The sequence below is a fragment of the Platalea leucorodia genome, assembly GCF_965183815.1.
Source record: "Platalea leucorodia genome assembly, chromosome: 6".
NCBI lineage: Eukaryota > Metazoa > Chordata > Aves > Pelecaniformes > Threskiornithidae > Platalea > Platalea leucorodia.
In genome coordinates this window covers 42,937,720-43,226,077 of record NC_138828.1, presented here as the reverse complement: position 1 = coordinate 43,226,077, position 288,358 = coordinate 42,937,720, and the positions used below count along the sequence as shown (strand labels likewise).

Here is a 288,358-nt window from a genome sequence, read left to right as displayed (position 1 = left end):
AAGGGCTGTAAGGAAAGCAGTGTACAGTGCTAAGCAAACAGGTTACCCGTTGTGAACTGAGACATACCCACAAGGACCAACAACCCAGGGATTACTAAATTATGGGCCTATGCCTGAAAATTCAAACACTGAAAATACAGCTGCCATGTATAAAGTATAGAAGCATTTCACTCAGTCTTGATCTTCTATTGCAAAGCACGTCTCCTTATGTCAAGCATGGGCTTATACAGCTTGCCTGATTAGAGATGTATTTAATTACTTTCTGAAATGATACCAAAGAGAAATATAAAATTACAGAGAAACCCTTGAAGAGCTGTAGAACTTCAGAAACTAATCATTTAATAAAGCAAATAGTTTATTCATAAGTGTGCCATTTGTAACTTCAAATACATTTTAAAGCTTGTCTCTTCTTTGGAGTAATAGCCCTATTTCTTTTTTCAGGCAACAGGGTTATTATATCTGTTCTCAGGTATAAAAAACCTGCTTTTGGCTGAAAGCATCAAGCACAAACTAATGAGCTTTATTTTGTTTTGGTTTGTTCTTGATTAAAAATATAGAACTTATTTGCTTGAGATAGTACTAACTAGCGTAAAAATGATTTATTTCTATTTCTTGAGTGATTAATACTTCACATTTAGCTATAGGATTACTCTGAGTGATATTCTGGTGTAGTAATGCATCTAGAATTGAAAGGGTTGTGCAATTATATAGACAATATTAATTAAATATGTTGTTTACTGTGGAATCCAAAGTTACATTTCAGCTAGGGACATCTTGCAGTCACTCTCATATTCTATGGGTGAAAATTATTTACTTAATTGGAAAGGTAAATACTAATTCTGTATTACATATATTTCCCTCACATTCTGAAGTGCAAATCTAAGCATGCTCTGTCTTCTGTTGACAAACTGTAAAAATACTCACTGTCTTTTTTCTCCCACTCCCTAGACTTCCAGAGTTAATTGTCCATGTCAAGGGAGAAATAACACAACTCCTCTTTTTCCTTTTAAAAGTGATATTTCAAAATTGCAAGGCCCAACCTTTTTAAGGTCCTTTTTTAAACATTCTGAAAACAGCTTCTAGACTAAAAATGTTTCTGGAGAATTTTATGTCTTCATCACATAAATTCATTCAAGTTGAAAATACCAGCATCAGCAAGGAACCTGGGGGGTTAAAAGTATACCAAGAGGTATATAATTTGTCTTAGTTACTTACAACTGTAAGACAGTTGACATGCTAGGTCAGACCAAAGGTCTATCTAACAAAAGATGCTGTCTTCAGCAGTGGCCATAACAGGTGTTCAGAAAAACAGGGTAAGAAGTGCTATGTATTCATGAATCTTCCCTATGACACCTTGCGAGTTCACAGTGCCTTGACTGTCACTGGTGAACTGTGCTGAAAAGTATGCTGAAGATTTCCTTTGTAGATTAGAATCCAAAGTATAAACCTACTGTTGTTCTTTGAGAGGTGGCATTTCTTGCTTTCGAAAAAGATGCTCCTACATTTAGTCCACCAAGGCTCTGGGGCATCTGTATTTTGTGGGTAGACAGGAACTTCTACCTATGATCTGAACAGATGTAAGCTTTCTTTGGTATACTAAGAGAAGACCAAAAGCCTACTGAGAAGGTGGGTATGTTGGCACAGGATCAATGCTAAAATATCTGCATTTGCATGGCTCCCTGCTGGCTTGGACTGTAACAGAGTGACTGTAGCTTGGCTGTAAAATGCCAAGATGCACTTTTCTGTTTAATTTAAAGAAAAATCCCTATGTCTACTGAAATCTTCGGGGGGGGGGGGGGGGGCGCGGGGAAGGAGGGGGAAGGTTCTCTCTGAAATATAAGGGCATAAAAACAAAGACCTCCAGGCTGTATCAGTGAAGTTCAGATATCTGATCAGGTGATTAACACCAGAAAAAGAAAGCTTTGCATTTTACAGAGGAAAAATTCTACTAATATCTTCCTAGACACCAAGAACAGGTAGTTTGCCCAAAGACAAATAGGAAATCTGTGGCAACACCAGACACCAGAAAAGCAGTCAAGATTTTATGTCAAGTTTTTGGGCTTTAATGGCACACAGTCCTCTATATCTTACTTAGTGTGACTAAAGTATTATTTAAGAGCTTTCAAACTGATATCTTCTGAAACCTTAAAAATGTTAATATTTTATTTGTGGTAAATGAAATGCTCTTCATACTGAATTTATTCAAACATCATCAAGAAATTGTTTAAAATGTAGTTTGACCTGGCCATGAGTTAGATTATATGGAGAGCAACAATATTCTCACCCATCTCCTCTGCCTAACTACCAAAAACGCAGCACAATGAGAAAAGCAGAGTGACAGGAGTGAGTCCTTAGCTCTGGCCCATACATAAGGGGTGAAAATAGCCAGAGAGATATTGGCATGGTGATGAGTACTTTCTTTAGAGTGAGGCACAGCAAGGAAGGCAGATTGTGAATTCTTAATCTTTCATGCTGCAGTCCTTGTCTGGGGCAGCAAAGCAGCAGTTCTTTGCTTGGGGCAAAGCCACAGTTGAGTCCAAAGCCAGCAAAGTCCATCTGTCTCATGTACAACAGATCGGCCAAGTTTGTAGTGCAGATTTACACCATGGGCTACAACTGTGAAGAAACACAGAATTATAATCCTATTCCCTAGTTTAAAATTGCAACTTTCTTAAATATAAACATGCTAAAATATTTTTTCAGTGTGGGAAACATGAATTTAGGTGTAATCAAGAATTATTGGACAAGCTGTAGAAGTTGTAATAGATTGGAATATGGTTCCCACCTTTAGCTGCTTGGCTATAGAATCACGCTGATTCTCACTCTATTTCTGCCCTAGTAAATCATACCATTTATTTCTTTGCAGTGACACAACTTCAAAAGAGGAATAGGGACACTACCAACTCCTCTCTCAAGACCAGTTACAGAACAAACAGTAGAACTCTGTGGAGAAGAGCAATGGGGTTAAAATTTTTATAAAAGGGCAACTGAAGCAGAGCAGCTCACAGCAATAAATACTTCCTTATGGAGCCAAAGGAGTTTGCCTATTTCTCTTCCATTTCAGTTTCAAAAGGGAAGGCCACTCTTGCCTCCCTGAATTAATGGAGTTTTAGGAAAGCCTCACTGCAATCTTGAAATCATGCTTCCACGCTAGAAAGTAGCAATTTAAAGTCAGGTTCTTGTCATTAGCAGTTACTGACAAGCTGAAATGCTCGAAAAAAACCAAAGTGTGCTCGTTTTAGGTAGCCCCTCACTCGGTCTGAAGCACTTAACCTTCCCCATGCACTGAGTGGCATCGACAACAGGGTTTTGGAATTAATCACGCTTGTGTTCCAACATCTGAGTGTGTCAAAGTCTCTCTTTGGATCTACGCTAAGTCCTGAACTATGTTGGAATGATGAACGTTTTCAATGTTTGGCTATGCAACTATCGAGGATAGTTTATTTGAATATAATTTTAAGCAAATTCTGAGAATACAGCTTAAAATATTCAGTCTGCTTTCTCTACTGCAATACACTTACATCAATTTATATTATTTATAATACTATATAGTAAAATTAATCTAATATTACCATATATTATGAAAATAAAAATAATTAAGTCAGCAAAATTATATCTCACCACTTGTTTTTTGCAAATGGGGAAAAGGTTCATTATTTTATATTACAATTAATTATACCATTTCTGGATATTAGGACTTTTTCTGACATTCTTAATTCTCATTTCTTAAAGTTTTTCACATCATTTGTGCCTATCTTGACTCAGGAGAGGTATTTCCATAATTGAACTCACCATCCACATGCAGTCCAAATCTCATATTCCATGTGTTTATCTCAGTAGTCAAATATTCCACAAAGCACCTTGACTTGTCTTATGTATTTTAATTCCTTCTCTTCTTTTTTAAAAATGTATTTCCACTTTCTGTGGTTCCCAGCATTTTCCTTAGCCTGATTTTGCTGTCTGTTCTTACAGCACCTGAAATATACAAACATGTTATGTTCCACCTCCCATCAATATAATTTTCAGTCTCCCGTCTCCCAGTTCTACCTGTTCCTGACAATTAATTTCCTGTATCTGATTTACAGGCAATCCTGTCGTTTTCTCTTAACACTTGCCTGTTGCATAGGCCTAAATCTAGATGGCATTTCTGTGCACCTCTAGCACTCTTCTTTCTCGTGATCTCTAATGAAATCTAGACTTCTATAAAGGAAAAGATGAGAAAATGGGACAAATTATACCCAAGCCCTTTTGGCAGCTGCTACCATTCAAGAAGACAGCTGCAGAAAGATACTACAAACAGCACCAGTTAGTGTAAGCCCACATGGACTGAAGGAGTAACCACATTTTTTCTGCATTTATCAGCTTTATTTCTCTGCAGATTTTTATCTTTTTGCTTCTTTTCTCTTTCCCATGGGATCATCTGCCTTTCTCTGCTTCCTTGTGAGTCCATATTCTATTTCTGTACGTATTTCTCCACATCCTTCAGTATAGTAAGCTAATTTCTGTATTGTATTTATCACTAGCAGACTTTTTGCCTTGACTCTGCGGATACAGGTTTCTTTCTGTCATGATAAGGTCTGCCCCATTTGTACCAAGAATATCTGCCAGTCCTGAATTACCTGAGTAATATTTTTACTCTTATACTTGATCACATCCACACAATCAGTACCCATAATCTTCAGACCCGTTCATCTATGAGATCTATCAGGTGACACTGAATGCATGAGTAACTTCTCTTAGATGTCACCAAAGGATAGCGCACCTTCAGCATGTTGTACATGCCAGCATCTTCTGATCTTTCTGTTCCCTTTTATTTCTGTTGTTACTGCCTCAGTACTTGACACTGTCTTCCGTTTTATGTACCTAGCCCAAAAGAAAAAAAGAAAATCCTGAAAACTCTATTAGCACACTGCTTGTGCTGGAATACACAGCTGTGAAACTTTCTGCTTAGGTCAGGATTTTTTCCTTTTTGAGCAATAGGAACAATTAACCATCCATCAACTATGATCAGAGATTTCCTTCAGCACCAAGTCCTCTCTCCTGTCACAAAATGCAGACTCTACAAACCCCAACCAAGCTCTGCCATCCTAGAGACTGTCACTTTACTTCTTTACAGGAAAAGTGAAGCTCCATCCATATCCAGGACAAGATACCAAAATGCTATTTTTTAAAAAAAGTTATGGGGTTTTCCCCTCAAGGCAGGCTTTTCCCTTTATTTAGGCTGTTGACTATCAGATCCCACCAGTGAATGATCAAAGCCAGGGATTCTGTTTACTGTCACATGAACTACACTGAGCTTGACAGAGACTTAGTCGGAATCTGACAGGCTCTGCAATGAGAAGTATTACAAACTGCAACCAGAAAAATCTAGCAAAGCACTAGGCAAACAACAACAATAAAAAACATACAAGGCTTTGTCTGAATGATATAAACCAGCTCATTCTTACTATTAGACTGCTTCATCTCTGATTTCAGCATGTACGGTGTTTGTGGGTTGTATTGGGAGATACCCTGTGCAGCTCACCTCGGGTGACTTCAGTCTGGAAGCGTGCTTCAGCTGACAGTTCATCCGCTGCAGCGTGACCCACTCACTGGCAGGCTAGCTGACCACTTGAGATCTCTACTGTTGGGCTGAATGTGTAGCTGATCCTTTTTTTTTAATATGTTTATAAATTGTATTCTTGTCAGTGGATGTGGTAGATTTTGATCTGAGAGTCCAGGGAGTAAGTGTTCTGTGACTAGGATTGTATCTCTTTGAAGAGAACAAAACAAAAATGAAATCACAAAAACTATATATCTCAAATTATAAGACTGAAGTTTCAACTTTTAACTCTATATCAGATGCTTTAAAGAAAAATACTGCTTCCTAAAATTGCTCATACGCATCTTTCTTGGTAGCTAATGCCATTACAAACATTAGTAAAAATGTAGAAGAAGCAAAATGAAGGTGATGCTTTTATTGCTCTTAACACACTGTTGTACAAGTCATTATTTGGTCTACAAACCTCCAGTCAAGCGCAGTCTGTTAAAACTAATATTGTTCTGAAGAACTTATGTGGCCCCTAGTCTTTGAATTCAGCTGAAGTAATAAAGACGACTGTACAAAAAGCAAAGACAATTGGAGGGGAAAAAAAAAAAGGCAGAAAAAAAGAAAGCATGAATTGTTCCCTCACTGAACTCTATGAGTTTTATTATTAATTTCAGCTGAAGCAGGATCATACTGGAGGGAAAAACTCCTGTCACTTTGGTCATGAGACAAGGTAGAAAAATAATCACAAATCTGAACAGCTATTGCTCTAACATTTTATATGACATTATTCATGGCCACTTATGCCTCATCTTATGTCAGAAACAGTTCCAAGGCTGCTTTCCCTGGGCAGCCTTACTAGCCCAAGCTAACATAGTTGTACTGTTCCTCATAGTTATATACTTTTATGTGGAGTGCCAGAGTGCTTTTTAAGCACACTGTCCCAGGTGTACTGAGTTGAGGTTAATTTCTCCAGGGAAAATGTATAAAATTATGAATGTGTTTCTGAGGGCAAAAGTCCTCTCAGGATTTTGGAGAAGACTAGAGGAAGAAGCAGCTGCACAGTAGCCCTCACATACATTTCTCAGAGCGTGTGATGATGACAACTTTCCAAATGCTGTCAGATAGAGAAATAGTTAATGTCATCAACAAGCATGCAAGGAAGAAACACAATTACGAGGGAAAAAAGTGCTTGGCATCATCAAAGAGATTTAGGTGAAGCTCATGGGAGAGCATGATGGAAAAGATGCAGGGAGCTGGGCTGACAAAGAGAAAGAAAAGGGGATGTGCTTTCCAATAAAGCAGAAGGACAAAAGGACTGGAGTTTTACTGAGGAATAGCCATAAGACCAGCAAATTAGAATTAAAGCTAATGGGAGACAGAAAAGACTTCTGTTAGAGAAGGCAAATCCTAAAGTCCTCCATCTATTCAAATATCATACTGGTGAGAGTGGTGGTATCAGGAGTAACTCTCTTCTCTTCACTCACATGCAGACTTCAGATTAAAACCAGAGGTATCTTATTAGAGAAGGCTTAATTTATTTACAAAAAAGCTACTACTGTGTTGAGATGGAATAGTATTACTAAAATGCCTATATTATTGGAGATTTCATTTTAATTACATGTAGAAAAATATAAAATAATCTGCCTCTAAAAGCATGTGAGTGGCAAAGGCGTGGAAAGCAGACAACAATAGCAGCTACTACTACAAATTTGCATGGGCTCACAGATTCCTGGCTTTGTTAAAAGCAACAGCAAAATACTAACTTCATTAATGTTGGATTTCCCACGTGAGAATACTTACCCAGATTTTCAGTGCAAGGCCAGTCTGCCCAGATAACATCTAATTGTCTCTTGAAACCGCAGAGATGAGAGGTATAAAGTAAATGGAAAGAAAAAAACACCCCATAAAAAAACCTTGAGCTTTCACCAGACACAGACTTTTGTATGGTTTAACTCTCACTTGTATAAATATCAAGAGAACAATCAATGTTAGTACATGAAAATAGTAGAATGAATACTCAATAATAATCTTTATGGCTTTATTGTAGGACTATGAGGAACAATAAATAGCTTTTGTAGGTGATTAAATGTTAGTGTGCAACTGAAGCATTTAAGAAACTCACATGGTCATTACAACTGTACTCCAGTGCCATAAACACTCTTCCAGATATTTAAGACTGAAAAAAGACAACACAAGGTGATACAAAAGAAGAATATTTCTCCTGTTATGAAACTGGTGTTGCTTAATCTTTGTGATGATCTTCTTGAAATATTTAGTATATTTTGTAAACCAGCATGTGTCAAACTATCCTCCAAAAGCCGCCTCTACAAAGAGCACTTTCATTTCAGTTCAGGCTTGCTCTAACTAGTACAATTTTGAAAAGGCCCAAGATATTGAGTATGAAGACAGGTAATGTCACTTCTCTTCTTGAAAGGGTCCTATCATCAATTCACGGTGCTGATGTTGATCAAGCAAATCTTACAAGTTTGACATCTTTTCACAAATGTCCTCCCTTATTTCCCTCTGGTTGTTATGGCCTTTTCATGAGTCTTTGTGCCTTTTGCTATTTCAATCATACTTTAAGAGGTAAAACTAAGTTATGTCTACCTTACTAAAAGTCTTGCAGCTTTCAAGGTATCTATTTAATAGACTGTATGGATTCTTACAGAGAAAGAAGCAGCAGCTGGATCTGTTCTGGTAAGACAAAGTAGGTTTAGAGGTTGAGATCAGAGGTTTGATTCACAGCTGGCTGTTTTAGATAGGCTTCCAGCCCACAAATAAGAGGGATGGAAATTGCTTGCCTACCAGCTTAAAACTCCATGAATGGACAGTCATTGTGGGGGGCCATAAATAAAGGGGGCTGGTCCTTTAGCAATTTTGCAAGGACACTTGTGCTGATGTGAAGGAGGGCAGAAAGTGTTTTTGTTCTGTTCTTCAGTTGCAGTGAGCAAGAAAACCCGCCAGTGTGACTGCCAGTCACTTCTAGTCCTGGCTGGCAGAAGGCACCACCAAACTATACCACGAACATGGAGACAGAACATAGCTGCATAAACCTTTAAATACATACATACATACTTTTTCAGCTGGCTGGCTTTAAAAAGTCAGTATTCTAAATGTTAATGAAGCACAAGCTTTCCAACATAGAAAATATATTTTGTAACCTAAAACCCAGAGACAACAGCATGATTTTGTGGCAATCACTGTGCCTTCCTCTAACTAGAAATAAAGGCTCTCTTTATTAAAATCTTGCAGTCACATATAATTCTGTTAATGCTGAGAGTCAGATGACCACATCCCTCCTGGAAATATAAAGGTGTCCTCACCTTAATATGCTTTTATTCTTTGGCCTGCTCTGGCATAATCAGTGTTGTGGTTGTCCACTGTCAGAAAAGCCTGATGTTCCAAATTCTGTGCAAATGACCACTGCCTGCGGTGTTCAGCCTGTTTTCACAGCTCTTCTGGAGTAAATGACCTGGGATGCATCAGGCATACTGCTTCTGGGTTCAGTAGCACTGGGGCATACTGCTTCTGGGTTCAGTAGCACTGGCTGGCTCTCTGTCTTTCCCACAGACTGTCACAGGCACAACCCAAGAACCACCTAACAACAAGATGGGGGTCACAGTGGGATAGTTTTGATGCTCTAAGTTAGTTAAAGTCAGAGCTGTATGTGATTCAAGCTAAGCCTTCCATTTTACCGCATCTCCTGTAAAGACAGGGAAATTAATTCATGATCTTTTAGTTAGAATTAAGACTACAATTATTTGATTAAAATTACAATTATTTCCTAAGCATAGCAATAAGAATGTAAATTAACATAATGGAAAGTAGTTTAAGACATTAAAATAATAACAAAAATAAAAACTGTACACATAAAAGAGACAGATAGAAAAAATTGGTTATAATGAAAGTCAAATGAAAACATAATTGAGTTTCAGGAAGCCTGAATGTGACTTATTACAGGAAGTTTGTTTGACATTGGAACATGTGTTTCCGTTTAACAATCAGCATCCATAATGCACATGACCATTTAAGTTCATATGAGTTTAAGAAAAGAATCATGTTCCTAATTTAAAATTAGCTAAACTATGTAGAGAGCCTTCATTTTGCAGTTTTGCCTTCAGAACTGTCTGGGGAAAAAAAAAAAAACACTGCAAAGATTTCATGATTTTCAGAGATGTGTTTAGCTCCAGGGGATGCCTTTGTAAAATGCCAACCACTGGGAATGTGATAAACCCAAGATAAGGATTTACATTAAGAAAAGGCGGATGTAATATTTAGAGACCGTTGACGGAAAAGCTAACAATGGATATAGATAAAAACAAGTTATATGTATCTGTGCTGCAGGATCTTTTCAGTCACAATTATTTTCTTCACTTTTTTTCTGTCTGACAGAAAAAAACCCATACTTATTTGAAGGGCAGCATAATTTTTTTATGTTACAATGTCATAAAATATTTTTTTAAAATACAAAGAATTGAAAAGGTACATTTTTGTTATTTAAAAGAAATATTGCATTCTCCCAAGAAACAAAGTTTTCCTGCATCAGCAGAGCACAACTTTAAGATTACATATGTGCCTTCTTGTTCTACAGGAGAAAATTTGTCAGGAAGAAGACATGCCATTGTTCTTCCTCTTCATTTATAAAGTCACTGCAATTTCATAATTTACTGACATCACATCTGGCGTAACAACCAAAGCTACCTTCCCACAGAACATCTGACCAGAGAGAGGTATACCAGCAGAGTGGGAAAAAAGTGCAAAATCTTCCCTGCCAGAAAAGAAAAAGAAATTTTATTTCTGCTATGTGTAATTCAAAGTATACCAATGCGCACAGTCCATTTAGAGGACATAATTCGGGATGCTAAATGTCATCACACACACAAAATTAAAAAAAAAAAAAAAAGATACAGAATTGCTATTTAAGTAGGTGAGTTAATTCAAGATGAAAATACCTTCTTGAAAAATAGGATGTACGTATAAAGGTGCCTAATCTGACAAAAGATTTCTGATAAATACGTGTAGTAAAGAATGTTTTTTTCAGGTTTTGTTAAAACATGAACACTCTGTTGGAATTGAAATAAAAATTAAATTGGCCAGGAAGATGGAAATTTGAGAAGCTCATCAACTACAGTAATCTGTCAGCACAGAAGTACATGAATATTCTTATCTATAACCAAAAAAATGAAATATTGGTTTCTTTACTGTAAACGTTTATCACGGGTGGTATTATAACATTGTTACAGTGATAGGAAATCAGGCCTTCATCTAAAGAGTACTTAAAATCATGAGAATACAACATCATAGCCATAAAGCATCTGTGCACAAACATAATTCTGTTGTTCTCTAAAGAAGACAATGAATACAATTATTCACGCATGTTAGTACTTCCAGAAGCTGTAGTTCTGGATATTTTGGGGGTATTTCCTCCTTTCTGTCCTCTTAAATGATTTTCAAGTGTCATTTAACCTGGACTTGGCCACTTTCAATCAATTCAAAACTGATTCTCAAAACCTTCAGGCATCAAACTCTCTATGGTAAAGCAGTTTTTGCCACTTCAGATTGTCACATACCAAGACACATAGGTCTGGGCGCTGGTCTCAAGTGCTGAGCAGCAAGGTACTTAGTTTATGTACAAAAGTCAGCAGACTCAGAGGAATGCTGCTTGCCTATCTTTTCTCCATCTGTTAGAGTTTTCATACAGCACGTGGAAGACTGACATTTAGTTCTGCTTTCTGCATGGTGGAGTTCAAACCTGTATTACTCACCTCTGGAAAGAGAGATTTAAATACTCCTCTCTAACAGGATATTGAAGTTCAGACAACACTCAGCCTAAATTCCACTTAACTCCTGCTATAGTATCTCAGTACTCTTAGGTCTCTTCTAATATATACTGAAGATCAAATCCTTCATTTCCTAATGTAGTGATGCATCAATATAAAGATTTTCATTTATTCCTATGAAGTCAGCTTGATTTCATAGTTAATATCAGTTCGTGGTAAGTAATACGACTGTCTTTTAAATAGATGCTTATACCTTTGTGCCATGTTTCAAGTGTGACTCACATAACAAAAAGCCCGTTAAAACATCCACAGTGTGTCACAAAGAAGCAACTAATTAATGAGGAGCTCTTGCTAGTTCTTCTTACTAGTCAATAAGTTTATATTGAGCACAGTTTGATTACTTGATGGATAGAAGTGGTTCTCAGTATGAGTAAAGATTTTCAGTTCAGCTCTATGGCTTAATTTTGCTATCCTCGGTAGCCCTAAGCAGTTCTTCTTCCTGCAAGTATGCTCACTGAACATTATTCATATCTTCATGTTCACATCTAAAGGTAAAACTGACTCTGCATAAGCTCTACATAAGGGTTCATAAACAGAGAATGATCTATTTACCCCACACCCTGAAAGCTATATGAACCAGTTCAAAAATAGCTGCTATTAACCGAAAGCAAAAAGTAGATTGTTTTTTTTATAATCTCAACAGCCTTGGTGTTTTTAGATTTGAAACACTTCTTTTACAAACAGGTAAAGTAATACAAGTACCAGTCTTTCATTCTGTATTGCCAAGAACTACAAAAAGGTTATGGGAGATGCAATAGTCCATCAAAGTTGTTGGAAAGCAAGATTCCTAAAAGCTTTAAAAAACACCCAAAACCATACTGAGAGTAAATACAGAGAGATAAATGAGAAAATATAACAACCCAGATTAGCACTGAGTTCTGGGTTTTTTTAAGCCCAAGGAAAAGAAACACTATTCTATAAGCAATTTTTACAAACTCAATTCCAATGAATACAAAATTGGAAAGCTAAGTAGGAAATTGCCTGTATGTTTTCACATCAAAAATAAACTTAGAAAGCAGATAAAATCTCAGTAGTAGAATCAAACTATCTAAATACATTGAAGACAACCTGGTGTTAGGATATGATTTAGCATACTTAGCTAACTATAATGCATTGTTCAATTAAAACATCCATTTGTTATTGAAGACTTTGGTTTTTAATGAAGTTGCTTTAAATAAAATAGTAATTCTTCAGGAAATGTTATTTTTATATTGGAAGTTAGCTTTATATTAAAATCAACCATTAACTAAATAAAATAATGTCTTGGTAAAAATTACTCTTTAAAACTAAGTTCTTTTATATATTTATTTATACATTTATTTATTTATATATATATGTTTAAAAATATAATTTCAGCCTCACCAATGAAAGTATGCAAAAGCAGTATTTAATGACTAAGTCAACATATTAATTCTTTACCAGCATCCAGCTAGATGATTTGAATTCTTGCACATTTGTTGTTTTCTCATAATACTCTTCCTAGATTTCAGTCAGTTCCCATATGTATTCATTGAGTTTTGTTGCATTTGATATGTCGGTGATTTCTCCCTTACAGTGAAATGAATAAAGAATTTTTTAACTTTTTGAATTTCATCGTATTCTTCTTGGAAGAATTATACACCAGATACTTTCAAGCCTTTGAAATAATTATTTTTCAGATTTAGCTCCTAGATACATAGGAAGTGAATCTTTCATCACTGCACTTCATCAGCTTCAAGACAGTGCCTCTTTCAGACTGCCTCACAAAACATCACATCTAGAAGTGTGAAAGATTTATAGGCTTGAACCTGGGAATATTTTCTTCTTCTCCCCCAAGGTGCACAGTGTCTCCAGTCAAGATTCAACCCTAGTATAAATAATTGCAGAGCTGTTTACCAGTACTTTATGGCTTTGAGTATATGAAAGCCATGTGTTTGTTCTTTGTTCCAATAGGGTTGGCACAAATTTCTGCTCCAAACAAGACTTGTAAAAGCTCTGTTATGAAGCAAATCATGCTGCCTCATACGTCCTCCACAGCGGTGGCAATTATCCACAAATTGGATCTCCGGCTGTGTTTTACAAGACTTTCAGTTTTGTTATACAACTTCTTAATTATGTCCTTGGAGGTAGGGAGTGTGCCTTACAGAAAAGCTATATTGTCTTCCGTTCCTCTGTCCTGCTCAAAACCAAATTTTTCATATGACGCATCACTCCTGTGCTCTCAAACACTGATTTTTACATCTGGATTTTGTAACTCTATGTTTTTTCCATTTCCACAGCTGACCTATTGTGTATAACTGCTGTGAAAACCACGTCTCTTCATAGCAGTCATTACTAGGGGGGAAGTGTTTTTCTTGCAATGGCTTTCTTAGCAGAACCTGAAAGCTTGTCATAATGGCTGGAAGAGTTTGCTGTAGCTCCCAGATTTTTCCATGGCATGAATCCACATTTGACTACCAGCGTGTGTTAATCGCAGCTACTCTGGTCAACCAGGTGAGAGTTCATAACAGGTAATTCAGAAGCAGCAGCTTCTTAAACCACCTCTCAACTATGATTGCTGCTAGTCCGTTTGAAGCCAGCAGGACATACCATCTTCAGCAGTAAGTTCAGCTGTTCAGTTTAATGTTGGGTCTGAAATATAGCAAAAACTTTGCATAGTCCGACACATATTTCAGTTGAGCACATGAAGCACATGGTCGGTTACAGTACAAATCCCTAATCCCCATCAGCCGCACGCTGTTCTGTGAGGCTTAACTTCAGCCTAAATCTGCAAGCATGTTTCCCTTGCAGATGTGTGGTGTGTTGAAATGTTGTTCTAGGCTGTAAATGATTACATGCTTTCAGAAAAAATGTAATTTGCTCTTAATATTATGAAATCACCTATTAGCTTCCTTAATTTTTTCTTAACTTTTGAATTCAATTGTAAGTTTGCTTTCCATTCATTTAGTTTGACTTGAAAACATCACACAAAAATGTGCAGGCTTGATATTTAGCTCTCTCTTATACTTGGACCAGTTAAATAAAATTTGTAACATGACAGTATCAGTGTCATTCTGATCAGTTGGGCCCAACTTCAATAGGTGTCTCATAAAAGCAAACCCCTGCACTCATTCAGAAAATCCATAGATAAAGCAGTTGCATGTGGTGAAAAAACTTGTGTTTGTGTTCAACTCCTTCAGTAGGTACAGTAGTGAATGGTAAAACAGCTCTCAAAAGGCTATTTTATGCTGTTAATATTTTCAATAATAATTATTTCTATGCATTAAAGAAACAAAATAGAACTACCACAAAGCAGCTCTACCCCTTATAGGTTTTAATTAATTTTGCTTTGGAATAAAAACTTGTTTGCTCGGGTCTCATTCCAGACAGGCTCTGGACTAAAACCATTTCCTTATCACATAAGCAGTTCACTATATGACTGTGCATTCATTTACAGTGCAAAAAGGTTATGACTTTTAGTTTTCAAAGAAAAATACTAAAACTACTAGCATGCTTGTTGTAATCAATGAAGACAGTTTCATTAAAATTAAATCTCTAGCACAGGTGAATGAGACAAAGTGTAATTGACAGAGGACATTTAGAAATGTGCTTTAGTTTATCTACAGATAAGTATATCAAAGTTGCTTTCTGCAATTTGAATACAAGGAAAAAGAAGTTGGAACCTTTTTTTTTTTTTTAACTAAATGTAGAGGAAGGATATAATGTTGATTTTCATCCTTAAACCAATACAAATCTGGTTAGATGTGAAATTATTAACAGCAGTAACGGGAGAGTTGAAGTAATGGAAATTTACCCTTAGCTGTTTTACAAATGTTTATTTTAAAAACAGACCAGTTTTCTTATTCATTGACAGATAAATTGTAGACATAACACATAGATTGCATATGAGGTTGGACATCAGCTTTCTAAATCTAATCACAAGAAGTTATACGACTTCTTTTCTTATGTTGCTGGGGCCATAACTGCATTGGTATAATCTTTTTCCAGTGAACCATTATTGAAATTTGCATATTTTATAGCAAGACCTTGCTGATGCTTAACAAAGACATGGCAGCTAGATAATCTCCTATGTGTATCTTCACACATATGTATTGATGGGAGGAGCTATTCCTTACCTGCTGTAAATTTTCAGAAACGTACTGCATTGTTGCTAGGTAAATAAATGTTAAAAAAACACCCATTTCTATGCTCCTCTCTCCAATTTGCTCATCAGTGTATTCTTACTCTGAATGGCCTCTCTTAATGAACCTTATAAATGTTCTTGGCAGCTAACTGGGAAACGTTAATGAAGAGTTTCACTTAACAAGGAGCTGCAAATTATCCAACTTGTTAAGTTTTCCGATAGCCATCTTTTGGATTTAATTATTGGCACTGTTTTTTGCCCATCACTCAGAGACAATGCTTTGCCTATTTTATAAATTGCATTATCAAGGATTTTTCATCACAGTAATAAATAATAATTCTACTAAATTATTACAGAACATCACTCTAGTGAGCTATTAACAAGCTCCTAATAGTTATAATTTCAATACATCTGATAAGTATCGTAAGTCTTAATACAGAAAAATTATGCAAAGAGAGAAAAGCCCCATGGGCCTTGCTGCAGCCATGAGAGGATTACGTTGGTAACGCATGTGGAAACAGATGTCAGATTCAGGGCTCTAGTTGTTGCAGTTCCCGTGGCTGGTTTGCAATCCGGGCACCTTTAGATGGCAGTCTGACTGTTTCCTCACCGGGCTTCCCACTCTTCTAGTTGTTTAAGTGAGTACTGCCTGTAGGATAAGTCATAATTATTATGTGAATGTGTGGGATAAGAGCTTCACCTATCCTCCTGACCATTTGAATTATATAATGCATTTAAATCAACAGAAAGGAATGGCAGTCCAGGGGGGCTTTCATTTAGACAAGCTCTTGGGAAACATTTATATATGCCAGGCATAGAGCAAACTGGGATTAGAACTATATGAAGATAATTTCAACTACTTTAGCTCCTCTCTTCTCTCGTCAACAAAAGCAAATTTTGTCCTGTGCTAGTAAGACATGCAAATGGGCTTCAGCCATGCCACCCTGACACTTGTATATCCCTATGGCTATGACTGCACTGAGAAGTGCACCTTGCCCAGGGCACAGTCCCTTCCTTCCTCCCAAGCAGCGCTGGATACCATTTAGCAATTTTGGCTGCAAGCTTATTAATAAGGGAAAAGGAGACCAAATAATGTTTTCTTAAAAGGAGAGATTAATTTCTCGTGATTCATTCATTTTTTTCCTCAATGCTGTACAAAGAAAAAGTGTACTGAAATATGATATAAAAATGACAATCCTAGCTATGCTTTTCAGACTCTGAAAACCTCCATTTAAAGACCTAGTTATGGATTGATCTTTTACATAAGAAAAGGAAGAAAATATGAAAAGTATTCATTGTCCATATGTAAGCCTCTATAATTTTTTATGTGTTAACTAAACATCTGTCAAATTATTCAGGTATGATGTTCACAAAACCCTTTAAGATCTAACCTAAGTGAGTTATGACTCAAAAGTTATAAGTGAGTTATAATTCAAAATGTAAATCTTACTGGGATATGACAAGTGAATGCACAGGATATAACTGTATTAAACTAGACTCAGAACTTTTTTTCCAAACATCTTTCTGTATACATCTATAGACTGAAATAATCTAAAAAATAATAATTAAAAAAAAAAAGTCTTCCACTGTAGTTTTAACTCCAGTTGTAAAACACTGACTTCTAAAAGTCAAAATACTTGTAAATATTTGTGCTAGAAAGGGAAATGTGACATACAAATGAACTTATTTCCTCCCTTTTATATAGCATACATAGCTAAAATTACATTCCCTGATTCTTTACATTATTTACACCTTTACTGAGTAGATGTAAAACTACAGAAACAGAACTTTTTTTCAACTGCCATTGTGTAGAATGATTCCCAACGGAAGCTTGGTATCAGGCTGTGGACACTGTGCACAGAATGAATACAGGAGAAGAACCTTTGGAAATGATTTGTCAAAAATAATTTAACCACCCAATGTGGACTAACTGTAGGACCAAACAGAACCATCATTTCTTTACTTTTTTCAGTTGAATCACACTGTCAAAAGTATTATTCCATAGTCTCTACTAATGTTTTAATTGAGTCTTGCTGAAATTCCAGTATACCCACATTCTTAAGATTGTCTATAGAGGTATTATTACTTTTATTGCTAGAATGACAGTTTTATATTTTTTTCTTTTATACCAAACAGAGCTCCAAAATTTTAAACAACTATAGTACCCAAATCTGAACAACTGCTCACTTAAAAAGAAAGAATAGAGGGAATATCTGAAACTCTCACAGCTGTCCCAAAATCAATGCGTGGAGCAGGTGCCTGGAGTGCAGGTGAGACAGCATGTGCTGAAGAAAGGGAGATGTGCAGGTGGCACACATCTCTGTGCCGCCAACAGAAGTGAATCCGAGGCAATCTCGTGGGAAGAGGATGTGTATTCAGACCATCTTAAACAGATGAGGAATGTGAATATAGCTCTCCCACAGGCTAGAGGTAGGTGTTGAAATTCTGGGACAAGGTGAGATTTGAGGCACTCCCCTGTCTTCATTGTTTTTCTTTAGCTAGCTTACCTCCTTCACTGGTGTGATGTTTTCAGCATCATTTTGATGTCCTTTTAGTATTACTGTGTAGTTAGTGAGGTGTCTAACTTGGATGAATCTTCTGGGACCTGGCTCAAACACCATGTCACCAGCATCGTGACAGCTGATTCCCGTTTACAGATCTGTCTGAAAACTGACTAAGCATTAACCTTTTGTTCAGTGCTGGGTGTATAGATTGTGGTTATTCAGAGCTTCTTTTCATCAAAACAGAGACTTGATATCCATAGAAATTCCCATGAGACAGAATGGATTAACCAGGAACCAGAAAAAGCCTGAAGAATCTACTTCTGCCATAAGACGGGGCAGTAATTTATGGAAAATATGGGCTTTAGCAAAGCAGAATTTACATATTATTGGAGACAAACACCTACTAAAATTGAACAGCCACCCTCTTCAATTTTTTCGTTTGTATCTCAATACAGCTGCAATGAATTTAATTTCTTTTTCTTTCTTCTTAATGGCTAGAAATATGATTATCCCTCAGAGAAAAGCTTTCAACCAAACCACATAAAAGCACTTCTGCTGTGACACTGGTGTCTATGAACCATTGTTTGAGCATGTTAATGTGCTGCTGTAGCAATAGATAAGGATAGAAGTGTGTGGTTGGAGAGGCCAGAGTTGTTTATAAAGACTCTTTGCGGACTAAGAAACAATCTACTCACTAATATAAATCATGAGCTGTCAAAGTGAAAAATAAAATCTCCACAGGAATGAAGAAATCACCAGACATCAATGGAATTACATTTGGTGCACTTATGTATTATTCAGTAGACAATAAGGAATGTAGTAATTGATTTTGGAGAGGATAAGATTTGTCCAGATGAATCTTTTAAAGACAGTTAAAGTCTGTTCCACCCCATTAGTATCCCCAGCAGCAAAGCCATGGACACAGGAAAGCACTGAAATGAAGAGAAGTTTAAAAATCCCTGACTCAGGGTGGTTTAAGACATTCATAGCAGTGCTGGTGTAGTATTTTTAATGTTTTTCTACCAAAAATCAAACTTTCTTACTATTTTTAAGTATTTTGTTTAATCACAATTGCCATAGTCATTTCAGACAAATCCAATTTGACTTGCTGTTCCTGGATGTTTAGAAGAGACCTCTACCCACAGACAGTGTCTCTGTAGCTTAGTTGCCTTTCTTTAGAAAAGAAGGGATTTCCAAAAGAAATCTCTATGTGTCTTCTCTTCTCTGTAATAAAAAATCTTCTCGCTTAAAGGGAGTTGTTTTTTCTGTAGGGCTGAGTTACTCAGTATCAAACAGATTAACCCTTGCCTTTCTAGTCCAATTTATCAAATCCAATATTTGTCTATCATAATGAAAGCTAATACAAGACTGAAATCCACTTTTAAACAAAGTACAGGAAAAGAAAAACCTACAAAGAAATTAACATCAAAATCTGGTTTGATAGATAAGCACTGTAGACTATTATACCTGAGCTGTGGCAAACTGATTTCTTAATCCACTACTAAGTCCTAGAAAAGCACTTTTTTTTCTCCTATGATTTCTCTTTTTATTACTAAATATTTAATTCTCATTCCAAACCTATTTAGTGGACAAGAAACTACCTCCAGGCATGGAGAGACTATGCATAAATGAAACACCCACTTTTCTGCACAGGGAAATTTATGGACTGAAGTATGAAGTCTACAAAGGTGTAGAACAGCCTAAATGGGATGTTTAAAAAATACTGAGGATGTTGGTGTTTCCTATGCCTCATTTGTAAGAGGTATCTGAGAAAATATCTGTTTAGCTCTGCTTCTTATTCATAACCACAACCATAGCTCATAGTCTACTACTTTCCAGAGTTGTGCACCTCAACTAAGACTACTTTCCATTAAAAAAAAAAAAGGATTAATTGCACTTGTCCACTCAATAGAAAAATGGTTAAGAAATTCAACAGAGATACTAAGATTTAAGGCATAGTCCTTGCTATTTCTGAGGCTTGAACCAGTCTCTGTTGTTGGACTATCCTCAAGTACCTCCATGCTATGTATAGCACACTAAAATTTACAGAACAGCAAATACCCAAATCCTCTCTTTTAGAGATGGACAAATAAACTGTCACTATGACTTAGTGAATATGTACTTATTAAATTTAAGTATAAAAAGTTAAGACTCACAGCTCAATTATACCTGAATTAAGGGGTAAAGGCACTCCCATAGGATGAAGATGGTGTGGGTTCAATTCTGTTGTGCAAGAAGATGAGGATGTGTGTTGGTCTCCCATAGTCCAGAGATGAATTATCTAAAAATGCCATCTTTATTCCTCTGTTTTGTGAGGTCTGATTGAGTAGATATTTTCTCAGAGTTTTTACAAGACTGGCTTCAACTAACTGTGAAATGGGCAGAAAAAAGTGTGATTCAAACCTAGGATTATTCATGAAAATACATTCCTTGCCACTGCCAGGGCTGATGTGGGTTTTATTTTCACTGCCTTTTTCCTGTCCTCAGTTCTTCCAGATTTTTTCTCCAGCATTCTTGCTTCTCAGAATACAACTTTTGAAAACACAGATTTGAGATTTTTCTCTTTCTCTTTCATGCCCAAAAGATCCACATATATATGACACTTCGGACTTCATTTTCTCTAACTTTGTGAAAAGGAAGATTGGCTTTTGTGAGGTTTCTGTGAGTTTAACCCTTTAATCTTGAAGGCCAATTCTTTTGTCCTGTTTGAGACTACATAACAGACAGTCTCATATATAGATAAATGTTTTGTAGCTGATATGGTAAATCTTACAGGTTGGAATAGATAGGAACAGTGTTATACATTTGACTAAAGAGTATTCAGTGCAATATTTGCTGGTGGAACTGTATCTTCTGCTACAAGACAGCTGAGTTTCCCAACAAGACATTGCTTTCCTGGCCTTTCTCATGCACTGAAAACCAGCTTTGTCATAAAAACTGTTTAGTCTTAGGTGATTTTATGTATAATATTAATATTAATCAGTACATAAACTTTTATAACTGAGCTGGTTTTCCACTGTTCTTATCACATCCCATTTCTATAGTAAGCAATGGTGCACAGAAAATATTGATCGTGAAGCTGTAAGGCCAGATGACAAGGTTCTAGAAGAATCTGAGGAAAAGCAATTTTTGTTTTTAAAAAAAACAGTTTGCTGTTAACATTTTGCCAATTATTTTTTCCTGCTTGATGTGTGTTACTGTACATTCTCTATACTAGAAACAAGACAGCATGGTAGGAAGGATGTGATTTCACTAGTAACAATAAGGATCACATTGGAATGGGAACTATGCTAAATAACTATTTTCATATTAAAAAAGAATCAAATATCCCTGACTTATAATACCAGAAACACTTGGGAAAATTTAGTCAGTTAAATAATTTAGAAATATTGTAATCTGCCATGTGAATAATTTTCAAAATAATCTCACTTGTGAACCAGCTTCTTTACAGTCAATGAGTTTGTCCACTGAAATGCAGTAATAGCTGCAGAGGCTTGCTTATTATGAAGTAAGTAGTGTTGTCTGTTGAACGCTAAGTATAATAAAAGAAGATTTAGCCTCAGGCTGGTACTGTACAATCATTATAGCTTTAACTTACACTATACACATACTTCTAATTATGCTAATATGCTTATACTGTCCATTGTACCCATATATTAAATTCTGGTGCTTAAAGTCATTATCACCTTAAATAAAAACAGACAAAACTATAGGATGAATATGAAGAAGCATGGAAAATAATGTTTGCTTTCCCAAATATTGACCTGCAAATTGTATTAAAATGATTTGCTTTTGCTTTTGATGAATAAATATAGCCTAAGCATTATATATGCATTTAAAAATTCCAAGCTGTCTTGAAGATTTGTGGAAGGAGTAGAAATAATTTTCCTGTGAATTTTTCACATCTTAACTTAGGATGTGAATGTGCTGAATCAGAGCTTTTTGCAAACCCCTTCCTTCTTACTCTCTCAATTATCCTTCTCTGCCTCTCATTATGCTCAAAATTTGCTAGTTTTACCATAGATGCAAAACTTTTGAACAGGCAAAATAAGCAAACAGAGAACTAAGACCACACTGAACATAAATATATAGCACAAATCATTCAATACCAGCCCACTCCCTTGAAAGTACTACTTTTTGTTTGTTTGTTTTGTTTTCATCAGCTCTCCTTAACCTGTTCTTCACAAGTACACTAATTTTGATACTGGAATTGTTTGAAATTGGGCATAGAAAGTTAAGATTTTAAGTTAGATTTTGAACTGAAGGGTGATGTGGAGTTACAAGAAAATGATACCTTTTGCTTCATAGTGTTTAGAGGACAGAATTGGTAAGAAAATCAAAGACAGTGACAGAGATGGGGCAAAGCGGAGAGAAAAAGAGCTAACAATAATTTCTCCTGACAGCCATGGGTTGGCAGCTGTTAATAGTTGTGATTATTCAGCCCATCTCTAATTGTGATCCAGATTGAATGAGTGTGCATTTTCTCTTTCAAACTAAATAGCAAAATACCCTTAATAATTGGCATTCTTTATTAGCAATGTTACATTGCCATAAAACATTTGTGTTTCTGAGGGTTTTGTTTTTAGAGATTATCTAAGAAATAAATATAGGGCTGTGTCGATGGACAATCATCTAGACAAGTAACACAAATTTAAAGCATCTTCTCACTCCCACTGAGAAATTGCTCAAGCCTCTGCCTCATGCTTATAGTATCACCAAATATTGGAGATGTTTCCAACCTGTGATCTTGTTAAGGATGAATGTCCTTTTTAAGGTAGCACCTTATGACATTGTTTAAACTTTTTTATTATGGTTCTTGGCATACCTAGTGAACAGTTCTGTGAGGACTCACTCCTTTCGTGTGTTGAAGTTAGCCCTTGACATATCACTGACATAAAAGATAAAAAAAGTGAACAAAACTAATTCAAGAAAAGGAATGAAATTAAAAATATGATCAAAGAAATAGTATGTGGGTAAGGACAAGTTTAAAGTTACTAATTAGTGCTGATTATTAAACTGTTTTTCTACCCTTTTTGTTTCAAATCCTGGATAGCCTATCTTATGAGAGGGATGGATAGTGCAGATGAAATAGCATTCCCTGAGATTTCTGTGATGTTTGCTACCTTAAACCAACACCCTCTCTGGCTTTTTCATCTGTTTACCTGGCCTGACACAGCCCTGGAGTCTCAGCTGGCTCTTGCGAAAATATACCAGTATGGACCTTCTCCTCTCCCTGACTCCTGGCTCCTTTGATGATGGAGCTCTGGCATTGACTGCGTTTCTCCAACAGCCAGACCATAAGGACTAGAGACCGACCTCTCTCCAGTGAGCATACAATTCCCCTGTTCCGCAAGTTGCTCCTATTCTGTCATACCCTTCTCTCTGACTCCCAGCAGACTTTCTACCACCCCTATCAGGCTGCCTCTGCCTACATTAATTTATGGGGCAGGACCCTGCAGCGTGCTGGCCTGGGCACTTGTTCACGGAGCTCAGAAGCTTCCTAATTGCCTCAGCTCAAGTTTCACCTTTTTTGCACCCTGATGGTCACACCAGACCTACTAGAAGTAAAGTCAAAGGGCTTCCCGCAGTCATCGTCCCTGTTAGCTTTTAATAGTGACCCCTGGAAACTCTTATAGGAGATAACAGACTGTGGGTGTATAAATATTTATACTATAGTCTGACATACCTTAAAAATAACTTGTAGTTATTCTGCCTCCTATTATCTCCTGCCTTAAATTATCTTAAGTCTTATCTGATTTAGAGATAGGAATGTAAACTATCCCTTAGTTTTGGCTAATAAAAAGTTCCAGCAATTGATTTTTTTTTTTTTTTTTTTTTTTGCATTAGCCACCGTGATTATACAAGTTTGCAGTTTTACTTGAGGGAGAAAGGAAGCGTTATTGGCGATAGATAAGATTCTTTTACATGCTCACATATATGTGGTTAATCTGCGCAGTAGCAAGTATGTAATACTTTTCAGACAAAATAACATCAACAAAATCACAGAGGTCACCTCTACCATGGGGCTTCTAATCAAAGATGCATATCCTGCATACTTTACTTACATAAATGGTCCTCTTGTCTTAGTAGCACTTACAGGAGCAGTATGACAGTGTCCAACTCAAAGCCATCAGATCCTCAGTTGATGTAACGGATAAAGCTCCATCGGGATCGAGACAGGTCTGTCATATCAGCTTGCAGCTAGTGAAGATCTGGTCTACAGAGGGCCACAGAGGGCCATTTAAAACTGCCTTAATTAAAGCAGGAAATAACCGGCAGTTCAGTGAGGTCAATCAGAAAATAAGGACCTCGGCAACCAGAGTAGGAAAGTGTGAAGAAATAGCCACAGCATCAGTCCTTTGGGTACTCTGAGTGAATTGCTCCCTGGTGCCCTGCAGATTTGAAGGCCTGATTCTGTCTTGTCACAAATGGGATTTGCAAAATGATCAACTGCTTAACCAATACTTATTGATTTGTAGTGCTCTAGGAATGGTAAAACACCTCAGCAGGATGCAAAAATTAAAGGCAACAGAAAAGATTCAGTTCACTGGGACATGACAGCACCAGTCAAAATTATTTGCATGTTCCCTGATTTCAAAAAAACTTATGGTATACAGAAACACAGGAATAAGGAACCTGGCCACCCTTCCCACCTTGTAACTCATGTATGTTCAGTGTGCTGGCCTGGGTGTACAAGCCAGCTCTGGCTTTCAGCTCTTCCTTGTGAACATGACAAAACAACAACTCAATTTACTGTCTCCATTCAGTCAATACGTCTTACAGCACTGTCGTCTCTTTTTGTTTTTCTTCTCTTTTATTTCCCTTTCCCTTTTTCCTTTTTTTGCCTCTAGAATGCTGATTTGGCAGAGTTCGTGTGACCCAGCACAACAAAATTATTGCATCTATTCCAATGCTATTTCCCTACTATCTCATTTTGTACTCCATCATATACAATCTACAGATTTTCACACATAATGCTGTGCCCATCCAACTCAGATATCTTTCTCAGATATCGTCTATGAAATTGGAAGTTAAACAAACCAAGATAAAAAATTTCACAAAGACCACAGAGAGAAAACTAGACATTAGTCTATCCACCAAATGTTTCAACCAATTCAAAATCAAATGTTTCATATCAGTTCTGAGCTTTATTGTCATTTGTTAGACTTTTAAAACTGACAAGGGAAGTAAATTTTAAATTAAGTAAAATCTCAAATTAAAGAAATTAAATGTAGGTTTTGAGTCTTTACTAGATTTTTCTTTTTTTATCACAGTAGTTCAGCTAGGTATTGCAACATGTTTCAGCAAACCTGAATCTTGTAAATGATATTGTGGTATTTTTTGGCAACAGAATGAAAATGAAAGATTATGTCCTGGTGTACGATCAAGCGTTATTTACTTCTTAGCTTTCTAGACACAGAAGTCGCAGACCAAGTATTTCTTTCCATACGCCCCAGATTTGAACGAACTGCATGTGGAGAATGAACAAGGAAAACTTCTCTGGTGTTCTATGTAGCTGTGTTGTTTTACTCTTCAAGCAAGTTTTGTGAGGCTCTTCCAAGCAGTGTAATCTTAGAAGTAAAGCAGAGACAGATCAGAGGACACAGCAAAAGGGAGGAGGTCAAAACTGGGTGAATACAGGCAGTCACACATACAGAGCTCCATAAATTAGTTGTTCATGCTGCATATCATTGCAAGACAGTGACGTGTACATATATTTTCATATGACTGTGTATGTCTATATATAACCCATTCCCAATATGAGCTATTTTAAAACAGCCTTTGCTGATATTTGTAACAGATTCTTCCACTTATACGTGCAAAGTAATGCTGTGTTTCAATGAAATACTACTCTATATTAATTCTTATTCTTAGTCACATGATGACAGGGTGTGTGCAGGTGTTTGAATGTGTAAAACTTTAATGTCAACTTTTCATGTATTACTGCTGAATAGGAAAATTGGGTCAGCAGCTTAGGTACTGCAAAGAAAGCCATTTTGGAAGGTTAAATGAAATATAGCCTGCTAAGGAATTTGAAGGAGAAAAATATTTGACCCGTTTCATTTATTTAACTCCGTACAAGGCTTTAAGATCAGTAATGTTTAAGAAAGCTGCCTTGTGTTCCAGGTACTGCTTGAGTGTAAGAAGATGCCCATGTCAATTTGCTTTATAACTAGTAGATGACAACTGTAGGAAAGAGAAATATTTTAAAATCTAGTCTTTTGGTGTTTTATTGGGGGGTGTGTGTTGTGTTCATTTGGTTTTTTGGTTGTGTTGTTTTTGGTTTTGTTTTTTTTTTTTTTGTCCTTCTGGAAACTACATTTACCTTTCTACTGTAAACAAGGTGCAAGTAATCTACTTTGATAAATGCTTATCTTTCTTCATTACAAACATTGACTGATCTTTGTATATGTCAGATGACAATAAGCAGACTTTTGCCATAAGCTGGTAAGAACAAAAACACCTTAAACACACCCTTGTCAAGACTAAGATAAGCTTTTAAGGGAGGGAATAAGAGTGGAATTTCGGTGTGTATATCAGTAACTTCAAAGTCATTACTGACCTTTCTGATGGTTAGAAAATCAGAACAACATTGTAAATTTCAGTCTGCAAACAGCCTCTATAGAAGTATTCCAATTTATTTCCTTGATAACAGTCCCAAGTCATGTCCTCTGAATTCTAATGCAGCTCAGACTCCAGAAACAGGATCTGTAACAGTAATATAATTTTATTAATCAGGCTGTGTTTGGGTTGATTAACCTAAGTTTATAATTTGTCTGTAAGCAGTCTGAGCTCTATATGGGGCCATTCAATTTTTCAGTTAAGTCAGCCTACGTGAGGAAAGCAGTTGTTTCAAAGGGCAGACTGACAGGGAGTGAACAAGAGCAAACAAAGCCTTTGTAGTCCCTTCTCAGTTTTACGGAACCCCTCCTCACCCAGGCTGCAGGAGGTCTGCGGGAGCCCACAGCCATACCTCTTGCTGGTTTGTCCCTCTCTGCTCCCAGCCCTTTAGTTCCCACTGCTGCTCATTCAGGATGGAGCTCCTCAGAAATGTGAAAGAAATCCCAATATGTATTTTCTTTTTCTACTACATAATTTTCTTAGGAATAAAAAGCTTACTTTTATTCTTCTGGCCTGAACCCCATGGTCCATGCCCCTACCATGGATCCCAGATCATACAAAGCTCAAGCCCTAATTTTTAGTATCAAATCAAAGGGAATTCTACTCTTTCATATCTTTTAAAGTTCTGGTTTTTCCTGACTTTTACTCCCCATGCAGCTCAGCTCTTGGCATAAATGAAAAACAGTGTATAAGACTTTTCACTTTAAAGAGCACAGAATTGGCAGACTGGCATCTAGATAAAGTTACAGATCTCAAGGACACTTTCAAGTTGCAAGAGGTGAATGAACATCCAGTAGAAAGTGGTAGTAGATTATGAAGCAGAAAATGTCAGAGTAATCATATTAAGACCCTCCTATGTCTCACTTGACTTTTTTTTTTTTTTAACCTTCAACTTTCCTTGCACTTGTTTTCTTCCCCTTACTCAGAAATTAAAAACGTGATTTTAAAGCCAAGAAAGCGATTGGAAACTGCTCAGACTGTTAATATTTTATGTCTTGTTAGTGGAATGACTGCCACAAAAAAAGATTGCATTTTTAAATAACAGTATATGGACTTCAAGATATTTATAATTAACTCTTACAGAACTCTAAAAGTAGAGAACAGAGTAAAATAATTGTTGTGTATCAGGCAGGGATAGTCAGAAAATAACTACTCTTTTCTGAAATAAATTTTTCTCTGACAGAGTAATGTACACTAGAAAAACAAACACATATCTCCAGAAAATTTTGTCTCAGGGAAACAGAGGTAAAGCATAGTGACTCACAGGATATTTTTGAGATAAGCATGTTACTCCTTTCTTTTTGGCAAAAAGATGAACTAACAACAGTCTTCACTTCTGGTGAGGCTGTTGTGAGCTGAATGCTCAGGTTCCTTGCTTCCCTGCTAGCCCCACTGCCAGGCTTGGAAATGGCTGCCATGGTTAATGCTTCATGGAAAATTCTGTGATCCTTATCCTTATCCAAGTGCCAAGCAACTCCAGGAGGAGCTTGCCTGAAGTCCCTGTGAAAGTCACCTCATGCAGAAAGGGGCCAGGGCACACAGGTGGCACGTCCAGTGTTCAGTCAACAGCACCACCTTCAGCACCGTTGGGCCCAAATTCCCTGGCCATACTCTGCCGCAGCTTTTGAATGCAACCCACAGCATCATAGAAGAGGTTAATGTGGAATGCCAAGTGAAAGAGTCCTTGGGCCTACTTTGCTCTACCCATGGGCTGCACTCTATGCCTCTGTCCTGCTGGCTTCCCACTGTTTTCCCCAGCCAGCTAACACAAAGTGCAATTCACCATCTTTGCACATATTGCATGACTTCATAAACTTCAGGAAACCCTTCTTATTACTCAGGTGTCCACTTTAACATAGAAATAATTTCTGCCAGGAAGGAGACTGGCTAGAACAGATAAATCCTATTTAAGATTCCTAGTAAGGAACCATGATGCGAGAGGGTGCAACTGGAGCTAATCTTTGCTTATTCCACACAAGTAAAAGTATGGGATAGGGTAAGTAAGAAAAAAGTAAAAGCCAACTCACCTCTTGGCTGGCAGGCCGAACTGCAGCAGATCAGTTCCCTGACTTTTGGAGCAGTAAGATGCTGGCTTGACATTTCTAATGAGGAACAACCACCAAGTGAAAACTTACAAATATTAAAATAAAGACTTAGAAATAATAGTCTTTACATATGGCTTTGCCTGAAGTACTGTACTTTAGTATGTGGCTGTAATTTTTAACAAGAAAAGAGAATAACCTTCTAGAGAGCAGACAGGTCTCACTGCAGTGGATCAAGTGTAGACTTGTGTGGTTAAAAATATAAGAACTAATGTTTTTCCAGTGATATTCACTTTGAATATTTTTTCCATGTCCTCACTAGTGGGTTGTTTCAAGCCTATTTGATTTTACCTGCAGGTCAGGAGAAAGTCTATTATATAACATAGGTAGTCATCAAGCAGCTAGTGATTCCCAGCAGCGACTCCACAGATTGCTTTTGCATTATCAGAGACCGAAGAAAGATGTGCATCATGTAACTTGTCGTGGGCAGGGTCACGTGGGGTTAGATGCATGCAAGGCACGTAATATTCGTGACAAATACAGCTATTTAAAGCTGAGGATTTACTGCTGGGTTTCTTCTCTTTGAAAGAATCAATGAACAAAGTGAATGTTCTCTCATTACCTTTTAACACATGGAGGAAATAAAAGAAGTAACAAAATGTGAGAAGATTCTCACATGGAAGTGCATGGAGCGTTTTAACTATATTAAGTGTTTCTCTTACCTCTTAGATACATTTCCTTCTTGTTTTATTAAATACATGAAGTTTTTGTTCACCATCTGTCTACTCATTAGTTGCTTACTGCTTGCATTACAATTAAGAGGAATTTTAAAATAGTTTTGCAGAAAGAAAGCAAGTGGCTTTATATTTTATTATCAAGATGGTCTCCCAGCTATAAAGGACAGGATGGGAGAAAGAATAAAAGTATCTAGTGGGGAAGTAAAATAAGAATGACATTGTTAGCTAGCAACTTAGTGAATACTGGGAGGACTGAGATTGAAAGGCAAGAAGAAAGTATGGCATTTGGTGTAGTAAAGGGAATTCAAAGGGAAGGAATGACAAGATCAGAGGAATGAGTAATAAATTCTTTTGACAACTTCAAAGAGAGCAGAGTGGAGGGGAGGAGATGCATGCACGAGTTTCCATTTTACTGTGCTGTATTAATTTTCACAGTCTTTTTCAGTTATGTCCTACTTATTTTCTATCTGTAAATGCATTACCAGCCTGGAGACCCCAATTACTGTGGGAATTGCAGAGATCCCAATTAGTAAGGAAACTTGTTAAGATTACTTTCCTACACACATTATCTGTGATGCTGAGACACTTAGTCCCCAAGCAGAGTAGAAGCCTGAGGTTGAAAATAGTGCAGATCACAGTGTTTGCAGGATTCAGACTATTTACATGCACATCTATTATTATGTTCATATTGAATGTCAATTCACTTTACTATGTTGGAGAAAGAAAAATACATGCATAAATTCTTCTAAGGTGTGGTGTTCAAGATAGAAAGCCAGTCAATAAAAGAGATGATAGGTGCATTTTCTTTTCTCTCTTGAAAGTGGAAGGAGAGGTTGGAAAAGACAGTGACCACGCTTGCCCTTCCCCCTCTGTTTTCCATAAAATTTGGAGAAAACCCATAAAAAGATGTTCATACAGTATCCTGGTGTCTGTGCAGATTCTTACTTATGGTTTAAACAATAGATGTTCAATGGAGACTCTCCTGGCAAGTACAGGAAGAGAGAATGTATTCTACACTATTTAAATGATGTTGAATAAAGAATGTACGATTTATGCTGAAATAGATAAAATGACACAGGTCAGACTCCCTTGTGTGACTCCCCATGACTGCACAGGAACTCTTTCTTCTCTGCCTGATGCCTCAGATATATCTGTGCCGCTGTCCGGTTGTCTGTCAGAAATAGTCCAGGGGACAAAACTGAGGGAAGGGATCTGTAACTCTCCTTTTTCATATCAAATGTCTGTAGATTTGTCTCTAAGAGCAGTAATGAAACAGATCAGCTTGCTCATTGGCAAAATGGATAAAGAAGAAATGATAATAAGGGGAGAAAACCAGAAACGAGTCATACATTTGTTTCTAAAATTAGTTATATATACAGTTGTAGATATTTTATATGTACATATATAGATGTGCATACGTATATGCATATATTAAATATACACAATTAGGTGGGCAGTTGCTTAGAATAAGATGCAATGAATGGTAGGGTTTTAGGGGAGAATTCCACTGTCAAATTCATGGAGGAAGTTTGGATAACAGAAAAACACCTAGTGGAGTAAGTTGCATTACTCTTATGGTTTTTAAACTATGTACAAGAAAAACACCTGAACATTCAGTATTAAAGTGCAGTGAGTACAGAACAAGAAATTTAGTGTCATTCTTATGATACTGTTTACCTACAGATGGTGGCTAATTTAATTCATGTGTCAGGGGTGCTTCAAACTGAGTTTGGCATTGGGTAAACATGTGACTCAGCCTGAAAGTAACAGCCAGTGTCCCATGGACTAGGAAAGCACAGTCATCCTTGTTTGATGAGATACAGGGAGCACTTTCTAATTTTTATCTTTGTTATGTTGGCAGAAATGTACAAGTCGGCAAGCATTCACATGTAAGTCATACCATCTGTTAAACACAACTACAGAGCAATAGGCCTGAACTGTCATTGCCCTGAAGTTTTAAATCTTTTAAACCTGAAGATTTAATAGGATTTTTTTACAACGATTTTGTACCATGATAAGACTAAAATGACTTCCGTCTATTTCTTAGCAAGAAACACAAAAGTAATTTTATTTCTGTTCCTGCCTTTCAGTGCTGAATCAATTAGACTGTACTTCTATCTGTGCTGTTCAAAGGCAGAAATCAAAGAAAAGTGGTAGAGTTACAGCATATCTGTTTTGTTTTCTTGTAGACAATATCATCTACAAGAGTGAGTCCAGACTGAAGAGGAATGGGAAGTGGAAAAGTTAAGGAATCAGTTTGTCAGTCTTTATGACTGACAGTCATAAAGTCTTTATGATTCTGCCTTTATGACCACAACATCTTTGCTTTTTTGTCTAAAAATACGACGGTCTTACAGCAATTAAGGACAAGCCTAAAACTTTTTCTTAAGACTGTGAGTCAGTTATCAGAGACCTCATTAGCAAAAAATTCTTCTGAAAAACAAAAGGTGATCTTCAGTATTATGCTTGGTATCGGATCTTGTCTTTTGGGGGGAGGGTCATGGGGTCTTTGTTTAACCTTTCAAATGTATATAATCATATATTATCCCTCATAAGTTAAAAATAAGTTTTGTACTTTTTTTGCCATAAAAAATAATGCTGGAAAGTGAAGTTGTATCCAGGAAAAAAAAAGTATTATTTGACAAATTTTATCCAGGATTGTTTAACAATGTGCTTCAGTATAATGTAGAACTAATGAAACATAGAACTGAGAGTCTTGTGCTCTTAGCACTGCAAGAAGATCAGAGAAAGTACTTTGCATCACCATCTGTGATGGTAACTTCCTTTCCTTTTTTCTGTACTTATTTTAAGCTGTTGTTATTGAGTACCATAGACATGAGGAAAAACATTTAAAACATATATAAAATAAACTTTCCCAGGGACCTTAGTGAGACATATTATGAATCTCTGGGGTCTTCTAATCTCCTTGGAAAGCTCATATTTCTTATATATTTCACCTGCCTATATGCTTTGAAGTGAGAACTTCAGTAAATTGAGTTAGATCTCAGCTGTGTTCATGAGATTTTCATGATTAGAAAACAATTGTTTCCACTGCCAACAGGTATCATATTTGGCAGTCTCACTTGAAAATCTGAGTTGAATCAGCATTGGAAATGAATTATCCACTGTGACACAGAAAAAAATTTGCATTGCCTGTGTGTTGTCTACGATATACAGAGAAAAATAAATAGAGAAATGTAGTATAAATAGAGAAATTCCATTTTCAGCGTTAGCTATAATGACATGGTCTATTGCCAGAATGCACTTTTGAACTCTGAGAAACATAGCCATATGGAATTCTACTAAGTAAAGTACAAGAACTAAGTAAATAAGGAATTCTAATGATAGTATTGGAAACTTGGCCCAACATCACCTCAAAAGGCAATTTTTTTTTTTTTTTTTTAAAGAACAGTAATGGAGATCACAGGCACTGATTTTTAAACATATCCCTATTAATTCTTTTCATTATTATTTTATCAATAAACCCTTCATCTGGAATCAGAAGTCAAAAAGAACTTACTGTCTTGATGTACTCTTCTAATTCCACTTACTTGAAAGACTGAGATAGGAAGTTTTGAAAATGTATCTGTATTGCAATGAAAATGTGGTTTCCCTTAGATGGACATGGCTTTCTAACTAAATACCGATAATCACAGTCAGTATGTAATATGTCAGTATGTAATAATATTATTATTACATATATATATATATGTATGTGTATATATATATTATTACATATAATACAATTATGTCAGTATGTAATAATAGCCTTGTCAAATCTCTCTCTTTCATGATATAAATATGACATACACCACTATCAATATATCAGAGATGGATCCACAAATGATCCACTGATGATTAACAATGCTTTAGCATAGTAGCACAATCAAAATTTGCCAATGATGTACTCCATGCTATTCAAGGAATTATTAAACCGTCCCCTAATAAGTTTAAAGTTTGTATTGTCTCCGTGATGACAGAATTTTTCTGGAAAAATATAAACCCCAGCTGCAAATCTTATTAGGAGTGTACAGTCAGTTCTCAAAATGAGTGAGCTTCTGAAGTGCCAAACCTGAAATACCATTATTTATTCAGTAAAAATAAATGCAACAAATACGCAATGAGATATATCAGATGAGAGTACATCGGACCTTTACATCTATAAATTATTACTAATATAAATTTTTTTGTTGCCATGGCAGTGATTCAGTTCTTTTACAGTAAAATGTTTTAATGGATGAACTCAAGTAAAGTTTGAAGAGAAGGGAAGTAAATGGAAAAATTACTTTTAGAAAATAAGAGTTTAAAGTCTTAAATTCTTATTTATTATTGAAATCATTTTTAGGCAAGTCTGAGTAGAATGAAATATTTGATTCGTTTAATTTCATTTTTTAGTCACTATGTCCATAAATATGAATTAAATTTACCTTAATTTTCATGTGAATAACATTTTTAAACTTGCATTTCCACTAGTGGAAAACGACTATGTATTAAGAAACACAACTGCTGCACAGGCTTATTTTATGAGGCTAACATAGCTAACTTTAACAATCGGTCAATAAACTCAGTGTTACTGCTTTTTGTCACAACATACAAGTATAATAAATATTTCTGTCTCTAAAGCTTTAGTTGTCCTGGTGAAACATAAATTAAATACACCATGAACTTTCAATAACTAGATGCTTACTTCTTTATTAGTAACAATGCTTGGTGTAATGCTTAGGAAATAAAAACATAATATAAGGCAATGTATTCTGACTGGTTAAGAGGCTTGAAAAAATATCATTAATAAAGAAATAGATACATTTATAGAAAATTTGTACTGACTTTACAAACATAATATAATGGATAAAATGATAGCAGAATGTGATGACAGATGAGTGTGTTAAATATGACAGGGCTACCATATGTCTTTAATTCATTCTGCTAACAGCTTGTCATGATGTTACTTGGTATATGGCAATTAGAAAAAAAAACATTAAAATATGGTGTGTAATTGCCAAAATATTTCTATTACTTTTATTGGGGTTTCCAGTCAGTACTTCAGATTGCAGTCTGAAAATCACTTTATAAAGAAAGAAGCATTAATTTTGAACAGAAGGGTATACTACACAGCTAAATGTGACTTTTAAATAAAAACAGAGAAACAAGTTTTGGCAGCAACTGTACAAGGGAAATGTGCACATAATGTCTTCTATTTTTGTTTTAATAGCTGTGGCAGCATGGCTTTTTCAGGTATACTAAGCATATACGCTTATCTCTCCCAGATGCTTAAGAGAACATAAGCCCATTTTCTTTTACGTTTAGAGTGGAAAGCATACTGAAATCAGTTTGAAAATCATGTTAACTCACTGTTCTAATAACCCCATAAGCTCGTTGCAGACAGTATAAAATATCTGTGATTTGTCAGCCATCATGAGTGGTAACTCACTGCATGTGGAACAACATGAGGATTCGTATTCAGATGCTCCGAACTTCCCTTCAGTCTCCAGACTTCATCTGAGAGGCAAGCTGGGCCCTTCTGAAGATCCCTAAAGGATGACCTAGAAAGAGGTCAGACACCCTGCTAAGGATTTCTTACCGGCTCTCACAGCTATTTCATTGCAGAAGTTACATGAAATTATGATGCAAAAGTAGCAAAAGATATATAAAATATTTCACTATTAGGATCAGAGGGGTGTCTGCATGTACCTCCATGGTGATGGGTTGGCAGGCTGCATGACTTGCAGCAAATTTTTTCAGTGGCCTTTGTCAAGATTTGGTCATCAATTTTCCTACCAGTCAGAGGATACGTACCTGGAGAACAGATACACAATTCTACTATTGTAAAATGGAACTTTAGAACAAATCGCTTATGATTCTGTTACAAATTCTGCTACCTAGAGGGAGAACTCAGTACATCTGAAGAATTTCTAGAGCATTTAATTTGATGACAGTAGCTTGTTGCACGTTTTCTTTCTAGGACTATACTTCAGACAGTCTTAAAAAGCTTTGGATAAATTTCCATCTATGAGAAAGATGTGTACCAAGAAAGCAGAGAAAGAGATTGACAAGCTACAAGCCAATAGTAGAGTCTTTGCTGATACAAATTACAGATACAGCATGTGGGGGGCGGGGAGGGAAGAGAATTGAAGAATGATATTCTACATTACTTCTGTAGTCGTTCCTAATCTTCCTACTGTCAGCATGTTTATTAATTTTCCTGTATTAATATATAACATGACATCTTAAAAAAAAAGAAGTTATGTAACTTTTTCTCTAGAAAGTTTGAAAATAACTTTGTAATTTGTATCTTTATTACATTTCTTTTACATTGTGTTGGCTCAGCAAGTTTCTGATCTCAGGTAAAGTATTATTTGGAATCTTCTGTTGGCTGTATGAAAACAGCAAGCTGTTGGAACAACTGGAATGACTTTCAGAATATATCTTACTTGAGAAGTGAAAAGGGACAACCATCTTTTGTTAAAAAATTTATCCATTAGGAGGTCTGAAAAGTGGGCTTGCTCTCTTACTTTCTTTAGTAGCACCAAACTTTTTACACTTACAAGGGTGTAACTTAAAAGGTATTATAGGAAGTTTCTTAGTAAACATAGAAGTTGCTTCACTTCCTTGAAACTATAAAAGTTTGACACATTCTCCAGCAAAGTTAATTACTATTGAAATCAGTAGAAATCAGTTCATAGTGACCAAGCAGTAAGCAGGGTCAGATGTTTCAGAGAGGTACAAATATCTAACCGTAGTGAAAACACACAAGCTGACCTGCTGCCATTTAATCGCAAGTACTTAGAGATTGATGGAAATCCTCTACTAAGAAATGAAGCATTAGAGCTCATTTCCCCAGAGATGTGTACTGGTTTGCGACAAATTCTCTTTTCTACATACTTTGTGACTGTTTTTATTGTACTTAATTTTAATCTTCTCTTTAATGAAGGGATACACTAATAATTATATTTATTCTTCTAAAATTCTTTTGTCAGTAGACAAATGTTTACTAGCTGTAATTGTATCTATTTGTATTAAAATTGACTAAACATTATGATAAATATACAGGTGATCAAATCATATGTATCATGGTATACACGTGTGATTAAACATATAGGTGAAGGGAAGGAAACATTTTCCAAAAGGAAAATCATTAGTTTTAACTCCCTTGAAAACTCTTAGATCAATTCTCATTTCAAAAATAGCGTGTTAAAATAAACACATTGCTTATTCTGTGATTAGTTTATACCCCAAGTTACAGAGCAGCAGGGAATATATTATCCTCCTGCTCCAAATTGTGCTTTGGAGAAGGATTGCTTGCTTTCTCTCTGTCCCTGTTCCTCTCTCTCCCCACGTAGGAACCCTACAGAGGCTCATTTCTTAACTCAAGGACTTAGTCTGCATGAATATCCCTCCTTTATTTCCCCCCGGTTAAATTTCTCAGCATGTCCCTTGCAGGATGCAGAGCACACTGGAGGCTGAGGGCCAATTATACCTCCTTCCTATCCTTTCACTTCTAAAATGGTTTGTTTGCATATGCTTGTTCTATTTCCCCTAATACTATCCTCCACTTGCTACTTAGATACACGCTTTCTAGAAATTTCCTGTAACACACAATGCTGCTCACTGTTTCATACCTCTACGATAATTGCATCTGATGAAAAGGTGAGAAGGGTTGTGCACTACAGGAAATTTATTGAAAGTGCATTGCTATTCTAAATAGTCCCCTGCAAGCAAACACAAGACAACAACCCACTGCTAGTGTCTCGAAATTGTGAACGAAAACAATTCTCAATATAATATCTGCTGCTCTTACTCTGTTCTCGGTCCATCCATAATTTATCGGCGTGAGCCCCTCAGGCCATGTACATTCCTCATGGAGTCTCCAGCAAGAGGAGAATCTGAGATATAGACTTGATTCTGGTGAGATGTGTTGCCATGCATTTTTCTTTTATGAATAGTTTGGGAAGGCACTGTGGATTTTTCTTTTTTTTTCCCCTTTTTTGTTTTTTGGTCTTAGAAATAAATGAGCTCCAGGTAATGTTCTTGCTGGGCATACTGCATAAAATTCTAAGTATAGATCTGTAAAAAATGTCCTTGTTTTCTAGGGTTTCAAAACTGTTTCATATTTAAGCAAATCTAGAGAATCTCTTGGGTTTAGGGAGTACAATATGTAAACAAGCTGCAGAAAATTATAAGGGAAGTGTGGACTGAAACAGATTTAAAAATATATATTCCTGAAAATGCCTGAATTTCCTCATATAATGTACACACTTCCACTAGATACAGATTAGCCCCATTTAGGAGACTCAACAGCAGCAAAGAAAAACATAACTACATAAACTACACACAGACAGAGAGACAGATAACCGCAAAGTTGTCTTCTACAGAAATTGCACCACAACTGCCTCGATTATCATGTAAAGACAGAAAACAGAACTCAAGAAATAGAAGCTATCGTGAAACATCTATCTCTGGAATAACTAAAGAAACTAGAGAGAAAAAATGAACTCAAGATATTACAATCATTGATTTTTATAAAACATGGATGACAATTTTTAAAGGCTTTATGCTAAGAATATTCTACAAGAAGTCAGAGCTGCCACTCTGGAAAAAAAAGAGAAGGACAGTAGACTCAAGGAGAACAGCCTTCGTAAATTAAAAAAAGAAGTTATTAATACGTGCTCTGTTTGGGATTGGGTTTGGTCAATAATAAATGGTAACTCTGTGGGTACCTGCTGTAGTTGTGGATTGTTGCCTCTATCTTATATACTCTACAATACTTGCTTTCCCCAGTGCTTCCAGAGCCTTGTTTTGTATCTCTCCAGTTGCAGATGAAATTTAGCATATTTCATATTTTTTATGTCACTGTATTTAAACATTGCAATATAACAAACAGATTATCTATTCAAAAGTCAGAGGGAAAGCTCTTCCTTTAAATACTTTTAATCTGTTTTAATGTAATCATATCAATCCTATTTAGTTGTTTGAAAGGGGCTCTGATAAATATGCTACAGCCCATTTAAACAGGTGTGCAGAAAGTCACATTGATCCTGCATGAAATGCATTCATATTCCTGCTATGCCTGTCAGATTACCTGAATTACGGAGAACTGCTACTTGTTTTCCTAACATCCTCCTCAAGTAACACACGTCAATTAAGACAGCACATTTTTCCAAGACCAACATAGCATACTAGTACATTGCATTTGTCCTTTCACTCATTTTACAAAACATCAGGCTGTGGAGCCTTTTTTCAGAAAGATATTTCCCCAGTGTAACACAGCACAAAGTATCGAGTATCAGACACTAAAGCATGTAAATTGTGGGGCCTATAAGATTCCTTATTATGACAAACATGGAAACTGGGTAGAGGGTTTAATCTCTAAGGTCAACAGAGATCATAAGTTGGCAATATGTGAGAATTACAGACATAGGTATTTTGACATCATCAAGTTTTAGTCAGTTCTAATATTGTGATTGTTTCTGCATGTTAATGAGTTAAAATACACTGAATGATGCCAGCCTCTTCAAGTGATCATTGCTTTTGAGCAACCACTTTAACATGTTGCAAGACTTCAGAACGATTTGATTTACCATCTAGCCTAACAGCAGCTCTGCAGGGCAACCCATTTTTTGTTTATATTGTGTGCTTAGTTAATATCAAACAGAAAAATAACCTTTGTAATGATAGACTATACCTTGGAAATATAAAGAGTGAATGACATATTGTTCATGATGGCACTCCAGCTAAATTGACCACAATAAAGAACCATCAGAAGAGACTTTGTGAAACTTAAACACTGGTCTCTCCAAAAAGCCCTCTAAACCCAGAACTACCCTTGATTTGGAAGACTTCTGCATGGACCATAGATGAGGCTGAAGAGAATTGTCCTTTAGTCTGCCATGAAATACTTGTCTGGTTTGGACAATTAACTTCTAATTTTTTTCCCAATGGCAAAACGGGGACAACTGTATTTGAATATTGCAGAGAGTCCTCACTGAGCTTGAAGTGCTTGAGCACGATGCTGTGTGTGCTATAGGCAAGATTGTCTGCATCTTAAACATTAGTCCCATGTAAGAGACAACATGACCCTTGTCTAATCATCCTGTTCATAGACAAGATGGAGCAAGCAGTTACTCTAAGCTAGGTCATCTGGATTCTTGACTGAGAGAGTATATTTTTATCGGTAATATATAGTTCCCATCTATGAATCTCTCAACACATTGTAAAATTACTCTGAAAAAGCAAGGGGGAACACAGAAGGAAGTTTGACTCTTAACTGATTAAGTTTTATAATATCCCCATGAGACATTTCTTATTTATTGCTGGGGAATTGGAAGCGTGCTGCTCATCTTAATGTTAACTGGAGCTGCAGATGCTCTGAACCCTGAAAATACGATAATTTCTTTTGGTGCCTAAAGTGGATATGAGGCTTTTGGCCTTATTGTCTGTCTCCGAGTCATACATTGAATGACTGGCAGAAAGGAAAAAACCCCACAAGGAACCAAATGAAAAAGCAGCCCACAACCAATGAACCAACCAAAAAAACCCACAAACCCCAGCTCTGTGTTTTAACTTGAAAACATACCCTTTCTTTATACCTCAGCTTTGCACTGCTGGATTGTTTTAATATATCTGCTGAAAATACATGCTGAACAGTACAAGTGTGTCCCATTTCAAGAGCTCTGGGAGGTATGTTAGGAACCAAATTGTCCTAACACATCTTAACAGCTTTAGAGAATAGCTCTGTATTTTTCTGTCATTGTTGCAAATCAACAGACTCTGTTCCTGGGAGGAAGGTGAAAGCCAAAGCAATGCCTGCCAGCTGGTTCAGAAAGATGCCGCAATGTCAGCACATTAGGGAGCCAAAGGGCCAGATGGTGGGAGAGACCAGACCTTTGAGTAGATTCCATTCTCCTCGCTGCAACCACCTACAGCTGTAGTTGGGCCAAGACAGCTCATTTCTGTCCATCTTTCCAAGTACAATTGATCAGCCCATTACTACTAATTGGAAGTAAAAATGAGTGATGAACTACTAAAATTTATGAAGTGAAATCTCAGTGTTTCTCCTTAAGATTGCTGGATCCAGCAGCCTTGTGTATCGATCCTACTCAACCAATATTTCAGCTTGTTGTTTATAACACTTTTCTGTTTTCCTTTCTCTATTTCCTTTCCAAAGCAGCTGTATGCAGCCCTGCTTCTAATTATCTTGGTACCCACCTGCTTCTCATTCAAGTTGACAATAAAAGCTTGCTCTGGATGAGAGAGCTATGAAAAAAAAAAAAAAAAAAAATCCAATTACAGTCTTTTCCTAGGTGAAGCTCTATTATTTTTTTTCCCCTCCACACAGTGGTCTGCATACTCACCATAACAGCACATATGAATCTCATCATCAGCCAGCTCCACCAAGAATAGAACTCCTAAAAGCAGCAGTAATAGGAAAAAATAGAGACATCAAATAGTTTAAATTGCAATGTACATACATGGAAAAGCTTCATCTTTTCCTCATATTAATGTCTTTCCCCACTGCTGAGAACAATCCACAAGAAACATTTTCACTTTAAAACATCTTGCATTTGTTCTCCTGACACTGTTAAGTCTCTGTAACTGCAGCATCTGTTGCATAAGTGCTGTTATAATGTCCCTCTTTTTGAGGAGTACACAGCAGCCTGGAAGATTACAGAGACCTATTGCAACAGGACCAGAAGACACCTCCCTTTTGTCCTACAATGTGTAGCTAGTTCCTTAGTGGTAGGTCTTACACTCATCCCTTCCTCTTCCAGCTGAACTAAGAACTTTCCAAATGGAATTATATCAAACATTGTACTCTTAAAAAAGCCTTATATAATTTTCTTGGTTGAAAAATCAAAAACTATCAGATGGTTCTGGTATAATCTTTTTTGATACATTGGCAGTGCAACAGTTCACAACATTTCCAATTTATGACTTCTCAGACTGACAAAGTAATCAGAAACCAATTACTTTAATTCTTAATCTTTCAGTCTATCCATTAAGTCTCATTGCATGGATTGGACTGCAGTACACATGAGAAACTGGTTAAAAATTTATCTCATGCTTTGGCAAAGAAGCATAAAAAAATCTTTTTTTATACTTCTATTTGTTTGTACTGGTCATTCATGACCTGCTAAAGCTGTCATACAGATTTTTGTTTTCAGAGATTTCTTAATTCCAAAATGACAACAAAAAGGTTAAAAGACACTCCAGAGCTTTGCTGCTTGTTTTCTGTACTTACGATGTGACATTTTCCATCTAATATTATATACTCTAGGTTTTATCCAGCACACACAGGTGTTCTGTTATGTTTAGCATAAATTAAATCAGGTTTACTCAAGAGAAATGCAAAAGAGCTAACATTAAAGGGCTGTTTTATATTCAGAGAAGAATGAAGTCATTTAAAAAAAAAACCCAACATTTGTTCCTAGAACTATATTCAAAACATTTATATTCACCTGTTTCCAGAAAAGGAAGTCCAGTGAAATATAGTTTCCAATGCCTCTTAAACACAGAAATCAATCTAAAAAAACTGCAGACAGAAATAATGAGCCCCCCGAGTTACAGAGAGGCAAAGATCTTAAAACAAAAGGATTTTTACATGCTGATGCAAGAGATCTGGGAAGAGCATAAGGCCAAAACAAAGGTTAGGAAGATGTTATTGAAAAAAAGAAGCTGGGAACACTTTGTAGATTCTGTAGCACATCAAGCCTGTCCCAGAGTCCTTTGCCTACTCACTGCCAAGGTAACAGAAATGCAACTTTGAAATTTAATATTTCCATTTAAATATTAATGGCAAAAAAACTGCAATGCTTTTCTGACCTTTCAGTGTTAGGGATGTAGCTTTAGATCACAAATCGACTGATCTAAAACCTGCCAATTCTGCGTGACAATGAATGTGATCTTTGTTAATCTGATTGTTTGAAATAGAGCATCCAAAGAATTCCAATACACCACATAACAGAAAACTTGTAGCAATAGAAAAACCTAGACTATTTATGTGCCAGTACATTCTTGTCAGCTCAGAATGATACATAAAAACAAGAAAACAGAAGGAATCAGACCTGCAAAGCAGTATTGTTAAAAATAGAGGCCTGGATTTTCATATCTCTATGTTCTTTCCAAAGAAAACAGGTCTCCCTACTTGTAGAGTCTAGGAATTTCCAACTCTTGGAAATGAGCAATTATGTAAAGTCATGAGTGATTATTGAAATGGTGAACATTTCGAAAAGGATTTCTCTTTTCTTAAATCAATATATGTGAAAATAATTCCATAATTAAAAAAAAAAAAGAAACTGAAACCCCATTATTTTCCACAAAACCAGAATAAATGTGATTTTGAAATACATGTTCCTTTAAATATAGTCTTTCTGAAGATAATCTAAAAAGTAAAATTAAAATGAAATTAAACTAAAATTAAGTGCTTGATCGTATATTAGAGAATGAATTTATTGTTTGGCTATTTTGGCCAACAGTATTAACACATAGTATTGACCAACATTCATCAGAAATCCAAGCATCCATGGCAGTACAAATCTATTTTCTTCCAAGAAAATTCCTGCAAACAAATCTCAAAGAAGGCTATCAAATCTAAAAGCTGCTAGGTGACTGGTTTTGGTTTAGATGTTAGCTACAGACAAGTTTGGAACATAAAATAACTGTTGAAAAATAGATTTTTTCATCCTCAAAACGCATGTGTTTCTTACTAATGCTCAAACACAAATTTACCCCCAGGCTACACAACTCACTTGCACTAGGTAAAACTTCAAGTATTACAGCATTGGGGTCTGATGTCATGGAAATAACTATGCTGTCAGAAACTCAAGTATACTGAAGATTTCCCTTCAGAGTTAAATAGCTATTAAGAGTTTAAATAATTCTATTACTTTAAAAGTTGTCAAGGATAAAAAGAATTAATAGAAAAATTTAACCTTAGGTAAGTGAATCAAAAAGACTTATTTTAGTGTTTAAGGAGGTGTGCTTTGACTGAAAAGTTAAGGCAAAAGTCAAGGAGCTGAATCTTTCTCAAGTAGGCAGCAGGACTTTAGGAACAGGCTTTATCAAGCTCTAAAAAATCAGCTTTCATAGCAAACAGACAACAGAGCTTGCAAGGTGGTGTGATAGGCCCGTTGGATGGGTAGCAGGGCAGCTCCGTTAATATACAAAAAACTCCATGCCTGAAAAGTCTGTTTTTGCCAAAGAAAACAGGCCTGAACACAAAATGCTAAGGTACTAAACAAAACTAGCAACAATCTTCCAGGTGGCAAGAGCCTGTAAGCATGAATTGAAATTCTCCAGCAGAGAGTGGGAACTACCTGCCTCAGCGATGCGACACGGGGGAGTCCCAGGAGCACCAAAGTCCAGAGAAGTGCACTTCTCGGGCAATCACCACATTTTTCTTCCACAGCCAGATCTACCCTACACAAAATTTTGAATATCCCCTAATAACTCTTTGGCGCTGCTATCAAGTGTGTCTACTTTGATGTCACCCATTTGGTATTTTGACAGGTTATCTCTGGGTACATGTGGCAGGACCATAACCTTTCTGGCTTCTTCCCTATCAAGATCAGCAACATCAGGCCCCTCCAAAATTCAAAATCTCAAAGAGGTAGAAAGTGAGGTGTACTATAAAGTTTTCTTTTCCCCTGTTATTTCTTTACTCCTACCCTCCCAGATATGTTTGGAAATTATATAAGTGTATTTGAATCCTTAAAATTAAATAAAATACATATCTCAAAAATTCTATCTATATAAATTTTATACAGAGAAATATTAAATATAGTCATCTATCAGTTCACCCTTCGGCTGGGGCTGCACGGCTAGGAGGCACGTCCCCTGGGTGGTGGATAGGGGATCCCTCTCTGGAAGGTGCACTGGATAAAATTGAAGAAGGTGCCACGAACCAACGCAGCCTAAGGGAAGGCCACCCTGACAGAAAAACCACTGGCCCTCCAAGTCATGGGGGTTGGGCAGGAGGCCAACTACCTCCTCCTGGAAAAAAAAATAAAAAGTTGCAGAAACGACGAGCATCAACTCGGAGATGGAGAAAATCAGTAATGAAGTGAGGAGGAGGAGATGAAACTGGATCGGTCATGTCTTGAGGAAAAAAACAACAGAAGACTGCGCTGTGGCCCTTGGACTCCAGAGCACGCAGCCGCAGACCGATCGAAGTGGAAGAACGATGTTCGCACCTTGTGTGCCTCCTGTCACTGAGAGAATTCAGATTCAGATATCAGTTCACTGCTCTCAAATAAATGATTTTTCTCAGTGGGGAAGAGGAGAGAATTGACACTGTATCAGTGCCAATATCCCCATAAAGCCTTTCCTTGTCTCCCATTCCATGGCAGAAAACAAACTTTCCTGATCAAGGGAAGATCACTGCAATGACTTTTTTCTCTCAAGCATCAAGAGAATGAATGCCTGGGAGAGGGAAATCATGCTATCTGTAACTTCATATTCAAACCACCTGAATTAAAAATTCTACTTGAACAGTAATGTCATTAGTTAAGAATAATTAGGCTAAACAGACAGTTAGTATAATGTACTGTAAATTAATGAAACAGAAGGGGAAAAAAGGAAATAAAAGAAGGGAAACAAAATTTGGCCATATTTACCAGATGGTCAAATAATTAATCTATCAATCAACTTATTTAATTACCTAGTTACAAATTTACAGTGTGCTGGAAGTACAGCACCTTAGAAATTAAAACTATATATCCAAGAATAAAATTTGATTCAGATCCATTTATATTAAACCATACTTCTGCAGAACTATGCAAAATCAAAATCATTATTCCTGTGTCTGTGTTCTTTTGCTATCATGTATTTTCACCTGTATTACTAATTTTATGTTATTCTTCTATGGGCTCTGATCCAAAACTCTTTGAAATAAAAAAATCTTGAGAGATTTAGAGCTGCCATTTTTCCCCTCAACATTTCCAACAGAACTGTTTCCATTTACCAAGGAACAACAGAACCTATGTTTTGCATAGGGATGTAAACATGTTTTTAAAAAGTTGAGATGTACCTAGGGAGATGAAAAAAACCACCACAAGAAACAGTGCAAAATTTCAAAGGTAGAGGGACCAGCTAAAGTTAGACAACAGGAAAAAACAAAAGCAAAACAAAAAATGCAAAAAAATGAAACGGAGCCAACCACAAACATTATCCCTCCTGAACTAAGAAGGGCAAAAGCACGCATCAAAGAACAAAGCCCAGGATGACCTGCTGCAGAACTTAAACAAAAGTCATGGTTCTTGGAATGAGAAAAGAACTTTAAAGAACTTATCCCACACTGGTTTTGTTTCTTTCTGTATCTCAAGGTTTCTTAAAAATGAAACCAGTTTGTGGGTACTTAGCAGTTTTTATGAGGCTTGCTTATCTTTTAGAAACTTTGCTACCAACTTTTATGCATATAGAATGAAGGGGAGGGCGGAGAAGAGACAAGGAAATCAGCTGAACCTTTCTAAGCAATTAGTTATGCATCAGATAAATTGTTTTCTACAGCTGCACAACTGAACTTTTTTGATTTGGGATTCAAATTGACTCATAAATATTGAAATTATAAGCTTCAGGAAATGGTACAATTTGATGCATGGCCTATTTCTAAGAATTAGTCTAATGGAGAAATCATGGCTAAAGTGTTACCATTTTAGTATGGCAGTACTGCTATTCTACTAACATTTCACTAGCCCTTTTAAAAAAAGGCCTGTGTAGTGATTATGGTGCTACTGTGCACTACTCCCTTCACGCTACTACTATACAGTTCTCAGCAGTTCATTTGGTTGGATTTTCATTCAGAAGTGCTTTCCCTGCTGTTAATTACTGCAATGCTAAAGCACCTAACACTAGTCTGTTTCACAGACCACTTATACAGAACCTATAATACTTGTTTCTATACTGGTTTCTAGTATTTTAGGTTTTTTACCATCCTGGATATGAAACTATCTGTGTAATTCAATCTTCCTCCTACAGTCCACTTTTCTTTTTAGCTCTGCAGCTGCTTGGACACTCCTTTTCTGTACATCATAATTAATATTCCTCTTTCCGAGGGAAATATTCCTCTTTCCAGGGTACAGTGGTTGTAGGTTTAGAAGGAAACCAAACTGTTGCAGCAGCCACAATTCACATCCAAGGTACTGCAGAGACAAGTGAGTTATGCAGAGGCCAACCACAACAGACTCCTTCCAGCCCCAGACTGCAAGTTCTGGTGCTTTGACTCTTCATGTGTATGACTGCAGTAATAAAAATAATCAAAATGATTATTCTATTTCCTGACTTGTGAAAATTTGAAATTTGGTTTCATTTTGTTTTGGAACAAATCCCATTAGATAATTTTAATAAAATCAAAACTGAAATTCATTTTTTCCATTAAAGTGAGCTGGAATGCAGGGTTGAGTAGCCTTCTTTAGGACACTGCAACCTAAAGGTCAAATCTCTTCTCCATCTCATTCCCAGGATTGCTTTCCATGATACATAAAAAAGAGCAAGGACTTGAATTTCCATCTGTCATTCAAATCCCAATCCAGTTGTCATGCTGTCAAATATCTGCATACCCTTACTACTTCCTACCAAAAACTCCATTAACCGGTAATATCACTGTGAAAATTCAGATAGTGAAAATCTGAATGTTTCAGATTCGAACATTCGAACACTTTTTTTTTTTTTTTTTCCCCTAACAGGCAAGCATTCCTCATACTTCTGCTGGGCCCCTTTGCTGACTAGATTCACAGTCTTATGGCATTCATATATATTTCTCCATCTTCTGTGCAGTGTCTTATTCGATGTGAATGATTTATATGCTTTTAAGTTACCAAGCTATCTCATAGCTGGTGTTCATATCATCATTACCTGTTGCAAAGTCCTTCAATAACATTTTGTTGAGCCTCTAGCATTCTGGAGCCGTGATCTGTCCCATGCACTAAATTCAGACATACAGGAGTAGCCCTGCTTTTCAATGACCTGCTTTTAAGAACACTTGATTTCTTCCTTCTTCCATTTCAGATCAATTCTGCCTCTTGACCCTGAGAATGAACGACTTTCGTAAGGTTTTTCTGAAGATCTTTCTAGCACTGCTTCTGTTAGGGGTTTTAATATCTGGTTGGTTCATTTGAGCATACTGAATTTTTTGTCCACAACATGCAAGTCTAACTGCCCAAGTTTCCTTCTAATCGACAAAGTTTCTCAGCTATCAAGGTTTTAAACCTCCCACCACTCTTGAACATCCAGTTCTCAGGTGCATTCATTCTTCTCATCAATCTTTGCATATCCTTTGCTCTGTGCTGTCACCCAGCCTCAGTGAAGCCTGCTTATAGAGATGTGTCACAAATTATAACGTAGTTGAGAGTAGAATCTGTTTAAGAACACCACCATTTCCCCAACTGATCTCTTTGTTCTGAGCTGACTGATTTTTCTCCCTATGTTAAAAGTTTGACTATTTCTTTGACTCCCTCTTTTGATCATATCTACTCCTTAGCAAGTGTTTTATTTCACCACTGTTGATAGCTGGCATCAACATTGCATTGCAGCAGATGTGGGGGCTTGTTAAAATACACGCTTTACAATGTTCCTGAAAAAACAACCTTTAGTATATTACAACTTGTAGTAACTATGACTGCTACAAGAATTGTAACACACATAAAACTAATTCAGTACATTCTTTCCTACCCAGAGAATATTAAACACCAACATCCTGTTAATCAAGTGTTAAAGAAATTACTTTAATGACTTCTAAAGCAGTGTCTGTGCTGGGAACAGTATCTCAGCTGTCATATGTGGTCATACAAGTCAGTTGCATTAAGGTGTATCAACTGTAGGGTTGTTCCCTGCAGTACTTTGTTGGGAGTTTGTTGGGAGTCTAATAATTACCGGGAAACTTTAGACTACCAAGAGTCTGATTATAATACTGAGTGATGAGTAACCAGCCAAAAACTCTAGCTTAAGTTCCTTCCCATGTTGAAATCACTTCCAGCAGCAGCCTATTTTCCTCGGTAGTCTGTCATCTAAATCTAAATTAGGCATAGCCCCAGACTGACTGAATACTCCTGAGGATCAGACCTGCTAGTATTAGGAGGTTGTGTCACATCACAATCCAACAAGGAATGAATACGATTTACCTTGATATGAGCTGTGTTAAAACCATTACAGTCTTCAGCAATTACTTTCAGTTTCAACAGTGCTTTTTTTTTCTTGAATAACTTCTGATACATTTTTAAAAACCACATTAGATAAGCACAGAAGAGAGAATTTGCAAAGACAAGCAATAAAAAAAGGCATGCCTAAGAACTATCTTCACACTGCAGGGTGATAATTTTAGATTTTGTATTCTGAAAGTCTGAACATTTTAGAAATCAATGTGTAGTCAGTCAGGCGTGCATAAAAGCACGAACTAAAAGGAACCAGCTGGACATAGGAATTAGACATAGGGATACAAACAATTGAATGAAGACACAACTCTACTGTCAAATATATCCATCTTACTGAATTCTTCAGCTCAGAACAAACTCTTAGTTACTGACTATAGTAAATGCATTCCTACTGCTAAAAGATTTCCCAGAGAGCTTAGGGACGAGAAGATACTTTAATCCAAAATAGTTCATATTTGCTATTGGTCACAAATAGAAGAGAATTCTAAAGTAAGCTGGGTTCAGAAGGACCTAGCAGTACCATTAAGGTTGAGGAAAATAAAATGCATCTTGAAACGAGAAGATGTGAACACGGATTGAGATACAACTGCTGCACAGGCACAGTTAATACAGTTGTAATTAACAAAGAGGAAGTAAGAAGAAAAAACAAAAATGTGCCCAGTATAAAAAATAGGTTGCATTTGAGAACACAAGAATGAATACATATTTCAAAACCTTGTTTTGAAACTTCTGAGGCTGAGGGGTTAAACATCAGACCTACAAACCAGTCCTACCACTTCTAAGAAAACATGATCTGATTTCAGTAAAATCTTCATGTTATGTCTTACCTTAAGATTCACGGTTTCTTACATGTGCTAAACATTGTCTTACTGTTGTAAGAAATGAAGTTTAAATATGTTCTGATTACAGTTTTAGTCTAGCAACTGACATGCTGTTTTCACCTAGGAATGGTTCTGATACTGAAAGAAAACATAAAAAAAAAAATAAAGGGAGAAATGTAATCTTCTCTAAAGTATTTTTGTGTGGTTAAGATAGCACCTTTGAAAATAAAGGATTGTAGAGCTGGGATCATGAGTTACCTTTTCACCAGTGGACCACGTGAAATACTTCACAAAAGTGAGAGAGTGGATATGCACTTCTCTGAAAGACAAGAGGGAACTCTCCAAAACTAAACATTTCTCCCTAGAAATTATTCAGACTGGACCTATACAAGTTAGTTTATTCAGAGTTTAAAGATGTTGTGGTTTGACCCCACTTGGCAACTAAGTACCACACAGCTGCTCACTCACCCTCCCCCTGCAGTGGGATGGGGGAGAGAATCAGGAAAAAAACAGTAAAACTCATGGTTACAGATAAAGACAGTTTAATGGGACAGTAAAGCAAGAAGTAAAAAAAAAAAAAAAAAAAATAGAATGTACAAAATAAGTGACGCACAATGCAGTTGCTCACCACCCACTGACCCATGCCCAGCCCATTCCCAAGCAGCGGTCGCTGCCCCCTGACCAACTGCCCCCACTTTATATACTGAGCATGACGTCATATGGTATGGAATATCCCTTTGGCCAGTCTGGGTCAGCTGTCCTGGCTGTGCCCCCTCCCAGGTTCTCACTGGCAGGACATGGGAAGCTGAAAAGTCCTTGACTAGTGTAAACACTACTTAGCAACAACTCAGTGTGTTATTAATATTATTTTCATACTAAATCCAAAACACATCTACTAGCAAGAAAATTAACTTTATCCCAGACGAAACCAGGACAAAAGACCAAACAGAATACACAGACTTTTTCATTTGTTTCAACAGCCTTTTTTCCTGTATCCAAAAAAATCTTTGACAAATCTAAATTTGATGCAGCTTCTGTAATACAGAAAATTCTTAAGCAATTTCATGCAGAGTTCAGAGGAAGGAGAAAGCACTATCTATTGCTGTAGTGGTTAAGGAGAAAAGATAGCTATTTAATATGCACTCATCCTCAGGTAAAAGGGTAAAGTAATGAAATGGCTTCTGCTAAAGTCTTCTGGCTGCCTGAGAAATGCCTAATGCTCAAGGAAAAGAAGCAGGTTCCTGAAATGACCCTCCAAAGCCCTCCCGAAAGGGTTACCATCCATTTTCAGATCTGTTAGCAGATTGGCAGGTGGACTTTGTTTTCCTGGCCAAAATGCCGGCTGACTCATGTCTATCCTGTTCAAGTCTCAAAGCCTTGGAGTAGACATATGCACGGCCTGTGGCAAATTTCTCCGTGGTTGGAGCACTTTTGTATCTGGACAACAGCATACATGATTCCCTCTATCGCATTTACCTAACACATAACCTCTGATCATACCAGCATGCCTTTATTAGGCTTTATAAGGCTTTAGAGGTTTGATAAAATTGGCTGAGGAAGGGAAAGGAACAGGGAAGAGTGGGATGCTCAGGAAAGTTTCTTCTGTCTCAAGGCACTGTGTCCTGTCTGACTTCTGGCCACTGTATCAGCTCACATACTCTACAGCCAACTTGTCTTCCTGCTTCACCTCCCCTTCTGTCCCTACCAATGTGTATATTAACATTAACACATAGTCCTTGCAAGTGTTGACCAAAGCAGAGTCTACTTTTCTGAGCAAGTATTTTAACCCTGTAAGGGCACATGCAAATGAAATATATCATATATCAACATACCATAGTGTGATACCATTCACAGTGGACTGAGAGCTTTGGGTCAGGAACGAATATTCAAAGCCATGAGACTTTCTGAAATATTGTCTGCATGGACTACATGGGCCAGAAAAGCCAGATATAGCGCAAGCCTTATTTATACTGTGTCAGTGAGAGCTTTAGCATTTAGTCCATGCCCAGATTTCCCTTGGCTAATGATCTACTTAGTTCACCCTAGAAAGCACACTAGTATGAATTCATTATGGATGATCAGGAACCATAGCATCTACCAAGAGATACACCAGCATAAATTTCCTAGCATTGAGATTTTTGCTTGACACTCATCTCCTTGGAACCGGTATGGGTTTCCAAGCCAAGACAGGCAGACATTAGGAAAATGAGTGGGAGTTTCTATCTAGTTACTATGATGCTCCCACTTTCTCATAACAGGTGGAAAGAGAACAAGCATATAGAACATTAGCTGCCTCAGGTTAGAACGAGTATGAAATAGTTCAATAACTGTTTTGAAATGTAGGCTGGAAAGGATTAGGGCTTTACAAAAGGCTGTTAATTCTAAAATATCTGAATACTTTAATGTGAATCTGAGTGCTTTCAAGCCTGCACCTCTGCATCATAAACTTTTGAAAATGGTTCATAACAGCAATAATACCAGAGAGATTTACCATTACTGCAGTTCCTCCTTGCTTTAGAATAATGTTCTCTACTCTCAGTCTTGCCTCAGGCCATTAAATAATAAACCAATAATTGCCAGAAAATTCCTTAGGAACTGTTGCTTCATTATTAAAGCAGGATATGGTTAAAAAAAAAAAGTGGAATTTTCAGAAATTACTTCACATAAAAAATAAACAAAAGCTTATTTCTTTCCAAAGCAAATTTTGTGCTTGCAACTCAATCCATGTGCTACAAAGGAGAAATAACCTAAAACATAATGGGTGATATTAAAGTGAGGCTTGCAGTCTGAGAAAAAGAAATGTCAGTTGGAACCAGCTTTCTAAGTCAGGAATTACACTGTGGATGAAGCATACAGCGTGCAGCCTGCAGATGGAAGTCCACAGTTGCTAGGTTTTAGCTAAGCTAAGGACCACCTTACAGAGTCTCTTTCCCATTTGTCCCTTCAGCTGCTCTTTTACTTTCCTTGCCACGAATTCTCCCACTGTGCATTTCACAAAGAGATGATGTATGGGATTCAGCTACCCCCAGATAAGTAGGCAGGGTCATATGAGGCAATGCGGTGCGCTCTGCTAGGCACCTGCAAAGGTGCAAGCATCCACTGTTTCTCTGCCTGCCTGCCCTTGCAGATTTCTTGGCTGTCCTGAGCACCCTAATTCATACCAAATATCTCTGATTAGGCCTCTCAGCCCTACCAAGGGTGTCTGATCCCCAGTTCCTCAGTGAAGCAAGAGACCCCAAAAGCAAATCAGACATCCAGGAAGCTGAATAGCAGGCTGAACTGTACTGACATCAGGTGATGAAAAACAACAAGACTGCTTCAAGATGACTGTTCCCAATATTACAGGTGATCTCAGGAGCACTCCTGAAATGGCTGTTTGACCATTCCAAGCTCAGCACAAGTGCATGCGTGTTTCTAAATTTCTTTTAACCACTCCCAATCAAATATTCTTAATCATAGGAAACATACAAAGACCTGCTAGATCAGTCAAAATACAATCAAAGAGCTGAATGTATGAGCACTTTGGTATAAAGAGAAGCCTGTTGTAGATAGTAGTCTCAAGTGCAACTTTGCAAATTAGGTAAGCTCTTGAAGTTTAAGATACAAATTATGCACTGACTCTGAGTAAATGGAAGCCAGCTAAAGGTAAATAAAGTTGGCTGGCCAAAGTAACACAGGAACATTTTCTTTTAAAGGCTACAAATGAAAAAAAGAAAGATGAAAGATAAGATTTCCCACAGTGTTTCATAATGGCCCAGCTCTCTGCTTTCTTGAATTCTGTAAGTCTTAATGTTTACTAGGTGTAAACAGTGTGCTCAGAGCTATTAAGTTTTCAGGGATCACAGATTTGTTTCAAACTAAATGTAATGTGAAGCAAAATACTAATGATTTCTCATTGTATTACTGCATTAAGATTGTTCAGTAACAAAATAAACCATTCTTTGACTTCCTTCTCATTAAGTTCATAGCTTAAAACACACACCATAAAGTGGTGCCAGTATAACAATGTGGACATCATTGAGGATAACTACATTAAATGATCCACAGTAGAATTACAAGGGCTAAATACCTCCTGATGTCATATTCTACCACACGTTCTTCATGTCCATGTGTATTTATAACCCTCTGTAAGGAAGGAAAAATGAAGTTACTAGAATCTTTCAAGTATACATACAAAAATATCATTGGTCTCCTGTTCATACTTAACCTGGTGAAAGTGCTCCTCAAAATATTATAGCTAAGGAATATTGCCCCTGCATGAAAACTGCCCAGAAATAGCTTACTAGACAAATTACCATATTCATCTGAGCTGTTTGCCCAAGAATACTCACCCATGTAAGAAAATGTTCTAACGTGTTCTATAGTTTATGAATGAGCTCTCTCTATATAGCATTGCATTACACAATTAAAGGTATTACTGTAAAACGCAGGAAATTGCATTCATGGTTAATTGCATAATTCATGAACTCAGGCAAAGTGTGAGCTTGGTAAATATGTAAAACTTTTCAATCAATTCAAGTAGAATGAAAGAGGAAAACACATTATTGCTGAAGCTTTATATAGCAAATAAATGTTGAGTGGAGGAGTGTATTTTGTTTTACATTCTCGTTTAATATTACAGAGGAAAAAGTCACAAGCACTATAAAAACAAACTGGAATTACCTTGATTTTTTTTTCTTATGGTGGAGATAGAAAGATTCAAAGATTTCAGCTAGTTATTCAATGTAGTGTTGATTATCTTGACTTACAAAGCACCTAACTGAAAAAGTTGATAGCACTGTACACTTATTTACATTTTTATTACTTTTGATAGGAGCAAAGGGTGAAATGGGAAGAGATAACTATCTCTGAGGTACAAATATCTTTGAAAGTTTAGAATTGAATATTAAATGGAATATACAAGTCTGAGCCTCTAAATTGTTTTTTGTAACAATCCCTGTTTCTTTTCAATTTAAAGCCAGCTTACATATAAACACAGAAAAAAAAAATCCTTATTCAAAAAATCATTAATGCATTGCTAAAATTATTTTTTATCTTTTGAATGAAAACTTATTTTAGCAATCTATTAATGATCTTTCCAATCTTGGTCATTCCAGCACTACGGTACAAGCTTATGACTATTACCATAGGGCTTACTGATACTCTTTGACCATGCTTAAAATTTTTATTATATATGGTGTTCTCTTTTTTAACTTTCTAGAGGGGAACTGAATAACACTACCATTCTTTAGAGCAGAGTTTTGAGTCCAAGCAAAAGAAAAATTTTCAGAACAAGAAAATTCTCTACCTTTATTCACATTTTGTTCACAGGTTTGCTGTGCTTTATCTTTCACATCTGGATTTATCAGGAATGTGGTAGTAACCAGTCAAAATAGAGCATGACCATGACTATTGTAGGGGGCTGACCTCATGCTAGTGCCAGAGCTCAGCCGACATACTACAGATATGAATGTCTGGAAATAACAGAATATCTGCAGGACAGTTGGGGGAAAGTTTTGGGGAGAGAGCTTGTGCTCATCCATCCCTCTATAACCACCTCAGTTCCTGTTCTGGGCTTATAGACCTTGGCTGTTTTGATATATCTTTATCTAGTCATATGAAATATGGATAGATATCAAGGCCTTAAGAGCAGTGTACTAACTTCCTTGAAACAGAAAGATTCTTGCTTCAGATGAAGTTGGAAGCACTATAGGAATAACCTAAGAAGCAAAGAAGCTGCCCCTCAGGTTTGATATCTACATCAACACTTTGTTTCTATAAAAGTTGCTGATGTCTACTGCCTTGAAATATCAGACCACAGACTGAGGTGGTTAAATATGAAGTCAAGAGCTTACCTTGAGAATGGATCCCATAATCTCTGCAGAAAATCATGATCTAGGAAAGAAAGGACATGAAAGGTAAATGTTGTGGAGTTGCTAGTAGACTGCAACTTTCTCTTAGATGTGTTGAGCAACTGTGTTATTTGGAACATTGTTTTATAAACATTATCACTAATGAGCATAGCTGTGTTTTGCAGCAGATTGTTCTCTGTCAATGCATTACACATAAAAGCATCCTACATGGAGTCACTGGTAGAGTACAGTTTTTACAGCTAAGAAGAATTTGCCTTCTCTTGCAGCAGCGAGGTTAAGGAATTTACACAGAAAAACATTGACAGCTATGAATTAATATGCCATAGTTAATAGTCACTCACAGTACTTTTACACAGAATCTGAAATGTTTACAAATTAGGAATCAAGAGTCAAAGACGTGGGTTTTCCAAACCCATACATTTATTTGCCCTGTGCTTGAAATTTAAAATGCAATTCAAGCTTTGCAGAAGAACATAGGAGATTGTAGTAATCCACTGCTGAGGCACACAATAAAACTGAATTACAAGTCATGTTATCTGTGACAGAACTGCCAGATAAGGAACAAGGTAGTGTTTATTACTGCTAATGGTTCCAATAATGTGTTCTATGGATAGTGCAATATTCTGCAGCAGATGTGAAGACTTCAGTATCAACAAATTAGTCAAAGACTTTCTTACCTAACAGTTTCCTGGTTTAACAATATCAACTTCTGATTGATATCAGTATAGCACAGCAAACAGCAGAATAGTTGATTTTACCAGCTGTTCTGATCAATTTTGAGATTTTTAATTGCTTTGTAACCCTTAGCAGATCTCTCTCAGGAGCTGAAATCTGAGCACTTGATAAATATAGTAGCAGAATATCTAGCACAATAAAATGTAAATGCAAAATACTAAAAGTACTAGAACAAGAACAACTTTTGCTATACAAATTACTATTCAGTAATAATGAAGTCCAGGCCTTTCAACAACACCCTGACTCCCCTTGTTCCTAAACTAGTCCAGGTTCTGTCATGGTTTGTTAAAATGTAGAGCTAAAGAGCTTGCCAGAAATATACAGAATGATATCAATGAAAGAACTACTTGCTACACCAACTGATGATGTCATCCTAGCATGCATCAGAGTACTCTCCTGTCCTTACCAAGAATCAAGTGATTTTGCTCCTTTGTTTATATCACTACATAAAACCAGACCAAATTTATAGCCAGAGCTTTGAGACCCAAGATATCTGAAAGAAATAATCCTAGATGTGGAGGTTTCTTACATTAAAAGCTGCTGCACTGGGGAAAAAGGAGTAACAGAGTCAACAACCGAATGGAGGACAGATGCGCATCTGTCATGCAGGGCAGCATGTAAGCAGAGCAAAAGGTCATAGTGTGTTACTACCTCTCATTAAGTGAGCAAGATGTCTGCATTCTGTGAAAGAACAAATTTCACTAAAAATACATCGATGTTACTCTTCCAGTACTCCAGAAAACACTATGTTTTCTGTGTCCAGCAAATGGCAAAAATATAAACTGGTTACTGCTGATGTTACAATTAGGAATCCTGCTTATTTAAGGGAATTTTTTAGAATTGGCTTTAACCATTTGTTTCTCTAGACAAGAATTCCAAGTGAAAGCCCAAAATTTCCACTTGTAGGAACTATCCTTCTACAAAAAGACTTTATTAGATTACTTTTGCTTCTTTGAAATGGACATAAAAATAAAACAAAATGAAAGTTCCAATAAAATATACCAAGATTTTAATGTCTGCCACGGCACTTGTTTTTTTTAAAAGCTAAAATGTAATAAACAGATTTTTTCAACAATAAAACTAGTTACTGTGAAAAAAGAAGCTAGTAGTTTTCAATAACATTACAGCATCCATTAATAAAATGACACGTCTAAGGAATTTGGAAAACTGGGTGGAAAAGAAAAAAATTTAATATTCCAAATAAGTACCCATATGAAAAGAATTATCTCAAATGCCTACTGACTGGTTCAACAGGTTACAGAAACTGGGTTTTTGCTTCCTTCTGTTCAGTCTGAACCAAAGGTTCTGTCACACAATATCCTTATCTGGATGAGAGAAAAAAAGCTATTTACCCTGCCTGGGGAAAAAAAAGAAAAAAATTCTCACAAGGGAAGCTGGGAAGGACAGTTTTCTGCTTCTTGAAATTTGCTTACCTGGACTTCCAGTGCTAAGGTTTGAAGTGATTTTTCTCGTTGATCTTTCACCACTGAAGGGCTTGTTATGTTCTTTTCCTAATAGCAGCTGCAGCAGCTGCTTTTCGTATGAAGTTGTACTCAGCTTGGGTTATAAAAAAAGTTTGCTATTTTCTTATGTATCCTTATTATTTACTGACCATCTGTTCAGTGTCACTGAAGACGTAAATGATAACTGTCCCAATGTAAAGATTTTCCAGTCTAAAATTGTTAATGCAGTCCCAATACAGAATTATTCTGTAAATAATGCAACAGCCTCACAGGGACCTCCAACCATTCAATGAGCCTTAGGTATTCTATAGAATGTAGTTAATTATAGGCAATCTAATCAGAAGTTTACAGTTGACGCTGGCTTTTCTACACAAATGTATTCTTCCACAGAGAAAGGATTAACAGCCCTGGGCTTCACTGATTTGTAACAACACAGAATACAATAAAGCACAATAGAAACAAGACATTGGAAATACCACGTAAGGTAAATGGAAGAGATGAGATGTTGGGAGGTGAGAGAGGAAACAGTAGTAGCTAAGATGAAGACAACAAAAACTGACAGAGATATAGCCAGTAAAGTGAAGAACAACTTTTTTAATAATTGTGCTTAGCGAGAAAGGACTTACAGGACCCTAAATGAAGGAGGACTGAATGAGATCAATAGCTGGAGGTGACTTCAGATTAAACTATGCAGAATATTTGTTGCATTAAATAGATACTCTAAAATGCAGTCTATGGGTTTATATTGTTTTTAATGTTCCATTGTGTTATCAAGCTTAATAATTCTTTAAAAACATTTTTTTATTTTAGCATTCTCTCTAATTCATATAGCATGGTATAAAACCAACTAAAATCTGTATTCCAAGTGTTAAGGGAGTTGCACTGCATATATCCTTACCCCACCTCACATAAAAAAAAGAAATATAAATAATCTGAATACAATCTACAGATAGATAAACATCTGAAGCTAATGTACCTGAAAGAGATCAACAGTATGGAAAACAGAACTGTGCCACTTACCAAGACATCAAATGGTAACCTTTGAAATTAAATGCAAATAAATTATTATTTCAAATGTATTTTATACAAATGAAGCAAAGACTAAAGTTCACAGTGTTAATTGCTCAAATCCTGGAAACAGTTATGAAGCCAAAGTTCATCATATAAATGACAAGTCCTGCAATTTTTCTTTAACAAGACATAATGAGTTTACATCTGGATGTTCCTCCAGGAATAGAAAACCCATCTTGTTTCTAAGGCTGGTATTTTATGTCTGATGAATCCACAATTAATTCCTCCAAAAGTTAACTTTTCAGTAGAACTTTGTACTACACTCTACTTTATCTCTTTATATTGAATGCTTATCCCACAAATTTAAAAACTGCATATATTTTGTTGCAGTGAAAATTTTTTATTCTCTATGGAAATTCTTATCCATTTAGTAAGCTGGAAATTAAATCATAACCATCTTTTTGTACATAACCTATTAGACAACTCAGGATTCATCAGAACTTAACTCTTTTATTACTAAAAAATGGTAGAAATAAACAATATCTACATGCAGAAATAAACCTAAACAACATTCAAAGTTTTTAAATGAAGGAGTTATATGCAAAAACATGCATAGGATATAACTGAGATGGTCTGCTTACATACTCATACAATGTAGTTGAAATATCTCAAAAATTCTGGGCCACAGCATATCTGGTAGGGTTATTTTGAGACCCGCCATGACATTCTGGTCAGTGATTATTTATATTTCAGTAGCATTTGTATGTGTTTATCAACAGACAGAATTTTATCATTTATGAAAGAAAAGAAAATTCTTATATTGACAAATGATGCAGTCTCATTACGAACCCAATAAGGATTCTTTATAGAATCATTGTACAGGTGATTTGGGAAAAAACTTTTTCTTTTTTTACCATTTATATTTTCACACAGCATTAAGAATATACCAAGGCCGCCTCCAACTCAAAGCAACAGGTCAACATAAAGCTGGCTGTTAAAGTATTTTTGAAACCCTGAAGCAAGGCCTTAGGAAAAACAGGCAAGTGAGAGATTGTCAAAAGCAAAGCATCTTGACACAGGATCATGAAAATAAAATGCCTTTTTCCCAGAGCAAACATCCACATTGGAAGCTGTTGCTCTAAGTTATAATTATGGGAACTATGAAAATCAGAATTCAGGCTAAATTAGTTATTGCCACTATTTTTGTGGAAATAGGAGAATATGCAAGTGTTTCTTTCCAACTGATGTTTCATTTCAGGCAAAACTTCTATAATATGGAATGATCATGACTTTTTTCTTTGCAAGGTGAAAATTATGACCCTTGTCATCTTTTCATTGTATTCTACTATCTAAAATTCTCTGTTTCCCAAGCCATATTGTATATTCTAAATCATTAAAGAAATTGGCTTATTACTGTACGAGTGGACATCAGTATGCTTAGACCCATGCTAATGACATTGCTGTTTCCATAGTAACTAATGTATTTCAGATGGAAAATAGCAAAGGAAAACTGGAAAAGAAGAAACTGAAAAATAGTTAGAGTAAATCAACTTTCTACTGTTATGGCATATTTCTGCAAAATGTTCATTGTGTCCCTGGTTCATCATAAAGCTGCTTCCCTTACCTGTTTCATTGCCTCGTGAGAAAACTTATTCTAGAATGGAAAGTTACTGCAATACAGTCCTGTCTGTTTTCTGGAACTAAAGTTTGCTAGTTAGTGTCTTCATGGCTCCATTTTCATATTTATATTTTGAGACAAAAAGGAATTCACTACTCTGTTGCAAACGGTTTCATGGTAGACAGTGAAACTAGTTTGCCTGGGTACTGTAGCCCTCCAGGAGAGAGAAGGGGAAAGGAAAGGTAAAGGAAGGGGGAACAGAAATGAGCATTGTAACACACCCATTTATTTTAGTGCTGAGGACTGCAAAGAGAATCTGCAATAGGGATCACACAGAGTAGCCTGCTGATGGTGCATATTAGTTTAGAGACACACTGTGTTGCCAATAACTTGCTAATCCTAAGCAGAAATCAATTTCGGGCAATTCAGGGCAGAAGGAAAAAATGCCAGTCCGACAGTCTGGGCAAACATAGCACCAGGCTTCTGGATTCCTATCTGGGGTCCAAAAACCAAGGCTCCTAAGACTCTGATGTAGTCCTACATTCCCAACAGCAAGTAAAGCTAAATGGCTCCAGGCATGTGTAGTGCACAGCTGGTAGAAGGCAGGTAGGAGTCTATTGACAGAAACTTAAGCCCTGAAACAGGATCTGCATATTAAACTAAGACATCAGGTTCATGGAGATTATAAAACTATCAGAAATAACTGAAAGGTGGAAGCAAACCTGCAGAGATCCTGTTAAAAGCCAAGTCCCCTTTCTAAATTTACCTTCAAAGTTGGTCTTAATTGGAGCTCATCTCAATGAGTTGCACTGAGATGAACATCTTTTTAACATCAGAACTACATCCCTGTTAGAAGCTTTACCACAACAGTTTCTAAACCAAGCAGTAGTGGTGTCACAAAAACTGAGGATAGACCAGTGTTTATGGACTTTGACATTTTACCCAGTGATTTGAGAGGCTTGTGATGAGGGCAAGATAATTTAAAGGTGATTAAGACAAGAAGGAATGAAAAAAAAAAAAAAAAATCCCAGAGACAGAGCTGAGAAAAGGAAAAAAGAAATGTGCTTTATTCCTAGTTGAGAAAAACTTTTAGAATCTTATATTTGGAACAGATTCATCCATGCCTAATTTTTAATCCAGAGAACGTTGATTAAATTTCATACATGTTAAATGAGGTCTAGAAGGGGAGCTAGCAAAGACAGATGTTACAGAGGAGCTGTACAGAACATACTCCCTCTCAACTAATTTCCATAAGTCATGTCAACTTTCCTTAGCTAAAGTAAACACTGTAACTGTTCCCAGTACAACTATCAAATAACAATTGGTTTTATTCTACACTCCAAGAACCTCAGACAACAGAGTACAGAAGATTTACATATTCTTTATTGCCTTTTAGTGATATCCATTCAAAAGGAAAAGAAAACTTTACCGAGTTGAAAGTGAATGCAAATTACAATCCACATTTAAGCGAAAAGGAAAAAATTAGAAATAGTTAGAACTGATACACAACATTATTTACTCTCCTGAATCTTCCTGCTAGGCTGCCAATGAAGATGTGATATCTTTGACACAAACAATGCTACCACAGTGACATTCTGTTTACCATCAATTTATGGTTTCTCTTATCTACAAGATGAAGTCAGCTGAAAACTGTAATTCTATAAATCACACAAAAAGCACAACAGTACTTGCATACAAATAATAAATACTAATGTTTAAGGACATACATCCTTAGTCTGCTTTTCCTGTCTGGTGAACATACCTATGTATTTCAAAGTGCTTAGGCAGTATTCTGCAGAGATCCTGATCTGGCCATATGTCATGAACTTCCCTATCTAGTAGGCCTTTTTTCTTTAAATATGTTCAGTAAAGAATGATTACAAAAGGATGACTAATTTCAGAAGTAACTGTTTTGTTCTATGTGGTGAAATACATATGCATGGATATCTATATAGTTTCATATGTTGATCAGAGACTGTTAATGTCATACACAATATATAAAATGACAGTGACCTCCTCCCATATATTTCTTTTTATGGGAACTCTTTCAAGACTGATCAGAAACAGCTTAACAAATAACCTCTCTGCAGTTTTTACAGCACATTAACCACATCTTGAAGTAGCTACTTGAAGTCCAGAAAGATGCACATAAGAAGCCTACCTTGCCTGATGATTGCTACAAGGCTTCACTGAAATAAAATGGTGTTAAATGCAAGCATCAGAGCTTGTCAAAAACGAGCAAAGAATGAGCACTGGTGCTGTTCATTAGATGTCAGTCTGCTATCAAATGATAATGAGCATAGATCTACTAAGTTTATTTTATCTATCTAGAACCAGATGAGGTAATCAGATACTGTACATTGAAAATACTTTCCCAAATGAGAAGAAAGAATCTTTTAGGAAATGGGTATCAAGTGAAATATAAGATAGTCAATAGATACAGCTCATTTCCATTTCCAGCGAGTTTTACAAAAATGTTCTGGAGAATTCTGACACATGCATATTTCTCTGGCCATAAGATTATCATAGCTTACATCAATAACACTAAAATCAGGATTTGGCCTCTGTCACAGGTATTTTTGAGAAGCCTATTCACTGTTGCGTCTAAGCTTATCAAGCTTGATAACTCACCCACACTCTTTAAAAAACAGATTAAATTAAGTATTAGCCTTACCTTTACTCCATTGTATATCTTGACTTTCAAGTACTTCCATTTGATCTCATGCTTCAGCAAAATAAACATTCACTGAATAAACATCAAACATAAGCATGCAAACCAGAAAGTCTGTTCCACAAGTACATAACACACACAAGTTGACAGATAACCTTTTCCTTTGGTTTACACTATTCTGTATTCTCCGGTATAAATTAAAAGTTCTAAAATATAAAGCACCAGGTTATGGAAAAAACACATTCAGAATGTTGACTGCAACTTAGTTCCAGTAGCTAAAAATTGATGCAAATATTGTAATTATTTTCGAAGGGCCATGTGACTGCAAAGCGAAGTCATTAGAAGTGGGTTTCTTAAAGACAGATCCCATCTTTTCTGACAGTTGTTAGGTTTGACTTCTAAATGTGTATACACTGCATAATTTACTCACCATTCTTAGTAACTTAAACTTCCTTATCTGAATTATTAACTTATTTCTTCTCTGCATTACATGTCAGCATACCACTCCCAATTTATTTGCCCTTTCCTGTAGCAGCATAAATATGCATTTAGTAAATTCTTTTTTTTTTCTCTTTTTTTCCCGCTCTGATACTGTGGATAATGGCCAACACAAAATAATAAATCAGATACATTATTGGAGTGCCCCTCCCAGTCTTGACAGGATTAACCTGAAAACCTAGTGTTATTTACAGGAACATGATCTGGTTTGCAAGGAATCAGTGGGAATCTTTTTACTTTAATTTATCAGCTATAATAGAATCTGAAAGAAGTCACATGGCTCCTAGAAGATTTACCAGGTTATAGTAAATTCTGGCTCAAATGAAAATAATTGTGTAACTGCTTTCTAACACCATAGCTTTTGTGCTCAGTAGATTTTGGTCACCGAGGTCTTGTCTTTTGTCTGAGCTTTCTAAAACTCAGGAATAATGAAGTCTCTCGAATGTTTGATATTTTTTCTAACTTAAAAAAAAGGAAAGAAAGAAAATACTTTGTTGAAAAATGCATGTCCAGTTTCACTACAAGGCCAGATACTTTAGAATGAAATGCTAAGTACAACTCTAGCCTTATTTTCTGCATAACATAATATAGCATTTAAGTCCAGTTTGAAATTAAGATATACCGGTATTTAAGACTATTTTATCTGGATCTAGCTGATTGTTTCATCTACTTCTGAAACAGTTTTCACCTCCATTGTTACTTGAATAATTTGGTTTAGCAATACACAGAACTCAGAACTTGCTGCATTCAGCATAATTACTGCCTACATAGTGTACATTGCTGAGTTATTCATCTGAAAAAGGGCATTTAAATATGTTCATTTTTTTCCCTACTGTATTTCAACTATAATTATATGATCCACTAGCTTTTACAGTTTGTCTGTTTTATAGTAAGATGCAATGGTCTGGCACAAATACTGAAATAAAGGGTCATCGTTTATTTTCTACATCAGAAACTGCATTTTCTTTGTTCATGTAGTTAACTACACAAGTCAGAATTCAATGTCTTCATGGTATTTCAGTCAGAATAATGATGAGTACTTTAAGAAACTGAATGGCTGGTCGTTTTTTAACATACCGGTGTGCAAGATGAGTAATAGAAAAATGTGCAAGGCAATGTTTCAAATAATAGGAATGTATATAGAAACAAATATTGATGTGGATGCAAAATTGCAGATTTCTGTCTGATCACCGAGGGAAGGTCAAAGCATACTGCTAGTTAATGGTGGTTACCATGCTATTTGGTAACGGCTTTAGATGGCAATTCGTGCCAAATATTTGTTAAGCTGTACCATAAATTATCATGATTAATGTGTTTAACATTACAGTAAGATGTGATGGACCTTCACTCATTTATTTTATTATGCCAGCTTATTTCATGACTGTAACAGTGGATTGTCATTACCCTTAAATGTACCTGGACTAATTTTTAGAATGCAGCTTGCTAAACATCTGAGGCCTGGTCCCATATATTCACTAGTAGCAGTGGAGACAGTCTTAGGACCCAAAAGTCCATCAGAAAGGTAGCGAAACCTGGGAACAGAAGATTTTCAAATAGTATCAATATTAAGCGTGTGCAACCTACCAGCTCAGGTGAATAATAAGTAATTGTGCATCTTTGATCACCTCACTCAGATTTGCCTCCTAGAGAAAATCAAGAAAACCAGAGCACAGTTGGAGCAGTAGGAGGAATCTGGTAAAAGTAGTGCAGAAAACTTGCCTTTCTTTTTCACAGAACAGCACATTTTATTTGAAAACAAATTAACCCTTCAGCAACCCTCTCTTCATCAAAACATTTCTGCTTTTTCTAGGGTTTTTATTTACTGGTTGGTTTACTGTTACAGCCTGAAAACAAAAGTCTTTGTTCCAGAGAGATGAGATGTGATTAAATGCTCAGCAAAAATGCCAGGATAATATAGTTTATAAGAGGTCTTTGAAAGTTTTCAGAGAAGTTTTTTGTCACGGATACATTACTTTCATAAGACTTTTGTATGTATTTATATCTGAAAACTGATACAGAAATGAAATGTTAAGACAGACATATAATTTCTGTCTTAATAATAGAAAATTGGTGTCTAATATCCAGAATAATAATGATTTCTCACTAAGAATCACCCTATGTCTAGACTAAAATAGTCCATCATGGTTATAGATTATTTCCAGAACAATCATGAGTTGGAACTGCTGTTCTCTAGTGATGTGATCTACCAAGCTTTCCACTGAAATGGAGACATTAAACATTCTGAAAATCCTACTTCCCTTATTTCAGCAAACAAATAATGTATACTAATTAATTGGGACCCACAATAATAGTAATATTTTCAATAGGCCTTCTTAATAGAATCTGAGTTGGTCATGAATTAACTGCTGTGCTGAGTTTCATTTTGTGAACACAGTTGTGTGATCAACAAATACTTTCACCTCAGCTAATCAGTTTAAAAATGCTCTGCCCACAAAACTCTCTGTTTACTAAATAGTAAATGTGGTTAGGATGTACATTCAGTTGTAAACCATGGTTACAAGTCCATAATAGAGCTGAAAAAGTATCAGGCTAAAGGAGCTCACTGGCCAAGGATAAACAGGAGAAACCGACATTGAAAAGAGAAAATTAGAGCTGGCCAGATGGTCAAAGTCAGTACATTATAGGCATTATAAAAGTATTAATTGGGAACTCAATTATTTTCTGTTGATAAGCTTAATCGTATATTCTGTGACTCTAGAGGTCTCCCAAGAAGTCATGGCAGATATATAAAAAAAAATTATCCATCTGTTAAAACTCACGTAACCATTGTCCTGCATATCAATGAGAATGTAGAAGAGAATCCAACTGTACTCTTGGTCTCTGTAACTAACATAACATGACTGGCTAGCCAATCATGTAACATTTCTGTTTTCTATGAATAACAAAAAAACCCTGCTTCTAGTATTAATATTAATCATGCTTAAAACTCATGACTATTTGTCCAATTTTTCAAACACATAGCTCCATCTATGTTTCTAACTCCTGAATACAATTCCATAAATAAGAATACAGCAAGAATTTTGTTTATACCCCTAGAAAAAAAAAAAAAATTGCAGCTTTTGATTTGCAAGGTTCTCTTTGTTCAATTAAAAAATAGCAATGTGTAGCACATTTTAGCAGTAACCTTTAAAGTTTTACAGAGGGAAACAAATATGATTTTAACATACTCTGCATATCTTAGCTTTAAAAGTATGGATAAGCACATGAATAAAGTCTAAGTGTAGCTAAATGCCTACCTGAGGTAAAGATAGAAGAGGAGAACAGAGAGAAATACCTTTGTAAAGCTGTTCCCATGATTCTTCATATCCTAGGCATGAAAGCGGTTTTCAAAACTATCTGAAAGGAACAGAAAAAATTAAGAAAACAGATTGCTTAAAAAGAAAATATAGTTGGGCAAAATGGTGATGGCTCACATATTATAAGGGAACAGAAAAATGCTCTAAGTTTCATTTCACTTTCCTGGGATAGAAGATATTTGTTTCTTTCCTGACAGAAGAATGCCCAATAAATCAAACTCATTTTCAATGTAAAACTGAGAACTGACCCCTTCTAATCATTCTCACAGAAAAGCTGGACTGAAGATGAGTTACAGATGCAGTCATCAAGTGAGATTATCAGAGAAAAGCTTGTCCTCTACTAGTATGTCATGCTGCTTTAGTCTACATAATTGCCTTCCTAGATGACAGTAAGTACTCTAGCATTATTATGCCCGCATTTCAAAAAGTTATATTTCCTTGGGAATAATTGTTCTAGGTTGCTTACTGTAAAGATTTGCGGTTATAAGACAATCCATTAATGCAAATAGTTGCAATGATATTCTCAGTATCCTTTAATTAACACCAATGGTGAATTGCCATTTGATAAATATTTCACCTTTTCTGTCAAAATGATGACAACTACAGCTGCGTTTTGTTAGGAGGGGAAAGGTATTTCTGAAACAGGTCCTGTAGTTATCTTTCCATGTGCAGAACTGGCACAAAGAGGCAGAGGATTTCATCATCCTGAGGTGTACTTTGGGTGGCCTGCTTTCTGCAGCAAGGTCCTTATAGCCAACTGGAAGAGAGTAACTGTACCACCACATCAACTGAGCAGCAGCATCACTATGACATGGAAATAAGAAATTTGTCTGAGCCCTATAATGATGAACTTCAGGATAGGGACTCCTAACCTGATTTTCATTACACCCTGTGCTGGTTTTGGCTGGGATAGAATTAATTTAAGAGTTGAGACCTCAAAGCATCTGTGGCTGTGGGTAAGTCCATGCTGCAGCAAGTACACCTTGAAGCATCAGTGGCTGTGCACGAGGTCATGCTGGAGCACCTCAAAGCATGTGGCCATGGATAAGCCCACAACAGAGCAAGTACACCCCTAGAGAGACGGCAGCCATGGGTAAGGCCATGTTGGAGCAGATTCACTCCTGAAGGGAGTGTGGCTGTGGGTAAGGCCACGCTGGAGCAGGAATATCTCTGAAGGCATTGTGGCCCACGGAGAAGACCAAGCTGGAACAGGCACACCTCAAAGCAACTATGGCTGTGGATAAGTCTATGCCACAGCAGGTACACCCCTAGAAAGACTGTGGCTCATAGATAAGGCTCTACTTGGAGCAAGTAAACCCCTAAGGGACTGCAGCCTGTGGATAAGTCCAAGCCAGAGCAGGAGCAAGGGAAGGAGTTCATTGCAATGTTAAACCCTGTGCTCTGGTCCAAAGGACCAGGGGTGGAGATTGTAATGGAAATACCTTTAAATTGTTGTAACATGGGATTTGAGTTGCATGTTATAGGAATTACTACAGCAGGAACCACCTGAACCAATGGAGGACAAGCCTTATAAGAAGCAGTGACACAACCTGAGCTGGCTTTGGTGCCCAGTAACTCCACACAACACACCACCTCTCCTGTCCTGAGTGACCACAGTCACAGATGGAGCCCAAAGTCATGGACTAAATGAACTCAATGGGCATTTTGTGGACATTTGTGGACATCTTACAGACATTTTACAGAGATGGTCCATAGACTAAGGGAATATCTCTGTATTGTATCAAACGATGGGAAGCGGGGGGGTGGGGTGGTTAATGAGAATGTATTGGATAGTGTGGGACCTGAACATGACGTAAATGGTGTGGAATAACGGGTGGAGAATGTGCTGGTTTTGGCTGGGGTAGAGTTAATTTTCTTCATAGTAGCTACTATGGGGCTATATTTTGGATTTGTGCTGGAAACAGTGTTGATAACACAGGGCTGTTTTCGTTATTGCTGAGCAGTGCTTACACAGAGTCAAGGCCTTTTCTGCTTCTCACACCACCCCACCAGCGAGTAGGCTGGGGTGCACAAGAAATTGGGATGGGATACAGCTGGGACAGTTGATCCAAACTGACCAAAGGGGTATTCCATACCATATGACATCATGTTCAGCATATAAAGCTGGGGGAAGAAGGAGGAAGGGGGACATGTTCAGAGTTATGGCATTTTGTCTTCCCAAGTAACCATTATGCGTGATGGAGCCCTGCTTTCCTGGAGGTGGCTGAACACCTGCCTGCCGATGGGAAGTAGTGAATTAATTCCTTGTTTTGCTTTGCTTGCATGCACGGCTTTTGCTTTGCCTATTAAAATGTCATTATCTCAACCCATGCGTTTTCTCATTTTTACTCTTCCGATTCTCTCCCCCATCCCACCAGGGGGGAGTGAGCAAGCGGCTGTGTGGTGCTTAGTTGCTGGCTGGGGTTAAACCACGACAGTCCCCTATGTTTTTTAATTACTATACATCTTAACTGGAGGGTGGGGAAAGCAGTAATCCAAGGAGAACATAGGAAATGAGTGGTGATTTGCTTTCTTTTGCTCTCTTTCTTCTCTTTGAGCTTTGTTTGTGTTTTCTGGAGTAGAGAGAGAAGATATAACAGGATTTTTTGTTTTATTTCCTTTCCCTGATGCAGAATGAGATGCCTCCTAGATCCAATTTTCCCAGAAAGCAATTTCTAGCGTGGGGAAGTTCTTAACTGCAGAAATGTTAGCCAGAAGGTAAGGAGATTGGAGCATACCTTGTTCCACTTATTCAAGGCTAACAGACAGTCCTTTGGAAATAGTATCTGTTATCATCAGCTTTAGAGCATGTTATCATTAGCTTCAGAGCAAGCATGAAGTATATGTATTTTCCCCCCTCTGCCTCTGCACTATTGAGTTCACTTCAGTGCAACAGAAAATCCAGTTTTTAGGACATTTGAAGAAATGTTCCAAAATGTCCAAAGTGTTAAAAATCAAAAAATTGGTGCAGAAAATATCCATTCTGGCATGTTAGTCACTTTGATCACTACCCACAGGCAAATGCTAATGAACAAAACTGTCAGAGCTACTGGTTTCTGCTCACATACCCTAAAGGACAGTCCTCTTTACAATACACAGCAGACACATCCATTTGCAAATGCTGAAATTGGACAATTCAACTTTGTTGCTTAGATGGAATCAGCTGTATTTTTATGTAGGTAGGAGAGAATGAGTCCTACCTTTTCCACACAGCAATGGTAGCAAGGAAGGAAGCTACAATATATTACTATCTGTTCTTCCTTAGCTTAATTAAAGCAATGAAACTCTGTGTTGCACATTCTTTCTTGTCCCACCCACTGTAGTCTACTGACATTTATAGACTCTGCCAGAGTCTTTGTCTAGACATCATAGGTCAGTGATAGTCTTTGTCTTGACATCAAAAGGAAATATGAACTCTCTGAGGAAGAGAATGCTCATATTTAATTTGATGATGATTGGGAATTGTGGTTGTTGCTGTAAGAGAAACCATAAGCAATAACAGACAGCACCAATAAACAAGGGGCTGATTCTAGGTTCAGACAGATGAAAACGATAAGTGACTCAAAAATACACTAACATAAAACTAGTCTGAGTATACACATTGTGTTACAAAGGAACCTGCAGATATTTTCTAAGAAGGATTTTATGTTTTTTCCTGCCATTTGTGCTGTTGTACTGCTCTTGTTCTTTGCTCTGTGGCAACTCAGTGCTGCTGCAACCGTAAAATTCTTTCCAGAGGTGAATAGATAACAGTCTTTCTAGCCATAATTCATGCCAGTTAATGATTTCCTTTTTCCACCTCCTAAATTTTAAGGAAATTCTTTTAGAGGGAAAAGCACTCTCAAATATACCTTATACCTTTCCCTCCCCTTTGCACAAACCTATAGAAATGGATACCCACATATGTGGTACAACTCCTCTCTGAGGGCTTGCAGGCCAGAGCCGGCTGCCAGACTATGAAGATGGCAGAAAATCAGCATCAAGCACTGTTGAACAGCGTACAACATTTCATTCCTTGCCCCAGAGCCCAGTTTCATCCATGCTGTGCTACTACATCCAAATGCAATCATTATGTTGGCTCATCATGAAAGTGTTCCTCAATGCAATGAACAACTGTAAACCACCCAAATTTGCCTCTACCACCTAAAATATAAATCAGATTTACATTTCAAAGCTCAGGGTTCAAATCACTCAGGAAAAAATAATGTATTACTCCCCATTCCCAAACTGTTTTAGGTCATTGTTCTAGAACAATACCAGATTTTAATTAAATTTAATCTTATAGCTAGCAAAAAAACATTGAAAGTCTTTTCACATATATTTAAAACTCCGGGTAAATGGCTGTTTTCTAAAAGGAGTATAAGGTGGAGGGGCCAGGGGCAGAAAACACGCAACATACCCTGGGAACTTCCCAGTTTGAAATTATAATATCTCAAAATAAACATATAGGAGACACTTCAGCTGAATTAATGCTCTGTATACTCTTCACGAGTGTTAACAAAGAATGGGAGAATATCCTAGGACCTAAATCACCATGGCAAAAAGTAGACAAATGATAAACTGAACCACTGCTGATTGTGAAACTGAGATTAGCTACACCAAGATATGATACAGTGTTCACTTTATCACAGAAAAGGCTTTCAGGAGAGCAACAGCGGCAGGGCATACCTTATATAGTATAACACTTACCATAAGGGAGTATCTCAAAATACTCTGCTGTGCAAAAAAAAATGAATTAGATTAACATAAGTCAGTGATAGATGTAGCAAAATGTAGTTAATATCATACAGCTCAAGACATTACAATCAATTTCATAAGAGTGTATTGACAATAATTCAGAAGTTATCTCCTTCTGGCACAGTACAGTTCTCCCTGGACAATAACCAGAAACAGAAAGAACTGAAGTTTAAGATTATGACCAGAGATCAATGTTCCTAAAAGTATACAGCACTTTCTAGCAGAGCTTTCAGAAACATGTGTAAGTTCTGGATGAATACAGTTTGGGTTTCTAAAAGTGAATTATTAGGGTATATGAAATATGAGCCATATGTAAAGTGAGTTGCTTGCACTGCTCAGTGAATCACAGTATTCAGTATAATGACTAGTTAATACATTTGTTTATCACTGCCCCCTGCTAGATGGAATGTCAGATGTTTTCATGCATATTACTTGTAGGCATGGCAGATAAAACCAATTTTTTTAATGTATAAATGTAAAAGCATGCTATCAAAGAAGTCATGAATGATAGCTGTATGCTGAGCTAAAGCTATTCCTTCTTTTCAGCATTCCCTGTCCTCACGCTCCTGATGGCTCAGCGCTCAGCAGGATGGTAGTTTGGGAATCATGTCTCAAGAGGCCCAGTCCTCAATGTGCCATACTGCAACATATCTTCACACTGAACACAAGATTCTGGAAGATGCTTCAAGGAGTAGGTGCCCAAGAAATTTTGGCCTAAAGCCACTCTCTTGAATTACAAATTTTCTCTTTCAAAATCATATTTAAACTAACTTCTAGTGGGCAGAGCTGAAATTTCACAGCACCACTGAAAATGCAGCCATACATATGTAGTACCTTAAACACAGCAATCAAGATTTAGCATTTTAATCAACACTAATTACTGTGCAAAATCTGCTTTAGGGATTATGAAAATATAGATGAACTAAAGAAGAATGAAACAGAAGAGGAAGTCTGACACAAGACACAGGCCTGTAGAAGACAGAGTAATTTTTCTGTTTGCGTAAAAACTAATCCTGAACTTTCTAATATATCCAGATCTAGTATTTGAGAGCACCCAGGTAGGTTCTTAGCTACTTCTTCATCAATATTTAGCTCTTAGTTTCTGCTTTCTGAATATCCCAAGGCATTGTGGTCTGGCCATTTCTGAATAATGAAGCAGTGGCACCTACAGAACATGTATCAGCATTCCACCTTGGCAGTTGAATGTGGATGGGTGAATTTTGAGTTCAGTGCTCTAATATCATGACTATTTGTGATATTCAGGTTGCAGTGACTACCCGGAATGTCATCAGCTTCTGAAGAAACTGCTGCTACTAAACTGCAGAAGACCCTGGGTTGAAGAGCTGCTCATGGCTTCTGTTTTCCTGAGTACTTGACAGGTTATCAGGCAGAACTAAAAATAATTCATTCTGCACCTGAACTTGAGAGGTATAAGCCACTAGTTTCCTTAGCCAAATTTATTATTATTCTAAAATGCAGGGAGAGGAAAGAAGTCTCAATCCTATATAACTACTGACTTTGTTTTGGGTTATTTAATGAGGATGATGTTCAAGTAAGCCTGCTGATACCTCTTTCTCAGGAAAGGACTTTGAAAGAAATATGTAAAGACAGATTAGCAGTTTTTTGCTTAAAATATTTAGTAGTCATAGCATAGTGTATACAAGTATTAGCTTACACATGTATAATTCTAGAAAGCTCACTGAATGCCCTTAGTATAATTTGACAGTATTACTGTTCAAGGCCCTTTTTTAACAGTATAGATATTTCTGAACATAAATAGCTGATTGCAACTCATTTTAAAATAAGAGAACATGGGACATTAATGTTTGCATAGCTTGTCTATACATAAAAATGGTGAAAACCTTAAAGTTATTTGGAATAGGAGCATCTTACTCATATTTTAGTTTGATTTCATTTGAAAGTATGCCTGTAAGTGTCTCTGAATAAATCTAGGTGGTGATAGGGTCTTGGAGTTTATACAAAAGCAATTTTTCTCATGAAAGAACTGCACAATTAATTAAATATCAGAATATTTCCATTAGCTGGATGTTACGTATTTTCTTATCTCTGTGCTAAGGATGAGTAATTTCAAGCACAGACAAATAACTCACTGAATTTCATGTAGCAAATTGCAAGTAGTGGCAGAATCACAACTGAGGGATTTTTAGCTTCTAGTTCGTATTTGACCTCATTGTCCCTTTCAAGTGCATTTACCTGTAAAATGGTAATTTGAGGCAGAGGCTTATAATGAATTTCCAAGGGTCCTAAATATCCTATATACCAAAGCCTTGTTTGACTCATTAAAGTACAGCTATATACTCCCATTCCATTCAATAACATGTTTCTCCTATGTATCCCATGAGTGGAAGTTGTACCTAAACCAAAACACCTCTTCTGAGATGTATGTGCGTGGAGAAGTTTGTAAAACATCAGATCTCTGAAGGATTCTAACTGGCTTTAAAAACAGTAAAGCAGAGACATTAAAAAACTAGGTTTTTGATGGAAGGTGACAAAAAAAGAAATATGAGGACCGGGACATTGTTATTGACTTTGGCTAAAAAAAATAAAGCAAAGATCCCCTAAGTCTAATCATCCTCAGAGTTGAATTAGAAAACACTTATGTTGCAAATAATAAAAGAAATAGTGGAATGGCACAAACCAGACAAAGCCTATGCTAAATATTTCATTCTAAGACTGCAATTTTTACTTTCTATAAAAAACCATAATGTCCAGCGTATAAATCATTGTCATTCCTCTCTAGCTGTTGTCTACCAGTCTGCTGTTGAAGATTACATCCCTACATTTGAGTACTTCTGGATTTCCTCAGTCAAAATCAGCTGGGTTAATCTTCACAATTTAAATAAGTGTTTTATACTAACCCAGATTATTTTGCCTCAAATGGTTAAGGAAATGCTTATAAACACTCCTCTACATATCAACATGTGGAGACAATCAATTTAACAGACAAGCAGAAAGGAGCAGGATCCCATTCATTACTTAAAATAAATGGATTTGCCACAGCGCAAATAGTGTCATCATACAGGTGCTAGCCTAACAACCTCTATTATCAGGAGACTACCCTATCTCAGTCCCATATATAAGTGAGAATTCTCATTGTTTCATTGAGTTATTTGTTTGGTTTATAAAATTTTGATAAGAATGTTTAAAAATCGGTAAACAGTGCTAGAAAATGGAATAATGGAATTCAAAGGAAGTAAAAGGCAAAAGCAGAAAAAAATACCTTGCATTACCTCATCTCTTTCTTAGCTTCAGTAGGTCTTCAAATATATCTAAAGCTAGATACCTTGGAAAACAAAACACAAATCAGAAGGCAGTTTCCCTCAAAGCCAAAACATTGTTAAACAAATTGTTAAAACAACGTATTTGATGACCCAGTAACACTGAATGCTGTAACATCCATTAATTACATTAACTTAATTAAAACAAAGTATCATTAATTTTTAGTGTGCCAGCATTGCATGGGGAGAAAGAAGGAGGCAGAAAGATTCTGTAGAAAATTTTATCAGTGGACCTTACAGAAAGGCTATTCTCTCTGTAAGTAGGTATATTCTTCTACCAGAGTTACCAGAACAGAAATATTTGCTGCGAAGCTAATTTGTATGGGAAACTTGCACTGTTTTCACCAGCTGTGAATGGCAAAGTATACTCACATGCTAGTCTAGCTGTAGCCAGGCATGTGGTGACATGTTTGCGCTGAACCTCTACCACAATAGCGTGTTCATTTTCTTAATCACAGGAGCTAATAAAAATGCTGTGATCTCTTCTGATTTTTATTTTTTTTCAGTTTACCAACTTTATTGAAATGTACTTTGGGTAGAGCCTCAGGCAGTTAACCCTCACTCAGAGTTTGTTACCATCCAGCTACTGTCTCATTCTCCTAGTAAATTCAGCCAATGTCATCCTTAATAATCATCAGTGATTTCACAGTCATGTTGAACAGGCAAGGATGGAACTGTTGTCCAGAAGCACTTTCAAGGACAGTATTTCTTAACCTTTTTTAGTGCACAGCCTGCTTGACTTTTCTGAAAAAATCCACAGCCCACACCCTGTCATAATGCAAACCTAAAGCATTGTCATGAGGATTTCCACTATTTTAACCAAGTAACATTTAGGCTACATTTGAAATAATTGTTTGTTATTGTTCTTTTTGCTAGCGTGAGAATAGATGTGTATGTTGTGATGTTTTTTCACCCACTTTCTGATGTCTGATGGATCACTAGCACTTCAGTGATCTAGGGCATCTTTCTGTCTCTCACTTGGCAACTCTATCTAGATTGCATAAGCTGCTGAAATGCTAGCAATAACCACATCACATTAATAGGAGCTGTAGCTCATCAGGATTGGATCTGAAGAGCCAAAGAGATGGTGCTAATGATCATTTCAGCTATGCACATTTAGGGTCTGGCTGGTGTTATGGATTGAATGTTCATTAGCTTTCAGCATGTGCTGGGTTTGCCCTACAAGGACTTCAAGTGTGTTTTCCTCAGAAAGGCATCAAATTTGTGCAGTCCACTGCCTCTCCCTGGGGTAACAGCAAAGCATGGGTTGTGGGGCTGATCAGGAGACTAGCTTTAAAAACACAACCCTAATCTAAGCACAACTACTACAGCAGATACAATTAAGTGTTTCTTCATCATCATTGCAAATGCAATTAATCTAGTAGAAGAGTAATCTGAGTCAGACCTAAAACTGTGCTGCAGCCAGTACTGTCCTACCAGGTGACTAACACAGGGAGAATGGGAAAGCCATAGAAAATACCAACTAAAACGACAATATCAACAAATCTAAGTAAAACCTTCCACATCAAATTTTCATTGTAGCTTCACATGAATATATCTTTTCAATGAGAAATCAAACTGTTATGCAGACTAACAATTTCAACAGAAAAATTACCTATACTTCAGTTGGAAAAATTGCTATAAAATGTTTTCATTAGACATAGGAATTATAAAAAAAAAAAAAAAAAAAAAAAAAAAGAAAAAGAACAGCTTTCGATATGTCCAGGAAGGGACTCATGAGTCTGTATTTCTTAACCCTGTTCCTGGATTTTCTAGTAAACAGCTGCGTAAGCTTATATAGCCTCCCTTTGTATTGCAATTAATACATTAGTAAAATAGAGATTTCATTATCCTTTCCATTGCTTAATATTCCAGGTTAATTTAAAAGCCCCTATATTCTTGAAAGAAAACTCTATCAAATCTTGAACTCTTTATTCACTCTGGCAGTCCGCTCAGAGTTTAGCCTTAGTGAAATTAAATAAAAATGAAGAACCTGGTATTTTTGCCTTAAGTGATTAAATGTTACCAGTTTTGTATGCAGGCAGCTCTCAGAACTTCTTTGTGAAACTTGAAATACAAAGAAAAAAAAAATGTTCAGGATGATTAGGCAGTGATCAGACCATAGCACCAGGCAAGGCAATGTTCCAGGAAGCCTGGAAGTAAATGAACTGGGAACAGTATTTCCTCTCTTATTGCTGCAGTAATAAGGAAGCTTCTCTACTGTGTTCAGCACAAGGTGTTTTCTGCTTAATTTTTTTTAGGGAGGATGTGCAGATCTCTGAGAAACAATGATATCTGGTTTAAATACACACCACTCAGTACCCAAGTGGGGTATCTTCTCCCAACTGGAGAAGATACTTTTTGTTAACAACCTACATATCAGATTTCCAATAAGAAAGGCTGTGAAATGGCTAAATGAAAGAAAGGCTAAATGAAAGAAAACAGTGTCTCTATAAACAAGCTAATATATGTGGAGTAAATCAATATGTCTGAGAAAACAGCTTTGGTTAAAAGCATTTTTAACATAATTCTTTACTTTTAAAGTATCAGGTGTAAGTAAACTATAAAGATTCATCCTCCCACCTAAACACTGGGGATTTTTCCCTCTTGGGGACTATACTTTCATTTTTAGGCAGAGTTTCTCTCTGACTATTTTGGCATCATTGAAACAGGCTTATAAGGGGAAAAAAATTTTTTTCCTTCTCAAAATACAGAGAAAAAGTATACATGAGTGATTGCTATACTTTTCTAAGTAGAAATCCTTTTCACTATACAATAAGGCAGTGATACAAAGCAAAGACCTTGAAGAAGAAGCTCGCTCAAATCCATACTTCAGCATCAATATTAAATAGGGCTTAATGTGCAGCTGTTTCTTTCAGCTTTAATTTAATTTTATTTTTGTTAGAACAGACACTCCACAGTTGTAACCCCAAAATGCCATCTTTAATTATACTCCGTTCATATTTTTTCCATTGTAGATGCCCGATTTCAATTCAGCACCTTTACATTTTCAGAGCAGCCGTGGAACTCCCCAAAACCCCCTCCCTTTTCTCTTTCTGTTTTCTCCAGTCCCAGAATTCAGGGCATCTTTGGAATGAGCTCACATGCGAAAGAGTAATTATCTTTCAGACACAGTCTGCATGAGGAATTAAGACATCAATTGAAGACTGGAATTCTAGCACTAGCCTAACTATCAATTTGTGCCCATGCACTTGACCCAGCTGTAGCGCATGAAGATTAGACATGATACCCATCAGTGTTTTAGTTGTGCTGATTGACAGCCAGGTCTTTTGTGCTTGAGTTGGTGTTTGGGTACTCACAGATAGAGAACAATTACTTTGACGTTCCTATTAATTGATTTAATATTAGTTAAAACGTTAGTTTGCAAAAAATAAAAGGAAGAAAGGAAGAAAAAAGGCAGAAGAGGCAGAAAAGTCTCCTGTGTATTGTAAAATCTTTTGTGTGTCATTCGAAGTGACATATGTAGGGTGTTTTGGTTTTTGGTTTTTTTTTGTTTTTCTTTTTTTTTTTTACTTTTTCTAATTACTCTATTCTTTCCTGAATGACTGCATGTTTCAACTTCCTTCAAAGAATTAAACCCTTTATTTTACTGCTCTTAAGTCTTCCTGGCTCGTGGTGGCTGTTGACAATTGCCTTGCTTGAGACATTAGCCCCAAAACATCTTATAACAAGATACTAAGTGATGCCACAGATAGCAGGAGGAGCACTTACTGCTCCAAAAACTGAAGTTGATTAATGATTGATGGGAATCATACTTAACTATTCTAACAGAAGGAAGGTGTAAATAGCTCTGCTAAAAAAGTGTGTTTCATTTCAACAGCTTCCAACTTTACACAAAAACACAGTACCATACATAATTATTGTATTGTTTGAACTGTTATTAGGATGATGCATTCAGACTACTTGTGATAAGCCCCAGTGAAGAATTATAATCAGACATACAAATCAGTCTTATTCAGGAGTTTCTTTTCTTCAACAAAAGAAACCCCAGCAAGACCTTTTCATGCCAAGTACAGACTGCTGTAGATTCCTAAGTACTGAACATTATAAAACAAAGGGAATTGTCAAATGAAAAGAGAAGCAAAACTTAGTCCTATCCTCCAAAAAAGTGTATTTAATTGATGTCAGTGGGGTGAGAGTTTTATCCTAGATATTTTACCACCGAGCAGGTGGACAAAATGTCATAGCAGTGTGACAGCATAGACCTTCTCCATAGTAACAGATATTAACTAAAAACCATACAGGCTGCTTGAAAAAAAGATAAACTGTTCAGCCAAGAAATATTTAATTATACATCCTTTATACAGCTATTCTAATTTGATTGGTATTCACTATGGTTAAATAATGTTTTCTTGCGTGGAAAAAGCAACTAAAGAGAAGTTCAAGTAGCATAGGCCATATGGTGATACTCAAGAAAAGACTGAATTTCATCCTTTTACTCTGACAGCTGAGGAAGACAGTCATAAATATCTTTGAGTTTTCTGCCTTATTTATCAGTCAATATATCTTTATCATACTTTGCTGGAAATTTTAAGTCCTTATGTATCTTCTTGCAGTCCCGAGTTAAGTACTTGTAAAGATATTTTTCTAGTTTTTCCTGGTTTTCTTTTTTTTCTTTTTGGTACTTTCGCAGCTTATTATCCTATTGCTGACTTCCTCATATATAAAGCTGCAGATTTTGCAGTTTTCTTGCTCTCTCTCATCTGTTAGCATTATCTAAAACTGATTGGGTATTAAAAGAGTTTTGTTTGGATTGTTTCCTTTGTTTTAGTTTTTTAAATAAGACCTGCTGATGCAGCATTATGTTGTTTCACTACCAGACACATATATTTGCCTTTTAGTTGATATTTTATGAGCTTCATAACAAAAAAAAAAAAAAAAAAAGTTTTATATTACCTATTCAGCTGCCACACAGATACAGGGAAGCATTAACATATGGCTGCAGTAGTTTACATATAGTAAAAAAAAAAATACAGCATCATTGTTGTAAAATACTTGCTAACAAGCTTTTTTCCAAGTTTTTGAGGTTTATGCTATAGAGTAAAGAAAGAGGCCACAGTAATGAAAATGAAAGTGCTTACCCTGCAGCAGTCACAGAAAGAAGCAATGTCCTGAAGACCCATAATGCATTTCCAGGTATTTCCTTAACAATAATAGCTAGAGGAAACACAATTATATGAAAGGTTCAATACGTATTTGATAGAAAGCATTCAGCAAATCTGATCCCAAGTAAATCCTGTATCTGCAGTCATAGTAAAAGATATGTGGTTTCCTACCAGGGAAATTCTTAATCATATATATGGCATATCATACATATGGTAACATTTCAGAGCAGTTTCCTGAGAAGACTGAAAAAAACCCATGCATTAATAAATTTATGGCTTTGGTACTGTAGTGTAATCAATAGTGGCTGTTCAGCCTAGGTCAGGACTTCTAACGACATCATGGTGTGACATTAGGCAGCAGAGACTGGTTTTTATTAGTTGGGAAACTGAAGAGCAGAAGAGGCATGGTTCACCTCCTACACACAGAAGACTTCCCTCCCTATTAATTATGACCTGAATGAGCAACATTTTATTCCTTACTACACAGTAACTTCTCAGAACTCTTAATCTGCAGAAAATTAATACCTGAGAACGCTGTGTATTTTTATGTATGCATATAAAACACAAGATGCCATAGTGAAGAAGAGCATATAAATGACTAGGTATATAAATTTGCTGTATGATGTCCTGCATGTCCTAATGGTAAGCAATCCTCATATTTTTCAAGACACAACAAGTTGTATTTGTTGGTCACCATGTGGTTAATGAACACCATCCAGTTAGATTTTTATCAGATTCTACCTAACTGATGAGCTGGCTGCTCACAGCTTGGATAAGTGCACTCTGCAGTGGGTTAAAAACTGGCTGGACGGTCGAGCCCAGAGAGTGGTGGTTAACGGAGTCAAATCCAGTTGGCAGCCAGTCACGAGGGGTGTTCCGCAGGGCTCAGTATTGGGGCCGGTCCTGTTCAATATCTTCATTGATGATCTGGATGAGGGGATTGAGTGCACCCTCAGTAAGTTTGCAGATGACACCAAGTTGGGTGGAAGCGTCGATCTGCTGGAGGGCAGGAAGGCCCTACAGAGGGACCTGGACAGGCTGGATTGTTGGGCCGGGGCCAACTGTATGAGGTTCAACAAGGCTAAGTGCCGGGTCCTGCACTTGGGTCACTACAACCCCGTGCAACGCTACAGGCTTGGGGAGGAGTGGCTGGAGAGCTGCTTGGCAGAAAAGGACCTGGGGGTGTTGGTTGACAGCCGCCTGAATATAGGCCAGCAGTGTGCTCAGGTGGCCAAGAGGGCCAAGGGCATCCTGGCTTGTATCAGGAATAGTGTGGCCAGCAGGACTAGGGAGGTCATAGTGCCCCTGTATTCGGCATTGGTGAGGCCGCACCTCAAGTACTGTGTTCAGTTTTGGGCCCCTCACTACAAGAAGGACATCGAGGTACTAGAGCATGTCCAGAGAAGGGCAACAAAGTTGGTGAAGGGTCTAGAGAACAAGTCTTATGAGGAACGGCTGAGGGAGCTGGCGTTGTTTAGTCTGGAGAAGAGGAGGCTGAGGGGAGACCTTATTGCTCTCTACAACTACCTGAAAGGAGGTTGTGGTGAGGTGGGGATCAGTCTCTTCTCCCTAGTAACGAGTGATAGGACAAGACGAAACGGCCTCAAGCTGCGCCAGGGGAAGTTTAGGTTGGATATTAGGAAAAACTTCTTCACCGTAAGGGTAGTCGGGCATTGGAACAGGCTGCCCAGGGAAGTGGTTGAGTGTCCATCCCTGGAGGTATTTAAAAGACAGGTAGACGTGGTGCTTGAGGACATGGTATAGTGAAGACTTGGCAGTGCTAGGTTAACGGTTGAACTCGATGATCTTAAGGGTCTTTTCCAACCTTGACGATTCTATAATTCTATGATTCTGTGATTCTATGATGAAATCCAGGCAATTTCAGCCTAAACTAACCAAAAGATTTGTTATTAAATGTACCACCCAAGAAGACTGATATCACCTAGCAATTAACACCCGAGGCCTTGGAAAAGACCGTGAAGAGCACTGTGAGAAGAAAAAAAAAAAAAAAAAAAAAAAAAAAAAAGCCTAACATCATAGCTTCTAGTTCATCAGCTGACTGGGACTTAGGGAGAGCTGCTCTTCTAAGAGAATCTTCACTATTTCCATGGCTTCCTCTTTTTCACAAAGTGTCTTTTTTTCCCTGTCATCCCAAGGTTAAAACTAAAGTGTGATAAACAGCATGTAGCAATAGCTAAAACTAATGGCAGAACAGAAATGTCAAGGCAGTTGTTTCATCTAACTGAGAATATTAAAGCTTCCTGCTTCAGGGTAAAGGCCTTATTTCAGTGGGAGGGTCATGACTAGTGAGCATACCAGACAGCACAGTGATGGCATATGGAGCATTTTAGTTCTGGGTGATTGGGTTCAAATCTGACCTAGCTTTTAGTAGCCAGTAGTAATTACCATCTGTTGACTATTAGTGGCTACATGAATTGGTCCTCTGTCTAGATCCTAGTAAAATTATTCCCTTTCACAGATAGACAGTATTCCAGATTTTGTTAGGTATCCCTCCATCTTTTTGTCCCCCTGCAGGATGGCCACCTCTCAAGTAATCATCCTCTTTTCCACAGAATTGGGTCCTACATGAAGGATTTAGGCTTATTAGGGAGGATGCCTGCACTGGTGCTTATCATGTGGTACCTGCTGTGCAGATAAAGGGAAACATTCATGCTTCAGGGCTGCCAGTCTGGCCACCTTTTGTAAAGTCAGAAATTTTAAAGCTAGAGAGAAGCATGAAAACCATCTCATCAAACCTCCTGCATTTCACATGCCATACAAAGCAATAATCAAATAAGCTCTATGCTCTTCAACACTGTGTTGAGCTATAGCACTCCTACATTGTGCTCTTCTAATCTTATTGATCCAAGATAGTATTGATAGAACAGTATTTTCCTAAGTGAGTTGATAAATAAAATAGTGTTAGCATTGATAACCTGCATCTTATTTTGGGTCTGAATTTCTTTAGCTATAGCTTTCAAACAGGTGATTGGTATCAAAAGCCAAATATTTTCAGAGATCTCTTCTTCAGGTAGGTAGTGCATGCCATGATCAACTCCACTGTATTTTTAGCTTCTAAAGGCAAGTGTCTTTCAAATTTCAAAGCATTCCTGGATGCTTTGAAAAGCACGTTAATGAAACAAAGAAAATTTTCAACTTTCATTCTGAAGACAGCTGGGATTGATGTTGCTATAATCAGAGAAAATGTCATCTCCTTACTTTATGTCTCCTGCCTTTCTTTTTAGGGCTGTTATGTAAGTATTTTAGTAACATCAGTGCACTAGAAATTCATTTCACATAATCTTTAAAGCCTGTAAGATACCGTAATTCATGTTGCAAGCGCATGTTACAGTCTTAATTCCTAGATACATTAATTTGCATTTGGCATCTTTAATGTTGATGAGGTCCCCATATGAAGAAATCCAAATGTATGGACTTTCTCCAGCACTTTTCACCTTTCCTTGTCACTTAAAATCTTACTGGGATTACGGCTTTTCAAAACATTCTTCCACTCCAATGAGTAAATCTGCATACATAACAGTATTCTTTGGGACAAAAAATATAGTAAACTTATGTTTCTTATTCTTTATGTTTTACTCTTAACATTTCAGTATCTTATACCACAATTATTTTCTGAGATGTATTGTTTAACCAGTTTTTCCTCCATTTAATGTGAGTCCCTTTAATTCTCTCTGTTTCTATCACAACATCTTGGACATCAACCTGTTGGGGCGAGTCCAGAGGAGGGCCATGAAGATGATCAGAGGGCTGGAGCACGTCTCCTATGAGGACAGGCTGAAAGAGTTGGGGTTGTTCAGCCTGGAGAAGAGAAGTCTCCTGGGAGACCTTATAACACCCTTCCAGTACCTGAAGGTGGCCTACAAGAAAGCTGGAGAGGAACATTTTACGAGGGCATGTAGTGATAGGACAAGGGGTAATGGCTCGAAATTGAAAGAGGGTAGATTTAGATTAGGTATAAGGAAGAAATTCTTCACTATTAGAGTGGCGAGGCACTGGAACAGGTTGCCCAGAGAAGTTGTGGATGCTCCATCCCTGGAAATGTTCAAGGCCAGGTTGGATGGGGCTTTGAGCAACCTGGTCCAGCAGAAGGTGTCTCTGCCCATGGCAGGGGGTTTGGAAGTAGATGATCTTTAAGGTCCCTTCCAACCCAAACCATTCTATGATTCTATGATCTTCTGGGATTATAAGACATACCATTAAAAAAAGTACAAATCTTCCATGTACAGATAATTGTGACACAGCCAAATGGAATCCTCAATTTACATTGTGTTTCAGAGACTCTCCTATACTGAATTTTTTTCAGGAGTCAATGGTTATTAGAACAACAATTGACACCTGTCACTTGATATAAGGAATCTGAACAATTCTTGCTTTTACCCAAAGTTGTAGAACTGTATAGGAAGATCCTGTTGTGAGGAGAAGGAAGGCTCACCTTCTTATGTCAGCAGGTTTGAGTCAGGTTTGGCAGTGGACACAGCCTGCTCTTCAGTTCTCATGTAGCAAAAGCCTGGAAGGTCCAGAGTACACTTAATGGCTGCTGCTCCTGAGGACAATAAACTGTCGTTTGCATGCTTGCTGTGTTGGGCTGTGTGGGCGGAATTCCAGAAAGCAGACACAGCCCTACAGTACCTGAGACCAGTGCCATGCATGATCTGTTCTACCAGTCAGTGGTACCTCAGTGGTAATAGACAGTTAGGTGATTAGTGCTAGTCTCTTCTTTTGCTCACTGTCTTTCCTCCTACTTATTTAAAAATACTTATTTCAAAATACCAGGCATGAGAATTATCTGACAAGGTTTTAGCAAAAAAGGTCTACAAATTTATTTTCCAAAAGGAGTGTTTCTCAGTCCTCTTATTTTTCCATCTCTACCACTGGCAACTAAACAGCAGCAAATGTTCTTACCATCTCTCTTAGTGTTTTAATTCTTTCCATTCAAGCTAGTTATGAGCTACCTACAGAATACCCCACAGATTCTCTTTTAAAACTCCAATTACTCACATGCCAGAAATACACAACAACAGCCCAAAATCTTTCTATGTGGCCCAAACCCAGGCTTTTCCACTGCGATGGCTCTCAACAGAATCTACAGCTTGTGGAAGCTCTGTTGGTGAAACGTCTCCTCCAGCACCAGGGGAGTGGAGGGTAAGTGTCCAGGAACTGAGGTGACCAGAGCTATCAGCCCTCCAGAGCAGAGAGCTCATGCCCATAGAGATCCACAACTACCATTTCCAGGTCCTGCTGGCTCCCCCAGCCCATTCTACAGATGCACATAGAAAAAAAAATATTTTTGTGTCTGTTCCAGGACCACCATATCATTAAATGTAGGGGAGATAGTGCTGGCCCGTCCTCTCCTTTGAAGCATTTCATCCCTTGCTGACCCTTCACTGAGCAAGTCTCTGGGAATCTCTGTCTCAGTACATCACCCAGAAGAAAGGTCCATCCAGCACACACTTTTCTTCACCCCCTCCCTCCAGCCCCTCATCACGAAAGGGCGCAACCATAGCTTGATATAAAAGCTTCCTTCCTCTTTCCTAGATTAAGGTCTATTTTTCCACAGTCTTCTGGTACCACAGACAGGTGAGAGCCCTAAGAATATCACAAGTATTTTCCTCTTCTTTATCTCCCTTCTGAAGCCCTTGATGATCTCTGAATCAAGGTAATTTGTGCCAGGGCTTCCAGTCATCCATGGGACTTTTACCACGCTATTCAGACTTCTATCAGCCCTCTCTGTGATGTATATTTTTATTGCTTCAAGAAAACACTACACAGACTTTCTGTCTTTTTGCCCTCTGTTGAGCGTCTTGTCTGCTGTTCTTAATGCCAGGAATGCTGAATTCATAAAAGAAAAAAAAAAAATCCCATGCCCTATGAATGCTGTTGCTGAGTGTTCCCAAAAAATGCTGATGTGCTCTTCTAAATGATACCTTTTAACTATCAAATATCTTCCCACATATTAAATTACCTCTGTGCTTGCTTTCATGTTAATTTGGAGACAACGTTGATTTGAAGTGTTCTAAAAGACGTGCTTTTGTTTGTTCCAGTATTAAATATGTGAAGCCTTACCTTTAAAGGAGGAGGACAGCTTTCTGAAAACTGTCTGGGGGCTTTGGGGGTATTTATGTTTATGGCAATTTTTCCTGTCAATGCATAATGACAGCTAAGTATTTTCTACAGTGACTTCCACAACCAGAATCAATCAGGTAGCAGCGTGAATACACAGCAGTACATACTCAGCCATAAATTGATTTACAGGGTCATTACTTTTCTCACTAAGTTAAGGGAGCAGCTCCTGTTAGTGACACCAGGAGATGCTTGACATCTTGCTCATAAAATAATAAGACACAGAAACAAGACAAAATCTTTCAAACCAATCCTAGCAGCTAGTGGGAAATTACATTTAAAACTAAGCTAACATAACAATTCAAGATTCCAGGGTGACCCCGATAAAATAGAACAAATAATCTATCTGGAGCCTGTATTATAGGATTAAACTTTCAATGGCCTGGAATCACCATGAAATTATTTCACATTTATGCATATCTGAAAAAAATCTTTAGGAATAAAAAAGCGATTTCCTATGGCAAACTTTCTTACTATGCATAGCTTATATAAAATAGCAATTTCCATTAAAGTTTGCAGCCAGTTTTGTAATACCAAGACATTTTTTAATTCCTCTTTTAATTGTTGATAGTTTTCAGGACAGACTTCCTTCTGATAAATATAAATAAAACTATCAATGCTATATCAACTCTGCATTCTAAGACTTCTTTTAAGCCAAAATGTTTAAATGCTTTTTCACTGTTCAACATTCATGCCGCTTAATACCTGTCATCGCCGCCCTCAGACTGCTAGTTTTCCATGTTGTACCACCAAGTCTATGTCCTGTACTTCAATTTGAAAGGTGAGTCTGTCTCCTGAACATCAAAGGCTGATACTTCAGAGCTTTTATGTTACCATATATGTTCCTCCTGACACAGCTGAATAAAGACATTGCACTCAGAGCTCACCTGAATCAGCTTTAACACTGTAACTCTCCAATAGCAATTTTCCTCTCTTTTGCTAGCCCAACCTCAGTATCCCTTCTCCCATTGTGCCATCGTTTTTAGCGTTCCTCCCTTAACTCCATTCAGGACTCACTACTGCTATCAAACTGATGCAACGGAAATTCTAGGGCCACATCAATGTGGCACATTCTTTCTTGCTGGTTTAACTTTTTGCTCAGTAATTTCTCATGGTAGACAAGTAACTGGCATCACATAGTCTGAATGCTCAGCTGCCATTCCTGGCAAGAAAGGAATATTTCAATAATATATTTTTGAAAAAAAAATTAATCCTTTCCTTCTTCAGGAATGAGTTGATTCAAGACTTGAATAGATTTTCCAAACAGGTTGTCATTTATGGTGCAAACCATAAACCCTTAGTAAGATAAGGGATCCTTCAGCTGGCATCTCTTTCACCACTGATACAGCACAAGTATGTTGGGAAAATCAGCAAGACAGTATAGCCTCCCTAGTATTTACCTTCTCTAGTTTTCTGGATAAGTCCAGGAGCTTTATTAAAATCCTCATGGTAGCTTCTGTAGAAAAGAAGTACAAAAGGTTGCACAACGGATTTCTTCTGTTTAGATTTTCCTCTAAAACTTCAAGTTTAAAGCAGGACCACATACCAAACTCTATATTTAGTTCAATTTCATCTCAATAGAGAAGATTACTTGACTGAAGAAGTTGAAGGTTTCATGTGTTTAACAGATTTCTTCCATAGCTAGTTTCATGCCAGGACCTTTTTGTTTGCCATTGTCCATCTTCATCTCCTACCCTGTCCTAGCTCTTTGTTCTGCATTTAGGTAACATCTTTATAGCTTGTGTTTTCTTTCCAAGAATAGGCATCTCCTTTACCTCAGTCACATTTACTGAAAGATTTTTCGATAATTCTGTAAGCATTAAAATCACTAAGATTTAGCTGTGTGAACTGTGAAATGAAGGTCTGTGTGAGCTTGTACTGTGTATTAGAGTAGCACTGTGGTAGAAAGGTTATTTTCCTGAATATACAAATTACTTTTTCTCCCTGTTTTTCTCTAGTGGTAAAATAGGGGCAAAATATTTTCCAGGTTTATAAAGCCTTTGGGAGCTTTATGAAAGGCACTGTAGAAAGTAGTTAAAGACTATCTGTCTGAGTTAATAAAGAGAAAACAAGTGCTGCCAGAATAAAGAAATATTATTATTTTCTTATTTACCACTTATATTGTCTTTATGAATACAATCCTTTGTCAAGAACCAACTCACTAATGTGCTAGATGCTGTGCAAATACGAACTAGAAAAACAGCTTCTGGCACAAAGACTCCACAACCTACATATAAGATAAGAGACAACAGGTGGATGGTGACAGTGAAAAAGAATGGACATTTCAAAAAACTGAACTTTCAGTTTCCTAGTTAGACATAGAAATGATTCCTGGATGAGATAGAAATGGAATTCTACTGATTAGGATGAACAACAATGGCCCTTCTAAATCAGTAACATATTTTGTTCAAGGTTTTCTGTGAGTAATACAGTAGAGGGGAATTTTAAGGAAGATAATGAAGCAGCTTTGTGGCTATTTATGACACAATTCTCCAGTGTAGAAGAGGCATCATAGGTCAAGGCATAAGGGTACCTTTTGAAAACTTAACAAGTGGGCAGTGAAGGCTGTTGTCACGATATCGTTCACACTGATGAAAGAGAAGCCTCTTGTTTGCACTGAATGCTTCTGCTACAAGGAAAATATGATTTTCTTTGGGATTCTATTGTATGTCATAAAATAGAAAGTTTCTGCTTGAGAAAATCTATCTCCCTGCTGTGTGTCATTCCTATTTCCACAAATAAACAAGAACATTTCTTAACCCAGCTAAATGTTCCTGCCAAAAGATTACATGTTCGTAAAAGCAGGTACTGCATGTTACCAATTAGTCGAAAAATATGCCCATGTTCATATGCGACTCATTTTTAGAGACAGAATCTTTTTTCAGTTTCAAGCATACAGCCCAGGATTTTACTATTTTCAAATTTTTAGTTCCCTGTTTCTGCTACCAATTAAGGACAATGCTGGCTCTCTTCTATGAGACTCCTCCTTCCTCTACTCCATGCACAAGCTTAGAAAACAGCATATTTCTCCCGAGAATGCAGTTTAAGAGGCAAAATCTACACAGTTCCACTTTTGAGGCCCCCCACATGAACTGGATTGTGCTTAGGCAATATTGCTGTTATCAATTAGCACTTTGACAATTAGCCAAGCACAGGACCTGGGCCTCCTGCAGCAGGTGATGCAGAACTTTCAATTACATCTTTCTATTTCCCACAGCTCAGCACTGAATTAATAATACACTTAGGGAACTCTGGTGGCAGGCTGATAGAAATGAAGATATGGATTAACTGTAGTAATAAAAGAAGGGAAAAATTTAGGTGAACAGTAAAAGAGCCTTATATATATTAAAGACTATCATTTTGGAAATGATACAGCTGTATATCCTGTGAGACAACATTAAGGTATAGGTAGCCTTCATCAAACTAGAATACACTGGATCTTATTTAAACGTTTGCCTCACAAAGTCTCACAGCTACACTTTCAGAGCTTTCATGTAGCTCATGAATTCCTGCGTGATTAGGTGTTGGTATGTACTCAAAGTAGGCACTGATTTTTCTAATTTAGCACACAGCTGTTTATCTGAGCCCTCTTCGCCACAGCCTTATTCTCTGCTACCACAGTAGAGCCAGCTTCAATCGCTGAGCCTTCAAGACCTTGTGAGCCCTCAAGATTTTTGCAGTTTTACCTGTAGGACATAAACAATTATTTGGGAAAGGAGCACCACTGAATTGTAGCTTTTAGATGTTAGCCAGTTTGTCCGCTGTACGGGGAATTCACACAACACCCTCTCTTCTTACAGATAAGAGACTGTGGGACCCCCATGAGAAAAACTACATAGAAATGGCCAGTCTTACCAGGACGCATCTGAGTTGACTCCTTTTATCGTAGGATCTCTCCTGGCACTGCTGGCAGCCATTGCACTGTGTCTGCATGTAAGAAAGGCAGAACTGCCGGATGGAGAAGCAGCAAGATCAGGAAAAAAACCTTAGAACTTGTGTCATAATGTGCTTGTTAAAATGTCATTTAAAAGCAGTTTTTGAAGGCAAGAAGCACATTTAAGAAGGGACAGTTGTGTCTTGTGAAGGGCACACCTTCCTAAAGGTAAAGGAGGGGAAAAAGAAATTAAAAGGAAATAACTTAGTGTTCTGGAGAGGGAAAAAAGAAGAACAACTATTAGATATTTTTATTTCCTTACCCTCTCCATAATGCAAAACCTCTAGGTTTGCTGGGCTTTTATAATTTTGACAGATGTAAACATTACAGTGCATTTCCTATCATCTGTAAGCTACTGATCAGCCACTGACACCTTCAATGCGGAATGGGTCTAAATTTTCAGCTTCAAGAACCATTTTATACCTACTAAGATGTTTATTCCTCTACCATGGTTACTGTTAAGGAGCTGGAGAAGAGAGGAGCAGGCCAAAAGTAGGGACATGTCTTTTTTGTATGTCCTAAATTTATCTATCTTGCATAGACATTTGCAGTGGCATTTTCTTTTTCCAAAATATGTAATATTAGGTTTAGATTATGCTCTGGGGTAAGGCTGAAGTAACACAGTCTAAGTCTATCTTAACCTCCTTATATAAATCCTGAACCGGTCATCATTCCTGCAACTCTTACATCTAATTGTGAAGCATGGATGTTTCTTCCATCCTCATCTTGTTTTCTTTGTCTATATAATCTGTATGACATTGGGAAAAGGGACTGTCTCTAGTGATTCTTCAGTGATGCATTGTTGTATTAACAGTTGTGCATCTTGGCATCACTGCAATACAGCTGATTAATAGTGAATTCATACCTCTCTTTTTACACGGTCTCACTTCTTTCACAAAATACCAGTTTCATTCAGGTAGCCACAATTAGTTATATCAAAGAACCTCCCATCTTTGTCCTGTAATGTAAACCCTGGAGCAGCAGATGGCGTATGTGAAATGGAAACAGGAGGCAACTCCGTTAGAAAGAACTAATTCCGTTTGCTCTGCATTCTCCACTATCTCCACAGCTACCTACTTCAGCTACAAGACAGAAATGTGCTACCTTGTGATTTCAATTTTTCATACCCTGTGCGTGTGTTCTGTAACTTAACACCCATTTCTTCTCCTCAGTCTTCTGCCGTGGGCATCAGTTTGTAAAAAATTACTGCATGAAAAATGTGAAACAACGAAAAAGAATAAAAAGGGATCATTAAAGAGAAATCTGGACACTGACTTGTTTCTGGGTCCCATTTTCCTTTTCCTTGAAGGCAATTTTGGATCACCAGCCAAACCTGACTAAAAGCCGTAGACTTCTTTCCTGCCGTTTATTGTTACTGTTTCCTTCTCTATGCAGATGGATCCTGCCAGAGGCAATAAATATCTGTTTCCCAGATAACAAAGAACAAGCCAAGAAAACATAAATCATTAAGTGCCAAAGAAGCTGCTCAAATAATAAGAAAGAGCAACATCTGTTGCTGTACTTCTCCTATTTCTAAATGCTTTCTGGTAGACTGATATTTAGGCAAACAGCTCTTCCCTCCAGAATAGATTGGAATTGTCCAGAAAAAAGAAAAAAAAAAAAAAAAAATCAGTCTTTTTCAGAGTTGGTAAAGTCTCATAAAGCTACCCCAAAAATATTATGCATTCAGGAAGAGATCTCTGTCTTTCCAGACACATCTATTCAGTCCTCAGCAATGTGACAAGTGGTTCTTGATTCTTGTCTCTTGTAGCTAATCCTGGTAAGGATGTATTTAACATGAAACTGAAGTTAAACTAAGGACTACTAAGGAGTGGCTGAATCAAGTGCACTTCAAGGCCTGGGGCATCCGTCCTTCTCAACCCGCCAGAGCTAAACCCTGTGTACTTTCAGACCCAGGAGGTTTCTCCCATCCCAGCCTGATAGATGCAGCTGCTGCTCTTCCCATCTGCAGGTCTGGCCAGCAGCAAGGCACAGATACACACACACTTGATACTAACATTGCCTCTCACACAGTTTAACACAGGCAGAGCAGTGCCTTTTCCAGCATCCACATAAACCCCAATCTTACTTACACAAATGTAAGCACAGATAGCCAAGGCTTGTTCCTCCTCTTCAGCTGATCAGGTTTGGAGTTCACTCATGAAAACAGACACACTCCTCCTCACTCTCTAGATTCACAAGCCTGCCACTTTTTCATGGATAGCACAGGCTTTAATTCCCTCTAATATCCATGCCTAAACCCTGGGCCCCTTACCTGGTCACTAACTCAGAGCTTGGGTCTTTCCAGGTGCAGGTCGTCTCCTACTCACCAGCCAGTCCAGGTTGAAGTTCACTAGCAAATTACACATAAATACACACACACACACAGAGGACTGATGTTCACTGGGGAAACACACACACATGCCCAGTCTAAAGCCACTTGTGGCCCCTTTTCCAGTTGCTGGCACTTGGACCTCTTACATGCTTCTTACACGTGTATGCACACACGCAATATATAGAGAAATAGTAATAGTAAGAGGAAAAGCCTGCAGTGATCAGGTGCTGGGCTCAGCCTGACAAGCATACTGACCGTCAGCTTGCGTGTCAGTGACTGGCCTCTTTTATCCCTGCTTCTCTCCATTTCTCTGTGCTTGTTCTTCCCCTGTCAATCTTAATCCCTCTCTAGATCACCTCAGCCTTAAGCAGTATTACTGATAAGGTTATACCCAGGTGCTGTTGGCCTTGCAAGATTGCACTCTCCAAAATGTCCCCAATGCTCCTTTAAAATTGTGTATGAAGTGTGGCAGTCTCTCACATCACTTCCACTTAACTAGTTGTGAAATCCTGTCCTTCCTTGAGGTGCTATATGTAACTTTGTGAGCCTCTTACTCTGTTATTTATGTTCAGCAGTTTCTCATGTTGTGTCCAGCAGCTTCTTGTGGTCTGGTCAGTTAGCCAAACCCCATGCCAGGGCCTGCACGCCTTAACGACTACTTGGCAAGGTACTTACCTATGTGCATGGGTTTAACTACATGCCTAAGTTTCACTGGGTTCCTTAGTGGCTACTTTCTATTTACAAAAGAAAATTCAAATGGTATATGTGCATTAACCTTTAGAAAAACATTGCATGATGATTGCAATTAATCATAACTCCACAAAAACCCACTATGTTCCTGTTATCTCTCTCCATGTAGGGATACCACTATTTTATCAATGTTATGAAGAACATCTTTTCTATAATGTTTACACACCTCTGATACAATGCAGATATAGCCTTTAATAAATTTTAATGACTGCTGTACTCTCATATCTGAAAACATCCAATCCATGATCCCAGTAATAAAGGTTAGACTTGATGATCTTAAAGGTCTTTTCCAACCTAAATGGTTCTATGACTATATAAGACGAGAACTAAGAAGTTCTCATACTTCTCATAGAAGTTCAAATTTACTTGAAGATAAAAATACATATATTATAGATATATTTATGTTTGTATGTATTTCATTTAGCCAGCATCTGTTCATACCAGACATCATTTTTCCCAACAATTTCCTTAGAGTTATTTTAAACATTATGCAAAAGAAATCCTGTACTACTTTAAGAGTATAGTATACACAGACAGGAGGATACTACTATCTCCTCCTACAGAGGAATTTCAGTTAGGGTTTTGGCAACTTATGTTTTATATTTTACATTTTGTGAGGCAGAGAGCTTTGTACCACAATCTGGAAATAATTTTACTATAACGTGCAATACATTTACTTCCCTTCATCAGCAATATTCAGCACCATATTCTGTTTATTTTTGCTGTCATCTTTGGTCTGTTTTAAATATGACCAAGATTACTGAACTCCTTCAATTGCTTGTTGCATGAGCCATCTGGTATCTGGGCATAAGGAAAGAATAAACATACGCAGGGACATAAGCAGCCTACAGCAGCATGCACAACTGCCAGTGACAGCTAACTTTTTTCCCCCAGCAGAGATGGGGCAAGACAGGACTTAATTAAGAAGGACATATAGTTTGTATGATAGTTGGGGTGAAAACACACCTTCAAATCTTCATAACTTTACACCATTTGCAAGATTACTATAGATTTAGCAGTCTATAAAAACAAAATTGTTAAGTAAGAAAATCAAATATCTGAACACAGAGGCAAAGCTGTCAACCAAAAAGGTTTCCTTTCTTACAGAAGAGTATTGGAGCTACAAACTTACTGCAGTTAATTATGGATTTTAACACTGCTGGAGTAGCTTGGATTGAAATCCTTTACATGCTAACTGAGCTAGGAAATTTGTGAGTCATTTTAAAAATCCTCCTCCTTCTGTAAACCCTGCATATGGTAAAGAGAAAACAAGTGACCTGGTCAAGTGAAAGTTTGCCCTCTGGCTCTGGCCTGTGCAATCAGCTGGCTGAGTAATAGACTGTCTGCTTGGAAGGATTTGCCTTTTTTAAATTGTTCAGATGTGCAGCTCAGAGTCCACATAAGGATAAAGTGGAGTTTAATTCTCTGCAGCCCATTACTGTTCAGGATAATTGCTATGATGGCATAATACCTGTGGGAGAAGTGTCTTTTTCTCGCTAGGAACGTAGTTACTCTGCTGTACATTGCACATAAAGATGGAAAATGCTCTTAAAAGACCATATCATGACACCTTAACAGTAAAAATCATTCCAATTTAAAGAAAGTCAAGCATAATTAAGCATAATCCCTTCTATAATTTTGATCAATATACTTTTTATAATAATAATAAGAGGGTTTTTTTAGCTGAAGAAGAGCCTACTTTGCCTGATGATAACGTTCAAGGATATTACAAATTCAGTTATCCAACAGCTGGAACAGACAGTGTCTTTACATTTTCCTGGGTGTTTTTGGCCATTAGGAAAGATGAAAGCCAAAAATGTCTCTGCTTTTGTTTAGCCAAAAGCAAGGCAAGTGTCCCTGAACATTTAGACAAACAAATAAATGTTTCTTGCATTATTTATTTCTTCTATGTACAAACTGCTCTATAAATACTACAAACTGCTTTCTTTTCTTTTGAATGCAACATTTAGTGAATATGAAATAATTTAGTGGGACTACGTCCTCTTTTTAAATGTTAAGTTTGGATATCTACTTAATGTTGGCACTGAAGATCACTTTTTTCCGCATGTGATCTCTGAATTGTGAAGGAAAAAAGAATTTCAAAGAAAAAGCCTAGTGATGGTTAATAATACAGTTCACGAATGAATGCTAATGAAGCAGCAGATGCAAAGGCTTCGAGTAAATTTGAACCAGACAGAAAAGATGATCACAGATCCTCATGTAAGGCACATATACAAAGACAATGACAATTTTTGTATGCAGGACCTCAAGCATGTAAGAAATCTAAAAAGCAGTTTGCGGCTAAATTTGCTCCAAGTGGGATATGAACATCTTGTTCTCCCTGATTTTCTATCAGTGTAAAATATAAAAGAAAAGGCAGGATAACCTGAAATACTACCTATTTCAGACCTTGTTGAAAAAATTTGACATCTTACTTTCATTAGATCCTTTCTCTCTCACACATACATAATAGGCACACAGAGATACTCAGCTGTCTCTAAGCATAGGCAAGGTAGGCTGTTTTCTGGAAGTGTACCTTGAGAGGAGACAGAGTGGCTATGGCTTTGCTATATACACTGCCAGTGCCAGAAATTTTGAGACAGCAAAGGCTGTCTGATGTAGCTCCACTTGTAGCTCCAAAATTCAGCCCGCAAACCTTTTCCATAGCAGCATCTAGCTAGTCCTACCTTATCTCCCTGGGCACGGCAAAATTCATTGATGTCTACCTGTTGAGAAGTACAGAGATGGTTTAGCACACCCACCTAAAAAACTGATATACCATTTGAACTACTTATCTAACAGGCTGGAAAGAAAGAGAGAGAGGAGACTGTTTGTATTGGTTTTAAATACTCAGAAGTGGTGGGTGATGGAGGCCTCATGAGCAGATAAATAAAGAACGCCTGGAAAGAGCAAGAGGTAGAAATCAAAGAGATACACCACTGACGGGAGGAGAAACAACTAGAAGGCAGGTGAAAACAGAGGGTAATTTCAGAGGCAAATAAATATATTTGAACTTCTGAGAGATGTACAGTTTGCCATGGTGTCAACTGTGTGGAAAAGGAGAAAAGCTAGACTAGAGAAGCAGGTAAGCCTCAGCAAATGTGTTTATATCAGTCATAACTCTAGCATGCACCTCCAGTTGAGGAGAACCCAAAGAGCGCACGCATCAGCCAAAGGCAGATCTGTTTATGTCCTTGAAATTCTTTCTTTCTCAGAACAAATCTTCAACCTTAAGACAAATAAATCTTATCAATTACCGCATATCATATAAATCTAATATTATTTCTCAGGCAGTGGAAGCAACGTTCATCCAGGATTGACATCTACCAGGTTTTTACACCTTCAGGTAGAAGGTTAGTCAAAGAGGAAGCCAGGTATGTGTATTCATCTGCTTGGACGTTAGTAGTTTCGAACAATATAATGGCTTTGCATTTCTTTTGGCTTATGTCTGTGCATTTAAAAAGTAGAGAGGTGAAGCCAAGATTCTACTTTTCATTAGCCAATATGGCAATTGCTGTACTATTTCTCAGTATCATTCACTGCTACAAATCTTCTTTTGGAGACTAAAAAGCATTCGCACTGAAATTGTTTGAAGAGCATTCACATCCACAGTGATTATGAGGTCTTCGGCTCTGAAGAGAAGAAATATCTTCCATTCTCTATACAGGAGCGATGGCTTAGACACAAACCAAAACAAAAGAATACTTTCAGGCAGCACTGTACTATTAAAATGCTCTCCTGGTTGCACCTTCTTATGCACACCAGACTTTTAAGAGTCTTAGAGCATGACGTTGTATTGCAGTAAAATATGACCACCATATTTTAAGAAGTATAACAGTGACATCTAGTGCAATAAAATTGCATGGCAGGGCCCAGAAATGTGTTCAGTAGCCTATTTTCATTTCTTCAAATACTGAGGCAAAAGTCATTGCCAGCAAGTTTCTGCAAACTAAACTTACTAAATGATCTTTGATGTTATATTTTTACAGATTGACATTGACTTCTTAAGTCTTCATCAGACAAAACAAGACAAACATTTATGATGTATGAGAGGAATAAACAGTAAAGGAAGAAATTTAACTTTTGTTTGGTTCTGATATACTCTTAAAGAAAGAGAGACCTACCATGCTGTCCTGGAAGGCATTTTTGTATTACCAGTTGGGTCACTGATTTCAGGTGCCTCTTAGACCTCATACAAAGGAAATGGAGGAAGGTAAATGAAAATCTGTGTGGATGAAGGAGGGAATTAAAATATTGTGCTTGGGAATGAAAAAGAGAGAAGGTTATCTGGAGAATGGCTGAGCAAAGAGAAAGAGAAAATAAGAAAACTAAGAAAGAAAAGGAGGAACAAGTACAAGCTATCTGAAGAAGATAAGAAAAATGAGAAAATTATAATGTAATCTGACATTAGTGTGGGGAAAAATACCCACACTAAAATAAATGGCAAATCTAATAACATGGGGGGGAGGAAGAAAGAAATATGGGAGACAAAAATAAATAAATTGTGCTAATTCCAATTGTTTCATACCAAAAATAGGACCTTAAAATGTTCAAAATTAGCACTTTTTATTGGTTATGACGCACTTAATGTTGCTTAAAAGTGATAGGGGAAGTTAGGTGTATCTCAGTTCCGGGCCCGGCAGAGATTTCAGAAGGAATTGGCACCAAGCACTGCAAAAACTAAAACTGTACTGCTTAGTTCTGAGACTGAATAGGAAACATTTGCTCAAATGTATTTAGCCGTTCTGTTGGAATGAGGAAAGCAGAGAATAGCACCACTTTCTTCTTAATTGCTCTGAAGGGGGAAGAATGGAGCTGACATGTTATTGAGACATTGTAATCCGAGTGTAGCAGAGGATTAAATGTTTTGATAGCATTTGTTCAGTTCCTATTGACTAAATATCTAAAAAAAAAAAAAAAAAAAAAGGCTTAACCCTTAAGCTATTAAACATCTGGCTTGTTCCAATGGTACTAAAAAAATATTACCTACACAAAGTAAAATTTCCACTGAATTTTCTGACAAAAAAAAAATTATTTTCTATCTTGATGGCAGAGACAAGGCACTTCAGTGTTACTTGGATGAACCACGTGTAAAGGTGTAAAATAGATCTTGTCCTGTTACCCAGAAATAAATACTACAGCTGCCTTTTCTCACCTGTGATTTTACAGTGTCTTAGTCACTTCACACTGTGGCCACTTTGTCAGGGAAGACAATCCTATCCAAAGTGCCTTACACATGCTGGAGAGATTTGCATTTGCTTGCAGTCTCCCTGGTTGTCTACGACTGTTAGTTCTGATTGCTGAGGATCCTTTTGGATCCTTGCGGCTCAAGAAAGGAGGAGACAGCCTATCTATTTAGAAAAAGAATGTTAAAGCTGCTGTATTTCTTTCAAGGAATTCCCAGATGGAAAATATGAATATCTGCTGCATTGTATATGTGCAGTAAATCCAGAGCCTTCAGGATATGTTGCATGAGTGAATATACTGTGCCATGTATGCTCAGTAAACCCAACATCTTCCAGAATTATGGTACTCACTCTTTGTGCATGTGTGCTATGGCAATTTCCAGGCTTCCCAGACTCACGGTTGCTCTGTCAGAGCTACTGTACTGTAACTCCAACAGGGCTGAATGATGGCCAGGAATCCTGGTGAAGGGTATGCGGTTTTGAATTCTGTTATATTAATCAGTTCCGAGGTAAAATCCTTCAAACCTGGTAAGCAAGACAGGAGAGTTTGATTTACCTCTCATTTGACACTGTCTTTTTTGCCTCCTTATAACTTAAAGAAAAGCAGCCTGTAAGACCTGTATGTAAACCTCAGGGACTTTCTAAGTGGCAAAGGAGACAGGCTTCCTCCTCCTCACCTAGTCACAAGTGAGGATTCAGCGATCTACTTCCAGAGATCAACCAATGCCAGGGAAATGCAGTAAAAACAGAAGAGCCCAAGTGACAAAGAAAAAAATATTCAGTGACATTGGGAGCTTTCTAGCTGAAAAAGATTAGAAATGCTTAATTTAGAGAGGAAATTAATAAGAGGACATCAGAGAAGTATATCAATAGCACAAACAAAGAGGAGTCAGATACTTCAATCCATCATCTCAGAGTACAAAAAGGCTATGAAAATACAAGCGCATATTAACAAGAACAGCCTTAAAAAATCCCAGCTAAATACAATCAAGCAGATATTTCGACTGAAAGGATCATATTACACGCTGACAAGTTTGCCACTCGAGTTATTAAAATCCTGTGTCGCAAGCCAAATCAAAACCAGATCTCACATTTCCAATGGAGCAAGAAGCAGTAAATCACAGGGCAGTTACAGGAAGCCTGCAACACGTGTTCACTCCCGCAGACAGGACGGCAGGTCTTGCCCACACATGGTTGCCAGCTGGGCAGGAACCTCTTGCCCCAGCCAGAACCTCCCCCCTCAGAAGAAATTTTAAATTAAACCCTGAGTGTCCTCTCCCTGAATTCACCGTCACGACTGCCTTTCCCTGCTCATGACTCATTAAAGCTGTGCACAGCAGGAAGCAAGAAACCTTGCATGGGGCCCCTCAATTTTACTGTGTCTGAAGCTTTCACTTTTTTGCTTCTATAATTGATTGTTTAAAGCTTTCACTTTTGAGTCCTGCTGTGCTTGAAATTCTTACAATTTCTAAAATGTAGACTCTCCCATCAAGTATGGTGTTTGTTAATGGTTAAGGCTACATACTTGACTGCCTTAAAAACAGAAAAAGCTGCTCTTGTCATCATCCTTTTCCAGTCTCTAATGTGGTCCTACAATGCAGCCACAATCTCTTCATTCCGCTTCTACAATCTTATTAAATACAGTTTGATTTTTCAGCCAACTGTGTGAGATTTCTCTGCCTGGCACAAATCTGTTCTCTGCATCTTCCTCGTCTCCTGCTGCAGTTACAGCCTCCTCAAGTCCTGTCATCAACTCATGTTGGACTCAGGGGCAAATAACTATATTCAGACTCCTCCTTCACCATGCTAGTATTGCCAGTATCTCCATGGACTGCTCACCTTCTAATTCAAATGAAACATTCTCTTCAAATCCCTGAAGATCTGAAGAGCTGCTTTTTCCTTTAACTACACTTATAGACATTTCTGTTTTCTTTACTTCTTGTACACCTTTCATCCTCACATACTCTTTAAAGTTATCTTCCATCATTGAATAGTCTTCGTCTTCTTAGATTCCCACTGACCTCCCTCGTCCCATCCAGTCTTTTCTTATAAAATGTACTTGTTTCACTACATCTTCAAAGGCTTGTGGAAAATGAGTTCCCCAAGGCTTCCTGTGCCCAGAAGCCACACCAGGCCTCACAGAGTCTCTGCACTTGCAATAGAAAAATGGCTGGCACGATCAAGGGGATTTAGGCCTACTTGATCGAGAAATTTTTGCCACATTTCTGAGCCAGTCAATAAGAAACGCTTTTGTGGGAATTGGTTCTTAACAGAAGACTGTAGCTCTTTGTGTGGGATTTGCTGCAACAGCAGCACCTCCAACGAACTCGTACGTGAACTCTGCTCTCAGTCAAGAAACTGAGGAGTGGATAATAGCACCAGCCCTGGGTGAGTTGCCAGTGTGATTTTTGCTTGTCTAAGACATAAAATATTTTTCAAAGAAGTCCAATTTTGCCCGTGGTTCTCCTGCATAACACTGGGCAATCTGCACCAGGCTTTCTGTGTGTTATTCAAGGGCAATGAGAAAGGTGGTTTGCATATGAGATGGCAGTGTACTTTCTCTGGATGACCTGGAGCTGGAGCTGTTTTCATAGAGAAAAGTATTTCTTGGACATGGAGGGGCAACTGTGTTTTGTGGTTCATATTCCATGTTTGATCTTAGCCTACAGTTACCAGCTGGGACTTAAAATACTGTACCTAGTCCGAGAGATTGTTTTGGCTTCTCTATCCATACACAACGGTTACATGTCTTCAGATGCTTCAGATGCCTGGTTCTTCCATCTGCACTCTGTTTCTGAAACAGAGTTTCATTTTTTCATGGCTGTTTTACAGACCATTAATTTAGAAGTAGGAATTGTCTCTAAATTCAACCAAGCCGTCATTTAAAAATGGTTGGCTGTGTAGTCTCACCACTATGATCTCTAATAAAGTCTTTTAAAGGTTTTTTGGTACAGGTAGTTCAGCTGAGCTCTTTGATTTGCAGCACATGAGTACACAGAATATGCAGCATACCATATTCACCTTATTTTCCAGCCTTTCAGCATATAGAAGTCACAGGCACAGTAGATTTAAAATTTATACTACCCAATGGAACAAGGAATACAGATACAGAAGTTTGTAGTAAACCCAACTGGTACATGTAAATGATAAAACTGAACTTTATTTGAACAGCTTGGACCTAGAAGCAGTAGGTAGGTAGGTCTGCATTCGTAGCATCGCTGCACCATAACTAATAAAGCTAGAGGATTTAGTTTTCTTGTCACTGATTTTCTAATGCTTCCAGTTCTAAGAAAATTCAGCACATCTGCACCAGCACATCTGCACCAGCATGACTTTAGAGGTACAGTCTTATAAAATTCAAGGTTATTACATACAGATAGTTAATGATTTCTGGGGCTGCAATGAAGGAACTAGCTTTACGTAAAGGGTAGTTAACAACGGCAATCTGGTAGTATGGAAGTCAATTTACATTGCTGAGAAGCAGGTTAAATTAGCTCTCTTTGCCATAGCCAGCCGGTATGCTGAAGTTTGTATTCTGTCATTTTAGATTTTAATTTTTATAGGTTTTTTAACCAGAAAGCCCCATGGGAGTTGTTTAATTTGGGAATATATTCCAGATAACTTACACGCGGGCAGTCTTGGAAGTTTGAAAAATGTGATCTCTTTTCCAATACAAAAGCTGTAGAAATAAAATAGATTCACCTTCTGCAGAAGTGTTCACACTTACCAAGTCCGTGAAGAAGCACCCCCATTAGCTGGTCACAGAGTGAAGTGAGGTGAGGTGACTGTTCAGACTTCGTACTTTCACTCCCATCTCTATGGCACTTCACAGGCCAGTGAAAGACTTTTGCTCATTTAAAGTAATTCCACTCTGTCACATAAAAAAAAAAATCTGCTGCTTTTTCACAGACAGCACAACACTAAAAAGACATGGGGAGGTGGGGAAAGAAATGAAGAATAATACAATTTTTCATGAACAGCTTTGCATAGCTTTTCACACCTGACTACTCCTTGACATCGCACTGTATGTAAAAAGTGCTAACCAATGCTGTAAAATATGCCAACATGCACTCATGAAAAATTTAAGAACACAGTTTAAAGGTTGGTTTAAAATTTCAGTGGAAGTTTATCTGAAAAATGCATTGAAGGTGTACTTGTATCACAACAATAACAAACCATGCACACTCCTGTTTCCAGGCTACATTCTTTTGTGACTTTACACTGATGGTAGGGCTATAAATCTAAACTTTCTGCTCCAGCAACTAAAGTTTCTGTGATCAGAAACCTAACAGTAGTTACAAGTAATAAATATTATATGACACACAGTTGAGAAACCTTATTTAACGGAGGACAGATATACCAAAACCATATTAATAATTTTATTATTTTAGGTTTATGCTGACTTCCCTTAGATAGCAAACCATTTTGGAAGCTTTCTTAAATTACTTTTCTCTCTTCATAGTTCAGTTATTGCATTTGAAGTGATATCAAAGAACGGTGTTTTTTTTAAAGATTAAAAAAAAAAAAAAAAGTCATATTTCTACATGACTGCTAAAAGCCCATGGGCATTTATCTCAGGGCTATTTTAAATGATGTGTTCATGGTTGCAGCATTCACGAGTTATGATGTGTATACAGCAAGCTTGAAAAGAATGAAAGTGTGGAAGAATAAAGAGGATGGAATAATCTGAATAATGCCTCTGGTAACCAATAATTCTGACATGTGTGGTTCTGTGTTCCGTTGTCATCTAACCATAAGATACGAGAGTACATCTCATTTCACTTAACCAGAGCAGATGGATGCAGTACTGTTGAGCATCATCTACGACAAGTAATTGTATTGCCATCTCATTGACACACAGTCTGCATCACTTTTATTTTGTTTGGCATGCACGTATTTCACAAAAATGCCCCAAAGATGCAGCAGTGGCATATTAAGAGCTACTACAGGGAAAGATCAGCCATTCCCACCTGTTCCATCTTTTATGGTTGTTCTCAGTCTCGTAAAGCCTTTGGGATGCCTTCCCGAAGCCCTGTAGAATAAACAAATGTTTCAGTGTGGCAAAGATGAGAACATGCTTGGGTGCTTTAGTAATTTGCTCTGCTCCATTTGTTTTTAACTCAAATCAGGAAGGTCACTATCAACATGAAAAATGTGAGTAAACCCTTACTTCCCAAACAAACAAATAACGAACAACAAAACCCAGAAAGAATCAAAATTTGCATCAGTTTTATGATATATTTAGTTCAGTATTCACAGAAGTAACACTTGTAAAAGGTGTCTTTTTGTTTCATTTAATACTCTGTGTTTACTGGATTTTATTGTAAAATGATCTAAAGTAACCCTGGTCATGAGAAAAACACACATATCACAAAACTATTAATTTGTTCTGAGCTGTAAAACATGGGATCAAAGTTTTGCTCCACTAAAACCAAAGAAAAAGGGATCAGTTGTCTTCAACACAGCCAGCAATTCAGCCCCAAGTCCTACGTGGCACCACAAGTCATGGGTGTTGCAAAGGGCTGCAACAGAGAGTCTCAACTGCACCCCGTGCAGGCTGCTAAAATCATGAACTGACCTGATGGCCTCTTCCCCTCCTTGAAAAGGAAAATAGCTCTTTCAGTTTTTCCTGCTTCACATCACAACCACCTACCCCTGCTCATCTGGCCAGGAAGAACAGAAAGAGAGTGTAATTGCTGCCCCTGCCTGTCTAGACCTGCCGAAGGACTGCTGGTTACCTTTAATCACTAACAGAAGCCCAATCCTTCGAGACAAGAGTGTGTGACACCCACCCACCCCCCCCCAGTTTCTCACTTCCCTTCTACAGTGAATTTTTTTTTTTCTGTCAAAGGACAATGCACTAAGGCAGATGTGCCCAAAAGAAAGTCATCCTTACAACAACCCTTCCAAATACAAAAATGATGAAATGGAAGAAAATAGATCATGAAGAAATCTGTTAAATCTTTTCAGAGAACAAGTGAACAGTAAACAAGTGTTGGGCTGCATAAGGGGAACAAAACAGTCATACACATGGTGTGAGCACTTTCTGTTCTTTGCACTGAATAGGAAGGGGTCTGTAATCATGATAATTACAGCCTTTAACAAAAAGCATATGCAAGTGGGGGGGGGAAGTGGCAATTCAATATTATTGAATCAACTGTCAAGTCTGATGGTTTATAACTTCCCATTGCACTTTCTGGCTACAATCTTAATAGCATTCCTCTGACAGATGCACTTGTACATATATGTATGTTATATACATACAGAGAGCATTATATACATACAGAGAGCATCTACAAGTATTTAGAATTATCTGGACACTTTTGAAAACTGTGTTAAAATTTTTAATTACCTTTCTATCTCAACAATCAGGTTCAGATCATGTCTCAGATATTTAGTCAATCATACAGCCAACCACCAATAAAATTAATAAATTATGAATGCAGGGGCTTCTTTACTATTTGCCCAATTGCAGAATTTTCTGATGAACATATATTATCACTCCTGTCTTTTCAGCTGAGGTTTGAAAGTATATGGAGGAATCTTTTAATAGGCTTGTATATGATTTATATATTAATGGCATGCATATGCTTGGATGAACACTTATGGTGTAAACTGTACATTCAAAAAAAAAACCAACCCAGTTTACAGTGATGTGAGCAGCTACTCTACACAGAGCTGTCAAATGGTTATTAAATGTTTTTTAAAAATGAACTGATGGCAACCCTTTTTAATCCTGCCATATATTATTTGTCATGGCAATATGCATAACAAACAGAGATGCTCCCTTTATATCAAATAAAGAACCATAAAGAAATCAGTTTCATTCTATTTTTAAGAAAAAGAAAATATTCAAATTACTTTGTGGATACTGTTATTTTTTGACCACAGTTTAAATTAAAATTATGCCATCCTAAATTACTACAACACTAATTTTGGAGTACACTTCTGTATCACCAGTATCAGTTTCACTGGAGGGTAGCTCAGATCATACACTGCTCAAATAAAAGCTTTGCCTTAAGTGTCAACCAAAAGGGACTTCATAGAGCTGTGACCGATAGATGAACTATTTACAAAAGATGAAAGTGCTAACAAGGTCAGGAGAATGTTACAAGATACACAGTCCTGTCAAAAGTAAGTAATAGAGATAAATTTATTAAGCAGAGGATGGTGCATGGCCAACGATAAGGGAGGAATATGAAAATGCAGATCAGGGGATAGGTCAGGTGCAATGCTCAAGGAGGGCTGTGGTGCAGGTGGAGTCTCCTGTGCAGGTTTAGGTCAGTGTACACCCTTCTGATCACAGAAGAAAGAAATCATGTACGTCTACCGACCAAAAGAGCACTGCTCTCTGCCAGGCATACGTACACAGGCACCTTGGCAGAGCAACCACCCAAGGACCATTCTTATGATAATAAACCTTGCCAAGCCTTAGTCAAACTTGTGGTCATTCCTCATAAGAGAAGAGCAAGACTGAAGCCTTCTGGCTAAAGACATGCTAGCACTGAAGACTATACAGCACTGACAAAAAAAATACTACCAACAATAGACAGCAACAGCTATTACAATGCTTAAAAGTAAACAAGCTATAAAGCAAAAGAAAAAAAAGATAGACCTTTTAATGCATATATTTTCCATATAAAAGACATTAAAAAATTAACTTAGAGCAAATCTTATAAAATTCCAAGTTTTTTATCATATATTAAAAAATATCAACGTGTTCCACAGTGCATTGCTACTGCTTTGAGGGAAGCAGAGCCACTCAGCTGGAGGAAGTCACTGACTAATCATCTTAAAGCAGAATTTGTTGAAGTGTTAAACTAGCTTTTGTCCCCAGTAGTTCCTTCTGCTATCTGGTTATTTCAGTTCAGTAACTTGTTTGCTCAAAGTTGAAAAACCAATTGGGAGGTGAAAAAAGAGCAAGGCTTGTTTTTTTCAGACAATCTGTAGAAAAAAAAATGATGTGATAGCTGGTAAGGTCTCCTCCTTCTGAAATGCTTGGTATGGACTCATCAGAAATAACCATCCCAGTTCATTAATTGCAGATAGCACTGCGTTTTATATACATTTTAAATTCTTCTCAAGTATCAGGCATGTTTAAGGTAGATTTAAATGACTAATAAAAACAACATCTAACTCGTGAGCACTTTCATCTCACTTTTAAATTCTGTCCAAATGTAGACTCAAGTGAAATACCAAAAATAAGCTTTAATAAATGACATTCTTTACTTTCTAATAACTAAAAGACACAAAGACAAAGCAAGATTGAAGTCACGACTGAAATAGTTGATGTGTATGAATTCGCTTCAGTAGAGATGCTCACTGCTTCATTTCTAATCCATCAATGTCAGATTTTAAAAGTCAAAAAAAAAAAAACTAGCAAAATGTAGGAGAAGCCTTTTTTTTTTAATCACAGATACTGTTTTTATCTTTTTCTCAGCACCCCTCCTATCTCATCCATGCCTACCGCAGTTGATCACAGTATTTACTAATTCTTAATCCAGCCAACACTGTTAGCTCATCTACACACCATCTAGTGTAAAACTCACTGAGCTACTGGCCTGGCTACTGGCTCCCCTTTCCTGAAATGTCCTCCATAAACTGCCTTCCCCACAGAAAACAATTAGACGTGAACAGCAGGGCATCCAGGCCATTTGGAGCTCATCCAATACAGCCTCACATGTAGAAGTGGAAAGTCACTATATTCATTTTAATGCTGGCTACTTCAGAGATGACAACAAAATACTTATTATCTGAAAGCTGTCAGCATATGTAATGAAGAGAAATAGGAAGCCACAGTTCTCTATGTGTTTTGTAAGCTGTAGTCACTGCTAGGGAAGTAATATATTCCTAAATTGTTTAAGCAGTGCATGCAGCTTAAGGCTGAAGCAATTATTTATGTATTTGTAATAGCATTACACACAGGATTATGAGTTAAGTGGTTAACAGATGGAGAGACAGAAATTTCCAAGTCCTCTTGTTAGAAATACCTAGGTTATTCCTTCTTCACTAGCCAAAGAGGCATTTGTAGAAAGAAAATGACGTACCTCAGGCCAAGGTTTATAAAGTTGCACTTCAATCTACTATCCTGTTTACAAGATACATGAGATAAATATTAGGAGACTGCAGTTATCTGAGGTCTGCCTGTAAATGTGTTCTCAGACAAGTTTATTCAGCACCTTGAGTTAAATCTTTTGCAATGACAAAATTCGTATTGCTTCCATTGAGAGCGAGATTAGTATTGCTATCATGCAGGGGCCTAAATCCCACCTAAGGTTTCTGTATTAATACAGTGTATTTATCTATACTAGAATGAATCATTTACAGAAGGGTTTTCCTCTAACATCATAGATGATCTCTGGTAGTGACCCACAAATCTAATTTGTGTCTACAGAACTAATAGTAAAGTTGCTTCATTGTCTCGTTTAGACTTAACACACAAAACCCACACCACCACAAAACAATTTATGCAAGATTGGTGACCTCTTTAACCAGCTCCATTTTATAAAACAATAAATTTCTACTAGTGAAAGAATGTCTAAGAATACGTGTTTGGAAGATGTAAATAGTATTTCTTGGAATCTGACTGTAAGTCAATAGTGGGGCTTCTTCATCTGTTTGTTTTATACAGCCTATGGTATTGAGATGCTGGCATATAATCTGCTAATTATGAGTCCCTTGCTGAATTCCACAAGTTTTGCACCCCAGTACAACTTTTCTTTAAACACAGAACAGAGTTGTGAAAAAAATCTTTCCAAATTAAAGCTCAGAATAGACAGATAAGGTGAGTCCACACTGGTTAAAAAAGTTCTATGTGCCAGATGGTGTGACTCTACAGAAGAGCTTCTGCAATGATCTGGGCCAACACTTCACTACACTAGATCCAGGAGCCTGCAAGAAAAAACTCAGTTTAGTACTCAGTTACTTGGAAAGTTTTTGAGCATCCTCCCCCTTTTTTGGAGAGAAGAGATACTTGAACAAAATTGATAGAAAGTGAAAAATAGAAACCCTTCCAGAAATAAAAAGTTTTGGTTACTTGTTTGTAGAATACTTATATTTTGTTGACATTTCTTTACCTTCTTCATGTAAATAGTATGGATGAAAATCTAACAGATAAACTCTCAAAAATAAGCATGCTAAGGAAAAACCAAACAAATTACTTTTGAGATACTCACTTTTAAAAAGTATGCAGCTAAGTAAGTATTGCTGTATTTCTGCATTAGTAGCCTTTTTCTATTTATATATAAATATTTATATATTTTTATATATATTATAAATAGAAAAATAGAGATATATATATATAGGCTCAGGTGAAATCATAAGAGCAGAGGCAAATAAGAGCAGAAGGCTCAATGACATGCTGTTTGCTGGAAGATCTATTAATCCATATATGGAAAGCCCAGATTAGCAGTAACAACTCACAGTCATTGCACCTCCCAGTTTGCAAGGATGTCTTTTTTTGCTGGTTGACTTTACAATAGCATTAATAATGGGCAAGAATATATACCTGGAGTCACAGTCATGAGGTTCTGTCACTGCTCAGGTATCTAACTGCAATACTGCAGGCCTAACAGAAAAATAACATGTTTTCAAGAAAATCAAATGCAAAGATCAGAGCAACAAACCAAGGTGGCGCACTGTCCTCCTCAAGCTTTCTCTCTCCCGGTCAGTTTGCTTTCTAGCTCATAGGCGTGAGAAATGCAAATCATTAGTAGTTATGATGGAGTCTGGGTCCTGACTGATGGCCACCTCTAGCTATGAAAAAGCACCAAGACTTCCGGTTTTCTGAACATGAATAAGGAACATATTAGATTGTGGCTTCATAGTGGCTTTGTTCTTTTGGTGGCTGTTGACCAATCTGGGTTGTAGCCATGCTGTGTTTATGGCTATATTCTGTGAAGGTGACCTAGCTAAAACTCTTTTGCACAGTGATTCTCAATTTCTTTGCCATATGTAGTTAACCTGAACATATTCCTTAGATATACTTCCTAAAAACAATTTCCACGGAGAGTGGATCCTGGCAATTTCATATATGGAGTCTGCTGATCAGCACATATGAACTCATTTTAGTTAGTTGCCTTCACTAATTCCTTTGGTATAGTCCACATACAGCAAATTGTAAATTACTGTTTTAAGAACAGGTTTTTCAAGGCACACATGGCATTTATGTACAAAAGATGTCGCTTGTACCTACAAAATATGAACCGCCTGTTTACTAAATATCTGGTCACTGACTTGAATCAGCATGAGGAACACAATAAACATTGTCTGATTGCCAAGGCATTACATGCACAATGCAGCCCCAGAAAGAGGGGCTCTTGTGGAAGGGCTGGTAAACAGCACTGCTGTCACAGAACAGAAGGAAACAGCCACTTCCAGAAATGTTGTCTCTTAAAGGATAGTTTCATGAAGCAAGGGAGAAGATGAGAATGAAAAAGATAAAGCAGAAGTTTTGGGATTTCAGGATGACCTACCTTATTTGCAGGTCCCTGAATTAATCTGGGGAAGGATGCAGGAACTTATGGCCACGAGTACAGTACACTGGCCACCTCTTTTGAAGCATTATACTGGAATTAGGGCTTATTAGATTACACTGTCCAGATGTCACCTGTGTTGCCGGCTCTCTTTTGGATCACCTCGTCAAGAAGCATGCAATGATATTGCCTGTCACTGTGTTGCAGAATGTGAAGGTGATATGAACACATGTATTTGCTTTCAGGGGTGACACATAAAAGGAGCAATTCTTGTTAGCAGAGTGCACTGGCAGGGAGAAGATTTGTGTAGTCTGTCATTACAGAAGTTATTTGTCTGCTTTGTAAAGGCAAACAGTGACTTAGTTTTTATACTCTGAGAGCAATCTGCAGCTGAAACAAGAGCAACAGCTATCGGTGTATTATTTTCTCTTTATGGCAGGTCTGCAATTGTGGTCATCAACCCCATACAGAGGAAAATAATCTTAATTAGATCTTAATCATCCCTTTTACCAATCTGATCAGTAAAAAATCTCTCTTCCTCATTTTCACCTTGCCTAGTAGTAAGGCCAAAAAATGAAAGCAGTTTCTGAAAGGGATTTCCTTTTAATGAGTAGTAGTGTAGAATGCCTTGAGGTATTGAAGGAGGGAAGATACTAGCAAGAGTTGGAGAGCGCTTCACTAGGATGGCACGAGCAATTTGCCTAAGGAGACAGCAACAGCGCATTAAGGTTTATCTGTGCTGAAGTTCTTGATTCTTTCAGAATGAGGGACACTCTTGAACAGCTTAATCCTTGCTTTATATCACTATTTTTTCCTGGCAAGACTTTTTCCGTCTTTCTCCCTGCCTCCAAAGAGAACATCTAGCCAGAACACTAGTTTTGTTTGTTTGTTCATCTCACACTCCAGGAGAAAATCATCAACTGTCTTCCCACCCTGACCCTGCATGAACATAAGCCAAGGTTGCTGCTTTGTGTGTAGGTGTAAACAGATGTTTAACTCAGTAACTGGTGTCCTTGAGTCTTGTAATTGATTTGTCTCTTCCTGTGGGGATGTGATTCATGATAGCCTCTCTCTCTTCCTTTCATATTTATCCAAATACTTCAGAGCAGAAGCAGCCCCACAGGCCCCTGGCCAGCAGAGTTGAGGACCCTCTTCCTGCAGTCATTAGAGCCCAAAGGAACAGGTGGAAATGACATTAAAATGAAGGTTAACCCATATGAGGTCTCACCATCTTCCTCACCAGAGGAAAAGGGAGTCATTTCTCTCAAGCAGAAATGTGGGGACAAAAACTCCTCTTTCAATACTGGGCACCAACCCCACAAAGTAATCCTAAAGAGAAAAGAGTGTATTTTCACACTGGACTAACAATACCCGAAAAGCAGCAGACAACTCACTCCACTTACTACTTTACATGAGAGTAAATCAAAATTCATTAGTACAAATTCATTATCACAGCACATTAAAGCCAATATAGGCACGATGCAATCATAAATGCCTCTAAACTTTAAAATTCCTTGCCTTGGAGCATAATGCCCAGGTCAGTGGCCTAGACCACAAAAGCAATGTTGTTGGCTTTTACTTTGTTTTGGTAAAGGCTTTTGAGTGAAGTTGCTAATTCCCTACATGGATTAAGCTGCACAGCTACTAACCCAGATAGAAGACAAATACAATCTCCCTCAAACAGTTTTCACTTGTGAGAAACAGCCCTTTGGGTCCTTACCATATGGCCATTCCATCGCTGGGATGTGACTTTCTCCTCCTTACTTCCAAATGCGTCGCTGTAGGTGTTGTTTAGACAAAGGGTAGGGGTTTGTACCTTCTGCTCCCTTCCCTGACACTTTGCTGAGACTCAAGGATGGCTGTAGTATAGGAGTATGTGTTTTGTATATGTGCCAGGTGCAGAAAGGCAGCAAGAAACTGAAGCAATGCTCAGTAGCCAAGCCACATGAAGTCTCTCTTCATTTTCAGCTTTGTATGGCCCCATCCCAGTGCAGCAGAAAGAGAAAGGGAGCTCAAGGCTGCATCAGTCCCATTCACTTCTTGCATCCAGCATAATACAGGCATCACTCCGCTTCTCTCGAAAAAATAATTAAATCAGGATAGCCAGCAAACAAAGGTGACTTTTGAACAAGGAAGAAATCCAACCCATTGTAACTGTGCAACAACTTCTCACGTCCCCATTACTGATGGAGGACTTTAAACAACCCTACCCTCCTCAGTCTTATTCTTCCATATCCCCAATGCCTCAAGACCACTTCAGCACACTGTCTGCGTGTAGCCAACAGCACTCATTTAAATACTTATTTAAGGAATTGTAAAGGAATGGGATAGAGGAAGGGAATGGTTCTTTGAACAAAAGAAATAAGATTATTGTCTCAGTTAAGAATATATTTTACTTTGAGTGTACTAATATATTTATGAGTGCTTCCTGCAAATGACCTGCCATCTTTTTCCTTTAGGACCTAAAGGTTATACTAAATTTCAGAGATGTCTTATATTGGTTTTGATCTGAGTGTTAAAAATAAGTCGATAAATGGTGCTAAAGTCTAATTCCGGAAGGATGCTGGATGATAAACTGCAAGGGTCAAATTCTGACCTGCACAACCCCAGAGCAGAACTTCATTACTTCAGCTGCACAGAGAACTAAAAAGACCTGATTTCCTAGTGGTCTCAAGAGACACAATGATTGACAGGCAGATAAATAAGAAACTAGAGTTCTAAGAAATATGGACTATCTTTGAATTTAGAGGAAATGAGAAGAACAGAAGGGCCTTTTGCAGTCCAAGTGAAGTGCAATCTTAAGAATAAAAGGAATAATAGTAATAAATCTTCAGATTAAATAAATATTTAAGACAGGAGAAAAGTAAATTACTAAATCATAATGTACTCCAAATTCAGATTAGAAAAGACTGTTCTTCAGATAAAAATATGTCTTCCTTGAAAACTGAATTTAAGTAAAATTGGAGAAAAGATAGATTGACTGCCAGTAAAAGAAATATTTCATTTTTGCTTCTGATGATACTAATGGATAAACTGTATTTTGGGGAAAAGAAAAAGTGAACTGATAGGCTTAAACATAGAAAATCAAAGGAAATATTCCTGAAACTTTGCTTGCTAGGAAATAAAATAAAAAAACCCAAACCCCCCAAAACCACATGGGTACCTGTTTATTCATTTAGATTTCTCTGCATATGTACAAACATAACTATTTTTCCTTCTGATAGCAGCCTTAAAGACAATGTGGACTGGTAAGAAAACACATAAAGCAGTTTCTTATTAGGTATTTCTCAAAGTAAATTCCAAAGGAAAGCTACTGTTGATTTCTTTTATGATAGATATGACAAATATGGAAATCCATTGGAAGGTATTGTTGCATTTTTTACTGCCATAGATTTCCCAATGAATGCATATCTATCTATTTTTAGACAAGATTTGTCTTCTGAAGGAATGGCAAAAAAATTTAAAATTCCACATGATCTTTGGGTTAATTCCATCACATAAAGAAGTAAAAGCTAATAATATTTCAGCACAATATATCGTATCTTTTGTTATTTACATATTTGCAGCACACAGTAACAAGTTATTCGAAACAACATTGACTTTACTTGTGGGAATAATTCTTTTCCAGTTTTAATTAATGGCTTAATATTATCTCCTTTTTTTGAGTTTTTGTCACATTACAGGTATTTTGGATAGGATTGTAGGATGAAAAACAGACCCTGGAAAAAATAGAGATTGACTGTGGATATGGCCATTAGGCCCTGCTATGGTATACAGTAGAAATCCCATGCTCATTAATAGCAATCATCAGCTCTATAAATCAGACTGGAGCTTACCCATGTTGATCACGTGCTCCCAAATGAATGACACATGATCCTGGCACAGACCATGAGAAGAATGCAGTAGTCTGTAAACTTCATAAAATAAGACAGAAAGAACTAAATCCATTCTGTACAGAACAAAAATGCAATGATAAAATTTGTTTTAAGTCTGGCGGGCTTTGCTGTTCATCCACCCATCTGAGCCAAAAGCAGTTAGAGAAAGGTGATATACAACGATCATCTCATCAGAAAAATGGGGAAAGGAAAAGCATTCTTGTCATTTAAAGAAACCTCAATGAAATACTTTTCCCTCTATAAATGTCACTGCAGTTTTTGTGGGGTGCCTAGCCACAACCACCATTTCCATCTCCAGTTTCCCTGGAACACTCCTCTGGTTCCTCATCACCTGACTTTATCAATCCTCTGGCACTGGACTTATTCATTCTAGATTGTGGCAACAGTCAGGCTCTTCTACAGAGCCATAGAGATATACAGCATTTGAAGATGATGTACTCTGCCGTCTTTCTAGCCATGATTTAACTGTTCTGATTCTTTGGTTGCATGCAGATCTAGACAAAGCAATAAAACATCTTCATGCTTTTCTCAGCCTCAGTTATCCCACCATTCACGTGTTCTTTACAACTCAAAAGTGCCATATTAAGAAACTATAGGTCCTTTATCTTCTGTTTCCTTCTGGAATTGCTAAATTTCTCTCACTCCTGTAATTAATTTTCTGTTTCTAGGTTTGGTCTGATTCTTTGTTTCTTACAGAAACCCTGTGAAAGATCTCCTTTTTTAATCCTTTATTTCATTTTTGTTTCTTTCTAGTCACTTTCTGGCAATCAAAGACTCTACACATCAAGATATATTGTTTGATTCATCAGTTTGCCCAGAAGAATGTTTGTCTCAGTGGAGACTCCCTTTGGCCCAAGTGTGCCTTATTTAAATGGGTAATATTCAATACATACCCATTTTCTATCACTAGTCTGGAGGTAAGAACTCCTCCTGACCAAAGAGCATGAAGGCAGAACTCAGTAGCAAAAGTGGACAATCTCCATATTCAAAATACAGTCTATGTTGGCAGAAACATGAAAGAGTTCTCAGAATTAAACTGAAGTAAACAACTGTGAAAGCCCAAATTTGCCGCAGAAAAATTTTTTTCTTTAAAAAAAAAAAAATTCTGAGCTAGGCACAAATGCATATTGAAAGTGTGCATCTAATTATATTAATATAACTTTAGCCAGGTTAAATTACCCGTTAAATTCCACAGGGGAGAGATTGGCATGTTTATAACATGTTGTACTTGTTGAATGACTTTAAAAGAATATTATGTCTTTTTGTGTATCTATTACCTTTAAGTGGATTTAAAATATCAGTTAATATCACTTAATCTATTTTAGCAGTTAAAATAAAACATGTTTCCCCATAAGAAATTTTCTTCTCCTTGCTAAAATCAACTATTAGAAAAAGTCAAGCTAAGCAGACAAGTTTTGTGTTATGATCCAAAGCTAAACAAGTTTGAGCTCTTGAACTGAAAGGTCTAGTAAAAATTGTCCTCCCTCATCTTCAAGAAAAACAACAATCTCAGTTAATCTTGACCCTCAAGGCAGGACATGATGAAAATGAGGAAGAAAGCATTGAAAGTATATTGAGACAGATCATACAATGGCATTCTAGCATCTTTAAATTATCTATCATCTGAGCCTTTGTTGCACAAAGAAGCTCATGGGATTGCCCATTTGCAACCTGTACTGCTCTGTTGGCAAGGGCAGGGCCATGCTAGAGAATGAAATATTAGTTGGTGAGGTACCCTTGCACTGAAATGTATTTCAGACGTGTAGGAATAGAATGGAAATTTCTACATGTTAATGAAATAAGAGAAGTCAGCTAACCATCATAAAATTCACTCATATTCAGTCAATCCAACATAACCTCTTCAAAGCACTCACAATTTATTTCAGAGTCCATAAGGGAATAATCAAAAGAAACAATGTTAAAAACCATGCCATGCTACTTACTAAAATTTAGCAGAAATGAGTATAAACAAAGACTCTCTGTTCCTCATGCCTACTTAAGAGCAGTTAATTACAACTGTCTTGAAAAGATCATTTCACTCAAAACAAATTTCCAGTGGGAAAGATGAAACCAAGTTAAAAAAGGGTCATGATAAATGATTTTCCGGGTGGGGATTTAATTCAGTGAAGAAATGTGGCAAAATACAAAGCAAGCAAGATGTGAACGTAGACGGGAGTAACTGTAGCTCTCTTTCAGAACTCTGCTGTTCATGCCAGGGATCCATTTCATTATGCAGTCCTGATGTTATTTTACCATAAATTTTGTTATGAAGTCATGTCTGATTTCCACTGTATTTCTTAAATATTTGAATAAATGAAGTAGGAAACTGGAAAAAAAATTCTGAAGTATTCCTCAGGTGACTTGTATCAGAACAAAGTATTTAATGAAGTGCCATAACAGGCAACCATAGCCCTCCTTTTTGGAGAGACATCAAGCACTGAGGATGCTGGCAATAGCATACATTTTTCATTTGAACGCTATTTCCAGAGATTATTTTTTCACTTGAAACCATCCATCTCACTTAGGATGCAAACAGCTGTTCTTCATTCAAAAGCTTCACCCAGAAGAAGGGATTTTAAAGGACACATTTGGGATATTTTCTGCAATCTTATAGCCATGAAGATCATGACCAAAAGTAAAAATAAAAAATAAAGGTTTCCTCTTGTCTGTAGAAGCAATAACACCACCATATTTAATCACAACCTTTCCATTTTTCTGTTCTCCCTCAGCAGTTCTACTCCATAGTTTGAAATCCTATTTAGATATTTTCAGACTCAGGAGTTCCTTATGAAGACACATTGCAACAATTCCAAATCATTTTTAGGAGTGGAAGGTTAGAGATTCAAAACTTGGTTATCTCCAACTTGCTCTTGCAAGGTCAGATTTCAGATAAAAGCAGCGAATATGTGGCTTTCCATAGTCAACAGAATATACACTGTGCTCAGAAGAGAGTCAATTTCACATACATAATCTTACTTCTGACAAACCTCTTTGTTACCAGTTGACTTTGTTTCAGTAGTCCTCAGTATAAAGTAAACAAATTTAATGCAACTTATATTTCTAAATATTTTCTTTATTGTTTTTGGTGATACGCACCAAATACATCAACCAATCCATGTTCCTTGGGTAAAAACTGACATATGTAGAGATTGCCAACTGTCTTTTCAAGGGGGGAACTAATCACATTGCCTGCGTAACAGTCTGTTCAGGGAGGGAGACCCTAAGACCAAGGACCTTGCAATACAAGGCAGGGAGGAGAAGGTACCTGGATGGCTTAATGTATGATGTACACCCAAGGCCCTTTGCGTGCCAGTCTGGTCCTAGGAGGTTCAGGCTCCCAGAGGCAGTTGGCAGCTGCCTGCCATGGTACATCTGGCCCATCCTCCTTTTGTCCCCATCCCTACAGCCTGTAGCCACTACGGGCACAGTGTGGATCACAGCATCCACCAGGCAGAGCACAGACCTGTGTTCTTACTCTGCTATTCTTACTATATTATTTTTACCTGGAGTCTCTTCAGGGGCACACACTCATGGTCTGGACAAGTGTAGCCTGTGATTTTTATAGATAAACAGCCCTAATAAATAGTCTATAGTATTTCAAAGGAGTATTCTCTTCTCTTCTCCTGTTAACTTGAGGAAATGGACACCTATAACACTAATTGATACATAGTATGTATTTGGGTTTTTGTGAATTCTGAACAGCTGTAATATGGATGAATTCTAGAGTAAAATCAGCCTATGGACAAGTTATTGATTGACCATTCAACCTCTGAATTGCCATTTTGTGCAAAATCTACAAACAAGAAGTAGGAAGTCCTTGTATCTTCCGTGATGTATATTCAAACTATATTTGCAAATATATATTTAGCATTCTGCACTTACCATGCAATTCATTTTGCTAATAATGTGTTTACTTCTGTCAATAATGATGTGTTTCCAAGTCTTTCTTGGTATTGGTTCAGCAGAACTAGGAAAGAGAGGCTGTTGAGTTTGCCTTTCCAAAATTATTTAAAGCGCAAATAATGCTTCTCCTAAAATAAAACAAAGTCAAAGTCAGTCAGTCTGGGTTTTTTTCATAATGCTCTACTCATTAGAATAAATATTTTAAATAGGTTTCCTGAAACATTCCCCTAGGCATTATTGCATACCAAAAACTATCTTACCTGAAAACTGCCTTAGAGATATGACATTTAACATTACTCCCCGTCCCCTAGAATCTACCATTTCTTCAGTTGTATTTGCTATTCTCATATACATTCTTCATTTTAATTAAAGATAACCCTAAAAACAAGTATGGAAAGTTTCCTTCACTTCCCAACAGCATTAGTTCTCAATAAAGGCTTGCAGCTTGAAACCATTTTGTTTAATGGCCAATATCATGTATGCCTTGAAGTCTTTGCCATCTGTTTTACTAAATTAAAGTTAGCACCCAAACCATCCTCAAATGTGAAATATTGGTTGTTCAGAAAAGTTTGGAATATCTAAGTGCAAGATTCTATAGACAGCAAAGTTAGAAAAATGTAAATTTAATGGTGCAGTAAAAATACAAATAAAATTGTTAAAAGAGAAAAGCATCAATAATTTTAAAATATCTTTTAAGATGAAACTGCTGTGGAAAATTTTGTTTTCAATTGGAGAATAGCATATTATTAATGGTCATTTTGAATTGTGACTAGAGAAAATTATTTGATACCTTATGGCATTTAATTTGTATCATTCAACTCAAGGATTTCATTGAGCTGAACTGCATTTTTCACAGGCAAATTCAGAGCAGGATAAAAGTATTGTGAGACATTCTCAGCAAAACTTTCATTGTGCCTGTACATAAACATAATACAAACATGCCCTTTGCAATAGAGTATTTATGAGCCAGATTTTCTGTAAACAACATTGAGAGTTGCCCCTCCCTGCCTGCCTCCCTCCTTCATCATTAATAGGCATTATGGTAGGTTACCACACACTAAGTTCATTTAGCACTCACTAAATTTCCCAGTTGTTAAGATCCTCCTTTATAGCATTAAAAAAAAAAAAAATCCTTTCAACAATATAACTGAGCAGCCCATTCTTTAAACAGTTGTAAACTCAGATTAACACTAAAATATTTTTATGCTCCTACAAGTCAAACTGTCCAAGAAAATTCAGGATTTATTTGTCTTTTCTAAAATGCACATTTTAAAAAATATTGTGTCAATGATGCAGCAATCTCAAGGAAGATTCATATTGAAAGGTCAAAAACTGACTTACTACTGTCATTATCTAGAAATATTCCAAAGATGTTTTATTCAGTGTCTTCACTATATCACTGCCTTTGTTGACACCATAACAATAAGAATTTTTAAGTAACTAATTATGTCAATGGGTAATATTGTCACCTCCATATGGTCTTCCTATGTAGCATAACCAAGGCTAAGCATTTTACTGATGAAAAGTGTTTGCATTGTGATCATCCAAAGAGATAGCAACAATATAAAAAAGGCAAGCATATTAGTATCCCAAGATGTCTCAAAGATATCAGCTTTTGGCCATGCAGCTCTTCAGAACATCAGCTTAGTAAAGGCATCTCAACAACTGTCAGCACCAGCTATATATTAAGATTCTACTTCAGAATTTTGACTAGAAATATCCAGGTTGTAGATGTAGGTCATTCTTGTTTTCCATATCTATTGTAATAGAAGTGCTTTTGCCTTCAGTAGCTTCAGTTCTTTTAATCACAAAAGTGTACCGCTATTACTATTAAATTCATTGATCGGATAGCACATTTTGCACAGATTTGAGGGCAGAGTTTTGTAATTGAAAGGCACCTTTGGGTACTGCTTCTGTTCCATTAGGCAACGTTCTGTACAATATAACTCCTGATATTTGAGAGATGGGACTATCATCCCTGGGAAACTACTCCATTTCTAATACTGGAAATGTCTCCTGACACTCAGCTTAAATATTGTATTGTTCAAATTCATTCTTTTACTCCTACATATATTCCTGTAACGTGCTCTAAACAATTTCACTCTCCTTTGTAGGAATCGCATGCTGTATAAGACCCAAATTGTCCTTTTCTTCTTTCCTTTTCCATTGTAACTTCCCTTCATTTTATTGTGTGGCCACTTACCTGACATGTGCCTCAAAAGCACCGAGTCTAGCATTACCATGAAGGCAGAGAAAGGTCATTGAGCATGCTCTAAAAGACTTTGCATTCCTAAAGATTATTAGTATTTTTTTGTATTTCAGAAGTTGCTATCACATGGTAAACACTAACATATATGCATAGTCAATGAACCTTTCCAGGAGTCCCAACAACACAGGAAGAATTACTACACCTGAAGGTCATTGAAGAAAAAAAAAACACAGCAAACTTACTTTCATATACATACGTCATATCACTTAATCTTGGATTAGGATGGAATTTTTTAAGTTACAAGTGAAAAACGTGAGAGAAAACCATTGCAGAGGTGGGATCAAAACTGAGACACCCAAGCCTTGCTAATGTATCCTTTCACTGTTCACCCAATATCACTACACCCTAAATATTTTTTGTAAATGCTACAGCTTGCTTCCTTTGTGAACTTAGAATGAGAAACCACGAGAAATGAGAATATTTGCTAACAAGGAATAACTTGCAAAATGCATTTTCCTTTTTTTCTTTTTGTTTTAATCACACTTCACTCACCCTGATTCCATGAAACAAGGGTATTAAGCAGCTGCCTATTATTTTTATTAGTTGAATTAGATCACGAGGAATAACATAAAATATTGCCCCAAGTATTCAGCTTAGAGCAGCAAAACTTGAGAGTGCTAGAGGAGAAGAAAAACCCAACCTATAAGAGCTATAGCCCAGTGTTACTCCCTCTCACAAACAGGTAGTTACTCAGGACATGCACCATTAGGAACAAAAAGCAAGTCATTCCTTAGGTTGTCTTAAGTTCTCTGCTTGAAAACTTCACTAACCAGTGTAATTAATCATCTAACTCTTCCTTCAGGTAAGTGAAAGCAATACAGCATAAAGCATTTTAATTAATATGAAGGAGGCATTGAAAAATTAATATATCAGCAACACTGTTGACTTTGGAGACTACTATTTTTTTTAATATAATGTAGTTGCATCTGTGGTATCTTTATACTTTCCTTTTCCAGGCATTTTGTTTGCTCTTGCTCCTCTTTCTTTTTTTGACTGATCAATTAATAATTGAATCATAATAATCAATGATAAAAATCAAAATAAGAGCAAGTCCTTAGGTAAGGTTGTGCTAATCTGTATGAACACATATGTTACTGTGATAAAACCCATCCCCTCCTATTACTCATTTGAACCCAATTTAAGACCTGAAGTCAAAAGAAAACTGCCCTCTGGTTACTGCTCAGGTCTATTTTAAGACTGAATACTTTCCTGAAGTTACATACCCGTACCAGGTCCCTAAACTTTGAGATCTGTAAATTTTGGCAGAACAGAATCATTTAATTATAAAAGAAAGTTCCAGTGTGCCTGAGCGGTGTCCATGCTCTATGGTGGTGCAGCACACAACCTGTGAGGTCAACAACAATTTCCTCTGTTATAAAAAATTAGGTGTGCCACTTGCACCCCTGGCAACATAGCAAAATTGCAAACTGATTCCCCAGGTGGATAAAGCTTCCACCCAATTAATCTAATTTTTTTTTTTTTTTGCAGTAGTTCAAAAGCAATCTGTTTTAAATGAAAAAGTAATGCTGCAATACTATGTTAAGGATCTGATCTGGCTCTCACCCATATTTAGGTCAACTCACTGTTTCATGCTTCTCAGAGCAAGGCAAGATTACTGAAATATGTTGCAGATTATAACAAATGGCCAGTAAAGAACAGAATATCTGCTGTGTGTACACCTACCTTGCTTTATTCACTTCACTAGACCTTAACAGCTCCTATGTAAGGTAGCCATTTTAATTGACTTTCACCAATGATTTTTATTCTTTTTTTTTTATTTTTTCTAAGGATGGAAAAGAAGTCCTTCACAAACATATCTTCCCTCTTATCTGAGTATGGTATTGGTCACAGAATTTGGTCTGCTACAGACTTAAATTCTCCAAGAGCCAGTCAGCCACACAGATCCAGCATATTCCATCAACTTAATGCTTTATGCTAAATTTAACAACATTAACGAATAATACTCAGCACCCATCAAAAGCTTTTTACGGAGCTGTGAAGAAAACTTTACGTCATGTTAGAGGAAAATTCATTTGAATCCAGCAGCTTACCCAGAGTCAAGAAAGTTTGTGTCAAATAGGAAGCAGAATAAGTAAGTATCATCTTCAGCCTGCTGGGAGCGTTGCCAGTAAATGCACTGTAACTAGGTCTCAAAGGTGGATCTCCAGCCCATTAGATTTTGTGTCTTGTTTTTCTGACTACTCAACAGGCAAGATCTTTAATCAATGTTGTGAACAAATTTCTCCATTTCAAAGATTTTTTGGGATAATCCACGTTGCTTTTCACAATTTCATCAGCATAAATTATTTTTTCATTGTTTTCTTATTGTTAGGCTATTTATAAGGCATACTTCCATTAAATGAGGAGTTCACTGAATATGTGATTTTCATTACATCAGGAAAAACCTCCTAGGACTTGGAAATAACTGTTTTTAATAGCATCTGATATCACCATGAGGCATTGACTAGGATCATGGCCAATGCAAAGATCCATATGGTCCATTTATCATCAAGATAATCATTAAGAACACCTTCCTCATTTTCACCACTCTTAAGTATATGGGATCTACAAAGGAATATCAATTAGAGAAATAAAATTAAAATTTGCATTCAAAGTTATGGCAACTCTCTTCTGACTTCTACATATGCCATGTGAAACAATCCCAGACGTACTGTGCTCAAAAGCGATACGATATGACGATATGTGGAAGAATCATCTTCCACAGGGTCTTGGAAATACACTATATGGCATTCTTGCCCTCAGCTTGCCCAGTCTAACCTTCTTCCCCAACTACTCCAGTTGCACTATTTAACATAGGACAGTAGGATTTATACACAAAGGGGCCTGTATGAATCAACAACAAAAAAACCCTTCCAAAAAAATAATGTTCTTGACTCAATCCTGTGGTTGTTAAAGTAACCCTGAGAGGAATAAAAAAAAAATTTAGAGAAAAGGAAGACTTAAAATATTTTGTTTAGCAAATGGAAGGGAGATAATATTAAGAGGAAACTGGAACAGAAAAGTGGAAAAAAGATAATATGGAAACTTTTTCTTGCTCCCAGCCTCAGACTTTCCCAACTCCTTTTGACCACTTGTGCCAGGGAGACACTGCTGCTGCTGCTTGCTTTTCCTCTCAGAAATTCAAGCGCTAGCATTCCACCCAGCTGATAAATTATGTATCAAGGTTAAGAATACGTTCAGTTGGGTTTTTTTGTTTGTTTTTTTTTTTGTTTGTTTGTTTGTTTTTTAACTATAGTAATATTTTTGCCTGAATTTTGTAGTAAAAGACCTTGGAGAAAATGTTTGCAGTCAACTTCTTGTGCAAACACCCTGAAGAATGAATCAAACAAAAGGACAGTGGGACAGCATTATAAAAATACAGAAATTATTCCATTTTTGAACTTCACACACACAAGCTTTCTGGAAAGGAAAACAGTAATATATGAGCAGCAATAGTGGTGTTAAAACAACCAAAGACACCTATACACACATTTGGTTTTTATTTTTATAAAAAAAAGATCAGATTTATTAGTGCCAATGTATGTTCATAGTAAGGTAACAGAAACTAAGCTAATCTGAGTAGCAACTTACATCAAAGGATATCAAAATAATATTTCTTGTAAGTGAAACATAATACTTCGTTTAAACGTGATTCTTGCCAACTAGAAGTCCTTGTTATCTGTCTATGAAGCCTTTAAAGAAAAGTTGCTACAGTCAAACAGAGTCCTGATAGAACTTGGCACATAAAGAAACAATTCAATTTTCACCCATACAATACCTCTCGCTCCCCTGGAGCACTCATTCATCCAATACTTACATAATGCATATACATTATGACTAAAGCCATGTCTGGCCTAAAGCACATAGAATATCTCAGTTCTAAACGTAACATATCTCTACATCAAAAGCAGGTCACTGTATTTACAGCAGATGATCTCACTCTGCAGATGGGGCTTTTGCTTGAAGATCCTTTTGTTAGCGTACGCTAGGAAGTCCAAGTCGTCAAATTATTTATCAAATTAGAGGTGTATCTACAGGAAGATCTGTCTGACCGTGTGCGAGGATTCTAAGGCAATAGTAGTAGTTGTTCCACAGGACTAGCGCTGCCGTTGCAACCCGCTCTCCCTTGAAGCAGTAAAGCCTTCCTTCTCCAGATGCAGCCAGGCATAGTGAGACATTCATGATCTGCAAGCTGTTGGCTCAAAAGTCTAAAACTTCTTGGTTTGTTTTTGTTTTTAATGTTCATGGAATAGCACCATAGGAATTCACTCTTGATAACAAACAAATCCCGGGTCTGTTGTTTTGGTTTGCTTTTTTCACCATCACAGATACTCTTACTCCCAGAAAAAAAACCTCTTTGGGAAACCTCCCTCTTGGATACTATTGCAGCTTCATTTCTGATTAGCTAAACCAGACAATTAGCTCATTCACAGAGAGGCCCAAAGAAATAAAGCTTAGCAGTGGTTCCAAATGTACTGCTAAAACCAAATTCAGTAGGAGGAGTTTCAGATGATCCTTGACTATTTGTGTTTCTCATGGATACAGATTTTGATTTGGGACAGGTTTTCATCTCAGTCTCTTTCTATGTTCAGTGCAAAATAAAAGCACATCATCAGAGATAGCTTACTTAACCAGTAAACCAAACATTTTCAGATGCTTACACTGTTCAAATTCAGTCAGCTAGTGATTGGTCAACCAGTGATGACCGATATAACAGTTCAGACTTCTCAGTCATTAGTAAAACAAAATACTCTAAAGATCAGTTATGTTTCAGAAGTAGGATTTTCCAGTTTCAAAACACTGATAACCTGATATGACAGATGAATTTGTAAAAAATACAGAACAATGCAGGAAGACCTTCCCATTTCATCTCTTCTTTCAAGTCCTTGTACACACTGTATGCAGGATACAAAGTCAAAGCAACTAGATATAAGGACAGTATTTTGAGTGTGTGACCTGAAAGAGCTTTTTTTCCTCCTGGACACCATACAATTGTCAGAAGGAAGAATGGTCTGCAGGGTCACTTCCCCTGAATGCAACTGATTGAATCTGCACGCATATATGACAAATGTCAAACCATGAACAAAAGCTTTTATATTCTCCCTGCATGCAAAGTCCTTTCATAAGCTTTGCAGAGACAGTTAAGTATGGAGGCCACACATCATCATCTTGTCTATTCTGCTGGGATAGGTGAGTTTTGTTTTGTTTTTTTGTTTTTTTTTTTTCTTTTTTAGTTTTACTTCAGTCTCTGGTCTTATAAGTCGGCATTTCAACTGAACTCATAAAACATTTGTGCTAATAACTTCAGTTTAAAAAAAAAAAAAGACAGGCCTTCCTTCCTTCCTTCCCACTGTGCGTTCTTTCTCTCTCACTCTCCTTTTCTGGCATAGAGGTTCTTGTGTTATTTTTTGGTGTGCACACTATGTGGATATTTTATACTTCTGTATCGTATATGAAATCCTTTCTTGTTGATTGTATCATCAGTGTGAAAGTGAAGTAAAAGAGCTTCCCCTGCTGAATAAATTTCTTCTGGTGGCTAAAATAAATGAGTAAACAAACAAATTATCTGTCCATTCTGTATATTTATACACTTCATTCACTTTTTTTTTTTTAATGGATATTTCTCTTTTTTATTTAATTTGTATTGAGTATCTCTACAATATTTTCTTATGACACAAAAAGAACAAAGCTCCTCACTCTTTTGTCTTTCCCAGATGTCTTCTATAGTTCTTCTGGAGTCATGTAAGTGACTGAGCAGGTCCATACACAATATTCTACATTTAGATAAGCAAATTACTCTGGTACCTATTTTCCATCTTATTCTTCATAGCCCTCATAATGGCCTGTTTTATTATTGAAACATATTGATCAGAAGTACCAGCTGAACTACCAAGTCCTTCTTCTGAAGTTGAGAAGATGGTAATGTATACTAACAGTGCCCTTTTCCCATTTCAGCTTAGATTATTTCGCTTTCACTAGCTTTTCTGTTTAATTCCATCTTTCCTATGTGCTTGCTTTGGAATGGCGTCTGAAGTCATTCATCCATATCTTACCAGAACCAAACCAAAACAACAACAACAAAACCCAACCACTCCACCTATGCCCGTCTTCCCCCTCTCCCCCCACAAAAAAAATAATTCAGCCCAAGGCTGGGCTATTCTCCAGTTTACTGCCCTCTTACTTGTAAAATAGGGCAACTTGGAAAGAAAAGTATTGTTTTGTGTAAATTAGTAGGTGCTGGGCTCTGTTGTAGCATTTCCCTTAGAATATATTGCCTACAGTTCAGTGGTAGCACCTTTCCTGCATCTTTAAGTGTTCAAAAAATACCCCAAAAGGATTTAGGCCAGCTTACAGGTAACTCGTCTGAATGACTGAGATATTTGATCTAGCACTGTGGCTGACTCTAAAAAGTGTAACGCGGTTAATTAAGAGATCTTACTATCTCACGTAGAGCCTTTCAAACCTTTTGTCTAGGCAAAGAGTGTATGTATGAAAGTGTGCTTGCATTTGCACACATATAAAGAATTGATGAGGACTTGTGGGATCATTGCGCCAGCTTTCTCAAGGCAGGCAGCCAACAGAACAACACAAGTCTAAAAGAAGAAATAGGATACATCCTTTTCAGGATGTCACCTGGCCAATTTCCTCCATGTCTACAGTTAAAACATTTCAGAGATGCATTTGGGATGACAGGGCTTTCTTAAGGCTCATATTAATCATGCAGTTTAGGAGCACCTTTTTTCCTAAAATCAGAGTTAAGTCATAGATGAGCATATTATAAATGCTTCTCAAGCTCTACTTCCCCTGCAAAATGTGGCTTCTTCATTCAGATTAAAAGAATTTTAATGTGATAATTTTCAACACCAGTGCATTTCTCTCTCTGTAAGGGAAAATCCTGTTAACTTTTTTGGGGGTGTTGTTAAACACCCCACTGTCAGCTACCTAAAGCTTAACATAAGAATAAAATACTTTGGTCAAAAACTAGATAAAAATATTTATTGTTGAAAATATTTCAAGGGAATGCTTGTACTACAAGTCTGCAAATTTATATTAAAGAAAAAATCTAGAGCATATAATCTAGTATCTTCATTATAAGGTCTAGTAACTGAACCTTATCCCTTCTTGTCCCTTTCCTTCTTCTGCCCTGTCTTTCTTTTTCTTTTTGTTGTGGAAATAAAAATAAAAACTTTAGTACCTGGTTACTTACCCCAGATCCACAAAATCGACCAAGTCTCATAGCTGTCTTATCATGACCATCAAAGAGCTCCACGTAATCGTAACCACAGTCTGCCTCTTCTTCAACTTCAAAAGTCTGAAACATTAGCTCAACTTGATAGCTGCGCTCTGCCACCAGAAGCCAGTCGCAGTCTGCCTGAACTGGATAGTTGTTATCACCAAACTGAGCATGCGAGTACAGATCTTTGGGCTTGGTTTCAGCTTTCAGACGACCACCACACTCTAAACAGAGGAAAAAAAAAAAAATAAGGACAAAGAAGCTCATTCAGTTCAAATTAGCATTTTCTTTTCATAGACACCCAGCCTTATTGAAGCTGAGTGCATTTTTATGCCACAAGCAGGTCAATCTAACAAGGTCTAGAGTGAAGTACTACCCAGTATGAATACAAATCCATCATTCTGAGTTTTCCCTTTGTAAATTCTGTTTTATAACTACAGAAATTTGAGCATATTTCATAATTTTCAAGTGAAAGACCAAAAGGCAGGGAACACCAAAGTTGTAAGCAATGTGGTTCAAGTGGTAGGACATTCTTCAGGCAGACATTTGAGAGGTGCCTGTGGCCAGCAAGGCACGTGTTCTAAGTGAGGCATCCATATTTCAGTAGTGACAGCCTTTCCACATGGGTTAACAACACCATTTGTAAGTGGCAGGGAAGGATCAGCTCCTGCACAAATATAGTAAGTGATCAAGTGCAAAAGTCTTGTGTTTCATAGGAGTGTCAGCTTTAATCATCATGCAGTGCCTGGGGAACCAGCTCAGTACTAAACACCACTGCCAAGCTTGCTAGCTTGTTTGCTGCATAGTTCATAGAGATGAACAGGTCTTTCTCTGCAAAAGATCGTGGCCAGGAGAAAGCTGCTACTGCCAAAGAAAATCTTGTAGCTGAAAGCCTGCTCTTGAAACAAGTCCTGAACTGGAAATCCTTGCCCTATGCCAAAGCAGTATTTTGAGTATAAATCTCTATTTGTACATAGTAGTAAAATGTATGTGTTGCTTTAGAGCTTGTTTATAACTGCTCAAAAAGTTCATAATTTAAATATGAATACACTTTACTGTACAGTCCAATAAGCTGTTCTTTAGCCAGTTTGCTCAAGAAGAACAGAAGTTGCTGAAAATGTGAACAAAAAACCAAAACAAAACCAAAAAACAACAAACCAGCAGCTAGTACTTTATCCTTTCTAAATATTTTCAGAAGCTATAATTGAAACTAGTATTCTATCCTAAATAGCCAGTGAATTCAGCTTCTACAGTACCTTAAACGTATAGATGTTATACATTTGCCAATTAAAACTTCTATTACAATGAAACAAACAACAGATGGAAAATTGTACTTAAAAGAAAAAAATACATTGCTTGTTATGTTTCCAAGAGATGAGTGCAGGTTTTTTTTCTTTACAGCTACAAAGATTTCAATGAAAACAGCATAACTTTGTTCAATAACCCATCCCGTATAGCACCCATAAAAACACCAAGTGCAAATGAATTTGAAGCAAAACTTGAGATTCACAAGTTTGGATTAAATTTTTATAAATAAATGAACAGATAATTCTATCTTCATTTTGATCAAATGCAGCTATTATAAATTGATAATTTTATAATAACCTGAAACAAATTGCAAGATTCAAACGTTTCTAAGCTTTGGTGAATTAATAATTTGAATTTGACTTCAGTGTCATGGACTCCACCCACACTAAGCAGGACCAATTGCAATGTTATATGTCGAGTAGTCACATTGCAGCTGGGAATTAATGACAGTAATGAGCAAATCCTTCTTTTTTAAAAATGTGGTGTTTTTTCTTAATAAGAAAATGAAGGAATCAAAGCAGGAAACATAAATTATGTAAGTAGAGTAATCCATGATGCATGATCTGTTGTTCAATCTGAAATTTCAATTTTTTTTGCTTTTAAAGAACAGATCAGAGCACATAATAAAGAAAATTTGTCAAATGAGATAGTTTAAACAGTTATTCCTCATTGGTATTCTAATTTACTGATTTTTTTCCCCTTTTTTTCCTGTTCTTGATTTCGTTTACTTCCTTTTTTTTTTTTTTTTTTGACTGGACTGTTGCCAACAGTAAAAACATCTCCCTGCTTCAGACACAGAACAGCTGCTAAAGAGAAAATGTTTAATGAACTGTCTGCATTGTTTCCCTCTGCTAGTTACAGTGGGCAGGAGCTTAAAGGAAAGTTGTAGCCATACTAGCAACGGCAGAAAATGGCAACTCCTTTTCCTCTGCCCTTCTCCCATGGATTATAGCCTTATATTTTAAGATAAAGTATTGATTTTAGAAATTTCAAGTCAAATTCTCAATTTCTTAAGGACTAAGTTGTAGTTTCAAAAGTCTACATCCAGCCTGCACAATGCAGCGCTGCATTAGGACTTGTGGGACAGGCGATGATGGGTCTGCACAGAACAGAGCAGTGCCACATAGCAGCGCTTGCTTAGCCTTGGTACCAGAACTAACTTAGCTGCACTGACCATCATTCTTTCCATTGTGCTGGGTCTGCTCTGTTGTAGGTATGATGTACACATCTGACTGTAAAGAAATATGTCTGACTTGTAAAATGCTGTTGATCTGACAGCTTTAGGTGAAAGACTTTTTTCTAGATCAGCTAAGGAACAAAAAACCCTTTCTTATTTCCTGACCTTTCTAGAGGCTTTTAGGCTTCTTACAAACATAAGAGCAAATCAAGCAGTAGTCTCTTGACTGTTTAACAAGCTGGACAGATGGGAAAAGCTTAAACCCACACTCTCTGAACAGTGAAACAAGATTATAAATTTGATTCAGCATTGCTGTGATGAATTATTGTCATTTTGGAAGCAACACAGGATCCTAAACTGAGTGACATCTGAGATCTCCAAATTTGACAGAGACATCTTCCAAGGCTTGACAGGCAGGAACAGGACAGACCTGCAACCTCCTGCAGCTGTGGCTGGAGGCCAGGCACCATAAATGAGGCCATCCAGAAGGGAAACAGATGCCTGCATTAGGGCAACCAAATCACTGCCTGAGCAATGATGCTCAATGTTCTGTCAGGAGCATTTTTGTAAATTCCTTCTGAATGGGTTATGCCTTTTCTGAGAGGGAAAAATATAACAGAATCTCTTTCTAAAACTGTGTTGCACTTTAAAAACAGCATTTTATAAGTTTTGCTCCACCTAGGGAAGCCTTTCTATCCAATCTATTTTTTGAAACTTTATTGCCCCTGCTGCTACAGTTTTGTCTTGTTTTTTGAAATATTCAATGGAAATTTGGTATTTGGATAGTATTTCAAGAGAAATAGTGTCACAGAAGGGAAATCAACATCATCATCATCATCAGGGTCTACTAGAATAAGAGGCCATTAAATCATGAAGATGCCAGGAATACAGCAGCACAGGCACCTTTGGGCATAGGATCCAGTTGCTCTTTCTCTGCTGTTATATTACACAGGTCCTTCTACTGAGTGAGCTCTGCCCAGAGGTCAGAAGTGAAGGAAGCAGCTTCCTCAGCCCGCCCTGTCTGTCTGCACAGCTATGCAGGATTGAACACAACCTTGCCTACTTCCACTGCATACTGTCATTTATCTGCTAGGAAAAAAAAAAAAAAAGGAAATACAATCCACTGTCTATGCACTTGTTAGATATCTATTCATTCACATGTGTGTCCAAAGCACAGAGGTAAAATTCAATCATAGAATCATAGAATACCAGCTTAGAAGGGACCTCAAGGATCATCTGGTCCAACCTTTCTAGCACAATCTAGACGAGATGGCCCAGCACCACGTCCAGCTGAGTCTTAAATGTGTTCAGTGTAGCGAAGTCAACCACTTCCCTGGGGAGATTATTCCAATGATTGAGTGTTCTCATTGTGAAAAATTTACCTCTTGTGTCCAGTTGGAATCTCCCTGGGAGTAACTGGTACCTGTTACCCCTTGTCCTCACCATGTGACTCCTTGTAAAAAGGGAGTCTCCATCTTCTTTGTAGCTCCCCTTGAAGTACTGGTACATGGTGATGAGATCACCTCTAAGCCTCCTTTTCTCAAGGTTGAACAAATCCAGCTCTCTCAGCCTATCCTCATACAGCAGGTTTCCCAGACCCTTGATCATCTTGGTGGCCCTTCTCTGGACCCCCTCCAGCCTGTCCACATCTTGTTTGTATAACAGGGACCAGAACTGTACACAGTATTCCAGGTGTGGCCTGACAAGCGCTGAGTAGAGGGATAATGACGACTTCATCTCTGCTGGTGATGCCCTTTTTGATGCAACCCAGCATCCTGCTGGCCTTCTTGGCTGCAGCAGCACACCATTCACTCATGTTGAGCTTCCTATCCACCAGGACCCCCAGGTCCCTTTCCACGGAGCTGCTCTCTAGCCAGGTAGATCCTAGTCTGGGCTGCACTCCTGGATTATGTTTTCCCAGGTGCAAGAAACTTGTCCTTGTTAAAAATTCTGACAGAGCATCTGTGTTTGGCTCAAGACTGCAGGAAAAAGCTGCAACATCCGAGTTCTCTCTCACTCAAATGATACCTCAAAGCACATGCTGGTGATGCACTGTTCAACTCAGTGAGCAGTTTGTACAACAGCAGTTGACAGAAATAAATGTCCTCTCTTAAAGAGGTGAACTTCCTAATATTTACAACATTCTTAAAAATTGGGTAGATTCTATTCTTCAGATTTCCCCAGAAAAGCATTAGTATGTATGCTAAGAAAGTTTTTAGAGTTAAGGCACACACTCAGCAGATAAATATATATATACACATATACATATACATATATATATATATGAGGGACATTCCAGCAAGTCATAACATAACTAGCAACCTTTAGAAGTTAAGGAATATAAATTTGAACTTCTTTCAATATAATGACTGCTCCAATTCTGCAAATTGAAAGTGAGAAGAAAAAAATGAGACAGTAGTTTTACAACACCTGTTCCTAACAAGAGTTCTGACCTTTAACTATTTACCCCAAGGTAATTTAAAACAAGTAATTATTACCATTTCTATCTAATTTTCCATCTAAGAGAAGGGGTTAATGCAGTAGGGAAGGGAAACAGTAGCATGCATGCTTGTTGAAGAGGATTTCCCACAAGAAAACCAAATTGAATTACAGGTAGCTAAACTTTTCACTTTGCAGGCCCAGCTCATGAAGAGTGAATAGTTCATATACTGTTGCCTACTGTCTTTATTTGAAAGGGAAATTAAATTAACAAAGTTTCAGAATTATTCTTAACAAAGCAGAAGGAAAAAAAGAGAAAATGCTAACATTGATATATGAGGATTTGTTAGCACTACACATCAACTTAACGAATGCTCTGGGTAATATCAAATGGTATTAACAGTGACTAATCACCTTGATTACTCTCTGCTATTAATAACTGCTACCTGTCAGTAAACCTTATGTACTAGCACAAATATTTATAAATATTTTCTGCATTAATATTTATTGCCAAATACTGGATGAGTAAGAATGAAAGTAAAAGACAGACATTATGTCTGAAGAAGAAGAAAAAAAAAAAAACCCAAACCCCCTGTCTTACAGCAAGCACTGGAAGTTCAGAGATTCAGCACTAGGGGCCACTGTAAGCCAAGCAACTTCAGGGAAATAATGTACACAGTATGAAAATCTCCCAAGAAATCTATTAATGCAATTGCAAAATAATATTTTTAATTTCAGTGACTTCTGCCAAACAACAAAATTAAAGGGTAAATGTGAAGGAGATTATATTCTTACAGTCTTAAGAAAGTGTTCAGTATTGTGTTTTCTTATTTTTCTTTGGCTTGTCTTTCCTTTTTAGCTCTACAGGAAAGTATTAGCTGTTTACACTAAACCCAGACTTTTGTTTAAGTTAGGACAGGAGAATAATGGAGGTGCATCACATACTCCAGTGAAGTATTGCAATTACAAATACAGTGAAAAGCTATTGAGTCTTTTACAAACTAATGGTATGAATCTTAAGAAATATCTCTTAGACTATCTATGCCCCTATCTTCTTTTTATAGGATTTTGTTTCAAAATCTTTTAATCATTTACCTATAAAATTGAGAGAGATGACACACAAAGAGAAAGAGAAAGAGAAAGAAATGTCTAAAATATTAGAGAATACTTTCTGCAATCTCAGACTTTTCCTACTGTTCTTAAGGTTTCCTTAGATTTAGTTGTAACATTGTCTTATCTGTTAACTCCTCCAATTCCTATAAAAGAAATGCCTGAATATCTTCTGCTAAATAACAAAGGGAAAGTTATTAGTAAAGCACATTCTGATTTTCTGACCTGTAGAGTGCGTTGCTTGGAAGCCTTTTCTTTGAACTGATGCATCAGAAATAAAGCGGAGAAACATTTTGTTGCCAGTAGCAATAAGAGGATCTGGTATCTTATTGCCACATAAGCGTCCCAGAATTGGTGATTTTTCACTTTCACCATCAAACACTTCCAAGTGGTCATAAGCACATTCTTGATGTTGTTCTATCTCAAATTCATTGAAGGTCTGGGAGAAAAAAAGCAAAATGACTCATTGTACAACTGTATTTACTGTACTGAAATAGTACATATGTACTGATAGTATGTTTCAGAATACAAAGTAGATGTAGTTAAGATGACAGATTTTAGCATTACTGCCCCTACAAGCCCGTAGCTTTGAATAACATACTGATTCTGAGAAAGTGGAATGATAATTAAGACAGTGAATTTTAAGAGGGCATCATCCTTCATATAAAAATGGATTAGAATCTTTATAGCCAACAGATATCTATCACAGAATATTAAATCTCTATTACTGTGACTTTTCTGTTGAATTTCTACCATTTCTAGGATAATTCCAAATTTCACAGAACATTCAAAACAGCAAAAGAAAGGAAATCTATTGGTTCCTCAGATAGCTGAGGACTGATTGGAACATCTGCAAAACATAATGCCCCCTCCTCCTTTTTTTTTTAATTTACCTCACACTGCAACTAAAGCCTTCGAGAATGACCTTTCCACATGAATGGTTATGCATGAAAGCTATATTTTCTAATCTATTATCTACAGATCTATTTTTTGTTATTACAACCCTAACAATATTTCAGGCTGCACCGTTCATGCTAAGATCACATATTTGCTAGCAAAATCATTGTGAAAAATAACAAAATTTTGTTGAGTGTTTATTAAAAAACCTTCAGCAGAGTCTTTTGCTGTCCTCAACTCTCCCAAGAAGATTTGAATTGCTGCCATAGTTTGAACACAATGATTGCAAACTTTACTTCATTTCAAATCTGTGATGTTTCTTCTTTACTTCAAAACATTTATCTTAGTTTCTGAGCTCCTAGGGATTCTCAGTCTCTCTTAGTGCTCGTGGCAGCTTGTAAGGACAAATTTGGGTCTATTAAAAATTGTAAATTGCAAGTCCTTCGAAGCAGAGCCTGGTCAACTTACTTTTTAAAACTTCTGGAATTTCCATTTTTCAAACTCAGTGTCCAACCAAAAGGCATTTCCCAAAGGTGTATGCCATACCCCACGGAAACTGCTAAAACACATACAACTAATAACTGCTTTTCAAATATCGAAGAGTGCCTTCCAAGACTGGACTGGTATCAATACATTTTTTTCAAGGGGACATCTAGGAGAATTCAGATAAGACTTTTTGACCAGGGCTAAATTTCAACCAGAAACCTAAAGATTAAAATCTAGTAATTTCCTCTCATGTAAACACTGAGAAGGCAATATACATACACATCTTGGTGAATTTTCAGAAATAACCTACAATTTAAGGTACAATTAAAAATCTGCTTTGCTCAACAAAATAGTATAAAAGCACTAAGTATAAATGCTCCCATGAGTAGCCACATAACTGACTGTTTATGGAAAAAAAAACACTAAAGGATTAAGAAGCAATAATTAAAAGGAATAAAACTGAACTATCAAATACTGAGCAAATATCATAATTATGCATTCTATCTGGTACACCAAAACAAATCTGACGTACCAAATCCCTTGTGGAATCCAGCCAGTGTGAAATGTGATGGTAATTTATATTTACAGCTGACCTAAAGGAAATATAAAGAGCTAACACAAAGTCTTTTGCCCAAAGAATCAGAATATTCAGAATAACACTTTTGTTTTGTGAAAAGTGAAGAGTTGCATGATGCAGTGGATGTAGGTTCATTTCACAGGAAAGTCTGGGGGTTTTATTAAGGGAATAAAACTGCAGAGGCAGTGAAAACAGCTGTACAGCAGTCCCTCCTGCTGCTCTTAAATTGTAGTCAGTCATCCTAGTTTTATGATGCCAAGTACGTGTTGTCATTTATACCCAAATAAAATCTGATGGATTAAAAAAAAAAAAAAAAAAAAAAAAGCTGAGAGACTAACTGTAAGGGAGTTAGTTAAATATAGAATTGAGTCAAGCCAACGTGGAATCAACAGAAGCAACAGACGTGTTCCAAGAGCAGCCTACAGAACTTCATTTTCTTTTAGAGGAAAATTGTATCGGTTTTGTTCACTTCTCATCAGTACAAAAAGACCACTCTCTAGCAAGTACTTCTCACCGTGAACTGTAAGACACACCTATTATTTTTAATATTTGACTTATCATCAGGATTCCTAAGCCTGCAGGGTGACAGTACATGTTATACTCGGTCCCACAAAGAAGAACAGAAAAAAGTCCTAAATCTGTTGTGAGTCTAACAACTGATTCTAGCAATTACAGAGAGAATCAAAGGAATTGTTTTTTAAAGGAAAAACAAATCTTAATTTAAGTCTTTTAAAAGCTCAAAATGCCTAATATTTCAAAACACCTAGAGACGATCTCCATTTTTTTAAAAAGCGGTCAGTTTCCAGCAGTGGACTAAGAGCAGGCTTGAAAGAGGAGAACTGACACAAACTTTCCTTAAAATTGAACATGACTGAATAGTCATGCTAGCTTTTTCTCTATTATTTAATGCCAACAGAGTTCACATGATTTAGCAAAGTTGGTAGTATAATTAAATCACACTCCGTCTTCCTGGGACAAATACTTTTGAATACCTACCCCACCATGACTACAGTCCCCATTTTGATTGTCTCATTAGTGGGAATGATATTCAGAAATGTTACATATAGCTTCTGAACATACAGCCCTTTCTATCTATAGCACTCAACTGAATAGATATGTTGGTGGCACTTATGGATAGCTGCCTGAATGGGACACTTAAGTCAGTCTTTTATAAACATCCGGCTGATTAGCTTATGAAAATCTCTCTCTCTGCTACATACATTTTCAAAGCCATCTTTATCTACACATTTCATTTAAAAATTCTGAAGTGCATATCCATTTTTTCATAGGCTTCTTAATTACACCAAATGCTTAACTTTAGCCTTTTCAGGAAGAGACTTTTCAATTATTATCAGAGTGAGAGCAATCACAACAAAAGATTAGTTTCTGTACACACACCCCTCTTGAAAACTGAAGCACAGCCTCACAACTCATGTGGTTTGTTACCATGAAGAAATCAATTCTCTCCTTGTTCAGTTTGACTAAGTAAACTGTGAGGAGTAAACTTAAATACAGTCTGAAAGTCCAAGAAAAAATATTTATTCATAGTGGAAGTATTGTATTAATATTATTAATATTACTGGTATGGCATCTTGCTGTACTAGACAGACTTAAAAGATATTATACACACAGAATTTGGTAGGTTGACTCTACTGGCTTGCACAGAAAAGTGAATTTCAGACTCCAAATCATGGAGGTATTTTTGAAAATTTTATCTAGTAAAATTCTGTCTGATTTTTCCAATTTCATTGTCAGAAGCCAATTTAAAAAACTTTTCTTTTGAAACAGACCATGTGATATTTCACTGAAGAAATCTGAATGCTGGAATTTTGCCTGCTGAGGTTAAAAGTACTGAAAAAGCTTTTATGGTAACATGCCTATGCCTGGCTGACTTTGGTTTATTCAGACAGGATGAAGAAGGCTTGCTCAGAAGTGGCAGAAGGAAGGTCGCCTGAATCAAAAATGTGTTTTTCACCCTTTGAATGGAGAGAGCATGAACACCACTCATTTTCTGCAACCTCCACATCCCCCAGAACAGTTTAACCATTTTATTTCTAGGGAACAGGGATCAACACATGATCCCACATCAGCACCAGTAACAGGGGTTATGGTTTTGGCTAAGGTCAGGAGTTATGAGATGACAGTATATATCCCTTTCATCCCTGCATCAATATTGGCCATTGCTTCTACCTCTCTGAAGCAGGCACATCTCTCTTCTTAAGTTTATTTTCTCCAAAACAATTGTTAAATCAATTTATCAGATTTTAAAATATGTAAGGCCAGCTTTTGTTGTGGCTGTCCCCTGAGTACTCTGGCTGAAGGAACGCTGGGGCTGATCTCAAAGCAGAAAAGCCCCCTGGGCAGGTTCGTGCCTTCAGCTTTGTACAGAGGCTAAATAACCTCAGCAGATCTGCAAAGCTCCCTAAGCCCTGCTAGCCTGTCCTCAGCCACCAGCACTGTCCTCAGCCACCAGCACTGTCCTCAGCCAGCTGGACACAAGGGTCGCTTAACTCACTCAGGCTGCTCTTCTACTTATGTTAAAATTTGGAGCCACTTTTAAATGAGAAGTCCAGATTCTTGGGTTTTGTATCTTCTTTTTCTCCTCAAAAAATAGCAGAAATGGAAAAGGTGTGTGGAGAGGACTGTTCATAACTTCTAATTTTTCTTATTCTATATATTGAAGTTTGTGTAAATGGCCTCTGCCATATTTGTCAAAACTTTGTGCAAATTTTATGAATCGCAACAATGATATAGTAAAGTCTGACAGGAGAAAAGTATTCCTCCTGCCCTTTGCTGCCCAGAGTACTTACAATCACCACAAACTTAAATTCACAGCTCTTTGATATTGAATAGCCCCAGTTGGCCAGGAATGGACAGGAGTCAGCAGATTTTTAAAACAGCTTACCTCTGGGCTGCAAACTGATAATAAAGTTTAGTAACAGTTTCGTATTGTTGAGTAGTTATTTGAGAAGCAGGTTTGGTGGAAGAAAAGATAGAAAGGAAGAGTAGGCAGAAACTCACCAATTTAACCCTCTGCCCGGGGGTGGCACTGATTTCCCACGTGCACTCCTTTCGACTGGGATACTTGTCGGGCCAATTGGGACTCGTGATGATGCCATTGGGACTGTGGATCTTCTGTTCACACTCAGCTGTGCCAACAGTGATAGCATCGGTTAGTCTGGGGGTCTGCATTCAGAGGTAGCCAGAAAAGTACTCTTTTTTGTCAGGGGACCCGCTGAATGGAAAGGATCTTTAGGAAAACAGCTACACATGCTCTTCAGTGTGCACAATCATGTTTTTCCCTTTTGGCAAACACTTTATGGCAATTAACCCAGCACCCTTGTTTATTGATTGTTGTGAAACATACACTGTTGTTTACACTGGATGGCTTTTTTTTTGGAAAAAATATTGTAAAGGAATATGCATAAGTATTAAAATTTAATTGAATAGTTTGCTATTCCCCCCATTCTACATAGAAATAAGTACGAAAATCCATATGAGAAATCTTGCTACTCCAACTTCCAATGATACTTCTTGAGCAATTTAATTTTTCTCTCCTCTCGCTAATTTTCATACTGCAGCTACAGAGCTGTCATTTTGATTCCTAAACCACATGACCTAGGGAACCACATAAACCTAGGGATATGTATACAACTAGAGAACAGCTAAGACTATGTGAGTATGTACCAAGAACAGCTTCGTCATTCACATCATAACTGAATCACCAGAAGTGCATCTCTGTGAATAAATACAAAGAACTAAAACTTAAAGGCAAGAAAGAAACCAGCTTCATTTTTGTATTTAGTTTTTTTGACAATCTCAAATTGCTCCATATATATGAGAGAATTACTCAACAGGAATCTTTTAGAGCAGACAAGTATCATTCCAACAGCAGTGATAATGCAAGTGATTCACAAAGGGCGCATCTTTACTTGCAAATTAAATCCATGCTAGAATACAGCCTTGAGAAATTACAGTAGCTCACATGATATTGCACGCTTGAGGTTCATTTGCAGATAATCTAAATTCTACTTAAGCCCCAAAGCCTACTGCTTTCTTGGAGGCAGCCGCACCTTGAGACAGCAAATAGGAAGAAAGATACATAGGGACTTGACTGGAATTTAGATTGTCTGAATATGTCCCCTAAAATAAGCCCAGAAAGGGCAGATACAGTTTCAACCTGGCTGCGAGGAAACTAACTGCTACTGATAGGAGCAAATGACAACTTTACCAAGCTTCTCTCCAGAAACTCTACCCCTGTGCTTAATACAGCATTAGATAAATACTCTATCACAGCTTTAAATGTTCTACACTTTACAGCACTATTAAAAGTAGCACTGCCTGCCAATGATCCCAAGTTTTCCAAACTGCATTCCTGTGGACCTCAAACTCAGTCACACATAAATGCTGGGGATGAAGGGGACAGGAAAGAGGACGTGGGGGAGTATTTAAGCCCAAATGTCTAAGCCCCCATTACCAAGATCTTTTTTTTTTCTTTCTTTTCCTTAGAAGGAGAGCTGCAGAGATCTTTCTGTAAGATAGTTGCATAATCAACCATTCAAATGCCTTACTACTTACCCTCCTTGCAGTCATGCTTGTTTTCGTGTAGCACAAATCCATTTCGGCACTGGCAAACGTAGCTTCCTACTGTGTTGATGCACTCATGCTGGCAGCCACCATTGTCCTTCGAACATTCATCCTTGTCTAAGAAATACACATCAAGGTTGTGTGAGCATCACAGCTAGCAGTAGTCCTCGTTACCAAAAAGAAAAAGGTTTAGCACAGTGTTTGAGTCCAGAAAAGGATAAACTAAGGCACAGTCACTCTTCTTGGTATGGAAGTTTCATGGTACCTTAATTCTAGCCACTCATTTCTCAGCCTGCAACCTTGCACCTTGGCACAAATAGTCTGTCTCATCTTTCTAGGAGTGAGGGGTTGTTCCTAGGGGAGAGGAACACTAGCAAAACAAGCTATATCAAAGGAGATAAGACAGTTACCAGCGTTTACTCTTGCAAGTGGTCTAGCTAGTAAAATTTCATAAATATCTCCTCCAAAGCTTTATTTTAGTAAACAACAGGAGTGTAATTTATGGACAACACATAAAGCATTCCAACTTTATGCAAATTCCACAATTTAATGGTGGTATGTTGAAAAGAACATGTAGGCCAAACAAGGTTTCAAGCTCTGCACGTTAAACACGTAAGAAAAGAAGGATTTAACATAAACTTTTTTAATAAGTTGATTTTTTTTTCCCCCAGCAGAGTGACAGTGTGCTTTACTTTTAATAAATCTGGACATTACAGAATATCACAAAAAGAAAAACATTTCATTGAAAAACATCCAAAAGAAACTGGCATTAATTATTTCAAGGAGATCTACAATATAGCATGCAGTTCTGTTTATTAACATATAATCCTTTAAAAGAGCTTTTAGTGTGTTAGAAGTAAAGCAGAGAGTAGGGGAGGAAATATGACCTGCGTTAAACAGCTACAAATTCATTGCATGGAAAAAAGCCAAACTAGATTAACAGGCTGTCATTCTAGCAAGAGGCCTCAGCTGCCACCCTTCTATGTCATTCAGCTGTTGTCATTTTAGGTGAGGCTGGTCCATTTAAGAGGCAGACTGCTCTTGACACATGCAGATATATACGCATGCATGTATATATGTATGCACATGTATATACCTAGATATGTGTATAGACACATACATATAAATCCTGAGATACAAAAATATATACTTATATAAATATATATATAAACACACACACATTAAAAAACTGTATCTTCCAAACTGTGTTATTTCAACATGCAAAAGAGAGGACCAAAAAGAGTAAAGAAATTGTGGCCACCCCAGAGGACCAGTTGTTGCAGGGCTGGAATGCAGAGCATGCATCCCCTTCAGCCTCATGTACCTTGGAAAACAGCAATGAGCGTTATCTCCAAACAAGGTAACATGCGATGTTTCAGACTTTAGTAGTCACAGTAAGAATTTCTATAGATTACAAGCCACTATGGATAATTTAAGTCTCCTTTTTTGTGTCTTATGTATTTTTTCCCTGCCTTTGCAGATGCTTATATTCAGTAACACAATAAAGGAAGTTTGCATTATAATTGCATACACATCAGCTTTATCTGCCAAAATGTATGCAACACTTGACCTGTCGACTTGCAGTTCTTTCCATAAAAATCAGCTTCTACTTATAATACATGATGATAATGTACATTTATAAAAAAATTATGCAAGTCAAACCCAAGCATCCACTGCATTTTTCCTGTAAATCTCAAATCTGTTTGCACTGAAAGTTTTTGGAAGCTTTCTACAGATGTGAACAGATTTGAAGGTTACAAAACAGTTGAAAACATAGGTAGCTCTCAGAATCATACATCCAAAGGTTTATACTAGTTGTCATTTTGATGATGAAAGAAGCATAAAAGTTCCACTAATCACTGTTTATGCACCTTGCAATGCAAGTCCCAAACTGGGGTAGTAAATCTATTTAATTTCAAATAAAAGTTTTAATCTTTCATCTTTGTAAAAACAAGCAGTATCATAAATTAATTCCATGTTGCAAGTGAAGAATAGTAACAAGCAAATGAGAAATTAGATATAATATGAACAAAACTCTTCAATATTTCCCCACCTAAGCATTAGTTTGTAGTTTTCTACCAAAATAACAAAATAAATGGAAGGCAAGCTCAAAATGCATTCAAGTTAGGCTTTCAAGTACAGAGTAGGTACACAAACTCTAAATAAAAGCACTGTCCATTTTCATCTTCCACCAAACTCTGTGAAAATACTGAAAAGTATTTTAACATTAAATAAGCTTATATTCTGTAAAACAACCTCTTAAGAGACAAGTACATAAGCAAACAGTCCCATGTTGGACCTCCTCAGAGACAAAACAATGGACAGAAGGTAGAAAGGAGAAGCTTTGGAACATATTTGAACACAATAATTACTTGTACGTGGTTAATCAAGGATGCAACTGTTGAACAAGCCTTCCTCACACTTCATAATTCAGAACAGACTTTCTGTCAAATTGATTGCCCAGTTTCAAAATTCATGAAAAAAATTAGTCCATATTAGTTATAGGAACAAATGTTTTGCCATGTAAAAACAAAGCCATTTGTTATGCTGACAGATGGAAATGAGGCTCCCCATTTTGAATGGATACTTTCTTTCTTTTCTCATATCAGTACTCAGAACAGGGAAAGATCCATTCTCAACAAAATGTTAGATTGAATCATTCAGAGGACAAATGGTCGTACCTCTGAGACCCTCAGAGGCCACCAGTCTGTGAATAATACGTACTCGGCCTGAAGGGACCTGTATCAAGTCCTTGCAAGATTCAAAAACAAAAATTTTCTCTTTGCAGCCAGCTTTCTTGTCTGTGGAAAAAAATGTACCAGGATGGCACCAGAGATGAGTTTGTGCTCCAAAACAGTTTTGCTCAAGGCTAGAAACATTCTAGCTTTCTCTTTTTAACTGCTCAGTGAATCATCACCCAAGAAAAAATGTCCCAACAAACCTCATTTCTATATTGCATCAAACACCATGTATGTTTTGAATGATCATGCAAAGAATCATATTTATTTAAAACACTGAAGTTACTCTGAAATTCACAATAAATGGAAGCAGTTTAGTGACATATTATCACTGGGTATTAATCATATCACTACACAAAGACTGATTTAAAGAAATTATTAAGCTATCTTCTTGGAAACATCACAGAAAAACAGAAAAATATTATTGTTATCTTTTTCCCTCCCTAGAGTAAATTCATTGAGTTATTTTACACTCCTCTGGTCTTATAGGCCCAGCAGACTGCAACAGGTCTTTTGACAAGAGCAAAAGAGAAAGAGAGGGGGAGAAAGTATAAACCTAATTACTGGACGCTTTTAGTTTAGAAGCCTAATATCCAATTCCAAAAAGTTTTAATAATAAAAGTTTTAAAAAAGTAATATATCATGACTCCCTAGTTTCCTCTCTTTATCCGAGAAACTTGATTATAAATATAGAAGAGTGTCTCTGGAGATTAGCCTGATCCCTGCAACAGCTCCCAACTGAGCTTTCTTCAGAACTGTCCCATCAAATGTAAATTTTACAGAATGTTGAAAAAAAAGTTTTTCTCACTTTTCAGTAGCACCTGTCTGGCTGTTAACACCATTTCACAGCCAAAAATGTAATTACATGTTGTCTTATATCAACATAAACACCTTCCTAATGCAGGTCATTTGTTGCCCTATGTCACTGTTTGCTTTCACAGTTTATCACAGCGGGTTCCAACCACCCAAAAACTGCTTTCTGTCATCTGAGCTGGAGCTGGGCCATGCTTTCTCAACTGTAGCCGTGGGTGCAGAATTCACCACCATAAGAGTTGCAAAAAAAGTTCTTTGGCTGTGCTTTGTGGAACACATTACAGTTCCTGTTCTTCAAACTAATCTGACTTATGCACCTGTCTCTCTGGCTGAGCATTACATATGCCCTTTACGGTTGAATAGACTGCAAGATGTTGTGTTTTACTCATTACTGATTTTTTTCATTATGTATGTCTTGATAATTAAATGCTTACAAATATTTCTATTCTGTTTTAATTAATAAAACTGATAAATGCCTTCAAGCAAGTATCTTAGACACTACCACTAAGTATTTCTCCACAGATATCATTCTAAAAGTAGTGTATTCTGAAGACAAGCATATAAATAGGCAAAAAACCCCACTTCATCAGCTGAACAGTGATCAGCTATCAACTCCTAAAGGCAAAATACTTGAAGTCTTAAGTTCATTCTTCATTGACAGGCCAATAGCATATTATGTCCATATTAAGGAATTCAGGGGTAAGAAAGGTATAGTGTTTTCTGACAGCCATGAGAGTTTTGTCTGATGAATTATTCAGAGATGACAACCTCTTTTAGATACTAAGTTCAAAAGTTTGATTTGTCTCAAGCAGTATAAAGTTTCTGTTTTGATCAGGAAATATTGTCAAAAGGGGAAAGCCAGGTAATGTAGAAGAATAGAATCTGCTAGAAATTATAACAACTGGAAGAGAACTGAAAAGAATAAAAATAAAATACAAAGTATCTGAACTCATATGAAATGAGAGAAAAGTTTATAGCAGAAATGCATTATGAAGCATTCAGTAAATTTGTATGCTTACAGACTCAAAGACTATTTATATCAACCTATATTTCTTTGAAGAGGATTAAATGTATACTATATCCAGGACACATCACACATTTCTATTCATTAAAAGACATATTAGTTCAGACTTATCCCTGACTAATTTATTCTAGTGATCAATGGCGTCATTTAAAACATATATCTTTTAAATTACCAGGAAAGCCCTGTTTTCACCTGTGCAGGGAAAGGGAAGAACATTTCATTCAGAATTGAAAAAGACAATAATGTTTCTGAAGGATTACAACCTGATGCTTTGAACTCCATGAATTATAGTCTAGTCTTTTCCCAACGTATAACATTGGCCAGATTTCTTCCTAGAACCCACTCATAATATTAATAGAACATTTAAACAATCACTTAACTAACTAACTAAATAAATAAATCTGTGAAAATGAACTATCACGTTAAATAAAACCAAAATTTAACTGACTACAAATGTATAAATGTTCAGTGTGTCCACAAAACACAACTTCTGAACTACAGAGCTTACACAAATTACAAAGCTATCATTGCCAGTCTTATGTGGCATAGCTGTATAGATCCTGAAAACACATAACAAACTTAATTTGCAGGCTATTTTTAGAACTGGAACATATCAATATTTATTCTTGTAAAAAGTCAAAATATGTGACAATTCCTACTGGCACTACTAGGCCAACATGAAATGACTAGTTGTGTGTTTCTAGGAGGAAGTTCAGTTGTGTGCATATATGTATTTACTACAAATAGTGAGTAAACCTTGAAAGCTTGTTACCAATGTAAAATATAAATTTAAAAGTAAAAAGTGCTACTATATGTAAAGATGGATCTGAAAGACTATGACCAGAGAAATGTGATTACTAGAAAAAATAATATGCTTTATAGGAGATGTTTGTTAATTTCTTTGTATGACATGAAACACTTTTTTTCATCTTTCATAATTGCTTAAGAAAAACATGACAGTAGTCATAATGAGAAAACATTGAAAGTCTAAACTGTTTGTCTTGAGTAAAGCTAACCAATGAAATACCATTTTCATTTCAGCTGCGATAAAATATTTTAGCAAACAAACACTAACAACAGTGCCTGGTAATACATTTTGCTACATGCTAAACATAATCAGGATTCTCCAGATTCAGATTCTTAACTGCTATCAAAAAACTTGGGGCAGTACTCAAATCCCAAATGCTTCTGGATGATTTCCAGTTTGGAGAGTGGGTGGATGGGACTGTTTTGTTGTGTTGTTTTACACAAGATAACATCCTATGCATATGTGTGTGTGTAAACACACAAGAAAAACACTAAGCAAAATTCCACTACTAACACCAGGTGGTATCCTGCCACAGCCAGATTATTATAATCTAGTCTCCATGGGTAATTGTAGAGATCACTGTTGTGCAAATATTTCCTCACATCTTCAGCTTCACTCGTGTCTAAATTTATTCAACAATACATGTCCTCAGATGATATAAACTTCCATCGCTTTGATCTGCCTCAGTGAAGTTACACTCATAACTAAAAAGCTGCGCATTTTTGCAAGAGTAAAGTCTTAAATTCTGTTCTTCTGCAAAACATTAAGAAGTGCAAAGTTTGGCAAGAAAGTACCCATAATGTTAAACAAATGTTGTAGCACAAAGTGGTAATTTCATAACTAATGCATTATATTGAGAGACCTGAGTGAAAAAAAACACAAGTGTACACTGTAAGTAATTCATATCACATTACAACTGGGATTTGAAAAAATAGCAACAAAACTTGGGATAAAAGAAATCTAATTGAAATTTAAAAGCACTTAGTAAATTTGCTTTTTTCCTCTGTATCTCAGAAAGTTCATTTGCCTTCACTCCCCCTAGTCAGTGTATGCTCACAGGTACACAAGTGTGATTTTCTATACCTGAGAAGAAGTGTGCCTTGAAGCCTTTTTTTGACACAGTGTTGTCAGATCTGAACTCAATTCGCATGTTGTTGTACTGAGAGGTGATAACTTCAGGCACTTCTGTACCGCAGAATTTACCATGTAGTTTAGAATCAGAAGAAAGGCCACTACGAATCTCCACATAATCATATTTGCAAACCTGAGAAAAGAAAGAAAAACTTTTTTTGGCTAACCAAAAGAAAAGCATGAAGTTGTTTTCAAATGCAAGAACTCTGATTGGTATGTGCTTCTTAATAATAGATTAATCATATCTTTTTTTTCACATTTCCCTGACTCTGAAAAGATTTGTAAATGCTTACAAACGTTCACTGATTTTGTGTAAAAATATTTTAAGGTCACTAAGCCATAGCTATACTATGGAATACATTCAAAACTATATTTTGATAGATACTAATCTGTGTTTGGTATCTAACTTTCAAGATGCTTAGTAACTTTTCCATTTAATCTAAAAAGTAAAAATTCCAGTGACATTAGACTAAAATCTAGAAATATTTACCCTAAAAATTATACCTGTCTTTGTGCTATAAACCACATACACAGAACATACAAACTTTCTACTGCTTGCATCTCATAGATTTAAAAAAAAAAAGAAAAAAATCACTTAGAAGCTTACAAGATAAGTTTTTACCATATGTATTTAAGACATATTCTTTTATTTACAAATATATAAATCTGCACTATTAAAACCATACACCTTTCTTTAACAGTAGGATAGCTATAATTTGGAAGGCTTATGCATATAATTTTAATTAAAAGGTTAAAAATAAAGTAAAATAACGTAATAAAAAAGCCTTATGCAAGGCCTGCTACTCATGATAATACTTTCAATGCATAATCCCTTGGTCAACCTAAAGCCTTCTACCCAAAAACTTCTAAGCTTCTTATGCTCAACTATCAATCATTTAATCAAAAAATGTCCCAGTTGTCTGCAATTAATAGCTTAAGAGAAAACAGTGGCCAGAAGGATTCATACAGAGTTTAGATTGTCCTTTAAATCCAAGTTGTATTTGATAAATTGCAGTTTCTGGTCAAAAAAGAAGTGTCAGGGCAGCTGGAGGGAAACTATAGAAAAGGATGTTTTGGCCTTTGTTGCTCTCTCTCCCTACAAAATATTAAATGATTCTCAGCATTTCCAATTGTTTTTAATATAATACATTCTGTAATTTCATCTGTAGATTAAAATTTTGTTGTTACTGGAACAATTTTCATATGTTGCAGAGTTGGAAAGTGATTAATTAAGTTGAAACTATTTCTATACAATATAAAGAACACAAAGATTCATAAAACATGAGTTATTGCCACATGCTGATTTATATTAATTGTAAGATAAATTCATATTAATGCATGTGATTTTCAAATGTAGCTCAGAATGTTAACAAATCCCAGCAATTTCAACAATACATCAGTGGTGAGTTTTGATAGTTTCATAGCTTTAGATTAGAAATGAAATATAATTTCAGATAGGTCTAACTTCCTTCATACTACACTATATTTAAAAAAATTACAAGTTAAATGTAAAATTAAAATTGTAAAATGTAAATGTAAAAAAATCTTGCTATAGCAAAAAAAAAATTTAGAACATTTGCTAACTGTGTACATTTTATGTCTGCACTCAGACAATATATTAGAACATTCCAGGTATTATATGTTTCTTCTGATTTTCACAGGTACCATTGTTAGTACTGCTATATAATAGTATAAAGCTGAGATTTAGTAGCGCAGGAGAGGATCAAACCAAAGTTCTAAATGTTGAAAAACATTATGAATATATTTTTCTGCTTAAGTTATGTGTCTTGTATGACCTTAGAAAACTGATTTAACTTCATTACATCCCAGGTGTCTTCCTTGAAAATCTGGCTTAAGTACCAAGAAAGTGCAGAAAAAATGTTTTATGATTTGTTCAAATGGTAATTAAATCTTAATTCTTTGGGATTTATAAGTTTTTATTACACCTTTTGTGGTTCTTGTAATAATTATAACAGGACATGACTGTAACATATAAATCATTAAAAGCTAGAATTTCATGGACTTTAGAAAACACCCCAAATAACTAAAAATAAAAAAAATCTCACACTGCTGCCTCTGCAAATAATTTTGAGATAATTTGGAGAAGCCATGGCTGGGTTGTTTCTTAGTTATAAATTAAACTCTAGATTTTGCCACTTCAGATCTTATGCCCAAAACATGGCCTATCCTCATAGAAAATATGTTGCTACAAATGTTTTTAGTCAGAAATAATGTCCTGGGATTTGTGTTCTTAACACCATGTGAAGAATATCCAGATAAACTCGATGGCTACAGCACCTTATGGCAAGAGCATGGCAAGGGAACTCAATGGTATGACAGCACAGTGCCTAGGAAGCAGAACAGAGGCTGAAAAGTTGATGTTGAAACCCATATTTTATGATTCGCATCCAACAAAACACTGCAGCCACCACCACATTGTTTAAAGCTATAGGGAGCAGCCCTTACCACATGGAGGGCCCTGCTCTGCCCCTCTCCCCTACCTGGGGACAAGATACCCTATGCCTCCAGGTCTCAAACACTGCTGTTGTTCTATTGTGCCTTATTTCTGGCGCTGCTCCTTTTAAAATATTCCCCTCCGTGAGATACTTGTAAATGGTTGAAATGCTCCCTCGCTCCATCACTAACCACAGCTTATGTGTATTCTTTGTAGTCATAGTCTGTAAAGATGATTTGGTTTCTCCAGATTTTCTTCTCTTGAATTCTTTCCAATATACCTCAGCCATTTGCTCTGTTTTACTTTGTTGATAAAAAAAGTCAGCTGAGACTCAGCAGAGAACATTTCTTTTAAATTTCTTGTAATACATATACATTTAGATGATATGTAAAAGAGAGCTATTCTCTCCATGTTTGTTTTGAAAGAGTCCAGAAACAGTCCCAAAATGAAAACAAGAATATCTATGGTTATTGTCAGCATATGAACAGTCAAGCAAGAGTTTTATAAGACAATATTTTTGAACTCTCATGAAACTGTTTAGTGTGTAACAGATTGTGCAGCTCTTTGTTCACAGTTACTTACTTCATTCCCTTCTAACTCAAAAAACTCAAACTTCATTGAAATTCGGTATTGCGTCGGGGCAACCACCTGCCACACACAGTTTTTGTTTGGAGGATACTCTTTGGGCCACCCTGGTGTGGTTATAGTCCCATTTAGCTTTGTCAGGAGTCCTCCGCAAGCAGCTGTAAAATTAAAAGGGAGAACATCATTTCTTGACTGAAACTGTGGTTTACTATAAACAGAAGCACACTGAGAAGATTCAGTCCTCTCATTACTTATACTGCTGTAATGCCCAGACAGACTAATCAGAATCTTGTTTTATCATGCCTGGTGCAAACAAAGAGAAAGAGACAGCCCCTATCTTCAACAGCTTGCAGGTTTGTGGACAGAGATAAGTTTCAGGAGTACACAAGGCGTTATCATATTCATTCTTTTCCCTTCCCTCCAGAGACTCTGGTTATTCTCTCACAGCCTTTCCCATGCAATTCCTCTGACCTCACCGCCCTCCCCAGGACCTTGACTACTCCTCTTCTGACAGACGGACTACTTAGGATGCGCTTCGCATTTCCCCAGCTTCTCTCCTTGGTTATTGATCCAGAATCAGCACTATTTGTCTCAGTTCATATAGCTGTATATGTCTCCCATAACCTACTAGATAGAGTCACTTCTTTGGGATAGAAGTCACGTACTCTTCAGTCACAATTACATTTGCTGAAGTATAGATGTTCAAGTAATAGAGAAAACACCTATTATTTCCAAATATTTGCTGAATAGTCACCTCCACACAACAGAACAATACTGTACTATGTGAATGCAGTTCAGATCGCAAAGGATAAACACATTAATCTTTTCCATCTATGGATTTTTTTTTTTTTTTAAAGGAAAGAAATGGGATTTGCAGGGGTTCTTGATCACACACTGCTGCATTGATACCATTACAGCACTGTGACAGCACTGGAAATCATCCACAAATCTCTTTCTAAAGAGCTGGGGTGGGGCGGGAAGCTTCACCTTCTTCCAACTGCTCTCTGCTAACACTGAATGCTTTAAAAACTGGCTATTCCTGTCTAGCTGATGGTCTCACACACTACAGCTACTTCATCTAACATACCTGAGAGAACTCTCCAGTTTCTGTGTCAGGGCTCATTTGGCCAACCTATATATGTACCAGTCTTCCTGGCACCTGGCTTTCCATGCAGAAGACTTCTTGGTATACAAGTAAAGGTAATCTGACCAGGGTGGGGGGACTAAGACCCTGGGTCACAACTCAGTGTGTAAAAAAAGACCAGGCACAGGTTTAGAGGCTGCACTGAGGTGACACAAGCTGTACCCCCAAATGATCCCATCTGGGTCAGGACAACTACTTTTCAATTTTCAATTTCTGCTTTTCAACGGCACTCCATTGTTTCTTGAGGCAATGGTCAGAAATGTGGAAATACTTTAAAGCTTTTTAAAGCTTTCTAATACGCTGCCAGCAGGGGAGATTTGGATTAGATGACCACGAAGCAATTTTCTGTGCATGTCAACACTGCAGTGAAGCATTGGGCAGAGTTTCTGAGTTAGAGGCTTCTACTCTGGCATCATGTGTGAATTAATACAACTAGGTCACCCTTCAAATTCCCCAACTATAACAAATACGTGATGCTCACTGTATCAGCAGGCCCAAGTAGTATCTATATACAGTGAGTGCTATGCCACATGGAACAAATGCATATACGCTTTTAAGGATAACTCAGGGGTTTTGTTCCATGCTGCACTGCACTACTTTGAGTGACTTCTGTTGCCAGAGTTGTTTTTCTGTTTGGGTGCCAGGGAGGTATTCCTTCTTTATTTTTCAGAGGCAGAGGGAAGAGTTTTCTGAAAGACTGGTAATCTCCCCTAATATTCTGACTTAGGTCAGCAGGCAGACTAAATCAAATTCCTTATATAAATTTGGGCTGATGATCAAAGGCCCAGAGATGAAACCTCTGTCTTCATGGCCCCCCCTTAGATTAACCTTGCTTTCTGCATACTGCCTAATATGTAGACATCTAAATAAATTGTTTTTCAAATGTGCTCACTATTAAAGTTGGGGAAAGGGGGGAGGAAACAGCCAAAAAACCAATCAGCTTGATGAGAGCCACAGCCTAACATGATTGTAGTCTAGGACTACCACCACCTTACACAAATACACATCAAACAAACAAACAAAATCAACCTCACAGAACCAAAAGCAAAAGAACAAAAAGTGCAAAGAAACTAAGCAAAACTACCCTAAATTGTGACAAATCGTGAATTAAAGCCGGGAAATTGGGAAAAAAAGAGACACCAGTGAATCACATCAGAAGAAAAACATAACTCCGAGCACTCCAATTTTCAAAATCCATTCGCTATGCAAACAGATGAACTGAGATAAGAATAATTTGTGCTATTCCTGAATTTATTGGTGTTTATGAATAAAAATCAAACAATAATTGGTGCATAATGATCAAGAGCTTTTGCTTCTTTCCTTTGTTACGAAATACATATAGAATGCAAAACTTATCTCAGTCCAATCCTATATTTACACAGACTTCCACTTATCAGGTTTTTAATTCTCCAAAAGATTATTTGAACATGCTTTGCTTAGCCTAAAAAGTAGAATTTGTTTCCAGCAAGAAAAGTCCACAATCTGACTGGGAGTGGGGAAGATTTCTCTGAGCTTTGAGCTAGAATAAAGAAGACTTCTCTTCAAACCTGCCAGCTTCCCAGTCACACCCCAGTCAGAGATGGTCATAGGTTCATTAAATATACAATTCTGAGACAGTGGCACATTGCTCTGCTGATAATTGTCTCCTTATGCATGGTGGGAGACTTTGCTTTAATGAGTATGAATAATGTAGTAAGTGGTTTGGGAAGGTACAAAGTCCTGCTTTGCATCGTCCCAATCGACTAACAGCAAAACCTGTAAAGATAAATCAGTGGCAGACATTGGATGAAGATGAATTCTGTGGACAAACATTGCTCTGGCACCACTACTTAAAAGGGAGCACTGGTTTTCCAAGTTGGATTCTACAGATCTCACACTGCTAGGACAGAGCATATGAAAGGTATAGCATTTCATTCAAGCAAGGGCACTCTGCGAGCTTTAAGAGCCCATAACAAAGCAACGCACTGTACCTTCACAACTCTTTTTGTCAGGACCAAGTTCATAACCAGGATCACAGGCGCACTGGTAACTGCCCAGAGTATTTACACAGCGCTGCTCACAGCCACCATTGTCAGGTTTGGCACATTCATCTTCCTCTGCCAAGACAGGGAAGAATGTAAAAACATGTTAAATAATTACCTTCCTCAGCTGTAATTACTGGATCAATATTAACTCAGAAAGCTGTATGCATGCCATTATAAGATGCACTACATAACACACTGTGGTTGCTGACTAGAGGATTTTCAAATGCTAAGGAGACCTATAATGGAGAAAATAAAAATTTGTCCTTTGTGGGGTTTAGGTGGGTTTTCTTACAACAATACCTACTGACAGCTGCAGACCTAATTTATAAGCACTTTGTGGGCAGCATACAATAATTCAGGTGGCCATAATCTAAAGGTTGTATAAAGTATTGAAAGAAAGACTGAAAATCCACAGCAGGGTCACTTGAAGGGCACTTTATCTCCCACAGAATCAATTTGTGCATTATCCTGAATTCATACTCAAAAACAGATTAACAGAATCCTCAAATCCCAGGTTTTCATTCTACTGATATTAACGGGAACAAGATGCATCAGGGATGGGGGAGGGAAAGGAATAATGTATTATCTCTACTAGCTCTGAATTATACCCATGAGATTCATTGTTAAAATATTCCTCAGATGTTGAAATATTGTTTCCTTACACCAGGACAAGCAATTTCTTAGAAATAAAACAGAGCTCCCGGTCTCATGTCTACAGCCTTCAAGGTTATAATTGTCTACAGTGAAAACGAAGAGTTAGGGTGAGAAAAGACCCAGCTTGTGGCTTTTCAAAAGAGCAAAAAGGTTCTCCTAGTGGTGTGAGCTGTATTTTTAATGTCACCATGGCCACACTCCTGCTAGTGGCTTTCACTCTGACGTGGGCAGCACAGGATAGGAATTACACAGTCCCCATGCACCAAATGCTGCAGGTATAGCTGCAGTTGTATCACACACACACCCCCCCCCCCAAAACTGGAGGGAGACTGTGACGCCATTGGTCACTATGATTTCTCAGCTGTTTTGTTTTGTTTTGTTTTGTTTTTCTTGCTCACAGAAAATGATAAATTGCTAAAGCTGCCTAATGCAGCAAACAGATTAGAAAAAACCACAATATTTAGACAAAAGAAAAAAACCTTAACAGAAAACCCATTAAAAAACCTTAACAGAAAACCTTAACCCATTCGTGATTATACTATTTAACTTTATATTTGATAACACAATGTCAAAAAAGCCATTTTTTACAAGATTAGATATGTTTCAAAGGTGTTTCAAAACTAAGCTGATTATTTGAACCTGAAGAGAGTAGGAAGTTGCACTGAATATGTTCCTTCATTGTTTGGACATATTTTACAAGGAGATTCAAATACCTCTACTGTTTTGTTTTGATAAAATTGTATGACCAGGTAAAAATATGCTGGAGACAGTACAGAACTGATATTAGTACAAATAGGTTGAGAAATATTTTTAATATCCTGTCATAATTTTTCTAGTACAAAAACAAGTGATAAGCAGTTCACAGGTCCCAAAATATGCTTTAATATTTACCTTTAAAAAAGTTAGCTGCAAACCCTGCTTTGTTAACGGTTCCATCAGAAACAAACTTCATCCACAGAGTATTAGAGGTAGATCTAATGTCTTCTGGCTTGTCATAGCCACAAAAGTGACCAATTAAAGGACTGTTCTCATTTGTTCCATCTCGAATTTCCAAGTAGTCATATGCACAGTTATCATGTCTTTCAATCTGTAAAAAAATTATTTTTAAAGTGACCTGTTTGAACTTGACCATAAATATTAAGTATCAATCAGATAATAAACAGAATAGAAATTTTTCAAAATTAAGGTTAAAGTTCTCTGTTTTGGGGTTCAAACATCAGGAAGATGAACAGCATCACTAGACTGTTTTTAACTATACTTGTTTTCTGCAAGAAAAAATTGTTGAGATGTTACACAGGACACAAGAATCTAACTGGAAAAAACTAAAAAAGACACGCTCACCTCTAAGCTTCCTAATGTTCTGTCAAATTCCTACTCTGAGCTCAAGTAAAGTCTTATTTTTCATGTACACTCAAGTACACAAGATTAATGGTTCAACAACTAAACACGTCAGAAATATTAAATTGGTTTTGAAATATTAAAAAGCTCGATTTCGACTAATATGAATAAGATTTTTTAGACATTATCAACCTGTGTTATTTCAGGTGATGACCAATATTTTATTTTCTTGCATTATCCTCAACACAGTGCAAAATTTTTCATTCGTCACTACCCACTGATGTTGCAGGGTAATTGTAAAAAATTACAGTGCATTAAGAGTTTAGGGCATCTGTAGAATTAGATCCAAACACACTTCTAAAATTATCAGCTCTTAAGTAGCCAATAGAACAGATGACAAAAAAAAAAAAATCATTATTTTTCTGCAGCTGATGTGTCTGGTTTCTGTTGCACAATTCCCGATTTCAGGTGTCTTCTTTTGACTTGCTGGGTCAATGAGTGAATCTTTGTCATACTGATGAAGAAACCTGCTGAAACGAGAACAGCTGAAAATGTCCCTCTCATTTAAGCATCCTGCCAGATGACATTCAAACAGAGACTAATATGTGAGTAGACATGCATGCATTTCTACTTGGGTAGCAAGCCTTCTGCTCTTTACATAATAGTATTTGCGAAGTCAGTCAAAGTGGGAATTGCACCAAAGAAGAAAGCAGCAGCAGCCCAAATATGATCCTATCTGGAGCCTAGATAATTTATGATGCCTGTCTTTATTGAGAGAGTATCTTTCCCAACAGAATTAAAAACCCTCTTGATCTGGGTAATTTTACTGCAGGATTACTTCATGTTACTCAAGCAATATACCATCTTAGTTATAAAAGAATTAACTAAATCCAAGCATTCAAAAATAATTCCTCTAAGAAAACTATTGTTCAACTAAGTAGCTGAATTGTGAGGTAGGTTTAGGGATGGGGGGGGGGTGTGGGACCACAGTCAGGTAGAAGGGGTTGGACAAGCCTTAAATTTAATTCACTGTATCCAAATTCTGTTAAAATGACAAAGAAGTCAAAATCAAACCAAACCCAGAAAAATCCACATCTCATCTCCGGACACAGTTTTTCTTGCACATAAGCTGCACAGTTAGCACAAATGGCTGCTGGTACTCAGTTTTGATTGTGCATTATGACCAATACTAAGCTCAGTAACCACCACAGACTAAGAAGCTTTCATTTAGCACATTAGGATTTCTGCTTCTTTTATGTAAGGGGGAAAACTGGGGGAAGGGGCCATTCGATTTTATTTCATTTTAATGGCATAAAATATGGCGCTTACTTACACACAAAATTTGTCTGTCTTCTTTTCAACTTTCCAATTCTTCAAGCATTTACATACATAATTTTCTCTCACTTCTCTGGCACAATCCATATTGCCATTTACTGTAATTTCTTAGCTGTTTGCTCAGGAATTGCTTTGGGCCAGAGTTTGGGAAATGAGTGAGAAAAGTCATGAAGATCTGGGATGCAATCACCTATTGCTGACTTGGCAATTGTATTGCAACCTATTGTTGGCAATATAATTGGCAACCTATTGCTGAATGGCAATTGTATGTTTGCAACTAATGCAGTCAGGCATGTGTCTACCTGAGCACTGATAAGTTTTTGACACTGTAATACAAATTCCAAATTTTCATTAATCTAAATAATAAATTTAAACAAATGACATCATATTCCAATTTAAAACAAAGTCTGCCTTGTTATTTTAGTAAAAATCATACTGCACTCTGATGTAGAAAGAAGTGACCTTGTCCAAAGCCTACTAAAATCAGCGAAAAAATTGAGTATTTTCCCCACACGTGTCTGTGGTCATCTCACTACTCAAGACTTTTAATTAACGTCTGTTTTTAACACGTTTCCATGTTCTATGGGGCAATATGGAAATTATGACTTTTCACAGGCCAAGTGCAGCTCTGAGTTACACGTACCAAACTCCCATTGAGGTGAAATGTTAGTTTCTTTTCTGAGAATCACTCTTTTTGGCAGAAGACAACAGCAAAAAATTCACTTTGTATCACAGTAAGTTGATAAACTTCCTAAGACTATAAAAATCAACCAACTTACAAAGTGCTATTGATTTTCAATAAAATAATTTGACAGGTTGCCATTCTACCATATTCATTTATTTTTAGTGTACTACTACTGCAAGTGATGCCATTATTATTATCAATATTAGTATATTAAGGGATTAAATCGTTACACCTATATATAAACTAACAGATAAGTATTGTGTTTTTGAGAAATGATGACTAGTGTTAAGGCACTTGGTAACCAATTATCTGTACCTCAGTTTTTAGGATGTCATGGCGCTATCATCTGGGAACACTGCCATACAAAGATCTATTACACTTGCAACAGTCTCTTATTCTTCCTACTACAAGGGTAGAAAATCTCCTCAGATTAATGCAAGGACTCCCAGTGAGTTTAGTTGTAACTGGACTGATCCTGTAAACCTTATTTACCAGAGCATTAAAATTTCACAAGATTGATATTACATGTGGATGAGAAGAAATATGCAAAATGTTAGCAAATGCAAAAAAGCATAAATAAACAGGTTTTACAGAAAAATGCATTGCTTATAAGAGAATGAAAGATACCATTGGCTCCTGAAAGCCTTGGAGGAAACCCAGAATTTGAATGGCATTAGAGAACTAAGTTGAGAAAATTCCAGAAAAAATCCTAAGACAGGCACATAAGCACAGGAAAACACTAAGAAATCTCCTGGTGAAATGGAAAGCCAGAGGCGTTCTCAACATCCATTCTCAAAAGAAAACAAAATTCCTTGTACATAGTTTCAGTTCTGAAAAAAAAAACCAATTACTTTAGACTAAAATATATTTGGTTAAAAATTCCAGACTACCTCTGTTTTGTAGCAATCCCCCAACAGAAAACAAATATATATATATATTTTAAAAAAGAGAAGAGAAGAGGATTTGAAGACCAAATCTGGGAGCAATCATATTTCAGGAGAAATCTTCCAATTACTTGTCATTGTTAATTTATTTGTTGATAGAGTCAAATTCCAGTACAGGTAAATATATCTGACTCAGGTCATAGACTTTAATCATAAAAGGTGGGATATATGCCTAGCGGAATCAGAAGATCCAATAAATTTTACTCCCTGACTTATGTAAAAATAATTTAAATGAACTCTATCTGCACAAAGATTAACAGGGCCACTCAAATGAGGAAGATTAATATGGCTCAGCTCTGCAAACCCTCTGGATTGCCTTAGCTGGTGAGACTGAGTGCCAACAAAAGTTCTTAAAAAAAAAAAAAAAACAAAAAAAACCAAAAAACACAAAACCAACAAGAACCGCTAATTTTCAGAGAACAATATAATAAAGGTGACTATAACAATGAAGCAAAAAGATGGAATTACCAGTCTCAACATCTGTGCTGTCATCTAGATACTGGAAAGTGTAGCTGCCCATCAGGCAGCCAAATAAGAAAGGGTAATCCCATACTCAGTGGAAAATGCATTGCCCACAGCAGGCAAAACAAGATGACTCATTGATACAGTTTGAAATTCTCAACTTCCCTAGTGCTTTCATTTCAGAGTGAAGGTTATTTATACAGTTATTTTTTCTAGCATTACATATGGATAATGAGAATTCCTCTTACTTAACTGTACCTTTCAAAGGACAGAGAAGTAATTTTCTCACAAACACACTGCAATAACTTTTTGGCCTGACATTTACTTCTTTGGATCTCAGCTGGCACAAAGAACTGTGATTTTTAAACAACTTTTTGTTTTACTGGGCAGTGCACCAAGGATTCAGTCCAGAGAGGGACTTATTACCAAAAAACAGAACACCTACGTTCAGGCGCTTGGACCTGAAATGGAAATCAGACCCTATGGTGAAAGTCTAGGCAAGGCACTTCAGAGCAGTTTCCAAAGCAACTCTCACTCTCAGCAGGGAGCCATGTGGACAAGCCAGTAAGAAACGGCGCAGAGACAGATACAACAGAAGTCTTGTGCCTTTCTGGGTCACCTCATTTGGTGCTCAAGGGCATCTTGCCACTCTGAAATCACAGTTCAGACTGTCCCTGGAGAAGTATGTACCTTTCAAGTCCCTGTTGTCGGAATTTTTTTTTTCTTTCGAGACACATCTAGCAGAGGCACTAACTTGAGACCACCACTCAACTATACTGCTGCTCAGTTTCCTCTTTTTTCTTATGAGGTGCCAGTCCACGTTTCACCTCTAGAGCGTGCCATAATACTAAATAGTCTGGGGGAAAAACTGGACATTTCTTCTTACAGCCTTAACCACTAGCCCACTAAACTGTGCTCTCATTTGCTGGTCCTTTGCTTCTAATTATTTTCTATATGGTGAGGCATGAACATGCCATCTTCACACTTGCAAATAGCCCATAATTTGGTGATTAGAAATAGGTCCTGAAAGATAAGAAGAGATGGAAGTTTGATTCTCCCAGAGGTGATATTGAACTGGGGTCAGTTCAAATGATAATGTACCGTGTGTGTAGACCAATGCTGATCATCTGCATGGAAATCAAATATTGTGGCAAATCTCTTCCGCAGAGGCATAGTGCCATTTGTCTTGGGATCACACTAAAAAATACTGAGCACCAATGGCAGACTAGAAAAGCTCCATATCTAGCCAGTAAATTATATAAAGTTACTGAAAACATTGTTCATTTTCAGCAGTGCTTAAAAAGAGAGACTGACATACTATGTTAAGGAATCTTGAGCCAGGCAATGCACAGTCTGAATGGCATTTGGAAAACTGTTTGGGCAGGGAGAGCTGATCTTGTCTGCACTAGACCCAACATTAATTCAGGATACGAAAAAGAGAAAATGAAGTAGAATCTGTGAAATTTTTTAGATTTCCATTGTTTATATTCATAATTGCTGATAAGGTCCCAAACCCTTGTTATCTCATGCTCAGACCTTTCATCAGTCACAGCAAAAATGTGCCATACCTCTGAAGTCTGTCTGTAAGACTAAAATTACAGGTTGGAAATTTTATCTATATTTACTATACCTGTGTTTATATCTATGTGCACCATAAAGCCAAAAAGTTTAGATTTTAAAAAAGTGTTCTTCATGTCATTACTGCTGAAGCATATTGAAATAAAACAAGAGAACTCAATGTACGTTACTAAATTTATCTACAAACTTCAAGTGTATCATGTATGCATGAAAAAGATGTATAAAATATTATTTTTCTTTGTTATACAATAGTTTACCACTGTTTAGCAATGTTATACACAGAGAGATGTACACTAAAGACACGCACGTATGACTCACCATGGCTTTTTTCTTCCCTCTCTAAATATAGGTTTGTAAACTGAATTTAAGTAAGCTTTTTTTTTTTCTTTCTTCTCAAAACAGAAGCCAAAAAACACAGTGGTTTCTTTCCAGATAGACATTCCTTTTTAACAATAAGATTTAGCAAAGATAAAAAATCTTGATTATTTAACAGAATATTAAAGCAGCCTTGCTGAACTGGATTATGTATTTGCTAAACTGCGACTATTGTCAGTACTTCAAACATTCTAATTCCAATAGCATACAAAACATGAAAAACCGGTAATATTCTTGAAAATTTCTGCAGAAAAGAAGATTTCATGGAGCGTAGAAATGAATTCTGGAGCTTATTTTTCATAGAGAATTCTTAAATTCTTTCACAGGTTTAATGAGTATCCCCTTAAATGTCACTGTCACTTATCCATTGGATGCTTTTCTGAGATCAGTTAAAAGGCTTTACCTCAAATGCTTGAAAGGTTAATCCTACATTGTAGTTTTCTGACACTGTTATTTTCCACACACATTCCTTCATTGGTCTGTAGTCATCAGGATAATTGGGAGACTGGATCTGGCCTTCATTTTTGTGGATTTCACCTCCACAGATAGCTGATAAAAGCATAAAATTCTTTTTGTCAATAATGACATTTTCTGTTCCCTATGCCCAAACTGACATTTTATGCTCCCCTTTTTAAAACTAATGACAAGATTGCTCTGGAGAAGACTTAAAAAGTCTACCAAGGACAAATTATCAAAAAACTAATACATTTAAACCATTATATGCATTTCATGTAGCGAATATAATTCAGCATTTCTAATAGGTATAAGCACGTCTACAAGGTTCAGGAAGACTTTGGAATCATGGATAATCTGAATCTATACATTCTACAGAATATATTTAAAAGGTCAAAATAATTAAATTTTAATATTTGTTCGCCTTTGAAATACATTTAATAAACATTCTTCATTAATATTTACTAACTTTTAGAAAGAGACAAATGAGACAGAAATATCATATTTTGTAATGATCTATGCATTTTAACTCACAGTTTATCACTTCAAGCTTACACTGAATTTGAAGAAACAGCTAATATAAATAAAAAATATTTTCATAAAAAGGAAATGCATTTTTCAGGGTCCATACTGATAATCATGTAAGGATCTGTGAATTATCAACTAAATCATACAGTTTACTACCATAGATCCAATATTTAAGAAAACACCTATTTTAAACAGGTGAACATTGACTTGCTTATATACTCAGTGTGTGGGAGTGTCTCTATTAAGTAATCCCAGAACATATGGAAAATTCAAGGCAGATTTTTCTGAAGAATAAACAGAAAGTACTCAAAGAAATCTTTTCACACACTAAGCACAAGAACAGGCTCATTTAGTTAATTAAACAACTGGTAAAAAATGTTTATGAATATTGTCAGTGGTGTCCTGGAAAAGAGGTCATCTGATATCTGATCACAGGAAGAGTTTCAAAATGTCCTGTCTAGTAAGTTAACACCTACTGTCTCCTTTAGTAATAAAATACCAATTTCATATTAGATTATATCTGACTTCTTTTTTTTTTTTAAATATCCAAAGGTATCCGGTTAATATTTTTCCTCCATAATCAAGTCATTTTTAATGCTCTAAGAGGCTTACCTTCATAAATTGCTGCAAAACCTTTCCCAACCCAGTTGCTGCTGCTGCGGAACTCGATCCACATCCTGCTGTCAGAGGATGCAAGGACTTCTGGCAGTTTGTCACCACAAAACCTGCCTAAAAACATGCAACCCGTAACTGCATTTTCTGCCGCCTCTGAAGCCAAATGCTGCAAACATTTATACAAGTGTTTAACATTATAAACAGGAGTAGCATAACCAACTCAGTGGAACTATTCACATGCTTATGGTTAAGCACAGGTGTTTCTGCAGGTCAGGATCTAATACACAAAGATTTTATTATAAAGCTTTCAGTACTTCCTTTCATTGCAGTCAGGCTCACAAGTCTAAGTATAAAACCTTATGGGAATTAAGTAGAAAAATTATTGTTATAGATTGTTTCTGTACAAACCCAGGTATTTTGGAAGGGGAAAGTGAGTACTAATCTTAAGAGAGGAACGTAATCTAGGTCACAGTAATACCGTTCATTGTGTCTAAGGACCAAAGAGATTTAAAAACTAACATCCAAATGACCCTAGACTATATTATCCTCTTAAATTCAGCCTAGGTAAGTGAAATTTCTGTTTGTCTAGGTGATAGAGAAAGGAACAAGAGAAAAGGGTAATTACTGTCTGGTCTTAACTGTTTCTTCTTTCTTTTCTCTTTAAGGCCAAGAAAATAGGCAGTACTGTTAAAAAGCTGCCCTCTGTATCTGCTCCCTTTTCTTTCTTTTTTGCTGTTTTTAAATTGTGGCTGTTAGGACACCAACAAATGGTTTTCATCTTCATTATAAAAACAACAACAAAACTGACCCAAGAAGTTGGAGACGTTAGTGTTTCCTATGGTCTGAAACCCCCAGTTTCAATCAGAGAAGATGACGGCATGTCAAACCGAGCCTCTGGATTGGGCAGTGGCATTATGGGGTATGAAATCTCCCCACCAGCCCTCTGAATTAAGAAAAGGATGGCTGCAGTTTACTGCATATTAGTTGCGACTCTAAGACTTAATTCATTATTGCTTTGCATGTCTTTTCTCTGCAAGAGCAGGGAAGGACATGCAAAGAAGAAACAGAAGTAATCTTCTATTCATAATTTTAAAAGTACAGGAACAGAGCTCGTAAGTACAAATCTACAGTGGGTTGTGCTCATCACATGCGCTATGGATTTCCCATCACACACTGTACAGATTTGTCTGTATACTGTTTCCCCACTTCTGTGAACAAAACTATGGCAACTTCATATTTCAATACCCATAAGCAAAGCAAAAAGTTGCACATTTTGTAATTTTCATCTTCCCACACAGGAAGCTGAATAACAGCTAGCTGCAATGAAAGGAAAGCCTGAGGCTTGAAGTCAAATAAACTAATTACTTGAAGCCATTTAGAGTTTTTTCCCATGCCCGAGTTCAGATACATTCTAGACACCTAAAAGCCAAGAGGTTTGCTGTGGGTTCAACAGCAAGCAAGTCCACTGAACTCAATGAGTATGGTAACTATGGACAGCGTAGCATTCCACAGTTGCATACCAAGCAGAGGTGATTTTCTCCAGTAGCCATCTCTTACTTCAATATAGTCGTACCAACAGAGACTGCTCTTGTAAAGGTCCATGGTGGTGAAGTTTAAAACAATCTGCAATCAGAGAACACCTCATTAAATCACGTGTGGTTAATACTAGAAAATGATCACAACATTCTGCAGAACTGAGGCCAGAGTGGTCACCTGTAGAAGGATTCCAACTACTTAGACACTTAATTAACCTCTCCTCAATTATTTCTTATAGTAAGTAAAAGTTGTTTGGGAACATTAAAAGTTTTCTGTTTAACCTTACGTATTTGAGCAGGTTCAAGATAGCCTACTCACATTTAATTGCTTACAGGGAGCTTTTCACTGAGAAATAAAAACTTGAGAATGCTAATAAGGTGAAATAATGTGCTAATATAATTTTAAGTATGTTATTTGACAATTCTCCTGCCAATTCCTCTTCCATTCCATTCTGACTATAATCAGCACTGACAGCTGTAAAAAAAAAAAAAAAATGTTGTTTTATTTTGGTTTGTGCTTCCTTCTACTACTGTTTTGACAAGACAATTTACTTTCAGACAAGTTAAATATTGACAATGGTGGACAGTAATGCTGAAAGCAATGTCACTAAAACAAATGGTACACAGTCCCTTAATGACTCTTAATGAAACTATAATAAAGCTTTTTACACAGAAATCTGAGTTCTGTGCATTTCTGGAACTTCTGAACTTAGACTTGCAATTCTACTGAGCACATCTGCGCAAATAGGTATATTTTCAATAATATCAGGACTACCCTAGACTATTACATCACCCTGCTTTGGTTTAGAAATACTAATCCTAAACTGCCATAAATGTAACACTTTTAACACAGGAATAGGATTGATCCTGGATCACAGGATGACACAATAGCTACAGTTTGGACCCTGACTGACTGGGACAGTATTAGCATCATGTCCTGCAATTTTAGGGATAAGTCCAAACAAGAAGATTAAAAATCATACATATTTTGTATTATAAAATCATTTCCAATTCATACCCTTTCATTGGCTTTAGGTGTATTGGAAAAAGAATTCATCTTCTTCCAAATCAGTTCCTCAGTGTAGATTAATAAGTATTTCAACCTAACTAAAAATCTTCTTTATTCATATACGAGCCTAGAAGTGGTTTTATTTTTAGCTTTGATCCTAGGAACTCACAATCAAAACCTGCTATTATAAAGCAAATATTAACTGCTGCACAGTAGCAAATACCTCACACTGCAAAAATATTTCTCCATGGCAGCCCATGAAGCAGCTGTGTCAGCTGAAAGGAGAGGAATTTACCCTTAAAGTCCAGCTGCAAGGAGGAAATATAATACCATAACTGGAACAATGGGCCCAGATAGTCAGACGGGATGGTTTACTTCCATCTCCTCTGAAGGCACCAGGTGTCTCTCCAACCACAACATAGGACAATATTAAACCAGAAAGGCAGAACTTTTTCAGACTGTTTAATTTTAAGAAGATAAAAACTATTAGTTATTGGAGGAAGCTAAATTAAAGACAACATAAACCTGAGTGGTTTGGGCATGTAGGTGGTAGAGAGTCATGGTAACACTCTTCTTCAAACAACACAAAATGGAGACAATCTTTCATAGCAAAATACTATGTGTCTTAGACTAGCGGGGCTCTTGCATTTCACTTTCCACAAAAAATAACTAAGTACATCCATATGAGCAATTACATTCTCAAAAATCTTTTTTGTTTTCAATGGAGAATGGGAAACTTTCTGACTTAGTCTTAAAAGCTGTATCTTCCCCTATACCCTAGTGCTGACACTGCTGACTGTTTGGGTGGAAGACCAAGCCCACAGGTGATCCTACTCAGCTTTTGCCTTTACTACCACAATGCCATGGGAAACAGAAAACATCTGTAAGGCTACACATAAAACCCAACAGCCAGAAGTCCTGTACAGTGAGGCACATTATGCTGGCAGCCACAGCCTTGTGGGATGAAGGTATGGGACACGAAGCATGCCAAGGACCATCAGGACAGCACGGAATAAATGAATACCTGTACTGATGGTTGACTATGGCCAAACATTTATATCCACAAGCTGCTACCACATCCACAAAACCTGCAAAAGTGTTGCTTAAACAACAGTCTGCCTCTAGCACTGTGTTCTCCATGGGAACATCCTGCAAGCAGCCTTGGTACGTTTTTAGTGTAGCAGATGCAACAAATATAGCCTACCCTCTCCCTTTTGGCCCCTTCTGTCATGTCAGGGCCACAAAGGGAGGCAATAATTTAGTTTCAGATCTCTATGCAAAGAATGTCTGCTTCAATGCTAGTTTGATACTGTGGAAATACATTTAGATAATATTAACTCATGTCCAGGCTGCCACTGGCACTCTGAATCAGAAAGACCTATAACAATGAATAGTCATTAAATTGTATTGTATTGTGTATTCCTTCCCGAGCTCAGAGATGAAAACGGACTGATCTGAAATCAGACACAATTGCTGTTCAATCCCTTCTCTCTGTTGCAACAGAAATTAAAGTAGAAATGAATATATTTAAGGAAAACATGTTCCTTATACTGAAAGGTTTGCAGTAATAGATATTCTAATATCTTGAACTATTTTTCAATATAGGTATCTTTTCCCTGAACTTTGAAAAACAAAGCAAATTAAGTCCTAATGAAAAAAACAGTTTCAATTCATATCTTGTATTAGGTAGATAGGGGGTGTGTTCATAAGCATAGAATTTAAAGATAATTAAACGCCCACTCATTTAATCATTCAGTGAATTAAAACAATAAAGACTTTTTATATAGAAAATACATCAAATCAGTGCTTTTAAAACTAGAGCAGGAAGGGAATTGAGTGGGGAGGAAAGGAGGAAGTGTTGCTTGTGTCTTTTGGGAGGTTTTTTTTTTTGTGAATCCAGACAGTACACTGTTGAACTCCAAGGATTTGAACTTCCAACTTTGAGACATCCAAGATTTGATTCTAAATCTCCTGTATCTCTGCAAGTTCTGTGACATGAACTTTAAGACTCCTTTCCCATTTCAGATGTGGCTGGTCAGGTTAAGTAGAAAAAATTTCAACAGCAGAGGGACAACTGGAAAGGTAAGCACAGCACACACTTTGGATACGCTCTCAGCAGACCAAGCACTACAGCCTGGGTTTCTACCTAACAACCTCTATCTTCAATCCAACTATTGAGCTACGTCTCTCTTCAGATGGCTCTCATTTTTCCCTTGCCAGTTTTTCACCAGGGCCTTGGTGGAGAATGATTTTTTTTTTTAATTTTGCAAAACAGGAAGAATGTTTTCTTTCCAGTGTTACTGAGAAAATTGACAGAAATCTTTCAATACTACTCAGTTTCCAGACTGTTGCACTGTTTACCTAAAAATGGCATGCATTAAAGCATTAATTGATCCTCTCAGCTGGCATTCACTAGGTTACTGTGGTTGTGTCCATCCACATGTTCTCATGCTTCTTTTAGTCTAACTGCAGCATCTCTTGTTTTGACTTCCCTGTGTTATTTCATGTACACAGACTTCCCATGCTATTCCTTCCCAGAAAGGGAACCTCACAACTCGCCTCTTTGCTTTTGCCTATTGCTACACCTCTCAAACTTCTTCTAGCTTACGTGCACCCTTTCCCAGATGTCTAACCCACAGGGCATTTTGCCTTTACTATTCAGACACTCCTTCAGGGACATGTACTGAAGAAATAAACGTACAAATATTATCAGAATTCCAAAACCACCTACTTACCATGTTATTCTCCATAAGAAATATGCAGATCTGGCTAAAAGTACAATCATTCATATTCTTTCCCCTGCTTCAGTTTTTCATTACATTTCCAAGTGCTATTTGAATCTACCTCTGAGGATGGCAGAGAGGTCTGGTATATTCTCTCATTCACACAGCAATTCTGTCTGTGCTTTGCAGACTGTTTCTTCTTCAACTTGTCCTTCAAATAAAGAGGCCTCACCAACTACAAAACTTTTTTTCTTCTCTTCAACTCATCCACTTTGCAGTTCAAATTCTTTCTAAACTGTTACCTTCTTTTTTTCCTGAGTTTCTCAGACCATAGGTAGGCATCTCTGTTTGTATCTAGCCGTACTACTTGAAAACCCTACTGCCCTCAGCAGTCTCCTTGTCCTTTTCCACCCATGCCCACCTCACCCCAGCTGTGCAGGCAGAGAGGTTCACAAGCGGGAGCCCTTTTCTCTACCCAGATGAGATGCAGACAGCTGACTTAAGGTCAGGCTACCTTCCACAGCTGCTTAAGCTAACCCAGCTGTCTCTGCTGGAATCAAGTTATGGAAGCCACATCCTATATCTCCTCCATTGGCTCAGCTGTGTAGAGCCCAGAGGTCTCTCACCAGTCAAGCCGCAAGTTTTCCATTTTCCATGACACAGCTGAAACATCAGATTTCTCTGTTTTCTGTTTGGAAATTTGCCTTTTTCCAAACCTTATTTGCCAGGATAATGTTGGGAAAAGGATGGTTTTACTTAGGTGTGATCATGTCATTGTCTCAAAGTGCTGCTATCTAAATGGAAACCATTAAAATTTAATGAGCCCCCTCAATGGCCCCCACCTTTGAAACTATATGAAATAACCTTCGCAGCCTTTTCTCACTCTGACATGCCAAGGTATTTGATGATACAGCAATTCCTCAACATTGACCAGAATTCATTAGCTGTACATAGGCAGAACCCCCAATCTGTCACAGCATGATTTCTGGTCGGGAACCAAACAAGTATAAATATATTTAAGATTCTGGTTTGCAAGTCTGCAAAGTATTAAATAGAGCTACAGACAAGGCAGAGCTTGTTCAATGGGATAGGATGGCTGAAAGTCTTCACAGGAAAAACAATCAATGGGTATTTGTCAGCACAATTAAGGAATTATTGATCACGCAGATTCAATTGTGCTACTGCAGCTTCAGAGTGAATATATCATACCTCCTACTGTCTGGGATAAGAAAGAACAAAATACATAGCAAACACCAGATAGTACTAAATTTTCTGCAGGTGGCATTTTTTTCCCATATCAACCAAGGATTTATCTGTCCTATTTTATCATTCATGTAAAACATTAAGGAAAATTGGAAAGTAATGTAACCTATTCAAAAAGGTGGATTAAAACAAACAAACAAACAAACAAACAAAAAAAAAAACCCCAAAACCAAGCACTGGCACAGCTGCAACTCCCTATGCCAACAAAATTTCTACACACCAGAAGGCGGGATTCGCCCTGGCAGAGGGCATACAGTATTACTAACACCAGCCTCCCCCAGAGATTTTTCTGTGTATAGATATACTGTGTACCGCTGTTTACCATATAGTCTTCAATCTCGAGAGAAAGTAAAAGGTGAATGAACTACCTTGTTTTAGTAATAAGGACGTACACATTTTAGGTTGGGCTGGCAATTTATGATGCCTATCTATAAAAAGAATGCTGCAGCTAGTGTGTACCACTGCAGTCCCATCCTTCATTGAATTTCCTGACATCAAAGATCAAAAGTGTCTGTACTTGCAGAAAGCAGCATGGATAGAATAGAAGTCCTCTAAACTACGCTCAAACAGCACAATGTTAAATCTCAATAAATAAGAAGCAAGAGCGAGGCAATCTGCACTGATGCTTTTTCAGTTTATTTTTAGGTGACTAAAGTGCTCACTGACGTTTCAGAACATGATGTGATGTACTTATACATACTCTAACCTCCACACAACATTCCTGAGATCTATCAGGGTCAAAGCAGCAAAGAAAGGAACAAAAATTTAAATATATTTTTATTATCCTTTCATAATGTGAATATGTTATCAACATTTACTGAGAAAATTTGGGATCAAGCATAATGTGTGTCCAAGGTATCGTGATATATGTATTAGTTAAGATTTAGACCTCATTTCTGCTACCTGCTATTCACATCAAGTACTTGCTGCAAATAGGGTCCTTTATCTCAAGACAGACAATATTGTATGAGAATAGTACTGACAAAACAGATTTTTTGACACTAGCACAGATATCATTTACTTCATTTTTGCTGAACTATATGGAGACTATGAGAGCTGGAGGTCAGAACAGTGCCCTACAGACATGACTTGTCACGTCAAATTTCAATTAGAAAATTCTGTTTAGTATTTTTCCCCATTTGGGGTAGAGGGTAAGATGGGAAGGGAGCTGTTCTTCTTACGCTGCTGACTTCAAGACAGGGGCTTTCCCTCATTAAGCTTTTGTACAGTATAAGACAGCTCCAGCAGTGGTTACAATCTCAAGACATAATGGTATTACAAATATACTACAATTTCACTAATGTCCACAGATAGGCTTACACAAAGTTGGAGTATGCTATGAATACTTAAGCATGACCACTTTCTAACTTACATATTAATAGTGTTTTCAAAAGCCAATAATAATTGTAGATGAACACAACAATTTTTTAATTTTTTTAACTGAGGAATAGAAAAGAAACCTAAACCATTTTTGTTGTTATCACAGCAGTGTCTAAGAAGCAACACAAATAGTGGGGACATAAAATTACCTATCTAGATTAATTTGCATCTTTTGCGCAAACCTTCTCTTATTCATCTGTTTTCATTTGTTTTTCCCTGACAACCTGCAGAGCCACCCACGCCCTCCCAGCACAGAGTGTATTTATTTTTCCTTCTGTCTCTGGCTCTTGCCCAGAGAAGGGCAAATGCTTTCCAAATGACTTTGCTTTCATCCCCCAGAGTGGCAAATGCTCTTACAGCTCCTCAGGATCTATTAGCACATCAAGAACATATATTCTTGGTGTTTACCAGGACCTGAAAGATACACGGAATAAACTAATCCAATCAGGAGAAAACTATGTCCAATAAGAAGTGGGAGACGACTGACAAAACTGACTGAAATATCTGGGAGCAAATGCTGGGTCTTCCTCTTTGGACTCTCCAGTACTAAGGCTGGTGTTAGGTTCTATATTTCAGTCTTCAGGCTGTATTTAACTGCTTAATATCGGCCACTGCTTCTTGTAAAGAAACTTACATCCTTTTTTTTTTCCTGCATATTTTGTCTCAGGTGAAACTTCCCATCTCTCCCTCTATCCTTATTTATTTTGAAGCAGGCTAATATTTGAGCCAATAATTTAAAACAAGATTCAGCTAGCACGTTTTGAAAGCGTACACAAGAAGAACAGGTTTTGCTTTCACTGGAATGGCACACTTCGCTCCCCGAACTGCTCTCACCAAGCAAATTTTTTTCCCTCCACTTTTTCCCCTAAAATTGATGCCCAGAAAGTAAAATTATACATACTAGAACTGGTACCAGGTAACACCTACAATGACACTTTCTTTACCCCACATTATTATGGTTTCACTTTAAAAACATCTCATTCAACACACTAAAAGCTTTCTTATGCAGAGCCCAGCTATCAGCCCCACACGGCTCTGTCAGCTCACCCGAGCCTGTGCTGGAGAAGAGACCATTCAAGGAGCCTGAACTACCTCTTCCACTTTTACACCAAACCACCAACTGAATTGGAAGCCAGTTTTGAAGAGATTTCATTATGCAAACGTGTAGCAGATCGAAATCATGCCTTCATTTCACATAGACAGCCACAAAATAGATAATGTGGTTCTATTGCCACAGACCAAAGTCAAGTCAACAGCTCATAGTTCATCGTCCCATTTTTTATGGCATATCATTGTTTTCAATTATTATGCAAGCTTTAAGCTTAAATGAAAAGCTAAAGAAAGGCAACATTTTATTTTGAAAATAGTATCTGTTTTTAGTTGAGGGAATGTTAAAATACCTTCTCCCCTGGGGTCACAGAGATTCTCCATATGCAGTGCGTGTAGGAAGGATAACCATTTGGAAATCCTGGAGAAGAAAAGTTGCCTGTAGATTCCTGCAGTGTTTCTCCACAGGCTGAAAGAAACAAAATACAGTAAAAATATAAAATTGAATGCGCCTAACAGAGAAAAATGCATCTTTCCAATACCTACTCAGAATACTTTTAACTCATTGCAGATGCAGAATAGAAAACAGAATAGTTATATTATGATTTATTCAAAACAATGATTTTAAGCCAGTCTGACATTCATTCCATTTTACACAGGATGTTTTTATACCATGAACTATTTCACTTGTGTGCTGTCTGCTGACATAACCTAAATTACAACAGTCTTAAAAGTGTCATTGCTGTCAATCAACTGCAAAATTATACATATAACTTTACTTTGGTGAAAAAAAAGTTAGCCACACCCTTGGACACATCCTTTAAGAACTAAAACAAAAGTAAAACAAAAGCTGGCCCGGCATGATTGGCACCACATTGGAATTTCGTCAGTGGTTTCATTTAATTTAGTACTTTCCCCACATGAGAGACTGTTCTCACCTAAACTCACTCATTTATATTGGTATAGAAAACTAAATCCTATATTCAACAAAATCTCTTGCAACAGTGATTTGTAGAGATATGACTAATAAAGCAAAGCAAATGTAAAGTCCTGAAATACCACAGGCTTTTATATTCTTTATTATTGAAGCTTTTAGCACCCATATCTCAACTGTCAATCATGCTGCTAGCGGACTGGTTAATAATTCCTCTTCACACTGAAATATAGCATTGGAAGCTACTGCTATTCTCCACCACTAAAACTGATTCTGGTAGGGTGTCACACCTCGGTCAGTCATCTTTTTTGACCTTAATCAAGTTGTTTCACCCACCGATTTTGCAGGTGTGATACGAGAGATGTGAATTTGACAATATTATCCCATGACTGACAGTGTAATCAGATCTGCAGTGCTTTCAAATTACAGCGCTGCCACTGCCAGCAGGTGAACTACTGTATCATCAAAATCTCAATGAATTATAAATGACCTGGAAAATCTTTAAATAAAAGGGGACAAAGGAAGAGATTGTTTATGAAAAAGACAGACAACACAGCTGTAAAGGCTGTCTTGTTAAAATGCGTCTAAGATGTAATCTGACAACTACACTGTAATATCAGGCATAAGCTACATTCAAGGCATTAAACATGCTCTCTGACACTGAAATGGTTATTGTGATGAGGAGAGAAAAGAAAGATTGGAGCAGCCCCTGAAAAATTTAATGGCTAAAGTCAGTGTCAACGTGTTCTTTAGGAATCAGACAGAAAAAAAGAAACTCTTTCCCTCCCCTCATTTAAAAAATGTGGTTTTATCTTTAAAAAATTGCAGGCAGCCACAGCAAATGACACATACAAAAAAGGTATTCAGTGCTAAATAATTATTTCTGTACAAAGCCTTCTCAGTGAAAAGGCTATATCCATAATTAACCACAATTTATTTTTAACACAGCAATAAATGCAAACTTAAATAAATTGCAGAGTACTGCACTGGGTTCCCCCAGCGCTAGTGAACTGTATCGTAGCTTACAATGCATACATAAAGCACTTAAGAGAAGGCCAAGAGTAAAATCATTGACTTGTACAGGAGCAGAAGAAATCAGAGCCCAAAAAGGAGATACCCTGTGCAGCAGATGCATGCACGACTCAGGAGATCTGTAAGGATCCAAGTATTCTGCACACTGCTTTTAGAGCCCTCTCTTGTTCTTCCCCCCATGCGTGGCTTAATTGAGACTACACTGCATCAGCGTACTCTTACAAAGCATACAACCATATTTCAAGCTTTAGTACGTCTTCTGTTTGCTCTAGCTACAACTATTTCACCAACACTACAGTTACTAAGCCAGCCTTGAGGAGATTACATGATGAGAGATGAGGAATGCTGTTTGTCAAATCTCTTCTGCTCACATTGCATTTTTTCCAATTAACTGTAACTTCAACTCACAAATATTGATTATGAAGTCATGCAATGCACACACCCACATAATATGAAGTATGTAACCAAACAAAATGCAATCAAGTATGTGGGACATATCAGTTCAAATGCAGCCTTGCAATTAGTAAGAGAGGATAAAGACCCTGGTGTAACTACCCCCTACTCTATTAAAGTCCCTAAATTACCCCGTTAAAAAAGTAAACACATCAATGATTTAAGCATAATAGCTTTACATTTCTTAAAACATTTCAGAATTTTTCTCTCTTATACAGAGTGCAGGATTATTTTCTCCAGAATATTGATAACACTCTGTGCTCCATATACAGAAGTTGTATGTAGCCTTAAAACCATGGATTTTAAGTTGCAAAAGGTGTCATGGAACATTTTCTTTTTCTAGGAATTATAGCATAAAGTTAGTTAATACAACAATTTAACTTATACCCATACTAAATACCTGGAAGCTCTCTATCAAATAAAAATTTTCATAAATATCTCTGCATTTAAGGGAAGCATAAGAAAAATTGTAATTGGGCAACTTCTACTAAGAATTAACACAATTAGAATCTATAAAATGTGTTTGGGCTTTATGTTTTTCACCATATTTACCATTAAATTTACAATTCCTGGTTACTCAAGGGAACTACAACAAGAACAGCTTATACCAATCAAATTGAATTAATTATCTATGGGATCTGAGTTCCAGGCTGGCTTCCAGAGCTGCTATAGACAGGGTGATATTTGGACATTTCTTGTTTAAAAGCACATTCCTCTGCAATGGGTCAATGGTATATTGAAATAGTTAAAATTCTGTCACTAGAGAATGTAAAGGTTTTCTCTGTAATTGGACTGTGGCAACTACGGTATTCATGATTAGGCTTATAAAATGGTGTGTTATAAACATTTCACCGTGTGATGGTGCATTAGTAATGGAGTCAAATTTGGGAAAGAAATGTAGAAGGAAAATGAGTGGTAAGGGCCACTTAGTTAAATTTCCTAAGAACTAATCTTAGTATATTTCATGTCAGAAGAAATGAATTACAACTTCACTCTTACACACCTCTGCTTTATAAAGCATTTGTACATTTTTATTCCATTATTAATAATTACCATTGCCAATGTTTTCTCTGATGCTTTTTTCCCCTCCCAAATGTCATGCCTTATATCAATTTTATTAGGCTAGACCACTTGCAGAAATGCCACTTCAGCTCTCCCCACACACACTCCAACCATAAAAACCACCTCCCATCTGTTTTACTGCCTGAGAAGGTTAGACTTCTGATAAGCCTTTCAGTGGTAAGGAATGGGAAACTATTTTTGCTTCTCCTTGTAAAGATTAGCAATGGGTGCAGGCGGCAGGTAGATTATATGGTTATACAAAGCAATTTCTACCAGTGAACTCTGCGGCAGTGTTTAATTACACAGTCTGTGTATAACACCTCTCTGGGCTGCCCTACGCACACGGTCAAGTTCCATTAAGGATTATAGTGAAATCTGCAAATGATAAAGCCCAGATCCTCCAAGACACTTAGGGAACCAATTCCCATTCCTCTGCCCATACCACTAGCAAATACATACTGTCATATATGGCTAATTTAAGCTTACCCTTTTCCAAAGAGAATTAAGATCTTTAATACTATTTACTTAGACCCAAGTCTGTACATCTGTACATATATGGCATATATAGCTGCCACAGAGTCCTAAAAATATCTGGTGCTGATAATGTACTTGTTAAATCAAAAACTTAAAATGGTTTAGTACAAACTCAGTGTCTTACTGTTGACTTGATTCCCCTTTATAGTTATAGGGAAACAGTCTTAATCTAAAAACCTTAATCTGCCTTATGTAGTGAATAAAGGCTGACTTTTGAAGGCGAACACTCTTTTCTAATGTAATAGCGATAGAAGAAAGTTAAGCCTGAGGAACAGTGAGAACAGCACAAAAAAGAGTCAGGCTAGGTATTCTTCATCTGCTCTCTTCCACACATACTGTCACAGACCCTGGCAATTTGTAAATTTGCTGAACTCCTTCCATCCACCTTATCTTCCTCTGAACAGCCTTCTCCTGCCAGTCTGAGCCTCCTTTCCCATCCGTTATTCAGTCCCACTCTACCCGCCTATTTCTTGTCCTCTCTTTCTGCCTAACAGTATCCTCCTCCATAATTTCCCTTTCTTATTCTCTTGCTTCTATAAAACTACATATACATTTTAAATCAACTGCAATTCCTATATAGAACTATTAAGGTAGACATGTCTTGAAATTTTAGTAGCTACACCAGAACATATTCTATTACTCTGTTAGACAGTCTGAAAACTGTTGTAGTACATCTAGCCTTGAAGTTCAAGATCCAAGACACTCAAACAAAGTTCAAAATAAGACTGGCAGAGGAAGGACCCTCAACTTAGTTGCTTACTTTCTCCTTATTATTCTATTGTGTAACAATGTAACTCAGTATTAAAATGTAACAGATCCTTATGAGCAATTATGTTTTCCTTTGATAAAAATCCTAAGAAAAAGTTAAAAAAAAGAAAAAAATTGCTGTTGCTAGGTTGTTGAGTCCTCGCACTTACTCAGCTGATGAAAGACAAGTTATCAAATCTCATGCCTTGGCTTCACCAAGCTCAAAACTGTTTCTTGGTCACTAAGCCCTTTCCTGAATAATGACCCTGAATATCCTGACTAGCTAAAACAACCCGGGAGGTTCAGCTGCCTCACTACTGTGAGGATCAGCTGTATTCTCCAGCAGCCCTGAGCTCAACTTCATGTTCACAGGCCCCAGAAAATGCAGCAAGCTTCTTGGACCAGAAACTGTTTGCAGGAATAGCTAGAATTCCAAACAAAACATGGACAATACCGCAAAATCCTTTATCAAAGAAGTGTGTATCTCTGGAAAATACCAATTTATTTAAGTTACTGTTTTCTGTATTTTCATTGTATTACGTTTAAGGCAACAGAAATGAACACATGAAACAATACAGATGTTATTAATGTTTGAAATATTCACTGCTGTTTTACCATAAGCAGACATCATGATTAACATCTTTTGTCTGAAATAGGAAATACAACACACCTCCAAAAACAACAGTGTCAGGGATTTTATTGCCATATACTACGATGATCACATGATTCGTTTCATAAAACCAAAGAAGTTTAACATCTGAATTTTCAGTCTCGCTATTTGCTGAAAAATTTATTAGATCACAAGTACTGTGCGACTTTCAGAGGGTTCCTTTTTTTATTGGATGTTTAAGTTTGTGTTGTGTTATTCAGTTATGTAGCTTCTATTAAAAATATCAAGTGAAAAAAATAGCATGTTAAATAGTATGCTATTTAAAATTTGTAGCAAAACCTTCTGTCTTTTTCTCTCTCTTAAAACTCACTTTCTTTTTTGGACTGGCTCATCTCAGTAAGGTTAGAAAACCAATGTCTTTTATCCCAAAGTTTGCCAAAGCAAAGCGCCAGAAAAGGAGAATGATCCTGCAACCACCATTCATTTTTATTATCCCTCCAAAGTGTGTTCACCAGTGCTGCAAAAAATAACTTACTTTTACGGTACACACTACTGCTGAACAACCATGGTTTTACAACAATGTGAAAGTAACTTTCAACAAGACTTTCAAGACATTGAAAGAAATAATAACTCATCATTACACATTTTCATGAATTATACAAAAAGGACATTTTCTTTGAACAACTATTTAAACATAGGCTCAAAAAGCACATTGTGTCTTTTTTGATTGACTGAAAGTGCATGTTAGAGTACTATAGACACACGAAACAGGCTAGGTTGTATTTTTTTTTTTCTTTCTTAAGTCAATGTGATCATAAGATACTAGCTATTTTCACAGTAGTTTTGATTCTGTAGACTAGTTTTATCTCCAAAAATTGTCTTTTATCAAAAAATACACATATTCCCTGTGTTTATGAAATTGTTGCTCTCTATATGCTCTTATTAGAAATAATGCTGCCAAGAAGAATGCCATTATTCAAGTACTTGCGGTACGAAAAAGAAAGAACAAAAATTATTCCAAAAGGAACAGTTGTTAAAGAACAGATGTTAAAGTGGTTTCTCCTCTGGTAGGCCCAGAAACACTGTGCATATTCTTGGTATATAGATTATGATTCAGTGTACTTGCAGCACAAAGGAAAAGCATATTTCAGCTGTACAGTATACATCGAATGCACATCAGATGCCCCAGATCTTCAGTAGTTCTCACTGCTGCTGATACAAATCTGAAGCAGCTCCATCACTGCAGTCCTGATCCCTCTTTTTAGTCCTTCTACATTGATCAGGTGGTAAAAAGTAGCCATATATCTGACTTAAAACTGTTACTGAGACTTCATTAATTCCCATGAGGAGCAGGAGGGCTGTAAAATCTACGTGGCACAGAGCTGGTATGTCTAGCCTCCTGCAAGGACCTTGCTGGCAAATTCTGGCTGAGATGTCACTTCTGAACTGCTTCAGTTTACACCAAAGGTTAAAACTGGTCTCAGCTATAACCAGAGCAAGGAAAGTAAAACCTTTTGCTTTGAGATTTCCACCACTTTGCCGGCGCATAGAGAAGAACTAGCACAAGAGAGCAACCACAGGGTTGACTCTGGGTTACTCCAGCCTTGTTATTCATGTCTTGAGACAGAGAGCAACTCTACCCCAACACTATTTTGAGATAAAACATTAATATTAATTGAAATTCTAGGATGCTAGAATTAGGCAGAAGATATTCAAATACTAAATGTAACTCTTACAACTGTATAAAGTTTGTAATAAAATCTAATCAGTTCATTAATAAAAGAGTTTACAACTTAGTTGTCCTGGCTTGTTATTTGTCAAATTTTCAAAAAATGTAATGTGTTCAGAGCTGATTGCAATAATTTAATTTGCTCCTTCTGCACTCTACTTGAACTGAAATAAAAACAGACTCCAGTCAATATGCAAACCAGAAGTGATATTAAACATCAACTTTTTTTCTAGTCATTGAACATCTAATGACAACAAAGACTGAAATGTCATGAAACTAAGTGTTGTTTCATATAGTTTGTCTGTCCTTAAGTACTTTGCATTCCAGAGACCTTACCTATAAGATTTTTTTCATAATTCAATTCTTGAACTGCCTACATCAGTTCCCAACATGGAAATAGACTACTAAGCACCTGACTCAAAAAACGTATCATTCCTCTTGAACAACAAGTCAAACAGTTGCTAGTTATGTGGGTTTTGTTTGTTTGTGGTGCAATACCTGGACATCTATACAGCTTTCTTGCCTGTGCAATATCTCCTTTACTTAGACGAGTACGCTGGCCAATGGCAGGTCGTATACCATTATCATCACGGGAAGGGAGAATGGTATCCAGAAACATGCCCCTAAAAAAAATAAAAATAAAAATAGACCCTAAAAAACCCTATCAGGTTTCTGTCATAAAACTGCCTGAGTTTTATGAATCTATAACACTATTTTGTAAATCTAGAATTTACATTTGGCATAATTAAGAGGGTAAAATGCAGAACTTTAAATACAGAAAACAAGTCATAAAAATTCCTCAGGTTGGCAAATTTTATGCAGAGTTATCAAAAAAGAATCTTCTTTCAGTGCATCAATTAACATATCAGCTTTTATATTTCTGTTAGACAACAGGAGGGAAATCTCTTACTACTATTTAGACTACACAGGAAAAAGGCACCACTGTTAAGCTCTTGCTATATTGAAAAAAAAATATAAAAGTATATAAAAATACATAAATTAGGTCCTATCACAAAATTCTTAATCATAAAGTTCCTATTTCTAACAAAGTTTTTAAGGGAAGTCTTAAAGTCTGAATTACATGTGTAAGACAAGCTAAAGTCAGGACACTTGCCAGTCATTCTTCTGTCAGGTGTTATATCTAACTCTACTCTAGCTGCTGCTGCTTTTGAAACATAAATGTTTGCTTGCCAGCCTCTGCTTCCTTTACAATAAAATATATCAACTTACTATATGTGTTTTTAACAACATTTACCCTAAATGACTAGACGTAATAAAGAAGCACACTTGTTCCAAATGTGCAGTTTTATTCAAAATTTCCCAAATTTTAAATATGATCCAAAATATTTTGGTAGTCTCAAATAAATTTTAAAAGAGTAAGGTACAAAACTAAGTTCTATTATCATGTTACAGACTTTGAAAATCCCTCAAATCCCATAAAATGGAAGTTAACAGATGAATATGTTTCTGTATTCTCTTGTTCTTTATTTTTTTAATTCTTTTTGGTATACTTGTAGGGCTTTTATTGAAAAGTAAAACTGGTATTTTCAGGCATAATGTAGGTCCAAAAATGAATGAACAGTAAGGATCTTTGTAGTTAGGAATACTATTTAGAAATACAGATTGTTTTTTAAATTATAATACATGAACCATTTTGACTATTGCAGGTACATACTGCTCTCTTTACTCAGTCAGATTTCTTGTGGCATCACTAAAAACTTTGCAAAAAAAGAATCATCTCAGGATGTTACCTTAATCTAAACGGTGAAATAAACTACTTAAGGCGTTATTCAATTTCTAGAAATAAGGCACATTATTATTTAAAAAAAGTGTTTGTATCTATAAATTATCATTTTATTTTCTACTGATTTTTAGTACAACCTAAAACTGATGCTATTCATATTTTGAAAAAATGTGAAAGCAATCCTCTCTTAAATGCCCTAAGCAATCCTCTCTTAAATGCCCTAGCACTTTAATAAGGGAACAACCTGTAACAGTTCTAACACAGCGTGAACAACATCATTGTGTGTGACTAGAACTTTATGATGTTTTGTGATTTCTACTACTTATCCAGGTGAGTAAAGTCTAACAACAAACAGCTGGCAATATGCCACACTGAGCACAACTCATGCTTTCAAGATAACTCAGTGCAAATCGATACATGACCTCAAGTGTTTCCTTGTTGTTTTTAAACAATATGAAGTAACAACCTCCTGTACCTTAGGGCAGGGCATGCCTACTCATGGCACTCAGTTTTTGCCAGCTTGGAAACTGGTGAGATCAGGGCCCACAAATCAAATTATCTTGATGTTGTCTGTGCCCTAGGACTCTGGAGGGTTCCAGCTTGTTAAATTACTCTATTTTATATAGGTTCTTATAATCTCTTCCTTAAAGTAATGTATCTGTAACTGGATTAAGCAATGTGACTAACATCTACCTCATATGGCTCATTCCCATGCTCTTCCGGGGTGAATTATGTGCATGCTGAATACACCCTTTGGTAGGTTTGGTTGTTGGTTTTTTTTTTTTTTTTTTTAATAATATCATTTATATTGAGGAGAACAAGCTTAAGAAATTTGCAAAGGCTGGTAAGGTTTCTGGTGGTCTTCAGTATATTTCAGTCTCAGATTGTCTAGTATTTTTGCTTTAAAATGCACAAATTGGACAAAAAAAATCTAAGCACAAATTTTCAAACTAACATTTTTTGTTGGGGGTATTTTGAGGTTTCTTTTAATTTACATTACTCTGGTAGTTTTAGAGTAATCAGCCTAACTGTGACTTGGTATGAAACATAACAGGAGACAGGGTGACAGACTCCTCCTTCACTTATTCTCCAGAGTAGGGCTAGCCTATGGGAACAGCCCATTGTACAGCTCCCCACATCCATGCAGAGTTTCAGAGCAAGCCCCACGTGAGTTACTATGGAGTTGGGGATGGATCAGCCTGCAACAGGCCAGAGCCAAACGAGAACTCTTTACTATATGGTTTTGATGACAGTAACAATCTGTACAAACAATAGAGAAGAGATTGCAGCTTCTGTTATAAATGGTTGACTGCAGTCCTTTGCAAAGGCTGTGGCTTGCATGGTACATGCCCTAATACCATAACATATTCTACTCACATAATCCTTAGTTACTCAGACATTATGCATCAAAGGAGATTTCTCTTTAAGAGAACAGATCATGTTACATGTAGAGTTCCTAAACACTTCACTCATTTGTTTTTTCTAAATGGAAATTTTTGTGGAGACAAAAAGATAATTAGTATTATATGAAATTATATTTCCAAATTATCTTGTCTTAAAATCTAAAGAACTGAAGCAAGATCAAAAGGCTGCTTTGAAACTGAACAGAAATGAACTGTGTTTAAAAAGATAATTAAATTATTCTGACTTAAAATAAACAAGCTGTACTTTGCTGTAAGAATACTGTATTGCAAGGGATATTTTAAGTGATTTTGAATACTTAAAAAAGCATAGTTCTTGGCATTCACAGAGAGAATAGAATTAAAAGTCAAAAGGTATAACCTGAGACTCCAACCTTGAGAAGGTGTTCCTGGCATAGTGCATAATGCTGTCAAAGTCATATGGTTCCCCAAGGGAGTTCACCTCTCCAGGCTCCATCTTCAAGAAGTTGTATTCCTGACCTATGAATGATTGATAATTAGAGTTTAATATCTTTTTTTTGTGAAGATAAAAACCAAACAGGAAAAGAAAAACAACAAAGATCCTAACCTAATCACTCACTGACATTCATAAATCTCAGCCATTTGGGAGTAACTGTGTGATTTTATTAACCAAGAGGGCAGATGTCTTCTAAAACACACATCAAATCCCGTTATTTGACCTTTAGAAAGACTGTCCTCATTCACCTAACCCACATAAAGGCTCCATACATTATGTTGCACTTCATGTAGAATCCATAAAATTTGCTGGCTTGGTTCTTAATTCCAGAATGGAATTCAAACACTACAAAGTCACACTTTCAAGAGACAGCTGTTGCAACTTAACGAAAGGAGAAGAGAAACAAAAGATTTATACTTAGTTCATAATTCCAGACCAGAAGTTTTTTGTCGTCATCAGTGTATTAAGAGATGCAAAGCACCCCTTACTCCAATGCATATTCCCATTGGTGTCTTGCAAAAAAACTGCAGTGGCTTTAACATTATTAACCAACATAATTTGCATAACATAACAAAACCCAAATGTCTTGGTCGTCATGACTTCCTGATCCCATTTAGTGATCCTCAAGCTCATGCCACACCACAAGTGGTTTCAGCCAGAAACTAGAGAGACAACTGAAAGAAGAGAGCAGGAGGCTGAGGATGGTACTGCAGCTTATTTTCCCCATCACAGAAAAAGCATAGGGGAAGAGCACTTATGGCATCTACACAAGGCAATAACACAGAAAGAACAGAAGGAAGGCTTGGATACACATGCCCTTTCAGGACTTCAGAGACTTGTGGGAGTATCTATCAGCTGTCAGTCATCTTCCAAGTCCTAGTTGAGGTGACAAAGGTTTATTGCATCTCAAATCTATTTCATTTTAAAACATTTTCTATAGGAACAGACAAATACTCCAAGCTATCATTGGACAATTTCTGATTTCACCCCTTCTTGAGCAGAGAATTCCCATAAGTCCAAAACAGTGTTTCACAAATACCATGCACATTTATGAACATTGCAAATGAAACATGCCTCGTTCCCTCCCATCTTGCCCACACAACACAAGTGTGGGCACAACAACTAGACTGACAAAGAGATGACAGTCACAGTTTAAAGTTCTCAGGTTCCTCAGATGCTTTGTCTCAACAACACCAAGGCCACTGGCTAAAGCTGCAAGCTCTGTAGGGAACAAGTAATTTGGAAACCGTGGGAACAGTGCCCATCTTTGTCACAGATTCAAAGTCCTCAGTTTCTAAACCTATTGGGCAGGTAAAAAGCTATTGACATGTTTCTACTTATCATTCAGTAAAGACTGCAAAAGAAAAGCCCCTTCTCAAGCACAGAAACATGACTTTTAAAGGGCTTTAAGAGCAATGGCTTCCTTCAAAGTTTTTGAGCATGATTATTATTTCTCTCCTTCTAGCCAGTACTATTTAATGGCTTGCTACTTGGCCAGATCTTTAGAAAAGATTATATTTTAGTTGCAGTATTTCATTTGTGAATCAGCTTGAGATCAGTCTAGCTAAGAGGAATAGCAGACATACATGCTCATTTCTGCTATTCAGTTCATTTCTGCTATTCGGCATTCAGTTTTAAGAGAGCTGAGCAGATGAAGGAAACACCAAAAATAAACAGATTTTTTTTTTCCAAAATACTTATCAGAATATCTCACCAGGCTGGATGTTTTCTCTAATGATGGTGACATGGTCATCACGGTCTGGTCGTGTATGTTCATGCCAAAAACCTATCACATGACCCAACTCATGGACAACTATACCAAATTTATCACAGTTCTTGCCAATAGATATAGCCTGAGGACCATTTCCCCTTCGACCCACATAAGAACAGCACCTGTAATTAAAACACAAACACAGATGAAAGTTTTCATGCATATCTCTACAGACCATACAGGAAATTCAGTTAAAATATGAGAAAATATTATATAAAAATAAATCAGCAGAACAATGCACTATGCAATTTCTGCACTCTGTAGCTCTAGTGCAAGAGCAACTTATTATTCAGAATACCTAATAAAGCACACGTTTTTTTGGGTTTGGTTTTGGGTTTTTTTGTTTGTTTGGGTTTTTTTATTCAAGGTCTTCTTAAAAGATGCTAGCTGCGACCACTGGAATTGTCACTTGTGGCCTTGTACCTCAGAATGACACAGGAACTTCTTTTCACCCAAAGAATCAATAAAAATAAAGTTGACTGGAAGTACCATCTCACCCATGCATATCATTGCTTTCTTACTCGTGCACACTCAAGAGGTATGCAGAGAGAAGCGGAAAGAATAAGTAAAAGCAAGGTTTCTTCTGTGCCATACTTCTGCTGTGTGTCTTGACAGCACTTACCAGACTCTTGGTCACTCAGTTCTGATAAGTTTGCTTTATTTTGATCTGAAAAGTCATGCTACTTCATTAGTTCCATCTATAAAGGGTGCAGAAATTCTGCAAGTGAAATAGTAGTCCTTTAAAAGATTCCCTTAGCATGCAGTTGAAAATACAGAAGATATCCTGAATGAGATGTGGAAACCTGTGACGTCACTGTACAATCTCTCCTCATTTTTTGTTTCTCTGGATATGGGTGATATACAATGTCATTTGCAACAACAGTAAATTAGGAAGTTGAATGCTCTGGATATGTGCAAACCGTTTTTTTCTCCCATTCCTGTTTTCTTGTAATAGGAACCTTAAGTCCCAGTCACAAGAAAAAACCTAACACAAACAACCCTCAAAAAAAACCCAACCCGTTTTGCAACTGCTCTCATGTTTCATTCTTGTTCCATTGCACTTCCATGATTCCAATGTAAACTTATGGAATAGAGATGCCCTTTTCAGTGTTCACACTGTCAGCATTTATCTGAGACATCTGCTTTTTGGTTAGAAAAAAAGTCTGCTGACTATGGTAGCAAAAGGAGAGAATGGAGAGTAAAGCAAATCCTACCAAAATGGAAGACAATTTCAGGTTTCATAAGCTGATTCTCTGTCACCTCTGAAGAGCTTAAATATTTCAAGCCAGCACTATATTCCCTCATAAAAGCCTGACTTCCCATCTCTACTCTGTAAATTCTGCAGTCTGTCAGGTGGAATGGAATTGTACTGAGCAGATCACCTCCACCGTCTCCCTCCTCCCCCTTTTTAAAAAAAAAAAAAAAAAGTTTTCTGATGCAACATTTACATAGCAGAATATATTTGGTCCTTGAGGAGGTCGATGCTAGTGTGGAGAATGATCCTATCCCTTCATGTGCCTCTGTGGGCAATAAAGGAAGAACAGCTACGGGAGCAATACCGATAGCAGATTAAATTCTACAGACAACATTTGCTTGTTTCTCCTTTTCAGGTTTTGTGGTGGCAAAAAGACTTTTCACTTTGGTTAGTTGGCTGGTGAGTCACTCTTGGTTGGTCATCTCTACTGATTTTTATTAGTATCTAATACAACTAGAATTTTTAAATATGAATATTAGAGAAATACAGAAAATACGAATATTAGAGAAGTACAGCCATAGCATTTTAGTTCACAATACCTGTTCTTAATAAGCATACACTGGTTTTGCACAAAAGGCTAAAATCAAGGATAGATATACCAAAAAATGATAATAATATCTTAAAATTATAAAGACCACACAAGTTACTTTATAGAGGAAAATATTACTACAACAGCCTAGGAGGGTTGTATCAAGAATTTTGAAGCTATCTTGAAAATACTGTTGGGAAAAACTATTGTTCACATTACAATCATTCCTTGCTATCTTAACTGCTTCTCAAGTATTCCTACCCTCAAAATAAGTTAACTCTTTTCTCCCTGCTTTAGATAGTTCCAAGGATAGGTGTGAGTCACCCTTTTAGGTCAAAGCACTGAATTAGGCTCAGTGCTTCAGCTAGAGTTGTGCAATATCATGTTTAATTAACTTCTTAAGGTGTCTTCCCTTGATAGCTCTCTTCAAGGCAGATAAATAAAACCAATGGCAATTTAGACTCCCTGTTATAATTCTGTGCCATTGTCAATGTTGCAGGGTTTATGTGCTACTGTTTCACACCACAGTAAAAGAAAATAAAGAACACCTGTGTATTGCTCTGTGTATTTCCATCACTCTATATAAACTGTATTAACACAAAATTACTATTTACAATATTTATGATATAGAAATATTATTATAAACACTGATATAAATAATAGTAATGGAAAAACTACCTTAAGATGTGCCCTAAAAATACAGCATATGTGATAAGAAGGAGCAACAGATAGCAGAAATAAGATTAAAATAAAAATTTAGAGCAGTTATACCATTTTATCTCATGATTCCACAGTGGATTTCACCTTTGCACCTGACATGCTGACATGGTATTGCTTAACATATTTTTCAGACTGCATGTTTGCAGAATAAATATTATGGCTACAGGTGAATATGTAAGCATAATTAAAGCACTACAGATATTTTCAATATAATTTTTACCTGGGTTTTTATCTTTCACTTGTCACTCTACTACTTGAATATGTTTCTATTGTGCAATAAGGAAATTACCATAGTTCATACACTCTCTTATTCACTCGTGCTCACCCTGGGGAGAAAAGTGTTTGGATCCTTAAGAAGGTTTGGGGGTTTTTGTTGGGTGTTTTTTGTTGGTTTTGTGTTGTTGGTTTTTTAAACCTTCTACACAGTGTGATTTACTGTCTTATCCAATTAGAGAGGGAATGCTGGAGTACACACTGTACTCTGAGCCAAAGGTAGCAGAATTTGCAGTAACTCTTCATTCTCAGAAAAGTTCATTCATTTAAAAAGCCATTAAAGACCTTCTGTCCTCAGGATAAAATTCCCAATTCACTGTCATAGGCAGTTGCATTATGTACACCGAATAAATTTGTCAAACACAATTCCTAGGTTCCAGACTTCAAGTCTTTTAGAAAACGTTGTTCCTTATCTCTGAACACTTTGAAGTAAGGACTAAGATGTGGCATTTGGCACACCAAGGGCAAGCCCTGCCTGACCAACCTAGTGGCCTTCTATGATGGAGTAACTACATCAGTGAACGAGGGAAGAGCTATGGATGTCATCTATCCGAACTTCTGTAAGGTCCCCCACAATATCCTCCTCTCTAAATTGGAAGGATACGGATTTGATGGGTGGACTGTTCGGTGGATAAGGAATTGGCTGGATGGTCGCATCCAGAGGGTAGTGGTCAATGGCCCGATGTCCAAATGGAGAACAGTTACGAGTGGTGTCCCTCAGGGGTCCGTTCTGGGGCCAGTGCTGTTTGATATCTTCATCAATGACATAGACAGCGGGATCAAGTGCACCCTCAGCAAGTTTGCAGATGACACCAAGCTGAGTGGTCCAGTCGACATGCCTGAGGGATGGGATGCCATCCAGAGGGATCTGGACAGGCTGGAGAGGTGGGCCTGTGTGAACTTCATGAGGTTCAACAAGGACAAGTGCAAGGTCCTGCACTTGGGTCAGGGCAATCCCCGTTATCAGTACAGGCTGGGGGATGAAGGGATTGAGAGCAGCCCTGCCAAGAAGGACTTAGGGGTACTGGTAAATGAAAAGCTGGACATGAGCCAGCAATGTGCTCTCGCAGCCCAGAAAGCCAACCCTATCCTGGGCTGCATCAAAAGCAGCATGGCCAGCAGGTCGAGGGAGGTGATTCTGCCCCTCTACTCTGCTCTGGTGAGACCCCACCTGGAGCATTGCCTCCTGCTCTGGGGTCCTCAGTAAAAGAAGGACATAGACCTGTTGGAGAGGGTCCAGAGGAGGGCCACAAAAATGATCAGAGAGATGGAGCACCTCTCTTATGAGAAAAGGCTGAAAGAGCTGGGGTTGTTCAGCCTGCAGAAGAGAAGGCTGTGGGGTGACCTTATTGCAGCCTTTCAGTACTTAAAGGGGGCTTATAAGAAAGATGGAGGCAGACTTTTTAGCAGGGCCAGTAGCGATAAGACAAGGGCTAATGGTTTTAAACTAAAAGAGGGTAGATTCAGACTAGATATAAGGAAGAAATTTTTTACAATGAGCGTAGTGAAAGACTGGAACATGTTGCCCAGAGAGGTGGTAGATGCCCCATCCTTGGAAACATTCAAGGCCAGGCTGGATGGGCCTCTGAGCAATCTGATCTAGTTGTAGATGTCCCTACCAATTGCAGGGGGGATTGACTAGATGACCTTTAAAGGTCCCTTCCATCCAAAAGCATTCTATGATTCTATGATTTACTTTGGCAGTCTACAGGAAGCTGTGGCAGAAAACATAAAAATCAATCAGATGAAGTAATCCACGTTCTGCAAAAGCATGTCACCATTTCCATATTGGGTGAACTTAATGAGTTAGGCCTTCCTACCTATGTTAAGGTCATGTACATCATTACAGTAATTATGCTATACTGACCTTAACTTGTGCAAAGAGATGAAATGCACTGACAATGCCTGATTGTTTTTTTAAAAATAGAAAAGCATAAAATGCACACAATCTGTGGAAATTCACATTGCAGACTCTAAATATGGATAAAATTCCACTGATTTATGCATAATTTGTGTTGGAAGGGACCTCTGGAGGTCTCCAGTTCAACTTTCTGCTCAAAGCAGGGTCAGATACGAAGTCAGACCAGGGTTGATCAGGTCTTTATCCAATGGGGTCTTAAAAACCTCCAAGGTGACAGCACAGCCCCTCTGAACAACCTGCTCCAATGCTTGGCTGTCCACACTGTGAAAAATTTGTTCCTTATATTCAGTCTGATTCTCTCTTTCTTCAGCTTATGCCTCTTGCCTTGCATTCTCCCACTAAGCACCACCGTGAAGAGCCTGGCTCCCTCTTCTTGTTGCCCTCTCTGTAGGAACTGGGGGCTGCTGCTGAGTCCCCCTGAAGCCACCTCTTCTCCAACTGAGCAAACCCTGGACCCTCAGCATCTCCTCATAGGGCAAGTGGTCTAGCTCCCAAGCATCTTGGCAGTCCTGTGCTTACATCCTTCCAGGTTATTGATATCTTTCTTTTACTGGGGGCCCACAACTCCATGTAGGGTCTATCTGTGATCTAGCAAGTGGTGAGCAGAGAGGGATGACCACACCTTCCCTCAAGCCACAAGTTCTGTTTCCGTTCACGCAGCCCCAATGCTGTTGGCTGCCTTTGCTGCCAGGGCACATGGGCAGCTTCTGCCCAGCTCGCTGCCCCATGGCCTTCTCCATAGAGCTGCTCCTCAACCCAGCGGTGTGCAGCTTATCTTGCTCTTCCTTTGCAGGTGCAGGGCTTTGCATTTGCCCTTGTTGAACTTCATAAGGTTCCTGTTGGTCAGTTCCTCCAGCCTACCTGGGTCCCTCTGGGTGGCAGCTCTGCCACTGAGCCTATCATCTGGTCCTCCCCAACTTGGCATCATCTGCAAACTTGATGAGGGTATGCACCTTCACCTCTTCATGGGTCATTGATAAAGATGTTAAAAAGGACAGGTCCCAGGATAGGCCCCTGCTGTACTGCACTTTCAGTCACAATCTGACTCCAAGCCATTAACCACAATGCTCCAAGCCCAACCATGCAACCAATTTTAACCTGTCTAGTTTTCTATTCATCTATAATCCTGCAAAATACACCCTGCAGACTCAACACATTTAAAACACATTTGTTTAAATGCTGGACTTTAATTTATAATTCAAAACCTTTGTGATCTGAATATAACATGACAGCAGTGCAAGAGATTGATGAGAATAAAGTTAGGATAACTACGTGCAACTATGAAAAGGCAGAACAAATCCTTTAGTTTAAAACAGTTTAAACACTTCTGCTTAGTCTTCATGTTTACCACTGTGTGGAAACTCTATAGAGAAAAATTGCAAAGCAGAACTAAAGAACATTAATTAATATTTATAGCTTAAATCAAATCAATAGGTTATTAAAACTGTAGCTTGTAGAATATTTAATACAATTTCAATAGTTTTAACATGCTTGTGTTATTGACTTCATGTACATTACATGCTTCAACTAGCAAAGACGTATTTGGTGGCTTAAAAATTTCCATAGATTTTCAGTATCATTTTTCCACAATTATACTTTGGAGACAAATAGAGAAAAAGGAAAAAGTGACAAAATAATAAATAATTATTCCAGATAGGAACTCCTCTATGATGTCTCCAGCTCTGCTTTTATTGACACTATTCACAACAAGGGCAAAAGAATAAAGTAAGAATTTAGCTACAGTCAATCTCTTCCTGGCCTTTTTACTTCATTTGGACCAAAAGAGGGTTTAAAAGAGGTTGCGCACTGTAACTTGGAAAAAATCAGGCAATAGCTGTGCAATAATAGTAGAACAAAATGGCTAGTATAACACATTAAGTTATTAAGACAATTTGTTTTTATAAGAAAATATAGTAAATAAATACCTAATCAACCAATTCACTGAATACAATTAACAATACCAAGCAGTTGATTGTTTCTTGAAAACAGAAGCGCTTAAGACCATCTCTGAAAGCTTTTAGTGGTATTTCATAAATCAGATAGATTTTTAGGTGTTTGCAAAAATCATTTGACATATTACTATTATAATCATAAAAAAACAAGAGAAGTTGGGCATTGCCAAATATGTGTAGTGACTTTGGGTACCTCATCTGACACATTTGAAAGATGTTTTCTTTTCAGAAGAAAAATATTAAATGCAATCTTTTACATAGTATTCCACTAGGTTGTCTAACACTAAACATCTAAAATGCAACACACTGAAAATTTTTTTTTTTTAAAGCTGGCCTGCTTCTAAAAAAAAGCAGCCAGATGAGTATGGTAATTCCCTTACACTGGTTACTACATCAAAGAAAATTAAAATTAACCAAGTCTTAAAATAACAGCAGCAGTGTACACTTACAGAGGTCATTAGGATTTGCTAGGTTGAGTGTCATGTCAAGCACCCCAGATTCATCCAATTAAGCTACAAGATTCTGATCACTTCAACAATTGCGCTGAGTCAAAGGGCAGGGAAAACTAAAATAAATAAATAAATCTATGAAAGAAATTAATTTGCAATACCATGGGTTTGACCCCAGGTGTGTTTGGCAAAAGGCCAAGACCTCTCTGTGCTGTATGAGCACTTGTCATGCCCCTTAAATTGATTCGACTGGCAGCCTTTAAAGCTCCTCATCTCTTTAATCTTTATTGCACTAGACAGCAGTTGGAGACAGTAACTATTTATGAATCTCTAATTCCATTTAATCAGTCTAGCTGATCAATGATGGCAAGCAAAGAGAAACAAATGACACGGAGAAAGTGAAATGACTGGAACAATATACTCATTCTTTTAAGTAATACAGCTACTGTCAAAAATGCTCTTAAATTAATATGAAGAGAGAATCAGGGTGGGTCAATGTTGCACGTTTTTCAAAAGCTGCACTCCTCAGAATGTGACAATAGAAAAATCCTCATAGACCACAACAGGAGATTGCCATGGCACTGACTAGATGAAGTTGTGGATGAAAAACTGCAGAACTTCATAAGCATACTAGGATTGCACATCATCACAAAGCAAGAGAAAGAAGTTCACAAAAATTCATGAACAAAATCTCACCCAAGAAGCAGAGGGTTTTTTTCTTGGTGAAAAACACACCTCTTTCAATCACAAATATAACTCACTCTGTACAAAGGAGATATTGGCTATGACCTGGCTTGATGAATTTGCTTATTGTCAGGGATCAATATAGCTGTAGTTACCAAATGTTCTGATTCACTGTCCAAAGAGGACCTGTTGCAACGACAGAAGCGGCTACTGCTTCTTCACCTGCTCAATGGAGATGACCATCCCAATATAACAAAGAACAGCCAGCTGAGTCCATTCGTCAGTTAACAGCTGCCTATCCCAGTGTATTAACATAAATCACCCCTCATTTGGTTTATGTTAATGCACTGTATTTTAGACTATGGCAGCTGGTCACCTGCACCTTGGTCACACCCATCCTGCAGGCCATGCTACAACCAACAGAGAAGCTGCGTCAACTGCTTTGGGCAGGAAGAGTGCCAGCTCCTAGATTAATTACCACCTGAAAGCATGAGTCAGCCCTAATGCCACAGATTATTTAATACAACTCTGAATTTCTTCTCATTCCATAAAAGTGATTGCACACCTTTTATAACATGTAATCCTTCTTAAAGCTAAAGAGTGCTGAAAAAGTGTACCTCAGGCAATGAATTTACCTGTTTCACCAACTTTAAGAACTTGCCTGTAATGTCTATTTAATATGCTAGCAAGTTCAAAAAACAGTAAAACATTCAGAAGCTGTTCAGTCTACAATGTTTGGAGAAGCACGTGAAAGAGAGATGATTTTCCTGTATCTCAGACAGCTTTGTCAAATTCCTATACAAGAGGATACAGCAGTGATTATAATAAGTCATCTACAGTTTGTCATAAAAAGTACTTAAGTCTTCTGGTGGAGAACAAAAATTGCCACAAAGTCAGATCAAAGGCATGCTGAGATGCCAGAACAATATGACTAATTGTTCTTTTTTTGTCTCACTATATAAAAATAAGTTTGATCTTGTACTCAGTAATATTTATTAAGAGCTTGTGACTAGAGGCCATTCTAGTTTGCCGACCCCTTTTTTGGCTTTGCATACAGAGAAGTATACTGACTGTGTCTTCTGGCACTTCCTATCTGATCGGAAGTAACTTAAGGATAGAGAAGCAGTAGTGAACAAAGGGTTTTGAACCTGTTTACAGATTAGTATTTTACTTGCCCTAATCAAGTAGCTGCATAAATATTTGCTGTAATAGATATTTATGCCAATGTACACTGCTTTGGTAGAAGAATCATAAACACTATTATCTTAATACTATATTCTTATTCTCACATCTGCAGCTAATGGGTACAAATGACTATCAGCAATTACAAAATTTCAAACTACTAAGTTAGTGCTTCAGCTGTACTGAGAAACAACATTTCATTAATTAACTGTTCTCAAAATCAGGTTAACTAAACAAGATGTGGTGACAAATAATTATAGTTTAAGACTGCAACAGATGGAATTATTCTGATGGGAAGAAGGGATCCAGCTGTAAAGCTTTTGACATTTTTCCACACAAGCTGCCCATAAGCAAACTAGAGACCCTGGTATAAAAGAGGGTATAAAGCTGTCTGGAATATTATATGAAGTGAAGATAGAGATGATGCTCCTTAAACTTGCAGTCTGAGAAAAGTCTGCTGAATACCATGAAGACAAGTCTGGAATTGACAGCAACTGTAACAGATTAGAGACAAGATCTGCAAAGGGAAATACGGCATTATTTGGTGTCCTGAGATGTGCAAAACATGGCACGCACTGGAACTAGTAACAGGGTATATCAGTGTTATGGAAAGAACTCTGGCACCTATTCAGAGTCACATCCCAATTGACCACGAGTTGAACATGGCAGCTGTTGAGAAACAGAGAGGCATCATGCTTAGGTACCCAAGGGGAAGGAGAGACTATAAGATGTATGAATTAGCTCTAGCACTGGCTCAGCAGAAGTAATGGGTCATCTGGACAAACATGTCCTACTTTTGGATCCTCAATTTGAAGAAAGATGTGGGCTAGTTGAAAAGAATTTCAAAGAGAATAATGATGTGATCAAAGGCCTAGAAAACACAGTTTACCAGGAAAGATTATATGAATTAGGCTTTTTCTAGCCTGAAAGAAAAGAGAACTGAGGGTGGACATAATAAGAGTCTTAAAGTATCTAATATATTCCTTCAAAAAAGGAATAGGAATAATTTATTTTCTATGGCCATGGTGAGCAGGAAAAAAAGTTAATGTACTTTAATTGGAGCAACAAGAAGAGACCTTATTGCTCTCTACAACTACCTGAAAGGAGGTTGTAGCGAGGTGGGAGTCGGTCTCTTCTCCCAAGTAAGAAGCGATAGGATGAGAGGAAACAGCCTCAAGCTGCACCAGAAGTCTAGGTTGGATATTAGGAAAAACTTCTTCGCCAAAAGGGTAGTCAGGCAGTGGAACAGGCTGCCCAGGGAAGTGGTTGAGTCTCCATCCCTGGAGGTATTTAAAAGATGGGTAGACGTGGTGCTTTAGGACATGGTTTAGTGGTGGACTTGGCAGTGTTGGGTTAATGGTTGGACTTGATGATCTTAAGGGTCTTTTCCAACCTTAACGATTCTATGATTCTATAAGAAATAACTGTTTCAGCTATGACCAAAAATACTGCCCCCGACTTCCTACATTTCTTATATTAAGAATACAGAAGCAATATATTTCCTAGCAAGCTGTGAAGTATTCATTTTTTCAGGTTTTTAGAAACAAGTTAGACAAGCATATATTAGCAATGACATAGGTTTGGCTGTCTCTGTCTTAAGAATACATTAGACATCTTTCTGAGATCCCTTGCAGTCCTATGGGTCTACGATAATCAAAACTTATCTCTCATTCATTGCTGTTACATAAACTCCCGACTTTAGGAAGGTCATGTATCTCTGATAACCAGCTGCTATGTTTCAAATATGCTTTTTTCATCACTGGCCTTCTGAGATGAGCTTCCCATGAACTGCTGCAAGAAGTAATGCATTACGCTCCTTCCAAATATCCTTAATGTTTACAAAGGCTCAATAACACTTCACTTGTTAGCGTGCTAATGCTGTCATCTGAGATGTTTGTAGAAATTGCCACCTGAATTTCCACATATATGACTGTATCCACTTTCTGTTTCATTCAATGTGTTATGTTTTGACTGTGTGCTCTCTGGGCCAGGGTTTATCATTTAGTTTTTAATTTGAACAGTGCTAAGTACAATAAAGTCTCCCTCATTTGTGAATATTAGCTGCCATGGTACTACAAAATAATGACACAATGTGCTAACAAACCAACACAGCAGGGTGCTATGGGAAAGAACTGGGTTTAATTTCAATGCAACTGGCCATGTAGCAGAAAGTGTTTGCAGACCGTTTGGTGTCACTTTTGTCTGGGCTCTTTCCATGGAAAATCCTGCATCAGCGCTGTGTGATGGTGGCTAGTGCACAGTGGTTCCTATTCACCCAGAGAAGATACGTTCTTATTTATCTGGCTCTTCCTGAAATGGCTTGTGGATTTAGGACCCCAAAAAAAGTCATTTGACTGCCTCTTCTGTTTAGCCTGTTTTTTTTCATCACTGGTGGACTGTTCATAGCCACACTTTTCCTTGTTTTTATTTTAAACTTTTTAAAGCCTTTGTAAATTTTTAAAGTATCCACCAATAAACCAACATTAACTGTAAAGGATAACGGTGATTTTGATGGTAGATATTGAGTATATTCCAACCTCCTGGTTTGAATTGGTTATAATCTAGCCTTCACCCTGAAGTGACTTGATCTCCTAAGGAACAGTGCTTTGGCTGGAGAGATTTTCTGTCATTTGTCTTTGGGCACTTTGAAGTTGTAGAATTTACTTTTCCCAAAACCAAGATGTCTGTAGATATCCCCATACTTCTCTTTCTAAAGTGCCTGAGACCACTTATATCTTTCACACTCTTCTGTTTAAATTCACATTGCTTTCCACCTCTGAGTGCAGGGAACCGTCACAACTGTTATCTGCTTCCCATTTCTCTTCCAGTTGTATGTCAGTATCCCTGAATCTTATCTTATGGGTAGCATTGTTAACTAAAATAATAGCCATGCTGGGTCAGAACAAAAGTCCATTTTCATTCTAACAGGGGTCTACAGCAGACCTATGGGAGCACAAGAACATGACAGGCAAGTTCATAGGTGCCCCATAGAACAAGCTCCTCGGCTGCAAGGATCTGGGGGTCTGAGATTTTCCAAGGCAAAGGCAATGCCTTTCTTAAGATAGACTAGGAGTGGGTTTTATTACGTTGTGCTATGCCTTAAGAAGCATGTCAGAGGTAATTTAAACAGATAGGTCTACCTGTAATTTTATGGGCTATAATTAAGTACATTCAACATCATTCCTACAATGCAAGGAGGTCCCAAAACTTCTTTTCACAACCCTATCCCATAAAAATTCAAATGTAGGCATGCAAAGTGTTCATTGATCAGGAAGTTAGCAAGACAGAAAGCTGTTGAGAGCCTGTTGAGAGCTGTTGAGAGCCTACAACCCAAACAGAAGCTGACTATCAGAAGTACAGTATTTCCACAGGTAGTAAGCACTCTTCTTGGAAAATGAACACCGTGCACTCAGGAAGTTCACTGACCATTATATGAAATTAAGAACTCTGAGTGGAATAAATAACAAATATAGCTGACTGAGGCATTTATGAGCAGAAATATCTGAAGACGGAACGTGGTGATTAATGGAAAGCTGCACTAATGAGTGATAAAACCTGTTTTGTTCACTTTTACACATCACTGACCTGGAAGAAGGAATTTGCAAAATGGTCATGAATTTGGTAGTTAAACAAATCTGGGCAAGGACCGTCTAACAACAGAAGAGTTAAAATTACAATTAAGAACAACTAAACTGGAAGAGGAATATGGAATAGATGTCCATATATAATTCAGCAGTAAACATGTCACATGGAGAAAGCTAAGAATAAACAAACAGTAAGCCTGAAATACCTTTAGAATAATGCATATAAATATTAAAAGCATGACAGAAAGCCAAACATAAAATTCTCATATCTGTGTATATACAGTAAGATCATTTTATCTAGAAATAGTCAAGAGGCATAGCTTCAAAAAGCTACTATACATACAGCTTTTAATGAACCTAAAGCCAAGCAGAACACACGTATCATTTAAGTACAGTAACTGTTCTTTTTCCTGTGAAGTATGTATTCACTTATAACTGCGAAGATGACAAACATGGCCAAACATTGAAAGCACAAGTATCTGTTACCATACATACACACTTACCCACATGGTCTGTATGTAAATACAATATAACTTTCTTCATCGCTTCGTTCAATAAATGTAACACACGTGTACTTTTCCCAGTGCCGCATGGCCTGTTTGAACATGGCGCGCTGGGTGCCTGGAAGAATAATTGTATGAGATGAAATAAGAGACTTTTCTAACAGCATCTTGTTCCTTAAAATCAGATTTTAATACTAGGAATATAGGCCTGGAATGAGTCACTGGATCATGAAGTCCCGTGTCCTGGCAGTCGCACAGACTGCCAGACTCCAATTAAAGGGATACTCAGTCCATCAGCTCATCCTAACATATCTGCCTGCAAGGGGACCAACAGTGTCTGATGCACTCTAGCAAACATAAAACCTGCAATAAAAAGCACAGCTATGTTACACCAGAGGAAGACAGCAGAAGAAATCTAGTATTGTTTATGTACCTGCATTAGCATAATATTTGCTTAGCAATTTCCCAGATGAAATTATCAAGCGGACCACACTGGGGGGGGGGGGGGGAGTCGGGGAGAGAGAACAAAAACCCAAAACAACCAAAAAAAGGAGGGGGAAAAAAAAAAAAAAAAAAGGAAAATTGGGGAACCCTGGATCCTACCTATGTAGCAAGAAGAAAAGAAAAGAAAAAAAAAAAAAACCAAAACAAAACACACCAAACCTATAGCCTTCGAATCTGGAAATGAATTTAACCTAAGCCATGTAAACAGGCATACCAGTCAAGGCATTTGATTTTAATAATGCTGTCTTGAACAGGGACCAGTTTCCACTTCTTTACATCAAAACCTTTCAGAAATCAAATGATCCACCAAAAGGGGGAATTCTTCATTTGGTACAATACTAAGCATACCTAGATATTTGCTTTAAAAATGAGAAACACATTCAGAAACAAATCAAAACTATACTCTAGATGCAGAAGCAGCCAGGCCAGCTCTCACCACAGAACACAAAGCCAGCTAGTATACAGGATCCTAAAAATGAAAGGTTATTTCATCCCATCTTGCCCTTTTCTTTTATCTTTAAGCAATGTTTGCCAAGCTTTAAAATTTATCTTTCATTATGAAAAAGGTAAAGTGTTTAACATTATATGCTTTCGTTTAGTTTACTACCACTATTTCAGAAGATGGTAATCCTAAAGCAAAGGTCACACTTGGTATAGCACTATGCAAATACCCAAACTAAAAGTTTGACTGTAGCTGTCAGCTTGAAAGGAATGACTCTGGTTTCTCCATATACATATGCATACAATGTGTGAAAATTTGCATATTTCTTTTGGTTCCCTGTATTATTGTACACAATAAATAAGATGTTATTACATATGTTTTCCCATCCATCTTTGATTTTCTCCTTCCCTTTTTGCTTTAAATTACCTCTTACATCCACATTGATATTGATCCATTTATATTTTTCAGTGATAACAAATGTTTTAAACTTTTTCTACAGTTTTCTGCTAAGAATTCTATTTATTTTTAAGTCAGTCTTTTCTTCTTGTCATATATAATGTCTGTGTGTACCCATCTGAAAACCAAACTGAGGAATTACAAACATTTGAGTCAGTTTGTTGAGTGAAATCAGTTTAGCAGAATACATGTCACACCAGTTAAATTAGTTATGTTCTTGTGCTAAATATCCTGCATTTTTAAAGAAAAACAGATTTCATGACATTCTGTTACTTAGGCTCTTGAAAACAAACATGCAACAAGAAATATTAGGAAAACAAAAAGAACCTTCCCTTTCTAAAACATAGTTATACATTTTCATTATGTAGCTTGCCTTTGGGAACAATTTTTTGAAGTATGACTAATATTTTCAGAACAGATGTACTTCATGCCTGATGCAACAGAAACCCTTCTATTGACTTCCATAGTATGACTTTACTTAAAAACAAACAAACAAATAAACAAACAAACAAACAAACAAAAACCCAGCAATTTAAAAAATTCATATTCCTTCTCCCCATCCAAAGCACAAAGCTTACCAGTGAAATTTCCACCTATTACGTATGGAATGACACCCCCTGGCCATATTCTTTCTGTTCGTGATGTAGCAGCTCTGGGAAATCGATTTTTCTCATTTTTCCCTGAGAATTTTACAGTAGTTCTTCCTTTAGATGTATTATTTTGCTCAAAGCCTGTAATGATAATTAGAACACTGAATGAGATCAGACACACACAAAAAAAGGGAACAATTATTTTCCAGCAGGTCAAAGTCAGATTATTTCTTTATGCCCTTTAAAAGTAGGACATTGCTGTTATGCAACAGTCTATCATTACTTAGTTTTCGGAGAAATGTTTGAAATGAAGAGTCTAAATCTTCATTTTTCAAACATATCTACAGTAACAATTTGCACATATATTTATCAACTTGAAGGCACATTGCATAATTTCATCTAAATTTTCTCATTTAATAATAATAGTACTTTTTTAAAAATCACACTCCCTGTATATTTATTTTTTTTAAATAAATTAGGATTTTTCCAGCAAAGAAGGAAAAACTTTGGACAGACCCAAAGTAATCAAGGCATTCACTGTCCCTTTCATTTTTATGGCAAGATCTGGAAAAAGCAAGTGCATGACCATCCTTAAAGCACCAGACAGAAAGAAGTCCTTAAAGTATTAGATTGGCTTTTATTATCATGAATTACAAGGAAAAAATCGATAAATTATTTGCAAGGTTGCATACACATGGAAAAAGTCAGAGAGGGGCATTTCTACCTCCGATCTCCATTACCTGTAGCTATTACAAGTAGATATGTTTTCAGATTAAAATGTGACTTTCATTTTGATAGTAACCCTACAACTCTTCAGGATGCAAATATACATTTTTCATAAACGAGCTTTTGGAACCCTATGGATAAGTATTACTCATGGCTGGAATTTCTTTACAAGACCAAAAAATGCCTGCTATTTTCAGAGATATTGCCACCATTCGTTGCACTACAGACAAATCTTTCCCAAATCAGCTGAAACTTACTGTGACAACAGAAGAGGATAAGGATAGTTAGACAAAGACTTGCACACCATAATGGGGTTAGCTGTCATCTTCTTAAGCAATTTATAAGTTAGTATGAATATTAGGGCAGCTGATTAAAATGGATCACTTGAAAGGTGGCCAACAAATCCTGCTCAGTGGGGTTGAATTCTTATTCCTCATTGAAGGGTACACCTTCCCTCTGTGAGTATCCCCTGTGATATCAGTTCCACCTGAGTGTTAATGGGTATGTCAGGATCGGGGAGGATTCGAGGGCAGGATCATGGTACAGTATCTTGGCATAGACCCAGGTCTGGGGGAGCAGCAGGAGGAAGAAAGGGAAGAAGCTACAGCACAAGGCAGGGAGAAAGTTCTTGATGCACAAGAAGAAAACCTGACTTTGTAACAATTAACACATAACTTAAATTGTATCAGGAATGATATAGAAAATGTCAGGGTTTGAAAAAAACACTCAGGTAAAGCAAACAACTTACCCTTGCATTAAATACATGTGTCAATGAGAATTACACAACAGTCTACAACACAGGTAGAAACTTCAGAGAAAAACTATTGTTACACTTAATATGCTGTCATTACTGAACCACATCACATGTGTATATAGATGTTTTTCCATTTAGAATTATTTTTATCAACTTTCTTTTGAACTAGAAGAAGCAAGAAATTTATGCCAAATTGCATGCAAAAGATGACAAGTATTTATGGAATACTAAAATTGTAATTCTCTTATAAAGAATGATGATTATATACCAGAGCACATCTGCAAAGGCAGTTATCATGCTCTGGTTAATCTTACAAGATATGCAGTGATGCATTTAGACATAATGTGGTGTGATTACAATGGAGTTTCACATATTTTCCTTTTTGAGGTTGAGGTTTCATGACATTAAAGTGACGTCTCCTTGCATCAAATACGGTGAGTAAACTCAAGTAGTACTAATGGGGATTCCACTTATATAGCCCACTGAATTCAACTACATTCATACTGACAAGAGTATGATTAGCACAAAAATGTGTTTGTTCAGTGCAACACACCATAAATGCTTCAAACACAGTATGAATCATCAGAATGGCCCAACTGGATCCAGAAAAAAAAACAAACATAAAATTAGCAGCTATGCAGCATAGCCTACCTGTACTGAAAAGAGATTGTATTGGTATCAGTTAAACTGATAACTGTGAACACATCCATACGAAAAAGCTAAGGAATCTTTAATATGAGATTTAAAACTATATATTTCAGCATCCAGATTTGATGCTGGAAATAGACCTCTAAGAAAATGCAACAAAGAGCTAATCTCTTCATTACTATTCTTGTACTATTTATTTTATAGTTTGATTATGCCAACAGTAAAACAGAAAGGCTTTAAAGTGTTAAAGCATTATTATCATTAATGTTCATGACACATTATCATATCAGGCAACCTGCTAATTTAAACAGTGAAAATACCAGAGCCAAATCTTCTTATCCTGTCTATAAGCTGATAGAGGGCACCTCGTTTTTTTGACATCCCATGCTCTCCAAAGCCACCTTTAAAAAGGAAAGAAAAGAAAAAAAAAGGAGTTTTACAAAAGTTAAAAACATGGAATCTTACACCTACAGCAACTATATAGCCTGGAGAGATTAGAAAATGCCCTATAAAAACTGCAATGCAGTTTTTAAGGAAGTTTAACATTCTTCAATGACTCACATACAAATTCTTCAAGTATTCTTGACAATGAAACAAAACCACATTTTTAGGTGAAAAATTTTCTAATATGCGTTCCAGAATGTAAGCCAACATATCTTTGTTATTCAGACAAGTCATGACAATTACATCATCTAATTATTATTTGGAGCTTTTTTCTTCCTGGTGACCTTGACATCCTCAGAGCCACACTGATTGACAGCTAAAAGCCTTACTCTCACAGAAATTTCCTGAATGCATGCCATAATCTTCTCATTTCAAGGGAGGGGAAAGAGGGAAAGCAAACACCCAAAGTTTCATCAGAAAAAAAAAAAACAACAAAACTGATATAAACTTAACATGGCTCGTTTTATCATGAAAGATTTGGTTTTCTTTGTCAGCATGAAAATAAATGTCAATGCATTGCAGAGGCTTTGAAACATCACACGCTGGTGCATATTGCAGTAAGACCTCGCAGGCATACATATGTCTGTGTCATTTCAGCAATCAATGAGCAAGAAAAACTAAGCTATTAAGTAGTTGATTTTAACATTTACCGTGCCACTTACAGAAATGCAACACATTTCTAGGTTTATTGCATACATTTGATGCATCTGCCCCATACTTCCTTCACACATAATCCTTTTGTGGCTGCAAGTGCCTTTCCAAACACCAGTAAACCAGAAGAAAGAACACTGATAATACTGCACTAGCCAATAAACCATTTAGAATTGTTCAGAAAGTTTTGTGATTTTCAGAAGTTTGTAGTGGGTTGTATTTTAAAATTTAATATCTGTTATAGGACAAAAGAGTTTTCAAACTACCTTTACAATAGCAAAAATAAAAAGAGAGAAATAAAGGGACCATTGAAACCTCCAACCACCACTAAAAAGATCTTTCCCGACTTCCCATAAAAACTTGCAATATATATGTGGAAAATATATTTATTAAACAGCAACTTAAAATCATATTACGGTTGAGAAAATTCCATATAAGGCAAGTGAGTTCGTGTGGCTGCTCAGTGAATAACAATGTGCCTAATTATTTGGATTACACTGTCACATAGTTGCTGGCTCCCTTGAGAAAAATTTTCCAAATTTTTTAAAACATTTTAGATAGATGAGGTAATAGTTCAACACATTCCTTTCCAACAAGTTACATAGTAACTCTAATATACAGAGAATATAACAATTCCATTCCTTGTATTGATCATCATTAATGTAATTGTCTCTCATGTTAACATTCATCTTATAAAAAAGGCATATAGCTAAAGATTCCAAACATTAAAAAAATCCTTAAAAGCATCAACTATCACAGACATAACAGAAAAAACCCAAAGAATCCATTATTTACTTAAAGAAACTATTATAATCATTCCTAGAAAAAAATATTAAACTATCATTTCTGTGTTAACACAGCCTTGGTATTCCATTTAATGAAAAAATGAAGAAGAAAAAGTATCTCACATAACTAATCAGTCTTTTATGAATAATATACAGCCTTGCCAAGCCACATTCTAAAAAAATTGAAAAAAAAAAAAAAAAAATCATATTTGCTGCATCTTCCCATATTTCAGGCAGGAGAATGATGATACTTTTGGCGGTTTGGACTCATAATAATAGATGCATAATAATTTTATCAGCTTTAGTGTTGTTTCTGTTTACAATGATTATGTGTATTGCTTGGACAAAATGACAAATATAATGACAGAGCCACACTCTGAGAAGCTCACAGATTAAGTATCTGACCCTGAAAATCCAGGCAGATAACCCTCACCAAAAGGAGTAGCCACATAATGTGAGTCAGAGCCTGTGAGCCTCAGGATTTTTAATTAGTAGTTGCAATGAAAAATGTGACTCAAACTCCATCTTGTTGGTTTACACCCAAGTATCTAACCCTTCTACCTGATGTCACTTTTAGTTTGTGAAGGTCAACAACAAAGTGTTCAGAAATCAAGCTTGTAATTAATTGTCATTGTGTCTGTAACTAAGGTAACATATTAATTTGTTTTATATTTTACAGACATTTTACGGTCCTTTTCCAGTTGCTACCTGATATCAACTAGTTAGTTGTTGGCAATTTACTATTTTGGAAAATAGAGGGGAAAAACGCACACTACGCTGTGCGGTTTGCAAAACCAGGCTAAACTCCTAGTTTGTGCATCAAAATGCTGCAAATTTAGAAAAATAATTACATAGGTAAAGTGTAAAATTGAGTTCTCCAACTCTGTTTTTAGAAAAATCAAGAAAGTTGAGGGTTCACTGAGAGCCGTTACAAAATCATTAACTTCAGCAGAGTTTGTTCTCCAAAGTCCAGTCCCACTGACCATTACAGTTGCATTGATTTCTCTTGTGCAATAAAGGTAGAAAAATTTGAGCCAAATGCATTAGTAATCCTCAATAGGACGACTCAATATCCTGAATAGGATACTGTCCACAGGAAAAGATAACGCACAAATCTCAAGAAAGGTAAGGAAAGAAAATTAAATAATAGAATATTAAATATTATTAAAAAACAGCTTAGAAATGTATATTCTGTCTGTGGCAATTGACAAAAAAAATAACTGTGCAGTTAAAAAAAAAAAAAATAGAAAAGCAAGAATAAAAAGGAAAGTCAGCAGGCCAAAGAAATCACTTAACTACATCCACTTTAAGGGGAAATGACTGACCTTGCTCTCTACATTTTGTCAGCAAAACTAGTGCCTGAAATACCTTCAAAGCCAATTAAAACTATTTGTTTGGGGGAAAGGAGGGCAGGGAAACCGCTGACTCTATTAACATTTTAAAATGCAATCTTGATCTAAAAATGATCAAAGGTGTTCCTGCCTTGAAAAAACAAGTGGCTTTAAAAGGAAATAAAATAAATTTTCAAGTTGTTATAAAAATAGTCTAATCACGACATCGAACTAAGAAGAGTAAAATTGTTTTAAATATATCAATATTTAAAGGTTAAATTGAAAATTGCTTGTTTGGTCTGAAAAATTCCTTTCTGATCATTCCTCAAAGTGATCCTTATTTCCACATATCAGAAATCATCAAGTTAATAGTAGCTCAGTTCAGGAACATATAGAACATGCTTAATAGAAAATAAATTTAAATTATGCATTTATACATTTTCTAATAGCATTTTTCCACACTTTTCTTAAGTAACTTGGCTTTTTTGGTACCATAACCTGAAAGTTTACAAATTCTCAGTTATGTGTTTATAAACCAGAGCCTGAAAGTATAGGTATTTTTAGACATTAAATAGACATCCATTTAGACATGGATTATGTTCTCTCTCTCTCTCTCTCTCTCTCTCATATTTACACATAAATAATATCTCTTTATCTATCTGTCTGAATACCCAATTGCCTGCATTAATCAGATTGCAGTTTCTTGCACTAATGCAAGTTAACAATGTATGTTAACAATAGTAAATAAATACGCATTAAAATGTCAGACAAATTGTTGCTCTGTAGACAAGGCAAATTCTAGCATGCTCTTGTGTTGCTTCTAGATCTGGGTACAGATCTGGATGGAACTGAAAAAAAAAAAAAAGCAAAAGGAGGGGTTGTAATCTAAGACAGGATTCCATGTATGTTCTCCATAGGGCATTTGGCCTCTGCTATCAGGAACTTTTAGCAATAAAAGCAAAGCTTTGTACAATTTCCTTTCCCATATGACCACCTGAAGAGTAGACTTATGGTTCCTACCAGCTTCTGCTCTTCAGTTCAACAAGATATTTTCAATCAGAAATGCTAGAATAAAAATTAAAATTTTAGTTTTTCTCTTTCTTTCCCTAAAACAAATTTATACTTATTGTTTAATAACTTTTTAAAGTATAAACTAATATTACCCAAAACATTATACTGACTTAGTACATTTAAAACAGAGATTGCTTTCTATGCAGAAGTAAATAACAGGAAAAACAAGTTAAAACAAATGAAATATCTTACCTGTGTTATGGCCAAGTCTTTCATTGGAGTGCTGCGTAAGGTCAATCGTCCTGTCAATTTGAAAGATTTTTAAGTCTTCATCATCTAAGGCAATATCTCCCCAAAAGACAGCTTTAAATAAAAAAGAGCTCAATTTAATTAAAGAATTTATTTAGACATTAAAACCAATCTGAAGACTATAATGCCATGTTACAACTCTTGGGAAAATATATGACAAATATATATTTATATCACATATATTTGCTTATTGATCTATATTTTTATAAAAAGAAAGAAAACTACCTAGCAAAAGACAATTTGTTTCAGTATCCTCCTAAACTCTTACAGTCTTGTAAATTCCTTTACACATTGCCTAAATGCAATCATTTAAATGTAACGTTAATCTATTAACAAATTTTTAGCATGTGTTGTTTTCTGTAAGTAAATACAACAAAGCATAAAAGACACTGAAACATTTTAACATTTGAACTATGAAGTCAAAAACATACAGTACTGAGAAAATACAACCTTTACATTTCCTAACATCTTCCTGAAAATGAGAATTATTTGAAGTAATTTTTATTATGTTCCAATCACTTTCTATGTTACATTATGTTTGCCTATGAGAATTAATGTTTATCTGTTAAACTGAGTGAAAAAAAACTTTATTTTTTATTTTCCTCTTGGTTTATTTGTATGCTTTCCTTTTATAGTTAATCTCACTATTAGGAATCTTTCAAATACTTTGCTTTTCAAATCTTGTCTCTCTTTTGTCTTTTTAACCTTTCTTTGGCCTTTTTTGTGAGTTTCTTCTTCTCTCTTTTCTTGTTCTCTTTCAGGCTCTCTCAGTTTTTTTCTATTTGACTTTTGCATAGCTAACTCATCTTCCCTAAGCTGCCATCACAACTCAATGAGCCAAGATATAGGCCCACTTGCAAGAATTTGGGATCTAACACCTCTGTCTTTCATCTCTGCTTATTTTTTGCTGAGATTCCTGAAATCTCCCTGCCAACTCAAACTTATCATTAAAACTGAACTCAACAGGCCATATCCTCAACTGCTGTGAATGAAGTCAACAAAGCGTATGTCAATTAACCTGAACTGAAGTGGTTGTTCATTATCTTTATCCAAATTCTTCCTTTTTCCTCTCTTCACTGTCTGTCAATAACTCTGTTATTTGTCTGCTTAGAGTCTCAAAACCCCTGGGTTGAGTCTTGGTGTCATCTTGAACTCTTTCCCTTCTTTCCCCCACCCAAGAAGACATCACTAACTCTGCTTGGATGTTTGTTATACAGTCCCACAGCAAACTGCTTTCTTAGCTTCCATACAACTAAAACCTTGTCCAAAGTCCAGCTGTTACCAAATCATTCTCTCTGGTCTACTTCCATTCAAACTGATCCTAAATATTATTGTTAACTATTGTTCTTTCTCTCTCTCTGTTCTTGATACCATGTTGTAGAGACCATTCATCAGATAATATTCCCAGCAGTTTCATGTTGCTGCAGAAGTCACCTTTTTCTCATCTATTGATGCTCACATTCATTAGTATTTAATCAAATCCATATCAAAAAAGTCTTCACTTAAGCAAAAAGATATGTATTTCTAAAGAACTCCGACATACTACATTACTTTCTCCTATCTCCATTCTTTTTCTTGAACACAAGGCAACTACGAGAAACCACATTGAAAATGCCTTTGGTCTGCCTTCTAAGATGCCTTAAAAAAAAAAAAAAAAAAAAAAAAAAAAATCACCTACACAGAGTTCCAAAATGAAAATGAAACTTTTCAGTTAAAAACATAACCAACATATTATGTCTTCCCTAAATATGGATACTTCCATGTATATAATTTTTACACAAAAAGATAGTGTTTCTTAGAAACCACAAGTATTTAAGACCATTTCTGAAACTGTTCAGTCACTTCTAACACATTTCTGAACACTCTCCTTCCAAGAGTTACTATTTCCTTATGTTCACATTGGGCACATCGGGGACATTGTCCCTCTAGTTAGCCTGCTCTCACCAGTGACGGTTTTTACCACCAGGTCAAGAGACAGAGCTAGTGGCAGCTCTAGCTTTTTTTTTTTCCCTTAAGCTTTGATGAAAAAGATCTCAAATTGTCAAGGTTTTGAACAGTGAAGGGTGAAAGTCAGTAGTCTCCATCTGACTCGAGTTAAATATTATTTGTCATTACTATTATAAACACCTTCTAGAAATTTCTCTTGGATGTCATTCATAACAGGGGCTGCTGTATAAGCGCAATGAAAGATTGCAAACTTTAATAAACAGCACAGAAAATGGCAAGAGGAAGAAACAATTAACATTTTGGTCTACAAAGGCATGATATGCCCCAGCAGAGGTCACACAGATTGCCTGCGGCACACTCGAGGAAGTGCTAAAGATTAATAGGAAGCCCATTTTTCTTTCCTGATAATAGTGAGAGTTAACAAAAAGAAGGTTCTGAATTAACAATAGATGATGCAAAAAACTCACTGACAGAAATGCATTAGCAGAAATTACTTTGGTTTCAGTGTGTAATACTGATGTATAAATATGAAAACCCAAGGCAAACTGAACTTCAGAAAAATAATAAAGTAGAAAAAAAATTGGTGGAAAATATCCTCCCTAGTCTTGATGATGCGTCTTTATCACTTCACTGTGGTAACATTCACTTTGCCATGAAAATACAAATAGCAAAGACTAAACCCTGTGAATTTGTCTGACATAAATGCATTGAATTTATGTGCACATATATAAAACATACCTCAGCGTTCAGGCAAGGTATAGTAACTTTGTTGGGTTAGAAAGGAAAACAAAGCCATGCTATTTTTGTTAAACCTCTGAACTGCTAGCTAATTTTTGATTAGCAACGAAGCACAACGTTAAGTTTAACAATAACATAACCATAGTAATATAACAATAAGTGCTAATGCAAGTGTGACGTAATTGTAAACAAGTAATCTGTATGACCAATAGGAGCTAGGTTCTCTAATGCATTAACTAAATATGAGTTAACACTGAAGAAAGAAATATATATGATTGATTGTTTAAAAGTATAATGGAAAGTTTGGAGCTTTCTTCAGGCCACTTTTTTTTTTATGCAAGGCAATTCTGTTTTGCAGAAAAAGACAAACACGTAAAAGACAAACATTATGAAAGGCAGAAACCTTGATAGAATTAACTCATTTGACTTTAGCAACAATTTAATAATTGCCACTTTACTTTTACTGAAATAAACCTGTGATTTTCTGAATTAATTTCAGTTCAACTGTGAAGATACGTACGTAGCAAAAGAAACAACAGTCAACTGGATGCTATTTAATCTCAATATAGTCCAAACAATCAGCAACTGAGACAAAAAGGGAGCTGATAATTACTTTTTTAAAAAAATACACCTTTTTCCAACGAAAGGTCTGCACTGAATATAAATTCTGCCCTTCAAAGCCTGAAGCACAACCCCACCTGACTTCTCAAAAAAAATAAAAACATGTATCTCCCATGACTGTTAAAAGTATCCTTTAATTTTTTTGAATGCCTGTGCAAGCATCAAACTACTTTGTAACTAGAGAAGACCGTATTTTTATCTTCTGCCTTAAAATTTTTATGGTCTGAAACTATCTGAAGAAGTCACTCTGTATACTTCATCATGTCACACACCAATCTTTTAACCTTACAGAAAACAAGCAGAGGATTTTTTGGGTATGCAAGGCATGATGTTAAAGACTTTGCTAAGAGCATGTTAGGATTAAGAGTTTTATTAGCTCCCTCTAAGGAACTTCTGACAGAGTTGACCTGTTCAGCTCTGCACCTTCCTCATTTTTCACAGATATTTAATTCATAAGTTTCATCCAGAAAATCAACAAGAATCTGATAATCAATTAGCATAAAAAAAAACCACACAAAAAAACCCACACACACAAAAAAAAAAACCACACAAGTTGAAACAAAAGGACGGAAGAACTTTCAAAATTATCCAAACAGAACTTTAATGTACCTCTACTTATTTTAGGTTGTTTCATATTATCTCTTACCCTATCTGCCTGTTCAGTGATCAAGAAAACTTGATGTTTACAGGCAGCTTTTTCCATTTAATTTGAAAATACAAGATTGACAATAAACAGGAAAAATCTGTTGAAAATCTGAGACACAATTACAGGGGGAAAGTATTTCAAATATCTTTTATTATATATAGGTTCTTAACAAAAAAGAAAATGACTCTTTTTGTCCAATACTTGATAAAGAGATATATACCCTGTTATACCAAATTTCATGCAACTTTGGCTTTATTGGGGGGGAGGGTTATGTTTTATATGGCCACTACATTATGCATTTACACAAATTCAACAGAGACAATACACGTATCAACTTCAGAAAGATGGACACAAACTGATTATGCAGTAAAAGTACGTTTTTCTCTAACAGTGGAGAAGGATTTATGTGGAGCTGTTGAAACAGAAAATACTCTTAACCAGCAGATGCAGTTCTGCTTTCACACAACTCAAAGCCCTCAGCCAAACATCACCTTCAAAAAGGTCTTATTTTATTAAAAGACAAAACACTGCCATGTAAAGCAGCTAAGTTTGCTACACGTAAACAATCAGCTCACAAACATGAAAACAAACAGGAAAATAAGTAAGTTGTAACAGATATCTGCCATCCAGAGAAACACCTTAAAATTACCACACAAGTAATGTGATTGGAAAGGAAAAATAAGATGATCTATAAAATACAGATCAAGCACAGGAACTACAGCTACATTCTACTACTTGTAACAGGAACTATTATTTTATCATAAATAATTAAGATTCCTCTGCAAAGCCCTCCTTTGCTAATCTACTCCCTTCCAAGACCATCACCACATCAAATATCCAGTATCCTAAAGGAATAAAATATGCTACTAAGGATAGGAAATAAAAATAAATAAATAAAAAAAATATTTTTAAAAAGAGATGAAAACTATTTTAAGTATATGGATGTACACACATGGTATGAATCAATTAACATATACACTTAGGACAAAAAAGGCTTTCATGACTTTCTAGAAGATGGTCGGAAGTCTGTGGAACAAGAAAGAAATCATGTGGTTAAATCCATGGGGCTGCAATATGTGGTAGGATGGCTCATTCTGGGATTTGAAATATTAATTAGCATGTAAGTCTGCAAAATATATACAGCAGTATATTCCGTATAATTGCAATAACAAAATTATCTACATCAAGCTTCCTTCACAATTTGTCCTACAATTATTAATTTTTAAAACTCAAATCATAATCAGCCATTCTTTAATAAAATATATTCCTGATAGTATTCATACTGATATTAGTAATAAAATATAAAATGCAACTAAGTAAAGATTGCTAGTGTTTGCCACTACAGCACAGCAGTGTAGCAGAAGAAAACCAGCTCTGTGTTGGGATAAGTCAGGAGCACCCAGCTACCAAGGACAGCTCTAAGAGACCAACACTGTCAGAGACCACTACGATCCAGAAACCATTTTCATAACTTGATTTGTTCTAGAAAAATGTTCAACTCAGGTACAACTTTCCTGCATTTGGAAAGCTTGTGAAAATAAGATTAGAGAAATTCTTTCTTAGACTTCCTCAAACTGAGATGTAAACTGTGATCAGCCACACAGGTATTCTCTTGTTCAGTGAGCAGATGCAAAATTGTGGCAGGGAGATTACTCCTGTACTGAGAAGATACCAATAAAAGGATTAAGGCAATACTAGAAGACATTTTAAAAGCAAAGCCTCAGATTTAGGTATGCTACTGGGAGTGGAAACCACAGGAATTTTATGCTTCATCCCCTTCATAGAAGCTGCCAAGAATGGACAACAAAAATATTAGAGTTAACTGCAAGGCAAAATTGAAATCTGAAGAGCTCCTTTAACATCCTTCGATGGCAGGAGGGACACCCAGCACTTTTCAAAGTCTGACCAGTAATTCATGCAGCAAGAGGTGCCAAAAAGTTTGTTGGCCCAGATTCAAGATAGATATTAATCTAAACCCACATGTGCAGCAGTTCCAATTAGCAGCCTCTTCTATAGTGAGTCATTGAGTACTTCCCTGCAACAACACAGCTATGTGCATTATAGTCTGTCTTGGTGAGTCATTTTGTTCCATACAATCCATTCACAGCTTACATACTGCCTCTAACTCTGAACAGAAAAAGGAAAATTTAGAGCTAAATAAGTAAAAACAAGTTCACCTCATTACAAGGAAGACAATATACGCTACTATAATTAACCTGTTTTGTATTCCCTGTCTTCAAACCAGTTCAGTCTTTCCAAGATTTTCAGGTGCAATCCACTTTTCTTAGAAATCATTAAAATAAGAACAAGACAGGGCAAATAAACAGCAGAAGATCTTATGTGCAACCACAAGCATAAGACTGCATGCCATACTCTAAACTCTTTCTATTATTGTTCGTCATGAGTGTTACCTTCAGCCATAACCATGCAATAAATTTCCATGTTACCATACAGAGCTCACAGAACGTTCAAAAGAAATTTATGAATTGAAATTGAAGTCAATTTAGTCAAGTGTTTGATAATTATCTTAATCAGTTTGACTTTTTATTGAATAAAAATATGACAGCAAAAAAAAAAAGTTAAATAAAACTTTAACAACATTAAATAGAAGACCAAGGAAGCTTATTTTCACAGACACACCAAAACAAGAAATTAGCTACTTCATTAATTTCACCATGAAGCATTTTCAAATTTGTGCATGACTATGAGCAAGTGTTAGTGAAACCTCTTGATTTACTTGAAAAAGCTCACATAGACACACCCGAAAAGGGATATAACACCTCTGACTGACTCCTTACATGTTCCTACTTACTGTAAAAGTAAATTATGTAGAACAGCAACACTCACACCAATTCTATTTTTCAAGACTCCTGCTTCAAACTCTTAACCAGAAAGCCACCATTTTCCCTAAGGAACATATAATTTCCACTTCTATCAGAAAAGAAAATAATGATGGCAGAATACTTTAAACATCTCCAGACTGTATACCAGTTAGAAATACATTCCTCCATTCTTTTGAATGCGGCATCTCTTGACAGCAGCTTGCATAAGCATACATAAAGTTATCTTGAATTCAGATAGCTTGTGTATGGCAGCGATGTAGCCTTAGAAGCACAAATTTCAATGCAATTTACTCAAATCTTCAATGACACAGTTTCCCTGTTGACATAATTACCTGCAACTCACCACTGTCTCATGTCACCCACTCTTAGAAACTTCCCCTATGTTCCCCACGCACAATGCTTTAAGCTTCCTTCCTTCCTTTCACCATGTGTTCACATTTATAGGTAGGGTGCTGGCAAGGCAACATCCCTGTTCGGGCCAAGTTACACTTGTGGAGCCTCATCTGTGGTACGTAGCATTTCACTGCAGTTCTTTCACACTGTTCCCCAAACTCTGCAGTAAGTTATTACGAAACTGACCCAACTAGGACAGAAAAACAGCCACGTATGACTTGACTGTGGACACAAAAAACAGCTGTAGAGCCAAAGCGGGGAAAAGAGAAATAATTGCTGGAGAAGCATCCCCCATCCTATAGAGCCAGCTGGTTCCGGACATCCCTCCCAGGTTGTCATGATTTAACCCCAGCCAGCAACTAGGCACCACAAAGCATTTGCTCGCTCCCCCCTGGTGGGATGGGGAAGAGAATTGGAAGAGTAAAAAGGAGAAAACTCATGGGTTGAGATAAAGACAGTTTAATAGGTAAAACGAAAGCTGTGCATGCAAACAAAGCAAAACAAGGAATTCATTCACTGCTTCCCATCAGCAGGCAGTTCAGCCATCTCCAGGAATGCAGGGGTCCATCACGCATAACAGTTACTTGGGGAGACAAACGCCTTAACTCCAAATGCCCCCCCCCCCCCCCCCTTCCTCCCCCAGCTTTATATGCTGAGCATGACGTCATATGGTGTGGAATATCCCTTTGGTCAGTTGGGGTCAGCTGTCCAGGCTGTGTCTCTGTGTCTCCTCCCAGCTTCTTGTGCATGGCAATCAGATCATAGCACAGATGGGCTACAGGTTAAGTGGCGTACAGCACTGGGCGTGTTCCAAGTTTTTCAAAGCAGAAAGCATCTCCAATACAAAGCAATACTCTCAAGGAAAATGGAGTATTTGTGACACCCTTTATCAGGGTAAAATCTTCACTTACCAAAAGAGGCATTTGTAGAGCTTGATCTTTGTGAAAGGAGATCCTAATTTGCTAGAGATGTTTCTCCATGACACAGCATAAATCTTGATTTACAGATCTCCATTTCCTCTGAGCTAACTATAGCTTTTACTTTGTTCTTAATTTGAAAGTGGTGACTTTTTCAATCCCATTTTTTCTGTTTCCTTTTTTGAGGGACAGTTTTCATATTCCTTTAAAATTAGTACAAAATGAAAAAAAAAAGAACTTCAAGAAAGCAAAGACTACTTTGACAGAAGTTGCAATCTTAGGTAAAAGGTCAATCCTCACTCCTAAACTTACTGAAGGGTATTTTGAGGACAAGCTCTTTAGCAATGCAACAGCTCCTCTGCAAAAAGTTTGGTTCTTGGTTAAACTGTTCAACCTGGCAAGCTTCCTGACGTTCAGTAACTGTTTTCTTTTTTTATGCAAGATCATCATCAACACCACATACACTTTGTCACTGGTAAAATCTATTCCTCATGTAATGGGTCTACCACTGAACTGGATGCAGAGGATAGTGCTGAGCAAACAGGAAAGGTGTCGGCACACTATGTTGGCAAACCAAGCAGCTGCTTTAAGAACTTCCTTCATCACTGATCACTGCCTCAGGCCAGATATTGGCAAAACAAACCTACAGAGAAATACTCTGAAAGAGATCCATTTACCCATCCTGCTATTAACTTTTTTTAATTATTATTTTCTACTATTTCTAGTTTTTAGAGTGAAAAATAAAAAAAAAAAAAAAAAGAAACACGAGCCTTAAAGCCATTATCAACCACTTCGAAAGGAAAGCCACACCAAGAAACCAGTGGCTCTCAGAAACATCAATGATTGCCAAAAATATAGGGCAATCACAGCTAATTTTTCGTACCACAACAGATGCTGACCTGCTTTATATGAAACCACATGCAAGAGTATCATGATTTCCTGGGTCTGTCACTCCTTCTGCCACCAGGATAAAAGAGGCAGTGAGGGAAATATTTCTCCTTCTTCCTGGGAAGGGTGCATGTCGCCCCTAGCAGAAGCCACTGCTCCAGTATTTGCTGACATTTCATTTAGTGATAACAGACTGTGGTTTCTGGCATAGGAAAAGAGGACTGATGGGTCATGGGGGTTTTTTTGCTGTCCCCAGTCACGTGGAAATGCTGACTTCTTATTAAGGAGGCTAGAAAAATACACCAGGGGGGAAATTTGGGTCTATAATATCACAACAGTCATAATTACCCCAGTTAGCCCTGTATGACCACTATGATGCTATAACATTAATTTTCAGTTTACTTTGAAACTCCATTATCCTGTGAATAGCCTTAGGGTCAAGTTAATTATATGGCTAAGCTTTCTTACAGTAGAAAGAACAGGCTCCATGAGGCAAAATTAACACTCTTAAAGTAAAATCTTTTTAAAAATATAGAAAATACATAAATGTATAAAACTAGAAAGAAAAAATCTCATTGCTTTAAAATTAAGAATAGAAATTAAGAACAGAATTGAATCAATTCTGTTCCTTAAAGAATGGGAAAATGGATAACTTCAAAAATAAGCTGCATATAGAAGAATGAAGAAATCCCTTTGTTGGAAAGAAAGTTGTCAGTCTGAGCATGCCACCTACATGAAACAGCTGTTAGGGCTGAGACAGACACAGCAGCTGCTACAAGGCCTCCCCAAAGATGCAAGCCCTAGACATTTTCATTTGAACACCAAGAAAAGAGAATAGCACCACCAAATCAAGCGAATTACCAAGCTAACTGACAATGCATGGCACAAACCAAAGGATTAAAGAACTATTTTATTCTATGCCATTACTCCCATGTTAATCAACTGTATCTACTTTGTACAGAATTTTGTATAACACAGCTGATGTTTTACAGCTTTTTGTTTTCCTCATACTGTCTAAACTTCAGGTCAAAATAACTTCTCTAGGTTCACAAAATAAATTACTTCTTATAAGTGAAATACCATACCCTTCATAACTTTTTCCACATGATTAACATTTTTTGGGGAGTTTTCGAAATATTATTTTCCTTCTAACCAGAAGGTAAAAAAGGAGGTAGAAGCTTACATGTATAGATTCTCCCACATTAATGTATTTGAGGGCAGGGGAAGTGTTATCGTGTAGTACACTCTGTTCATAACACAAAGGAATTTCTAGTTTGATGACTTTGATGCTTCAATCTTGAAGCCTCAGAAGAGAAGGAAGGTAACAGCACTGTCTGAAGATAGGAAAGTGCAGCATAAGTACCAAACAAACCATCAGACACTGGAAATAAAGTTCATTTTCTTTCCTAGAGTTTTTCAGGTCTTGTGGTCTTCAGCCCAACACATATTAGCGTAACTTCAGAAGAGTGAGGTTTCAATGTTACTAGTAAAGTTCACTTAAGCAAAAAAAAATCATGCGATCCAGTGAAGACAGAGGCACTTTACAGGCTAGGTAGCTGCAAACTAAAAACTGTCAAGGAGTTTGGAGTTAGGCATCTGCACCCTGACTAGTCAACAAGCATGAAAACTTTCACCACATGACTGTCATACAGAAAGGGTACCAGCAAAACAAACCAACATCAAGTGAAAGTTGTGAGATACACATTCCTGAGCAAAGACCATCAAGACTACAAATTTGGTCCATGCTTCCTCTCCCACCTTTAAGAAAAGGCATGCAGGTTCAAGCAACAGAGGTTGAATGAAGCAAGGAAATCAAATCAAATGAAGCACAATGGAGCTACAAAGTAGAGAAAAGGAGGTGAAAGAACGTGGCTACTAGGAAGATCATAGCCATGCAGAAGGCAAACCACTACAGAGTATTTAACTTTAGCCATCTATAATGAATTTTTGAGAGAGAGAGGGAGAGAGAGAGAGACAATTTTTGGTGAGGTGAAAGAGCTGGAAAGACCAAGATAATTTCAGACTTTGCCTAAATGTTTGTATTTCAGAGGATAGAGGTAAAATCCTTTATATGCTTTTCCATTTTTCAGACCTTAAAAAAAAAAAAGTTAAGTTCCAACCCATTCAGTGGAATGGAGATATTACGGAATAGTAAGGATTTCAGAGAATAACATCCTTTTCAAGGATCAAAAATAAAAATAAAAAAACATTCAAAATTCACCTAAATAGACTACTGAGGCTGTGGGGCAAGCCAGTTTTGGTCACAACTTCAATTTAACATCCTAGCCTTTCAGTTACTAAGTTACAGGGTCAAAAATTGTTTCTGATAAGCTGAAGGAATAGATTTATATACATTAGAGACAGAGTATTTTAGATGAGTGGTTTGCAGGTCTTGAGCCTTTGCAAGCATGTTTTCCTGGAGGTTTGGTGCTTCCAAAGACATTCAGGCAAGTCAGATATGAATGGTGCCCCTGGAAGAGTCCTGGTGCAAGGACTGGAGAGACTGAGCTCAGCATGAGGATGGCCGGAGCCAGCAGAGCACAAGCACTGCACAGCAGCCTTGAGGGGGAAGCAGCAGTATCTGTCTACAGATTTGGAGGGCAACCCAGAAGAAGGCTAATTTACAAAAAAAAGATTAGGAATTACTGTTCAGCTAAGATATCTCACTTTGGAAATACTAGTCTTCAAGAAATTTCACAACCATAATGTCTTTCCTCTAGCGCTACAGGTTGTTACTACGGAGTAGAAGTGGATAAGGAATGCAGTAATAAATGAGATAACTCTCTTAGTAATTTTGTTGTGCTATGACAATAAGAAGCCACATATTTATACAGTAATGTTTTCTTTAAAACTTGGCATTAGAATATAATAAACACGTCACATTAATGTTATAGCATAGCAGTACTGATCTACATGGAAATCCTCTACTTCTGTACCTTTTCCTCATCTTTGGAAAACGAAAAAAAAATTATTTTCTCACAGACATAAAATCCCAAGTAGGCTAAAGTAGTACCTCTAAAACAGAAAAATCCCTGAATAATCTTTGAATGCAACCAAAGATTTATACAGAAAGCCAAATGGCACAGAAAGGAAAGTGCATATCTGAGGGATTATCTGGCATTCAGGATCAAGGTTCTCATCATACCACATGAAATAAATGTTGCTCCATTTGCACTGTCTTAAATTTAAAGATCGAAAATTATTAAACTGTATATAAACAAACCCTTATTTAGGCTTCAGAAGTGATTTCCATTATCAGCTGCAGCTTCCTGTTTCAGTCATTTTTGTCATGAACCTCACTTAAGTCACTCCACCTCAGTTTGTAGCACGTCATTCTGCGACCTGGCTCTGCAGAAGAGACAAGGAAAGGGACTACACAGCTCTTAATGCTGCTTTTTTTGGCAGTGATCCTGTGCTTAATACAGCGAGTTCTGGGTGTTGGACCAACGTAATTCTATATTCCTGTCCACATATTCCACAGACGTCTTCTACTATATTTTTTTTGTTACCGGAGTACAAATTCTAGTCAATACAGCTAAAAAGTTGAAGCATGATTTTTTTTACTCTGTATCATCCAATTCACATCATGGTTTAAAATAGAAATGATGAGTCCCATTCGTCACAACTATTTTGCTTGTTTGTTACTGAATACTGATTTTTTTTTTCCAGCATTTGTAATTTAAGAGGTTGGGTTTTGTTTTTTTTTTTTTTTTTCCCATGGAGACTCTGCACAGCTGCTGATTATTTTTTGGACACAGCAAGTAAAACAGAAACTGAAAAAATATCCTCAGAGTTAGTGAGGCAACAGTAAAAGTACAGCGGAAAATCATTGATGTTATCTAATGCTTAACATCAAGTTATTAGTTAGAATTTAATGTGCCATACATCTGAATCTTAAATAGCTTAATATACTGAGCAATTTTAGCCATGATAGTTCTTGAGACAGAATATATACAATCATTCTAATGTTTTGCCTCTTGATAGATACAGTGAAACCTCGCCTCAATTTTGCATTTTTTCCCTCTTGAAAAAGACTATTCTGCTATAGAAAACCAGTGCTGTGTAGCTGTTGAAAGCTTTTTGAAATCCTTGTTTTTAAACAGTAAAGAGTATTAGCCTTTTGCAAGTACTCTGCTGCAAGCCAGCGGAATCTCCGCCCCGTTCTGAAGAAAATTATACATGTTGCACGCCGTCCAAACTTACTCACTTCCTAGGTTTTGGCACTGTTGGTAATTCAAGTATCATCAACAGAACTTAAGCGGGGGAGGTAGGGGAGAAGATGATAAAAAAACACACAGCTTCAACTTTCTCCTGTCCCTACGGTTTCTTTGCAAGGCTGCCTTTATCCCCAAACTTGTGAGGCTGCAACCACTATTGCCACCCCTAAGCTGCCACATGATTGATTAGGTTAAGTTGTGCATACTTACATTGATATTTTACGTAAAGACTTAGAATTTGCTACATGTTCGCAACTGATTATCAGACTAACGTACCAAAAGCAATTACAAATAAAGCCATCCAATACTGAAAAACACCTATGAGTCCCACAGATTTTATTACAGACAATCTTGTGGTGTAAAATGGTAGCTATGTAAAAGTTCAAGAATTTCACAAATCTTAAAAGAAAGCAAATAGTTATACCTCGGTTAAGCTTCCCATTTCCAGAAAGTCAGTCTCATGGTGATCCTCATTTTATAAGTCATTTTAGTTTGTATGTCAAACAGAAACACTAAAGGGCCAATCCAAATAACAGATCCTGACTTTTTCTCCACTTCTATTATTCTTCTTTCTTGCCTTCATTAAGCCACTGCAGCTCCTTATGTACTGCTTACCACCAGATTTCTTAAACTGCTTTATAATAGCGGCCCATATGTTAGCAGAACAGCGTACCATGGTTCATTTGCCATCCCACCCGCAGACATCACTTCTCCCATTGCAACTGCAACAGTCTTAATTACAGCTGCTGTTTGCATGAATACAGAGAAGATAGATACTAAGTATTTAATGGTTGTAAATGTCTTTGGTTTTTAATTAATAAAGACGTTGCTCCCTAAATTAGTCTCAGATACCTTTTAATACAATTCAGCAGCTGGAACAAAGGACGTAAGCCAAACATGATGTTTCTAGCCAGCTCACCCTGGGCTAGCATGGTCTGCTGGCTATGAGGGGTGTGTCTTTTGACAGCAACACAGTGGTGGCCTCAAATAACCTCTTAATATATCTCTGGAAATAGGAATTACACAAGATTCTGCAAATACTAAGCTTCCTTCAAGCTCAGAGAAAATACAAATATTTAATATAGCTAACATTCAGAACAAATATGCCAAATTAAATATTACCCTTTTCAGAGGACTGCTATTTAGCCTATGGCATTTAGGGTTTAATATTCAAAATTCCTTGACTATTAAGATTTTAGAAAACAGAAAATTTTAATGGGCTTCTTAACTCCTAGATTATCTTTATCCTTTCTTTATTCTTTTATGCTTTCAAAGCAAACTATTCATAAATAGACATGGATATGTAGAAAACCACAGGAAAAGCACTTGACCAAGTAAAACTTGAACGCTCAGAAAACATGTTGCTGTATCACTTACCCCTTGAGTAGATCATACGTATTATTACTGTGTTTATAAAACATTGTCTCCAGCACAATGTCTAAATGTTAAATGAAAAATCCTATATTATCAAAAGGCATACTCCTGTAAATATTTGAGAGACTTCTGCTCTACATGTGGGAGGAAAAAAAAAAACCCAAACATACAAAACATACACTTTCTTCTACCCACTGTCTCTTGTCATATGAATCCTAGTCTGTAAGTCGTAATCCTAAACATCCACATTTCTCACATAAAAATTGTGGCAGTACACATACTTATTTTAAGTGTTTCCCTGAGTTAACACAAGAGTAATTGAAAACAGAATTCCTACTAAAGGACAAAATGGAAGGATTTGCTTACCCAGTGCTCTGAAGCAGTGCTGTTTAAGCCAGTCAACCCACTGGTCTTTGGACATGAGAGTGCTCAAATAATACAGTGTATTCTGGGACAGATAAGATTTCAAATAATTACCCTGGGCCACACCCAAGGTTTGGAAAGCAATGCCAGTCACCTAAACTTTAAATTGTATGTTCATAACTAAAATACCCACAGACTGTCATTTTATAGAAATACATCTGTTTGAAGCTCTTCTAGGAAGGATTATAAGACAATATTTCAGACTGTGGATTGGTAGCATGAAAACTGCTTCAGGTATTAGAGAGCTGTAATATTACACTCCTATTGTGAAAGTCAGTGCCTTAGTTATAAGTTATTCCCCAAATGACTGCCAAAGAGAAAAGAATTTTATCATAACATTACTGTTACTGGTATAAATACATCTAAATGGAGAATTCCTTCAAATGCCATATAAAAATTAATGTGTAAAAGTGTCAATTAGAAGCACCTTCACAGATGTGAAAATCACTGACATTTGTGGTTTATAAATTAATCTTGCACTTGTCCAGTTCTGAAAGTACATTTCTTTCTATCCCGGAAGAGGAAAAAAGCCTAATATTTTAAAGATATTCAGCTTTTTAAGACAATCAGTAGAAACAGATCAGCAGAATCTTTTAGAAATTTTATACTCATTTTCAACTGCAGAACTGACATTAATATTAGAACTAACAAGTATCTAAAGGGGTAGAAGGCAGAATAGAGATAGACAGAAAACTATCATGTGATCTACAAGACATAATATGAAAGAAAAACAAAAAGAAAATCCTGTACTACAGGACCTAAGATTTTTTTTTTTTTTTCCATCACAGACAAAAGGAAGAAACCTAGCTCTAGATTGTGAATATAGCAGAAAACTGTCTTTGTGGCATCCTAAAAACTCTTTTAATTTTGACGAATGTCTTAGAAATTCATGAATGCACAAGGGACAGTTCAGAGAGCAGTAAATGACCTAACCCAAAGTTTGAGAACAGAAGACATCTTCATGTGCTAAAATGACTTCATTTGTTTTCATAAAACATGGGAGGAACATCTGGCAGGACAGGAAAGGATTCTGGAGCTTTTTAAGGCATCAGAGCTGAAGTTAGCAGGAGGGATTTGGGGGCTGGATTTTTTTCTGATTGCTTGTTTGGCTTTGGCAAAGGGGTACATCACATTTCTGGGACTTAGAGAAAATGAGCTAGAACCTGAGAGTCCAAAACTGGATTTAAAGGGTTGCAACATTCCTACAAATCTTGAGAAAGTATAGTAGATTAAAGATCGGTGGAGTGTGGATTTTAAGAGATTAAAAAAAAAACTGCAAAACAAGCATCAGTATTATACCACCTGCAACAACTCCATCCATTTTGAAGAAAACACCAAGAAACTTCTGAATCACTAAAACCAATACTTCTATTCCCAGTACTATACCTGAGTGACGGGACTGGTCCAATCTATCTGTGGCAATTTGTGATGCCTCAAAGGTTATTTATTGGATTTCCACTAAGACAAATTATCTTGCGAAAATGAGACAAACATCTCAGGGAAATAGTGTACTCAGCTAACACCGCAGGGATACTTTCAGTACTAACAAAAATCCTGAAAAGCAAAAGGCAGCTGCCATTGCTCTCATTCCACAGGCTGTACTGAACAAAGAGTAGTGCTAACTACTGGTTAACTAATGGTGATAACCAGCCTATACTCTGTCTCCCAGGACCCAGCACAGAGCTACACTGTATTGCACATCATCTCACATGCCACCTTGTCAGAGAGCTACCCCAGGGGATTTCTCAGGTGGCATTGCCCTACAAAGAGCACCCCTAGCCCCTCGTCCCAACAAAGCTTCATGTGTGAGCATGAAAACTCTAATATGTTAGACTATTGCCACTAGATCAACAAATATGTTTTCTTCAAATATGGAATTGAATATTATTAATTCCAGCATGGGAGTATGAAAATAACCTTTCTTCCTAATGATTACATAGTTTTCCATTTGGTAAATGGATTTTTCCTGTTCTCCATGTTTCAAAAATAGAACTAAAATTAAAGTCACTGGTTTTGGTTAATTTATCATATTGGGTTTTCTTTTTATTTAACTCCCAAAACATAAGTACTGAGTGCACAAAAGCAGAAATTATAAAACATGATAACATAACTTATGAACTACTATACCTGTTATTTTTTTCCACTTTAGTTTCCAGTTTCTCTGTCCAATGGTATCCAAATTAAAAGTCCAATCATATATCCAATCAAAATTTTCATGGAATATCCAGAAGTTCATTGTTTTAACAACGCAGCACTTAGTAAGAGAATAAAAAGATTTCACTCTGAAGTTTTGTTAACATAGAAATATGTAACTGGTTGAGCTACTGAATTCAGAACCCTGCTGGCACCATCAACTTTATCATATGCAACTTCCCGTAATTTATCAGGAAGCATTTTAAAAACGGCACATTCCCTTCACTATTCCTACTGAAAACATTTTCTGTGATACTTCCAATTTGAAGCTGACCTTGTTTACTTGGCTTTAGACTTCTATTTTTTGAAAAACACGTTAAAACTACCACTCAATTTTCATAAACCAATACCACAAATGCAAATGTAGAGGCCATTCCTACTATACGAGTTTAAAATATATCAAGTCAGAGAGCACAATTTTCTGACAGTGTTACTGGAATTCCTACCATACAATAAAATTCTGTAAGAGCATTTAACTGATAACATACTTCATGTTACCAAATAATAATACTGTTAAAATGATTTGAAGTCCTACTACACAGCAAGATACAGAGAGCTCTAGCTTAAAATTACTAGCAAAGTAAGGAAGATAAGTGGATTCTTAAAGAAAAGCATAATGACAGCAGAAGTTAACTTACCAGACAAACTTTACACTCAGAGATAAAATCAATTACTTTAAGACTTTTGAATCTCTAGGTTAATATAAGATTGATAAACTAACTTTGTCTTTAATTTGGTAGCTATGTCACACTTTCATGTCAGAAACTAAAGGTTTCTTCCATACACAATTGAAGCAATTATCTCCATATTACTAGCATTAGACAAAATCAGTCATATTAAATTAATTAAAATGGCCTTTTCACAAAAGAAGGCATAATTAAGTACAAAGAATTATCATTCAGTTGCATCTTTTTCTTGCAAGAATTACGTCTTAGCTTAAAGATATACAACTATTTTTCAACTAAAAGAACATATAGAAACATTTATGACAAATCAGCACAGGGCGTGGGGCTACTGTGAATGTATGCAATGAGAAAGACAGGTCATAAATGCAGAGTGACCCGGACTACTTGCTCAACTGAATCCATAACAGTCCAAAACAACAGTTAACATCTAACTCAGGTGGATGTTAGAAAGCTCATGTGTTTAGAATATGTGCACACGCATGCATGTACCTGTGAAGAACGTAGGTCACATTATGAGAAGCCAGACAATATTCTGGAAAACAGATTCCCCAAAAGGACTTTGGGTCTGCATGATATGCAACCTCAAAACCAATGGTTTGGTCTGACAGCAGCCAAGAAGCAGTGCATGCCTTTTGACTTGACAGGCAACTGAGAGGCAGTTCTTGGCCACCTTGTCAGACTGTGCGTACCTCTGGCCACCCCATCAGAAAAGCATTAGGCACATGAATCAAACATAGCCTGTTTGGTGTCTTATCAAGCTGTCAAGCCATGGGAAACAACACGGAAGAGAGCTGGGGGAAAGCCCAGGGTACATTGGGGATGCAGCTGGATAGAAACAATAGAAATTGCTAATGACCCACTTATCAACTGGACATGGAATTAGCAGAATAGTGAATAACCAGGTAAAACATGATTTTCAGTGTAATATTATGGCCCAAAAAGTGTAAGCTATTTTATCAGAGGGATGGTGTATAAGCGCAGTGAGTATTTTACCTGGTAAACAAACTTAGCAGGCAGTTGGCAGAACAGTTAGTTCAGCTTTGAGATACACTCTCTCAACAGAATGCTGAAAGGCTGGAACAGGTTCAGAAAGGATTCATGTAGATGCTTTTTCAGGAGTACAGTGAGAGACCTGAGGCAGTCAGTATACATAACTTAACAGATACAATGTTAAATGATTTGATCATCAATAAAATAGTCATGAGAAAATGTTTATTCACTGTGTGACTTTTCTTGGTCCAGCTGACAAAAGACAAAGCAATTAGATAGAAGTTAATACCAGGAAAATTCAAACTGGACATAACACACTATTATGGAATAATGCATAATGGAACTAGGAAGGCATTTACAAAACACCAATGATCATAAGTTAAATACTCCTCATTACATTTTGTCTTTAGAATCTTTTTTGAAAGGAAGCTCTCTGCCAAGTCACTATTTCTTTTCAGCAAAAAGGTACAGCTACTGAGCTATCCTGGATTATTACTGTTTTTTATTAATTTACTTATTAACTACATGATTCTTAAAGTTCACCAAGAATAAGACTGTATTCTCCACTCTAGAAAAAATGAGTTGAAAGTAGATCCTGTGCCCTCAAGGCAAGAGAAAGCAAGGAAATGGACAGAATTTTAGTAGGCAGTTAGAAGGAAGGATAAGTGCTTGATATGACAGTCACAAAAGGGAATTACCAATTGAAAATACCCCTTTTATGGCCTACTTAACTCCAGTCCAAAACACTGCATTTGAAACAAACTCAGTCCATAGATATAAAGGGGAGAGAAACAACCGTCATTGCTCTACAGATCCCACAGAAGACCAAAGCCTCTCTTTGGAGGCAGTACAAAGGAGACAGTATCTGGAAGAGAGACCATGAGAAAAGAAAATTACTCTTATATGAGTTTACCAGAAGTAGCAGCCAGCAAAAGTTAAGTAGTTTCTTGATCAAAGAAAATAGTAACATTACTATCTTCTGGAACAGCAAATCATCTCAATTTCAAGAAAGCTGGAGATAAAACACGTACCTAGCATGGGCAATTGGAATAACAGACTGCCCTAATAATCTTCATCTCTGAAGACAATGTGGAACCTCTCTCATCTGTTTCAGAGGATAAATTTGACCAAGTCAAGATGGTTTTTTTCTAATATTAAGCTCATACATGTACCTTCCAGTGCTTTCAGAAAACCAGCTCTTTACTGTCCATAGCATTTAAGCAAAATTCTTATTGTAAAACATTCTATGATGTTTAACAAATGTAGAAAATAAATCCCACCTGTCACACAAGACAGTTTCATAGGATGATTTAACTGGCACACACAAACTGACAGAACAGTTTCATTCTCACTGCTTAGTCAGAGGTTAGGATAAACACATCAAGGAGACAGTCTACATTTCACGGATCTGGCTTCTATTGGCTGTCCTTGATGCCTGACATTTTGCAGAAGAACTTAGCTTCACCCAAAAACTTGTTAAGGTATTATTTGTGGCAATCAGCTAGTCAGTGAGCACACTACAGCTGACAACAAAAGCTGTCGCCATTCCACTACCGACCAGGTTTAGTACCAGCTGGAATGACTTTTGCATGTTAAGATCAACATACTTCCCACCACTTTCTACTTTGGACCTTCAAAGTAGCCCAAAAAACCTGTATAAATCCTGAATTGAAAAGACAGGACAAATTCTTAGCACCTGGTTTCAGTGGGTTCAGATGCCTTGACAGAAATATGCGTTATTTTTCTGAACAGCATAGGAAATGACCGTAAAGATTCACGGTAATCTCATGATCCTTGAGTTAAGGGTAATCACAAAAAAGACACACATAAAAATGTTTGACTTGTGTTAAAGTTATCTGAAAAGCAAAAATCTCTTGGCTATACATGATGGACAGATAAATGAATAGTTTTGATCTGCTCACTTGTGTTTTTCCTGTCAACCTATTTGATCTAGCAAAGTCATCTGACAGTGAAGCAAAAGCAGCTTTCAGGAATGGCATCTTTGGTATTTTCCACTGGGGCAGAACTAAACTTCTGAACTAATTCTGCATTATGATAATCAATGAGGTGAAATTTAACATGGAGCACTGTAAAAATGGTATTAATAACACACCACTGAAGAAGGTATTTACCGAAAATGCAACTCCCAGACGCACCCTCATCTTCAGCAGAGAAATACTACAACAAAGCAAAAATCCCATGTCAGCACTCAGCAGGAAAAAGAGAAAGCACCTGACTGGGTCTTCTGTCTGATTTGTTTAGAAGACAAGGTAGCTTGGGTTTGGGAAAAAAGAAAGGGAAAGAAAATAAAACCCTTAACAGAAATTGTGTCACCATAAAAAAGACACAAGAAAAATTGTTGACCAAGTTTTAAAACATAGCAAGTACTTAGTTATAAGTAGCTACCCAAGATAAATGATTAATTTTGTGCCAGTAAGTATTAGCTAGAATACATTAGTGTACACATATAGCGTACAGCTATGTACACATCTTTTCCAACACTTGCATCTAACAGTCCTTGCTTCTTTAACAGTCAACAGTACACTGTTACTGAATGTAGGTACACTATGCTATTGAATAGTATGGCTTTGACATTCTTCAAAATAACGTAAAGGTAGTTTGCTTTCCTGAGAAAATGATATTTTTTTTTTCTTCTGAGGGCATGGAATTTCTTCCTTGCTACAGAAGTAGTTTAAAAATTGTCTTTCAGTTGGTTTGGAAAAAAATAACTTTTTTTCTAATCTTACATAATATCTTCTGCAAGGATATATAACAAGATTTTACTTGCAGTAAAATGTCTTAAAAAACAAAGATTTCTTGGCAATGTATAGTAAAATATTATTCAGAAATAGCAAGGAGGTGGTTTAATGGTGCACCTCACACTATAATCTGTCAGCAGATCACCCTATCAGATACTTAAAAGAAACATATCCTGCAACCAGTTAAATGGTAACAATTTTTGGCATTTCATATACAGACTTCTGTTCCATGTCTATTATTTCTATTATTATTTTTTAATTAAAGCAGAAAAGGTCAGATTACATCTGAAAAATCAACACCTGCAGGTAAAATATGAAAGCTAAATTTAGGTACATGTTACGCAAATACAACCAGAAAAAACCTAGTCCACACTGAAATATGCTTTAAGGTATTAGAATAATTTTTTAAATCTTCTAGATCCTGACATTTCTTATGCATCTTTTCCAATTTTTCCACTCACCAGACAGTGTATAAGCATCAAGAATGGTATTTTTATTTTTTTCCTGTGAAAGTCTTTTCAACAGTACCTATGTCTAGAATAAATTTAATTATTTTTCTCCTGCACACTTGCATATTTCTGTATACGACTTCAATAAAAATAACTCTCAGTAGGAAGCATGAATGAAGAAGAGCGTGTGACATTTACAGCTAAGTGGCAGGATGCAGACTACCAGGAAAAGATAACTAAAGTCAATGGTGAGCGCTTGCAAAACGTAAGCCAGTTTGGCAGAACCTTATACTGTACTGCAGTCGGGAAACTAGATAACAAAAGGTTGGCAATGTGCATTCTGCTCTTTAATAGAAAAGATGATATCAGATAAGCTAACAGCCAAATAGTCACATCGCATCTTTCCTCACAATAACATGGACAGGAATACCTGGCAGTACTAAAATTTCATGGTATTTTGTTTGGAAGAAAAACTAATCTGAACTGTATGCTAAGATGACCTTTCATTTAGATAAAATTGAATTTTAAAACTACTCCTTCTGAAAGGAAGAAAATAAAGAGATAGCGTAATTCATTAAGACAGTTTTCTGTAAAACTGATAAGTATCGAGCTATTGTTAGATGTTTCATCACTATAAAATTTAAGACTATCCCACTAGTAAAACTCAAATGGTTTTCTGCATAAGATCTGCCAACAGACCTTAACTAATGAATTCAAGAAACAGATATAACATTAAGATTGTTTTGCAAATACAGCAATGTTCATGATAATGTTTAGTTTTCCTTTTAACTTTTACCTAAACTTCATTTGTAGTGTACATTTGAAACAGAACCTTTGGAGGAGCTGAAGCTCTTCAGTCTCTCCCATGATATTTCACGCAAGTTAACACCTTAGAAGAAAGGTAAGTTTTCCTACAAAATAAAGTATTGGACCGTGCTTGTTATTCTGGGCCTTGTATTATGATGTACTATAATTAGGAAAAAAAAAAAAAATTCTACAGTAGTTACATGTGAACAAGCAGTAAAAGAACCTAAATTCAGAAATAACAGGTATACAGCCACTTTAAATCTTTTCTGTTATAGGACTATTTTTAAAGACAAAATAATTTGCTACATCATTGAGGATTGTGGCATAATATGCTTCCACTACCTATTGTTACAAAACAGGTAAAAGCTATTTTAAAGTAATTTCCTAGCTTTTGCTTTAAAAAGTGAAAAGAAAATTCAGTTTCTAATATGGACACCAACAATGACCATGCATCCATCATCAAGGTTTGTAGCCTGAAATTATAGCACAGACTTCTGTCAGATGAGATGCAGGACATTAACTGGCAATAGAGGAAAGCTTTTATCCCAGAGAGGGAAATGGCCCCTGGAGCTAAGTGCTAACTCCAGCAGCAGTCAGGGGAGCCCTGGCCCAATTTATCCCTCTCTTTTCTCCCACCCTGGAGGTGGGATCCATGCCACATATTTGTGCCCCCAAAGGAGGGAGAAGGGTTGCTGAGACTATGGTTTATGAAGTAAGCCTGGCCAGGCTGTCTGCCTCTCCAAGTTTCCCAGGAATTGTGAGAACTTTTTCTCCCAAGAGGTATTCTGAGAGGCTGCGGGGATGTAGTTAAGGATAGGAGGTAGGATTTCACTAACTTGCTTCCCTCCAACTCACATTGCTCTATTTGCTCTGTCAGCTCCCAGTGTAATGCAGTCTAATGCTTCGGTGGCAGCCTGGGACCCTGTCCCTGGAACAGCCACGTTCAGGCATTGATTTGGCAGGTTGACACCATTTTCCTGAGAAAAATAAGCAAGCAAAGGGAAATGGTGTGTCTGAACTGTTTAAACTCAAAATTAAATCTGAATAAAATTGGATGGGATTAAGAAAAGGTGTTTTTCTAGCTCTAGGGCGTTTTCTCCTCCAAATTTCAAAGATTTGCAATGTAATAGCTTTTCTCTATCCCACCCTCCCCTAAAAGTCAAAGGAATCTTGAAATACCAAACACAATATACAGTCTACATACAGGTGTAGTAATCCGCTCCAATTATAAAGTTACAGACTGCATTTGCAGGAATTTGCATTTGAGAATTGTGATCCTCAGTCTTTAAGTCTACAGTAAGGCACAGAGGGCAAAATGGACAAATGCCATAACATAGACTAGGGCACTTGACAATGCAAGGGGCACCTCTTTAGCAGCAAAATCCAAATTTGTTATGAAATCAGTAGCTGAAATCCAGTCTAGAACCTGTCAGGATCAGTGGACATTACTATTTAACTATGAGGGAGCCTACATGAGGTGTGTTTGTGAAGCTCAGTCCACTATCCAGCAGACATGTGCTAACAATATAAATAAATGACAACTTTATTGGCAGGTTCATCAGAGCCTTCATCACAACATGACTGCAACAGCCTAGAATTGCCATGTAAGGCACTTCATGCTCTGCATCACTGCCTAACACCTATAGTAATAAAAAAAGGAAAGCTACAGTCAGAAAATTTTTTGTCAATATATTTTGTGTACATAGCCTGGAAATATAGTGTAATTAATATTTTATCAATGAGAAATTTTGTTCAAAAATGCTGAGGAAATGGGGTGGGTTCATTCATACTTATTTGATTATATGCACTAGATAGCAGGAAAAACTTTGAGAGCAAACTCACAAATACTCACCATTTATTTAAACTACAAATGACAATGTAAGCATAATTCTTGTCCTTGGCTTGCTCTCTTCTAAATGCTAACTATAAAGTACAGTTGGTGATTTACACAGTGTTTGTAGATTCACATAGAGTTTACAGATTTGTCTTTGTTGCCCAAAATGATTCTTGTGTTCCAAGCAAGTGGTGGATGGATGAGCAGACATGTGGCTATGAGTGTCCAGAGAAGACTGAAAGCAATAATATGCAAAGCCAAATTAGGACTGCAATTGGCATGTAGTCTTTCCTCAATTTCCATTATGTCTTAACATTTGTTTTGTGTAAACTTTGTTTTGGTTTTCTACACAATTTTAGTTTTATGCCTCTGTTCTGTGCTTCCATCCACTCGTTATTCTGGACCTCTGGAAGTGAACACTAAGTTTCTTGAATGATTTGAAAATATATAAATACTCACATATTTGATTAGTTATCAAAATAAACATCTTTCTTGAATCCAAAACAAATTTTAAATAAAGGAAAACAGTAGTTACTAGCTGTTACAGAAAAATAGCATTAAGTGTGGATTAAAAACTAATGACGATATAGAAAAGCAAAGTTCATAGGAAAAAAAAAAGAATGTGAAAGTTATCTAAGGTTTTCACACATACATCGAGGGAGCCTTTTTTGAAAAATTGTTATTGTCTATACATACAAAACCTGAGCACTCACCAACAAAAAAAGAATAATATACAGTTTTACTTGTTACTTGCTTTCTATGGGTTAGTAAGACAGTTTTTGGAACTACCTTACTGATTTATATAATCCGTCACTTCCACTGCCCTGAATAAAAAGAGGGCTACCTACGGACCCACCTCATCAACCACATCACCAAAACACCTTACAGACTACAGAAGGCTATCAATTGTTTCAAAGAGCTCTTTCCTTCCCATCTGCTTTTCAGGATGAGGAGGCAGCATTACGTTTTTGGAATGTCTTGGGTTTTCTCTTCCTTGGCATAAAATGTTGGCTATTTTTATGAAAAGGAGTTCTTGTTTTTCAACCGTCCTTTCTTTGGAAGGAAGAAGAGTTTAGCTCTTGCCGTAGCATGATTACTGTTACTAAGAAGATAAAGTTAGTGCCAGGTCCCAGGAGAAATACATAATACAAAGGAGAATTATTGAGGAATAAATTTGTAACGCTTTCTTTTTTAACAGCATTATGTGTTTCCAATAAGGAATATATTTATTTTTCATAAGTGAACATGACTGCAGAATACATGAGCCAGGCCTTCCCTCCACTGAGTTAAGAACATCTTTTAAAAGTCTCTAGGTCTAATGGTAGAGCTCTGCTGAGTTACTGAAAGGGGAGTAGAGAAAGAAAAGGAAACACCTTCAGTTATGCCTCAGTAGCTCTATTTGAAGATCTCCTCTCTGTTTGTGTGGATCCCAGTAATTGGACAAACTTCAAAGTACCTGTCCAGTTATGCAGTACTTTATCTCAGCCATTGATTAAGGACTTGACTCTCAAAATGGAGATTTTACAGACCAGGAAATCTTTGGAAAAGGTGCCTCCTCAATACTATTTTTATTTCTTGTAATCCATTCTTCAATGTGAAAAATATCAAGACCTACCAAACATGCAAAACCAGGAAAAAGTGAAAACCGGAAAAAAAGAGTCACCAAGCTTGCAATGGTGAAGAAACCTTCAGTGCACAGAAATTGTGCTTCCAACAGGCCGTCCTTTACAAGGAAGACTCAGAAAAATTGTGTCTGTCTGTCCAGTGTTAAATCAAACATCAGCTATATGAATTCACACAGTAAACAAGCATTTGCATGGACATTTTTAATGAAATAACATACCTTATTACTTATTTGGGAAATCTAGATATTTCCTCTGAACTCAACAGTATCCAAAGTTTGTCTCATTTGATCCTAGGCATCTATACTCACCTACCTTTCCAGCAAGAACAAACACGAAAAACAGGCATCTCAGGCCAACATCATGCACCCCTGTCTAACACAGGTATCTAAAATAGGCAGATCTAGTGACTGACTGATAATGCCACCTCTCTCTTTCAACTCATTATAGCAGGATGAGAGATGACCAGCTTAAACTAAACACCTTTCTTTTAAAAGGCTAACCTTAAGGGAGATAAATGCTATCTTAAGTGTTTCTAATACTTTAGCACATTTTCTTCCCAGTATTTTTCAGATGCAATACAGAAAATGGATACGCAACTTTGTGCCTTCTTCGTTGCAGCATAATTACATTCTTCAGTGAAGGCACAAGAGGTAGCGGCAATGTAACTGATCTTCTGTGCACCCGGCAAGTGTGGCGTGTGTGCAATTCAAACAATACAAGATTATACATACGTACGTGAGCAGGTGATTTAAAAAAGAAAAGTACTCCAAAATAATATTTTGAGATTAAAAAATAGCACTGCATTAAGTTCCTATTAAAGAATTCTGCACATTTTAAGACACAATAGTTACCTCTGCTTCCTCTATTTAGGCAATATTTCTAGGATTTGAAATGTTAACCTAACAGTGAACTGAAACTGAAGAGACAAATCAATAGATTCACTTGCTTCTCTCTTTTTTCTTTTTTTTTTTTTCCCATAATAAGTACATGTCTTAATAATTACTGTTACTGTACTCAGCAACCTGAATACCTAAAGGTGCTTGCCAAAATTATGTCTTAATCTTTGTAAAAAATCGCACAGTCCCCTGAAATAACTTTTGCGTAATTAGTAATTTTGGCAACAAAGTTCCACATTGGACATGGGACAGAATCTTCCCTGTAGATTCTTAGACTAATTACCTAAGGAGTAAAAGACCAAGCAATTACAAACTTGAAAAAATATTCAGACTTAAAAAAGCACAGTTAATTTCAGAACTAACTCAAATTGAGAATCAAGATGCGGGCTTAAAATAGAAACTATACTAATGTTTTTTAAAAGCAATTACAGAAAACAGCATAAAAGTAATTGAATTAAGCCATACATAAAGCTCTGTACATTAGACAAGTTTGGCCTAAGGCCCTGTCAAAAGTTTTATCAGTTACCCCAGTAGGTTCAGAGATATTTAAAAAATAGCATTCTCATGGTCTTCTTGGTCTTACACTGCTAAAAAGGGGACCAGAGCAGACAAATTTGAGCATAGGGCACGTGATTATCCATACTCCCTGTTAGTTCATTCCCTCACTCTGTTTCAAATTGTTCCAGCTTGCTGTTTCCAAGAGAAAATTTAAGCATGGTCTTAAATGTAGTTCACTCCAGGGACCGTTTCCCAACAAAACTGCAAGCGTTCGGATCCCACCAGCTCCGGTCCCGAGAGGCTCACCTGCTCTCTCCTGACATGCCACAGGGCAAGCAACGTATACCCACGTATACCCTTCATCTCATGCTATAAAAACCATCACTTCCGTGGACCACAGCACAGCCCTTGCACTATTTAGGTACTTTGAACCAACAAGAACACACACACAATCACCAATTTGTCCTAAAAGCACAATGTTGGGATTCCCTATGAAGCTGGAAGATGATGAAAATTACATATTCTTCAGCTGTTAAAGTTTACAAACGGGTCTGAACGGCAGTATTATCTCAAAGTTTAAGCAGGGCTTAAGATTCAAGAGTATTTCTTATTAGTCTTAAAAACATCATTTCACATCTCTGAGTACTAGTTTATATTTCTGAAAAATGGGCTATATGTTTCAGAGAAACACTGCACAGCCTAATTAACATTTAGAAAATGTTTTAAGGTCCTTGGATGAAAAGCAAGATCTCACGTGAATTATGATATCACACAAAGTCTTAATTGGCAAAACTTCAATTACTTCAATTCAGAGAATAACTTAACCTACCCACTAAATTACTGATTTGCCTAAATACAAGGAAGAATCATTCATTCTCCCATTAATGAAAGACAGATTTTCAAATGACACACTCTTGTAGGTGAGAACCATTTAGTTTACCTGGAAACTATCTCCAGAATTGTAGTACTTCAAAGCAGAGCATGAAACACTGGCATATCATTTTTGTTGGCTCCAGAAGGGTATTCTGAAATTAAGTGTGAAGGCCAGAAGCTAAAATGCTTAATCCTCTTATAATTTATTAATCTATTTTATTAAAAACTATGAGGGTATCACCAAATTTTTTTCTTAAGCATATCAAGTTTGAAAAACCTAGCACTTGAAAAATAAAAACGAAGTTCATTAAAACTACATTTTCTACCACAACAAGGAAAACGAAGCCCCTTTAAACATTGCCTTAAGGCAAAAGACTTAGAAACATTTACTTAATCAGCACTCTTAAACAAACTTACTTAATAGTATTTCTCCATTACCATCTACTGTGAGAATCCTTAACTCAACAATATTGTAAATCCCTGAAAAGAAACAGTCAAGATGAAAGGCAAATAGACTAATGCATAATTGACAAAAGGACTAATGTTTAAAGAACTGGTAACACCAAAATCAGGAAAGCTAGGTATAATCTCTAGCACCTTAAAGCAACAAAGCATCCTTACTGCTCCAGGAATGAGAGAATTAAAACAAATAAAACAAACAAACAAAACCCAGCCCAAATACAAAACAACAACAAAAAAACCCAACAAAAAAAACCACCAAAATCAAAAAAAACCCAAACAAATGAGAAAACCACCACCCCAAGGAATTTACAAAACGAGATGCATCTAGACTGTAGCTAGTCGAAATTGAGAAAGCACAAGACATGGCCATGAAGCTCAGCCTGTATTAGCAAACTGACACCAAATTCCCTTTCTGCGCAGAAAGGCAGGCATTTGGGGCAAGCTAGAAAATCCCATGCCAATCAGGTCCACTCGAGAAGTGATGGCCGAGGCTCTCCCTGGTTTATTTCCCCTTTGATAGGAGTGATTAAGTCCCATTAGCGTCAATGGGAGGAAGGCATGCATAGCGAGGGGTGGAGGCGCTCCCTCAAAGGCAACCGCCGGTGGCAACCCGGCTGCCCAGCAATTAACGCGCAACGCGGTGATGAAGACAGCAGCTGCGGAGGAGAAAAGAGCTGGGGAAAAATAATACATATATCAGAGAGAAATGGCAGTTTCAACCACAAGGAAAGCTCGCCATGTCTTTGGGATTTAATCATGCATTTTAAAGGGGAACAGAAAGGAGCAGAGGGGAAAAGATGGGCTCTAACCCAAACAGTATCATGAGCGAGAAACAAAAGGGATTGGAAATCAGAAACTCTTCCATAGCAGGCAACAAGCTCTGCAAGTTTCCATCATTTCAGACTCAGTGTTGATAAGGGTCAAGAGGAAAATCCTTACTTTCAGGAATGTTTGCTGTAATCTGTTCCTTGAAAAATGACAGCTATGGAATGAATCAAGTAACTGCTGTGAAAAATCATCTGTTCTGCAAAAGGCAACTGGCAACTTCTCTGCCAGCTGGTATTTAAGAGACTAGTTTATGTGAAGAAAAACAAAACATAATGTACAGAATACTTTCATCCAAATTCGCCAAAAGGTAAAGTATATTTGTTTTCTTGACTGTAAATTATTAACAATTTCTCCTCTGAGACACAGAAAAACACCAGTATCACAGCTGATTGGCAATTTCTAAATCTGAAAAATATTCTCAGAAATCATGTGTACAGATTATCAGTGTCAAAATCCATCATGTGGATCCAAGAGAAAAAATTCATCCACTAGCCTGTTCACCAGTAATCCTTTCAAGTTTATCCCTCAGTGAATACCTAATCAGAGTAACATACAGGAAGAGACGCAGAAAGGGCCAAATTATTCTGCAACAGATCCTCAGTGAAATTTGAAAGATAAGTACATGCCATTTTAGGACCATTTCTAGCTTCATATTTTAATTTCGTAGTTACTTTCCAATCCATTTAAAAACAGCAATTTTGTCTACTTTGTTCTAAGTATTGCAACCTATATTTTATAAACCAGTCACTGTGTAAATACATCTGCCTGAGGAGTTATTTATAGCACATAACACCTGACATTGCAAATTACTGCTTAGTCTCACCTTAAAAACAAAACAAAACAAGAAAAAAAAACAGGATTACAATGGTGAAATTTGCACATATTAAAATAAATTCACTGTATTTTTATCCTCTAAATATGCAGAAAGAGTGATCTCTATATACACCTACAAAGCACAAATTATAGACCTACAAAGCACGAATTAAAAATTTGGTCACATAAATATTTATTTTACAGTACCACTAGCCGCAGAAGTTTATTCTACAAGCTGTTGATCAGAGGTTCTGAAACAAAGATAACTTCAAGCTTGATCTCAGAAGTATAATGAAGAGAGGGACACGTAATCTCTATTTGAACCAAACACTGCCCATCCAACTAATGTACTGAGATAAATTCTGATCCTGCAAATATTTAGTTACAAGAACACCCAAAGGAACTGGCCAAGAATGTCAACAGAAGGTCTATTTATTGACTTATGCTAAGTGCCCACAAGACAAAAATCTGCTTATCTGTATTGATAACATGCTTAGAAAGGCAGAGGAACTGGACCATGCCTACCACTTCTATTCAACAGCACTCACCAGGCCCACCTTAGCTACTCAGATGATTTGGCTACAGCTGCAGAGCAAGCAGGAGAATAGTTCAAGTCACAAGTGCAAGCTTTTATCTTTCTGTTTTAGCAAACATATAAAAAATAACTTCATTTAAAGTGGCTAGCAACAGGAATTTTTTGAAACATCTTATCTCACCAGGCCCTTATTCACAACAAAAAGACTCCTGTTTTGTCAGCTAAACTGGATGAAATAATGTTTGACAAACAAGAGTCTTCACTGTAAAAATTAAGTGGCTTACTGAGAGCACCCATGTAATTTAAAGAATTAGACTTGTTTCTAATACCTACAGAATAACAGATTTAACTTAAAGCATATTCTTACAGTTTTTATAATGTGAGATGCTTTCACAATTAAAAAAAATACTTCAGCTGCTTTTTGCAATCTTTCTCTGAATTCACATAATCAATTCAGCCTCAACATTTCACACATTCTACCTTATTTGGGTTTCCTCTTATTCCAAATACAGAAACACCACTGATAGAAATCAGACACCTAGACAGAAGCTCAGATCAGTGTTTAGTAAGCATGCTTTCAAAATATCCCCATTTTGAGAAGCACTCTTTATAAAGCAGACTTTAATTCCATCTAAAACCAAACTAATTTAAATTTCAGTAGAACTACTATCTGTGTTAGCCTGTTCCCTTCTCTGCCAAATCAGGTCACCTCAATGTCAGCTTTCAGTCAGTCTTTCTCTTGGCTTATCCTCAGAAAAACTCTATTTGTGCTAAATGGTTGGTAGGTATATTCTCAAATATTTTAAAGCTTACCCAAGAACTGTATCTCACGAATCACACCAATAGATGTTCAATATGCATTTAATTGTTTGTATGTTCTAAAATTGAAAAAAGTCATAAGACTAAATGCTTGTAGTAAATTAGATATAATGAAATGCAATTACTCATAGATACCTGGTAAGAGATACTTTTTAATTCAAGTGGGTAGACAAAAATAAATGTATTTTTCCACAAATGCTACTTCAGAAAAATCCTCTCTATCAGAAAATATTCTACATATGACATCACAGTGATTTCACTATACTGACCTAGTGTTTCACATAAGTGCAAAGGAATAAATTTCCAAACCAAACAGGCTAAAATAAAATTTGATGACATATTTCTTCATCTCTCAGCTGAAGCTTTTAAGTAGTAACCAGTTTACTATCAATATTCCTATTAACTTTTAAGATGCTTTGTCTTCCCATCATCCTACACAGAGCCCCTCAGAACATAAACGCCCAAACATTGATTCAGCATTTGGCACCACTGACAGGTGAGGGGGAGATGGGCTAGCAACCTTTTTTTCCACACCAAATCTATTCTTAGTTGTCCTGTCAAGGTAAAACTAACAACCCTATCTCAATCTATAATTTTCTACTGTGTCTGCAATAAAGCATTAAGGAGAAGAAACTTCATATAAGAACCTTCAGTTGTATCTGAGATGGTTGTTTTAGCAACTGATTTGGCTAATTAATGCTGTTTGCACACCAAGTTTGCTGGAGTTTTTTGCTTTAAGAATGGTTTATGTTGATTTAACTTTGAAACATTAGCATAAGGTGCTCTTAAACTGAAGCAAGAATGTCTAAAGAAGGCAATGCCTCCTTTAACTAAACTGATCTCTAAACCTACTTAATTTAATCACTACACTTTCTTGTGTACACAAGGCATTTGTGTTACAGCAGCCTCTTGAAAAGGTGTAGGCTTCAAGGATACTGAGAGAAGAATTCTTGATGGACCGTGCACCCAAAATGAACTGAAGTTTAGGTACACAAGGCTTTGTTTCATTACTCCCCCCGACCAGCTTGCCCTATACTAACAGCTGTTAGGACAGTTATATTTGCATGACAAGGAAGGAGAGATTTTTAACCATTCTATGTGTAGGATGAAAAGAAACAGATACTCATTTTGCCCCCACACGGAACTAAGACATTATAACTTAGGCAAGCCATGGCTGGATAGACTAATTTTTTTTCCAAAATCTATGCAGGCACCGCATAAACACACAGAGAGAAAAAAAATAAAGGCATTACTCAGCGAAAAATTTACACTTAGCAAAAGGGACTTCATTTGCCACAGTCTATACCTAAGCAAAACGAACAAAAGACTATCTATGTGAAAGCAAATTTCACATACAAGCAACCTGCATAACGAGCTTTTCTCCAGTAGCACTTGCCTTTTTCCATATAATAAAAGCCTACGTGGATGACAGTGCACGCGCTCCTGTTATAATGCCTTGGGAGAAAACCACAACTCAGTAAGGCTGGGCCCCACCTCACTTCCTTCACTGACAGGTGCCTGACAATCCTTGTGCCGAGGGCATGCAGCTGTGGCTTCCCCTCTCCTCCTGGGAGAGTTAACACTATCCTCACCAGCCACTGGACAACCCATATGGCTTGTAAAGAACTCTATACACATCCTTCCCATGTAATTTGTCTCTTGGGAGGTCTCTAGTTTCTTAGCCTTTTGAATCTCACAGTGTTTTGCTTCCAGGCTGCTCTATACCCTCCTTTCCAATCCCTTTTATAGCTTCTTCAGATTTTTATATTTGTGTAAAATATGAGAGATGGCTTCATTAATCTATTGGCTTCTCCCTATTTTATTCCCTTACTTTTATTTTCACAGCCAGATCAATAAACTTCAAAGTGAGATTTTTCTCTTGTTTTTTCCTATTTTATACCTCCCATCCCTGTGTGTATTCTCTCTCAGGTTTTTCTGTCCTGCCTTTGATTTTTCCCCTTTCACCTCACCTTCCTTGCTTGGTAATCAGTAACAAGCTTCTAGATTCTCTAATGGCAAGGGGAGCCTCCTTTCTTCATCCAGGGAACACGACACTGATTTAAGTGTAAGGAGATGCATAAAATGCAGTTGAGCACCTGCACAAGTTAGACATGGGCACAAATCCCAGTTCTTTTTGCTATACCAGATCACACCAATTATTAACAAAGCACATTCCTGCTTTATATGCCTCTTCTCTTTCACTTTCCAACAGAGAATTTCAGAGGCAAGACACAATTTCCTCTAGTATACACCAGTACTTTACTTGGCTCTACATGAAAACCAAACATTAAAAAAAACTAGGCAAAACTCTCACATTTTTCTTCTAAGGCATTAATCCATGAAATCTGTAAAGTGTTTTCTGTGTGTCATGGCTGTCTCATTTGTTTTTATTTCTAAAACTGACCTGCATCAGAAGAAGAGAAGATGCAGCTAACTAGAATATGAAGCTACCTGGGACACATGGACAACATCTACCTAAATTACAGACTACGTAGATTCAATACATCTATAAATGGGTGCAAATTACATACAGATCTGTAAATTAGTGCATGGAAGAGTCCCAAAGTGATAGAGGGTATACTAGCAAACTGCTGGAAAGTTTCCTGGTGTGAAATTGGTCCATCCCCACTAGCATTGTGCCTGAGCAGCTCCCAGGAAGGATGGGGCAGTTGAAAAAACCCTTAGCTCATGGCCAAGAGTAGGCAGCTCAGACACAGCCACAACTCCTGCAGAGAGACAAAATTTACTGGCACAGACACTGGTCACTCCACAACAGCTGGCCTCAGTATTCAGGGACATTTTTAGGCATACAGACAGAGCCAAAGAGATTCCCAGAGGATTTGACATAATTTTCCCCAAGTTATCCTATTTTGCCACCTTACACTACATCAACCCAGCCCTGGAGGCTCTGTCACTGAGAGTGCTCAGATATGTCATGTTACCAATACCTTCCTGGTGTGGCTGGTAAATCTTCTCCTTGCTATCTGCAGACTATCCCTTACAGCTGAGACAATCAACAAACTTCTGCAAAAAGATGAAAAGCTAGTAGAAGTACCTCCTGCACAATTTCATTTATAAAGCACATATGCAAAATACAGTCCTTTTGCTAGAGGGAAAAATCCTGGTTCATTTTTGGCTCTCTCTGAACTCCACACCTGCCTCTGGTGTCAGCCGTGGTCGTGGGCGTTCAGTTTGATCCAGGGTTTGGCGTCAACCTTCTATAGCTTCAGTACTAGTGTATTTGGATAAAGTATTTTCCATCATCTTATTACTGCTCTGACATACTCATTTAGCTTTTTATATAAGCAAACTCTCATTTACTTTAATTTACTGCCAAAGCAAAGAACTCAAGTGTTGGGACTATTATTTATTTATTTGACCTGATCTCTTGCCATACATGGGCAAGGCACTCTACAGATAAGCACATCATGCCCTAAACAGGCCAAGGGGCTAGGCAGTAACAGATTTTCTTGCTTTCACACTTGATTTCACACATGTGGCATGTTGTTTTCTTTTGTGACAATATTTTGTGTCTGTGTGTAGTTAGAAGGAGTTTTTTTATTGCGCAAAGCTGGTTCTCAAGCAGAGTTCAGAGCTGAAGAAGACTGGGAGGAGGGGGTTCTGAGAAACTAGGAGGAGGGCAAGGGAGCTTTGAGCCATTCAGGAAGTAATTCCAAGAATATTGGATAAATATTACACTTACGGAAGGACTAAAAGGAGAAAATAAATAACAGAAACAAAGAAATCCAAACCCTGCTCTATAACTTGCATAACACATCTTTCTAAAGAGACAAACATATAAAAGCAGAAAACCACAGCATTTGTACGTGAGCTCCATTTACTTCATGAAGCCAAGTGAAAAGCTATTAACAACATCAATTTTAGAGAAACATATAATTTTCTTACTGAGAAACTTGTTGGTCTTTTCCTTTACATTTTTCAGCCAATACACCTGCCCATAAGACCAACATAACTTGTAACACAGTTCTGCTCTATATCAGAGACCTGAGTATCTGAGTGAGCATCAGGGTATATGCTGTATTTTCAGACAGCAGTGGAAGTGAAGATTTTTGGAATAAAGAATACAGCAACAGTGACATCTTTCATAGAAGCTTGGTTTCCCACCCACAACCAGTGCTGGAATACTGCCACAAGAACTGTAAATATCCTTTCTGCTTATAGGGCCACATCTCCCAAAGCAGCTCCTAACACAGCCCCTAAAAAAATATTTCGTGTGCACCAGAGTTTCCATTTTTGTCAATAGTAACATATCAGCATATGCACTGAGTCACCACAGATGATCTCCCAGCCCAGACATCCATCCATGCAAATATAGAATTTGCCTGGGCAAATTTTGCAAGAGGTCTTTTTTTTTGGATGGAGTGCAAGATAAATTTTATTTGAAGCCCTCAGGTACTTTAGAAACCAAACCGTTTTAACGATGTCCTGTTTTTATCCCCGTATCGACATGAATAACTTAGAATAAATAACTAGGATAAGATTATACGCAAAGTAATTCACAGCAAAAACAGAGCCATGGGAAGGCTGTTTTTCTCCCATTGAGCCTTCGACTTTTATCCAAGCACTTACCTACTTCTCAATATTATTCTTTTGCCCACTATACTGAATTTCTTGGACTCAAGGCAGACATAAGCGCAAAGTTATAAATAGCTGCTGTCCAACTGAAAAGTTAGTTAAAATCACAAAAAAACCTAACTCCACTGGTACACTTTGTGACCTGCCTAATGATGTCTTTTAGGCAGTATTACATATGTATGCCTATAACGATTTACACTGCAATCCAGTGACACAGTATATTACAAATATTGATGCTGACCACCATAAATTTTTATACTGAGTCAGAACAAAAGTATTTAGGACAATGGTTCATTAGTTATAAGTAAAACAAAAGAGACAAAGGACAAATTCTGGCTGTATAGAAGCCAATAGCATAATTTCTCCAAGCTTTTAAGCAAATAGTAAAAGTGAAGTAGTAAATGGACCTCTGACCAGAGCTTTTGCTTCACCAGGCTATTTGTATAGTTTTACCACATTAAGCTGTAATAAAAGATAGCCGGTTTTTACATAAGTGTCTTCCTCAAAAACATCTTAACTCAGAAATAGTTCTTGTCCTCAGGAACTCCAAAAAACTGTCATTTCCACACTTTCTCCAAAAACAAGACAGGAAACAAATCTTTTCATTTCACTCTTCCTTCCCTGCCACCAGCATAGGAAAGGTCCCTTCCTGCTGGCTTCCCTACCTGCTAATGGTTCCTCATGGCAATGCAGGTAACAGACCATCCACCAGCCTTTACTGATCATGACATTGGAGGCAGTGGTCCTTCAGGACTTACTGGTGGCAGCAATGGTAAGCACCTGTCTGCAATATTCTGTTTATGGCACGACCAATTGAGTGGAAACTGGGTCACTTCTGAATACAGATGATGACACAGTAGGGGTATGCAATTGATTCTTGCGACAAAGGGTTCATCAAGTGTTGCCAAGTTTAATTTAAACCCTCAGGGCTTAAATCTGAGAACCAGTTTCCCCTCTGATAAAGGAAGAATCAACTTTCCCCTTCTGTTTTTGGAAAATATGACAGAGGCAGCATCCCAGACAGCTTCCATATACCAGGTACCTTCTTACACTCTAAAATGAATAGAAGGAAGAAGGTATATTTAGGCAGCAAGGTACAGAGAGAGAGAGAGAAGAGATTGCAGTGGCTAAGAGGCTCACAGCATTAGCCGGCAGGTTTGCAAACTCTGTTGGGTGCTGAGGCAGTGCCCCCACCTGCACTCCTGCTCAGTCTGCCAGGAGTTACAGGATGAGAATCTGTAGAAGCTGCCCCAGGCACACTGGGCACAGTTACCTGGGAGAGCAATAACCAGCTGCCTTCAACTCTCTGAGTCGGTGTGAAACGTTAAAAGCTGACTTAGGCAGATTTTGGGGGGTATGGAATGAAAGATGAATCAGTGCTACACCACTTCTCCCTGGATTTTGTCTGCCGTGATCACATCACTATGCCTGGAAACACCCTGAATAGATGATTTGCTAATACATGGTTGTTTGGGGTTTTTTTTAAGCTTAAAAATTTTTTTTAGTCTCCCTAGGCTTTCTCTCCAGTAGAGGCAGTGGAATGTTACATTCTAATGACCTAGTGATCAAAGGAAAACACCTATGTTCTTATGGTTATTTTTCAAAATGAAAAAGAGATGAAATTAAAAACCAGAAATCTTCCACATATGATTCTGCTGTAAATCTCTCCAGTTTACACAATAGATAGGAGAGAGCAAAAAGTACTAGTGGAATATAAGAAATCGTTGTTTGAAAGGAAAACAGGAGCTTGTGTGGATGGCATGATTCATTAAACAAATAACCTAAATATTTTTATTTTTCAGTATATTAAATCACTTTTTTGTTCAATAATCTTTTTCACTGTTAAAGTTATTAAAAAGCTTTTACGTGATAAGTTGTCAGCATTCTATATGGCAAAAAAAAACCCGCTAACTCAACAGGAGGCTGTCATAAATGTCAGTGCTAGGCAGACACTGGACTATTATTTTTTTTTTTTTCTGCAATTAAGTAAATTCTCAGTGTGTCAAAAATGTACATTACAAGAGCAGGTGAAAAAAAAAATACGAGAAAAGCAGTGAATGAATCAATTCATTATGCAACCACTCACTACCAAGTTCTTCCTTCTTCTGTTACTTTACCTTCCAAACCTTCCGGTTAAGCTTTACATTTAGTCAGACAAGCTGTCTCCTACAAGTAACGAATATATAGTTTTCACTATGACATAATGCCTTTCAATACACAAGCACTACACAACTACAATCACATTTTCACTAGCTAGATGGTAGGGGAAACTTTGATTGTGCTTTCTGTAAAAAATCTATGGATAAGAGGTAAAAAAAAAAAAAAAGATGTGAAATGAAAAGCACATTTGAAAGTGAAATACATAAGTAAGCAGACAGTCATGTATATGTGTGATTTTTTTTTCTATATAACGCAGTGCCCTGGTTAGCAGCTTAATCAGCTGAGACCAAATGATTATTCAGCATCAATAACCCCTATTATGAGTTGTGAATTTTTTTTTTTTTTTAATTAGAAGTGCTTAAATAACAGGACAAGTATAAAATTACTGAAGAAAAATTAACAAGAGCTTTTTAATAAATCTAATTTCACATATGTTCATAAGCACTTCATAAGCTTTGTTCTGTAACTAAAAGGACTTTAATTTGAAAAGTTCATCAGATAAAAAAAAAATATATTCCTTAGCCCTTGTGACATACTTAATTTTACAGATCTGCTGGTTTGGTTTTTTTTTTTTTTAAGTAATGTATACAGCTCTAGGTTAAGTCATTGGACACCTGTGAGGGAGGAAGAACAAAGGAACAGTCAAAGCCGCAGGGGATTGCCGTTTTCTCCATTTCAGCAGTGAGATAAACTACTGGAAGATTCTGACCGAGATGCAGAATAACACCTGCACCCAACCCCATACCCTCAGAAAATCAGCGAGTTTTTCACTTACTTGCAATTGTTGGTGCTGAATTGGGGCCTAAAGAAGAAACTGCAGAATAAAAGAGCAGATGGAAACCCCAGAAGAGCAGATGAAGAACTGCCAAGAGTGACTGAGGTGAAACAGAGCCAAATATTTTTATCAACTCCTAAAACAAGACATTCTTGGTAGTGAGATCAGAAGCTGAGCAATCACACCAAATTATGCTTCAACCTGAGAAGAAAATTTTAATTTTGGTCTTCCAGCCAGTATAAACAAGAAAATAAAAGAAAAACATAATAGGAGCTTCCTAAATATAGCCAACAAAACCAGAGACAACCTTATAACTTACAAGCTCTGGAAGGGAAGTTCATTTGAAAAAAAAAAAAAATAATACTAGATATAAAGGGGAGATGCTACACAGCAATTTTGTTTCATGAAGATAAGTGTGGCTTGTAAGATGAAAGTTACTTATCTGTTATTGTTTTATGGAGTGTTTGTTGTGCTGATGGAAGGCAAAGGTCAGACCTACACTAAAGCAACTTTAGCTGATTATTCAAAAGTCAGCGTTCAAGTTTTTATTGCTGGGGTTTCTATTAACAAACCTGTATCTTGGATGAACTGAAAGGTGATGGCCTGTTCCAGACTACTGGTGCACAACAGTCTGGCTCCATGAGGTGCACTCGTGGGAAAGGTGTCTATGATGGGCTGAGAAGGCAATAAAAGCTTTCAGGGACTGTTCAGGAATGAGCATGTCTGATCAAAAAAACTGGTCTCTCCAAATTTCCATTCACCAAATGCAAAAATAAGAGACTGAGTTCCAGCAGCTTCCCCCTAAGAGAGGAAGGGACAGAAATCCTGGGTTTCATTAAAGACCTCTGCTGAGTATTTTAACAGGAAGACCTAAAAAGGCTCTCTACACAAAAGGTGTTATTCATTAAAAAAAAAACAACAGAAAACAAACTTACATATCGTCCTGAGTGGGAACAAGGAGGACCAGTGTGGAAGACAAGATATGCATCTTTGAAAGTGAGGAACTGTAACACTGCCTTTTGAACCTAAAACTATCTGGAAAAGCAATCAAACCATCAGAAGGGACCTGTATGTTTTAGAATATGGCGTTTGTACCAAAGCCTGTCCCTGACATGCAAAAAGAATGACCAGCTGTGTAGGGGACCATTTAACTGGGCTATAATAAATTTTAGCTTCTCCGGGAATTGCCAAACAACCACACAGCAAAGGTACCGTGTCTTTTTACCCCCTTCCATCCGGCTCTTCGCCCTCCTACAGCTAGTCCCAACATGTTGCTCAGTCCTCACCACTCTTTCCATGCCCACGTGTTGAGAGGCTGAACAACAGGAATTGTCTTCCCACAGTGCCAAGCATTCGAAGTCCTCCACAAGCCCCAGCTTTACAGTGCTTTCTTCTTAGTCCATCTTAACCAGTGTTTATCAGGGAATGGGAGTCCCCAGAGAGCATGTATTTGCACTGGGCATCAGTAACAGGCAGCACAGGCATTTTCCTTGCTGCCAATGAAAGCTAAGAACCATGCAGCCAGTTCTGAGAGTAAGACCCTAGATGACAGATATGACACAGAAACAACCAGCTGTTGCATTGTTTTACATTGCACGACATAAAGCAACTGGAAATGGTTTTTAGCCATAAACAGAAAGCCCAACTGGTTAGGACGATTTTGGAGCAACCCAAAGTGAATATTCAACATTTGAGCACATGCAGGGGTTTGCTGAAAGTGGCCTTGATAATGTGATTGCCACTTTAAAGCAGAAGCAAAAAATGTATATAGTGAGGGCAATAATACATACGTAGTTAAAGAGGCTGTCCTTTATAATGTGTGCGTAACATAAGCAGTGTGCTTTGGAAAAATGAAAACAAAAGTGAATACACATCAAGCACCTGCAAAATCTGAACTGGTGATTACAATTTCAGGCAGACAATTTGGCACAGACGCACTCCTACTGATAAAAATGTGGCAGCTGTATATTGCACTTCACTGGAGAATTCGCTTTCATTCTCCCACAAAATAGTCCATCAATGCATTACCTCAATAATAACCATTTTTTTTCATTACTAGATGAACATGTTTTATGTTTGGATGAGATACGGCTGACAGCTCATTTTTCCCTTGCAGTCAACTCGATCTCATCCAAACTATTAATGTAACAGAGTTCCAAGACAGATTTGCCAGTGGATGTTAAGTCAATTCCTGCTGATTTAACTGAGGACAAAACTCAGCCCTTAAGCAACAGAGGAAATGTTAACTGGTACAGCTACTGAGTACAGAGAGTTTGTTTTCTCTCTATGAGAAATAGGCATGAAGCACTATATATTCAGGATACCAAGCAATTTATGTAGTGTCCTTGTTACCTTTATGTACATTTTCACTATGTACTTGCAGTTCACTTTGGTATGGCTTGTTTTGTTATAAAACGAGCTCCTATACCACAAACATATTTCTGCAAGTACAGTAACTGGATCTAAATAAAGACATACTTCGTTTCCGGGAAAAATATGCATGCTATATAGAAGAGTAAGCTTTTAAAGCAAGTCATCTCCAAACACGAAAGTGTCCCCCAGGCAGATTTTACTACTCTTATTTTAATATTAGGCTGGTTTGTAAACCAGTGAAGTGGCTGGCAAACACTTCTGCAAGATTTTATCTAGAACAAATAATGACAGAAATTTCCCATTTTTCATTTATATTACCAAATTCCATAAAACCTTCACAATTAAAACTCAAGTTCATGAGCTTCTTCAGATTATGGTTTATCTATCAAACTGTTTCTGTCTCAACATATACTACAGCTATATGTCCCAACACCCTCAGTTTTAATTGACCTTATGGAGCTCACTGAAAGTGAAGTCTCGCTTTGTAACCACATATGTTCATTTCAATAGCATAAATGAAGCAGACATTTTATAACCAAAACTTGCAAATGTTTTAGTACAATAAGTATCTTAAATCTAAGCTGATAATCTAAAAAAAAATTCAAATGGCCACAGCTACCCATATACATAAGAATTAAAATGCAATGTCATTTATATAAGCAACAACTGGAATAATAATTTTAGAATTACCCCGTTTCTTACTACTCTGTTAACTTTGCTGTTGAACAGAAACTTGACAGCTCCAGTCACGGCAAACTTCAACAATCTCCCTCAGGCAGTCCTCCTTAGGAATATTTTTATCCCAATTACACTTCTACCAGCCTGTGATGCACTGACGAGCTTTCCTCACAGACATGTCACTGGATGCATCAATAAATATCACATTTTTTTACTAGCTACATTAAAAAAAAAATCAAAACCAATCAGTCCATAGGCCAGTTTACATACAGATGCACTACTCCCTCTCACAAACTTGCAGTGCTGTGTGTCTACTAAAGACCTATTTCCTCCTACATGAATGTAAGAAAACTGACATGAAGATACTCTGTGCAGCCTTTATTTCACAGAGAATTAGCAATTTCTCTGAAAAAAACCCCACAAACTCAGGAAAGCAAAACCCTCTAAGGCAAACAACAGATGTTGATATAATATCATAAGATAAATACAACACATTGAATACGGATATTAAACAGCTAAATAATATGATTATGTTCAATATTGGTAAAACATAGGCCAGAGATTGCTTACCTGGCTGAAAGCTAAACATCTAATAATGGACCCAAATCCTTGCTACAAAAGTCAGGATGAAAATAATGTAAATAGTTGAGACAATTTTGCCCTGCTTGTTCATACAATAGCAGAATTTGTTAGCCTGTATTTTTCTTCCAGAAAGAACATCTACGTTTAACTGCAGGAACTCATTTAGATCACAAGTGGTGAGAATAGCCTCTCTTACATAAAAATAAAAATAAAAAATAAAAAATAAAAATAAAAAATAAAAATAAAAAATAAAAAATAAAAATAAAAAATAAAAAACCCTACAGAGCAGGGGGAAAACCCTACAACATGGAAGCAAAATAGTCCTTGCTACAAGAAAACATTATCAAACTTAACAATTATCTATCTGTTACCATTTAAGATAAAAATTGTCTACACAACAAATTATTAGAACCACTGATAATGTATTAGACTTGTTAACCAAACCTAGCCCTTCGGGTAAAACCAGGGGCAGATTTCAATTGAAGACAACAGAAATTGCCTGGCCTTATAATGAAGCTGATTTTGACTCTTACCGTAATGGCTAGTTTTGCTTCCGCAAGAAGCAAAGCATGAATAACATAGGTACTTTGACTCTGTACATTTGTACTGTATATACTTCAAAGCAACATTTTGCGTGCTATCCAATCAGTTGTTTTATATTTGGCATAAATAGAGTTCCATGTCTGTTACCAAAAGCATAATTTTAGTATTCTTCTCTGAGCAGCAGTTTTAACTAAATCATATACTAGCTTTTAATATTTTGTTGTGATTGATTAGAAGATATATGAAAATTGAACTGAAATTGAATATTCTAATTTGTTATGTTTAATTACTGATCAAATTTACTGTCCGATGATACAAGTATCCTTAAAATTCAGTTACAAAGTACCTCATTCACACACACACTTTTAAAACCATATACATACAGTTGTGTTATCTGCAAACATATATTCACACTGCCCTCTGCACCACTTAGTGTTCCCTCTCCTTGGAGCTCAAAAAGTCTTATAAAGGAGGTGCTTTTTTTTTTTTTTTCATTTATTATGTGGAACTATATGACACATTTTTAAAACAACCAGAAATTCTTAACTGCAGACACTGACAATACAGGCACATTAACAGTACACATCAACGTTTCTCCAATATGTTAGTGTCGCGTGCACGAAGGATGAGGAACAGTCATTGGCATCTCACCAGAGTCCCCTGGGAAGAGCAGGTAGGCACAGGAGTCTCTTCTCCCTCTTCCTCTGAATCAGGAGGAAATATGGAAAAGGACGGCTGGGAGAGAAGCGACCCTTAGGGGCAACAGAAAGGGCAAAGTGGCATTGCTGGCCTGGGGCGGGCGGGGCGAGCAATGGGAATGAATGAGATCTCCCAGCTTTCAAAATCAGGATCTTAATATCAAAAAGCTGCCATAAAAAATAGCAGTCTCCACATTCGTCCTGTAGCCAACTCTCAGAAAATGCCATCCACTCTGCCTCCCCACGTGCCAAGTCTCAAAACGCAGAGGTATCAACATAGGGAGCACTGCTTGTCAGCCAAGGGGAGCTCCCGTCAGTGCTTAGCTGCCTTTGCAAAGGAGACTGAAGAGAGACCAAAGGACCAGTTGACAAGACAGGCATAACCCAGCAGTCCTGCTTTCCTGAAAGCAACAGTGACCTCGACATCAGGCCTGCACAGCACGATTGCATGCACACAGGCTAAAAAGCTGACAACTCTTTCAGTGGGAGAAGTGCTGTTTCACATCACACTCTCTGATGGTATTCCAGGAAAGTCACACCAATTAAGTTTACACTAAAATTCCAGAAAGTCTGAACAAGGGATACACCTTAAAAACTGTGAGACAAACTAGCAGGAAAAAAACTGCACAAGCTGTTAAGTCTCTTCTGTAGTCTTTTCCATGTATCCCCAAAATTTCCAGCTGGACAGCTGCTTGAGAATGAGTCCTTTGAAAGATGACACATACAGAGTGCTAACTATGGTGAACGTTTCCCGTCTCCAGTGAATCAAGAACATTTTTCCTCCTGGATGCATATGGCAAAACAAGCCAAAAATTATTAAACACTGTCCCAGTATCTCTTCTATTACAGAAAAAGGCTATTGGGAAATGGTGTATATTTCGCCAAGTTTCCTTTGAGTCAGCTGTGAGTTTCTTACATGCCAAATGTAGTTAAAATAGAAAGTATAGAAGTTGACACTAACAACTGAACCAAAAGTTTGGTGCTGTGGCTTTAATTTAAATCAGAGCTAAGACAGAATTCTAAACCTTTTGGGGTTTAATATGTACATTAGAGAAAATGTACTAAAGACAACAAACAGAAAAAGACAAAAATTGTTTAAAAAAATCCTCTTCTGTACATAGAAGATGACTGATGCATCATATATGGAAACAACACCTAATGGGATGTCTGCAACTTTCATTCTTCATTCTTTCTTAATAGGCATACAAAAAGGTTTATTACACTATTTTTATACTTTACAATAAAACTACATTTAGTACTTCAGTACATATACTAATTCATGTGGTAAAACTTTTGAGAAAAACAGAAAATTAGTTATTGAACTGCATGTATAAGTATTTTAATTTTAAACATGTCTTTGGTACTTTTTGTAAGGTACGCTATACTATTTTCATTGTAGTAGAATCTTTTGCCCAATATGAAAACCCTAACATACTTCAGTTCTTTAACATCCCTTAATTCTCATGGAAGTTTACATTAACAAATGTCAACACATCTACTGCTCTCTGTCAAAAAAAAAATTCTCTAAATGTACAAAAGGATACCTACAGCACTGCAGCATTGACGGAAAGGTTGGGTCTGCCTTGCTACTGCAGGCTTTCTAAAATTCGCTCCATTGGCCCCTAGAAACTGCAGCAAGTACCCTCCAGACTCAGGGGGGAGCTGCAGGATTTATTCCCGAGCACAGCGTGGCATGCAGCCAAAGGAGTCATTTAGCAGAGTTTTTGGCCAAGCAGGAAAGTGTTCCATTTCTTCTGCCATTCATTGAGACCCACGAGGAAACTGAGACAGGAAGTCAGGCTTCCAGATAATAGGAGTGTTCCTAATGATGTCCTTTGGCTCGCAGCGCAGAACAGTTCCTCTATGCTCCCCCTTGCTACAACATCTTCTCTCTATAAAATTTCCCACTGTAGAGGGGGAAGAACAACAAAAGCATTTTAAAAGAGTTTTCCTTTGCATCCAATTCAAAGGGCCCAGTCAAATTGCACGGATTATCTGCTTCTGTATGGTGTATGAACAGCGACTAATTGTTTCTTAAAAGCAGCTATTTACGCTTAGAAATTAGTCTGGCGTAATGCCACTTCAGAAAGAATCCTCCATTGCAATGTCTACCTATATATATATATTTTAAAACTTCACAAAACACCAAAAAGCTAATTACACCCTAATTACCTGGTTACCTCTTGCCTCCATTGTAATGGACTGTTGAAAAAACATGCCTCCGGTAAGTCTCAGTAAAGTGGCCCTAAATACAATTTTTCCTCAGGTTCAAATTCTGACCTCATTAAGGTGAATGTCACCATTAGAAGTAACGAGATCCTGAGAGGGACTGCAGTCTGGGTGAAGAATTCAGCCTTATAAGTTGCAGCACATAAACATAATGCATTTAGTATTCCTGCGTAAGTGTGCCAGGAAACACAAATCAGATAAAAATTGAAGACAGTACTTTATGATAAAGGAAAAAAAATACCTTCATTGGCTGCTGTGGGTCCCTGCCCTGGACATAGTTCCCTACTGTACAGCCCACACCAGGGCACACCTAACACAATCCAGGGCCCGTAACACATAATTAATGCGGGGTCTTCCACATCCCACCTATGGGATCTGCTGTATCCCGTGGCAGGATACGAGGCAGTGCTACTGTAGCTATGATGGTCCAAAGAGATGAAACTCAAAGTTTGCAAGGAAAGTAACTATCTTTTCTTGGCATTTTACCAGGAGGAACAGCCACTGAACAATCCACAACACTGTGCGAAAGCAAAACCAAAAGATCTGTGCAAAAACAATTCATCCATATTTAACTGAATGACATGTTGGAACAAAATACCACTAGAAATTTTTATATGTGTATCATTGTTTCAATTAAAACTTGCTACCTTAGCAGCAGCTAAATACAGAGAGCGGTTTGATCTGCAGTCAAAATGCTCTCACAGAAGTTTCTGCTGGAAATCGCCTATCTACAGCTGCGGAGGGCTCAGCACAGGATAATTCACCTTTCATTTGCATCTCAGTTTTTACCTGGTTACCAGGCTTCCCCAGGCAGATAACCCATGCAGCACTTTGTGATGTTGGTTTATTCCCTATGACTTCTCTAAGCACCTATCCAACCTTAAACACAGATACCCGTGACTCTTCAGACAACAAACAGGAAAGAAAACTAAATCCAAAACTGATTACAAAGAGGGGAGGAAGGAAAGGTGCAGGGTGGGTTCGGCAGTGCCCTGGGGGGCAAGGAGTCCCTGCAGCTCCATCAGTGCAGGAGCAAGTCTTGTGCGTGCTCCTTTCTAGTGGACAGCCAGCTGTAGAAAGGGTTTATCTTGACACCGGAACAGCCACAAAGAACTAAAAGGAATCAGAATTGATTAGCAGGTAAGAATGGGGATGTTAACTTGTTTCTTTAGCACCTGCAAGTGGATTCAAAATCTTATCTAGATCTTTGCTGATTTCCATGATATATCATCTGCTTGTTGGAGGGAGGGGAAAGGAGAATTCGTCCACTGATAAGACCTACAACATTTTAGGTCAATGAAGCCAAGCCAGAGTATGTGAGCAGAAACCAAGCATCAAATAATTTTTCTTCTTCTATAAAATTGTTTGGTTAGAACTGAGTATTACTATTTATCTTATTTTTTGTTGATTTTTTTCCTTAGGGCCATTCTTTAGTTTGAGCTTGTTCATAATTAGGACAGACAAACAAAAGGTTTACATTTGTAATGAAGTCTTTCTAATTAATTCAGGAAACCTCTGACTTCCTATACAACCTTGGGTCTAGAATGACTAGATCAATGAATCGGCAAAAATACATTATATGTGATGGAATGCTGCACCATACTCCAAATAAATTTAACAGACACTTTTTTACAATCTCAAAAAATAGCGAAGAAAAATTAATTTTGTCCAAGTTGAAAAAATTGTCATGACTTTAGGTGGCTCTACACATTGTTGACTTAAACCACCATAGAATAGTTTGCATTTCTCTCTAACATTTTAGTTTTAGCCCCCTCAAGATCTGCATATCTCCATAAACACAGTTACTGATCAAGGAGGCATTTCTGTATTGGGCTCTCTTCCATAATGCAAAAGGGAGCCTATGCTATAAATTCTCTTTACCTGAGTTTCACTTCTGTAGACAAACTGATTGTGATCCGTCAGTGCTACAATTCATACTTAATTCAGCTTCTTCCAATGTAAAGGTATTATGAATGAAAACATCCAAAAGACCTGAACTGGGTTTCTGTATTTTCACCTGTACTGCATGTGTGAAAGGGTTTCATCCTCAAGAATGCAGATAAAGGATTGAAAAAAAAGGAAACTCCTGTCCCACAGTCTCTACTCTCCACTGCTCCTTCAATTCAGGGATCAAAGGATCTACAAACCGTAAAAGGAGAATATTTTCATGATAGGCAAAGATTTTTCTCCTTCCTTTCCCTGCCAAATAACCCCAGAAAACTCTGTAACTAAAGCCAAGTAAAGGACTTACTTCAAACAAGAATCCTCAATCAAATCTAGACTCATTTATCACCTGCAGTTCTCACTCAGACCATGATTAAAGTTCAACACACGGAAGAAACATCAGAAAGAAAACAGAAGTTTGTGAAACACAAAAGTAACAAACTATGTGGTTAAACACAAGATTTGCACTGATTAGGCTATGTCATAAGGATACTCGTCTATTTTGCAATCCATCCAGACTATACCTAGCTTTTGAAAAAAAAAAAAAAAAAAAAAAATTTCTTCTCTGTTTTTATTTTACCATTTAACTAATTCTTCAACTTATTAAATAAATGGGGATATTAGTACATCTATTCCTCCTAGTTTTCCAAGATCTCTTTAGCTTCTAGCAGCCTCTGGGATAGGAAATGTTTTAATTTTAGAATATTGTAAATTACTGAAGAGACTTGCAGTCCTTGTCAAACTTTAGCTAATGGTACATGATTTTGCCGATATTATTGCAAACTACACTGACATCAATTTCACATGCCTGCTGTATTTTGGAACAAGTGGCTTATTATCTTTGACTTTACGTTTCTTGAAATTACACAGATAAGGAACTGTATATGCAACTGCAACCATCATGTTTGTCAGCATCTTTAGCCATTCATCAGATTGAACAATTAATAAAGTATTCAGCTATGACAAGAAGAAACCTATCTCTAAAGGCTGAGAAATTATTGCAGTAATCTAAATCCAGTCTTATCCTGAGGCTTCGGGGGGGGGAGCAGAATCAGATGCTCTTGCAAGCTGCTGGATTTTTTTCACACCCCAGTCCAGCAAGAAAGAACCTGCAATCACAAGGTCACTGAATGTAAGATTTCATGATACTCTTGTATTAGTGATGACAACTACAGAAACTGGGGCAAAAATCCAACTGCCTTCATTAATGTGCCTGCAAAGCATGTGAGCACACGAATGCAAGCAAGCCATAGCCTAAGTACACAGGAGTATATTAGTCAGCTCTGCGCTTTATTACTTATTCACCTATAAATATTATCTCTAAAGTAACTGGAAATATTCCCACTGAGTTAAATAGCCTCTAGATCAGGTTTAACAGACAGATAAATGTGGTGTTTCCAAGCGTAGGGAAAAAAAAAAAAAGAAAAAAAGGCACCCACACAATCTGTACACGCAACTTTAAAGATCCTATATAGATACTTCCACAGGAATCTATGCTTCAATGATACTTCCTTAGGTAACCAGGTGAGCATGTGCATACATGTGTTTAAAGATAAGCATGTACACAAGTGCTCCACTGGACCCATAATGAGAATCTATATACACTAGGTAAATGCAGTTTTCTTCTTGTGTGCTTGCATACACTCATTTTCATCAAATACAGTTGCTCAATGCATTTACAGTCACACTGAGCTTTGAAATTCATTCACTTCCCAAAATACCCAAATTGCACTTATCTTTCAGGCATGCTACAAGACATGAGATTTGGAAATAGCATTTAGGGAGGGCTGAGGAACAAAGGAACTGCAACACTGGATCATATCCAAGGTCCTGTCTCTGACAGCAGTCACCACCAGCTGCTTCACAGAAAGAAACAAGAATCTGCAGTAGGTAGACAAGGATAATCTTGCCACACGTTAGGGTTCATCCCGGTTTCCAGCTACTAAAGACTGCCTTGAACTCTGAAGCCTGAGGTATAATATCCACTTGAAAATGTTATCATTATTAATTATCAGAGCTCCAGATACCCCTGCTATCTATGTAAATTCCATATCATATATCCAAATACTGCCTCAGTGGAATCCTTTAGCAGATTTAAATCTAAAAAAAGTTGTATAAAAACCCCACGTATCTCCTTGTCTCCGTTCTGAATTTGCCACTTCAGAATTTAACAGGCTAATAGAAGTAGAAACAAAAGTCTTCTTTTTTATCTTCTTGTATAATTTCTTAAATTGTATACATTTATCACGCCCCTTCTCTTTCATTTTCTCTTTTCTAACTTGAACATCTTTTTACCCGGTTTTCATTAAACAGTTTTTCCAATAATCTAACCTTTGTGGAATAAAACACTTATCTGCATGAATCTGGTTCCTTAGCTATTTATAGGTTGATTATTATTGTTTTGTCTGAGGGTTTGTTGTGGGTTTGTGGGGGATTTTTTAATAATTTCTTTTCCAGGTGTGAAAGATTAATCTATATTAGTTTTCAGAACATAAAGCCATTACGGCATACCAGTAACAACAGAATAAGGATTCCAGAATTTATTCCTGAATCAATCATCTTGAATAGCTGCATAGTTAGAGAAAGACCGAGCAGTTTATATGATGACAAAAGGATGGGCTGATGGACAGATCAAAGATCTTGGTACTAAAATGAAGATCACAAAAAGATGAGTAACATGCCTTCATCATGACACTGGCAGTTTTGCACGGAAACACACTACACTCTTCATCAGAAAAGGGCTAAGCAGATTGCCTGAACAGAAAATACCTAATTCATCAATTTGCCTATATGTATACAAACCTTTACAAGGGATGAAGTAGACAATTATTAGTATGGAAACAGTTGTCAAGTAGTGGAGCTTAACCCACCTGCAAATAAAACTGAAGTAAGAGCACAATTGTAAGAGTAATGTTGAGTAACAGGAATAAAGTGAGTACAAGTAAAAATCAAGATGTATGCAAATTTGTTATAAATATAAGGACATTTTACCAGATGGAGAAATTGGGCAGTTCATCGTCATGTTCTCACACCCGCAGAGTTGTTCTAAAACTACTCTTCATGAAAGCAAATATAATTGGCTGCACAAGCAAACTGTTTAAATAAATCTTGATATTATATAAGAACCATCTGAAATTATTTTCTTTACTTATCCGAGTACATCACCTGGAAACATAGAGAAGCTCTGCCTCTTGGCCACTCTTTCTAGAATCACTATGCCCTATTCAAAATCCTTTATACTTTATTGGGGGAGTGGAAAAATGCTGAAGGTATTTAGTGATATAATACCCATGACAGCAAGAACATGCCTAACTAGTACCTATTAAAATGACAGACACCAATAAAATGGATTCATTTTTGCATAATAACAATTAGAGTTATTACTAGGAATATGTTTAACTGCTGCTGCCAGAGTAAGAATAATGTAACCCATCTGCACAGCTCTTTAGATACATCCCTCTCAGCTGATGTCCATGCCCACTCACTTCTTCCAAGAGCCGGTATTTAAACTCCACCATACAGCTTACAATATCCAAGGATCACAGTGTGGCTGGAGAGGTCCTGGCACCTTTCAAATGCAACAATATATCTGGGTCATTCAATTTTTGTAGGAAAAGGGATAAAATTCATCAGGACAGCAAGACAGATAATTTCTAAATTCAGATGTAAATGCACTGAAAATAAGTTTTAAAATAAACATCTTTCCTTTGCATTTTTTTGTCCTGATTTTGATCATTATTCTCTGATAAGAGTTCCAATACTTACTATTCTTTAATGTAATATTAAAAATCCGATATCTTGTCGATGACATATGAGAATACCAACCTAGAAACCTTTGGAAGTTTGAATCCTGGTAGGATGTGCCGTTACACTGACAGTGACAGTCCGGGCACAGCTGCACTTATTTTGCTGAGTAGCACCAACTTTAGCTATGATTTATGGCTATTTTAAAATTAAAATGCCCACATAATTTAAACAAAATTATAATTTTAAGTGTTTCATGTAACAGAAATTGTTTCTAAGAACATTCATATGTTTTAAATTACTAAGAGGATACCTCAGAGTAGGCATATTGTTCTGTGATGTAATTTATAACCATCAAAATTAATTAAAAAATTTCAAAATCAATTCCTAATCAATTATTGATAGACTTTATCTCAATAAAGTATTTGTAGCAAAGAAGATGGTTAAATACACACTGCATATCCTATTAGGCATCATATTTCACACACCTCAAGAAAAATATTAGGAATTATTTTAGAACAAAATTGATTTTTTGGCATTTTGGTCTTGACAATCTCTGTTTTTAAATATTGAAGGAAAAACCCACAAACTTACATTTTGGAGCATTATTGCTCTGTAAGAGCTATCTGATTGTGCTCAAATATTCTCAAACACTTGATGCTCACAGATTTATAGTTACTCAAAATTTGCACTTTCAGACCATTACTCAGGCAAAAATTCCAATAAAAGTCATCTGAGAGTATCCAAATGAGTCGGAACTGCCTCCAAAACAGTCTGCAAGAGCAACCACTCACATGAGTTGCACACCGACACTCTACATATGTCCACAGCACAGCCTCCACCTTCACACTCCCCAGCTCAGCCTGTTCTGGTGCATTACTATTTATACAAGTTTTACACTTCAAGTACTTCTAGTACTCTTATTTCTATTGTTCAGCAAGGACAGTCTTCACATCAGATCTTGATATTTAGGTGTGTGAGTCCAACAGAGACAGAGAGGTCATGTATGTGTTCTGTATAAATGTTTATAGCTGGATATTTCAGGGTTTGACGTGCAGTGTTTAATAAATCACTGGCAGCCCACTAAGCACTCCAGTGCAAGGCCTCCAAGAACATGCTGCTCATGCACAGCCCACCCGTCCTTATCCTCCTCCTCCTCCTCATTTCCAGCTGTGGGAATAGGTGCCCAGTTTCTTTGCTACAGAACTATCAAAGCAGTAGGGGACAATCTTACAGAAAGCCTGATAATGAGCTAGCAGTTATACTTGGAGGGAATAACTGCTAATTGTGAGCAAGAGAAGAATAAGTCAAAGGAAAAAGCAGAGAGAAGAGGACTAGGTGACTGGCCAGGCAGCACAGGGAAAAGCTGAAGAGCAAGTAGAAAATTCATTCAGTGGGAAAGGTGAATCCAGAAGCAAGGAAACTTGTCATAGGAATAATGAAAGAGGTGACAGGGAAAGAAGTAGAGGATGAGCAGCAGACACAAAGAATGAACATGCATTAAAACACATTAACAGATTAGCCATTTGCTCTTTCTTAGCCAAGAAAAATATCCTGAGAAGACAGAAATAAAAATACCCAAAGACTTCTCTAGTCACACCTTCAGTTGATATAGCTCTGAAGGGATGTAGCAGGGAGGTGGACAGAGGTCGTTTGTGGTCAAGAATGGGAGAATGAACTGCATTCAATAATGACTGGAACAAAGTAGATTAGACAGACCCTAGTGAGGCTGAGAAAAGTCTGAAAAACACTATGAAAGACTGTCCATCCTACTGAAAGCTTTGAAAGCCCAAAACTTAGTTTTGCCCTGGAATACTCTTAGAATCATCTTTCCTTCAGATATTTAAAAAAAAAAAAAAAAAAAAAAAAAAAGGAATGTTGTATAACAATAACATTTCTCATGGGTCTAAAGCTAGACCATAAAAACCTATTTCAGTTTAAAGACAAACACACATTGTCTAAACAAACAATAGAAATTTCTCCCCTTGTTTATTTTATTCACTGTTATAAAATTTAGAGTACTTTAATGCATCCAGGATGAAAAAAAAAAAAGGTCTGTTTTCCTCCACAAGGTCCCCTGTGCCTGTGAAAACCAGAAGTTGACTCTTCCATTTTACAACCCTTCTGTCAATACCATGCACCACAGACATGACCGTTTCTCTCCAAAAAGAAGTGAATGGAATTATGTCATAAGCCTATCAACCCTGTTTTCCAGAGGGGCAATAAGAATGACATAAGGCAGACATCCAGGTGTGGTGAATGTTTCCGAACTTGCCTGGGGGACCTGATTCCAAGCTCAATTAGATTTGTCAATTAGGCTTGTTTTGCAGTGACGTAATACTGCTCCTTGCAGGTCACTCGGACACACCGGAAATATATTCAGAAACAGATCCCTATGGAAAGTGGTCTGGACGTGAAACTGAGCCTTTGGTATGGAAGGATGTTCACAAAGTTAGAACGTCAAACTTATTCATTTCATACAGTTTTCCCAGAGTTTCACTATTGAATTAATCTTTTCAATGAAGCCAAGGAGAAAAAGAATTTTATGTTCACACAAATTTCTTTCAAAGTTGTTGAGATACCACATTAAAGGGCATCACAGATAAAGTAATGGTGGAGAATTCTGAAAAAGAAATATGACTTAAAAACTACATTTTTCAGTAGTCTGATTTACCCTATAAGTTTATCCACAGCAGGATGGAGGCCATTTGGGACTGACTATTCAGAAAAGCTTGTTTCTGTTTCAGCTGCCCACACTATGTGTTTACTAAATGAATAGTCACAGTTCTGACAATCTGGCAAGTGATATTAGCAGTACAACCTCTATATTAGTACAAACTGCACAATATATCTTTCAGAATTTACTACATGACTGAAATATAAAGATGAAAGATCTCAATTATCTAAATCATGCAACAGATTCAAAATGTATAATCAGACGTTTTAAGAATTTTCATATTACCAGACTGCACAATTAGCATGCTTACAGCTGAAAACACATGTCCCTGAATACAAGACACAAACTAAAAAAAACCATCCTAGCAGTATAGAAGGCTGCTGCTACAACATGAATAAACAAAAGTTAGATTGCAGTTACAGATGACACCGTATAATAAATATACTTTTACCATCAACATTTCATGTTCAGGTACTTTACAAATAAAATACATAACTAGGTTTCACACCTGAGTGAGGTGGGAAATACTAATATCCCTATTACGGACAATCCAAACTTTTTTTAATTATTATTTATAAAGGTGCAAAAAACCAAATGAGTTCCTTAGATTCTCACAGGAGTGAGAAATGGAGACAATGAGGAGGGTCTTTCTTACTTTTCTCTTATTCTCAAGCAAGCACACATACATACAGAATTTGTTCGTAGTCAAACAATAGCAAGCTAACCAACTTCCAAGTTATGAAGCTGTAAATCTAATTGTTTGTCTTTATTATTATTCTTTTGACATTTGTATCTGGCTTTACTGGAAAAAAAAAGAAAATCTTCTGTTCCAAGGCAAGCAAATCATGCATAATTTGAAAGAAAAAGAAAATCCCAATTTCCTAATTGTTTTGTGTAAAAAAAAAAAAAAAAAAAAATCAAAAAAAAACCAACCTAGTAATCCAAACTAACTACTCTGAGAATGTAAAACTTTCAATGAAGTTTTCCTTGGGAGAAGTTTCCTCAGTGCAAGACAGAATTTCTGGTGCAAAGAAGACCAAGGCCCACAACAGGGAAAAACAATAGACGAAGGAATTCAACTTCAAACCTATTCCCCGAAACTTTAAAATTTTTTTTAGGAAGTTAAATACCTCACAGAAGAAATGCTAAAAGAGACTTATCTGAGGACAGCCAGCTGTCAGGAAGCTGAAACAGTCCTCAGTGATGTGGATATGCAACAAAACTAAGACTTGTTGCCTAATCTTCCATGGTTCACAGTGTTTGAATTGGAAGATCACACCAGAGTATCTATGTCTCTTTTTTTTGTTTGTTTGTTTGTTTTGTTTTAAGGAAACAAAACAAAAGTCTTCAAAAAACTTTTAATATCAACAAGTATTACAGAATGGGAAATTCTTTTCCTACCCATCTCACTCTGTGTGGTTCTCAACAGACATCCTTAATACATTACCAGCTGTGGCAAGAATGGAAAAAAAAAAAAGAAACAAACAACTTTGGGAATCCACAGAAAATGTAGATGCATGCTGCCATCTGAAAACCTTGAGAGTGTCCATTTAAATCTAACTAGGCATTTTATTTTTTGGAGTAGTACCTGATTTATAGAAATGCTGATCTATGTTCTTAGATTTTTTAAAGCCTGACATTGCAATGAGTATGGCATTCCCAGTTTCACATCTTCTGGCAAATTAGATCTTGAAGACAAACTAAGAATGCCTTACACTTGAACCTCACAATGGTAAACACTGAGGGCAATATCCTGCAGAGAGACATGAGGAAATATCTGAGACATCAGAAGCACAGAAACTGTGTTACATCACATCCCGCTGTTATAGCATGCCAGGGTACTTGTTATAAGGAGAAGTAGCATGACCCAAAATTCATACATAGGTTAAAGGTCTGCAGACAAACACACAGGAAACCGCACAGCTCATCAAGTTCATCTGCGTAATGTCAATAGCTTCCTTACCACCACCCGTCTCCTCAACACCATCACAACATTTCCCCAGGCTCGTCTTTTCTCTGGAACCCTTGCTCCAGGGTTCCCAAGGTGCTGGCTTCACTGCTGAGACTGAACTTTGGGGTTGTTGCATAAAACAGCTGCTGGTTTAGATGCAATTGGAAACATCAGTTCCAGAAACAACTCCTAACCCTACTGTGCATCTGGCAGACTCCTCTTATCTGTAGATTTTTCACAAAGCTGGAAACTTTGTAAGAAAATGTACTTTTCAGTCTCTATAGCATCCTGCACTACAATATTTCTGGGAATTTCAAGTTCAAGGAACAGTGTGATTCTAAGCCCACTCTCTAAAACAATCCTTCCTGATGAAAATGTTGAAATACACACAGAATAGCCATAAATAATGTCTCAGAGGCTGTTTCGTTCTGTTTCTGGTAAACTTCTCCAGCTCTTGCACAAAAGGGAAAAAACAGGGAAAAAGGGACCTACCAAAAGAAGATTGATTCAACAGAGTTAGGACTACATCTATAAAGAGTTATCTATATAGAATTACAACTCTGTCTAACTATAGATCTGAGGCCTCGTGTACTTTGCTTTCTGTCACAAGATCACAAATGTTTTCTTATGTGCTCTACAGTATAAAAACTAAGCAGCAAGCACTACTGACTGGAGAAAAGTAGAATGCAAATAACTTTTAAAATACAGGTGAATCCATCCTGCATCAGCATCTTTGTGGGATCTTAGTTGTGGCTGTTTTCAAAGCATTTTATTTGCTTAGAAATTATGGTAGGTCAAATTATTCTAGCAGGGCTGTAAAATCTGCATGGAACTCACTGGAGTTTTTCAAGTATGTCACTAGGTAAAACCCTAAACTGACTTTGGGTATTCCCCCATTTGGTCAAGTTGCAGAAATTCACAATATCTGGGACCTAACTGTTACCAGCCTGAACAGTTAAAAAAAGAGCACTTTTACAGCCTCAGTTGTAGGCCCTTGAGATGCAGTAAAAGCAGGTGTTAATTATATCTAAGAGACAAAGTTTGCATACGCTGAACACAATCTCAGCAAGGATTATCTTGTTTTATCCTGTTATCTCATGCATAGAGTGACCACACAAATTTGAGCGTGAACAACTCACACCCCTGAGTGTGAAGCCTGGCTTTGTCCTTCTTTAGGGTCTCACTGTGGAAGAAGCCATTCTAATGGCAGATATCACTAAAATTACTCATGCAGGTCCAAAACCCACCCCAGACAGTGAGACTGCCCTAGCAAGAACACACACTTGGGTTATGCTGCTAAAAGAGGCTGAGCACCCGCTATCCCCATCACCTTTGATCAAGTATCAGTATTTCACGGGCTAAGACTAATGTAGTCTTTAAGCAAGGTTTAGCAGGAAAACTTTTTGGGAAATACTATTGGAGGATCAGTTTCACTAATACTTATAGAACTTTATAATTTTTGTTAAAAACAACTGGTACATGGTTCAAACCCAGTGTGCAGCAGTGACATACATTTTCATTTCTGAAGAAGTACTATACATTAAAAAAAATAATTACTGGGCTATTTACTGAACAGAAAACCTCAAAGTGATTGCTTTTAAGACTAACGGGAACTACATACAACTAACTCTTCATGCATCTACCTGTCTCTCATCACAGTAGTATCTAAGCAGCTTGTGAAGAAGCAGCAGCAAGAATTTCTATAAAATATTTAAATGGGCCAAACTTTCCAAGCAAAGGTTTCTTTCTCCAAACAAAACGATGGCAGAAAATTGTCAACACTGATCCTATTGCACAGTCTCTTACTGTTGTCTTTCTCTCATACATAATCTTAAAACACTAGCTGTCATGAATTATAATTTTTAATTACTCCCACTATGAAACAAGAAGTACTAAAAAAAAATCCCACAGCAAACTGAGAGTAAATACACATATTTTTTATTATACAAAATTATGCATATGAATCTTCCTAAACAATACCGAACCAGAAGAAAAGAGCTCAGGTTAACTATGACCACTCACTTACATATATTTATTTGTGAGTGCTAATTGGGAAAAAATACTATTTTGTTTGCAGTTGCTTCTGCTCTTTTTGAACTTGAGCCTTCCCCAGTTGTAAGCAAGTAAGACCTAACAATTCACACTTAGGAACAAAATATTTTTGTGATTAGAAAAACACAGTGTCTGCATATTTGGCATATATGTTCACCACATTCTCCTCAATAAATTAAACAAAACCACACAGACATAGTGAACACAACCTTTGGCTGAACTAGTTTTCAGAATATAAAATAACTAATTAATGCAAAGAAGGCTGCTGAAAAATTTGAGCACTTATTTAACAATAGAGCTGTTGGGAATGGACCACCGCTGTTGTTCATAACACAATTTGGGGGAAAAAAGCATCATTGAGATACACTTGTCTACTGAAATACCAGCAAACCCGGTTCCTGAGGTCAGCGAGAAGGTTGCTGATAACTTTAATGGATGAAGAGTTGTACCTGGTATTGAGGAGGCTGAAGTCCTACATAAGTAAGATAAACATTCTAGAAAAGGACTTATTTGCTCTGCAAGGCGAGAAGAGGCTGTAACTCTTCCTACACAGTTAAGAAAGGGGTCGGTCAGGCACAGAGCGAGTAGGGGGCACCGCACCGGCCCCACAGCACACGCTGTAAAAGACCAAACCGCACCACATACTAGTTGGGTTATAAGATAGGCACGCGTGGACTTGCAGGGCTCAAAACCCAGGAGTCAGTGAGCCCCCCGCTCCTTGCCCTCCCATGCCCTCCCCTCCACCCTCCTCTCCCGTTCGGGCTGTGCACTTAACATATACATATTCATAGGGCGGCCGGCGCCGAGGGCCCGCCCCGGGTCCGCCCCGGCCGGCCCCGGGAACGGGGGTGCCTGGCCGGGGGCGACAGGTTGAGATGGAGGAAGGCGAAAGGGAGTCCGCGGAAAGCGGCACCCGCTCCCGCCGCGGGGGCGGGCAGGGCCCCGGGAGGAGCCGCCACCCTCCGGCGCCGGCTGCGGGGCCCGGCCCGGCCGCTCCGCGCTCCCGGCTTCTGCTGCGGGGCACGGTCCCGCCTCGAAACCTTTGAGCCCCGACGAAATGCCCTCTGCAACTTCCACGTCCCCGGCGGCGTCGTGCCGGCCGCGGAGCCCTGAGGGGACGCCGCCGGGGACGCGGAGCGGAGGCGGTCGGTCCAGCCCTGCTCGCCGCCCAGCCCTCTCCCACCTAAGCCGGAGGCGGTAGCGAAGTGGGAAGTCCCAGAAAAGCAGGTCCCGGGTACCTTCCCCAGGTGAGAGAGCCGGGCGCAGGGCTCCGGCTCCGCTTGTCGCTGCTGCCCCGGGAGGGAGCAGGTGAGCCCGGGACTCCCCCCTCACGCACACCGCCGTCAATAAAGCCGAGAACAAAGTCACCATCTGGGGAGGGGGTGGGGAGCTGTATTAGACGTGGAAGTCACTTACCGGCTTTGCAAGGATCCTTATAATCTATCGCCTCAGCTTTATCCTCTTCAGTGAAATCGTAAGTGTAGTCATAATCAAGGCCAGAGCAGGAGGAAGGCTTCCCACAGACAGTCCACCCGGCCAGCCACAGTGCCATCCTCCAGCAAAGCATTTTCATCCTCCCTCGGGCAGAGAGGTGGTGGGCAGGGTGCAGATGAATTAGGCGGCCGGTTCAGCTGTCCACGCCGGCTTGGGAAAGGAGAGTAAGGGATGGAGGAACCACAGGGTTCTGGGGGATGGGGGGAGTTGGGGATTTTTTTTCCTTCTCCACCTGGAGGCTCTACCGAGAGACGGTGCTCCCTAGGTAGCCCCAGTCAGACGGGTGCAACACAGAGTGAGGAGCATGAGCGCCGCTGCCCCTCCTGCCCCAGCCCGCCACCTCGCCGGGGAGAAGTCGCTGGGTGTGTGGGTGGGCGCAGGGGGTGGACTCAGGCCGGGAGATCCTGTCTGTCAGGGCGTCCCCTCGCCTCTGTCAAACCCCAGCCAAACTTCCCGCGGAGGAGGAGGAGGAGGCGGCGGCGGCCGCTGCCCGCGTCCCGCTCCGCGCCCGGCCCGCGCCCCGCTGCGCGCCCGCCGACCCCGGTCCCGCTGCTGCTGCCAGAAGATGGATCCGTGCTGCACATCAGCAAACTACCACGGGGAGAGGGGGGAAGAGAAAGAAAGAAGGAAGGAAAGGGAGCGGGGGGGTGGGGTGCACTAGAACAAACCGCGGAGCCCTAGCGATGAGAGGCAGCAGCTATGCTGGAGGGAGCAGAGAAGTGTCAGAGCTTCCCCCCCCTCCGCACAAGCACTTACTCTAAGCTCTGTCTCTGGTCTCCCCCCCCCCCCCCTCCGTCCCCCTTTAACTTACGAAAACCTTACAGGCAACTAACACACAGTCGTCAGCATCCTGCTTACTTATTCATACAGTCAGGGTCAGGATCCGGGCTGCTTCTGATCTGCTCCCTTGATAGTCTTATGGAAACACACGCGCATTCACTATATGCCTCTATCTCCATATAGCTTTCTCTCTAGATGTGCATGGCATTTAAACAACAAAAGAATCGAGATCAGATAAAACAATGCACAGATCGACACCCGGCAGCCAAAAAAGCTCGAGAGAATGGGTGATGAGGAGGACGATGAGAAGAATTAACTGCAATTTAGGAGACGAGAAAATAAATCAGTGGCTGTGTATTTCTCCCTCTGCTGCGGCTGCTTTGCAGCGTTAGCCCCATGAGCTGACGGGTGGGGGTTAAGGAGCGAGGGGGAGGGGGAAAGAGAAAAGTTTAAGCGTCCATAGTTTGTTTAAAACAGAGGAAGGCAATATAAAAGGTCCATTGGTCTCCAGAAGTTCAGCCAAGCAGCTGGGAACCGGTTCCAAAATGAAAGTAAGAACAAACAAACAAACAGAAAAAAAAAATAATCACGGCAAACAAAAAGTAAAATTGCAGCAGCAGCGCTGAGATCTCGCAGTCGGGCTTTCCTGTTCTCACGTGGATCTCCAGGAAAGTGGTGGAGGTTTATTTTCCAAGCGAAGTTTCCGCGGGAGCCGCCGCCCCGCTCCGCGGTATCCTGCTTCGCCCCGCCGCGCTTCAGCGCCGAGGCGCCCCGAGCCGCTGCCGGCTGCGCGGGGCCGGGTTTTGTTTTAAAGCCCGAGAAGGGATCAGCGCGCAAAGCCTCATTTCAGCCGATCAACCTGGAGAGGGAGGGGGGAGGAGGGAGGAGGGGTGGAGATACGTGCTGCTGGAATAAAATAAGATCAAGCGGAAAAAAACCCCACATATATAGAGAGGTAGCTAAAGATCTCCCTCCCTCCCTGCCTGCCTCCTCCCCTCCCCCGAAACGGGCAGCTCCAATCCTGCAGAAACGCCTGAAACTGTTTCAGACCAAGGTGAGACTTTTCCGTAGCAAACTCTACTCCTCCTCCTTTTACGAGTTTCCATGGAAAAGGGCGGGGGGGGGGACGGGACGGGACGAGGGGTGGGTAGCGGGGAGTTTCTGCTGCTCCCATTTCGCCGGGGTGTCACATTTAACACGGACTTTTGAAAGGGCTGCCGCGAAGAAGTGGCTGCGTCTTTCTCTCACGTCCGAGCCCGCACAGGCTCGCTCTCCCCGCAGCACTTCCCGGCCGCCTTCCCCCTGTCGCAGGGGTGGAAATCCGGAGATAGTCCCTTCCCCCGGCTGTGCCAGGAGCGCAGGCAGAGCCGGCGGCGCGGCGCGCCCCTCACCGCTGCCTCGGGGCGCAGCGCCTCCCGGGCAGCCGCCCTGCGCGCCCCTTCCCTCCGCGGGCGCGGACCGCCCGCGCCGACCCAGGTGCCGCGGCGGGGCGGGGGGGGCTGGGGCGCGGCGAAGGCAGTTGCGCAAACTGCGGGTGGGCACAGCTTGCCGTCACCGCTGCCGAGGCTGAGCTGCTCCCAAAACCGGGGGGGAAAGGCGAGACGAAAACCGTCCTGCCTGCCCCAAGTCGCTCCGTCTGCCCCTGCCCTCCTGCGGGGGAAGGGTTACTGTTGCTATAGATAGGTACTCTCAGCAGTTCACACCGTTAAAACTGAAAAGGTCGGTTAAGACAGAGTTAATAACAGCTTAATAACAGAACATGTTCGTGAGTCTAGCACCCAGTAACGTCAGCGTCTTTGAAGCGTCCCTGTGTTGTGCTTCCTTATGTTTTTGGCATCCAGGTTGTGTCCACGTTACTCCCAACTCAATCTTGTTGCTCCAAAGTTGAAAGCCAAGGAATGAGTAGCTGCCACTGAAAGGCTGCAGCCTTCAGTAAGGAATAACCATTCTCTGTCCCAGCAGTTCAGTTTGCTGTGTGTCACAAGGCCTGCAAAAAGCACCGCACACCAGATCACAGAAAAGCCTGAGGAACTTGTGGCCTTTTCCTTTTCCCTCCTCCCCAAGGCAATTTCTGTGACCAACCACCCCAGACATTTGGAACGGACTCCAAGGAAGTTATCAGAGACCCTTCCCTGTCAGCCCATCAGAGCAGTGTCGAGGCTGATGACTACCTTCACTTGCACAGTGTCATGGTTTGGTGGGCTGTGTTTTGCTAAAGAAGCCCGTTTGATCCAATCAGAATTCTAGTTTCTGTTATATACGTCCACAAACGAAGTAGTTTATCCTACAGTGTCTCTAATTATATGCTTGTTTCACATATTGGACCTCCCTAACCTGGTTTTGTTATTCTGCTCGGTCTTGTTTCATATGTGCACACCTTTAGAAAGTTAATTTTCTTTCCCATGTCTACGCACCTCAACCCCAAAAAGAAACGACCTCTAACAAGCACACGTTTGTCAACAGAGCTTTAGAAACACCGACTTTGCCGATCGCTTTACGGCCCCAGAAGAGGAATGTACAACGTGCGATCCTTAACACGCCAGTCTCCCCAGCGAGGAGATTATTAGAGTCTCTCTCCAGCAGATTAACTCTCCCAGCAAGGTAGGCACTGACGTCACCCTCAGCCTCCAGCCGGCAATCTGCCCCCGACCTCAGCATCACCAGCACCAGCAGAGCAGCACCAACCGCTCGCAGCCTTGAGGACAGCTGGCCTTGCAGAGCCCTGACTAAGACGGGAAACAAACTCAGAAATGCTAGATGGGAATCAGGCAGAACTCTGGGCACATAAGTGCTGTAACAAATAAATGTGTGTATAGGTCAGGGTAAAAGCTGTTTTGTGCTTGTAATCCAGAGCAGCTACACATTAGAATTACTGTTTAAAATAAGTGTTGCAGCTCTGCAGAAACTATTCTACATTGCTTAGGTATTAATATTCCCATCAGTCAGATTAGCAAAAACCTTTCCTCATATTAAGAGATTTTTTTTCCTAGTAAGCAAACCAGTTGACTTTTTTTTTTAAATAAACTTTTACCCTAAGTAACCTGTTAAATATTCAATCTATCTTCTTTCATGATGAAAAATTTTGAAACATTTTAAGTACAAAATATTTTTTTCTTATCACACATTCATGTCTACCATTCCAAAAAGCTCACAAATCTGATAATCCATCTGACAACGCAGTCAATCAAAAATCCATCCTACAGCCGTTTCCAAAGAAACGAACACATAGCCAGGAAGACAGAATGCTTAAGCTGGAAGGAAACCAACCAAAGGAACATAACAACAGCAACAACAAAAACTCCAAGCATTTTCCCTTTTCCTTGAAATTTCCTGGTTTGGGGCTACGTTACAGGGACATAGATAATGGTAAATGCAGTTATGTTAAGTGGTTGTGGTTTTTTGGGTGTTTTTTTGTTTGTTTTTGTTTTTTTGTGTTTTTTTTTTGTTTTTTTTTTTAAATCCAGGAAGCTGGAGGTGTTTCTGCTCTTCCCACAGAAAAAAAAAAAAAAGAAAAAAAAAAAGAGAACTATGAAGAAAGGACGAGTATGTAAGAAAGACAAACACAATCACAGAACTAAAAAAACCACATCTGAAACATCGTTGCTCACACCTCCTCCTCATTCTTTGGCTATCTGTCTCCTGCTTAGGCCTCCATCTCATGTGGAGTTTTAGGTGGGTGGACACAATGGGCTTATTCACAAACATCAAGCTCAGCACATGCCTAAGGCTTTGAAGGCTGAAGACCATGGCTGGTCAGCTCCTTGGGACTGGGACTCGTGGGACTGTTAGGAGGCTAACACAGTGAAGTTCAGCAGGAGCTGGCTACCTTCCTGCCTTCATCTCCTGATAACCCCATTCCTTGTCTCTAAGGTACCTACAGCACTTCTGAAACAGCTGAAACTATGTTTAAGTAGTTCTCAATTGCCCAAATTGTTATTCTGTACGGAAATACTGAAGCTGAAAATGTATTGTGGCAAATTGACTGTCTGCAGTAATAGACAGACAGACATAGACACAATCACAAACACATACTGAGTGAATTATATAAACTAAAATTAAACTTTTGAAGTTAAAAATCAAGCACTCATGACCTTAACAGCAGTGAGCTCACCTGTGAAACCTTATTTCTCCATTCTCTCCCACATCTACTCATGTGTTATGAAAGTTGTTCATTGTATGTTCACATACATTGTTTTATTCTACAGATCTCTGTGCTTAATTAACAAGAAGCCCTTCAATGTTATGTTTTATGTTTTATTTTTGAAAGCATGTCCCATGCTTTATTCATTACACACTTATTCAGATCCTACTCTGCATACAGAGTTATTAATTTCCTCATGGGCTTTTTATGGAGCTTGTTCCTACAGTATTCCTGTGCTTCAAAAATATTAATTAGTTTAGTTTCATAATACACCCCTCAGATGAGGGGATATTGTGACGGGATATGAATATTACACATGGGAAACAGTTATAGATTGCCTGGTTTGATATCTTGTAGACCTGTCAGGACTTGGCACTATAGAAATCCTTATTTCTTCAAGGCCTGGTTCCCACTGGTTTCAGTTGCAGTAATTTTACTCACTGAGTATCCAGAACTACTTCTAATCAAACCCTGGAGTTTTCAGGCATCTGAAAATGAGAAGCAAATAATTAGCAAGAAGTGTAAATTTAAAAGCCTTGAACCAGCTTTATCAAGGAACTCTGTGGCAGAGGCAAGGGCTAAGACTCAAATTTTAAGCTGTTCAGCTCTCTGAAGACTTTAGACACCATTTCTCTTCCCATAATTCCTTTTCTTCAATACTTCTTTCAGTTTCTAGAATAAACATGACCAGACTCCTTCCAGCAACAGCCCCATCATTAATGACACCCACATAATTCATCCACCGCTTTGAATCTTCTGCTCCTCCACGCAGTACCTGTTAGCATGAGTATGTAGTCCCATGTTTGGCCCAGCATTTGAAAAAATGCCTCTCTCTCCACCACTGGATTTCACAGTTATTACTGGCAGAAGAGGGACAGTGAATCTTGGGATCCCTTCCAAGCTCTGGGAGAGGGTGTTTTTTAATAGCACGCTCCCATCTGCTTGCTTCCCATGTCCATGTTTTGCCTTATCTTGGCTTGTTATTTCTAACCTGTCTTCATTCCCTCTTCAGTCTTGGCTGTTCATCCCTGTTTTGTTTTTCTTATCTAGTTAATGCTAGTGTTTGATTCTCATCCCAGTTCCAGCCGTCCTAGTTGCACTTTTCTTTAGTCTTATTCTGGGACTCCTCATTCTCAGATTCATCTTCAGCTGTGCAGAGTTGGTTTTTTGTCATTTTTTTTCACTCCCATTATCTAGTTGATCTTTTTTTATGCCTTCTCACCTGATTTAACTTTCCGTTATGCTAACATTCACCTTTCTTGTCTGTTCTTTACTCCAAGTATGCACCACAAAGTTGGTCTTGTTCCTTGACCTTATTTCCCAGTTATGGAGTTATCCTAGCTCCAGCCTTTACCTTGCTGTGCAGGCAGTTTTTCTTGTCTGCAACCCTCCATCTACCTCTTTCCTTTCACTCTGTTACTTCCTAGTCCCAGTTTCCTTATGCAAACAATTTCATTGTCCCAAAATATGTCCACCGTTCCCATTGCTGATTTCTCCTAATCACATCCCACATTCAGTTTCTCAGGAGCCTTGTGCCAACTTTACCATGCTGCAAGATCAGTTCTTCCCCATCTATGCAAGTCAGACAGCCGTCTCCTCCTCATCCCATAGGTACAACTGAGGTGCATTGAGCATGTGAAATCATCACTTCTTCTCAATTAAATTCCAGATCCAAGCAAGGCATAGCTCAAAATGATCATGTAAAATGTCATTGCAGGTGAGACACTCAGGTAAGAGAGCTGCTAAAACTGCTTGCATTTGAGGCTGACAGGGGTAACGCTTAAGTCCATAGTAATGTTAAAGGAAAAAAAGGATACATCCCTTGACATAAGGGCTAACACTCTCCTCCTTTCTTTTCTGCTCAAGATTTAACTGTATTTGCTACAGGCTAAGCATACTGAAGCCCTTCCAAAAACATCACTATGATTTTTAGTTAGGAGCAAACCCGTATATTTGCAAGTTTCATTTTTCAAATACCTGGATAATTTAAACTAATATTCTGAAAGAAAGGTTAAAGAACACGAGATTAAAACTAAAAATCAGCTTGCAGCAGATACCTAGCATGAAAAATGTCATACCAAATCCTTACAATTAAGCAAAAATACATGAGCAACTTAAACAATATCTATCAGCAGACAGTGTCAAGGAATTTTAATATTAGATACCCAACCTCACTCTGTTTATAACATCATGTGTGTTATGCTGTCTCCATCTTTAATGCTTTAAAAAGTGCAGAAGAGTATAAAACTACCTTGAGAACACACAATGATGTTAAAACAAGTAATCAAGCAACAACAACAAAACCAGTGGTGCACTACTTAAATTAGAAACTGTTCTGTGTTTGCTCAGCATCCCCGATCCTCAGCAAGCAATAAATCAATTTGCAGTAGCTGTGGACAGCTATTTAAACACAGGGCCAGAAGAGCTTAATTGTTAAAGCAATGTTCAAAGTTAGAAGGTATAGGAGGTTAGCATAGGAGGTCATATTAAATATTCACTTGTCTGAAACCAGCTGCATTCCAAGTATGAGGAGGCATCCTGCCCTCCGCTTAATTAAAAAACAAAGTCTATGAGCTCTGGACTTAGCAGAGCTTAGCTTGCAGTTCTTCAGAAGATAGTTAGAGACTGCCAGATGAAAAACTGACATCTAAATATTTGCCAACTTGATTTTGTTTGGTTTACTTTATTGTCTAGCATGCAAAAAAACCAGCTAAAAGTTGTTTGTTTTGAAGTTTGTAGTTTATTTTTACAAGTTGGTAAAAGCATTCAGGGTTCAATTCTCAACTTTGTAAGAGGCTGCTCCTTGTCAAAGTCGACAGCAAACTTGTGTTTGACTTGCATAGGAGCTGAACAGGATCACTTATCATTCTAGACATTGGTAGCTGGTGAATATAGTTTCTTTGTCAATTATACAATAATGTAAGTATAATAAACTATAACAATGATATTACTACTCCTAGACCTGTTTACCCTTCATCCATGAACAAATGTTGCTGTTAGACTGAGAAGTGACATTTGTTATTAGACTGACTAGGTGTACAGGGTTAATCTTACCCTCCAGTACTCAGCATACTGTCACATAGCTGGGAGTCGGCAGCTGATTTTTGACAGAAGAAACCCTCTAATGAGCCTGATCTTGAGTGACTGCTGAAGATTTTGATCTTCCATTCATTCCTAGAAGATGACGCAGCTCAGCACCTTCCAGAACAGGATTCACAGTTTTGAGCCATATGCTGCTCAGATGAAAACCCCTGTTCTAGTTTACATTGTAATTTATCACTTATGATAACCTCTCTGGCACTTACTGCAGAAAACATGTGGCACTGAGACTGGAGGTAAGGAATCAAAGCAAACAGAGGAACCCTGCTGTAATTGAGTTTTCTACATCATAGACACAATGTATTCTTCGAACTCGGGATCACTGAAAATAAATAAGGCGTATCACCAACTCCCAGGAGGAAGAATGGCAATTGTCTTACAGAAAGCAGCAAGAAACTACAATACAAGCACTATCAATGACACCAATGTTGTCCTGTAGTTATTAGCCTTGTTTTATTTGCTGTAAGTGTTATGTAAGTTCTGTACACAGCAGAGAACTTTTACCCCTTTCAACATTTTCTAACATATATTTCATTAATACAGGTAGTATCATACTCACTGAATTTTATGGTACAGCTATACAAAAAAACCCTCATATACCTAAGGTGGCTTAGCTAGTACCTTTTTCTAATCTTCAATGGTGTAAGATCATGAATGTCTATGGCAAAACTAATTTAATTGCATTCACATTATTGAGCTCTCCGAAATTACTTGTACTGTGCTTATTATCAATTCTTCTTTGCTATAATAGAATGTTTTCCTAGACTATGCAGCATAAGCTTCTTTTAAAAGACGACACTGATGCACCATGCAGCAATAATTAATAACCTCTGTATGGAGGATTCAGGTATTATATTGTATTTTAAAGATGGATGCTCTTTCACTCACCAAGGTGATAGTTTTGTGTAAATGCCAATCAATATTTGCTGTAAATAATACATTTTTTACAGTAATGACACATATATACAGAATATACATATGCACTACAATTTGAGCTCAACTTGCAGCCATTTCAGTAGAGTTTTCCTGCAGCACAGTTAGAGCACTAAGCCTTTGCAATTCATTTTTTGCCCCCTCCCCTCAAAGCTATACAATTTGCAATACTAGACATGTCACAGATGACTGACTAGGGATAGTTATTGGCAATTGTGTGCACAACATAAAGGACACAAAACAAAGACTGAGATCAAAACACTTCCAAAATTAAACCAGAATATGGAACCACCATTTACATAACATTTTCATCCTTCCAAGAAAAGGGTGAAAGAGGTCCCAGGCACCCCTTATACATGCACGGTTCTGTGTTGCATATAATACAGAGTCCAGTCTCACTGCAAAAGCAGTATAGATTTACTTTCTACATGTGCCACAGATCTGAGGAGGTGAATTTACTAAACACACTCCAGGCATCTAGGGTTTTCGTTTCCCATGTGCTGGCAGGAGTGCCCTTTTCAGATTAGGCATTGAAGCCTTTATGAGTACAGGCTTAAAACATTGCACATATGAACAACTCAGAATCTCCAAGTATGGGGCATAAGAATCAAGAGGTATGTTTGTACTTGTGTTTATTATTGTGTAGAACTGCCACAACAGGTAAGTTGTTTGTTTGGTTTTTTTTTTTAGTACGTGTGTGCATATGCATTTTATTTGTTAAAAAATTGCATTTATCATATGAAAACTGCGCTTAATTCCCAACAACTACAAAAACCCTAACTCAGCCTACCATAAGCCAACTTGTATTTGTGTGGACCCTCTTTTTCAGCAAGTGCCACGAATCGCCGGTAGCAGTTTGCAGGACAGACATTGTAGATAAATGCAACAAGACATGTTATCAAAATCCTTGTACTAGAAAAATCTGTAACATAAACCCTCAAATTTTGCACAAAATGCTAACAACAAAAACAGTCAAAAATCTTCCTGCTTTGAGTTAACTCTACTGAAGTGATGGCTCATGACTAAATGATTCAAACAGTCTTCAATTTGTGAAAAGATCTTCTACTGCTGCTTCTCCTTCCTAAGCCTGTTTTCTTCTCTGGATGTGTATATAAATATGCTGAAAGCCATTACTTTTTCACTCAGCCCTCTTTAGAAATCGATACTGTCTGTTCATTTTTATTTTTATATTTATAAGAAATTATTTCAATTGGTGTCAAATGTCAAACTATTTATGGAATAAAAAATTTTATATTTGCATATTTCAGTTGACTCAGAATAAGGCTGCTTCCTATATTTGTAATGAGTTCCCTACTTTTGTCCAAATTCCATTTACGTTAATGAACAGATCAGTTTGCCAATTGTCTCCATCAGTAAATCTGGATCTTTTGTTGTTATCGCTTGTTATATTTCTTTCTCTAACTTCCATCCTCACTGTCACCACAGTAACAGACTATTTGTTTGGGAAATAAAGACATAGGAACATGCCTGAGGTTTGGTTTAAAAAGCAGTGGCAAACTAGATGAGAAAGCTCTCTTCTGAAACTCAACCTGTAATTATGTTTTAGTATCAGAACTTTCGCAAGGCGTATTGTTGGTGTAGACTACATTTTTAATGTAGTCCTTTAGATAGTGTAGACATAATTAAGTTAATCAGGTAGTTTGCTAGAGAAGTGCTGAAACACCAGTAGCAGCTCAAGGACTTCACTGTGGAAGAATAGGCTGGTACTTACAAATAAAGTTTATTATTCACTCTCAACAGTGAGCATTTAGTAAGCATAATATAGAAAACACCGCGTGGCCAACTCTGCAGTTAATATCCAGATTAATGTCTGCAACAAAAATAATCTCACCTGTACCAGCATTAGGCCTTTCTTATGGATTACCTGACACATGTATTTAATAACAATTAGATGCTGTCTTCTTCCCACACTTAAGCCTCCTGTCCTGAAGAAACCTGGGTTTTAGCAAGCAACCAGAGCCACCAGGAGAGAGGGCAGTACATGGCCCCACGATCGTGGCATTTGCGTGTTTTCCCAAGGACCGCCCTCAGCCTGCAAGCGATGGCATTGCAGGTAACCTGCAGAGAGGTCTGGCATCCTTGCCCTGGCGAGCAGGTTGCGATTTTTTGGCATCCTGCGACCCCTAGTGAGAGCCAAGGGCGGCCGGGCGGCCGCCGCCTCTCCCCCGGCCTGGGCTCCCGCGGGCTCCGGGCGCCCCGGGGCTGCGAGCGCCGGCAGCCTCTTCCAAGGCACGGACTATTTCCAGGTCCCAGGCAAAACATACCTCCAGGGGTTTCCGTTTCCCCCATTAACTGGCTGAACACTGCTATAAAAACATAATAAAACATTGCCTTTAGTTGCATTGAGACAATGCGCTGGTTGTATTGCAACTTCACAAAAAGCTGCTGTTTGTGTAAACTCTCTTGGCAAGGGAGGGAGAAGTGAGAGATGGCACCCATCTTCTACATACTACCAAAAAAAAAAAACCCAACCCCAAAAAACCAGTATTGCCGGTTACACTTCAGTGTGCTTTTCTGCTTAGCTGTGTACATGTAAGGCCTAAGCCTTTGCAAATAACGATGATCAGTATGGAAACAATATTTGTTTGCCTGACCGTGTTAGGAAAACATTGGTGAGAAGTTTATCTCACAGCATTCGAAACTGCCAGCTAAGCTTTTTGATGTTGTCATCATGCTCAGATCCACCAGAACAATGGAGTTTAAAACAATGATTCTGTTCTAAACACATACATGAATGAAAAGCTGAAAATGTAAACATGCAATTATTGAAGAGGAAAGGGTATTTCTTAACTTGGTTCAGTTCCCTCAACTAAGATCAACTTGGTATTCATATACATGCATTGGAATCTGCGTTTGTATATACACATAATATATCAAACTGTTTTATGAACTTAGACGTAGTGTACACACACTTTTAGGGCCACAGTTATAGTATGAAAGGGGCAAGTCTGCTGTTTTCATTCCTACAATTTATTAATAAAACATGCAAACAATTCTACCTAATGCTAAAAATAAACATGCCAGAACTTTAATACTCGTCCAGATAGTTCACTTTTTCAGTGGAAAGTTCTTGACAATCTGACTGGTAAAGCACTGTTATCTATCAGACGAAAAGATTCCAGGATATGAAATGTACCTGGTTTTCAAAGACATTTATTAATATCTTGTAATATATTAATTTCCAAAGAAGCATTAGTGGCCTAGAACAAGGGCTTTTTATTCAGCCTTTTACATCAAAATAATTATGACTTGCCTTTCATGAATAGCATTGCCTTCTGATTTGTAGCTCCCTATGGTTAAAAAAAACCCCTAAACTCAAAGGCAAGCTTTCTAGTCAGTCTTTCTAGTTGCTCACAAGTTCAGTTGGGTCCAAGCCATACTTTGAACAAAACCTAAAAGTTTCAAAGATCTTCAGCAATTCAGATCTGGAAACCTACTTTTTACTTTCTCAAAACAATTTTCTTTGGAGTTGAAATTCTCCCAGATGTTTGCATAATGGAAATGTGGATAACATGAATGTTGGACAAGCCCACAATTGCCATCTTGTATTTTTCCAAAGCTTCTTTTAAATGGCTTAGTGCCTCCTATCCCTAGGTCACTTTGCTAAGTCACCATTTTAAGCAAGGTACTGTCAAGCCTATAAATTGCCTCTAAGAAAATGACTAGTGCGGAGAATTCATTGTTAGTTATACTTTTTCTACGTATTTGAAACACCTATATGCTTTGAAGGAAAGGAGTAGTCCACCTTTCTGCACCAGTATGGTTAATATCACAGCTTGCATAACCCATAATAGTACATTAGTGAACAAATAATAAAAGATCTATGTCTCTTCTATGTAATCTCTCCTCAATACGTTAGACTGATTTTTCTTTAACTTTGCTCCACATATGGGCAATCTATTACACAGAAGTTTTTATAGGCCTGTTTGGCTGAGCACAGAAGCTGCAAACCCCAGTAATACTAATATAATCCTGTTGTCTCACAGTGAGGAAGGGAAGGGGAAACAGCCCATCAGAGGCAGTAAACCTCGTTCTGTGCAGCAGTGTACACCATGGTGATGGCTTGGTTCATGGCTATTGGGTCCTCCACAGCTGTTTGAATCAATTTGTAAAAAAAAATTATTTGTATGCAATTGGAAATGTACATTACTGAAAGCAAATTATATAATTTTTAAAGCTATGGTTTATGTTCAAAGTTTTATGATTTACTAAGAATTGACCTAAGCAGAAGATAAAGATTTATTTTCCTTAAGAGTTATAAGAGCTTGCTTTAAATCATTTGTTCTTTTACCAAATAATTCTGGAAATTCTCACAGAAAATGCAAATTCTAAGTTGATATTTACATACATTCTCTGTAGGTGTCAGCATTGCTTTATATTGTTGTAAAGAACGGGTTTTTTTTCTTCTCAAAGAAAGAAGAAACACAGACTTGTCATTTTCTGAATGAAAGATAATTTTTCTGCTGTCAGTTTGTCTTTTACTACCCATTTCAGACTAAAAGATTTAATAATATATTGCGTAGGTGCAACTAAAGTAAATGTACAGAAAAAGCCTACATTGTTTTCCTATGCACCTGTTTTCAGTTTCAAAACCTTTTTATTCCATTTCAGTTATTTTCTCTATAAATGTCATCCTTATTGATGTAAACACAAGGTTCATGTAACATTTGCAAATATTTCTCAAATGTTGCAAGGACCAACAATTCAGTGATGCTAAGTAAACTGTGAATCTACCTTCTTTACACAGACTGTAGAGGAGTACTGGACCAGGAGAAGTTCTTATAAGTTTCTATGTGGAGTCCTCAAAGAGCCACCATAGGACAAATATTTAATACTTTCATTCATAAACTTACCCTACAAAATAAAAGTATGCCAGTAAGATCTGTTGATAATACATTATTGAGATGAATTATTCATGCAGAAGGGAACTGTACCATCATACTAGAAGTGAATTACCTTGGGAGCCAAAATAATAGTAATTGGATGAAAATCAATTGTACAGAGTGCAAAGTCATAAATAAAGGGTAACAACAAGAATTCTTTCTGGGATCTTAAGCATAAAGAGTCATTGAAGAGAGATATGGATTAAATAGTCAAACAAAATTATTATCAACCTCCTATACCCATGAAAGCATGCAATACAAGCATCTATGAGGCAAGATATTTCCAGTAAAAAAAGAGCAACATTGATGACATTATTACAAGCTCAAGTATATATGAACATTATTTGAAATGGTGCATATAATCCTGAGCATTCTTCTGATCACAGGTATGGAGAGCCTCTCTTCTAGGAGGCTATTAAGAGAGAACTTCAAAATCGCATGAAGGGATATATTAGCTTCCTATAAAGGTAGTGGGAAACAAATTAACTGCGTAACAAAAATAGCATCATCACAAAGGAAAAATGGCTACAAACTGCTCAAGAATGACATTAAAATTGGGAGAGAGATTCTGACACAGCCACCCAGGAGGAATAACAAAGGAAGAAACCCCATCTGATTTTCAAAGGGAGTTCAAAAGAGAACATATGACCTGTCTGCTTGGTCTAAGAGTGTGCTGGAGTCCATGTCCCAGGGAGGTCCCATAGCTCAATCTTTCGTTTGCATTACAGGTTTGAACCAAGGTTTGTCATTGGTGCTCTACCATTATCTATTGATAAAGTCAAATGCTACTTACAGCCATTGATTGTAGTTGGTTTATTTGTAAGTGAAAGGGAACAGATGAGAGATTTTTCTTTGCAGCAGTAGCCTCAGAATCTGTTTAGACTGGAATTATCCTTCTTCACTACAAGTGACAAGCACCTTGACTACAGAGACTTCTCAGCGTTGGCTGGCTCACAACCAACATTTTCAAGTTATTGCATTTTAATTTACATGTGGATTTCACATTGGGCATTTACTTAAGTGCAAGTTTTACCTGCATATTTGCATAACACACTCTTTAGAAAATTTTGCTTCTGAAGGTTTGTTTACATATACATTTTTCTCTTCCCTCGCCCCCTCCCGCCCCCTCTCTAATAAATTTGTCTATAAAACAGAAGAGCTGCACTGATTTATTTTTAGGTTATCTCAAAAGTACTTAGAAGCTCCTATTAATGGCACAGTAGAATGCTGAGTTTTCTATAACTCTGCGGCTGCAGAATCTTGTCTCTATCATAGATTTGTCCTTGGGCTGCAGAATAAACAAGGAGAGTATTTATAGCCCTTCTCATACAAAGAGATTTGATCATTCAAAAAGAAGGCAATGAATTGCACAGTACTTTCTATATCCCCAGGCTTGCTACTAATATTAGTATTAAGGAAAAGCTGATGTCACCTGATCTGTCGCAGTCTCTGCTTTTGTACCTCTCTGGGTAACACTGGGCCAAAAAGGTTAAGTATTATTTTTACATTCATTTATTTGAACACAGTTCTGTTGTCATGACAGATTTAGAAATACTGTCCTCCACCTGAATTACATCAGATTTCTATAGCTGATACAGGAAATAGGAAAAAATCAAAGTAGCACTTCTCAGAGTCTATCCAAAGGAAGATTTAAAGAAACAGACAGCTCTGACTATTTGAAATGACTTGTAGTTATTACTCTTACTAAACAAAAGAAGCTGGAGATGAGGTAGACAAGCTCTAAATTATACAATTTTTTTTCAGACTGTAATTGGATTCTAACATAAGATTCAGTAGATTATTGGAAGTTTAGAAGTTGCTTTTACTACAAGGCATAAGCCCAACAGAATAAGCTCTGTGACTTAACTGGCCTTCTCAAAGTCATTCTCTACTCTCTAGACCCAATTTCCTTGCTTTGGAGGAGTCTGATTTAAGCTACATCTTACAACGTGGCACATAGCATGGCTATGGTTTTGTGTGAGCACCCCTGGCTGGAAGCCTCACCTACTCAGCTGGGTTTGCTCCTCTGTGGCTCAGGGTACTTGTGCTGCAGTGGCAGCAATATTCCCCTTCCCATCTGTGCTGGGTACACACACTTCTATGCTCACAATCACAGCAACATCTGGAGTCTCGTCAACCCTGGAATATTCTCATAAAGATCAGTTTTTATTATCCTGAACAAGGGTTGATTGCTGTGAATAAGAACTCAAGTAAAAACATCGAATATGAGTTTATTATTTTACCTAGCTTCTATGATGAATAACTACTTAAAAAAACCAAGATGACCTTTTATGACTAAAATATATATTAGAATCCAGCAGAACTATCAGAGTGATCTCCCTTTTTGTTACCTCTCCCTTTACTGTTTGCTGTAAGAAACACCAAATCCAAAAATCCAAATTGTCACCGAAAAAAAAGATTTTAATGTTCAAATCCTTAAAACAAACTGCTAAAATGCAGAATAATAACAGATTAGATAAGCACTCACATGCAAATAAATATTTTTAGACTACTAATGTATTGCCATTACATTTCATCATGTAATAGGTGAAGAGAAAATGGGAGTATTTGCTAAGTGATCAACCACTTAGAAAAGAGAGTAAAATTTTGGGAATTTCAGGTTGTTTTCTCCACTGTAAAATAACACAGTGATTTTCAGTTCAGTTACTTCAAAGCATGGGGACTAGAAACCAGTAATATCTTGGAAAGCTGAGAATCCCCTTGTGAGCTACGGCATAGAGACCCTGTTTGGATTAATGAAGATGACAAAGTTTGAAGATGTCAGAGAAGAAAAAAACCTTGTTTTTTTGGGCTTAGAGAAAAAATATTCACATTTCAGCAATAATTCATCTGAACAGATTGGCTCTTGCAGTCCAATTTCCAAGTACAGTGTGGATCTTACTCTTCATTGATTAGGCCCTTCTGAAGTAAGACCTAGTTACGCAGAAACAGAGGCCAACTGGATTACCTCTACTTTGTTCTAGATTAAGGAAAAATTAATTCTGGCCACATCACTGTAGCATTGGCTAAATTGATGCCTAAAAGTAGGTGTTAAAATGGAAATGGAAAGGACAACCACAGTGAGTTACATGGAAAACAGACTAGGTGCAAATTGAATACGTGAAAGCTGATACACCATTTTCATTTGGACCCTGATTTTAAAAGCATCCCTTACAGCTGAAAATAAAACTAGATTATTTCAAAAGATTGCAAAAGAAAACAAGTCCTTCACAGACAGTTTGCAGCTACTGTAGTAGGATATACAGCTGAGTGTCAAAAATAAACACAAATTGTCATTATAAATTAGGAAACCTGTAATTAAGATGTTAGGTAGTTTGCACTAGTGTTTCGTATCAAAATATACCGAAGACTAACTTAACGTTAATCACTTTTTCTCATTTTCTATTTAACAGTTAACTAAATGTTAGATATGTGTATACAATGTATACAGATATCTTTGTTATTAATACATCAAATAGCTATAAGAGTGCAGAATATGAAGTATTGAAAGCACAAGACACATTCATACAACTCCCTTGCAAAACAGCTCTTACTTATGATTGCACACTACATTTTCCCCAAAGTGCAAGAATGAACAGTGCTCACGGAATTCAACATTTTGTTTGATAATGGTAGCACAGAATGTGGACCCATGCCCTCAGATTTCTAAGAAAATTAGGTGTTCACAGTTAATGGATACTTGATACAAGTTTTGTTTTTTCTCCCCCAAAACAGTACCTCACAGGATCTTTTTGGCAAAAAGAGTGACAGAAGCTCATTCTCCAGGGCAACATACAGTTTCCTCAGCTACAAGACCATCCTTTCTTTTCTTGACATCCCAACTCATTCAAAACACATATCCCAACTTCCTCAACAACTGAGATGAGTCTTGCAAACAACAGACTCTTTCACTGTGTTGTGCTGATTCATTCCAAGCACTGTTCATCCTGCACACTGAATGAGACAGGGTCCTGTGGGAAAACAAAGAATGAGATCATGTAATTAAAGACTATCTCATAATGTACACAGGGATTGAACTATAATGGCCTTAACAGTCTTAATTCTATTTCTTAACTCTTGAGTGATTAAGACTACAAGTTATTTTAATATTGTTTTCTGAATATAACCATTAACAGTTCTGAGTAAAGACATTTAAAAATAACCAAAAACCCCTAGCCAAAAAAACAGCCACATGGAACCATACCAACTACTACTATATGGTATGCAAGGAGAATTACCAGTAGAGCCAACTGGAAGGGAAAACAACAACACTGCTATTTTTATTGAACATTTTTCTATTCTCAATTTGCCTATCCATTAATGCTTAAAAGTTTCCCAGAGATGTTTCAATTTTAATGAAATTCTGCCAGATTAAACTATTCTCAAATCCTGCCTTGTGATTCCCACCAGCTCACATACTTGCTCACTCCAGAAGGATGCTGATGAGTCTATCCATATTCTCCAGGCCAACAGCCTACCTGACAAACACAGAGATCCTACAGACTCTGCTCCCAGCCTTGCCATTTCTCTGCTGAGTGCTCTGTCAAGTCGGGCACAGAATGGTAACTTCATTCTGAAAGAAATTTAACTTTTTGCGAGAGTTCTAATTTAGCTACGTTAAGCTTCTAAATCTCCCATAAAATGGATGTCATTCCCCCCTCCCCCAGCGCAAGTTTCTGGTACATGTACAGTTTGTTTTCACGCTGAGAGCTTGAACCACGTGATGTGTGTTCATCATTCTTTGACTCTTCCCAGGAGCTGGATCTTCCGCAAGTCTTGACAGCCGTCCCATAGTAAGAGTGTGTTGCAAAAAACACCCCTCCTCCCTGAAATTCTAGACCCTGAAAGCACTTTGTTTTGAAGCTCCAGAGAGACAGATTTGGGACTATCATACCTCATGTTTTCTCTGTCAGTGTGCCAGGCCTCTTACGCTTAGTGCTGTCAGGGAGCAGCATAGGCAGGGCTGCTCTACAAGGTGGGGATGAGCCAGGAGCCAAAGGCAACCCCAGAAAAGCCCATGCCCACACTGGCTAGGGCACAGTCCAACAGCACATGAACACTATGGGGAGAACAAGGTACAGGAAACAGGGTCCACCCCGTAGAGAGCAGCTGGAAACAAGACCAGTGGTAAGGTTACAACATGAATCACAAGGGCCCACCCAAGAGACAGAGCTAGGAACAGACTACCTGCAATGCAAGTCCAAGGTCCAGCAAGGGAGACAGAGACGAACAGACAGACCAATGAACTCAGCATAGCTCAGGAAAAGACTGAAGGCTCAGGTCTGAGCTTAAATGGAGCCCCAGGGCCCATGGGCAGAGGGTGTGTGGGTGGGGGTCCCAGGTGAGGCTATTCAGGGCCATTAATGCCTATTAGTGCACTCAGGACATGACAAGTGTTACGGTTAGTGTTGGGGTTACAGTTAAGAAAAGTAGGGGCCACAGAACCTCAGCATATTCAAGAGTTTGCAGTCTCTAGAGGAGGGTGTGAGCTTCTATGAATAATTCCCATTTGTTCTTTTTTTCCCATATTCATTTGGGGCTTTGTGGCTAATATTGCTTATTTAAAGGATTTACTCTTCCTTTCTTTCTTTAGCTGTATTTTGACTTATATTGGCTTCATTTGTTTGAAGCCATATCCTTCCTTTCTCTGTTCCTTTTGTTTGTCTCCTTTGTCCATATTTTATGTTTGTTGAAATGTAAACTTCTGGGGACTGCAATATTGAACAAGTTCCTCAACTCTAGTTGAACTCCTTAATGTTTGGAACAAGAGTCAACAGAGCATAAAGGATGTAAAAACTTTTGTTCCTCACTCCTGGAGGTTTTTCCATCATATGTGCTTGGAACTCTGCTTCCAAGAACTATTTCAAAGTCACATCCTTCAGTCCTTTGAGAGCTTCTGAACTGGAAGGACCCAGAGAGAACTCAAGACCCTTCTTTTCCTTAGGCAGTGAGGTCAACAGTTGGTCTTACTTTAAATGTCTCTGAGGCTGTCAGTGTGAAGGTCATACACAGTTGTGGTGCTTTATTAAATTAAGAATCATGTCCAGAAATACTGAAAATAATGCCTTGTTTAAATGTCTACATATAAATCATATAAATGCAAGCAGCAACCATAACTTGAGGCACTCGTAACTGAAGGTTTCAGTGAAGAAATGCATGTTACGCTTTTGAATTTATAAAGGTTCTTTTTTTTATCCAGAGCCACAAAATACCTTGCAAATATTATCTAGCTAAAGCTCATCACATTCTTGTGAAGCAAAGTAGGAGGACTTTCATCAGCTTCTACACAGTTGTATCTAGGGTGAAGCACGAGTGGTGACTAGCACAGCAACACAACAAAGCAATGTGGCACAGATGGTGAAAAAAGGTGCCATAATCAGTTGAGCCTTGGGGCATACTAGGGTGCTGTTTCATGAGTTTTGCCAGGACACCTTTTCTTAGAGAGTGCCATACAAGTTATCACATCAGAAAGCGTGATCATGTCTTGGATCATGTCTGATACAAACGCAGCAGGTCATATTCTCAGTTGTGTTTTGGCTCCTTTTCCCGACTCAAGAACCAAAAATGTCTGTAAAGCAGTCAGAAAACTCTCAGTGTGAAAGAATATCACTGGGCTTATGGATACCATGTGACACTGGACTTCAGATGCACTGAGCGTTCAGAGCAGTACAGATAGATTGTGAGAATCAAACAAATGCAGTTATGCCAAAAATTTTCTGTGTTCCTCTGTTATAACAAGAAATTGCATCCAGCAACACAGTTGATACACATCATCTTGGGGTAATGGTAGTACAGCATTGGGGTACTCTGCTGACTGCACCCCCAACGTTACTTGCTATACTCTCCTAGGTGCACAGAGTCAGATGCGGACAATCATGAACTAGCTCCGCTTGCATTCTGATCTAGCATCACACAAGATTTTATTGTCCCAAAGTTGTTCAGAGATTCAGAAGCTGACCATTTCAACCTCTCTATGAAGCACATCCAAGCAGGATTTACATGCTTAGACATGGTCCCTTGCTAACATGGTCTAAATGCTTTTCAGACCACAGAGTGAACAAAGCGATGTCATGACTTATGTGACTGTACTTGGACAGCTATCCAAATACTAGAAAATCCAACCTTAATTAAGTTGCTAAAACAAGCTGTTAAAGATGCAAGATTTGACTGCTTACATAAAATAAATTATGCTGGTTGGATAAGTATGCTTATCATAGCATTTTTACGTCTCTTCATTACTCCAGTGGACTGTTTCCAAAATAGTGACATATTTTTATGTATTTTTCAGTAGAAAACAAGATACATCGCAAAGCACTCTGGGCTTTGCTAAGTGAGAAGCTGACCAAAATTCATAAATATGCATTTAGTAAATCATTCAGCGAGTGCTAAATGGAACTCTTTATGTGGACTTTTCAAAAACATTCAGTGTGTGAGGTGAGTTCATTAATATGGTGTAGCAGATTGGGAGCAATATCTCTTTTCATGCAAAGATTTGGCCTAGAGCAAAAAGAATGATCAGCTTTGTCACTGCTGGTTTTGCTAAAAGATTTTTCTGATCTTACAAGATAGGACTAAAATCTCTAAAGAATTGGTGTTTTCCTGGTCCTCTTTCTGGCGCAAATGGTGCTCTTGGGACAATTTCAAGTAATTGAACTGTAATTCTAATTAGAAAGCACTCACAAAAACTCAAAGTAAATACAATACTGAACCAGTTCAAAAATTTAGTTATGCATGAAGCACAGAAGATATTTTAATGATGAATGAATCAGAATAACATGTGGGGTTTTTTTGGAAGAAAGTAGAGTTTCCTTATTAGTAGCAGGTCCAGAAGAGGAGCATGAAAATGATCAGAGGGCTGGGGCAGCTCTCCCGTGAAGAAAGGCTGAGGGAGCTGGAGTTGTTTAGCCTGGAGAAGGCTCCAGGGAGACCTTATTGCAGCCTTTCAATGTGTAAAGGGAGCTTACACACTAACGAGGATGGGGACAGACTTTTTATCAGGGCCTGTAGTGACAAGACAAGGGGTGACAGTTTTAAACTGAAAGAGGGCAGATTTAGATTAGATATAAGGAAGAAATTTTTTACAATGAGGGTGGTGAGGCGCTGGAACAGGTTGCCCAGAGAAGCTGTGGATGCCCCATCCCTGGAAGTGTTCAAAGTCAGGTTGGATGGGGCTTTGAGCGACCTATCTAGTGAAAGATGTCCCTGTGCATGGCAGGGAGTTGGACTAGATATCCTTTAAAGGTCCCTTCCAGACCACACCATTCTGTGATTCTATGATACTACTCTCTTGACCTATCTTGAAACATAACAGATTTTATATTATGGTCATGCTTGCTTGCATATATATTTTGACAATTATAAAAACATTGAATTCATCACTTCAACTCATCTTACCATTTAAATTTATGAAACAATTTTCTTTACAAATGTAATTATTGTAATATTATAAATATCTCCTAAATGTGCGCAAATTGAAAGCTCCTTTCCTCCCCCTGAAGTGGTTCAATACTTAGAAAATGGTTGTATGAATTTTGAAATGCATGTGTGGGATTTATACAGTGCACATTTGAGTTATAGAAGGTCTATCCTGGTTTCAGCTGGGGTAGAGTTAATTTTTTTTTCCCTAGTAGCTGGTATAGTGCTGTGTTTTGGATTTAGTATGAGAATAATATTGATAACACACTGATGTTTTTGTTGTTGCTAAGTAGTGCTTACACTACCCAAGGACTTTTCAGCTTCTCATGCTCTGCCAGTGAGAACCTAGGAGGGCACACAGCCAGGACAGCTGACCCAAACTGGCCAAAGGGCTATTCCATACCATATGACATCATGCTCAGTATATAAACTATGGGGAGTTGTCTGGGGGGCAGCAATCACTGCTCAGGAACTGGCTGGGCATCAGTTGGCAGGTGGTGAGCAGTTGCATTGTGCATCACATTTTGTATTTTAATTTTTATTATTATTATTTTATTGTTATTATTATTATTTTCTCTTCCTTTCTGTCTTATTAAACTGTCTTTATTTCAACCCACGAGTTTTCTCACTTTTACTCTTCTGATTCTCTCCCTCATCCCACCGGGGGGGAGTGAGTGAGCAGCTGTGTGGTGCTTAGTTGCCAGCTGGGGTTAAACCACAACAAGGTCCTAGAAAGTACAAACAGAAAAGATCAAATTATTTTTCATATATCAAAATGTAGTCTGCCAAATATAAATAGCAACAAACAATTGACTTTTGGCTAAAACTTGGCAGTTGGTTTATGTTCAGGTACTGAGTTTGAACAGCTCAGAGAGCTTCAGCAAGTCAATAAAAAAGCAGGATTCAAAGAAATCTTCACCAGTTTTCATGTCTGTAAGTGTTTTGATGCAAAATCCATGACAGAATAAAAAATAAACAATATTATATTTCATTTTCCTTGATAAAAGACTTGAAAAAAAAAGTGGTATCCTAGCAACTAAACATCAGAAGTTTTCAGTGCAAACACCTCTCCCCCTTCACTGTCTCAAGTAATAAAAAGAGAATAATAAAACTCCAAACTTGCAACCAAATCCTAACATAAAACCTGAAAATACAACAGCTCAACAATACATAGTAGATTTGAGCTCATTTTTTTCCTGGCAGAACTGTATGTTCAGATAACTTCCATAATACAGCTCTATGATTGAAAGGGCAATATAGTGTGTTTTGTGCTCTTGTCCATTTAGGTCTCTAACTGTGACTA

General features: G+C 37.4%; 1 protein-coding gene across 3 annotated transcripts; it reads right to left on the bottom strand.

The window, feature by feature from the left end:
- Positions 1–124,930: 124,930 nt before the first annotated feature.
- Positions 124,931–264,877, bottom strand: TLL1 (tolloid like 1; the record flags this gene model as incomplete). 3 transcript variants are annotated; one of them, XM_082314947.1, is made up of 21 exons in its annotated part: positions 124,931–125,091; positions 126,763–127,013; positions 133,049–133,262; positions 137,805–137,932; positions 139,362–139,487; positions 145,837–146,017; positions 148,922–149,082; positions 152,039–152,164; positions 153,638–153,833; positions 159,867–160,012; positions 161,057–161,173; positions 162,580–162,682; positions 170,370–170,485; positions 177,616–177,740; positions 180,657–180,762; positions 182,454–182,632; positions 195,563–195,680; positions 197,543–197,695; positions 200,003–200,083; positions 204,157–204,267; positions 264,706–264,877. In XM_082314947.1, 21 exons carry the CDS (start codon positions 264,860–264,862, stop codon positions 124,957–124,959), a joined length of 3,030 nt encoding a protein of 1,009 aa, XP_082171073.1. In that variant the 3' UTR covers positions 124,931–124,956. The 3 variants fall into 3 exon arrangements, with proteins under 3 accessions (XP_082171073.1, XP_082171072.1, XP_082171074.1); XM_082314946.1 differs by lacking the exons at positions 204,157–204,267; positions 264,706–264,877 and adding an exon at positions 142,052–142,171 and having other exon boundaries at positions 200,003–200,078; XM_082314948.1 differs by lacking the exons at positions 182,454–182,632; positions 195,563–195,680; positions 197,543–197,695; ... (1 more) ...; positions 204,157–204,267; positions 264,706–264,877 and having other exon boundaries at positions 180,644–180,702.
- Positions 264,878–288,358: the final 23,481 nt, after the last annotated feature.